The 210,420-nt window shown below is 30.9% G+C and overlaps 10 protein-coding genes and 3 long non-coding RNA genes across 25 annotated transcripts; 6 read left to right on the top strand and 7 right to left on the bottom strand.

The window, feature by feature from the left end:
- Window positions 1–6,624: 6,624 nt before the first annotated feature.
- On the bottom strand, window positions 6,625–10,326 carry LOC124430426 (fatty acid synthase-like). 3 transcript variants are annotated; one of them, XR_006943758.1, is made up of 9 exons: window positions 9,939–10,310; window positions 9,270–9,851; window positions 8,756–9,173; window positions 8,407–8,687; window positions 8,108–8,312; window positions 7,853–8,013; window positions 7,456–7,773; window positions 6,864–7,369; window positions 6,625–6,764 (listed from the first exon to the last, which is right to left on the bottom strand). XR_006943758.1 is itself a non-coding variant. In XM_046976988.1 (8 exons), exons 5-8 carry the CDS (start codon window positions 8,130–8,132, stop codon window positions 7,232–7,234), a joined length of 510 nt encoding a protein of 169 aa, XP_046832944.1. In that variant the 5' UTR covers window positions 8,133–8,312; window positions 8,407–8,687; window positions 8,756–9,173; window positions 9,270–9,851; window positions 9,939–10,326; the 3' UTR covers window positions 6,806–7,231. The 3 variants fall into 3 exon arrangements, 2 of the variants coding, with proteins under 2 accessions (XP_046832944.1, XP_046832943.1); XM_046976988.1 differs by lacking the exon at window positions 6,625–6,764 and having other exon boundaries at window positions 6,806–7,369; window positions 7,588–7,773; window positions 9,939–10,326; XM_046976987.1 differs by lacking the exon at window positions 6,625–6,764 and having other exon boundaries at window positions 6,807–7,369.
- A 9,565-nt stretch (window positions 10,327–19,891) lies between these two features.
- On the bottom strand, window positions 19,892–22,523 carry LOC124430431. 2 transcript variants are annotated; one of them, XR_006943766.1, is made up of 3 exons: window positions 22,234–22,523; window positions 22,094–22,169; window positions 19,892–22,036 (listed from the first exon to the last, which is right to left on the bottom strand). It is a non-coding gene; the product is annotated as an uncharacterized LOC124430431 (long non-coding RNA). The 2 variants fall into 2 exon arrangements; XR_006943765.1 differs by having other exon boundaries at window positions 22,115–22,169.
- A 4,322-nt stretch (window positions 22,524–26,845) lies between these two features.
- Window positions 26,846–131,486, bottom strand: LOC124430421 (fatty acid synthase-like). Of its 2 annotated transcripts, XM_046976978.1 has the most exons (19): window positions 35,619–35,861; window positions 35,281–35,531; window positions 34,954–35,185; window positions 34,439–34,857; window positions 34,077–34,370; window positions 33,770–33,977; window positions 33,515–33,675; window positions 33,117–33,434; window positions 32,525–33,030; window positions 32,130–32,434; window positions 31,654–32,058; window positions 30,561–31,582; window positions 30,238–30,479; window positions 29,447–30,140; window positions 28,534–29,365; window positions 27,967–28,427; window positions 27,623–27,877; window positions 27,297–27,551; window positions 26,846–27,227 (listed from the first exon to the last, which is right to left on the bottom strand). In XM_046976978.1, exons 1-19 carry the CDS (start codon window positions 35,800–35,802, stop codon window positions 27,117–27,119), a joined length of 7,155 nt encoding a protein of 2,384 aa, XP_046832934.1. In that variant the 5' UTR covers window positions 35,803–35,861; the 3' UTR covers window positions 26,846–27,116. The 2 variants fall into 2 exon arrangements, with proteins under 2 accessions (XP_046832934.1, XP_046832935.1); XM_046976979.1 differs by lacking the exons at window positions 34,954–35,185; window positions 35,281–35,531; window positions 35,619–35,861 and adding an exon at window positions 131,438–131,486.
- LOC124430453 (fatty acid synthase-like) lies at window positions 57,462–58,174 on the top strand. The gene is made up of 3 exons (XM_046977046.1): window positions 57,462–57,543; window positions 57,741–57,971; window positions 58,017–58,174. Exons 1-3 carry the CDS (start codon window positions 57,462–57,464, stop codon window positions 58,172–58,174), a joined length of 471 nt encoding a protein of 156 aa, XP_046833002.1.
- On the top strand, window positions 57,590–169,759 carry LOC124430420 (fatty acid synthase-like). 2 transcript variants are annotated; one of them, XM_046976976.1, is made up of 19 exons: window positions 160,746–160,986; window positions 161,074–161,324; window positions 161,420–161,651; window positions 161,748–162,166; window positions 162,235–162,528; window positions 162,628–162,835; window positions 162,930–163,090; window positions 163,171–163,488; window positions 163,575–164,080; window positions 164,171–164,475; window positions 164,547–164,951; window positions 165,023–166,044; window positions 166,126–166,367; window positions 166,465–167,158; window positions 167,240–168,071; window positions 168,178–168,638; window positions 168,728–168,982; window positions 169,054–169,308; window positions 169,378–169,759. In XM_046976976.1, the coding sequence occupies exons 1-19, from the start codon at window positions 160,803–160,805 to the stop codon at window positions 169,486–169,488; spliced, it is 7,155 nt and encodes a 2,384-aa protein (XP_046832932.1). In that variant the 5' UTR covers window positions 160,746–160,802; the 3' UTR covers window positions 169,489–169,759. The 2 variants fall into 2 exon arrangements, with proteins under 2 accessions (XP_046832933.1, XP_046832932.1); XM_046976977.1 differs by lacking the exons at window positions 160,746–160,986; window positions 161,074–161,324; window positions 161,420–161,651 and adding an exon at window positions 57,590–57,644.
- Window positions 61,576–65,428, top strand: LOC124430452 (fatty acid synthase-like). The gene is given in 10 exon segments (XM_046977045.1): window positions 61,576–62,031; window positions 62,092–62,333; window positions 62,431–62,566; window positions 62,568–63,125; window positions 63,207–63,503; window positions 63,567–63,972; window positions 64,082–64,542; window positions 64,632–64,886; window positions 64,963–65,004; window positions 65,315–65,428. Coding segments are annotated over 10 exon segments (2,538 nt in total). The 5' UTR covers window positions 61,576–62,004.
- On the bottom strand, window positions 85,641–93,503 carry LOC124430451 (fatty acid synthase-like). The gene is given in 20 exon segments (XM_046977044.1): window positions 85,641–86,184; window positions 86,294–87,059; window positions 87,239–87,414; window positions 87,509–87,629; window positions 87,735–87,816; window positions 87,909–88,150; window positions 88,211–89,084; window positions 89,158–89,236; window positions 89,308–89,566; window positions 89,756–90,089; window positions 90,180–90,555; window positions 90,558–90,684; window positions 90,773–91,090; window positions 91,171–91,341; window positions 91,344–91,637; window positions 91,732–92,025; window positions 92,094–92,512; window positions 92,605–92,836; window positions 92,936–93,186; window positions 93,274–93,503. Coding segments are annotated over 20 exon segments (6,093 nt in total). The 5' UTR covers window positions 93,458–93,503; the 3' UTR covers window positions 85,641–85,690.
- LOC124430425 (fatty acid synthase-like) lies at window positions 86,852–89,218 on the bottom strand. The gene is made up of 4 exons (XM_046976986.1): window positions 88,211–89,218; window positions 87,909–88,150; window positions 87,141–87,816; window positions 86,852–87,059 (listed from the first exon to the last, which is right to left on the bottom strand). Exons 1-3 carry the CDS (start codon window positions 89,075–89,077, stop codon window positions 87,630–87,632), a joined length of 1,296 nt encoding a protein of 431 aa, XP_046832942.1. The 5' UTR covers window positions 89,078–89,218; the 3' UTR covers window positions 86,852–87,059; window positions 87,141–87,629.
- Window positions 128,537–129,049, bottom strand: LOC124430427 (fatty acid synthase-like). Its single transcript, XM_046976989.1, has 2 exons — window positions 129,015–129,049; window positions 128,537–128,924 (listed from the first exon to the last, which is right to left on the bottom strand). Exons 1-2 carry the CDS (start codon window positions 129,032–129,034, stop codon window positions 128,573–128,575), a joined length of 372 nt encoding a protein of 123 aa, XP_046832945.1. The 5' UTR covers window positions 129,035–129,049; the 3' UTR covers window positions 128,537–128,572.
- Window positions 130,598–132,286, bottom strand: LOC124430450 (fatty acid synthase-like). The gene is made up of 5 exons (XM_046977043.1): window positions 132,103–132,286; window positions 131,745–131,935; window positions 131,438–131,669; window positions 130,927–131,345; window positions 130,598–130,858 (listed from the first exon to the last, which is right to left on the bottom strand). Exons 1-5 carry the CDS (start codon window positions 132,284–132,286, stop codon window positions 130,598–130,600), a joined length of 1,287 nt encoding a protein of 428 aa, XP_046832999.1.
- A 4,096-nt stretch (window positions 169,760–173,855) lies between the features above and the next one.
- LOC124430430 lies at window positions 173,856–176,723 on the top strand. 3 transcript variants are annotated; one of them, XR_006943763.1, is made up of 3 exons: window positions 173,856–174,083; window positions 174,446–174,500; window positions 174,579–176,723. It is a non-coding gene; the product is annotated as an uncharacterized LOC124430430 (long non-coding RNA). The 3 variants fall into 3 exon arrangements; XR_006943762.1 differs by having other exon boundaries at window positions 173,856–174,381; XR_006943764.1 differs by having other exon boundaries at window positions 173,856–174,381; window positions 174,446–174,521.
- Window positions 176,724–186,297: 9,574 nt separating this feature from the next.
- Window positions 186,298–191,609, top strand: LOC124430424 (fatty acid synthase-like). 4 transcript variants are annotated; one of them, XM_046976983.1, is made up of 10 exons: window positions 186,298–186,666; window positions 186,754–187,335; window positions 187,432–187,849; window positions 187,918–188,198; window positions 188,293–188,497; window positions 188,592–188,752; window positions 188,832–189,017; window positions 189,236–189,741; window positions 189,841–190,145; window positions 190,368–191,609. In XM_046976983.1, exons 5-10 carry the CDS (start codon window positions 188,473–188,475, stop codon window positions 190,649–190,651), a joined length of 1,467 nt encoding a protein of 488 aa, XP_046832939.1. In that variant the 5' UTR covers window positions 186,298–186,666; window positions 186,754–187,335; window positions 187,432–187,849; window positions 187,918–188,198; window positions 188,293–188,472; the 3' UTR covers window positions 190,652–191,609. The 4 variants fall into 4 exon arrangements, with proteins under 4 accessions (XP_046832939.1, XP_046832940.1, XP_046832937.1 ...); XM_046976984.1 differs by having other exon boundaries at window positions 188,832–189,149; window positions 190,222–190,400; XM_046976981.1 differs by having other exon boundaries at window positions 186,419–186,666; window positions 188,832–189,149.
- A 15,622-nt stretch (window positions 191,610–207,231) lies between these two features.
- LOC124430428 lies at window positions 207,232–210,348 on the top strand. 3 transcript variants are annotated; one of them, XR_006943761.1, is made up of 8 exons: window positions 207,232–207,462; window positions 207,550–207,800; window positions 207,900–208,131; window positions 208,228–208,636; window positions 208,705–208,998; window positions 209,095–209,554; window positions 209,664–209,950; window positions 210,291–210,348. It is a non-coding gene; the product is annotated as an uncharacterized LOC124430428 (long non-coding RNA). The 3 variants fall into 3 exon arrangements; XR_006943759.1 differs by having other exon boundaries at window positions 208,705–209,554; XR_006943760.1 differs by lacking the exon at window positions 210,291–210,348 and adding an exon at window positions 210,040–210,175 and having other exon boundaries at window positions 208,705–209,554.
- Window positions 210,349–210,420: the final 72 nt, after the last annotated feature.

Raw genomic sequence — 210,420 nt, 5'->3', positions numbered from 1 at the left:
ATCGCTAACGTTTTGATTTTCAATTTGTGCCTCTGAACCAAGCGTCTGTGTATGAGCTTTACGTAAATGACAAAAAACCGAATTGACCAAATCGGAAGGTGATAATCGTACTGAGTTGTTTGTCTTTTCACCCATACAGATAAACAGGTATGCTTTTATATTGTCCCGAACGTTAATACTCAAATTTTCGATATTTAAGACAAACGGAAGTGAATCCGGGTTAATCATTCCAAGATGGACGAGTCCTAATCGCGAAACCGTAAATGGACTCGTATTTGCTAATTTTTGCGTCTCGAATATAAATCTGTATATTTTTTTTTTTTAAGCAATTAGTGCATTAATGGTGTTCATAATAAAAGATGTATATTTTGCATTATTCTATCTTGTACCATTTCCGACTATGACACGAACGCCATTAAGTGATGTTAACAAACTATTATCATCGAAATCGCAGTTTAATGTTTCCAGCCATTTTGGTTCAACGTCGCCATTAAAAATGAACCAAATTGAAATTTCACCGGCTGTTATTACAGTGCTCGATAATAATCTTTCTTTCCATTCTCTTGGAAAATAAAAAAAAAATTAATAATAATTCTTAATTATATCATTTTCGTCTTTGTATTATTAATTAGGATGAAAATTACTTTATTTCCTAACGCGTCCCAAAAACTTTGATTTTGACAATGCACCAGGATAAATAGGACACTGATCTACTGGTTCTCCAATTTTCAACAAAGCCTTGGCTAATAGTTATCGAATAATCGACTTTCTGCTATCAAGTGGGTCAACGATCGCAACGCCTGTTGGACTTTTTAATTGATCGCTCAATTGTATACGCTGATCTACGATATTCTTGGTGTAATTTCCAAACTTGCTTAGTTCTAAGAAGGTTTTTTGCAAATTTTTTATATCATTGGACAAATGATTTTCGGTTAATTCGGTTAACAAATCATTTGTATTAGAAAGACTTCAACTTACAAATAGAGAAATTTTTTGGAGTCGTTCTCAGTTAATTTAAATACTGTTGAATTTTTTATCGCGATTAATAGACTGATTAATTAAAAATATATCTTTATACACTTAGAAATATTTGATATATAATAATTAATTTTTTAATTTTAATATCCAGATGATTCATCGAGATGATTAGCCGGTGAAACAGTATCGATTACCGATTGCTTTAAGGCCTCTAAAGCCTTTATCGTAGTAAAATTGTTTCGAATATAAATTTTGAGATATTTCACTGGTTTGATAAATCCATTGACAAGTATAAAGGATTTCAAAAAGCCAGTGCATTCTAACAACGCTTTGATGATATCAAATTTATCAGGATGAGCCATGCCAATTGGTCTGAACAGTTGAGCCATTTGAAAATCTATGACGTCTACCATATTCATTAATAACTGAATTCATTGTGATAAATATGCAAAGTTTGGATCGATATTGACTCTTTGATCGCCAAGTACGACTTGACTGAATCCGTCTCTTATATCTTCTTGAAGAGGTCTGGTTGTTAACGCTACGGCGTTTAATGTTTTTTCTTCGAGATTATTAAATTCGTCGAAACATCCCCAAGCACTTCTTGAACTAAACCATCTAAGATTCTCTTCATGCTGCTCGCGACCGCGCTTCCTGATAAGAAAAAGAAAAATTTTGTTTATCATTCCAATTAACGTGATAATACCCACTGCCTAATGCTTTTTCAAACATTCTGTCAGCTATATTAGCCGTATTAACTCCTACGACATTGGAAAACGATTATAAATAAAACTCTATTGATTCTTAAAATTTTATTTAAAAAATATTAATTAATTCGTATCTGCGATTAAGAACTATCCAATTTTTCGCTCGTACAGGCTGTCGATATTTTAGCAAGACCAATAACAGCTTTCATTTCGTTACCAATCCAAGCATATTAGTGTTGAATCCGTTTATGAATTTCATTGGCAAATCCAACTTCTTCAACGTTATGTGACTTCCTTCCTAACTCTTTTGCAGCAAAGGATTGAAAATTAATGACTGCTACTAATTTTGAGGGAGCCTCAACGCGCAAATTAGAACACAAATGTTCCCAACAATGGCGAGATGTCGATTCTATATCGTTTCTAATCTTTCCAGTGTCAATACTTATTCACCAAATTTTTACCACGTTTCCTCGCAATTTATTGACCTGAATTAACTGACAAAAATAATAAAAAAGATACGTACATATGTAATTAATTTTATTATAATTAATATATGATATCTATTTATCAATCTATTGTTATCATTAGCTACCACCTCTTGTGCCCATTGTTTAGCGTCCTTGAAAACTTTACTCCAATCATTCAGAAATGCTCCCTTTAATTTTTTGGCATATAAAAATAAAATTTTTTTTTCCTTTTTATCATAATTTTTTTTAATACTATTATCATACTCTAGAAATATTAATTAGTAGCTAAATATTAATATAGTGATCATTTATAGATGAGATCTTGAATATGTACTTTTCGCCAATATCGATTCTCACTGGTGTCATCTAGTCCAACCACTTGATTTTAACGGATTCCAAGCTTTTTAAAGCAATATCAGCTTGTTTCTATACTACGTTGAATGAGTAAGTACTCTTATGTTTCTTACTCTTAGCTTGCTCGACATTATACTCCACGAAAGTTCGTAGGAATTGAGAAAGAATATTGTATACTAGAATATATCTCCAATTTCTTCGAGAGATATATCGCCATTGCAACGCTTTATCGCAGAATATTAATTCGATCTTGAGCTCTGGTAATTTTCTTAACAACGATGGCAAGACGCCCTTATGGGAGAATGAATATATAAGCCGTTGATTTTGAAAATAGGACAAGTCCATTTTATGAAAAAAATATATATATTATGTAAATATGTCTTCATATTCATATATAAATTCTCTTTCTCCCATTCTTTCTTTCTCTCCTCTCTCTTCTTCTTCCTCTCTCCCTCTCTTTCCCTCTTACTCTTTATATTTTTCTTTCTTTTATGTATTTTCTTTTTTCTTTTTTCTTTTCTTCTACTTCCATCTTTCTCTCCAATTGCATCAGTAGAATGACGATTCGTTTCAAAGAAAAACGATTGAGTTACCATAATAAGTTATTTAAAATAAGTATAGAAAAAAACCCCATGAGAAAGCGAGAAATATAATATTATTTTATCGATCAGAGATATACGAGAAGAGAAAAAAAATATATGTGAGCGAGTAAGAAAATATTAATTATCGATCGGTGACTGAAGAAAAAAAAGAAGGAAAATTGATAAAAAAAATGTAAGCGCAGACGATGTCAGGTGTGGATTCGTTTTGTTGACATTTGGTACAATTTGATTTTTTTTTCTTTGAATTCGTTAATCCGCTACGTTTAATTCATTTTCATTGCAAACCATTATTCTAATACTTTCAGCAAAATGAACGATATCTCACACCAGCGGAAATTATAATACATTTTCTGGTTGAATTGCACATATGACCCGCGTCCTCCACCGTCACCAACATAACTCTTCTTCTTCCCCTTTCACATCTGTTTACCTATTCTTCTCTCCAACATGGCCAACATTTTTCATTACGGCATAAGCCGTGTTATTGAACATTTCAATTTTCTACATTCTTCAATTACGATCAACGTATCTAAGTACTTACGTACATACGCAGATATGTTGTGCAATGCATATGTACGTATGTAGACATATTGTGCGTACTTGTTAATCGACTTTACAGATAATATAAATTTTAAGGTCATTTATTTGTCTTCCAGTAAATCAATACAAACGTTCTCGAATTCTAGTAAACTTTCCATATTGATATGATTAGTTACGTAAATTTACAAGTATATATATATATATATATATATATATATATATATATATATATATAATAGCTTAATTTTTTTATTTTAACTCGTTTTAATTAGGGTGAAATGTCAAACGAAAATGTGTTTCTCTGTGAACAAAAGAACGACAATTTATGTTTATTATTCAAAATGTTAAATTTTATTTAATATATATTATAAATTTCCTTATAGCTCTCGTGTTACTTTTCTCTTCTACGTTATATTTCTTACTGCCAGTTTCTCTCCCCAAATCTTAACGACTCGCTTTGTGGGTAACAAAAGAATTTGTAGATAACAAAAACAAAGGAAGGGCGGGCCATGAGACGCGTGACAAATCTACCTGGAGAAAGTATACTTTGTTTACATCTCCCCCCCCCACGGATAAAGTGTCAACAATTTTTAGTCCTCTTCTCCATCCTCTGTGATCGGAAGTAGTTTTATTAGGTGGAAGAATCCGGTTTCTTGTTTCTGTTTGCCTGTTTTTATTTCTTATATAGACTCTGAAATTTTTTTTATTATTTGGAAAGGGCCAATTCTCAATTCGTCTAATTTCTTTCTATTCAACCTATTGCCATCTTCTATATATACCAAATCTCCTGTGTTAAATTGGTGATTCATTCTATTCTTGTTAAATATTCTTTTGTTATATTCATGTAATCTTTTTGTTCTTTCTAGGGCTAGTTCTTTATCTTTTATCCAATTTTCTTTATCATTTTTTCTTTTTTTTATCTCTTCGAGTAGAATGCTGGTGAATGTGCCATCTAACAAATATTTAGGCGTGAAGCCGGTTAATGTATGCTCTGTTTCATTGTATTTATCCAAACATTCTCTAGCGATCGTTGTCCAAGCTCTTTTTTTTCCTTTTTCGTTTATTCTGCATCTTATTTTATTTACTAATGTCTGATTCAGTCTCTCGTTCAGGCCGTTGGAAAAGGAAGCATTGACAGCCGTAAAAATCAGTTTCGTACCCTTTTTTATGAGAAATTCCTTAAATTTTTTGAGTTCATTCCCGGGTATTGATCTATGAGTATCACTCCTATTTTGTCGGTTTCTAGTATTCCACTTATTAGCTTGATGAAATCCGTTGCACTCTGGGTTTTTGATGTTCTCATGAACGCGTATCTTGTAAAATGATCCACCAGTAGATGAAGGTATCATTTTGTTGATCTTTGTCCTCCGAAGCCTCCAATGGTATCTATTGACATGATTTCGAACGGTTTCGTTGCCGGTCCTAGTTGTGACATCCGTCCATATTTTCCTTGCCCCCTGGATTTGTTCTTAATGCATATTTCGCGATTTTTGCAAACTTTTTTTATATTTGCCGTTATTCCTTTAGCTGTGTAATAAGGAGATATCCTGCTTATCATTTGTTTGATACCTATATGACAACATTCAGAATGTATTTCTTTAATTAATTTTAAGCTTAGTTCTGTAGATAAGATTATTTTTTCTTTGTTTCTAATTTTTTTTATAGAATATTCCGTCTTTTTCTATTAGTTCTGTTTTGGTTCTCTGCAATGTTATATTTTCTTTTTGATCTTTTTTTATTTCTTTTATTTCTATTAGATTAATTATTTTTAATATTTCTTCCGTATTTTCGGATGATTCCAGTACTGGATTTCTGCTTAGACTATTTGCTTCAGCGTTATCTTTTCCCGGAATATATTTTATTTGAAAGTCATATTGAGATAAATAATATGTTAATTCTCCAAGTTCTTCATCTGTTCTAGCTTTTATGTTCATACTTTCTAATGGTTTATGGTCTGTGAATATCGTGAATTTTCTTCCGATCAACCAATGTTGCCAATATTTTACCGCTTCCTTGATTGCCAGGCATTCTAAGTAAATTGCCTTTTTTCTCTTTTGTGAATCGTTTAACTTTTTCGAAAAGTATGCTACTGGCTTTTCATTTCCATCACTCTGTACTTTCTTAAATATCGCATCAATGCCTTCCAGTGATGCATCCGTGTAAATCCTTATTGATAAATTCCTGTCAAATATTTGCAACACTGGTTGAGAGCATAGTAAATTTTTTATACCTTTGAAGGATTTCTCACACTCTTCAGACCATATGAACTTTTCATTTTTCCTTAACAGTCTATGTAATGGATTGTCTAGTAGTTGTCTAGTAGTATTGAGCTTTTCGGTATGTATTCGTGATAAAAGTTTATTTTTCCAAGAAATTGTCTAATGTTCTTTTGAGTTTTTGGAATAGGAAAATTTCGTATTGAAATTAAATTATCCTTTACTGGTCTTACTGTATTGTGCTCTATTATGTGTCCGAGATATTTCACTGATTCTGTTGCAAATGTACATTTTTTAAATTTTAGTTTGAAACCTTCGTTTACTATTGCCTTCATTACTCTTTCTATGTGTTCTATGTGTTCTTCAAATGATACTGAAAAAATTAATATGTCGTCTATGTAATTCTCTGAAAAATCTTTCAGTTTGTGCAGGGGTATTTTCTCTTTCGACAAGTTTGTTGCAACACGAATCAATCCAGTAACAATAGCAAGACCTCCTTCAACCACTTCGAAATTACCACTGCATGTTCGTTAGTAGATCGACATATGTTAAATTCTAAATAAAACAATATATAGATACAAGTTGTGGAAAGTACCTTTTTGAATCATGACTATCATTTCAATTTTGCCTTCTATCGGAATGGTGGTAGCTCGATTAAACTTTACATTTTCAATGACAACAAATACTTCCGTGTACAATCGTCCTATCATCATGCCGAAAGTTTCCCAAACTAAACATAAATATCCTGTCGCTGGAAACAAATTTCTTCCAACAATCATGTGACCACTAACATACTGAAATTCTTCATAATCGATCGATATTTCAAATATTCGTTCGCCAGAATCAATTCTCACTTGTTTATTGTAATCTGACACAAACCAGTCGTCTGAATGTTTCCATCTAAACAAATTATGACGTTGAATTTTTACATTATTTTTACATTACATCAGAAGAAATAATTATTGGCCTTTTTGTTTTCTATATCCTCTTAATTCTTACCCAATAAGTGGAGATATCATTGGAGTACCTCGACTGACCGGATATTCTACGTGTGGATATAATTTAGCAAGATCAAGCTGTATACCACTGTTATAAAGCTTCCCTAATGCTTGCAGAAAAATGATCACGTTATCTTTATCATCTGGATGATTTAATGCAATATTCCTGACTATTGGTTGCAATGATTTTGTTAAAGTCGCCTGTAGTAGATTTTGCGATCCAATTTTAATGGTGACAGCATTGTTGGGAATCAGAGCTAATGTTTCTGCAAATAGTACAGGTTTCAACAGGTTATTGGTATGATACTCAGCTGACGAGAGTTTTGCGGCTGATGTCGACCACGCGTTTTGTGGCACCGATGTACTGAGCTATTTTTTACTTCGTGGCTTCGCTACTGGTATCACTTTTTTTAAATATACAAAAAGTTTCGATCCAACTGCTGCAATATAACGGCTATGATAAGGTATATTATTGCACGGTACCTCTTCCACGATAACTTCAGTTGCCTGCCAAATACAAACACATTCAAAAAAATCATTCTAATAGTAAGAAATATTTTTATTGGCTAGATCCTAATTATCTTCAAAAGAACCTGTAATTTTTTAACGAATGCCTTCACAGAATTGATCGGTCCGCTAACAGTTGTACTTTCAGTTCCATTGTGACATGCGATGTCGATATCAGAAGGGCAGCGATTGTTAATGTCTTCATACGAAAGACCTACCGTTGCCATAGAACCGTGAGGTATTTCTGTTTTTATCAAGGCCATTCCTCGCGAATATGCTGCTAATATCATTTCCTCTGCTGTAAAACATCCATCTGTGTAAGCGCAACCAAGTTCACCAACGGAATATCCGATGACGTAGTCCGGTACTACACCTACGGAAGTTAGAAGATCTACCATACCGATCTGTAAAGAATTTTTCTTCTTATAGATCTTATCGAACGAATGCGCTCCTCCCAAATAATTAAGTAGTTGTCGATATTACCTGAACCGCAGCATTTCCGACGATCGAGTGCAAGATATTGTCGAACATGCTATTATCTTTATCAGTTAAAATTTTATAAATATTCAATTTATATTGCTTTAATACAGCGTCGCATTTCTCTATAGCTTTAGCAAATATAGGAAATCTCATTAGACTTTGACCTGTAAATTACAAATTTTACGTTCTAGTACATTTGATCGCAACGGTTATTATTTTTATAGTTACGAAGAATTGTTGGATAAAAAATTTCCATACCCATTCCAGACCGCTGCGACCCCATTCCAGAAAAAACAAATAATATTGGCTTTTTTATACCAGAATAGTTTTCAATTTCTCTCAGTTTTTTGTTAAACGATTTAAAACCAGTTATCGTGTATCCCCGACTTAAATGACCTGATATTTCTTTGAGATGAATATCATGAATGAGACGAATAACGACATCTATGGGTCGATTATCGATCTGTGTAATAGGATGTTGGAATTATATCGTTTTGTTTTATTTTAACGTAATCAAGTCTAATACCTTCAGGTCTTTAAAAGTACGTTCTACCTACATCATTTAATATGGTTACTACTGCTTAAAAACTGCTACGAGTCTTGGCAAATCGTCATCTGGCAATCTTTCATTGATCTTTGTTTTTGGATTTGATTTGAGTAAGATGTGAGCATTAGCACCACCAAAGCCGAAAGAATTAATGGCTATGTATTCCCCATCAAGCGGAGACGTTTCGGTAACAGGCATGATTCTCCCTTCTGTAAAAGCTTTTATGTCTTTGCGTTGTTGATTAAGATTAATATTTGGGGGTATTAGGCCTGTCTCCATCGATATTATCGTCTGCAAAATATCAAAAGAACGAAGATGAACGAATAATTGTCTCATCTTATATTTCAAAATATGTTTACCTTGGCAATGGAGCACATTCCACTGGCTGGTTCGGTATGACCCAAATTTGATTTGATGGAACCGACTTTAAGAGGATTCGTTCTGTTTTTCGTGAAAATCTGATCTATAGCATTTATTTCTACAGGATCACCAACTTTAGTTCCTGTACCATGAGCTTCGATGTAATTTATACAAGCTGTGGTACACCGCATTCATCATAGAATTCTTTGAAAATAGTACTCTGAATTTGGCTAGATGGAAATGTTATTCCCTGTTCCTTATAACCATCGCAATTTGTTTTCGCATGGATAACTGTTGCATAGATTCTTTTAGCATTTTTTCCTTTTTGCAGAAATGCAACAACTACGGCTTCGCTGCGCACGTAACCATCTGCATCTTCGTCGAAGCACTTGCAACGACCATCCTCAGACAATATTCCTATTAGAGTGGTACAAGTTAGAATAATTGTTTAATACTCCCATGATAATTCGAGAAAAAAAGACAAATGCTTTAAGAAAATATCATAATCAATACCTAAACGTTTAAATTGCAAAGTTACTAATGGATGAAGTCAAATATTTGATCCAGCGACGATCGCGTAATCGCATTGTCCGTTACGTATAGCTCTATATGCGTGTTCCATCGCATATAGACTTGAGCTGCACGAGGTATCCATGTTATATGTTGGTCCAGTGACACCCAACCAATGCAAAATTCTGTTGGTTGTATAAGCTTTGGTAGCACTTAGGAGTCCAAAACCATTTATCTACAATTGAAAAGACGTATTATACAGCATATCTGACTAAATACGTAATTGTGTATAAGTAATCCATCTATAAACTGATCGTTTGATCGATTCCCCTGCCTGGAGTTTGTCGTAGAACCAAGTTTTCTTGGTATCGGTAAAGCATGAACCTAAGAATACACCTGTCCTCGTTCCACGACGATCTTTTGGATGAATTCCAGCATCTACAATAGCTTCATAAGTATGTTCGAACAATATTCTGTCTACAGGATCCATAGTATGTGCTTCTTTAAAATTGACGTCAAAAAATAATGCATCGAATTTCTCAATATTGTTAATTTTCCCCGTTCGTCGTGGAATTTCTGAATGCTCTTATAAAAGATATAAATAGAAAAATATTAACATTAGTTAATGCTTACATTGTTAAATAAAATAGATTGTATACGTATAATCTATACCTGTATCTATTCCGTTATCCGTGATGCAATCTTTGCGATTAAAAATATTATCTTTCAAATCATACATATTGTTGGATTTTGGAAATCTACCAGCGATTCCGGATATAACAACTTCTTCACCTGGTTCTGGATCAGCATACTTGAAAAATTTGTAAGATTTTTCTGGCTCTTTAAACTCATTTATGATGTTATGATATTTTACATTCGTTTGTCTGAAATAGAAATTCGAACACGAACTGAAACCGTCAACGATGAATTCTTCTTTTTAATAATGTTATCCCCCTCCGTGAAATTCGTTATATCACGTCAGCTATCATAAATTCTTATATTATTCCGTTATTCTTATTCGAAAGAAGATACATATTCAACCGACAGTAATGAATTTATTTATTCTTTTTATATAGGTTAGGTACGTCATGGTCAATGAAAGCGCACTGTTCAATAACGAAACAATAAAGTTTCGTCGTAATACACAAAATAGTTATGATAAAAATTCTTAAATTTATAGCTCCCATTTATTAATAATTGCATGCATTTGATGTTTAAAATGAATGTTATTATTGTGTTAATAGCGACTTTCATTAAAATACGAAATTAAGTACATCTTGTTAACGTATAGTGTCAATATTATATTTTATATACAAACATATATTTATGTAATATATGTGTACATATATATATACACACTCAATACACAAAATATGTATATACCTACGCGTGCGCTTACATACATGTGCACACAAAACTATATCTTTATCCCAATGTCTTTACTTTTCATATCTAATACTTAACAAAATATTACAATCATATGCTATACTTTGTTTACCTTGAATTCCTTTAATAAATTTCGTTTGTACATTATAGCGAACCTTATAAAACCGTGTTTTGTAATATCTACTTATAAGTATATAAAAAATAAAATAGGAAAAGACAAATCAGTATAATATATCGAGTTCTCTTTAATTCAAAAATTTTACCATCTTCGTAAATTTTCTTGTTACGTAAAATTTAACATGGCTTATAATGATAAGGAGAACAAAAGTAAAAATAATAAATGAACCCAAATGGTGGGTTACTTCGATGCCCAAATAATAATTAATTAATGATGAAAATATAATTTAAATAAATATTTTGTATGTAACATTGAGATATATGCATAATGAAAAAAAAGTGATATGAATTGACAAAGAAACAAGCGATTCATAATTTAAGATTATTCACCACCTTTTGTTTAAAGTATGTGGAAATCAAACGACAGATATGGACAAAATATGAATCAAGCGGAGAATACTGTCCTCGCCATGCTATCCTATCAATGTATAAGCTTGTTTTGCTATTTGCTTTTCACGCGTATGTAACAAACAGTTTCGTGTGAATTAGAGTAAGTTGTATAAGTTAGAGCAAGAAGTGTTAGTAGACCGTAAACTCACACTTTTCCTTCTTTCATATGTATATCTTTCGTTGATGGTAGCGTGCGTCATGCAAAGTTCAGTGCTAGATATTATGTCGGCACTCATTTGGTTTACGATAACTACGTAGAAAATAATAAATATAATTGATACATATAAGAATTATTATATAAATCTGCGACAAAAATAAGAATTTGTCCAATATTTTCTTAAAAACAATTAGTGAATACTTTTATATTATATTAATTATAATAAACGCATAACAATCATAAAGTAATAAGACAAAGAAAAACTATAACGGACGAAACAAAAGAAACTTTTCATAAATTTCTTCGAATGTTGTTTTTATTAGATGGACGGTCATGTGTACAAATTATCAAGGATACGATTTATTGAATATTCGCCCTTCAAACCAGCACATAAAATGATACATTTTCCTTCTTTTATTATCATAAATTACCGTCATCATATGTATCACGATATATACATTATAAATATATTCTTCTGTTTCTTCTTCTTTTTACTGTTTTCGTAACTAAATTACTACATTACATATTATAATAATAGTAATATTAGTAGCAATAATAATAATATGAAATGAACTATTACAAAGGAAACGATATCAAAATAGCGCTGGGAGAAAAATTTCGTAGATGGTGCGGAAACAAACACATATTTTGATCTATATTAAGAATAATATATAATATATATATATATATATATATATATATATATATATATATATATTCACTAATTATTAATTTAAAGGAAATAATCGCTAAATGTATATACTTTACAAGCATTTGTCATCGAAAAAATTATACTGCTGCTGTGTGCTATCTAGCATAGATCACCGCGAAATTCACGCCTGTCATCAGTGGAGAAAATAAATATGAAAGATTGGATACGCACACCTTACTAAATTATCAAATAAAGAAATAGAGTAAATTAGTTCATTATCTTCTTTTACATTGTTACAATAAAAAAAACTATACAATAATAAAAACTATATTAGCCGCGAATTTAAAATTCTTGAATTATCAACATACCATACGTTACTTATAGAATTTCTCTTTTTAGTCTATAAAATCAAAAAGAAACTACAAATTTTTCCACAATTAAGCAGTATTTTAAAAATTCGGATCCATTGACATAAAAGATTTAACATGTATTTCTTTATTTTTGCCAAAAGATCATCTGGCTAATGCTCATTAAATTGACTGAGTGAGTTATCGTAGCTTCTCCGTGTTTCTCCTGGCAAGCAATGCTTTTCTTTTCTTTAGAAATGTTCAAAAAATCTAAGCATCAGCTATTTACTGACAAAACCAAGCAGGCAATCACTACTTTAAGAGGAGCATCAATGTACTGCTGTATTTCTTCGCGAGAAATGTTGAATAGAGCATCTACATTATCTGTCAGAACAGAAATAATTTTCCGATTGGATCGACCAACATGGATGAATATCTTATATTAAAGATGTAAGTTTAACAAACGACGTTGTTCCGACGAAGTTTTTAAAAACCTATTTATTTGTGCACAATCTATTCTTGAGAGTATATTATTTTTTATCGTGATTTTTAATTGAGAGAAAGAGAGAGAGAGAGAGAGAGAGAGAGAGAGACAGAACAGAGAGAGACAAAGTAGGCGATAGAGAGAAAGGAAAAGAGTGTTGCGAGCGATGGCGATTAAAATATATCTATGTAACGAAAGAGAAGCGAGATGAGTGCAAAAGAGGCCATATGAAAACAAAGGATTTCTAATCTCGTTGGTGGACAAAATCAAGAAAATATTTAGTTCAAATTATTTTCCAACATGTAATTTTATTTGTATTAAAAATTTTTAATTATTTCATTCCATACGTTTCGATTTCTCAAGAAATATTATAGAACAAACTAACCAAATGCAAATATATGCCACCACATCGTATTTATTACAGAAACAGTTTCTCATACCTTCGGAGATTAAAAATTAAATCCGTTACGTATCGAATAAAATATTATGCTAAGTCTATTGTTTCATATTTTTCCGTAGATTTTGCATTTATTTTAAATATGTTGCTATTCAGACGATCTAAGTTCATGGTAAACTTATAAATTCTAAAAGTTCAATAGGCCGCTCTTGTCATTTCCTATCCTTAACAGAATTAATGTATACTATTATATTATCATGTAAAAAGGAAATGGATTGATACGTAAAACGACGTTAAAAGAAAAAGATCAATAATTCTTAATATATTCGTTACCGCATCGCGGAAAAGAAATTCTATCCACTGTGTTACATTTTTTTTTAAGTGCTACAAAATATACTGCAGATTTTTATTTATTTATGCAGAGATAAAGTAAAGATTGACTGCCATTATGTATCTGTCACGCTGGATTTTTAATGGAAATCGGTGCGTTACAGACATATAACGTTGGTAACGAACGTGTTAAATTCATATTATCATTAGTTACTTAACATATCTCTCGAAAGCAAATATTTTACAAGAATGCTCATCCTCGTTATTCAAACGATAGTAATATATCTTGCGCATACCTTTGCTATACTTTTTGGAATTTGTTTTTTTTTTTTTTTTTTTTTGGTAATTCCATTAATTTTTCATAATACTGTTTGTGTATTTTATAAAATTTATTCTTATATACATTTCTTTTTAACTCCAAAACAATGGTCATATTCACCATGTTTTTTTCAGTTGGAGATAAAAATATTTGAGTAATAGTATCAAATGTTAAGTGGTGGTAGCCAACTCTAAACTGAGAAAATTCATTGGAAATATAAAAGAACGATAAATATTTTAATGTCTAAAAGGATACGTTTATCTTTTGGATAGAGATAGAATGTAAAGATATTTATAAAGAAATAAAAACATCAATATATCTTTTACTTATCGCGCAAAAAATGTAGAATAGTTTTATCTCTTTCAATCAAACTCATTTTGATAGAACATCAAAATAACACGAAATTTTGTTCAACATATACCACTTTCTTTTAAAATATTATATCGAAACATAATTTTTATAATTCCGTACAATCTGCTTGTAGATTATTTTCCGAAGATAGTAGCTGTTATGTGACAAATTCAGATTTAGAGAAAAATTTGAGCTCCTCGTCGAAAGTAGTAAATAACTCGGGAATTAGTATACCGAAATATATGCTTTATTATGTTGCCATTAATCAGTAAATCATAATTGAAGAAGAGGATTTTTGTGAAATGTTAGACCGAAGATTAAAATGTATCTGCCGATCTGAACGATAGCTCTCACTGGAAACATCTTTCCGGATATAGATCATTCATCCACTCGAATTCTCTTACCGAACTTATTCTTTCTTTATGTCACGCTTAAAGTTCACTTTTTATTTACAAATTCATCGACTTACTTAATTCTTTCACATACCTTAAGATAGTAATAATAAAATGTAGTGCACTAGTACATAACACGCCGAAACTCGCAAAATTTTTAGTAACAAATGGATTTATTCAATTATCTTCATTCTAACGATGATATTTTTGTAAAATAATAGCGGATGTACATATGTATATAATGTAAGTATATATTACAATATGTTCTGTATATATGAGTGTTCACATGTACATAAATGTGCGTGTATATAAATATTTAATTATTTTTTTTTTATTTTATTATATTTTACTATTAAATTTTTTTATACCTATTTTTATTTCTTCTAGGATAATAAGTCATTTTTTCTTCTAATTGCACATAATGTTATAAAATAACAATCGTTCTTTTTTTGTTTTTTATATGGATTTTGCACATTTCGCTTATTTCTTTTGTGAATACAAAATTTTGATATTTAATGATGTTCATTACCTTTGGTTTTATAATGGAACGTCATCAATGAGAATAGACCTAATTCTTGGGACTTTTCCAAAGTCTCAATTTATAGACGAAGGTTTAATTTACGGCATTCTTCCAACAGGTTTTTCAAAAAGCTTTATTTTTTTTGGAAAAAGAAAATAATATTAAAAAATGGTATTTATTCAAAAATAATTTATGCATATATAAGAAGCTTTCTTTAAACTCCACCAAAAGTGAGCCGTAAATTAAAGTTTCATCTATAAAATGAAGCCTTGTTCATTAAAATTGATCAAAAATTACTTCTATTCTCATTGATGACTATATAAATATGACTATACAAATGCTGTATTCGATATTTTCCACGAAGAAAAAGTTTAGTACTGTGGAACCCCTCGAAATTTTTAGCAAAAGAAATGAAGCTCGTACATCCACAATTGATTTTCATATTCACGCCGGAATGGTGTATGTTGTATGTCCAGCGATTGTCTGCATGGTTGTTCGCGTAAATAACCGATGCTCAGATTTTTTTAAGATTTCCAAATGCAAAGAAAAGCTTGTATGGGAAAGTTACGATAATTTACGCATTCATTTAAATGAACTTTGGCCAGGTGGATTCTATGACAAAAATAAGGAAATACGTATCCGATCATTTATGTCAAGGGATCTGAGTTTAAAATATTTGTTAAGTTTTTGAAAAATTTATAGTTTCTTTTCGACCTTATAAATTGAAAAGAAAGAGATTCTATAAGTAATGAATAGTATATTGGCAAGCGTTCAGATTCGTAATTCATGAATTGTAGGTGCTTGAGGCTAACAAGTTGGTTTTTTTTATTGTATCGGTATAAAAGAAAGTAATGAATAAATTACTCTTTTTGCTTATTTGATAATTTAGTAAAATGTTACTACCGAGTTTCTTATATTTATTTCCTTCTCTAATGGCTGACATCAATTTCGCGGTGATCTTTGCTAGATAGGACATAGAAGCAGTATAATTTTGTTCGATGGCAAATGCATATAAAGTATATACATAAATCAATTATTTTTTCAAAATTTATAATTAATGAATATATATTATATATTATTTTTAATAAAGATCAGAACATGAGTTTGTTTTCACATCATCTACGAGATATCCATCCCAGCGCTATTTTAATATCGTTTCCTCTGTGGTAGTTCATTTCATATTTTTACTATTATTACTATTATTTCTATGACAATAATATGTAATGTAATAATATAGTTACAAAAACAGTAAAAAGAAGAAGAAAAAGAAGAATATATTTATAATGTATATATCGTGTTATATATGATGACGGTAATTTATGATAATAAAGGAAGGAAAATTGTATCATTTTATGTGGTGGTTTGAAAAGTGAATTCTCAACAAATCATGTCCTTGATAATTTCTACACATAACCGACCATCTAATACAAACAACATTCGAAAAAACGTACGATATGTTTCTTTTGATTTCGAACGCTATAGTTTTAGTACCACCACTACCACCACCACCATCGCTACCAACATCGTCCACCTAAAAACCATTTAAATGTATTCTATCTAATGTACTAATATTTCTTCGGGTACGATTGTTTAATGGTTCGCACTTTTTTACACTCGTCACTATCGCTCATTACTGTTTTACCAACATCACGATCGTTAATTCTCCTCTCAAATACTGTTTCCCTTTTGGATACAAAAGCGATACTTATTTAAATTTATCAGTTTTGCAAATCGAGCAGGTAATTTTCAAGCTTACGATTTCCGTCACGATTTGCGATTGATAATTTCGGTTGATGCATAGGAATACATACATATATATGTATATATACTCGTACACAACACTGTATTCGCCTGAATGCTTGACTAGCTTAAGTATTCTAGTTTAGATCGACTCGTCGATTTTGTGCTTTGATCACACAAGTCGTGATAATACACCATCAATCATGACCGTTACTGTAAAAGATAAAGATAATATCTTTTTGAATTCTTCGAGAATGTTTCGTTCAGGAAAGTTGATCGTGAAAGAGGGATGGAATAATTTAATAGTACGGCTTAGAAAGTTTTACAGGACTTAGCCAGTGTTCCACGACGACGACTACGACTACGATGATTACGACGACGATGGCTACGACAACGATGAAGACAACAATGCGTAGAAGTAAAGGGAGAATGACTACCTCCTAATAGTAATAGCAGCAGAAGCACATCGAGGGATCCTATACTCACATTTAAAACGTCGGATTGTCTCGACCTCGTTTTCGCGTGACATTCTCATGTCGCCCCGAATGGATTCTCCTTCAACCATTAACATTATATATAAGTATGTATTAAATTAAATATCATTTTAATGACAAATATATGTTGTATGTATATGTACAAATTCGATCGTTCGAATATTTCTTGAAATTTTATTGACATTATTTCATTAAATCGAGTAATTTTTAATTTCTAGAAAAGACAGTGTATTCAAAATTATACTGGAGTTATAAAAAGAAACTTTGCATTTATAAATTTACAAAGATATCCTTTTCAGAAAATAAGATTTGACAATATAGTAACTTAAATGAAAAAGATGATTTTATAGATGTCTGAAACTTTTCTAAAATTGTACTCTTACAATTTTATTGTATCTTAAAAGAAATAATTGAAAATGTATAAAACTATCGTATCGACCCTATTAAAAAGAGAACGAAAAAGTAAAAAAAGAAATTGATAACGCCCTAAACGTTGAGCTTGATTAATCGGAAAAAATAAAAGAGAATTGAAGAATGAATTAACAATATGTTTATAATACAATATGATTTATGCCTAAAAAAAAAGAAAAATTATATAATATGAAATTTTCATATTTAAAACAAAATTATAGAATTCATAACTATAATATAATTTTCATATTTTCTTTTAATCGTCTATAATAGAATTAATTCTTCCTTTTAAAAAAAAAATTATATAATGCAAATTTGGTTATTGTAATACTTTACATTAGTATATACATATAATTGTAACATAAAAATTTGTAATAATTTCATCTTTACAAAAACCTTCTATCTGTCTACGGGTGAAGTTTAATCAAAATTACATGTCATATCTCGTTCTCGACGATAATAATGTAGGTTTTTAGAGGCAGAGGGATAATTTTTTACTTGAAATTTTTCTTTTTATTTAAAAGCAAAAGAAAACAAGTTGCGTAAGCTGAAATTATTATATAATAAAAGAGAGTTAAGTACTGTTAAACTGAAATTATTATATAATAAAAAAGAGTTAAGTACTACTCAACTTTTATACAATATTGCATGTGCAAATTGACCATTGAAAGCCTGAATGGGTTTATTATAAAATTGAAAGATAGTTTGAGAACTAGGCGTCTACCCAGCAATGCATCTTATTGTTGTAATGTCTGTTGTAATGTATTCATAATATATCATCTCTGTTGTCTGCTGTATGGCGTGTGCTATATGCCGTGAGTTGATTTGTATCAACACCTGCGTTTCCCAATAATGATTTGATCCAGTGACTTATATCTTTAGCTATAACCGCTGCAAACGGTTTTGTAGTTCCAATGAACAAATCCGTTGAATAATCATCTCTTGATTTCTTAGTACAATCTATGAAATCTATGACTGCAGAGGCCACACACAACCTTGTGAAATAGTAAACTATTTCACAATAGTTTACTATTGTGAAAGGGTAAAGTCAGTTCGGGGAAAATGTTCCTGGTTTTGATGTCTTAATCAATTCAGTTATGTTAATTTTTATCTCTATGTTAGTTTTTTCTAGTTATCAATTCTGATCAGTGTTAAAATCTGAAGTCTTTGAGCTGTAATTAATATCTATAATGTTACTACTTTTTCTGAAAATTCTTTTAATTTCAATTTATTAATTGGATGCAATTCTTCTATATATTCCAGTACAGGATCAATGTCCCGCGTTGAAGAATACTTTGACTTAGACGCTTAAATATAATTTTAATAAAACGTGATATTAATCCATCTTTGTTAATATCATATGCCGAAATTAAAGATACAGTAGATCGGGCAGCATTAAGCGTAGTGTAGCTTGCTCCATCTTTAAATTGATTATTTAGGAATTTAATAATATCAATAATTTTTGAGTTAAATAAATGAAGACTATTTAAGTGTGTGAAAGTCCATGTTCGTTTCAGGCTACTCTGGTACTGCTTCAATGACTATGCAATAAAATTTATCATCACATCTGCTGTTTCTTCTGTAAGTCCTTTCTTTATATACACCATCCTAACAATTTCCGTGCATCCAACAAAAGGTGGATGCTAATGGGTTACTCATGTCTCTGTAAGGAGAAATTAATAAATTCTTACTTGGATTAATTACCATGGTAGGCTCTATGAGGAGAGATGTGAACAGAGTATACCAGGGTTGCGTAGGCCATATTGGTATGACTAACACCCCAACTGCTTTGTTGTTAATTATTTTTCGAAGAGTACGTAAAATAATTGAAAATGGAAGGAAGGCATCGAACTGTTAATTTGTCAACGACGTAGTGAAAGCATTCACTATTTTCGTTTCTAAGTCAGGGAATCTAGAATAAAATTTCTTACATTTTTTATTTAATCTAGTCAAGAATCTGTAATCTAGCAAAGAAATCAACTGAAAATGGGCCGAATTGTTTCTCAATTCAATGAAAAACAGTCTGACGAAGCTCCCATTCAGAATTTACATTTACATTGTCTGATGCTCTACTTGCCTCAGTATTTTCTGCTAATGCTATGTATGATGCCTTTAACCATATCCAATTCTCTTTACATCACTACCAAATTTTTCTTGACAGCTCATTAAGGCGTGGATACTGAACTCCTCCGGGTTTATTTACGTACACGATAGCTGTGGTATTGTCTAAGAGAAGTAATATTTCACATCGCAATGCGAAGCATTTTATCGTAAAAAATATTAAAGATAATTCATGTGATTTTTTCCTTCTTGTTTTTGTCGCAAAAACCAAAAATTTTGTTTACTTTAAATTCGTTTAATAGTTTTACTATTTGAATCTTTTTCTTATCTGTTAAATTTATAGTGAATTAATAGTATTGATAACGAAACCTAGATGTTTAGAATATTGTTCCACAACTAAGGAACTTTTCTGATAGTTGATAATTAAATCCCACAGTTCTAAAAATTGAACTCTCTCTTTTATATTTTATCCACATCCATTTTTTGATTTATTAATAAAGAGAAAATCATCTAGGTATAAGACAAATACATTTTGTCTTATATATCTTAATATATTTACTATAGATTTCATAATCTTTATCTCAACTTGAATCTCAAAAATTTTCTATGGCCTTTATGTATAGGTACTGAGAAATAAACATCTTTAAGATCTATGGATTCTAAGAAATCTCTTGGGGAAAACAAATCTAGTGCTGACTGAATATCCTAAAATGTAGAACTTGAATAAATTTATTCAACTCTTTTCAGCTGATTATGAACCAATTAGAGGCATTGGGTTTTGATATTAGGACAAAGGACGATATGAAGTGTCCCTTACAGTCCTTCCATTTCTTGACAGCTCCTTTTCTTATTATTTTCTTAATTTCTATAATAATTTTCCCTTTGCCTTCTAGAGAAAATGTTTTTCCCTCAGTACAGTCTCTTGGATCGGTATATCTGTAAATGGTATTTTATAATCATTTAAATAGCTGAGCATATATTTATCAGCTGTAATTTCTTTCCATATCTCCACATAGAGGGATAAACGATTTGCTGTTTAATTATTTTTACTAATTCCTCAATGGTGAATGATTTGTCTTCCAGATTGTTGTTCTGGGCAGATTTCGTGGGATTCTTTGATTTGAATTTTAACAGGCATTTCTGTTGTTGATCTGTCGGACGGTAATTCGTCGGTGGGTATTTCGAGTTTCACTGACTTCGAAACTTTGCTGCTGTTTTCGATGGGGCCTTCTTAATTTCAGCACAAGCCTTCTCTTTTTTTTTTTGTATCTATAACCATTTCCTTGAGCTTGTTCTCGTACAACTATTCATTGGAAACCATCGAGTCTATCACTGGTTTAATATTTTTGTTTAGCTGTGATGTAATAAATGATTTTCGAGCTTTAGTCTGTTGAAGAATGAGATCCGTTAATATCTGTCCAGCGTGATTGATATAATCTGTAAATATATCCTCATCTAAGCCGTTTTTCGGAGGATCTATTAAAATAGAAACTGCCGCATCCAACGCCCATATGATAGTACCGACACATTTCTGAGTGTCCAAGAAGTGTTGGTCTCTTTTTTTAGCAACATCTGATACCAGTGGTAGTATCTCAAGGTTTATTTTGGTCGATTCAGTGTAATTTTATATAATTCTAAAATTTCTTTTTTATTTTTCTCTAGCAAGTCTTTATTTTTCCACTACAACCACGTTTCTTTTAGTTGTGGATCCTTACTCAGGACCTTCATTTGGATCCTTACCTAAAAACTTCAGGCTTTATTTTTTTGAAAAACCTTATGCGTCAAACGTTGTGATTTTACCATGCCAAGGATGATTACATTATAATTATCGAGAACGAGACATACAATATAATTACATCAATTACTTAAAGAAAAGTTTTGAAGCAACTAGTCATCCATTGATACTATATGGAAGAAAGTTGCACATACAGCTTTTTTATAACATCTAGGTTATATTCATTGTATCTTATTCTGGTATTCTATAATATTCTGATATTTGATCCATGACATACTTTTTCAATCGAAATCGTTTTTTCATTATCCTTTATAGTTATCCGCTATAAAACTTGGTTCATGACTTTTACAATTTCTAGAGGAAACTAATGCATTTCTTCAGCATTTCTTTTAGCAACATCTTCAGTTTATTCTCCCTCTACTGCAAACTGCAAATTAAAAAAATCGTTAAATAAAGAATTAACAATAATGGAATGTATAATTACATTAATATATTCATCTCATACACTGCCTTATTCGAATACACTTCATCAGACTTCATAAGTCACGTTTTTGAGAAACCTGAAAACAAAGAAGTTTCTATTGTTATTGTATTGAGTGAACTTTCAATCATAATCTCGCTCACCATCTTCTGAAATAAAAGAATGAGTTTTGTTGTATCTATATCCTTAATTTCTTTATTTATTTCAACATTCCTTTAACTCTTGTCATTGTCAAATATAATAAGTAATAACAATCGAAAGTAACCAAGTTATAACGGGAAAAATTTCATTAATATCATAAACAAGAAGAATATTTCTGCTCAATCGTCAATTAAATTACCAAAATAAATAAGTAAAACAAAACCAAAATAAACATTGCAAAGATACAATTTTTAAAATAAAAAAACAAGGTTAACTTCCTATTGAATGGAGCCATATAACCTTTTTGTAGGAGGTATTGTAGATGAAAATTATATAAATTCAATGATGTAGAAGATGCATACGTTTGTTTAACAATTTGTTCAATAATTTGAGAAAATCGTTTTGAATCTAATTATTATACTTATAAACGCGTAAGTCAATCACTATCATTATTAAAAAATACTTCTTCCCAGAATATAAATAGTAACCTCTTTAATAATATGTAATTGCAGCAAACAAAACACTAACTTATCAGAAACGTACACGCCACAGATTGTATGCGTATTGACGTGCGCTGACCAACCACATGGCGATGAAGTTACCAGTGGTACAAGAAACACGGTCTAATTCGAAACAAAAGAAGCCCGCTGAAAATCTCGCACCTTGATCTGTGAGCGATAGCGATAATTCCTAGTTATCAAAGATAATTTCTTAGAAGAGAACATTTCGATTCCGCAAATTTAAGATATTATGAAAATTTGGAAATATGTAAAGTTTATGTAGGTATGTATTACGTAATTTTATTTTCTTGCTAATATTCACTCCAAGGGGATAATGAAAATCATCCATTTTTCGATTTTATATTATAACTGGTATACCGTAAGAGATAGAGAACAAAGTGTAAGATAAAAGTTTTTTCTTTTAAATAGAACTAACATTTGACGAAATACATATCATTTATTTATATGATTGGACAAAAGTTATAAACGTAATTATTAATAATTTCTTCTAAAATTAATTTGTTCATGTGAGGTCAATCTAATTAATTTTCAATCTATTAGACTTATACTTGTTTAATGATTTTTTAAAGATAATTAGTCAAAATACGCGATTAATGAAAGTACAGAATGTTTTATAAAAAAAACTAAAAGTTATTAAACTTTCAGTTTAATCGAAAATAAGATACTTTTTCACATAATTGTATAGTTTTAAATTAAAATATTACTTAATCTCTTGGAACGATATATTTCGAAACGATTTTGACATTTCGAGTTCATTGAATTCGGAATCTGACATTATTTCGGACCCAGCTGTTTGATGTATTACCAAATGTCCACAGATTTTTCACAGTAGTAATTGTCTTCTGTAAATTGAGGGAAATGAAGTTGCTTGTTTGATTCTATTTGTTTATATATATTGTATCAATAGAATTCAAACAATTAAGACTATTCATTACCTCTGGTTTTTATCAAGGATTAAAACATCAATAAACATCAAAGAGAACAGGTGTAATTCTTGACCGATTTTGATGAACAAGGAAAAATTTATAGTTTCTTTTAGGCTTTATAGACTAAAAAGAGAAATTCTATATGTAATATATAGTATATTGATAATTTTATAGTTCTAGGTTCAAAGGTAACATGGCTTTAATTATTGTATGATGTTTTTATTATGGTATCGATCTAAAAGAAAATAATGAACTACTTTACTCCTTTTTCCTTATTTGATGATGTAGTGAGGTGTTGCTATTCAACCTTTTATATTTATTTTCTCTACTGATGGCTGACGTGAATTTCACGGTGATCTGTGCTAGATAAGATACATCAGCAATTTTGTTCGATGACAAATGCATATAAAGTATACATATTTGTCCATTATTTTTTCAAAATTAATATTTGGTGAATATTTATATTATATATTGTTTTTAATAAAGATCAAAACATGAGTTTGTTTCGACTTCATCTACGAGATTTTTCTCCCGGTGCCATTTCATTATGGTTTCCATTATTGTAGTAGTTCATTTCATATTATTACTATTATTACTATTACTACTATGATAATAATGTGTAATGTAGTTATATAATTACAAAAACAATAAAAAGAAGAAGAAACAAAAGCATGTACTTATATTATATGCATTGTGAAGCATATGATGATGGTAATTTATGATATTAAAAGAAGGAAAAATGTATCATTTTATGTGGTGGTTTGAAACGCGAATTCTCAACAAATTGTGTCATTGATAATTTCGACGCATGACCGCCTATTAAATACAAACGTATTTGAAGAAAAGTACGAACCCTTCTATTGTTTTCTTTCCTTATGTTTCTCTTTGGTTACTAACTTATGATCGCTATGCATTTGTTTCCACACGGTTTCTTACTCACGATCAGTTGAAGCTAATTGTTTTTACTTTAATATCCTTGTCATTAAATGATATCAGTATTATGATTGTCCTGCGCATAAATAGTTTGTTACAAGATAAAAATCAAATCGGAATTACAATGGTCGCAGTCATGCAATATGTTAATCTGCTCTATCGCCTAACATAATTATTTTAAATTCTTTTATATGGAGTCCTCTCAAAGGAAAAATATGTCAAGTGCACTCGGAGATAGTTAATGGATGGCAGGTTTATTTAATAACAGTAAGTACGATGCCAGATAGATATTATTTGCAAGGTAATTAGTCAGAAGAATTGAATGATAAACAAATTTAAAAAAAAAACAGTAAAAATTTATTATAATTTATTATAATGATCCATTAGAATGATTCTCTTTCCCATCGTTACTATTTCCCATCGTAACTATTCTATAAAATAAATATATATTACTTCTCGATACCTAATGTAATAAACATCTGTTACTTTGTAAATAAAATAAATACGTATATGTTAATTTTTGATATCTAATATCTATCCACGTATAAATTATTGATAGCGCTGTACATCTTTTTGCGACTAAGATGTATTCAATGTATGACAAAAATCTCGTTATACAATCGATTAAAGACTAAGATGATTTTACGGGTATCTTTCTTTAATCTTAATGTCTTTTATGACCAATTCGCAACTTAGATTATTTATCAATTAATCGATTCAATATTAATCTGTGTCAGCGATTCTGTATAAATATTTGATTTGGGATAGCATCGTGTTCCTTTCTCGGAGCTTATTCCTGAAGAAAGATTTGCCGTGTTTTTTCTTACATACAGGGTCGACACTTTGCTATTGCGGACACCTTTCGGTTCTCTAAAGCAAGTAAGATTGTTTAGTGAATTGTTTAGTCGATTGACTATGACTAAACTGATGTGGGTCGCGATATTACTGAAACGACGATTCCAGAACTTTTTCTTACTAAAATCTGACGACAATGATAGGCTCTGTTTAGATTAATCGATCGTCTAAACCTGTAATGAACTCTTCAAATCAATAGGCTAAATATTCTCATATTTTGGTGTTTAACGCGATTCACTAGTTTGTCATTATCCCTACTTTATGAATCTCTGTATTTAGGATGTTCGCACATAAACTTTATATAAACTCCAAATATATTTGGAATTGGTGACAGATGGAAAAAATCATGTGGAATTTGTCAAAAACAATATTGATAAATTGATATTCAGAAATAGTTTAAGATTGGTCAAATTGATGATCCAATACTATTTATTTGTAGTAAATATATTTTGTACTATAGTATTTATTATTTATTATTATTGTTGAGATAATCAAAAACAAATCTTGATTTGATAAAATTTATATATTTCGAACTATACTAATCAATACCTGATTAAGCATTCGTATTCGTCTAAGGAGTTTTCTGAAGAATCAGAGAAAATATTATATTGAAACGATTTGTCCTTGAAAATTACAAAATCCTGCCATAAATTCACTGGAAAAGATAGACTGATCAAAAAGATTGAATGACTCAAATGAAATAAAATTTATTTGCCGAAAATTTTCTTGTGTTAAGAAAGTGAAAGTAAAAGATTATTTAGGCCTAATTAGGATGTTGATGATATTGTAAGTATTCTCAATAGAAGTAAATAAAGCAAAAATTATTGTTAATTAAAGGAAAATTATACACTTATTAAAACAAAGAAAAATAAATAAAAAAGTTTGTAATTAATTTTTGAAATGTCGGAATAAATTAAGAAAATATATCGTTATTTCGTCTTTCTCCATCATTTCGAATTTATTTAAAATGTAGAATTAACTACAAACGTGGAGGTAACTATAGTTACTTAATTATTTCCAGATAGTGTCATTTTTAGATTATTATTTTTAATGTTATTTTCATTTCTGTCGCAAAAACAATTTATAATATTAGCAGAGTAATGCAACACGAACAGCTTAAAGTTTTGCATTACTTTTGAAAAATCTGTCTTATTCGTGTTTTACGTATTTCTGCTATGATTTATGATTATATCGTTTAATATAAATTCTCTTGTTTAAATAATAATATCTCCTAATATTAAATGTATTTATAATAAAATTACTTTGATGATAATAATAATAATAATAATATTCAAAATTATATTATAAAATATTTATTTAGAATACAACGAAATTGTTAATAAACGATATAATTATAAAACAAAGTAAAAATACATAAGTGATGAATAAGATCAAATTTATAATAATAATAATGTGAAATTACACACTGTTTGTGTCACAATATCCTGCTACTGGATTAATAGAATAAGTAAAATTCTTGATGAAGTTAATTTTTATCACTTCTGCGAATAGTACTAAACACCATGAGTATATTATTATATTATACACCAAATGTATATTATTGTATATGTATATTATTATATTATTATTATATTAAACGCCAAATGAATATTATTATATTATATATTACTTCGTCTCATTTAATTTTTTTTAGTCCTGTTTAAGCGGTTCACGATTAATCGCCATTGCAATTTCATTGTTTTCTAACATCGTGGCATGATTACCTTCAATAACATGTACTTCTACTTTGCCGTCAGTTATCTGAAAATAACAGTACTTTATAGTAGATTATTGTTATATTTATGATATATGAAAATTTTTTAAACTTACTTTCTGTAGTCCATAATCATACGAGATATGTTTTACAGACGATAATATCGGTTTAAACAATATGATAGGTGTTCTTATATATGGTATTGGTTCTGGTTTATATTTCATGGATGCTTGCAGTCTCACATAAAATGACAAGATGGCGTTTCTTTGATCCCGTTCCAAATATAATTGCTTGTATTCGGGAGGCAATACATTAAAGAATGCATTTACCTTCTCATCCCACGTTTTGGATTTTTCCAATCCAAGTACAAGCTGGAAAGTAACGTTTTGGAATTCGTTTGACAATAGCAAGAAATACAAAGAACTGTTCAACATTGACAAACCTGTTCAATATTAACAGATATTAATATCTTCGCCATAAAAACAAAAAGTTTGTTTTGTAGCTCTTCCTCCGATGACGATTGAAAATGTTGTCTTACAAGTTCTTTCATTAGTTGAGGAGCACCGTCTATCAAAATTAGCCGGCCTTTATATCCTTTCTTTTCTAATTGTCGCGTGAGTTCAATTGTTACAAGCGATCCGAATGAGTACCCCACTAAAGTAAAATCTTTTCGATCTTTAAGTTTCTCTAGCATATGCTGTAATATGTAAAGTTACATACCATTTTAATACAACAGATTGAATAATATTTAATTTAATCAAATATATCTTTAGTAAAAAAGTATACCGGTAGAAATGAAAGGGCCATTTCTTCTATAGTTTCTAATTCATAATTTGTCCCAAGTTGGAAACAAGTCGCTGGCGATTTAATTTTTGATTCTAATGTTTTGAAAATGACGCCATAGCCTTCAATACCTGGAATGAAGAATATCTCGCTCCGACCTTCCTCTGGGTTAGTTTTAAGGGAGATAATTAGTTCGGAGGAAAGTTCTTCGCCGAACAATTGCATTAATATCTTTGTACCAAATAATGTTTCGTCGGTAGCAATTTCAATACGATTATTATCACCTGTCCGCTTATTATCTATTTCCACAATTTTGGCAAAGTTTAAGCTGCGAATATCCTCCGCTTTGAGATATATTTCAAACTCGCGCTCTAAAGTTTGTTTTATTTCTACACCCATCATAGAATCCATTCCAAGTTCAGCCAAGGAAGTACGTGGATTGATACTCTTCAAGTCTTTAATACCTACACTCGAGCATTTATTATTTAAATAAGATAAAGATAGTAAAAGTGGGCGAAAAAAAATAAAATTATTAAATTTAGCAATAACCATGAATTAACCGAAACTTACACATAATTTTTAAGACAGTATTTACGACATTTTCCTCACTGTCACCACCTAATCGTTTTTCAGCGACTATCATACTAGCAACTATAGGTTTATCCTGTACCAAAAATCGATTCATTTCTTTTAAACAAGATGTTATTTTTTGCTGTAAAGTACCGCCAATAACAAGTTCTTTATCGTCATCCTGCATGTCTGCGATAAGACCGACGTCTCCAATCGCTCCCCATTGAATAGCTAATCCAGGCAAACCTTCTTCTACTCTCTTTTCACATATTCTTTCCATAACGGAATTAGCCATACCATAATTCGTTTGGCCAGCATTTCCTCTTCCGCACGAGACGGAAGAGAAGACTACGAAATGCCGAAGATCTGGACAAAGCTTTCTAGTAACTTCGTCCAAACGTTTGGTTGCCCAGGCCTTTCCCTTGAAACATTCTTCAAAAGTTTTCATCGTTTGGTTACGACAAATACGGTCCTTCAAAGAAACCGCGAGGTTAAATATACCATCTACGGGACCTTCATCTATTGCTGATTTTACTATAAGCTCACAATCTTCTTGTGTAGCCGCATCGAGACCGACAAGAATCTTAATATTCACGCCGTATGATTCCCATCTCGTGATTCTCATTTGTTGATAACCATTCTTTAAGCCGTTTCGTGAAGTAATGACAATATTTTTAGCATTTCTAAGAACCAACCAATCGATTAATTCTAAACCAAAGCCACCCAAGCCGCCAATAATTATATAACTTTTGTTTGGGAAGCATGTATAATAAGGTTCAGCCAAAATCGGTTTATTCAGTTGTTCATTTTCTTCGCGTATCTTTATTAGTACCTACGAAATTGAAGATGGATTTCGAGTTATAATAGAAGATAGTACAAATAAATGAATATTAAAACAACGACCACAACTTACTTTTCCAATATGTTTACCAGCAGCCATGAATCTAAAAGCTTTCTCTATTTGATCTTTGCCGAAGATTGTTCTTACAATCGGTTTGATTGCATTTTCCTTAAGGAGTTTGTTTACTCTTGAACTTATTTCATTTCTGATTCCGTCCTTGGTAACTATAATTTGATCTAACATTACAGCGTGAAAACTGATCTCCTTCGTAAAGACATCGATGTTTAACGGATTATCTGCGGCTAAGTCAAACTTTCCAATTTCTAAAAATCTCCCTCCATGAGCTAAACAACGCAGAGATGCTAGGAGTTTATCTTCCGATAATGAATTTAGAACTATATCTACACCTCTACCGTCGGTTTCTTGCAAAATCATTTGTTCGAAGCTAGTATTTCGTGAATTTCCAATATGATTATCGTCGATACTGGGAAATGTTTCTTTAATGAATTTACGTTTTTCTGGTGTACCAACGGTAGTAAATACTTCACAGTCTTCGTGAAGTGCTAAGGTAATCGCAGCTTGGCCGACACCACCAGCACCAGAGTGGATAAGTATTTTATCACCCTTTTTCATTTCTCCGTTAATATAAAGCGCACCAATACAAGTGGAATATACGCATGGTACTGTCGCTGCATCTTCCAAACTCCAACTTTCAGGTACGGTCCAAGAAAAAATGTCGTCCATTTGGCAAAGATTTGATATGCATCTGAAAGAATATTATTCATTTTATTTTCCTTCATTTTCTGTTATGTTATGTTATTTTCACGATAAAATCTCAATCTTATGATTTTTAATTAGCTTACTTGTTTGGATTAAGTCCCATAATACGTCGACCTCCAATACTGATTCCGCTATATTCAAATCCAAGTACGTTTTCAATATTTTTTCTGTCCTCTTGAAACATATCTAATCCTATTTTACCTGTTGCCAACATCACGTCTTTAAAGTTCAACGATGCATAATGGATGCGAACAAGATTCTCCTTTTGATAGTCTTTCGTAATTGGTCCTTCAAGCCATCGTAACGAACTTAAATCTCCGCGTGACTGTTAAAAAGTATTATTGTACAAATTTTATTGTATTATTTCATGATATTTAAGAAAATTGGATGAAATGTTCTTACGTACCAACTGATTAACAATGGCATGATACATAAGCTTTGGTTCACTAGATGGAAGTAGTTGATGCCTATATGATCCCCATACATTTCCTGGTCGTAAAACATTGATGACAAGATCAGTTTCGAGTTGTTCCGAATAAAGGGACAAATCTAAAGAAAATTTCGGGGCTTTAATATCTTGAATTAAAACACATCGAGAGATTTTGCCTCCAGGTTCTTTTTGTAAGCAATTAATGAATCCTAAGAGACCAGATTCAAAGTTTCTTTCTTCAAAAAGTATCACTCTCTTGTTATCTTCTTGTGTTTCATTGGCAAGAACACTTTGAACTTCATTCAACCAGTTAAATTCATTGCTCCTAACATTAATTAATTGAGTATATTTCGAAATTTTCTTGATCTTCCTTAATAATATCCACGATTCCTCCGAAGTACGTTTCTCCAAAACTATACCTAATCGAAATTCCTTCAGAATAGAATAGTCCAATGGTATGTTTTCTTTTTCGCGCGATAAAATGAAAGCTCCATCTTTTGTAGATTTTAAAAGTTGCTTTAAACTATCCTTTTTTTCATAGGTTAATAAACAACATCCAACTCCTAATACCGCTATATCATCTGATCGTACTTTCTTCGATTCTAAAATTTCTACATTTTTAAGAATGTCTCCTTCGCCAAATTTCTTTGGTGGTGCAAATACATTAATGCTTGCTTGAATCAAAGGTAAATTGGCTAGAATGTCCCTCAACAATGGAGAAACAAGTTTCTCTGCTGGTATATTGTCATTATCCTCAACAAGTTCTATTGTTGTCACTTTCGTCATTGGTATATTCTCAAGAGTAATATGCATAGATAACGTTACTATTTCGCGTAATGACATTTCCCTTCTATCACGATAAGCAATGAATTTATATTCTTCGATAACTGGATCACTGGCAGGTTTCTTCCGAGCAATCTCACTGGCCGTAATATTATGAATTTCCACACCCTCTGTTACAATCACATCAATAGACTCAAGTAATTGTACAGGTACATCTGAAATAATATTATTGAATGTAAAGGAATTCGCTATATAGATTCACTTTGCATTAAAAATAAATGTTCACATTTTTTATTGGATGTCAAACTCTGCAGATATCGTTGATGAGCTTTAGTATCTATTATCAATTTTCGAATTCCAGTCGGTACGAATAAACCTCGGGTATCTAAAGCGAGTATTTTCATCTGCAATATGTTATCCAGGAATGCAACCCAATTTTTTTTCCACTCGACATGTCCTTTTTTTCCCGATATTGAGGCACTGTGTAAACTTCGAAAGAGGCCGCTATATTGGTAACCACGTAGTTTTAGCTCTTTATAAATATCTTTTGCATCTAATTCTTCCTTCTCATTGCCAATATTCGCTTTGATCAGATCAAGGGGTATTTCCTCTTTCGTCGAGTTTGTTGCAACACGTATCAATCCAGTAACAATAGCATGACCTCCTTCAACCACTTCGAAATTACCACTGCCTGTTCGTAAGTAGACCAACATATGTAAATTCGAAATAAAACAATATATGGATACAAGTTGTGGAAAGTACCTTTTTGAATCATAACTATCATTTCAATTTTGCCTTTTTTTGGCATGGTGGTAGCTCGATTAAACTTTATATTTTCAATGACAACAGATAATTCCGTGTACAATTGTCCTATCATCATGCCGAAAGTTTCCCAAACTAAACATAAATATCCTGTTGCTGGAAACAAATTTCTGCCATCGACCACATGACCACTAACATACTGAAATTCTTCATAATCGATCGATATTTCAAATATTCGTTCGCCAGAATCAATTCTCTCTTGTCTTTTGTAATCTGCCACAAACCAGTCGTTTGAATGTTTCCATCTAAACACATATTAATGTTGAATTTTTACATCACATTCAGAAGAAATAATTATTTGCCTATTTCGTTTTCTGTATTCTCGTAATTCTTACCTAATAAGTGGGGATATCATTGGAGTACCTCGACTAACCGGATATTCTACGTGTGGATATAATTTAGTAAGATCAAGCTGTATACCGCTGTTATAAAGCTTCCCTAATGCTTGCAGAAAAATGATCACGTTATCTTTATCATCTGGATGATTTAATGCAATATTCCTGACTGTTGGTTGCAATGATTTTCTTAAAGTCGCCTGTAGTAGATTTTGCGATCCAATTTCAATGGTGACAGCATTGTTGGGAATCAGAGCTAATGTTTCTGCAAATAGTACAGGTTTCAACAGGTTATTGGTATGATACTCAGCTGACGAGAGTTTTGCGGCTGATGTCGACCACGCGTTTTGTGGCACCGATGTACTGAGCCATTTTTTACTTCGTGCTTTCGCTACTGGTATCACTTTTTTTAAATATACAAAAAGTTTCGAACCAACTGCTGCGATATAACGGCTATGGTAAGGTATATTATTGCACGGTACCTCTTCCACTATAACTTCAGTTGCCTGCCAAATACAAACACATTCAAAAAAATCATTCTAATAGTAAGAAATATTTTTATTGGCTAGATCCTAATTATCTTCAAACGAACCTGTAATTTTTTAACGAATTGCTTCACAGAATCGGTCGGTCCGCTAATAGTTGTACTTTTAGTTCCATTGTGACATGCAATGTCGATATCAGCAGGACAACAATTCTTCAGATCTTCATAGGAAAGCCCTACCGTTGCCATAGAACCATGGGATATTTTTGTTTCAATCAAGGCAATTCCTCGCGAATATGCTGCTAATATCATTTCCTCTGCTGTAAAACATCCATCAGCATAGGCACAACCAAGTTCACCAACGGAATGTCCGATGATGTAGTCTGGTACTACACCTACGGAAGTTAGAAGATCTACCAAGCCGATCTGTAAAGATTTTTGACTTTTGTTAGATCTTATCAAACAAATGCACTTCTTCCAAATAATTAATTAATTGTCGATATTACCTGAATTGCAGCAATTCCGACGATCGAATGCAAGATATTGTCGAACATGCTATTATCTTTTTCAGTTAAAATTTTATAAATATTCAATTTATACTGCTTTAATACAACGTCGCATTTCTCTATAGCTTTAGAAAATATAGGGAATCTCAATAGACTTTGACCTGTAAATTACAAATTACACGTTGCAGTACATTTGATCGCAACAGTTATTATTTTTTTAGTTACGAAGAAATAATAAAACAAAAATTTTCATACCCATTTCTGACCAGTGCGATCCATTTCCAGAAAAAACAAATAATATTGGTTTTTTTATACCAGAATAATTTTCAATCTCTCTCAATTTTTCGTCAGACGATTTAGAACTAGTTATCGTGTATCCTCGACTTAAATGACCTGATGTTTCTTTGAGATGAATATCATGAAGGAGACGAATAAATTCGACATCTATCGGTCGATTATCGATCTACGTAATAAGATGTTAAAATTGTATTGCTGTATTTTATTCTAGAATAAACAAGTATAATATTTTTATGATTTCTATTTAAAAGAACGTTTCACCTACATCATTTAATATAGTTTCAACTGCTCCTTCGGTACGTCCAGAAACAGTTACAAGTCTTGGCAAATCGTCATCTGGCAATCCTTTATTGACCTTTGTTTTTGGATTTGATTTAAGTAAGACGTGAGCATTAGCACCACCAAAGCCGAAAGAGTTAATGGCTATGTATTCCCCATCAAGCGGAGACGTTTCGGTAACAGGCATGATTCTTCCTTCTGTAAAAGCTTTTACGTCTTTGCGTTGTTGATTAAGATTAATATTTGGGGGTATTAGGCCTGACTCCATCGATATTATCGCCTGTAATATATCAATGAAACGATAATGAACGAATAATTATTTCGTCTTATACTTCACAATATGTTTACCTTAGCAATGGAGCACATTCCACTGGCTGGTTCGGTATGACCCAAATTTGATTTGATGGAACCGACTTTAAGAGGATTCGTTCTGTTTTTCGTGAAAATCTGATCTATAGCATTTATTTCTTCAGGATCACCAACTTTAGTTCCTGTACCATGAGCTTCGATGTAATTTATACAAGCTATTGGTATACCGCATTCATCATAGAATTCTTTGAAAAGAGTACTCTGAATTTGGCTAGAAGGAAATGTTATTCCCTGTTCCTTATAACCATCGCAATTTGTTTTCGCATGGATAACTGTTGCATAGATTCTTTTAGCATTTTTTCCTTTTTGCAGAAATGCAACAACTACGGCTTCGCTGCGCACGTAACCATCTGCATCTTCGTCGAAACACTTGCAACGACCATCCTCAGACAATATTCCTATTAGAGTGGTACAAGGTAGAATAATTGTTTAATACTCTCATGATAATTCGAGAAAAAAGGACAAATGCTTCAAGAAAATATCATGATCAATACCTAAACATTTAAATTGCAAAGTTAGGAATGGATGAAGGCAAAGATTTGATCCAGCGACGATCGCGTAATCGCATTGTCCGTTATGTATAGCTCTATATGCGTGTTCCATCGCAAATAGACTTGAGCTGCACGCGGTATCGATGTTATATGTTGGTCCAGTGACACCCAACCAATGCGAAAGTCTGTTGGCCATAAAAGCTTTGTTACAGCTAATGACACCAAAGCCATTTATCTACAATTGAAAATACGTATTATACGACTTATCCGACCATATAAGTAATTGTACATAATTAATGTGTCTATAAACTGATCGTTTGATCGATTTACCTGGGGTTTGTCGTAGAACCAAATTTTCTCGGTATCGGAGAAGCATGAACCTAGGAATACACCTGTTCTTGTTTCACGAAGATCTTTTGGATGAATTCCAGCATCTACAATAGCTTCATAAGTATGTTCGAACAATATTCTGCTCATAGGTTCCATAGTATGTGCTTCTTTAAAATCGACGTCAAAAAATAATGCATCGAATTTCTCAATATTGTTAATTTTCCCCGATCGTCGTGGAATTTCTGAATGCTCTTATAAAAGATATAAATAGAAAAATATTAACATTAGTTAATCCTTACATTGTTAAATAAAATTGATTTTATACGTATAATCTATACCTATATCTATTCCGTTATCCGTGATGCAATCTTTGCGATTAAAAATATTATCTTTCAATTCATACATATTGTTGGATTTTGGAAATCTACCAGCGATTCCGGAAATAACAACTTCTTCACCTGGTTCTGGATCAGCATATTTGAGAAATTTGTACGATTCCTCTAGCTCCTTAAACTCATTCATGACGTTATGATATTTTACAATAGTTTGTCTAAAATAGAAGTTGCATACGTACTGAAATTGATAGCGATGAATTCTTCTTTTTAATAATGCTTTCCCTCTCCATGAAATTCTTTATATCACGTCACGTTATAAATTTTTATATCTTTCCGTTTTACTTATTCAAATGAAGATACATTTTAACCGACCCTAATGAATTTATTTATTCTCTTTACACTAATTAGGTACGTCATGGTCAATGAAAAAGCTCTGGCAATAACGAAACAATAAAGTTTCGTTGTAATACCCAAATTAGTTATAATAGAAATTCTTGATTGGCTCTAATGAACTACCTTTTTATTCTGAGTAGGTACGATATGGTCAGTGAAAGAGCACTGTTCAATAACGAAACGATAAAGTTAAACAGTAAAATATATACAGGTGTATATAAAGTGTATATGTATTTAGTGTGTGTGTATATATAAATATATATATATATATATATATATATATATATATATATATACATATGTATATATACAGACACAGACATACAAAATATTTATATACCTACGTGTGTGCTTACATAAACACTCATACAAAGCTATATCTTATCCAAATGTCCTTACATTTCATATCTAATACTGAACCAAATACTACAAACATATATTCTATTTTGTTTACCTTTTAATCCTTTATTAAGTTATTATATTATATATAAAACTGTGTTTTATAATATATACTTATAAATATATATGAAATAATATAAGTAAAGACAAATCAATATTATCTAACAAGATTTCTTTAATTCAAAAATTTTACCTTCTCCGTATAATCTTTTTGTTATGTAAAATTTAACTTGTCCTATAACAATAAAGAGAACAAAAGTAAAAAATAATAAATGAACTCTAGTAGCGATTTATTTTCATACCCGAATAATAACTAATTAATGATGAAAAGATAATTTAAATAAATATGATGCACGCTATGTAGCCTTGAGATATACGCATAATGAAGAAAAATAGTACGAAGTGACAATGAAACATGCGACGCATAATTTAAGACTATTCATAAACATTTGTTCAATGTGTATGTAAATAGAGCATCAAGTATGAAAAAAATATGAATTACTAATCAATTGGGAAAAGCTGTCCTCGTGATAGTATCGTATCAGTATATAAGTTTGTTTTATTGTTTCACTCTCACTCTTACATAACAATCAGTTTTAGGTGAATAGAATAAGTACTGTTAGTAGACTGCGAACACACCCTTTTTATTCTCTCTTAAGTATAACTTTCGTTGATGGTAGCATGCGTCTCGCAGTAATCCGTGCTAGTAAGACGTCGGTACGCATTTGTTTTACGATAAATGCGTAGAAAATAATACATATAAGTAACACATATATGAATTAGTATATAAATCTGTGACAAAAATAAGAATTTGTCCAATATATTCTAAAAATATAGTTAGTGAATAATATATATTATATTTTTTATAATTAACGCATAACAATCATAAAGTAATAAGGAAAGGAGTAACGATAGCGGACGAAAACAAAACGTTTTATACTTTTCTTCAGATGAGTTTGTATTAGACGGTTGGTCATGTGACGAAATTATCAAGGACATGATCTGTTGATAATTCACACGTCAAACCACCATATAAAAGGATACATTTTTCTTACTATTATAATCATAAATTATCGTCATCATATGTCTCACGATGTATACAATATAAATATATTCTCTGTCTCTTCTTCTTTTTATTGTTTTTGTTGCTACATTATTACCTTACACATTATTATTATAGTAATTGTAATAATAATAGTAATAGTAATAGTAATAATATGAAATGAACTACTACAAAGGAAACGATATCAAAATAGCGCTGGGAGGAAAATTTCCCAGATGATGCGGAAACAAACTCATATTTTGATCTATATTAAGAATAATATATAATATATATATTCACTAAATATTAATTTAAAAAAAATAATCGATAAATATATACTTTATTTGCATTTGTCATCAAACAAAATTACACTGCTGCTGTATACTGTTTAGCACAAATCACCGCGAAATTCACGCCTACTATCAGTGGAGGATATAAATATAAAAGACTGGATACTAACATCTTACTAAATTATCAAATAAAGAAAAAAGAGTAAATTAAATCATTATTTTCTTTTGCATCGATACAATAAAAAAATCACCGGAATCATGTTAGCCTTAAACACCTAGGATTTCTGAACTACGAATCTGGATGATTGCCAATATAGTATATATTACTTATAGAATCTCTTTCTTTTTAGAATCATCTGATCAAAGCACATTAAATTGATTGAGTGAGTTATCTTAACTTCTCCGTGCAAGCTTTCCTTTGCGTTCGGAGATGTTCAGAAAATCTGAGCATCAGCTATTTACTCACAAAACCAAGGAGGCAATCGCTACTTCACAAGGGGCGTCAGAGTACTACATTATTTCTTTGCAAAAAATGTCGAGTACAGGATTTACATTATCTATGAGAACCGAAGTAATTCTCGGCAAACATGAATGAACAAAATCTCATATTAAAGAAGAAGGTTTAATAATGCGCTGTTTCGGCAGAGTTTTTAAAACACTTTTTATTTGTGCATAAACTATTCTCGAGACAATACTATTTTTTAACACGATTTTTGATTGAGAGAAAGAGAGAGAGGGAAAGGCAAAGTGACAGAAAGGAAGTGAGAGAGAGAAAGAGTGCTCCAAGCGATGGCGATCAAATGGTATCTATATAACGAGAAGCGAGGAGAGTGCCAATGAGGCCATATGAAAACAAAAGATTTGTAACTTTGTATGTGGACAGAATCATGAAAATATTTAGTTCAAATTATTTCCCAACATGTAATTTTATTTGTAATAAAATTTTTTAATAACTTCAGTCCATACGTTTTTATTAGATAAACAGTTTCTCAGACCTTCGAAAATTAAAATTTAAATCTGTTATGTATCGAATGAAATATTACGATAAGTTTGTTCGTTTGTATTTTTCCGCAAATTTTCCAGTTCTATTCTGAATATGTTGCTATTCAGACGATCTAAGTTCATGATAAACTTATAAATACTGAAAGTTCAAAAGGCTGTTTTTGTCACTTCCTCCCGTTAATGGAACTAAATTATATGACTATATTATCATGTAAAAAGGAAATGTATTGATAGGTCAAATGACGTTAGAAGAAAAAGACAAACAATTTTAATATGTTCGCACCGCGGAAAAGTACCGCTCCGCGGAAAAGTACCGCACCGCGGAAAAGTACCGCACCGCGGAAAAGGAATTTTCTCTACTGCACGTTACATTTTTTTCGAAATTTTGCAAAATATACTGCAGGTTTTTTTTGTTTATGCTGAGATAAAGTAAAGATTGATTGTCGTCATATATCTGTGATGTTGGGCTTTTAATGGAAATCGGTGCGTTACGGATATATAACGTTGACAATGAACTTGTTAAACTCATTATCATTGGAGACTTAACATTTCTCTCGAAAGCAGACATTATACGAAGTATAGGAATGCTCATCCTTTGTTATTCAAACGATAGTAAAATATCTTACGCATATCTTTGCTATACATTTTGGGATTTATATTATTTTTTTTGGTAATTTCATTAATTTTCCGCAATACTGATTTTTTTATTTTTTATAAAATTTATTCTTAACTACATTTCTTTTTATCTCCAAAACAATGGTCATATTTACCATGTTTTTTTCAGTTGGATATTAAAATATTCGAGTAATAAGATCAAATGTAGAGTGGTGATAGTCAACTATTAACTGAGAAAATTCGTTAAAAATATAAAAGAACGATAAATTTTTTAATGCCTAGATGTATACGTTTACTTCTTGGATAGAGAGAGAAAGTAAAGATATTCATAAAGAATTAAAAACATCAATGTATCTATTACTTATCGCGCAAAAAAGTCTTGAATAGTTTTATCTCTTTCAATCAAACTCGTTTTGATAGAACATCAAAATAACATGAAATTTTATTCAACATATACCATTTCCTTTTAAAATATTATATGGAAATATAACTTTTTAAATTGGTATAATCCGCTTGTAAATCATCCTCCGAAGATAGCATCTGTTATGTGACGAATTCAGATTTAAGGCATAATATGCACTCGTCGTCGAATGTAGTGAATAACTCGGGTATTAGTACACCGAAATATATGCTTTATTATGATGCCATTAATCAGTAAATGATAGTTGAAGAAGAGGATTTTTGTGAAAGGGTTAGGCCGAAGATCGAAATATATCTGTTGATCTGAACGATAGCTTTCACTAAAAGCATCTTTCTGGATATAGGTCAGATATCCACTTGAATTCTTTTATTTTGTTTATTCTTTTTTTATAGGTGAACCTTTATTTATATATTTATACCTCTTAAGGTTCACTCTTTATTTACTCTTTATATACCATTCGTCGATTCCCTTAACTCTTTCACACACATTAAGATAGTAATAAAAATATGTAGTGGACTATTACATAAATGTCCACACTCACAAAATCTTTCGTAGCGAATGTATTTATTCAAGTATCTTCATTCTAACGATGATATTTTTGCAAAATAATAACGGATGTACATATCTATGTAATGTAAGTATATATTACAATATGTGGTGTATGTATGGTTGTACATAAATGTGTGTGTGAATAAATATTTAATTTTTTTTTATTTCATTGTATTTTACTATTTCATTTATTTTATACCTATTCTTATTTCTTCTAGATATTAAATCGATATTAAAACGATAATAAATCGTTTTTTTTCTAATTGGGCATATTAGTATAAAATAACAATCGCTGTTTTTTTTGTTAATTAAACCTTTATCTTTAAAATGAGACCTTGTTCATTAAAATTGATCGAAAATTACTTCTGTTCTCATTGATGGCTACATAAATATAGATGTACAAATGCTGTATTCAACATTTATGGAAAAAAAAAAGTTTAGTACTATGCAGCGATTGCACTGCATGGTTTTGTTCGTAAATAGTCGATGTTCAGATTTTTTGAACATTTACGAACGCAAAGAAAAGCTTACACGGGGAAGTTACGATAACTCACTCAATCATTTTAATGAGTTTTCACCAGATGGATTTTATGGTAAAAATGAGGAAATACATGTTCAATCGTTTATGTCAAGGGATCTGAGTTTAAAATATTGTTAAATTTTGAAAAAATTTGTAGTTCTTTTTGGACCTTATAAACCAAAAAGAATGATGTTCTGTAAGTATTGAATAGTACATTGGCAAGCGTTCAGATTCGTAAGTAATAAACTAATTTAATCTTTTTTCCTCATTTAATAATTTAGTAAGGTGTTACTATCCAGTCTCTTTTATTTATTTCCCCCAATGATTGTTGACGTGAATTTAGCGGTGGTCTGTGCTAGATAGGACATAACAGCAGTATAATCTTCTACAATGACTAATGCATATAAAGTACATACATTTGTCGATTATTTCTTCAATATTAATAATTAGTAAACATATATATTATTTTTAATAAAGATCAAAACATGAGTTTATTTCAATCATTTACAAATTTTTTCTCCTAGCGCTGTTTTGTTATGGTTTCCTCTAGAAATTCACTTCATATTCGTATACTTTACTACTGTTGACGCACACGCGCGTCCCTCAAATGTTCAAAGTACCTTCTCTTATGAGAATATGTAACTATTAGGAATATCTACCCTTGGGGACTTGTTGGATACTTGCTAAGAGAATGCATAGATAAAAAACACATTGCCATCTTTGTCTGAGAACTTAAGAATTTTTAGTCAACTTACATCTTTCAGACCCACGACATCTAGACTCTCGAATCATATTAAACGTTACTGGTTATCACTCCTTCAAATATGGCCAGCACAACTATATTACACAAAGCCTTATTACACAAAACACATCAATAATTGTATCTTATTTCAACAAATATACTGTGATAGCTTCAATTCACGCAATATTTATTATCGCGTATTTACTTCACGAGTTTCACAGGATCTTTTAAAAGAACGTGCATTCTCCCATTAATAAGCGGAAACGTGGCGAACAGTATTTTGGTAACGGCCTGCAACGGTATCTTAACCTTGTGCCACCATTCTTATTCATAGCGACCAGTGGGTTATATAATGCTGACGACAAAGAAGAGACTGGAAATTCTCTGGGCAAATCGACTATCATCGCTGGTCCGGTGCGAGACGCGTATCTGGAAACGCTCTCAAAACTTGTACCTTCACGATGCAACAACTACTATTATTATAATAATGTATAATGCAATTATACAATACAATAACATAAACAGTAAAAAGAAGAAGAAAATGAAAAATATACTTATATTGTATGCATCGTGACACATGATGACGGTAATTTTTGATAACAAAAGAAGGAAAATTATATCATTTTATGTAATGGTTTGAAACGCGAATTTTCAAATCATGTCCTTGATAATTTCGAAACATGACCGACTATCTAGTACAAACGACATATGAAGAAAAGTACGAAACGTTTCTTTTCTTTTCGTCCGCTATATTTCTCTTTGTTTTATTATCTTATCGCAATGTTTTTCTCTCCATACTGTTTCTTCTTACTCATGATCAGTCGAAGATGATTGTTTTTACTATTACAATATAAAATGTATTAAATAATATCCTGATATATATAAATAATATTTAAGTACATATTTATTATTGTTATTATTATTACTAGTATTATTATCAGTAACAATAATAGCAGTATATTATTATTAGTAGTAATAATAACGGAAGTAATATAGAGTGGACTAGTCCTACAGGGGGAACCACATAAGAAAAAAGTGCTGAGAGTTCCATTTCATAGGTAGTATGGAAATGAACTCATGTTTTAATTTATATTAAAATAATATAAAATATAAGTATTCACTAATTATTTTACAGAAATTATTGGACAAATTGTTACTTTTATTACAGATTTATATACTAATTCTGGTATGTGTTAATCATATTTATTATTTTCTATGCATTTATCGTAATCCAAATGCGTACTGACGTATTCAGTACGGATTATTGTGGGATGCACACTATCATCAACGAAATATATACATATGGGAGAGTGAAAAGTGTGCGTTGAGAGATTCACTAATACTACTTACTCTACTCACACGGAACTGATTGTTATGTCGCGTGTAAGGAGAATAATGACAAGTTTATATACCGATATGATAGTCGCATGTCGAGCACCACGTTCCCCGCTTGATTAGTAATTCATATTTTGTTCATACAACTTCGAATAATCGAGAAGTTCGAATAATCTCCTTCGATCATGTAGGCCAAAATTCACAGGAATAGTGGCTGTTCGATGCCCGACGGCAAGATAGAATCAGACAATCAACTATTTTTGGCAGCTTTTCCAGACGGATTAATTAGTACCCTCATTGAAGTCAAATGCTCAGCTTCAATGAAAGATATGACACCAAAGGAAAGAATTGAACGTAAAAAATTACGTTCGAATCCTTCGATTCGAGAATCGATGCGGATTTTAGAAGCACAATACACTTATGACAATCAATGCTCGGTTTCCAAATATTAGCATGCCGCCATTTTTTATTTTACAGTAATAATATAAAATGTATTAAATACAGGAAGGAGTAAAGACTTTGTAGTATATTTCAATTGGAAAATCAAAAGTGGAAGAAGAAAATCAAGGTACTATAGTGCTATTTATTCGACTAAACCAGCCTTACATATAAGCGACTGTTTCGAGAGATACCATACAATGAAGAATATAGAACGAGTCATACATAAATATTGCAAAACTAAGTAGGTTTTTTCAGATTTGGACAACAAACTTTCTTATATTTACATAAATTTCTTATATTTAAATAAAGATTTAGTTTTTATAACGCACATGTTCAATGTGGATATTTTCTCAACTGCGCGCTAATACTTCTCGTTTATAGCGAGGCTCACTGGTCGCGCAACTCCGTCAAGAAGGATATATATATATATATACACATATACACACACACATATCGTACATTTACGATTTTTATATTTAATTCACTCACATATTTATTACTCTTTTTTATTTCTATTTTTCTCACAAACAATTCGCTATTATTTCTGTATCTTATTCAATTGATTCACTATTTCTATATCTTAATCAATCACACGTTAACTTGTTATTTCTCTATCTCACTCAATCATAATCTAATTCACAATATTTTTGTCTCAATGAAATACTCATCATTTCTCCAATTTACTCTCCCTAGTCACTCAATCACTCATATATTATTTCCTTTTCTTACAGAAGCACCCACAATTTCTTCACTTTTCTCATTCACACACTCACTTCTTACTTCTTCCTTTTACTAATACACATATTCACTCATTCCTATTTCTCTTCTTAACTCAATTGCAGAAATGAAGAGACATAGAGAGAGAGAGAGAGAGAAAAGAGAGAGAGAGAGAGAGAGAGAGAGAGAGAGAAGATACATCTTGCAGTCACGTTTATTTTGCGTCGAATCAAACGAAGTATCTACCTTTGAAATTTATTGAAGTAACATCATCGACAAAAGATCATCCGATCTTAGAATATTTCATATTTTCATTTCACATATGTATGTATTTATATTTAACATATCATTAAGCTATTGCGTACTCCGTTATTTTAATTTATATTCATAGAAACTCTTAGGTTTCAAATTTATAAATTTTCATTTCTTTTGATCGAAATTAATATTTACTATAATATTAGTACTATTATTACTACTGTTACTATTAGTACTAGTATCGAAACGATTTTTCACGAGACTGATCGTAAATGTTGAAAAATAGATTTACGAGAATTCGTATACATTTTTTAACTTTATTAAATCGAGAATTGATATGAAATTGATGAATTTAGATAATAATTTGTTCTAATGCACTATTATTAATCGTAGTTTAGAAATGTTTTAAATGAGATTTTATGCATAATAAAATCAACTTCTATGTATACATATATATATATATATATATATATATATATATATATATATATATATAATAACTATATATATATATATATATATATATATATAATAACTATATATATATATATATATATATATATATATATATATATATAATAACTTAATTTTTTTATTTTAACTCGTTTTAATTAGGGTGAAGTGACAAACGAAAATATGTTTCTCTGTGAACAAAGAAACGACAATTCACGTTTATTGTTCACTCTGTTAAATTTTATATTTTACTATCGTACTACTTCTCTCGTCTACGTTCTATTTCTTACTGCCAGTTTCTCTCCCCAAATCTTAACGGCTCGATTTGTAGGTAACAAAAGAATTTATAGATAACAAAAACAAAGAAAGGGCGCGTGACAAATCTACCTGGAGAAAGTATACTTTCTTTACATATATATATATAAAAGTGTAAAATATAAGTTTTATATATATAAGTGTAAAATAATTTACACTTATTTATCTTATTTATAACCGCACCCGAGATGTGATACACGATTTCCTGTATCACATTTTCAATGTTTACAATACGATGTCCCTTGTTCGACAATTCTCGCGTATGTTTCGTCAATTTGCACTTTGATTTCCTTGAGTGTAATAATTATGACTCATCAATTGATGATGTCAATCTGTTAATAGTAAGACTCAATAAACTTATAAGAGCCAGATGATCGAAAATACCAACAGCAACAGTAAATTTTAAACCACTTATTATAAATTATACAGATTATAATGACGGAATGCAGCAGCAATCTGGTTTAACAGAAAAGTTTCCCAGTTTTTGAATATTTCTGAATATTTCTGTAACCAGTAACTTATCTAAACAATTATTAATGAAAATAAAAGAAGAGACTAGGTATCTCGAGGCGAATTTGCAATTTTATAATTAGTGATACTTATTCATTTATCGAGATCATTATATATATGAGCATTGATCATTCTCCTATATTGTCTATGTATTAAAGAACAGGTTCAATGAATAATTTAACGTTTGTAAAGAAAATTATGCCAAGTGGAAAGTTTTTACAAATTCTACGATTTCTTTATATCAACGATGCAGATAGTAGTAGAAAAAACCCAAAAGTTATTGACAAAATTTATAAAATACAATCCATTATTGACTTTTTATTGATATGTTTCCTAAATACGTATTGACCAGGCCAATACATTATTGTAGATAGAACTTGATAAAGCAAGTATATGAAAAAGCAAGTATAAACTGTCATTCAGGTAGTGCATTTCTTTCAAACAAGCAACATTTGGCTTCAAAACATTTCGTACAACTGAATCTCAAACTGGTTATATCTTCAATTTTAAACTTTATACTGGACAATTGGTACGTGAATTAAAATCCAAGTCAGTTGGAATTTCTGGATCCATAGCGCTTCATTTATCAAAACATTTACTTCACCAAGGAAGAATACTCGATAATTGGTATTCATCTCCTGTATTATATAAGAAACTACATAATAATTATACTAATGTTTGTGACACTGTTTATGTAAAAAGAAAAGGAATGTCATGTGATGAAGAATTCTTAAAAAATATAAAAAGCTTAGAAAAAAGGCAAATGAGATATAATGAAATGATAGCTTTATGTGCAAGGATGGATAAAAGGATGGTATCAATTCTCATTATTATGCATAATCCTTACTTGGTGACAACTACCAAAATTGATTATACTACGGAACAATATATAAAAAAGCCAAATATCATTGTAGACATATAATACACATATGGGGGATAGATTATATTCATCAAGTTTCATATTAACATAAGTATTTGTCTCTTTATATGAAATTGTTTTTACGAACAAAGAAAAAGTTATCGTGAAATAAAAGGAGGTATTATTTCAGGCCTATTACAAAAATATTATATACCAATAGAAAATTCTGGCCATGGAAAAGGAATGTTAAAAAAAAACTTATATCGTATTTTAATGAAAACAATCCGCAAGATACCTCGTCTGAAGCATATGGTAAACATCGCCTCACTCAATATTTTATTCGGAACATGTCATGAACTACACTGAGTCACGAAATTTTTCGCCCATAGATATGAAGCGGTTATATATAAGTAATAAATTTTACATCTAATTCATTTTAATTAATGGAGTAAATATTAATGAGTTATATAAATAAGAAGAATATAATAGATACGTTTAATTATGGGTTATACAAATAGGTACGTTTGTATGAACTATGTACATATGTATGTAGACATACATATATTATAAAACATATTATGTTATATATTCAGGTCTTTTTTTTTAAATGATTTATTTTATGTTTCGTCGAATCCTTATTTGAAATGATTTATACTTTTACTTAAACAGTAAAATAGTATATTTATTATCATTAATTGTTTATTTCACCAAAGTAATTGTTACGTACTATTTTATTTATAAAAATTTCAAATATATACACACACATCCACATACTATACGCTCTCAGAACATCTGAAAATTAAAATATGGATAAATATTAACATTTTAAAATTGATCAGTATATCTAAAAAAATATTGTTAAATGAAGAACTAATCTCTCATGCATTAATCCTTTAACTACTGTCGACGTCTAAAGGCGTTTAGAAAACTTTCGCATGTGATACTACAGGCCCATAAAAATATTGCCCTTATTATGGTACTGTAAGCGCTTAAAGACGCTTAAACTTGTTCGGCCCACTGATACGGGTGGCGTCTATAGGCGCCCGGAAAATTTTATCGATCATAATTCCCACAGAGCCTATATCAATCAGATTTAAGTGAATAATAATTCAGCAATTACGTATTCCGTTAGAATTATATGTTATTTAAATATGATGGTATTTTAGTTATTTTTCCGTTTTATCCTTAACATGACAAATTGAGATAAGAAAATGTTCAGAAGAAATGCATGCAAGAGTAATACAACATTCTGATGGTTTAATGATTCTGATTCTGATTCTGATACTGATTCTGAAGAAACAAGTGATTTTAAAATGCCCGTTCCTTTTACAAATGTATGATTAAAAAACATCATTTTCTAACCTCTTCATCAGAATCAGAAGAAAATAACATAGAAACTACACCAAAGTAAAAAAAATGTAGAAATAAATTTTCATAAATACAGAGAAATTTTCAATCTATAATTCACGAATTTGATGATGAGAATAGTGGAATCAAAGCAAGTGTAATTGCGCAATCATCTATTCTTGATTTTTTTCAAATTTTCTTTACAAAAAGACTCATACACTTCATTGTCGAGCAAAATAACAAATATTCTGAAAACAGTACAAGAGACACTGTATATAATTCTAATGTAAATACTATTTCTGAGATGTATAATTTTTTGACCGTTACCATGCTAATGGCATAAATGTATAAGATATCTATATCAGATATTGATGTAAGAATAAGATAATAAGAACAGAATGGTTTGGAGAAATAATGTCAAAGGCTCAATATACATTATTACTAAAGAATCTGCATTTCTTTGGTAATGACATTAAAAATCACGATCAATTATAAAAATACGTTGTATTTTTGAACAATTAAAAACATTTTTTAAAATTGCATTTTATCCATATGGAAAGTTATGTATAGATGAAAGTGTCTTATTGTTTAAAGAAAAATGTTATTTCAAACAATATATACCGTCAAAAAGAAACAGGTTTGGGATCAAATCCTTTGTCTGTGTGAAAGCAAGACGGAATATATTCAAAATTTAAATGTATATTCCGGAGTATATTTAAATGTATATTTGTATAATATCTGAACACATATCACCAAAATCCATAGGAAAGTCCAGGCAGACAATAATGACACTTCTTGAATCATATCTTGGAAAAGGTCACAACTCCGTTTCCAATAATTGGTACAGCAGTCCCAATTTATTCTTTAAGTTACATAAATATTTAACCAACGCATATGAACGGTAACAAGAAATAGGTAAAATATATTAGAATTAAATAAAAAAATACAAATAATGAGTTATATAAAGAAATACAAAAAAAAAATGTATTTCGTTCAATAAAAAATATGTTAGGGTTGAAATAGATGGACAAATGGGAAGTGTGGACGATTTCCACCTATTATTGTCCCATTATGATTGAGAGAAACAAGAAGAAAAAATAATCAGTCCACAATATAGAATTGATTAGAAAAATACAATAGGAGTGGTTGACAAATTTGATCAGATTTTATATAGTCTGAATTCTACCAGAAAAAGGTTAAAATGACACAAGAAATTGTTTTTTCATGTGTTTGATTTAACTGTGTATAATACATTTGTTTTATATAGTTATACAATTGTAAGAAACTTATCTTTTAGTAAATTTCATTTATATTATATAAAACAAGTTTTACAAAAATACAGCTCAGGTAGAACACATGAAAGTAAATCGAAAGTACTGATAATGAGCCATTTTGTTTGCCATAAAGGCATTTTCCGTCTCCATACCTAAAAATGCAGCAATTCGGAGAAACGCAAAGCACAAATGTGTAGTGTGTAGAAAACATAAGAGAAGAAGTGAGACACATTACGAATGCATAAAATGTGATATAGGAATATGTTTCTAATTGTACCACCAATTGTACCACTGAATGGAAATACAACAAATTGATACTCTTTTTTAAGACGTTCTACCTTAAAAGAAAAGAAATTTAATAAAAAAAAATAAAATTTATGAAAATTACTTAAATGGAATAAATGTCGGCCAGATTCTAACAAATGACAATTGACATATTCTATGTTTTCAAGAGATAAATAATAGCCAAGACAATTAGCCCACAAAATAAGATCCTTCGATGTTCACAAGGAAGAAAATTCTTTGGACAAATTCGTTGACTGATAACATAGCATAACTGAGCTTCTAACATAACCAATGTCATTTTCGAAGACTTCATTTTCCATATCCTTATGTTTTAATGCATATCTCAGATGAAGTTCCAACATAACAGCAGTTTCTTTCGAACTTGGAGACTTTGAATAATATCATACAAAAACATGTACATATAATCTAATTATTATTTATTTAGTTCTTTAAGTATCAAAATAACCAACGATAGATAATATGTAGCCATAAGACATTCTCATCTCAGATGAAGAACAGTAATATAATCCGCAGTACAAAATAATGTTAATGGAATTCAAGCAAATTCTAAATCATCTTCTTGAAATTCTTTGTCCTGACATAATTCTCTCACCAATTCCTACAAAAAGAAAGATGTTGACCATCAATGTAGATGAAAATTTTTATTTCTTTAAAAAAAAAACGCATAAAATTACCTTCATCTCTTTAGAAGCTAAATGTATATCTTTACGGATTAAAATAATTTGTGAACCATTTCTAGGTTTATAGGTTCTTTCATGAGAAGATGAATCCAAACCAACGCAAGCTCGTTTTAAACGCGTAATAAGATCTTGTTCACTATGGAAAGATAATCCTTGTATCAAATTCGATGGTACATTATTCTTATTTTATATAAATGATAATGCAGCAACTATTAGGGTACCATTATTAGAGTCTTCTTGGTTTCGTAAAATAACGGAATAACCATTTTCTATCCAGGATAAAATAAATGCTAATGCCCTTTCAACTATGTTCAATATATGTACATATATATATATATATATATATATATATATATATATATATATATATATATATATATATATAAATATATATATATATTTACATATAATCGATTTTATTACGCATACAGTCTCATTCAAAAAATTTCTAAACTAGGATTAATAATAATTTATTAGTACAGATTTTTATCGAAATTCATCTATTTCATATCACTTTTCGATTTAATAAAGTTAAAAATGTATACGTATTCTCGCAAATTTATTTTCCAACATTTACGATCTTAACAATAATAAAGAATGTGAAAAATCGTTTCAGTACTAGTACTAATAATAACAATAATAACAGTAGTAGTGGTAGTAGTGGTAATAGTAAGTATTAATTTGAATCAAAGAAAATAAAGATTAATAAATTTTTAACCTATCAATCTCTAACTAATGAATATAAATTGAATTGACGTTGTACGCAATAGAACGATGGTATGTTAAATATAAATACATATATATATAAAAAGAAAATATTAAATGTTTTAAACTCGAACGATTTTTTTTTCAATAACGTTATTTCTATAAATTTCAAGGAAAGACATTTCGTATGATCCGACGTAGAGTACACATACTTGTACTACGTCCCTTCTCTTAACTTTTTTACCCTTTCTCACTCTCTCTTCCTCTCCTCTCAATCACTCTCTCTCTCTCTCTCGCTCTCTCTCTCTCTCTCTCTCTCTCTCTCTCTCTCTCTCTCTCTCTCTCTCTGTTTCTCTCTCCCCCCAATTATTTCTGTAATTGAATAAAGTAGAGAAATAGGAATTAGTGAATGTGAGTGCTAGCGAAAGGAAGAAGTAAGGAGTGAGTGTATTAATGAAAAAAGTGAAGAAATTGTGGCTGATTCGGTAAGAAAGAGAAAATAATAATTGTGTGAGTAAACGACTGGACAGAGTAAGATGGAGAATGTTTCATTGAAACAGAAGTAGTGAATTAGTGTATGAGTGAGTAAGATAAATAGTAAGATAACGTATGATTGAGTAAGATATAGAAAGAGTGAATTAATTGAATAAGATACAGAAATAGTTGTGAATAGTTTGCGGATAAGACAGAGTAATAAGTATGTGAGTGAATTAAATGTAGAAATGGTAAATGTATAATATATATGTGTATAAATATATATATATATATATATATATATATATATATATATATATGTAAAGAAATTATACTTTCTTCAGATAGATTTGCCGCGCGTCTCATATCCCGCCCTTCCATTGTCCTTTATTATTTACAATTTCTTTTGTGACATACAAACCGAGCCGTTAAGATTTGGAAGAGAAACGAACAGTATGAAATATAACGTAGAAGAGAAAAGTAACACGAGAGCTATAAGGAAATTTATAATATATATTAAATAAAATTTAACATTGTGAATAATAAACGTAAATTGTCGTTTCTTTTGTTCACAGGTAAGAGTAATTAGGAGTTAAGCATTAACTAACAAATAAAGATTTATCACTTTTGTTCACAGAGAAACACATTTTCGTTTGTCATTTCACCCTAATTAAACCGAGATATTATATATATATCCCTTTCCGGACGAGAAGTTTTGGCACACAGTTGAGAAAATATACACGTTGAACATTTGCGTTATAAAAACTAAATCTTTATTTAAATACACGAAAATTTTTTGTCCAAATATAAAAAAACCTATTTAGTTTTGCTACGTTTATGTATGACTTGTTTTATATTTTTCATGGTGTGGTATCTTTCGAAGCAGTCGCCTGTATGTAAGGCTGGTTTAGCCAAACAAATAGCTTCTATAGTACCTTGATTCTCTTCTTCCACCTTTGATTTTCCAATTGGAACAACCACAATTTTTACTCCTTCCTGTATGTAATGCATTTTATATTATAATAATAAAATAAAAAATGGCGGCTTGCTAATATTTGGAAACCTAGGATTGATTGTCATAAGCATGTTGTGCTTCTAAAATCCGCGTCTATTCTCGAATCGAAAGATTACGTCCTTTGAGGGAATCGACAATTTCAGGTAAAAGGCACTCGTAAGCTTCTCCTTTATTTTATCTGAACAAAAGCAATTGTTTTCTTTCTATTTTATCTACACTCATTCTTTTCGGTATCCAAAGAATAAAATAATATCATTGTCTTTGAGTGACGTGTAAAAAAATTCTGCACTTGGTATTTGTACCTGTCAGAGCCTTTTCATTTCGGGATACCATTTTGAAGGTGTATGAACATAATCTTTGTACGTCCAATTCTTTCCATTGACGTCATATCCTTCATTGAAACTGGGCATTTGACTTCACTGAGGATACCAATTAACCCGTTCGGAAAAGCCAAGAATATTTAATGTTTGTCTATAATCAGATCCATATCTTCAATATCGAGTCCGTACTCGGTGGAGAATCGTCTAATTGGCAATGGCTCTTTTTCAATTACCCACCTAGTATTATTATGTCCCTTGAAACGGGGATATCTAATGAATTCTATTAATTTTACACATAACGTGTGCGGCCTCCTTTTACAAATTTTTCCAAACATTGGAGCAGTTAATCGTTTTCGATCTTGCTCATTCCATTCGAAAGAATTTGCTTATCCACAAGTTTCGCACTCGATTTTGAAAGGGTCTTCTTTATTTAACGATTCTACAAATAGTTTTTTGGCATGCATCAAGTATTTATCACATAAATAGGATGACTGAGGACAAATCACGTCTGTTTCATAATCTTCGTCGTTTTCAATATGAAATTTCTTTGCGGGATATTGAGAGTTTTTTACTTTTCGTGAATCACAAATTCGACATTTTCTATTCACATACTGTAAAGTAAAGTTGTCCGTACCGTTACTTGACAATTAATTATTTATTTCCCGATGCAATGAATCATCAGAATTCATAATGATGACAGCAGCTTTGCATCGAGCTTGATATGAGCCGCTTAAGACAAAGTTTGTTATGGAAGTGCCATATCAAACTGGACGCGTTAGCTGTTACGTAATGCATTGACGATAATATTTCGTTATAAATACCAATGGTTTGCATTCTCTGTACGTGATTAATATCACCAGGTTTTTCTTTACTAGTGTAATTATATTTGCTACATTTTTCATGATAGACAAAAAGATACTAGAGCTCATTGCGAATATATTACTGTAATTCCTCCACGTTGATATAAAGGCTGTTTTTGTTACCCTTTACAATATTTTACAGCTGCCGTAACAGCGAATCGCAAACGTTTCAAATGTTTCTACAAGATATTTCGCTGAATGATGGGGCCATGATACTTTTTTACACAAAGACTCTGCAAAAGGCTACAATAGTTTTGTAATATATGATTGCGGCATTTACTCTTTTCGATTAGTAATTCTGGGCAGTACGGCAAAGAGTTTATCAATTTCCGGTGTACGTTGTCCTCAGCCCTGATCAATTTGACATATTTCAAACCGTGCATCTCGACGTTACAATGAAACGTGTAACTGTTATTCTGTGTAATTCCATCTGTGTTGTCAGACCATAACAATTCTTGTAGCATTGATGATCGCAAAAAGCTACTTTTGTACCATATAACCGATCGCAGATAGAACAATATTTATTATGCACCTCCATATATAAAATCTTTTTTGTTTAAAAACTGAAGATTGCAGCTACGCCCGATAACAAATTATACAGTTTCTTATATTACCTTTTGACCTATCCGTGACGACGGTGATACAAAGTATACCACCGTGATTGACTTCTTCTTTTAGATAAGCAATACACGTCTTCTCCTGTATAGCTTCGGACATTAGTCTATATGTCGTACTACGAAAATATTGTGATACAATAGTAAGGTATTTTATTCATATACTTTTGGAGAAGTTTGTGATATTTATCACGGCACAAAGTTCTTCTAATTGCGATTATCTGCTGCTAGATATTATTCAGGCGTTGTCATTCGAATTTATTTCCGATGCATGATCACTTTCTTTCAACCTGACTAAGCAAACCACATTTATTACATATTAATTTTATTATACTTATTAAACTATTCGTGCTTACTTGTATAGTATCCAAACATGGTTTTTGTAAATTTTCACTTTATGTGCTGGATAGTCATTCAATTTTTTTTATGGAATTATTTCTTCTTCCTTCTTCCTTGAAGTCAATGGATTGCCTCTATTTTTTCTTCCGCTTGTTAGAAGACCTTTCTTAGCTGATATTTTTAAAACTCACTCGCGTGACAAAAATGATGAAACTGAGACACTTCGACTAATCGTGAATTAAAAAAATGTTCGGAAACAATTGCATTACGATCAGATATGGACATGCTATCATATATTTCATAGCATCTATTGACAAGGATATTATATTACTAGTTAATGTTTTATTAAGCAAATTAAGAAGACTAGGGTCATCATATCTTTTGAATATTTATTAAAATAATATTTTTTAAAGAAGAATTCATAGCTGTTGTGCATTTTTATTTGTTTTAAGTTTTTTGATTAAACAACGTTACATATCGTAAAAACTGGACGTTGAATACAAAAATGTTTCAGATAAAGATTGTTTCAAACAACTTTTCAATGTTCAAATGTTTAGTTCAACTGTTTTATTTTATTAAGTAGGAAAAAATAAAATTTTGATAAAAAAATTTTTGCCATAATTTACAGGCCATGAGAAGGAAACTGTAAACTTATGAGTAAGTCCTGTTAGAAAGTATCAACTATTATTAAATCGAATAAAATACGAGTATTAAATCCAAGACAAGGGATAAGTATGTACTTAGATTATAGATGTTTAATATAGATAAGAATAGAAATAAAATAGTTAACGTTGAGTGTTGTTTCTTAAGGAAGAAAGTGAAATAAATGCTTTTTGCTAACAAAGCTAAATACAAGCTTATGACTGTTCACTACCTTCTGTTCAAAGCATGTGTGACTTCAACAGTAGATATGGACGAATTATGAATTACAAATTAAACGGGGAACGTTGTCCTCGCCATGCGTCTATCGTAATTAACAGAAGTAATTTTCGACCAATTTTAATGAACAAGATCTCATTTAAAAGATGAAGGTTTAGTCTACAGCGCTCTTTCGGCGAAGTTTGGAAATAGCTTTTTATTTTTGCATAAATTTTTCTTGAGTAAATACCTTTTTTTGATATTATTTTTTTTCGAAGAAAATAAAGCTTTTTTAAAAATCTGGCGAAAGGGTGCTGTAGATTAAACCTTCGTCTTTAAACTGAAATCCCGTTCGTTAAAATCGGCTAAGAATTGCGCCTACTCTCATTGATGACGTAATCCATTAAAAACCAAAAGGTATTGAACACACTTAAAAATCAAAAATTTTGTATTCACAAAAGAAATAAGCGAAAGGTGCAAAAATCAAAATAAAAAATAAAAAAAAATGTTAATTATTTTATTTTAATATGTCCAATTAGAAGAATAAACGACTTATTGCTTCAGAAGAAATAAAAATAGGTATAAAAGAAATTAAATAGTAAAATATAATAAAATTTTTAAGAATAATTAAATATTTATATACACGTTTGTTTATGTACATATATACATCCATACATACAGAACATATTGTAATATATACTTACATTACGTATATATATATTATTTTAAATATATATTTTATAAAAATATTATTTTACAATAATACATTTGATATTATTTAACAAAAATATCATCGTTAGAATGAAGATACTTGAATAAATACATTCGCTATGAAAGATTTTACGAGTGTGAGCGTGTTATATAATAGTTCACTACATATTATTATTACTATCTTAAGGTGTGTGAAACAGTTAAGAGAGTCGACAAAGGGTATATAAAGTGTAAATAGAGAGTAAACCTTAAACGTGCTACAGAGAAAAAGTAAGGTAAGAGAATTCGAGTGGATGAATAACCTCTATCCAGAAAAGTGCTTCTAGTGAAAGTCATCGTTCAGATCGCCATTTTCATTTCGATCTTCGGCCTAATCCTTTCACAAAAATCCCCTCATTCAACTATCATTTACTGATTAATGGCATCATAATAAAGCATATATTTCGGTGTACTAATTCCCGAGTTATTTACTGCATTCGACGAGGAGCTCAAATTTTTCTCTAAAAATGAATTTGTCACATAACAGATGCTATCTTCGGGGGATAATCTACAGGAAGATTGTAAAGATTTAAAAAATTTTATTTTGATATAATATTTTAAAAGGAAATGATACATGTTCAACAAGATTTCATGTTATTGTAATATTCTATCGAAAAGAGTTTGATTGAAAGAGATAAAACTATTCAAGACTTTTTTGAGGGATAAGTAAAAGATATATTGATGTTTTTAATGCTTTATAAACATCTTTACTTTCTCTCTCTATCCAAGACGTAAACGTATACCTTTAGATTTTAAAAAATTTATCGATGAATTTTCTCAGTTAATAATTGACTACCACCGTTCAACATTTAATCTTATTATTCGAATATTTATATCTCCAATTGAAAAAGACATGGTGAATATGACCATTGTTTTAGAGATAAAAAGAAATGTACTTAAGAATAAATTTTATAAAATGTATAAAACTTAGTACTGTAGAAAATTAATGCAATTACCAAAAAAAAACATAATAAATCCCAAAAAATATAGCAAAGATATGCGCAAGTTATTTTACTATCGTTAGAATAATGAGAATGAGCCTTCTTACATTTTGTAAAATGTCTGCTTTCGAGAAGTCTCCAATGATAACATGGGTTTAATAATGTTAGTTGCCAGCGTCATATATCTGTAACGCATCGATTTTCATTAAAAGTCCAACGTCACAGTAATATGAAGGCATTCTTTATATTATTTCTGCATAAATTAATACAAATCTACAGTATATTTTGCAAAATTTTGAAAAAAATGTAATGCGCAGTGGAGAGAATTTCTTTTCCGTGATGTGGTATCGAACGTATTAAGGTTGTTAGTTTTTTACTTCTAACGGAGTTTGACGTATCAATACATTTTCTCTTTACATGATAATATAGTAATATATTCGAGTTCTGTTAACGATAGGAAATCTCATGAGCAGCCTATTGAACTTTTAGTATTTATAAGTTAACCATGAACTTAGGTCGTCTGAATAGCAACATATTCAAAATAGGTCGGGTAAATCTGCGTAAAAATACGAAGGAACAAACTTATCGTAATATAGAGCTATACATAACGGACAATGTGATTACGTGATCGTCGCTGGATCAAATCTTTGCCTTCATCCATTCCTAACTTTGCAATTTAAACGTTTAGGTATTGATTATGATATTTTTTTGAAGCATTTGTCCTTTTTTCTCAAATTATCATAAGAGTATTAAACAATTATTCTACCTTGTACCACTCTAATAGGAATATTGGCTGAGGATGGTCGTTGCAAGTGTTTCGATGAAGATGCAGATGGTTACGTGCGCAGCGAAGCCGTAGTTGTTGCATTTCTGCAAAAAAGAAAAAATGCTAAAAGAATCTATGCAACAGTTATCCATGCGAAAACAAATTGCGATGGTTATAAGGAACCGGGAATAACATTTCCTTTTGGCCAAATTCAGAGAACTCTTTTCAAAGAATTCTACGAAGAATGCGGTGTACCAACAGCTTGTATAAATTACATCTAAGCTCATGGTACAGGAACTAAAGTCGGTGATCCTGAAGAAATAAATGTTATAGATCAGATTTTCACGAAAAACAGAACCAATCCTCTTAAAGTCGGTTCCATCAAATCAAATTTGGGTCATACTGAACGAGCCAGTGGAATGTGCTCCATTGCCAAGGTAAACATATTTTGAAGTATAAGATGAGACAACTAATCGTTCATTTTCGTTTCTTTGATATTTTAGAGGCGATAATATCGATGGAGTCAGGCCTAATACCCCCAAATATCAATCGTAATCAACAACGCAAAGACGTAAAAGCTTTCACAGAAGGGAGAATCATGGCTGTTACCGAAACGTCTCCGCTTGATGGGGAATACATAGCCATTAACTCTTTCGGCTTTGGTGGTGCTAATGCTCATATCTTACTTAAATCAAATCCAAAAACAAAGGTCAATAAAGGATTGCCAAATGACGATTTGCCAAGAATCGTAACTGTTTCTGGACGTACCGAAGAAGCAATTGTAACCATATTAAATGATGTAAGTGAAACGTTCTTTTAAATAGAAAACATAAAGATATTATACTTGATTATTCTAGAATAAAATAGAGCAATACAATTTCAACATCCTATTACGTAGATCGATAATCGACCGATAGATGTCGAATTTATTCGTCTCTTTCATGATGTTCATTTCAAAGAAACATCAGGTCATTTATGTCGGAGATACACGATAACTAGTTCTAAATCATCCGACGAAAAATTGAGAGAGATTGAAAATTATTCTGGTATAAAAAAAACCAATATTGTTTATTTTTTCTGGAATGGGATCGCAATGGTCTGAAATGGGTACGAAAGTTTTTGTTCTTTTATTTCTTCGTAACTATAAAAATAATAACCATTGCGTACTGGAACGTAGAATTTGTAATTCACAGGTCAAAGTCTAATGTCATTCCCTATATTTGCTAAAGCTATAGAGAAATGCGACGCTGTATTAAAGCAGTATAAATTGAATATTTATAAAATTTTAACTGAAAAAGATAATAGCATGTTCGACAATATCTTGCATTCGATCTTCGGAATTGCTGCAGTTCAGGTAATATCGACAATTATTTAATTATTTGGGAGAAGTGCATTCTTTCGATAAGATCTAACAAAAGGAAAATATCTTTATAGATTGGCTTGGTAGATCTTCTAATTTCCGTAGGTGTAGTACCAGACTGCATCATCGGGCATGCCGTTGGTGAACTTGGTTGTGCGTACGCAGATGAATGTTTTACAGCAGAGGAAATGATATTAGCAGCATATTCGCAAGGAATTGTCTTGATAGAAACAAAAATATCTCATGGTTCTATGTCAACGGTAAGGCTTTCCTATGAAGATCTGAAGAATTGCTGTCCTGCTGATATCGTCATCGCATGTCATAATGGAACTAAAAGTACAACAGTTAGCGGACCGACCGATTCTGTGAAGAAATTCGATAAAATTACAGGTTCGTTTGAAGATAATTAGGAACTAGTCAATAAAATTATTCCTTACTATTAAATTAATTTTTTTGAATGTGTTTGTATTTGGCAGGCAACTGATGTTATCGTGGAATAAGTAGCGTGCAATAATATATCTTATCATAGCCGTTATATCGAAGCAGTTTGATCGAATCTTTTTGTATACTTAAAAAAGTGATACCAGTAGCGAAGACATGAAGTAAAAAATGACTTAGTTCATCGATGCTACGAAACGCGTGGTCGACATCAGCCGCAAAACTCTCGTCAGCAGAGTATCATACCAATAACATGTTGAAACCAGTACTGTTTGAGGAAACATTAGCTCTGATTCCCGACAATGTTGTCACAATTGAAATTGGATTGCAAAGTCTACTACAATCGAATTTAAGAAAATCATTGCAACCAACCGTAAGGAATATTGCATTAAATCATCTAAGTTATAAAGATAACGTGATCATTTTTCTACAAGCATTAGGGAAGCTTTATAACAGCGGTATACAGCTTGATCTTGCTAAATTATATCCACACATAGAATATCCGGTCAGTAGAGGTACTCCAATGATATCCCTCCTCATTAGGTAAGAATTACGTGGATATAGAAAACGAAAAAGGCTAATGATTATTTCTTCTGAATGTAATGTAAAAATTCGATGTTATTATGTGATTAGATGGAAATATTCAGACGACTGGTTTGTGGCAGATTACAAAAGACAAAAAAGAATTGATTCTGGTGAACGAATATTTGAAATATCGATCGATTATGAAGAATATCAGTACGTTAGTGGTCACGTGGTCGATGGTAGAAATTTGTTTCCAGCGACAGGATTTTTATGTTTAGTTTGGGAAACTTTCGGCATGATGATAGGACGATTGTACACGAAAGTATCTGTTGTTATTGAAAATGTAAAGTTTAATCGAGCTACCACCATTCCGAAAGAAGGCAAAATTGAAATGATAATCATAATTGAAAAAGTTTCTTTCCACAACTTGTATCTATATATTGTTTTATTTAGAATTTAACATATGTCGATCTACTAACAAACAGGCAGCGGTAATTTCGAAGTGGTTGAAGGAGGTCTTGCTATTGTTACTGGATTGATTCGTGTTGCAACTAACTTATCGAAGGAGAAAAGACCCCTTGATCTAATCAATGCAAATGATGGCAATGAGAAGGAAGAATTAGGTGAATAAGATATCTATAAAGAGTTGAAGCTACGTGGTTACCAATATAGCGGCCTCTTTCGAAGTTTACACAGTGCCTCAATATCGGGAAAAAAAGGACATGTCGAGTGGAAAAAAAATTGGGTTGCATTCCTGGATAACATATTGCAGATGAAAATACTCGCATTAGATACCCGAGGATTATTCGTACTGATTGGAATTCGAAAATTGATAATAGATACTAAAGCTCATCAACGATATTTGAAAAGTTTGACAACCAATAAAAAATGTAAACACTTATTTTTATTGCAAAGTGAATCTATATAGCGAATTCCATTACATTCAATAATATTATTTCAGATGTACCTGTACAATTACTTGAGTATATTGATACTGTGATTGTAACAGAGAATATGGAAATTCATAATATTACGGCACAGTGAGATTGCTCGAAAGAAACCTGTCAGTGATCCAATTATCGAAGAATATAAATTCATTGCTTATCGTGATAGAAGGGAAATGTCATTACGCGAAATATTAACGTTATCTATGCATATTACTCTTGAGAATATACCAATGACGAAAGTGACAACAATAGAACTTGTTGAGGATAATGACAATATATCAGCAGAGAAACTTGTTTCTCCATTGTTCAGAGACATTATAGTCAATTTACCTTTGATTCAAGCAAGCATTAATTTATTTGCACCACCAAAGAAATTTGGCGAAGAAGACGTTCTTAGAAATATTGATATTTTAGAATCGACAAAATTACGAACAAATGATATAGCGATATTAGCAGTTGGATCTTGCTTATTAACCAATGAAAAAAAGGAAAATTTAAAACAACTTTTGAAATCTACAAAAGATGGGGTTTTTCTTTTATCGCGTGAAAAGGAAAATATACCATTGGACTATTTTATTCTAAAGGAATTTCGATTAGGTATAGTTTTGGAGAAACGTACTTCCGAGGAATTGTGGATATTGTTAAGGAAGATCGAGGAAATTTCGAAAAATATTCTATTTATTAATGTTAGGAGCAATGAATTTAACTGTTTGAAAGAAGTACAAGATGTTCTTGCCAATGAAACACAAGAAGATAACACGAGAGTGATACTTGTTGAGAAAGGAAACTTTGAATCTGGTCTCTTAGGATTCATTAATTGCTTACAGAAAGAACCTGGAGGAAAAATCTTTCGAGCTGTTTTAGTTCAGGATCTTACAGCCCGAAATTTTCTTTAGAATTGCCCCTTTATTCGGAACAATTCGAAACCGATCTTTTTATCAATGTTTTAAGGCCAGGAAACATATGGGGATCATATAGGCATCAACTACATCCATCTCATGAACCAAAGCTTATGTATCATGCTTTCGTTAATCAGTTGGTATGTAAGAAAATTTCATAAAATTTTCATCGAATATCATGAAATAATACTTTTTTACAGTCACGCGGAGATTTAAGTACATTACGTTGGCTCGAAGGACCAATTACGAAAGACTATCAAAAGGAGAATCTTGTTCGCATCCATTATGCATCGTTGAACTTTAAAGACGTGATGTTGGCAACAGGTAAAATAGGATTAGATGTGTTTCAACAGATCAGAAAAGATGTTGACTATGTACTTGGATTTGAATATAGCGGAATCACTATTGGTGGTCGACGTATTATGGGACTTAATCCAAACAAGTGAGCTAATTAAAAATCATAAGATTGAGCTTTTATCGTGAAAATAACAGAAAATAACAGGAAATGAAGGAAAATAAAATGAATAATATTATTTCAGATGCTTATCAAATCTTTGTCAAATGGACGAGATTTTTTCTTGAACCGTATCTGATAGTTGGAATTTGGAAAATGCAGCGACAGTACCATGCGTATATTCCACATATATTGTTGCGCTTTATATTTACGGAGAAATGAAAAAAGGGTGATAGAATACTTATCCACTCTGGTGCTGGTGGTGTTGGCCAAGCTGCGATTAACTTAGCTCTTCACGAAGGCTGTGAAGTATTTACTACCGTTGGTACACCAGAAAAACGTAAATTTATTAAAGAAACATTACCCAGCATCGATGATAATCATATTGGAAATTCTCGAGATACTAGCTTCGAACAAATGATTTTGCAAGAAACCGACGATAGAGGTGTAGATATAGTTCTAAATTTTTTAACGGAAGTAACACTTTTAGCATCTCTGCGTTGTTTAACCTATGGAGAACAATTTTTAGAAATTGGAAAATTTGACTTAGCCGCAGATAATCCGTTAAACATCGATGTCTTTACGAAGGAGATCAGTTTTCATGCTGTAATGTTAGATCAAATTATAATTACCAAGGACGAAATCAAAAATGAAATAAGTTCAAGAGTAAACAAACTCCTTAAAGAAAATGCAATCAAACCTATTGCAAGAAGAATCTTCGGCAAAGATAAAATAGAGAAAGCTTTTAGATTCATGGCTGCTGGTAATCATATTGGAAAAGTAAGTTGTGGTCGTTGTTTTAATATTCATTTATTTGTACTATCTTAAATTATTACTGGATATCCGTCTTGAATTTCATAGGTACTCATAAAGATACGCGAAGAAAATGAACAACTGAATACACCGATCTTGACTGAACCTTATTATAGATGTTTCCCGAACAAAGGTTATACAATTATTGGCGGCTTTGGAGGCTTTGGTTTAGAATTAATCGAATGGTTGGTTCTTCGAAATACTAAAAATATTGTCATTACTTCGCGAAACGGCTTGAAGAATGGTTATCAACAAATGAGAATCAAGAGATGGGAATCATACGGCGTGAATATTAAGATCTTTGTCGGTCTCGATGCGGCTAATCAAGAAGATTGCGAGCTTATAGTAAAATCAGCAATAGATGAAGGTCCCGTAGATGGTATATTTAACCTCGCGGTTTTTTCATAGGACCGTATTTGTCATAAACACACTATGAATACTTTTGAAGAATGTTTCAAGGGAAAGGCCTGGGCAACGAAACGTTTGGACGAAGTTACTAGAAACCTTTGTCCAGATCTTCGGCATTTCGTAGTCTTCTACGAAATATGCGAAAAAAGGGTAGAAGAAGGTTTGCCTGGATTAGCTATTCAATGGGGAGCGATTGGAGACGTCGGTCTTATTGCAGACATGCAGGATAACGAGAAAGAACTTGTTATTGGCGGCACTTTACAGCAAAAAATAACATCTTGTTTAAAAGAAATGAATCGATTTTTGGTACAAGATAAACCTATAGTTGCTAGTATGATAATCGCTGAAAGACGATTAGATGGAGTTTGTTCGGACAATGTCGTAAATACTGTCTTAAAAATTATGTGTAAGTTTCGGTTTATCCATGGTTAATGCTAAATTTTATAATTTTATTTTGTTTTCGCCATCTTTTTGTTTATCTTTATCTTTTTTAAATAAAGAATTTTTGATTATAGGTATTAAAGAATTGAAGAGTATCAATCAACAAATTTCCTTGGCTGAACTTGGAATGGATTCTATGATGGGCGTGGAAATAAAACAAACTTTAGAGCGCGAGTATGAAATATATCTCAACGCGGAAAATATTCGCAGCTTAAACTTTGCCAAACTTGTGGAAATAGATAATAAGCGGGCAGGTGATAGTAATCGTATTGAAATTGCAACCGACAAAATATTATTTAGTAAAAAAGTATTGATGCAATTGTTCGGCGAAGAACTTTCCTCCGAATTAATTATCTCCCTTAAAACTAACCCAGAGGAAGGTCGGAGCGAGATATTCTTCATTCCAGGTATTGAAGGCTATGGTATAATTTTCGAAACTTTAGAATCGAAAATTAAGTCGCCAGCCACTTGTTTCCAACTTAGGACAAATTATGAATTAGAAACTGTAGAAGAAATGGCCCGTTCATTTTTACCGGTATACTTTTTTACTAAAGATATATTTGATTAAATTAAATATAATTCAATCTGTTGTATTAAAATGGTATGTAACTTTACATATTACAGCATATATTAGAGAAACTTAAAGATCGAAAAGATTTTACTTTAGTGAGATACTCATTCGGATCGCTTGTAACAATTGAACTCGCACGACAATTAGAAGCCAAAGGATTTAAAGGCCGGCTAATTTTGATAGACGGTGCTCCTCAACTAATGAAAGAATATGTAAACCAACAGTTACAATCGTCATCAGAGGAAGAGCGAGAAACCAAAGTTTTTGTTATTATGGCGAAGATATTAACATCTGTTAAGATCGAACAGGTTTGTCATTTTTCTTTCTATTTTTCGCTATTATCAAACGAATTTCAAAACATTATTTTAGAAACATTACTTTTAGCTTGTACTTGAATTGGAAAAATCCAAAACGTGGGATGAGAAGGTAAATGCATTCTTTAATGTATTTTCTTCCAAACACAAGCAATTATATTTGGAACGGGATTAAAAAAAACGCTATCCTCTCATTTTATGTATAATTACAAACATCCATGAAATATATTCCAGAACCAACATCATATATAAAAACCTCAATCACATCGTTCAAACCGATATTTTGAACCGTCTGTACAACATATCTTGTATGATTATGGGCTACAGAAAGTTTGTTTTAAAAATTTTTATATATCATAAATATAACACACTATAAAATATAAAATATATATATATTTACTATAAAATACTGTTATTCTCAGATAATTGACGGCAAAGTAGAAGTACATCTTATTGACAGCAATCATGCCACGATGTTAGAAAACAATGAAATTGCAATGGCGATTAATTGTGAACCGCTTAAGCAGAACTCATAAAAATTAAATGAAATAAAGTAATATATATATACATATACATTTGCATAGCGTTTAGTTTCATTCGAAGAAGTGATAAAAATTAAGTTCGTCAATACTTTTTATTTATTCATTTAATCCACTACCGCGATATTGCAACACAAACAGTGTGTAATTTCACATTATTATTATAAACTTGATCTTTTTCATTACTTACGTATTTTTACTTTGTTTTATAATTATATCATTTATTAAAAATTTCCTTGTATTCTGAACGAATATTTTATAATATAATTTTGAATAGTATACTTATTATTACTATCATTAAAATAATTTCATTACAAATACATTTCATATTATGAAATATTATAATGAAAATAAGGAAATTGATGTAAATCGATAAAATTATAAATCAAAAAAGAAATACGAATAGAGAAATAAGAATAAAAGACGAATAGGACCGTTTTTGCAAAAGTTATGCAAAACTACAAGCTGTTCGTGTCGAATTACTCTGCTAATATTATTAGTTGTTTTTACGGCAGTAATAATAATAACATTATAAATAATAATATAAAAAATTACACTATCTGGAAATAATTAAGTAACTATAATTATCTCCACGTTTGCAGTTAATTCTACAATTTAAATAAAATTTATTGAAAGAGAAAGACCAAATAACGATATCTTTTTTAGTTTATTCAAATATATCAAAAATGGATTATAAATTTTTTTGTGGAGCAACAATATGAATTATTTATTTATTTTGTTTTGTTTTAATAAAATGTATAATTTTGCTTTAATTAACAATAATTTTTGCTTTATTTATTTCTACTGAGAATACTTACAATATTATCAATATCCTAATTAGGCCTAAATAATCTTTTACTTTCATTTTCTTAACACAAGAAAATTTTCGGCAAATAAATTTTATTTCATTTGTCATTCAATCTTTTCGGTCAATCAGTCTATCTTTTCCAGTGAATTTATGGTAGGATTTTATAATTTTCAGGACAAATCGTTTCAATGTAATATTTTCTCTGATTCTTAAGAAAACTCCTTAGAGGAATACGAATGCTTAATCACGTATCGATTAATATTGTTCGAAATATATAAATTTTATCAAATCAAGACTTGTTTTTGATTATCTCAACAATAATAATAAATAATAAATATTATAGTACAAAATATATTTACTACAAATAAATGGTATTGGATCATCAATTTGACTAATCTTAAACTATTTCTGGCTTTAAATTTATCAATATTGTTTTTGACAAATTCCACATGACTTTTTCTGTCGATCGCCAATTCCAAATATATTTGAAGTTTATATAAAGTTTATATGTGTGAAGTTTATATGAAGAATGTTACACAGATTTAGATAAAATGATGGTAACTCTCCATTTATGCATATTTTCGGTAATTATGTCTGTACGATATACTCTTATTTCATCTTGATTACATACTCCAATACGTTTATACGTTTGTACGTGCTTGTGCATATATTTAATAAGTGTAAGAGAAAGGTAGAGAGAAAGAGAAAGAGAAAGAGTGAGAAAAGAGAAAGAGAGAGTGAAAGAGAAAGAGAGAGAAAGAGAGAGAGAGTTAGAGAGAGAGAGAGAAAGAGATAGAGTGGGAGAACATAGACGGGGATTATATGCGTATCCATTTTAAAAGTTTGCGTTTCTTAGAATAATTTTGAGATTACTTGAATAGAACGGAACGGATGATTTGAATCGAGCAGACGATTTGAATTTGTTGTATTATTCAATCGAAAATTTATGCCCCTCCCCAACCGCTTGATAATAAATAAAACAATCGACTCAACGAAATGACACATTAAATAACAACTACTGGCATTACATCAGATCATATATAACGTTTTGTGATTCGAAGTATAAAATAAAAATTGTTTCGGATAACATTGTTATTGTTTTAGATATTTGTACATAACTCTTTCTAATATTCAAAACGATGATTATTTATAGAGAGTCTTAGACTATGAAAAATATCGATGGTTTTTAAGATGAAGGTCCTTGATTGTTTCTGACGACGAACATCCTAAATATAGAAATTTTTAAAGTAGGGATAATGATATACTAGTGAATCGCTTTAAATACCAAAATATGAGAATATTTAACCTATCGATTAGAAGAGTTCATTACGGATTTGAGCGATCGATTAATGTAAACAGAGTCTATCATTTTCGTTCGATTTTAGTAAAAAAAAGTTCTGGTATCGTCGTTTCAATAATATCGCGACCCGCATCATTTTAATCATAGTCAATCGACTAAACAATTCACTAAACAACCTTACTTGCTTTGGAGAACCGAAAGATGTCCGCAACAGCAAAGCGTCGACCCTATGTCCAGGAAAAATCACGGCAAATCTTTCCTCAGGAATAAGCTTCGAGAAACGAACATGAGACTATCACAGATCAGATATTTATACAGAATCGCTAACTCAGATTAATCACGAATCGATTACTTGTTAAGTAATCTAAGTTGCTAATAAATCATAAAATATAGTAAGGTTAAAGAAAAGTATCCGTAGAATCATCTATTCGATAGAATAACGATAGAATAACGAAATTTTTGACAAAGAAAAACATAGTGAACGAAAACAAAAGAAGTTTTGTATTTTTCTTCAGATACATTTGTATTAGATGGGCGGTCATGCGTCGAAATTATCAATGACACAATTTATTTAGAATTCGCGTTTCAAATCACCATCTATAATGATATATTTTTCCTTTTTTTATTATCATAAATTACCGTCATGAAATGTATCACGATGTATATGATATAAGTACATCCTCCTGTTTCTTCTTCTTTTTACTGTTTTTGTAACTATATTACTACATAATATGTTATTGTCATAGTAATAATATGAAAATAACTACTATAGAGGAAACCATAATAAAATGGCACCGGGAGAAAAATCTCTTAGATGATGTAGAAACTAACTCATGTTTTGATCTTTATTAAAAATAATATATAATATAAATATTCATTAATTACTAATTTTGAAAAAATAATCGATAAATGTATATATTTTATATACATTTGTCATCGAACAAAATTATACTACTGCTGTGTCGTATCTAGCATAGATCACCGTAAAATTCACGTCAGCCATCAGTATTGAAAATAAATATAAAAGATTGAATAGTAACACCTCACTACATTATCAAATAAGAAAGAAAGATTAAATTACTTAATTATTTTCTTCTACATCGATACCATAATACAAAGATCATACAATAATAAAAGCCATGTTAGTCTTGAACCTAGAATTCTAAAATTATCAATATACTATACATTACATATAGAATTTCTCTTTTTAATTTATAAAGTCTAAAAGAAACTATAAATTTTTCAAAAATTTAAAAATATTTTAAACTCAGAATCTTTGACATAAACAATTCAATATGTATTTTTTTATTTTTGCCATAAAATCATCTGGCCAAAGCTTATTAAATTGATTGAGTGTGTTATCATAACTTCCCCGTGAAAGCTTTTCCTTGCGTTCGGAAATGTTCAAAAAAATCTGAGCATTATCTATTTATGAACATAACCAACCAGCCAATAGTTACTTCATAGACATAAAACATACGCCATTTCAGCGTGTATACGAAAAGCAGTAGTAGTACGAGTTCATCAAATTCGTCAAATGTTAGTTCTACTTAAGAGAAAGAACTTTTATCTTAGACTGTGTTCTCTATTTCTTACGGTTTGCTAGTTACAATATAAAATCGAATAATAAATGGTTTTCATTATCCCTTTGGAATGAATATTAGCAGCAAAATAAAATTACGTAACACATATTTATATGCATTTTACATATTCCTAAAGTTTCATAATTCCCTAAATTTGCGGATTCGCTATCTTCCCTTGTAAGAAATTATCTTTGATAACCAGGAATTATCGCTATCGCTCACAGATCGAAGAGCGAGATTTTCGGCGGGTTTCTTTTGTTTCGAATTGGACTGTGTGTCGTACGTCTTCCCACTGGTCGCTTCATCGCCATATGGTTGGTCAACGCACCACTAGCATGCGTCGATGCGCACACTATCTGTGGCGCGTGCGTTCATGATGAGTTAGCGTTTTGTTACACTGCGATTACATATTGTGAAAAAGAGGTAACTATTTATATTCGGTGAAAATATATTTTTTAATAATGATAATGATTGACTTACGCGTTCATAAGGATAATTATTAGATTCAAAACGATTTTCTCAAATTATTGAACAAATTATTAAACAAACGTACCCTTCCTCTATATCATTGAATTTATATAATTTTTAACTACGATACCACCTACAAAAAGGTTATATGGTTCCATTTAATAGGAAGTTAACCTTGATTTTTTATTTTAAAAATTGTATCTTTGCAATGTTTATTTTGGTTTTGTTTTACTTATTTTGTTTTACTTTATTTTACTTATTTATTGGTAATTTAATCGACAATTGAACAGAAATATTCTTCCTGTTTATGATATGAATGCAATTTTTCCCGTTATAACTTGGTTACGTTTCGATTGTTATTACTTATTATATATGACAATGACAAGAGATAAAAGTATTTTGAAATAAATAAAAAAATTAAAGAAATAGGTACAACAAAACTCATTCTGTTATTTTAGAAGATGGTGAGCGAGATTAGAATTGAAAGTCCACTCAATACAGCAACAATAGAAACTTCTGTGTCTTCAGGTTTCTCGAAAATGTGACTTGTGAAGTTTGATGAAGTGTATTTGAATAAGGCAGTATATAAGATAAATATATTAATGTAATTATACATTCCATTATTCTTAATTCGTTATTCAACGATTTTTTTAATTTGCAGTTTGCAGTAGAGGGAAAATAAATTGAAGGTGTTGGTAAAAGAAATGCGTTGGTTTGAAGTGTTCAATTTTCTGTAGAAATTGTAAAAGTCATAAACAATGTTTTATAACGGATAACTATAAAGTATAATGAAAACACGATTTCGATTGAAAAAGTAGCTATCTATGATGGTGACTTTCAAAAATTGTCTTGCAAGACAATGTCATGGATCAAATATCAGAATATTATAGAATACCAGAGTAAGATACAATGAATATAATTTAGATGTTATAAAGAATCTGTACGTTCAACTTTCGTCCATATAGTATCAACGAATGACTAGCTGCTTCAAAACTATTCTTCAAGTTGTTGATGTAATTATATCATATGTCTCGTTCTGGATAATTATAATGTAGTCATGCTTGGCATGGTAAAATCACAACGTTTGACGCATAAGGTTTTTTAAAAAAATAATGCCTGAAGTTTCTAGGTAAGGATCCAAATGAAGGTCCTGAGTAAGGATCCACAACTAAGAGAAACGTAGTTGCAGTAGAAAAATAAAGACTTGCCAAAGAAAAATAAAAAAGAAATTGTAGAATCATATAAAATTACAATGAATCATCCAAAATAAACCTTGAGATACTACCACTGCTATCAGATGTTGCCAAAAAAAGAGACTTCTTGGACACTCAGAAATGTGTCAGTACCATCATACGGGCGTTGGGGCGACAGTTTCTATTTTAATAGATCCTCCGAAAGACGGCCTAAATGAGGATATATTTACGGATTATATCAATCACGCTGGGCAGATATTAACGGATCTCTTTCTTCAACAGATTAAAGCATGAAAATCATTTATTACATCACGGCTAAACAAAAATATTAAACCAGTGATAGGCGCGATGGTTTCCAATGAATAGTTGTACGAGAACAAGCTCAAGGAAATGGTTATAGATGCAAAAAAGATAGAGAAGGCTTGTGCAGAAATTAAGAAGGCCTCATCGAAAACAGCAGCAAAGTTTCGAAGTCAGTGAAACTCGAAATACCCACCTGCGAATTACCGTCCGATAGGTCAACAACAGAAACGTCTGTTAAAATTCAAATCAAAGACGTACAGAATCCCACGAAATCTGCCCAGAACAACAATCTAGAAGACAAATCTTTCATCATCGAGGATTTAGTAAAAATAATTAAACAGCAAATCGTTTATCCTTCTATGTGGAGATATGGAAAGAAATTACAGCTGATAAATATATGCTCAGCTATTTAAATGGTTATAAAATACCATTTACAGAGATACTGATCCAAGAGTCTGTATTGAGAGAAAAACTTTTTTCTCTAGAAGGCAAAGCGAAAATTATTATAGAAATTAAGAAAATAATAAGAAAAGGAGCTGTCAAGAAATGGAAGGACTTTAAGGGACACTTCATATCGTTTTTTTTTTCCTAATATCAAAACCCAATGTCTCGAATTGGTTCATAATCAGCTGAAAAGAGTTTAATAAATTTATTCAAGTTCCACATTTTAAACTAGAGAACATTCAGTCAGCACTAGATTTGGTTTCCCCAAGAGATTTCTTAGAATCCATAGATCTTAAATATGTTTATTTCTCAGTACCTATATATAAGGGCCATAGAAAATTTTTGAGATTCAAGTTGAGATCAAGGTTATGAAATCTATAGTAAAAATATTAAGATATATAAGACGAAATGTATTTATCTTATACCTAGATGAATTTCTCTTTATTAATAAATCAAAAAATGGATGTGGACAACATATAAAAGAGAGAGTTCAATTTTTAGAACTGTGGAGTTTAATTATCAACTATCAGAAAAGTTCCTTACTTGCGGAACAATATTGTAAACATCTAGGTTTCGTTTTAAGTAGTTTTAATTCACTATAAATTTAACAGATAAGAAAAAGATTCAAATAGCAAACCAATTAAACGAATTTAAAATAAACAAAATGTAAAAAATTAGAAAATTTACGGAATTATTTGGGGTATTGACGGCTGCTTGTCTTACTGTAGCTTATAGGTTCATTCACTGTAAGCGATTGGAGAGACGAAAATTTTAACATTAAAGTTTAATGACTAAAAATATGGGGGAAAAATTTTAATAATGGAGTCAATGTTAAAGGAAATCCATTGATGGAAACTAAATGCTGCCATTGGCGCAAATCCAATTAAAACTCAGTCTTATGCTCTCGAAATTTTCTCAGATTCAATCTTCTCACACTGAGGTTGTTACTATGGAGTTAAAGAAATTTTTGGTTTTTGGGACAAACAAGAAAGAAAAAATCATATGAATTATCTTTAATATTTTTTGTGATAAAATGCTTTGCGTTGGGATGTGAAATATTACTTCTCTTAGACAATACCACAGCCATCGTTTATGTAAATAAGCCTGGAGAAGTTCAGTATCCACACCTTAGTGAGCTCTCAAGAAAAATTTGGGAGTGATGTAAAGAGAAATGGATATAGCTAAAGACATTGTACATAGGATTAGCAAAAATTACTGAAACAAGTAGAGCATCAGGCAATGTAAATGTAAATTCTGAATGGAAGCTTCGTCAGACTGCTTTTCTTCGAATTGAGAAACAATTCGACTCATTTTCAGTTGATTTCTTTGCTAGATTAAAGATTCTTGACTAGATTAAATAAAAAATGTATGATATTTTATTCTAGATTCCCCGACTTAGAAACGAAAATAGTGAATGCTTTCACTACGTCATTGACAAATTAACAGTTCGATGTCTTCCTTCCATTTTCAATTATTTTACGTACACTTCGAAAAATAATTAACAACAAAGCGGTTGGGATGTTAGTCATACCAATATGGCCTACGCAGCCCTGGTATACTCTGTTCATATCTCTTTTCATAGAGCTTACCATGGTATTTAAACCAAGTAAGAATTTATTAATTTCTCCTTGCAGAGACATGAGTAACCTATTAGCATCCTACCTTTTGTTGGAAGCACGGCAATTGTCAGGATGGCGTATGTAAAGAGAGGACTTTCAGAAGAAACAATAGATGTGATAATAAATTATATTGCACAGTTACTGAAGCAGTACAAGGATAGTCTGAAACGATGATGGACTTTCGCACACTTAAATAATTTTGACTTATTTAACTCAAGAACCACTGATATTAATCAATTTAAAGATGGAGCAAGCTACACTACGCTTAATACTGCCCGATCTACTGTATCTTTAATTTCAGCATATGATATTAACAAAGATGGATTAATATCACGTTTTATTAAAATCATATTTAAGCAAAGATCGTCTAAGTCAAAGTATTCTTCAACGCGGGACATCGATCCTGTACTGGAATACATAGAAGAAATGCATCCAATTAACAAATTGAAATTAAAAGAATTTGCAGAAAAAGTAATAATGTTATTGATATTAACTACAGCTCAAAGACTTCAGATTTTAGCACTAATAAGAATTGATAACTAGAAAAAACTAACATAGAGATAAAAATTAACATAACTGAATTGATTAAGACATCAAAACCAGGAACATTTTCCCCGAACTGACTTTACCCTTTCACAATAGTAAATCAGGACTGTGTGTGGCCTTCGCAGTCATAGATTTCATAGATTGTACTAAGAAATTAAGAGATGATTAGACAACGAATTTGTTCATTGGAACTACAAAACCTTTTGCAGCGGTTATAGCAAAAGATATAAGTCAATGGATCAAATCATTATTAGGAAATGCAGATGTTGATACAAATCAACTAACGGCATATAGCACACGCCATATAGCAGACAACAGAGATGATATATTATGAATACATTACAACAGACATTACAACAATAAGATGCTTTGCTGGGTAGATGTCTAGTTCTCAAACTATCTTTTAATTTTATAATAAATCCATTCAGACTTCCAATGGCCAATTTGCACATGCAATATTGAATAAAAGTTGAGTACTACTTAACTCTCTTTTATTATATAATAATTTCAGCTTACGCAACTTGTTTTCTTTTGTTTTTATATAAAAAGAAAAATTTCAAGTAAAAAATTATCCCTCTGTCTCTAAAAACCTACATTATTATTATCAAGAACGAGATATTACATATAATTTTGATCAAACTTCACCCATAGACAGATAGAAGGTTTTTGTAAAGATGAAATTATTACAAATTTTTATGTTACAGTTATATGTATATACTCATGTAAAGTATTACAATAACCAAATTTGCATTGTATAATTTTTTTTTAAAAGGAAGAATTAATTCTGTTATAGACGATTAAAAGAAAATATGAAAATTATATTATAGTTATGAATTCTATAATTTTGTTTTAAATATGAAAATTTCATATTATATAATTTTTCTTTTTTTTTAGGCATAAATCATATTGTATTATAAACATATTGTTAATTCATTCTTCAATTCTCTTTTATTTTTTCCGATTAATCAAGCTCAACGTTTAGGGCGTTATCAATTTCTTTTTTTACTTTTTCGTTCTCTTTTTAATAGGGTCGATACGATAGTTTTATACATTTTCAATTATTTCTTTTAAGATACAATAAAATTGTAAGAGTACAATTTTAGAAAAGTTTCAGACATCTATAAAATCATCTTTTTCATTTAAGTTACTATATTGTCAAATCTTATTTTCTGAAAAGGATATCTTTGTAAATTTATAAATGTAAAGTTTCTTTTTATATTTCCAGTATAATTTTGAATACACTGTCTTTTCTAAAAATTGAAAATCGCTCGATTTAATGAAATAATGTCAATGAAATTTCAAGAAATATTCGAACAATCGAATTTACACATATACATACAGCATATATTTGTCATTAAAATGATATCTAATTTAATACATACTTATATATAATGTTAATGGCTGTAGGACAACCCATTCAGGGCGACATGAGAATGTCGCGCGAAAACGAGGTCGAGACAGTCGGACGTTTTAGATGTGAATATAGGATCCCACGATGTTCTTCTGCTGCTACTACTATTAGGGGGTAGTCACTCTCCCTTTACTTCTACGCATTGTCATCGTCATCGTTGTCATAGCCATCGTCGTCGTAATCATCGTAGTCGTAGTCGTCGTCGTGGAACACTGGCTAGGATGTCTTATAAAACTTTTAAGCCGTAATATTAAATTATACCATCTCTCTTTCACGACCAAATTTCCTGAACGAGACATTCTCGAAGAATCCAAAAAGGTATTATCTTTATCTTTTACAGTAACGGTCATGATTGATGGTGTATTATCACGACTTGTGTGATTATATTCAGGCGAATACAGCGTTGTGTACGAGCATATATAAATATATATGTATGTATTCCTATGCATCAACCGAAATTATCAATCGCATATCGTGACGGAAATCGTAAACTTGAAAATTACCTGCTCGATTTGCAAAACTGATAAATCGAAATAAGTATCGTTTTTGTATCCAAAAGGGAAACAGTATCTGAGAGCAGAATTAACGATCGTGATGTTGGTAAAACAGTAATGAGCGATAGTGACGAGTGTAAAAAAGTGCGAACTATTAAGACAATCGCACCCGAAGAAATATTAGTACATTAGATAGAATACATTTGAATGGTTTTTAGGTGGACGATGGTGGTAGCGGTGGTGGTAGGGATGGTAGTAGCGATGTCAGTAGCGATGGCGGTGGTGGTGGTGTTGGTGGTTAGGGATTGATTTGAGTTTTATTGAGTGTGGATCGTTGATTTTGGGAGGTACTGTGATTGGTGTGGTAGTAGTATGGTAGTGCTAGTGTTGGTGGTGGTGGTAGTGGTGGAGGAAGTGGTTTGGGTTTTATTATAGCTGGAGGATATTGTGATTGTTGAGATAATAGTGGTAGTGGTAGACGTAGTGGTGGTGCTGGTAGGAGTGGTTTTTCATCTCTTTGTCTCTGCCACGGCCTAGCGAGTCTTATTTTGAACCTTTATTCATCGTCGGTGATCAATCACAATTGATCTCAAGCGATGAGAACATAGGTATGTACCGAGATGAAGAAGGAAAAAATCAGTAGGTGATACCAAAAAAAGGGAAAATAGAAAAAAATTTTATCGATCTATTCGCAATTTCTGCGAATTATTTGGTTTCATTTTTTATCTTTTTTTTTGTTCTTTATTTTCTTTCTTTTCTTTCTTCTTCCAAAAGATCTTTATAGTCTAATATAGTATCAGATATTCGTTGTATCTAAAAGTAATACTTTCGTTAATCTTGATATGGTATAGTCGAATTTTAGCATTCCTTTCCCGTTCGAAAACTCGGATACATTTAAACAATATGTTCGTCTTTCGATGCATACGCCTATGAACATGTACGTGCCTGTATCTGTGCAAATGGTATTGGTCAGTGATTTCATTAAGGAGCAATATTATCCGCAAGTCAGACGTTGATTCATGCTAGAAGAGAAAGAAAGATAGAGAAAGAGAAACAGAGAAAGAAAAATAAAGAAGAGTGAAAATGAAACGAGCGGGAGAGGAGAATGAGAGAATATGAGAAAGGAAAGAGTTTGTTTGAACGTCCTCCGAAGCCATGTGGAGACACATAAGAAAACGCAGGAGGTGACGGATGAAATGACAAGACTGACTTCGGTCCGAGTCTGCTTTTTGATGCTACCCTTCCCCGTCACTAGTCTGAAACTAAAGAATAATTCTCCGATACCGAAACGAAATTCGAGCTTGAGAGTGGGGTAATGCAGGGTTAAGAGAAACTAAAGAAAAGAAAAAGGATGAATGTGCGGTTGTGAGTGTGTGGATTGTTGGTGTCGATGGGGCGATGTTGGACAAGTAAAAAAATCTTATTTAAAAATGTATTCACCATCTGGCTCGCAAGAATCAGCCGTCACCTTGGAAAGTTTGCTTTTTATCATTCTAACTTTCCTTCTTTTTCTCTCATTTTCCGTCTTTCTCTCTCTCTCTCTCTCTCTCTCTCTTTCTTTCATGCTTCATGCTATCCAGTTCTTTTCTTCTCTTTCTCTTTCTTTCTCCTTTCCTTGTGTCCGGTTCATCCTTCTTCTATCCACGGAAATGTAGAAATCCTGAAGGTATGCGGATGTGACTTTTCATCTACGTTATCGTTCGCAACAATCGCAAAATTTCAATCGCATGCTTTTACGATTTAGCAACTTTCCGAATTGATATATCGCAGAGAGATTTTTGACATCTCGCAGAGTATCTTACTTTTAGTTTGTCTCTTGTCTTTTCTTTTGTGCTTTTTTCTTTTCTTTATTCTTTCTTTTTTTCCTCTTTCCTCGAGGAGATTTCACGGAGGAAAAGGAGGGAAAGAGTCGACGTAGGAGTGGAGCGAAGATGGTGTTCATTTTATAGGGAGTAGATCGAGAACAAGAGAATGATAAATTCGATCAAAAAAATTTTATCGAATGCGCGCCGGCGTATTTTATAAAGGCATTGTTTTCGGTGTCAAAACGGAATGAGGGAAAGAAAAAGAGAAAGATGGAGAGAGAGAGAAAGAGCGAGAGACCTAGAGAGTGACGATGATGAGAGGAGAAGGAGGGTATGACGGGGATAGGTATAGTGTAAGTTTCATCGAGAGAGTAAACGCGTGCAAAGATAGGTACATAACATGGCACAACAGGAGGAGATGCTGTAGCAAACTATGCATATATAGATGAAATGAAGGCTATCCATTGCCATCACTGCGCGCTCACTCCGTCAAAACTTCTATTAACCGATTTCGAAGTTTACGGCAGCAATCTGTGGGAAATGTATCTGAGATAGATAGATGAAGTGTAATTATCCAATTTGGCGATCGCAGAACGACAATATTTTCCTCTACCGTCTTTCTCCTACTTCCTTTCTTATTCTCCATCTCTCTCTCTCTCTCTCTCTCTCTTTCTCTCTCTCTCTCTTTCTCTCTCTCTCTCTCTCTCTCACACACACACACACACAATGTCTGTTTCTCTCTATTTTTCTCATTATCTATCTATTTATCTGTCTATCCATAAAGAGGTTGTAGTAACATCTCGAATAGATGGCTATCGAAGAGGGTTGGTGGAGAAGCTCCTTCAGAAACATGAGGCGGCGAGGGTAAGAGGGCACGAAGTTGATGCCCGATCAGTTATTAAACAAGTGAATATTCACATATTTCGAGTTGTAAAATTGACAAGGATGCTCGTTAGTAGTGAATCCTGTAAGAAGTGCTATTTAGTGGAGATGAGATATGGACCGACTGTGACGGAGAAGGAAATGGTAAAGAGAGAAAAAAGAGAGAAAGAGAGGGAGAAAAAGTCGAGACTCTCCCTCTTTCTCTCTTTCCCACTCTCTTACTATATCTTCCATTCGACCTTTTTTATTACTTCGCCACACATCCGCAAATCCTTTAGTCGTCCGTATCCACTCCTTGCATATTTATCCTGCTCATAATTCCCATTTCCCAGGTTGGGCAACACTTCACTTTGGTTGCATCACTATCGATATTGAAAGTGAGCGAAAGAGAGAAAAACTAGAAGAGAAAGACATGAAGAGAGATAGGGAGAGAGAGAAAGAAAAAGAGAAAAGCAGGTCGTCTCCTACCGATTAGGTTTTCTTTCCGAGCACTGCTTTTAATTGACATTCTCCTATAGAACAGAAAAGAGAGGAATTTTCCCATAAAAATTCCTCTACGTCGTAAAAGGTTGCTTTACCTCATTCATAGCGATGTTCTTTCCTCGATGTTGATGGTTACAAAATAGAATCTGTCGCCACGATATTTTCTTGACAAAACATTTCTGTAAGTTTTTTGACAAGAGTTTTCGTTATCGTATCAACGTGAATTAGAAATTAATAAGATCGTAAAAATATGAATAAATTTCTCAATTATTTGATATAGAAAATCATTGATACTTATTCCGACAGGTAGATATTTAAAGGTAAATTTATTTATTTAAATGTATCCAAAAATTTAATTTATTTCTTAATTTACCTATATATATATATATATATATATATATATATATATGTATTGATAAATTGTTAAGTAAAAAATTTATATTTCATATTATACGATCCATGATATTAAGATTTAGGACAGCACTTTAAAAAAGGAAGAAATGACTTCGGTCTAAATAAAAATTCCGTTAAAATAATAAGAACAATAAGAGTATGTATGCGCTTAATGAAAATCCAAAAGTTTTGCAGTACATGGGTATGTGTGTTGCTAATACAACATGCATACAATGTCGAATAGGCGTATAAACATCGAAAGTAGGAACGGGACTTTGATCATACCATCCTCGGTTGTTGGTTCCTTCGTAGTACTACCAGCACACTATGGATGTGGTGTACCGTACATACAAGACGATATTCAAAAATAGTACAGCATGTGTAGTGTGTTTCTTCAATTTAGGAGTAAGATCCTGCCCGTCACAATGTAACAAATTTTGAAAGATCTTTCCATCTTCTTCGTATCAAATCCTTACCGCCCATTTGTAAAACATTATGTTTTTCAATCTCGAATTACATTTCTTTGGATGTCCCTCTTTAAAGATAATAAACGGTTAAACCAGCACACATATACATAATAAGAACAATCACGCGCTAATATGTTGCTACTTGATGTAGCAACATATACGGCATATGTCACGAACGTTTGTAGTTTTGTAGTTTATAACATGGGGAGATGTTGAGCCACGTTAAACAAGATTTTGGGATGGGGGTTTTTAATGACAAATTTCAATCACCTGCTAAGTTTATTATAAGACACGACGTTGACACGCGTAAGGTAAATTGTTTATAAATGGTTGAGAAGGAACTGATATTGGGAAAGAGAAAGTGAGATGAAAATGCAGTATGAGTGAGATAAGTAACGAAACAAAAGATAAGACAAAAGCTGATAAGGATTGCATATGTTCAAATGTGAGTGGCAACGGGAAAAGCTACGAGGAGTACGTGAGAAAAGAACGAATAGATAGTCTTTAGAAAAACGCCAAGTAAATAGTAGTTTTTGGCCAAAGAAGAGTCGTAGTATGTCCGCGTACGAAAAGATATTCTGTATTATTATATTATTTCTTTTTATTATATATATTATAATAAAAATTATAATATATATAAATAATTATATTATTTCTTTTTATTATTTTTCCATAATAAATATCCATTGATTTTTATTTCTTTATTAATCACGGCTATCTCTGTATATATAGAAACGCCTATAGATTTTCAGAAGAGGGATTATAGAAATTCCCACAGATCTTCAGAAGTGGGATTGATGTGGAATTTCCATAAGGAAATTAAATAAACAAAATAAGAAGAAAAGAAATTATTATTCATTGCACTCGATAGATCTAGATCCTATAAATCTATATAATTTTTCGTCGACTTAAGAGATATGCAACGGGATAGTCGTGCATATCTGTAATAGATATTGCCTATCGTCAGGAACCGAACAAGTCAAGTTTTCGTTTCACTTACGATCAAGTTTATTTATGAAGTACGACATGTTGCTAACCACCACGTGCAATTATTAATATTTGTACGAATAATATACGTAGAATCGATAAATAATAATTGAATTGATAATAGTACAATTTTTTTTTTAACTAAATTGCTATGCGTGATGTGTAACTTATTTTTCGATGTTTAATACAAATAAAAATAAAAATAATAATAAAAATAAATAAATACAGTTCATCATATTTGCAAAATAGAATCGATTGCTTATTTTTACTGAATGTTTTACACAGTAAGTTAATCCGTAAAATTTATTATTCCGTGGATCGGAACATTATTGAATTTGTTTTTTTTTTTGAGAACGACTTTACGACATATGTACAAACATCGAATGATATAAACGCGTGTTTAATTATGATATTAAAGTATTATAAAAAAAGAGACATTATTAATGAAGGGAAAAAAATAAAAAAGGAAGAAAGAAAGAGATATTGGGTTATAATATCCCACCCTATTCTAGATTCATGTTTCTGTGGAAAGAATATTTATTCATTGTATAACATTATATGGCTGGGTAGAAAGTTTTTCTTGCTTTTGCTTATTGCTTTCTTTTCTTTATTTTCTTTTTTTCCTTTTCTTTTTCCTATTCTTTTTCTCTATCGATTAACTAAAAATCCATTCACGTGATACGATTTTTCGACTCGGAAAAAAAAGAAAATAGAGAAAGGAGAAAAGAGAACATGATGTTATTTACGTGCTCATCGAAGAATTATTTTATAAACAATATATAGATGTATGTGGGATGGTCTTGATTAAAAATTTGATTTATATTTATCAACTAATTGGTATAAAGCCATCATTTCCATAATTGATGTGACAATCGTTATACAATGCTCAATATAATAAATACCTGATAAATAGTACATCTGAAGTTTTTTTTTTGTAATGTTAAATATTTCATGATTTTTATTTTTTACTAGAGAAAATGATTTCATTTCCACATCATCTAAGAGACTTTTCTCCTGCTGCTGTTGTGTTAGTGTTTCCTCTGTAGTAGTTTACTTCTTACTATTACGACTATTATGATTATTAATATAATAATAATATAATGTGTAATAATATAATAACAAAAGCAGCAGAAGGAAGAAAATAGAGAGAATATACTTATATTGTATAAATCTTGGCACATATGATGACGGTAATTTATGATAACAAAGAAAGGAAAAATATATCATTTTACGCGGTGATTTGACGCGGGTATTCTCAACAAATCGAGTCCTTAATAATTTCGACGCAGGACCACCCACCTAATACAAACAACATACGAAAAAATATACGAAACATTTTTTTGTTTCTCTTTATCTTACTAACTTATGATATTTATGCATTTGTTTCCACACAATTTCTTACTCAGGATCAGTCTAAGCTAATTGTTTTTACTTTAATATATGATATGTGTATGATGGTTGTCTAGTGCAAAAATCGTTTATTACAACAAAAATATTAAATCGGGATTACAATGGACGCTAAATAGGACGCTGTAGTGCAATATGTTAAGCTGCTCTATCACCTAATTTTATTATTCTAAATTCTTTTATATGAAGTCCTCTCAAAGGAAAAATATATCAAGTGTACTCGGAGATGGAGTAAAGGATGCCATGTTTATTTAATAACATGCCAGATAGATATTATCTGTGAGGTAAGTAGTCAAAAATCAGTACCAAAATTTATTATAACTTACATTAGAATGATTCTCCTTCTCATCATTACAACTATTATATAAAATAAATATGCATAACTTTTCGATATCTAATCTAATAAATATGTGTTCCTTTGCAAGCAAAATAAATACATATGTGTTAATATTTGGTATCTAAATTAATAGCTATTCACGAATAAGTACTGATTACGTCTTGTTTGTGACTAAGATGCATTCGATATGTGATATAAATCTCTTTATACAATCCATTAACGAATAGATGATTTTACGGGTATCTTTCTTTAATTTTACTGTATTTTATCACCAATTCGCAACTTAGATTACTTAACAAGTAATCAATTTGCAATTAATCTAAGTCAACGATTCTGTAGAAATACCTGATATGTGACAGTCTCGTGTTCCTTTCTCGGAGCTTATTCCCGAGGAAAGATTTGCAGTGTTATTTCGTAGTAATCGGGTACTCTTTGCTATTGCAGACAACTTTCGGTGCGGGTTCTCAAAGGAAGTAAGATTGCTTAATGAATTGTTTGGTCGATTGACCATGACTAAAGCGATGCGGGTCCCGATATTATTGAGCCGACCAATCCAAATCATTTATAAGGAACACGATCCTCGCCGTCTTTCTTTTACTAACTTCTAACGACAGCGATAGGTTCTGTTTACATTATCCGATCACTCGAACCTACAATGAACCTTTCTAATCAATAGGATAAATACTCTTTTATTTTGGTATTTAATGCGATTCACTAGTTTGTCTCTATCCCCGCTTTAAGAATCTCTGTATCTAAGACGTTCGTCAACACAAACAATTAAGGACTTTCAACTTAAAAACCATCAATACATTTCATAGTCTAGGATTATCTATAAATAATCATCGTTTTGAAAATTAGGAAGAGTTTTGTAGAAATATTTGAAACAATAACAATGTTAAACGAAACAATTTTTATTTTATATTTCGAATCATAAAATGTTATATATGATCTGATATAATACGAGTGGTTGCTATATAATGCGTTATTTCATTGTGTCGGTTGTTTTGTTTATTATCAAGCGGTTGGGTATTATTCATTTTTGAATGAATAATACAACAAATTCAAATCGTCAGTTCGATTCAAATCATCCGTTCCGTTCTATTCAAGTAATCTCAAAATTATTATAAAAAACGCGAGCTTTTAAAATGGAGAGTTATCGTTTTTTCACTTAAACCTGTACAACATTCTTGAGATAAGCTTCACTTATATAAGCTTCATATAAACTTCAAATATACTTGAAATTGGCGATAGATAGAAAAGGTCATGTGCAATTTATCAAAAACAATATTGATAAATTGATAACCAGATATAGTTTAAGATTGGTTAAATTGATGATTCAATATTATTTATTTGTAGTAAATATATTTTGTAATATAGTATTTATTATTTATTATTATTGTAGAGTTAATCAAATACAAGTCTTCATTTGATAAAATTTATCTATTTCGAACAATACTAATCGATACGTGAGTAACCATTTATATACGTCTAAGGAGTTTTCTAAAACAACAGAGAAAATATTATATTGTAACGATTAATACTAGAACATTAAAGAATATTGTCATAAATTCATTGGAAAAGATAGGCTGATTGACCGAGAAGATTAACTGACTCAAATGAAATACAAATTATTTGCCGAAAATTTTCTTGCGTTAGGAAAGTGAAACTAAAAAATTGTTTAGGACTAATCATGATAATATTGCATTGTTGGTAATATTGTAAATATCCTCAATAGAAGTAATAAAGCAAAAATTATTGTTAATTAAAGGAAAAGTATACATTTTCATAAAACAAGGAAACATAAATAAATAGTTAATATTGTTGCTGCACAAAAATGTTTATAATTAATTTTTCATATATCGAAATAAACTAAAAAAAGATGTCGTTATTTCGTGTTTCTTCTAAATTTTTTGTATAATGTAAAATTAACTGCAAACGTGAAGATAACTATAGTTTCTCCAGATAGTGTTATTTCCAGATGGTGTCATTTTTTATATTAATATTTTTAATCTTATCATTACTGTCGCTAAAACCATTTGTAATATTAACATGGTAATGCGATACGAACAGCTTGTAGTTTCGCATTACTTTTGAAAAATAGGTTTTATTCGTTTTTTATGTATTTTTGCTTCAATTTATAATTATATCGTTAAATATAAATTCCCTTGTTTTCATAATAACATCTCATAATATGAAATGTATTTATAATAAAATTATGTTTATGTTAGTAATAATAATAATATTCAAAGTAATATTATAAAATATATATTTAGAATACAAGGAAATTTTTAATAAACGATATATTTATAAATCCAAGTAAAAATACATAAGTAATGAATGTGATCAAGTTTATAATAATAATAATGTGAAATTACACATGTTTGTGTTGCAATATCATTCTAGTAGATCATTTGAATAAATAAAAAATGTTGACGAAATTAATTATTATCACATCTGCGAATGAAACTAAACTCTATGCAAATATATATATTATTTTATTATATTTAATTCTTATTAGACCTGCTGAAGCGGTTCACGATTAATCACCATTGCAATTTCATTGTTTTCTAATATCGTGGAATGATTGCCATCAATAACATGTACTTCTACTTTGCCGCCAGTTATCTGAGAATAAAAATATTTTATAGTAGATTAATGTTATATTTATGATGTATAAAAATTTTTAAACTTACTTTCTGTAGTCCATAATCATTCGAGATATGTCGTACAGACGATAACATTGGCTTGAACAATGTGATTGGAGTTCTTATATATGGTATAGGTTCTGGATTATATTTCATGGATGCTTGCAATCTCACATAAAATGAAAGGAGAGCATTTTTTAGAACTCGTTCCAAATATAATTGCTTGTGTTCGGGAGGCAATACATTAAAGAATGCATTTACCTTCTCATCCCACGTTTTGGATTTTTCCAATTCAAGTACAAGCTGGAAAGTAACGTTTTGAAATTCGTTTGACAATAGCAAGAAATACAAAAACTGTTCAATATTGACAAACCTGTTCAATATTAACATATATTTATGTCTTTGCCATAAAAACAAAAACTTTGTTTTGTAGCTCTTCCTCCGAAGACGATTGTAACTGTAGGTTTACAAGTTCTTTCATTAGTTGAGAAGCACTGTCTATCAAAATTAGCCGGCCTTTATACCCTTTGTTTTCTAATTGTCGCGTGAGTTCAATTGTTACAAGCGATCCAAATGAGTACCCCACTAAAGTAAAATCTTTTCGATCTTTAAGTTTCTCTAGCATATGCTGTAATATGTAAAGTTGCATACCATTTTAATACAACAGATTGAATAATATTTATTTTAATCAAATATATCTTTAGTTAAAGAGTATATCGGTAGAAATGAACGGGCCATGTCTTCTACAGTTTCTAATTCATAATTTGTCCTAAGTTGGAAACAAGTGGCTGGCGACTTAATTTTCGATTCTAAACTTTCGAAAATTATACCATAGCCTTCAATACCTGGAATGAAGAATATCTCGCTCCGACCTTCCTCTGGGTTAGTTTTAAGGGAGATAATTAATTCGGAGGAAAATTCTTCGCCGAACAATTGCATCAATACTTTTTTACTAAATAATATTTTGTCGGTTGCAATTTCAATACGATTACTATCACCTGCCCGCTTATTATCTATTTCCACAAGTTTGGCAAAGTTTAAGCTGCGAATATTTTCCGCGTTGAGATATATTTCATACTCGCGCTCTAAAGTTTGTTTTATTTCCACGCCCATCATAGAATCCATTCCAAGTTCAGCCAAGGAAATTTGTTGATTGATACTCTTCAATTCTTTAATACCTATAATCAAAAATTCTTTATTTAAAAAAGATAAAGATAAACAAAAAGATGGCGAAAACAAAATAAAATTATAAAATTTAGCATTAACCATGGATAAACCGAAACTTACACATAATTTTTAAGACAGTATTTACGACATTGTCCGAACAAACTCCATCTAATCGTCTTTCAGCGATTATCATACTAGCAACTATAGGTTTATCTTGTACCAAAAATCGATTCATTTCTTTTAAACAAGATGTTATTTTTTGCTGTAAAGTGCCGCCAATAACAAGTTCTTTCTCGTTATCCTGCATGTCTGCAATAAGACCGACGTCTCCAATCGCTCCCCATTGAATAGCTAATCCAGGCAAACCTTCTTCTACCCTTTTTTCGCATATTTCGTAGAAGACTACGAAATGCCGAAGATCTGGACAAAGGTTTCTAGTAACTTCGTCCAAACGTTTCGTTGCCCAGGCCTTTCCCTTGAAACATTCTTCAAAAGCATTCATAGTGTGTTTATGACAAATACGGTCCTATGAAAAAACCGCGAGGTTAAATATACCATCTACGGGACCTTCATCTATTGCTGATTTTACTATAAGCTCGCAATCTTCTTGATTAGCTGCATCGAGACCGACAAGGATCTTAATATTCACGCCGTATGATTCCCATCTCTTGATTCTCATTTGTTGATTACCATTCTTCAAGCCGTTTCGCGAAGTAATGACAATATTTTTAGTATTTCGAAGAACCAACCATTCGATTAATTCTAAACCAAAGCCACCAAAGCCGCCAATAATTGTATAACCTTTGTTCGGGAAACATCTATAATAAGGTTCAGTCAAGATCGGTGTATTCAGTTGTTCATTTTCTTCGCGTATCTTTATGAGTACCTATGAAATTCAAGACGGATATCCAGTAATAATTTAAGATAGTAAAAATAAATGAATATTAAAACAACGACCATAACTTACTTTTCCAATATGTTTACCAGCAGCCATGAATCTAAAAGCTTTCTCTATTTGATCTTTGCAATAGGTTTGATTGCATTTTCCTTAAGGAGTTTATTTACTCTTGAACTTATTTCATTTTTGATTTCGTTCTTAGTAACTATAATTTGATCTAACATTACAGCATGAAAACTGATCTCCTTCGTAAAGACATCGATGTTTAACGGATTATCTGCGGCTAAGTCAAATTTTCCAATTTCTAAAAATTGTTCTCTATAGGCTAAACAACGCAGAGATGCTAAAAGTGTTACTTCCGTTAAAAAATTTAGAACTATATCTACACCTCTACCGTCGGTTTCTTGCAAAATCATTTGTTCGAAGCTAGTATCTCGAAATTCCAATATGATTATCGTCGATACTGGGAAATGTTTCTTTAATGAATTTACGTTTTTCTGGTGTACCAACGGTAATAAATATTTCACAGCCTTCGTGAAGAGCTAAGGTAATCGCGGCCTAGCCAACACCGCCAGCACCAAAGTGGATAAGAATTCTATCACCTTTTTTTATTTCTCCGTTAATATAAAGTGCATCAATACATGTGGAATATATGCATGGTACTGTCGCTGCATTTTCCAAACTCCAACTTTCAGGTACGGTCCAAGAAAAAATCTCGTCCATTTGATAAAGATTTGATAAGCATCTGAAAAAATGTTATTCATTTCATTTACTTTCATTTTCTGTTATTTTCTATATGCGATTAAATCTCAATCTCATGATTTTTAATTAGCTCACTTGTTTGGATTAAGTCCCATAATACGTCGACCACCAATACTGATTCCACTATATTCAAATCCAAGTACGTTGTCAACATCTTTTCTGATCTGTTGAAACACATCTAATCCTATTTTACCTGTTGCCAACATCACGTCTTTAAAGTTCAACGATGAATAATGGATGCGAACAAGATTCTTCTTTTGATAGTCTTTCGTAATTGGTCCTTCGAGCCAACGTAACGCAATTAAATCTCCGCGTGACTGTAAGAAAGTATTATTTCATGATATTCGATGAAAATTTTATGAAATGTTCTTACATACCAACTGATTAACGAAAGCATGATACATAAGCTTTGGTTCACGAGATGGAAGTAATTGATGCCTATATGATCCCCATACGTTTCCTGGCCGTAAAACATTCATGAAAAGATCGGTTTCGAATTGTTCCGAATAAAGGGGCAATTCTAAAGAAAATTTCGGGGCTGTAAGATCCTGAACTAAAACAGCTCGAAAGATTTTTCCTCCAGTTTCTTTCTGTAAGCAATTAATGAATCCTAAGAGACCAGATTCAAAGTTTCCTTCCTCAACAAATATCACTCTCGTGTTATCTTCTTGTGTTTCATTGGCAAGAACATCTTGTACTTCTTTCAAACAGTTAAATTCATTGCTCCTAACATTAATAAATAGAATATTTTTCGAAATTTCCTCGATCTTCCTTAACAATATCCACAATTCCTCGGAAGTACGTTTCTCCAAAACTATACCTAATCGAAATTCCTTTAGAATAGAATAGTCCAATGGTATATTTTCCTTTTCACGCGATAAAAGAAAAGCCCCATCTTTTGTAGATTTCAAAAGTTGTTTTAAATTTTCCTTTTTTTCATTGGTTAATAAGCAAGATCCAACTGCTAATATCGCTATATCATTTGTTCGTAATTTTGTCGATTCTAAAATTTCAATATTTTTAAGAAGGTCTTCTTCGCCAAATTTCTTTGGTAGTGCAAATAAATTAACGCTTGCTTGAATCGAACGTAAATTGGCCAGAATGTCTCTTAACAATGGAGAAACAAGTTTCTCTGCAGATATATTGTCATTATTCTCAACGAGTTCTATTGTTTTCACTTTCGTCATTGGTATATTCTCAAGAGTAATATGCATAGATAACGTTAATATTTCGCGTAATGACATTTCCCTTCTATCACGATAAGCAATGAATTTATATTCTTCGATAATTGGATCACTGACAAGTTTCTTCCGAGCAATCTCACTGTGCCGTAATATTATGAATTTCCATACTCTCTGTTACAATCACAGTATCAATATACTCAAGTAATTGTACAGGTACATCTGAAATAATATTATTGAATGTAATGGGATTCGCTATATAGATTCACTTTGCAATAAAAATAAGTGTTTACATTTTTTATTGGTTGTCAAACTTTTCAAATATCGTTGATGAGCTTTAGTATCTATTATCAATTTTCGAATTCCAATCAGTACGAATAATCCTCGGGTATCTAAAGCGAGTATTTTCATCTGCAATATGTTATCCAGGAATACAACCCAATTTTTTTTCCACTCGACATGTCCTTTTTTTCCCGATATTGAGGCACTTTGTAAACTTCGAAAGAGGTCGCTATATTGGTAACCACGTAGCTTCAACTCTTTATAGATATCTTATTCACCTAATTCTTCCTTCTCATTGCCATCATTTGCATTGATTAGATCAAGGGGTCTTTTCTCCTTCGATAAGTTAGTTGCAACACGAATCAATCCAGTAACAATAGCAAGACCTCCTTCAACAACTTCGAAATTACCGCTGCCTGTTTGTTAGTAGATCGACATATGTTAAATTCTAAATAAAACAATATATAGATACAAGTTGTGGAAAGTAACTTTTTCAATTATGATTATCATTTCAATTTTGCCTTCTTTCGGAATGGTGGTAGCTCGATTAAACTTTACATTTTCAATAACAACAGATACTTTCGTGTACAATCGTCCTATCATCATGCCGAAAGTTTCCCAAACTAAACATAAATATCCTGTCGCTGGAAACAAATTTCTTCCATCAATCATGTGACCACTAACATACAGAAATTCTTCATAATCGATCGATATTTCAAATATTCGTTCGCCAGAATCAATTTTCTCTTGTCTTCTATAATCTGTCATAAACCAGTCATCTGAATGATTCAATCTGATCACATAATAACATCCAATTTTTGCATTACATTCAGAAGAAATAATCATTAGCCTTTTTCGTTTTCTATATCCTCGTAATTCTTACCTAATGAGTGGAGATATCATTGGAGTACATCGACTGACCGGATATTCTACGTGTGGATATAATTTAGCAAGATCAAGCTGTATACCGCTGTTATAAAGCTTTCCTAATGCTTGTAGAAAAACGATCACGTTATCTTTATCATCTGGATGATTTAATAAAATATTTCTTACGGTTGGTTGCAATGATTTTCTTAAAGTCGCTTGTAGTAGATTTTGTGATCCAATCTCAATCGTGACAATATTATCGGGAATCAGAGCTAATGTTCCTGCAAAGATAATAGGTTTGAACAGATTATTGGTATGATACTCAGCTGACGAGAATTTTACGGCTGATGTCAACCACGCGTTTCGTGGCACTGATGTACTGAGCCATTTTTATTTCGTGGTTTCGCTACTGGTATCACTTTTTTCAAATGTACCAAAAGTTTCGAATTAACTGCTGCGATATAACGGCTATGATAAGGTATATTATTGCACGGTACCTCTTCCACGATAACTTCAGTTACCTGCCAAATACAAACACATTCAAAAAAAAATCAATTTAATAATAAGGAATATTTTTATTGGCTAGATCCTAATTATCTTCAAACGAACCTGTAATTTTTTAACGAATTTCTTCACAGAATCGGTCGGTCCGCTAACAGTTGTACTTTTAGTTCCATTATGACATGCGATGTCGTTATCAGCAGAACAGCAATTCTTCAGATCTTGATAGGAAAGCCCTACCGTTGCTATAGAACCATGAGATATTTTTGTTTCTATCAAGGCAATTCCTCGCGAATATGCTGCTAACATCATTTCCTCTGCTGTGAAACTTCCATCAGCGTAGGCATAACCAAGTTCACCAACGAAATATCCGATGATGTAGTCTGGAACTACACCTACGGAAATTAGAAGATCTCCCAAGCCGATCTGTAAAGATATTTCGCTTTTGATAGATCTTATCAAACGAATGCACTTTTCCCAAATAATTAAATAATTGTCGATATTACTTGAACTGCAGCAATTCCGACGATCGAGTGCAAGATATTGTCGAACATGGTATAATCTTTTTTAGTTAAAATTTTATAAATATTCAAATTACACTGCTTTAATACACCATCACATTTCTCTATTGCTTTGGCAAATGTGGGGAATTTCATCAGGACTTGACTTGAAAAATTACAAATTCCACATTCCAATACATTTGATAATCGCAGTGATTATTATTTTTATGTTTACGAAGAAATATTAGAACAAAAATTTCCATACTCATTCCAGACCACTGCGACCACATTTCAGAAAAAACAAACAATATTGGTTTTTTTATATCAGAATAGTTTTCAATCTCTCTCAGTTTTTTGTCAAACGATTTAAAAGCAGTTATCGTGTATCCCTGACATAAATGACCTGATGTTTCTTTGAGATGGACATCATGAAGGAGACTAATAAATTCGACGTCTATGGGTCGATTATCGATCTATGTAATAGGAGGTTGGAATTATATCGTTCTATTTTATTTTAACGTAATCAAGTATAATACCTAGAGGTCATTAAAAGTACGTTCTACCTACATAATTTAATATGGTTACTACAGCTTCTTCGGTCCGTCCAAAAACTGCTACGAGTTTTGACAAATCGTCATCTGGCATTCCTTTATTGACCTTCGTTTTTAGATTTGATTTAAGTAAGATGTGAGCATTAGCACCACCAACGCCGAAAGAGTTAATGGCTATGTATTCTTCATCAAGTGGAGACGTTTCGGTAACAGTCATGATTCTCCCTTCTGTGAAAGCTTTCACGTCTTTGCGTTGTTGATTAAGATTGATACTTGGGGGTATGAGGCCTGACTGCATCGATATTATCGCCTGTAAAATATCAAAGAAACGAAAATGAACGATTAATTGTCTCATCTTATACTTCAAAATATGTTTACCTTGGCAATGGAGCACATTCCACTGGCTGGTTCAGTATGACCCAAATTTGATTTGATGGAACCGACTTTAAGAGGATTTGTTCTGTTTTTCATGAAAATCTGATCTATAGCATTTATTTCTTCAGGATCATCGATTTTAGTTCCTGTACCATGAGCTTCGATGTAAGGTATACATGCTGTTGGTACACCGCATTCATCGTAGAATTCTTTGGAAAGAGCACTCTGAATTTGGCTAGAAGGGAATGTTATTCCCTGTTCCTTATAACCATCGCAATTTGTTTTCGCATGGATAACTGTTGCATAGATTCTTTTAGCATATTTTCTTTTTTACAGAAATGCAACAACTACGGCTTCGCTCCACACGTAACCATCTGCAGCTTCGTCGAAACACTTGCAACGACCATCCTCGGACAATAGTCCTATTAGATACAAGATAAAATAATTGTTTAATACTCTCATGATATTTCGAGAAAAAAGGACAAATGCTTCAATAAATTATCATAATCAATACCTAAACGTTTAAATGGCAAAGTTACGAATGGATGAAGACAAAGATTTGATCCAGTGACGATCGCGTAATCACATTGTCCGTTATGTATAGCTGTATATGCGTGTTCCATCGCAAATAGACATGATCTGCACGCGGTATCGATGTTATATGTTGGTCCAGTGACACCCAACCATTGCGAAATTCTGTTGGTCATAAAAGCTTTGTTACAGCTTATGATACCAACACCACTTATCTACAATTGAAAATACGTATTATACGACTTATCTGACCATATAAGTAGTTGTGTATAAGTAATCCATCTATAAACTGATCGTATGATCGATTTCCTTACCTTGAGTTTGTTGTAGGTCCAAGTTTGCTCTGTATCGGAGAAGCATGAACCTAAGAATACACCTGTCCTCGTTCCACGAAGATCTTTTGGATGAATTCCAGCATCTACAATAGATTCTTAAGTATGTTCGAACAATATTCTGCCCATAGGATTCATAGTATGTGCTTCTTTAAAATCGACGTCAAAAAATAATGCATCGAATTTTTCGATATTGTTAATTTTCCCCGTTCGTCGTGGAATTTCTGAATGCTCTTATAAAAGATAGAGGTAGAAAAATATTAATATTGGTTAACGCTTACGTTGTTAAATAAAATAGATTGTATACGTATAATCGATACCTGCTTCTGTTCCGTTATCCGTGATGCAATCTTTGCAATTAAAAATATTATCTTTGAATTCGTAGACATTGTTGGATTTTGGAAATCTACTAGCGATTCCGGAAATAACAACTTCTTCACCTGGTTCTGGATCAGCATATTTGAAAAATTTGTAAGATTTTTCTGGCTCCTTAAACTCATTCATGATGTTATGATATTTTACATTCGTTTGTCTGAAATAGAAATTTGAACACACACTGAAATCGTCAGCGGTGATTTCTTCTTTTTAATAATGTTATCCCCCTCCATGAAATTCGTTATATCACGTCAGCTATCATAAATTCTAGTGTTTTTCTGTTTTACTTATTCAAATGAAGATACATTTTTAATCGGCCCTAATGAATTTATTTATTCTTTTTATATAGATTAAGTACGTCATGGTCAATGAAAGCGCACTGTTCAATAACGAAACAATAAAATTTCGTCGTAATACCCAAAATAGTTATGATAAAAATTCTTAAATTTCTAGCTCACATTTATTAATAATTGCATGCATCTGATGTTTACAATGAATGTTATTATTGTGTTAATAGCGACTTCCATTAAAATACAAAATTAAGTACATCTTATTAACGTATAGTGTCAATATTATATTTTGTATACATACATATATTAATGTAATATATATATATATATATATATATATATATATACACATATATACACGTGCAGATACACGAAATATGTATATACTTCTACGTGCGCTTACATACATGCGCACACAAAACTATATCTTTATCTCAATGTCTTTACTTTTCATATCTAATATTTAACAAAATAATACAAACATATACTATACTTTGTTTACCTTGAATTCCTTTATTAAATTTCGTTAATACATTATAGCGAGCCTTATAAAACCGTATTTTGTAATATATACTTATAAGTATATAGAAAATAAAATAGGTAAAGACAAATCAGTATTATATATCGACTTCTCATTAATTCAAAAATTTTACCTTCTCCGTAAATTTTCTTGTTACGTAAAATGAAACATGGCTTATAATGATAAGGAGAACAAAAGTAAAAATAATAAATGAACCCAAATGGTGGATTATTTCGATGCCCAAATAATAATTAATTAATGATGCAAATATAATTTAAATAAATAATTTGTATGTAATATTGAGACATATGCATAATGAAAAAAAAAGTGGTATGAATTGACAAAGAAACGAGCGATGCATAATTTAAGATTAATGACCATCTTTTGTTCAAAGTATGTGGAAATCGATCGACAGGTATGGTCAAAATATGAATCAAGCGGAGAACACTGTCCACGCCATGCTATTCTATCAATATATAAGCTTGTTTTGTTATTTCCTTTTCACGCGTATGTAACAAACAGTTTCGTGTGAATTAGTTGTATAAGTTAGAGCAAGAAGAGTTAGTAGACTGTAAACTCACACTTTTCCTTCTCTCATATGTATATCTTTCGTTGATGGTAATGTGCGTCTTGCAAAGATCAGTGCTAGATACTTTGTCGATTCTCATTTGATTTACGATAACTGAGTAGAAAATAATAAATATAATTAATACATATAAGAATTAGTATATAAGTCTGCAACAAAAAAAAGAATTTGTCCAATATTTTCTTAAAAACAATTAGTGAATACTTATATATTATATTAATTATAATAAACGCATAACAATCATAAAGTAATAAGACAAAGAAAAACTATAGCGGATGAAACAAAAGAAACGCTTCATGCATTTCTTCGAATGTTGTTTTTATTAGATAGGCGGTCATGTGTACAAATTATCAATGACACGATTTGTTGAGTATCCGCCCTTGAAACCAGCACATAAAATGATATATTTTCCTTTTTTTATTATCATAAATTACCGTCATCATATGTATCACGATATATACATTATAAGTATATTCTTCTGTTTCTTCTTCTTTTTACTGTTTTTGTAACTAATTTACTACATTACATATTATAATAATGATAATATTAGTAGCAATAATAATAATATGAAATGAACTACTACAATGGAAACGATATCAAAATATCGCTGGGAGGAAAATTTCGTATATGGTGCGGAAATAAACTTATATTTTAATCTATATTAAGAATAATATATAATATATAAAAGCTCATTAAATTGATTAAGTGAGTTATCGTAGCTTCTCCGTGTTTCTCAGGGCAAGCAATGCTTTTCTTTGCTTTAGAAATGTTCAAAAAACCTGAGCATCAACTATTTACTCACAAAACCTAGCAGGCAATCACTACTTTAAGAGGAGCATCAATGTACTGCATTATTTCTTCGCGAAAAATGTTGAATACAGCATCTACATTATCTTTGAGAACAGAAATAATTTTCCGATTGGATCGACCAACATGGATGAACAAGATCTTATCTTAAAGAAGTAAGTTTAACAAACGACGTTGTTCTGACGAAGTTTTTAAAAACCTATTTATTTCTACACAATCTATTCTCGAGAGTATATTATTTTTTATCGTGATATTTAATTGAGAGAAAGAAAGAGAGAGAGAGAGAGAGAGAGAGAGAGAGAAAGAAAAAGAACAGAGAGAGACAATGTAGGCGATACAGAGAAATGAAGAGTGCTGCGAGCGATGGCGATTAAAATATATCTATGTAACGAAAGAGAAGCGAGATGAGTGCAAAAGAGGCCATATGAAAACAAAGGATTTCTAATCTCGTTGGTGGACAAAATCAAGAAAATATTTAGTTCAAATTATTTTCCAACATGTAATTTTATTTGTATTAAAAATTTTTAATTATTTCATTCCATACGTTTCGATTTCTCAAGAAATATTATAGAACAAACTAACCAAATGCAAATATATGCCACCACATCGTATTTATTACAGAAACAGTTTCTCATACCTTCGGAGATTAAAATTTAAATCCGTTACGTATCGAATAAAATATTATGCTAAGTCTATTGTTTCATATTTTTCCGTAGATTTTGCATTTATTTTAAATATGTTGCTATTCAGACGATCTAAGTTCATGGTAAACTTATAAATTCTAAAAGTTCAATAGGCCGCTCTTGTCATTTCCTGTTCTTAACAGAACTAGTGTATACTATTATATTATCATGTAAAAAGGAAATGGATTATTACGTAAAACGACGTTAAAAGAAAAAGACTAATAATTCTTAATACATTCGTTACCGGAAAAGAAATTCTATCCACTGCGTTACATTTTTTTTTAAGTGCTACAAAATATACTGCAGATTTTTATTTATTTATGCAGAGATAAAGTAAAGATTGACTGCCATTATGTATCTGTCACGTTGGATTTTTAATGGAAATCGGTGCGTTACAGACATATAACGTTGGTAACGAACGTGTTAAATTCATATTATCATTAGTTACTTAACATATCTCTCGAAAGCAAATATTTTACAAGAATGCTCATCCTCGTTATTCAAACGATAGTAAAATATCTTGTGCATACCTTTGCTATACTTTTTGGAATTTATGTTTTTTTTTTTGGTAATTCCATTAATTTTTCATAATACTGTTTGTATATTTTATAAAATTTATTCAATGTACATTTCTTTTTAGCTCCAAAGCAGTGGTCATATTCACCATGTTTTTTTCAGTTAGAGATAAAAATATTTGAGTAATAGTATCAAATGTTGAGTGGTGGTAGTCAACCATAAACTGAGAAAATTCATTGAAAATATAAAAGAACGATAAATTTTTTAATGCCTAGATGTATACGTTTACTTCTTGGATAGAGAGAGAAAATAAAGATATTCATAAAGAATTAAAAACATCAATGTATCTATTACTTATCGCGCAAAAAAGTCTTGAATAGTTTTATCTCTTTCAATCAAACCCATTTTGATAGAACATCAAAATAACATGAAATCTTTTTCAACATATACCACTTTCTTTTAAAATATTATATCGAAACATAATTTTTATAAATCCGTACAATCCGCCTGTAGATTATCTTCCAAAGATAGCAGTTGTTATGTGACAAATTCAGATTTAGAGAAAAATTTGAGCTCGTCGTCGAATGTAGTAAATAACTTGGGAATTAGTATACCGAAATATATGCTTTATTATGTTGCCATTTATCAGTAAATGATAATTGAAGAAGAGGATTTTTGTGAAAGGTTAAGCCGAAGATTAAAATGTATCTGCCGATCTGAACGATAGTTCTCACTAGAAGCATTATTCTGGATAGAGGTTATTCATCCACTCGAATTCTCTTATAGTGCTTATTCTTTCTTTATATCACGTTTAAGGTTCACTTTTTATTTACAAATTCATCGACTTACTTAATTCTTTCACATACCTTAAGATAGTAATAATAAAATGTAGTGCACTAGTACATAACACGCCGAAACTCGCAAAATCTTTCGTAACAAATGTATTTATTCAATTATCTTCATTCTAACGATGATATTTTTTTAAAATAATAGCGGATGTACATATGTATGTAATGTAAGTATATATTACAATATGTTTTATATATATGGGTGTCCTCATGTCCATAAATGTGCGTGTATATAAATATTTAATTATTTTTTTTTTTATTTTATTATATTTTACTATTTCATTTTTTTTTATACCTATTCTTATTTCTTCTATGATAAAAAATCGTTTTTTCTTCTAATTGGACATATTATATGGACATATTATAAAATAACAATCGCTCTTTTTTTGTTTTTTATATAGATTTTGCACATTTCGTTTATTTCTTTTGTGAATACAAAATTTTGATATTTAAAGCTGTTCATTACCTTTGGTTTTTTAATGGATTACGTCATCAATGAGAATAGACCTAATTCTTGGGACTTTTTCAAAGTCTCAATTTATAAACGAAGATTTAATTTACGGCGTCCTTCCAACAGGTTTTTGAAAAAGCTTTATTTTTTTTGGAAAAAGAAAATAATATTAAAAAATGGTATTTATTCAAAAATAAATTATGCATATATAAAAAGCTTTCTTTAAACTCCACCAAAAGTGCGCCGTAAATTAAAACTTCATCTATAAAATGAAGCCTTGTTCATTAAAATTGATCGAAAATTACTTCTATTCTCATTGATACCTATATAAATATGACTATACAAATGCTGTATTCCACATTTTCTGCAAAGAAAAAGTTTAGTATTGTGGCGCCCCTTGAAATTTACGACAAAAGAAATAAAGCTCGTACATCCACAATTGATTTTCATATTCACGCTGGAATGGTGTATGTTATATGTCCAGCGAATGTCTGCATGGTTGTGTGCGTAAATAACCGATGCTCAGATTTTTTTAAGATTTCCGAATGCAAAGAAAAGCTTTCACGGGGAAGTTACGATAATTTACTCATTCATTTAAATGAACTTTGGCCAGATGGATTCTATGACAAAAATAAGGAAATACGTATCCAATCGTTTATGTCAAGGGATCTGAATTTAAAATATTGTTGTTTTTGAAAAATTTGTAGTTTCTTTTCGACCTTATAAATTCAAAAGAAAGAAATTCTATAAGTAATGAATAGTACATTGACAAGCGTTCAGATTCGTAATTCCTGAATTATAGGTACTTAAGGGTAACAAGTTGGTTTTTTTATTGTATCGGTGTAAAAGAAAGTAATGAATAAATTTCTCATTTTTCTTATTTGATAATTTAGTAAAATATTACTACCGAGTCTCTTATATTTAGTTCTTCCACTGATGGCTGACGTGAATTTCGCGGTGGTCTGTGCTAGATAAGACATAGCAAAATTATAATTTTGTTCGATAACAAATAATATATAGTATATGCATTTGTCGATTATTTTTTCAAAATTTATAATTAGTGAACATGTACATAATTTTTAATAAAGATCAAAACATGAGTTTGTTTCCACAAATTTTTTCTCATAATTTATGGTTTCCTCTCTGTTATGGTTTCTTCTATAGAAGTTCACCTCATATTATTACTACTACTACTGTTAACGCACACGTGCGTTCCTCATTTGTTCAGAGTACTTTCTCTTAAAAGAATATATCACCATTCGGAATATTTACTTTTGGGGACTTGTTGGATACTCGCTAAGAAAATACATAGGTAAAAAACACATTGCCATCTTCGTTAGAGAGCTTAAGAATTTTTAGTCACGTTACACCTTTCAGATTCACATCTAATCCCTCGTATTTTATTAAACATTGCTGACTATCCTGCTTCAGATATAGCCAGCCCAACTAATTACACATTATTACACAAAACACATCAATAATTATATCTTATTTCGACCAATATACTGTGACAGCTTTAATTCGCGCAGTATTTATTATCGCGCATCTACCTTATGAGTTTCACAGGATCCTTTAAAGGAACTCGCGTTCTTCCATTAATTTTTGAGAACCCGGCGAGCGGTATTTTGCTAACGGTCTTCAAAGGTATCTTAGTTTAGTGCCAGGCCTTAGTCATAACGACTAGTGGGTCTATAATTCTGACGACAAAGAAGACGGGGAAATTCTCCACGCAAATCGACTGTCATCGCTGATCCAGTGTGAGACGATTATCTGGAAACGCTCTTGTACTTGCGCACTCACAACATAGCAACTACTATTACTATAATAATATGTAATGTAATAATATAATAACAAAAAAAGTTAAAAGAAGAAGAAACGAAAGAATATACTTATATTGTATACATTATGACATATGATGACGGTAATTTATGATATCAAAAGAAGGAAAATGTATCATTTTACGTGGTGGTTTGTGGCAAGAATTCTCAACAAATCGTGTCCTTGACAATTTCGACATATGATCGCCTATCTAATACAAACGACATATGAAGGAAAGTACGAAATGTTTCTTTTCGTTTCGTCTCCTTTGTTTCTTTTTGTCTAACTACTTTATGATCGTAATATTTTTGTCTCTACACTGTTTCTTTCTCATGATTAGTCGAAGCTGACTGAGTTTACTATTACAATACAAAATGTATTAAATAATATCCAGATGTATATAAATAATATTTCAGTACATTTTTATTATTGTTAGTATTATTATCATTATTATTATTATTATTATTATTATTATCATTATTATTATTATTATTATTATTATTATTATTATTATTATTATTATTATTATTATTATTATTATTATTATTATTATTATTATTATTATCAATAGCAGAAATAGCAATATATTATCATTAGTAGTAATAATAGTCGATGTAGTATACAGTGAAATAGTTCGATTGGTGCAACCACGTAAGAAAAAAGCGCATTTCATAGGTAATAATGAAATAAACTCATTTTATTAAAGTAATATAATTATTTATTTTATATTAAAATAATACAAGTATTCACTAATTATTTTTAAGAAAATGTCGGACACATTTTTATTTTTGTCGCAGATTTATATCCTAATTCTTATATGTGTCAATTATATATATTATTTTCTATGCATTTATCGTAAACCAAATTCATACTGACGTAGTGTCTAGTACGGATCATTGCGATACGCTACCATCAACGAAAGGTATACATATGAAAAACTGAAAAGTGTGCATTTACGATCTACTAACATTACTTACTCTACTCACATGAAACTGATTGTTATGTACGCGTGAGACGGAAATAACTAACTTATACACCGATACGATAGATGCATGACGACGACAGCGTTACCCATTTGATTCGTAATACATGTATCATCCATACATATCGTTGAAGTCATAAATGCTTTGAACAGAAGATAATGAACAATCATAAGCTTGTATTTAGCTTTGTTAGGAAGAAGCTCTTAATTCACTTTCTTCCTTAAGAAATGCCACTCAACGTTAACCATTTTATTTCTATTTTTATCTATATTAAACAGTTTTTCCCTTTTCTTCGATTTAATACTCATATTTTATTCGATTTAATAATAGATGATACTTTCTTTTTAACAGGACATACTTGTATGTTTACAGTTTCCTCCTCATGACCTTTGGATTATAGTAAATATTTTTTTATCACAATTTTATTTTTTCTTACTTCATAAAGTAGAACAGTTGAACTCATATCTCATATCAATATCTGAATAGTGAAAAGTGTTTTAAAACAAACTTCATCTGAAACATTTTTGAATTGAACGTCCACTTTTTACGATGTGCAACATTGTTTAGTCAAAAAACTTCGAACAGGAAAAAATTGCCAACAAGTATGAATTCTTTTTAAAAGAAATATTACTTTAATAAATATTCAAAATATATGATGACCTTAGTCTTCTTTATATGGTTAATAAATCATTAACTAGTAGTATAATATCCTTGTCAATAGATGATATAAGATATATGATATCTTGTTCATACCTGATCGTAATGCATTCGTTTCCACATTCTTTCTTACTTCACTATTAGTCGAAGTCTCTCAGTCAGTAGCTTAAACGTAATTTTTGTCACGCGATTGAGTTTTAAAAATGTCAGCCAAGAAGGACCTTCTAACAGAAGAAAAAATAGAGGCAATCCATTGACTTTGAGGAAGAAGGAAAAGGAAATAATTCCAGAAAAAAAATTGGAATTCTATTCTGGTCATAAAGTGAAAATTCACAGAATCCATGTTTGGATTCTATACAAATAAGCATGAATAGTTTTATAAGTATAATAAAATTAAAGTGTAGTATGTGTGGTTTGATTAATCACGTTGAAAGTGATGATACATCAGAAGAAAATTCGAATGACAACGCCTGAATAGTATCAGGAATAATATCTAGTAGCGAACATTCACAATTAGAAGAACTTTGTGTCGCGATAAATATACCAATCTTCTCCAGTATGAATAAAATACCATACTATTGTATCAGAATCTTTCCGCGATACGACGTACAGTCTAATGTTTGAAGTTGCAGAGGAGGAGGCGAGGATTGCTTGCCTAAAAGGAGAAGGCAACCTCGATCGTATTTCTTGTATCACCATTGTCGAGTATGAATCATGGCTCAAAAGGTAATATAAAAATCAGTATAATACGTTATCGTGCGTAAGCGCATTCGTCAATTTTGAAACAAAAAAGATTTTATATGTTGAGGTGAGTAATAAATATGGTTCTTTCTGCAATCGGGTAAATGGTGCAAAAGTAGCTTCTCGCGATCATCAATGTTAGAAGAATTGTTACTGTCCGACAATACAGATGAAATCATACGCAATAATAGTTACACGTTTCGTTGTAACGTCGAGATACACGGTTTGAAATATGTTAAATTGATAATGGATGGAGAAAACAGCGTACACTGGAGATTAATAAATGCTTTGCCATACGGTCCAGAATTACAAATCGAAAAAATGAAATGCCGTATTCATATATTACAAAATTATTGTAGTCGTTTGCAGTCCTCAATGTCATGTGAAGAAATTTCATATTGAAAACGACGGTGATTATGGACCAGACGCGACTTGTCCTTAGGCATCCTATTTATGTGACACAGATTTCCAAATATCTATTTGTAGAATCGTTAAAAAAAGATGACCCCCTCAAAATCGAATGCGAAACTTGAAGCAAATTCTTTCGAATAGAGTGAGCAGAGTCGAAAACGATTAACTGCTTCAATGTTTGCAAATATTTGTAAAAGGAATCCGCGCACGTCTTGTGTAAAGTTAATAGAATCCATTAGATATCCCTCTTTCAAGGAATAAAATAATACCAGATGGGGAATTGAAAAAAGCCGTTGGCAGTTAGACGTGATATTGAAAGTACGGATCTGACCGTAGATAAACATCAACTATTTGTGGCGTCTTTTCCAGACGGGTGAATTGGTACCCTCATTGAAGTCAAATGCCAAGCTCCAAAGAAGGATATGACGCCAATGGAAAGAATTGATCGTAAAAGGATTACGTTCTTACACCTTCAAAATGGAGTGCTGAAGTTAAAAGATTCTGACAGGTACATGTACCACGTAAAGAATTTTCTTACATGTCACTCAAAGACAATGATGCTATTTTATTCTTTGGATACCGAAAGAAATAAGTGCAGATGAAATAAAAAAAAAAAACAATCGCTTTTGGTCAGATAAAGTAGAAGAGAAGTTAACGGCAATTTATTACGAGTGTCCTTTATTGAAATAGTTGATTCCGATAAAGCTCGTAATCTTTCGATTCGAAAATCGACGCGTATTTTAGAAGCACAACAAGCTTAAGACAATAGTCTTAGGTTTTCAAATATTAGCATGCCATCATTTTTTATTTTACAATTGTAATATAAAATGTATTAAATACAGGAAGGATAAAGACTTTGTGGTATGTTCCAATTGGAAAAACAATTGTGGAAAAAGAGAATCAAGGTGCTATAATGCTATTTGTTCGACTAAACCAGCCTTGCATATAGGTGACTGATTCGAAAAATACCACACCATGAAAAATATGAAACGAGTCATACATAAACATAGCAAAATTAAATAGGTATTTTCAGATTTGGACAAAAAATTTTCTTGTATTTAAATAAAGATTTAATTTTTATAACGCATATGTTCAACGTATATATTTTCTCAACTGCACGCCAATATTTCTCGTCCGGAAAGGAATATATATATATATATATATATATATATATATATACACATATATATTATATATTTACTATTTCTATATTTAATTCACTCACATACTTATTACTCTATCTTATCCACAAATCATTCACTACTATTTCTATATTTTATTCAATTAATTCACTATTTATATATCCTACTCAATCATACGTTACATTGCTATTTATCTTCCTCACTCATACACTAATTCACTACTTCTCTGATTCAATGAAACACTCATCATGTCCCTATTTTACTATTTCTAATCATTTACTCATTCACTTATTTCTCTTTCTTACCGAAGCAGCTACAGTTTCTTCACTTTTTTCATTCTCATACTCACTCCATACTTCTTTATTTTACTAACACGCACATTCACTCATTCCTATTTCTCTAATTTATTCAATTACAGAAATAAAGAGAAAGAGAGAAAGAAAGATAGAGAGAGAGAGAGAGAGAGTGAGATTGTGAGAGAGGAAGGTTAAGAGTTAAGAGAATGGATATACTACAGGTACGTCTACTCTACGTCGGATCATGCGAAGTGTCTATTCTTGAAATTTATGGAAGTATCATCGAGAAAAGATCGTTCGAGTTGAACATTTAATATTTTCATTTTACATATCTATGTATTTATATTTAACGTATCATCGCATTATTGCGTATAACGTTAATTTAATTTATATTTATTAGATAGAAACTGATAGGTTTAAAATGTATTAATTTTAACTTTTCTTGATCCAAGTTAATACTTACTATTATTACTAGAATTAATGCTATCACTACTATTACTACTGATACTATTAGTACCAGTACTGAAATGATTTTTCACGAGACTGATCATAAATGTTGGAAAATATATTTTCAAAATTTCATATACATTTTCTAACCATACTAAATTGAGAATTTATATGAAATGGATAAATTTAGATAATAATTTGTTCTAATGGACTATTATTAATCGTAATTTAGAAATGTTTTGAGTGAGATTATATGCGTAATAAAATTATCTTTTATATGTGTATATATATATATATATATATATATATATATATTCAAAATAGTTTGCAGTTATTTATGCAGTTTATAACCGCAGATAAGATACCACGCATACCACACTTTGTCAATGTTTACAATATAATATTCCTTGTTCGACTATTCTCGCGTAAGTTTCGTCAGTTTTCACTTGGATTTCCTTGAGTATAATAATTATGACTAGCGTTACACAAGTATTGGAGTATTGATAAATATTTACGCAGTAGTATTTTTAGTGAAATAATGACCAGAGATCGGTATCTTTGGATACTACAGATGACACATTTTAGCCGTCAACAAGGGCCCACTGATAATCGTCTATATAAAATAAGTGACATAATAAACATGATACGAAAATCGTTCTGCGAAACATTTTATCCATGAAAAAGTTTGCATTGATGAAAGCTTCATGTTATACAAAGGTCGCCGGTCCTTCAAGCAGTACATTCCCTCGAAAAGGAATCGATTTGGGATAAAATCATACATATTCTGTGATTGCAAAACAAGCTATGTCCAAGACCTTATAGTTTACGAAGGAAAGTCAACTGTTATAGAAAGTGACATCAGCGGAATCGTAAAATCAGGTACAATTGTTTTATCACTCTTGCAACCATACTTAGTCCAAAGTCACACACTATACACTGACAATTTTTATTCAAGTCCTGCATTATTTAACTTTTTAAACGATAACTGTACGAATGCATGCGGCACTGTAAAAAAAAGACGTCAAGGAATGCAGAAGATGGAAGAGCGACTGAAAAAAGGAGAGGCATTTTTTCGTGCAGCAAAAAACTTGCTAGCAATGAAGTAGATGGATAAAAAAGAAATCCATATGATTTCCACTATGCATACTGTCAATTTTGAAGCAATATCAAGATATGGAAGAGAACAGAGTATCCAGAAGCCGCTAAAGTGGTATTGGAAATTTTTCTTCCACCTTATAGATATCTGTGTGTGGAATGCATATTGTATGTACAAGCACAATCGGAGGGAAACAATATCGATGGCAAAATTTCATTTGACACTGATAAAACAGATAATCGAAAAGTATCGTCACAATGCAACGGGATGTCAAGGCAGATCGGCTGATAATCAGATGAGATTAACCGACAAGTATTTTCCCATATTTTGTAAGCTGAAAACAGAAGACGGAGGTGTATAATTTGTAGCAAAAATGATAAAAAAACGGATTCGCGGTATGAGTGCAAATATTGTGATGTTGACCTTTGTATAGATCCTTGCTTCCAAATATATCACACAGAATTACATTATTAGTTTTTTCATATTTTTTACATATTTTACATATTTTATTATATATTTTGTACATATTTTTAACGTATTATATTTACACATTATATTTTAATAATTTTCGTGTCGCTATTAATTATATTAAACATTTAATCGTTAAGTTTTGTAATTATATAAATACCTATGTTACCTATAATTTTGTATTTTGTATTTTAATAATTTTGTAAGTCCTTTCATATTAAAAATGTAAATATACTTATTACATTATAGCAATGATTGTTTTATTCAGCACACTTTCTATTTAAGACTTAGAACAACATGTATATAGAAACCATGCGCACTGTGCATATTTTCGGCGCGAATTTCCGTTTAGTGACGGTACTTTGGCGGACGGGGCTGCCATAGCGAAAGGGTTAATGAAAGTAAAGGAAAAGACAAGGTATCTAAAGGCGATTTTGCAATTTTACAATTAGTGATACTTATTCATTCATCGCGATCATTATATATATGAGCATTGTTCATTTTCCCATATTATCTATGTATTAAAGTAAAGGTCCAATAAACAATTTAATGTTTGTAAAGAAAACTATGCCAAGAGGAAAGTTCTTACAAATTTTACGATACCTTCATTTCAACGATGCAGATAATAGTAGAAGAAACCCAGAAGTTATTGACAAAATTTATAAAATACAATCTATTATTGACTTTTTATTGGTATTTTTCCAAAATACGTATCGGCCAGGCCAATACGTCATTGTAGATAAAAGCTTGATATTATGGAAAAAGAAGTATAAACTGTCATCCAGACAGTACGTTCCTTCCAAACAAGCAAGATTTAACCTAAAAACATTTTTTGCAGTTGAATCTCAAACTGGTCATATTTTCAATTTTTAACATTATATTGAACAATTGGTATGTGAATCAAAATCCAAATCACATGAAATCTCTAGATCCATAGCGCTTCATTTATCAAAGCATTTACTTCTCCAAGAAAGGACACTGTTTCTCGATATTTGGTATTCATTTCCCGTATTATACGAGAAACTACATAAAAATTGTACTAATGTATGTGACAATGTTTGTATAAGAAGAAAAGGGATGTCATGTGATGAAGAATTATGATACTGTAGATCCATGAAAATATTGCTCTTATGGTACTGTAGGCTCCTAAAGACGCTTAAATTTGTTCGGACCACTGACACGAGTGGCTTCTATAGGCTTCCGGAAAATTTTATCTATCATAATTCCCACAGATTTTATATCAGTCAGATTTAAGTAAATACTAATTCAGCAATTATGTATTCCGTTAGTCATATATTATTTAAATATGTTTGTATTTTACAGTTATTTTTTTTTTGTTTCATCCTTAAAATGACAAATTGGGGTAAGAAATTGTTCAGAAGAAGTGCATGCAAACATGGTGCGACATTCTAATGTTTTGATGATTCTCATTCTGATTCTGATTCTGAGGAAACAAGCGATTTTAAAATGCCTGTTCTTTTTACACATGTATGATTAAAAAACTTCATTTTCTCATCTCTTCATCAGAATCAGAAGAAAATAGCATAGAAACTATAGCAAAGCAAAAAAAATGTAGAAATAAATTTTCATGGATACAAAGAAATTTCCAACCTATAATTCATGAATTTGATGACGAGAATAATGGAATCAAGGCAAGTGTAAATGTGCAATCATCTATTCTCGATTGTTTCCAAGTTTTCTTTTCAGAAGGACTCATCCATTTCATTGTTGAACAAAATAACTAATATTCTGAAAATAGTACTAGAGGCGCTGTACATAATTCTAATGTAACTACTGTTCTTGAAATGTTTAATTTTTTAATAGTTATGATGCTAATGGCATAAATGCATAAGATTGCTATATCAGAATATTGATCTAAGGATAAAATAATAAGAACAGAATCGTTTGAAGAAATAATGTCAAGGAATCGTTATACATTATTACTAAAGAACCTGCATTTTTGTGATAACAACATTGAAAATCACGATCCAATTATTAAGATACGTTATATTTTTGAACAATTAAAAACATTCATTAAAATTGCAATTTATCCATTTGAAAAGTTATATATAGATGAAAGTTTGTTATTGTTTCAAGAAAGATGTTATTTCAAACAATATACATCATCAGAAAAAAAACAGATTTGGGATTAAACCCTTTGTTTTGTGTGATAGCAAGACAGACTATATTCATGATTTAAATGTATATATTTAAATGTATATATGTATAATATCTGAAAATATACCATCAAAATCCATAGGAAATTCTGGACAGACAATAATGACACTTCTTGAACAATATCTTGGAAAAGGATACACACTCTGTTATCGATAATTCGTACAATAGTCCCAATTTATTTTTCGAATTATATAAAAACTTAACTAACGCATATGAAGAAACATTTAGAATATACCGGAATTGAATAAAAAGATAAACAAAAGAGAATGTGTATTTCGTTTGACAAGAAATATATTAGCGTTGAAATAGATGGACAAATGGGAAGTGTGGACGGTTTCCATCTATTATTGTCCCAATATGATTGAAACAAATAAAATACTTTATCTAACAAAAGAAAAAATAATCAGAGCACAATATATAATTGATTACAATAATACAATGGGAGCGGTTGACAAATTTGATCAGATTTTATATAGTCTGAATTCTACCTGAAAAAGGTTTAAATGATTCAAGAAATTCTTTTTTCATGTATTTGATTTAACTTTGGATAATACATTTCTTTTATATAGCTATGTAATTCGAAGAAACTTATCTTTTAGTAAATTTCATTTATGTTATATAAAACAAGTCTTACAAAAATACAGCTCAAGTAAAACATGAAAGTAAATCAAAAGTAATGATAATGAGCCATTCCGTTTAACACAAAGGCGTTTTCCGTTTCCGTACGTGAAAATGCAGGAATTCGGAAAAACACAAAGCGCAAATGTGTAGTGTGTAGGAAATATAAGAGAAGAAGTGAGACACATTACGAATGTATAAAATGTGATATAGGAATATGTTTCTAATTGTACCACACTTTACTAGATTATTAGATATATTGTGAAAAAAGCTCAATGTTAATGTTAAATTTATAGTATGTACATGAACAATTCAATGCGAAATACAAAGCAATAAATAATATTGTTTTAATGTAGTGGTATTCATTGTTTTGATTATTTGAATATATTTCTTCAAAAATAAACGCCTAACGATGTTTATCCGTTTTCAGTATATGAAGTCGCGAATGAAATCTTACCATATGATATAACTGGTGTGTCTCAAAAGTCTGGCATAGTGAAAAGATTAATATCGCAAATATTGCAAAATTTACATACACAGATATATACATACATATATTATAAAAATGGTATAAGATACATCGCAAAAATTTATTTAAAATTAGGAAAGAAAGAAAAGATTTCCTCTTTTAAAAATTCGTTGGAAAAGAGAAAAAGAGAAAAAAAAGAAAAAAAAGAGGAGAAAATACATTAGTACGAACTGCAAAGCAAAGCGGTAGGTGTTATTTAACGTTTGTATAGTAGTGTAAAATATATATATATATATATATATATATGTATATGTTTATGTATATGTATATGTTTGTGTAAATATATATATATTTATATTACCAAAATCATTTGTTTCTTTTAAAATGGATCGTCTATATATATATATCTATATTTTCATTCTAATGAAAAGTGTCCATCAAGACTACCATATCTAGTAATTTTTTCGAAAAACTCGAGAACACCTCATTAGAATAGAATAAATCCTTATCATATATTGATCTACTTTGAGCTAACCCCTAAAAGAATGACAACCTCCTTAAAACTTTTGAATGATAATAAGGTTCAAGTGGTATATTATTTGAAAAGTCTTTTGCTTTTTTTGTATTGATGTTATTCTTTATAATCTTTTTAATCCATACTTCCTTATAAAATGTGTTTCGAATTTCAGATTGAAAACAACTTTTATTTTATTAAACATTCAAAATATGTATTGTCGACTACCATGTAGTAATAAAATATTTTCTGAGTGTAACGTCAAACATTCTGCAGTACATCCAGTGAATGTATGAACTATTATATTGAATTATTGCTCCTTTCTTTTTATCAAATAATTTGATTTAAAAGTCGTATTTTGATTCACTTAGGGGGTTTGTCCACCAAGAAGTTTAAAAAAATCGATTTTTTTGCATTTTTATTTTTTTGAAGTTTTGCGAACAAATTAAGTTATATCCGGTATTAAAATTCGAAAAATTGACGGAATTATAGGTGTTTCTAGGTAGAACGATCGGGCAGCTGCAAGCAGTGGATCGCGATTCAATCCGTACGTACTCAGCCGGCATACTTGTTCTGTTGTATCTTTTTGTATATGTACAGAATTCTAAACTTTTTCACCGTTTTTTCTGTAATTAGTAATGTTGTGAAGTTTAGGGCATGCAACGGTGAAATGAAGTTGATAGAATCGAGCATTCGTAAACTCGGTTTTACATTAATAATTTTGTGTGATTCCTGCGAATCAATCAGTGTCAATTCTAGTCCTCTCATAAAAAATAAAGTTTATGAACAGACGAATTATTTTAGCATTTCGATTGTTAGAATTGCGTCAGGGTTTGCGTCGATTGTGGATGAAATTCGAGAAGCGGCGTTACGATACATCGGAGATTAGAGCACAAAAAAGTAGAAAAAACATCCTGCAGCTGAAGGAACGTTATGTAACCAGAAATCGCTGATTAAATATAAGCAAAAAACACCACTTTATTATCCAAATAACTGGACACTTACTTTCTTTTGCGTTTTTCGACCTTATCGGAAAGAAATTTCGGAAACAATCAGATTTTAGGACTTGAAATTTGGGCACAATACTTTCGAATACATTATCTACAAAGTAGCGTTCGATTTTTGCGATAAGTTAATGTCGTTGTTTCTCTAACTTAACCTAATTTATATTCGTCATAGAAAATCGAGGATCTTCAAAACCATTAATTCTCTTTGCTAGGGAATTAGTTGTGAGGTTAGCTAACAATTCTCTCGAAAAGGCCGTGGGGAGGATCGGCGACTAAGGGTCTTATCCCAACATTTCTAATAGGGCTTGCTCGTGTCCGAGTAACTGCATCAGCTATTATTCTCAGGGGTTATAGCGTCGTATCTAGCATTCATTCTGGAGTCTTGAATTCAAATTATATTGGTGATAACTTGTCTTGTTCATCCTAGGTAACAACGATTATTTAAACAATTTGCTAGTCGAATCGAGAGTATATAAGAGCCTGCAGATTATTAATCCTACCGCTACGTTCCCGTCTTCTTCTGGGATAAAGATCAGCTTCTAAGTCCTCCACTAAAACGAGACTTTATCTGTTATCATTGTATGAATAGGAATAATAGTCATTTAATTTTAGTCTTGGCTACAAACTGTATCATCTTAAGAGGTATTTCCTGGAATGAACATGGTTCAAGTTTTCCCTGATTTTAGTTTTCTTGCTGAAGCCTGTAGATCTTCCTCAAACAAAGGGATATTATCCTCATTTATCTCTCAGGCCTGTATTGAACACATTTTTTTTATGAGTATTCCACTTCCCTACATCTCTGGTCCCATGTATCTGCATCTATTTGTTTTACTTGAAAATTTATATACCATTTTAATACAACAGATTCAATAATATTTAATATAATCATATATTTCTTTAGTAAAAGAATATACTGGTAGAAATAAATGGACCATTTCTTCTATAGTTTTTAATCCATAATTCGTCCCGAGTAAGAAATGAGTTGCAGGCGACTTAATTTTCGGTTTTAATATTTTGGAAATGCTACCATAGCCTTTCATACCTGAAATGTTAAATATCTCACCTTAACTTAACTCTGTATAAATTTTAGAAGGGATAATTATTTAGAAAGACAGTTTTTCACCCAACAAATATATCAACATCTTTATACTAAGTAATATTTCGTTTTTAGCAGTTTTATTATCATTACTATAATCTATTTACACATTTACGCTCTAATGTTTGTTTTATTCTTATATCTATCATAGAATCTATTCCAAGTTCAGCCAAGAAAGTTTGTTGATAGATACTCTTCAAGCCTTTAATATCTATAATCAAGAATTCTTTATTTAAATAAGATAAAGATAAAAAAAGCTGGTGAAAACAAAATAAAATTATTAAATTTAGCAATAATCATGGATAAATCGAAACTTAAACATAATTTTTAAGATAGAATTTACGACATTGTCCGCACAATCGCCATCTAATTGTTTTTCAGCAACTATCATAATAGCAACTATAGGTTTATCCTGTACCAAGAATCTATTGATTTCTTTTAAACATGATGTTATTTTTTTTTGTAGATTACCGCAAATAACAAGTATCATTATCCTGCATGTCCACGACAAGACCGATGTCTCCAATCGCTGCCAATTAAATAGCTAATCCAGGCAAACCTTCTTCTACTTTTTTTTCGCATATTCTTTCCATAAAGGAATTAGCCATACCATAATTCGTTTGGCCAGCATTTCCTCTTCCGTACGAGACGGAAGAGAAAACTACGAAATGCCGAAGATCTTGACAAAGCCTTCTAGTAACTTCGTCCAAACATTTCGTTGCCCAGGCCTTTCCCTTGAAACATTCTTCAAAAGTTTTCATCGTTTGGTTACGACAAATACGGTTCTTCAAAGAAACCGCGAGGTTAAATATATCATCGTCGGGACCTTCATCTATTGTTGATTTTACTATAAGCTCGCTGTCTTCTCGTTTAGCCGCATCGAGACCGACAAGGATCTTAATATTCACGCCGTATGATTTCCATCTCTTGATTCTCATTTGTTGATAATCATTCTTCAAGCCGTTTCGCGAAGTAATAACAATATTTTTAGTATTTCGAAGAACCAACCATTAGATTAATTCTAAACCAAAGCCACCAAAGCCGCCAATAATTATATAACTTAAGTTCGGGAAATATGTATAATATGGTTCAGCCAAAATCGAACTATTCAGTGGTTCATTTTCCTCCAGTTTATACAGATTTTGGCAAATTTTTTTACATACCTCTTCTCTATCACTCAAACTCACCTAAAACATCCTAGACATATGTATCTGCATAGAAACATGATTACGACGTACAATAAATATATAATAGAAGAAGTGATCTACTTTTATCATGTTTTTGTGCATAATATGTTATCTCATCCTCGATACACATATATTATCTATAACGTACGATGTAATCTAAGATATTGCGAATTTACTGCTAAACGAAGAATTGCAATCCTTTTTGCAATGGGACATAAGTATATCATTAGCTTCTTCTAAATAATATTATTAATGGTTACAACATTATAATAATAATTGGTGAATGTTTTAAGGAAATGTAGAACAATTAATGCAAGTAACATTAATCGAATATGAAGAGTTAACGTTTATCTACTTTGCACGTGTCTTTTCTCATACGGAAAAGACGTCGAGGACGTAAGTGAACTGCAAGAATATGTAATGGTAATGGATATTCCTTTTTACTGTTAGTTTTTTGTAGTGTGAAGGCCTACCGATAGATAACGATGATGTTGTGACAGAGTAATTCGCATCAATCCAATGAATTATGTACTCTTGGGCGTATAAAGAAAGAACAGTGGATCTCACAGAAGTTCATCCAAAATAATCATTGAAGAGCTTACATGCATATGAAGCTTCTCGGTTGAAAAGCAAACGAGTTTTCTATCAGTGGAAACAGTATGTCAAACGAATATTCATTTTAATAAATGAAAAACTATCGATTATGAGGCATACAAACAACTCCTGTTAGCTAGGCACGATTTGGAGCAAATAAAATTTACGTCATATACTGAAAAAAGTAAAGGTTCAAATATGTAACGATCAATTTTATCAGTGTTCAAATTACGACGGGGATTCTACAGCAGTGGGCAATGAATGATTTTTCTTTTTTATCGGACAAGATTAATTTCACGACTATGTATTTCATGATTAGTCCAGCTAGTGTGGAACATATAGGAAAGAAAAGGAAACATAATCAGAAAACGAAAAATTACAAAATTCATCAGCTTTGAAGAATTCGCCAAGATGAAGGAAGTGTTGGCAATTTTAGAAGAGTTCTGAATACAGAAGAAAAATATTCATTCTTAATTTCGACCTTGATTAGATTACTAATATCAATTAAACCAGAATAGAAAACAACAATTCCTTCTTTAAAGCAAAACATGATATAAAGTCTGTTCTTACAAAAAAATGCTTGAACAAAAATGTCCGTTTATTCATACCGTAGCTTTATTAACTGCATCAGAGAAGATATTTTTTTATCCTTTTATATTTGTAAAAACCGAGGGAAATTTAATTCAGCCCTGAAAAAAAGTAGATAAATTATATCATAAATTAAAAAATATAATTGTAATCAATATAAAATCAGAAAAGTTTACGAGAAGTATGTAATATCTTTCTTTACGAGGGACGAAACAAATTTCTCTTCATTACTGACTTGTGAGGAAGGCAATCTGATCTAACTGTTTACGATCATATCTTTCTAGAAGAAGGAAAGACGTGAAAGTTCAGAGAGGATTGTCAATTTCATAAATTCTATTGGAAATCCGATATTAGAATCAGATTATTCGGCGAACCCGGATAATTTCGACGAAATAGAATATTTTTGGGAATATTTAGCAAATTTCGAGTTTTTCTTCAGGAATGACCCGGCGAAGGCGATAGCTCTTACGTCGTGCCATCCTGGGAGGATGTAAGCTGTTTTAGAGATAGTAAGAGAACCGCTGTATTTAACATTCTCTAGACGACTATGAATGATGAAGTCCTAACAATGAAGTCCTGACAATGAAGTGCTGACGATGAAGTGTTTTCTGCTCCGGGCAGAGTCTAGTCGCTTAGGCGTATACTGTGCACGCGCCTCCTTGCACGAATCGTTCTCGCGCGTTTTCCTATCGTCAATGGCGATAAGCCATTTCGTTACGTTGTTCCTGTATGTACTTTCTTGATCAGTTTTATTTCTGCACGCGTAAATTAAAAGTGCACTTGGAAATGCGATTCGAGGAGAATCTTTGTGTTCAGAAAAATAATACAGAATTTTATAGACGGAAGTATAGAGCGTGGGAGGATTTAGTGGTGTTGGACGCAGATTTCTATCGTTTAACACGACTCATATATGTTGAATGTAGATTGGAGGGCTAGGATAATATCACGGGAACTCAATTTATAAACGCGATTAAGAATCCATTTATACGACAGACGGAGGGGATAAGTTCCCATAGAAAAACTGAAACAACGGTTTTGGAAATTAGAGTTGTACAGGAAAACAATACTCATTTCTTACAAAATCAGGACTCAATCAAAAATCAATTCCTATCAGAAATGAGCATGTCTTGCAGAATGGGGAATTGTATAGGGAAGCAATACTGAGACAAATTTTTTTAGAGATTGAGCAAATCAGAACAGAAACGATAGTAGGAAACAACTTAGTGACGTTGATTAATGTTGGTCGTGCGGGGAGAAGGGACATTTTCGATCGAATTGTCTGAAAAAGGTACGAAAGGGACGCTAGAAATAGTTGAACTAAGGGGATCGAGTTTGATTGAGAATAAGAGATCCCGATATTTTTATTTTGAAGGTAGTACCGCTATTTGCAAGGTGAATACAGTTCTATCAGCTTTCAGAGATATGTGAATAGTAGAGCGTGTTTTTCTTTTGGATATTGGTTCAAAGTAGTAAATCAATAACTCATTGATCGTTTGTTAGAAAAGAGCACGTTGATGGGGAAGAGGTTGCATTATCCTACTGGGGAAGTTTCGCCTGCTATGAAAAAGCTGAAAGTTTTAATAGAATTAGGAGAACTTCCTAAAAAGTTAGTTTTAGATATAGTGGACGATTGTATCTTAAGGCGAGACTTTTTGTCAAAGACGGCAGTTTCGAAGCGTTGTAATAGGAAATTCAGGTTCGATAACGAGGATTTCGAAAGAACTAATAGTTTAAATAATGTTCTTCAGGAAAATTCTAAGAATCTTTCGATGGAGCAAAAAAAAGATTTCTGAAAGTTTCTTCATAGTTTCTCAGAAGAGTTTTCAGAAGATATTATTAGAGGAAATTGAGGAATCGTGGATCGCACTGTAGAGTTGATTGATTTTTACGCCATAAAACAAATTCCTAGGAGGATTCCTCTTCGCTTAAGAGTAGAAGCAGATTAGATTATCGAGAATACAAGGATTCTGTGAGTGACAGAAGAATTTTCGAACCCTTGGGTCTCTGGAGTGATCTACTAGAACGAATGTTCCTGGAGGTTTCGTATTTGCTACATAAAGTAGAATGCAGTAACGAAGAAGAATTCGTACTCGTTGCCGCGAATGTATAATTTGCTTACTCCCATTATCTGGAAGTGCATGGTTTATGACCCTTGACTTGGATATTGACAGATAAACATTCACTAGAGGGAAGACAGCGTTCTCGGTAGGGAAAGGACTTCGGCAATTCAAAGTTAAGCCTTACGGATCATGTAATTATCACGTCTTCGTGTGTAAGTCAACTAGAAACTATAAAAGACACATTAAAGGAGAGAAACCCTTATAGGCACGAATACGCGTTCATGTAGAGAGATACAAATTTTCAATTGTTTCTCCTCTATCTTTCCTATAAGAATAATCATTTTCAACCTGTAGTTGATAAGTAATTTAGAACTATCTATAAAACACGTAGTAAAGAAATACGAGAAGACAAAAAAAGTACGTGCAGGAATGTAGATGCATCATGCCTCTTTCACCCTTGGCAGCGGAGCGCGCAAGTTCCACGCGTGCAGAGATAAAGCTGACCAAGGAAGTACACGCAGGAACAACGCAATGGCTTATCGTCCTTGACGACAGAAAAACGTGCGAGAACGATTCGTGCAAGAAGGCGCGTGCACAGTATGCGCCTAAGCGACTAGACGCTGCAGGCGAGCCCGCAGCAGAAAACACTTCATCGTCAACACTTCATTGTCAGGACTTCATCATTCACAGTCGTCTAGATAAATTCATCGCAGCTAGCCGTCTAGAATAGTTCATTGCAATCAGTTATTAACATTACTTCATTGCAGTCAGTCGTTAATTTCACTTCGTTGCAGTCAGTTATAAAGAACAGTTCTTTACAGTTAGCAGTTGCGATCAGAACATCTCAGTTAGTTTGTTCAAATTAATCGCGAACAATTTCTCGTTAAGAAATAATTAAGACTTATATTCTTGTAAATTTCCATCACCAATTTTACACTAAATAAATCAAATCGTAAAAGAGAAGAAAAGGGTGTCGCATACCGAGCATCGATTTGCCTTATTATTCCTCAATTATCGTTAACAAGAGGTGACCAATTCAAGGGTCAGTAGTATATTCTAGAGCCCACGAAAGGCTAAGAAATATAGACACGAGGAACGATATTCGGAGCCCCTCTCATCATTTCATCGAATAAGTAAGTTAAAGTAAATCTTTACTGGCACAGTTTGACTGTTCTATTGTGAAAGAAAAAGGGAAAAAAGGAGCCTTGCTCCCGTGTAAGATTTCCGAAAAATTGATCGAATAAAGGCATGTGATTAGGTTGGTGTAATTGGTAGGCAGCAGGCACTTCGGTTACTCTACAGCCATTCAAGACCCAACTGTTGACGTCACATAATACTTCATTTGACACATTTGAGAGTTTAATGGAACATGTCCTTCAAGATTTGCAGAATCGGATTTGCTTGGTATCTCTTGATGATTTAATTATTTATAGCCGTGTTTTTGAAGATGTGCTAGAAAATTTACAGAAGATTTCTGCAACGCTACAAGCAGTGAATTTAAAAGTAAATCCACAGAAAAGCAAGCTTTTGGAGAGGGAAGTGAGATATTTGTCATACGTAATGTCGGAATGAGGTCTCTCTACAGGATCCGGGGAAGATTAATACTGTGACCTATGCTTCAAAATAGAAAGCAAGTTACAGCATTCTGAAATTTTGTTTAGATTATCGAAGATTTGTAAAGCGATTCTCCGTGATCTCAAAATATTTGTAGCGGAAAATGAAAATTTGAATTCAAATTTTTAAAAAATCCTTTGAGAGATTAAAGGTGACTATCACGCTATTGGCAGTTGTAAATTTTCTGTTGCAAAGACACTGATGCTTCCGGTAATGGGATGAGAGGGGTTTTATCACATGTTCATGATGGAAAAGAGATGGTAATTTCTTATTTTATTAGAATCTTAAATAAGGTCGAAAAAAAATATTGCTCAAGTAGACGAAAGTAGCTCCTAATAAGTACCTAATAAAAGTTGTAGAGGATGTCACTTCCAATGAACTTATCACACTTATCATGTGACATCGATATTTCAGCAATAACGGATATGATAAGTTTGAAAATAATTTATCTCTTTATGAACTAATCTACGAAACACCAAAATAAGCGAACTAGATAAGAAGGTAAGTAATTACTTCTAATGAAAATAATATTAATCGATAAATTAACAAGAAACTAGCAGACGTTAGATTTCAAGCTTGTTTTGTTTTAAGATCAGATTTTAAGGTTGATTTTAACGTTGAGAGATTAAAATTTCAATGTCAAAGGAAACATGAGAATTGTCAACAAATTTCTTCATTTTTAAAAGATATTTGTACTAGTTGCTTAACGCAATTTATCTTTAATAGGGATATGAGATTTATTCCGGTGAGATTTAAAATTCATAAAAAGGTTATCGATCACATCTATATTTCATTGAATTTTTCGAATCAAACAAATCGTCCCTTTTGCGAAATATAAGCTCATTTTTCATCTCTTACACCCTCTTTTCTCTCTCTTTGTCTTATCTTTTTAAACGAAAATCTTCCTTTTTTCTGCATACGTAGAATTCCCTCTTAATTTTTCTTTCCATAAAAAGAATATTATTACTATGAGTTTTACTGAGTATTTTAAAAGAATCTCTTTATTAGAGAAGTTACTGACACTATTTCAGTAACTACGGTTACTATTTATTTATTAGTATTACTGATACTATTTAATTATATTACAACATTTAAAGTTAAAAAGGTGTTTAATTCATTATTTTCGTTGGATAAGTTTAACAGATAAAACGATGCAATTTTAATATAGTTAACGTTTTGATGCATTACGTGACGAATGTGAAATAAATAATTGTTATATAAAATATAATATATACATTTTATCAACCAATTATTTTCTTTAATTGCGTAGTATTATTTCGTTTAAATTACATGTTTTTCAATTATTAATGTCGAAGAATCAATCAATGAAACTTTCTTAATTTGTGACTTCCATCTTCTTATTCATTTCATTTTTATGAATTATTTACTCATACACCTACACACAATATTAAGTATTACTTGTAGCAATTTATAACTATTGATGCACACGTGCGTCTCTCAATTCTTCACATTTTCTCTTAAGGGTCATATATCTCTATAAGAAATATTTATCATTAAGAACTCATTGGGTACTGGCTATGAAAACGTATAGATAAAAAATACATGGCTACTTTTGTTAGGGCTTATGCATTCTTAGTAAAATTTTCAATAGTGCGTCGAGCCGGGCGATAAATAAATAGTGAAAATAGACGCTTAGGTGCGACGAGCCAAAGGTTGTCTGGTGCTTAGGCCTGAAATATGCATTGACATCTAGTCTATATGATCATTAGAACAAAGGGGGCACACATGGATTGTTTAAACATTCCAATGAACTATCCCTGACTAATTATTATTTCCTTTTCCATGCTCAGATTATACTTCAACACCGTCCATTTTATTCCCTTTCCTAATTTCACTACAGTTTTCACGAATAGTTCTAAAGACCCCAAAAAGTCAATCAAATTGCATCCTTCAGACTCACGACATCCAGACTTTCGAATCCTATTATACAATACGGGCTATCACTTCTTCAGAAATAGCCAGTATAACTAACTACGCATCATTATACAAAACACATCAACAACTATATTTTATTTCATCAAATATGTAGTGATAATTTCAATGACTGCAATATTTATTATCACGCATTTACCTAGCGAATCTCACGGAATCCATTAAAAGAATGCGCGTTCTCTCATTAATCTGCGGCAACGCAGCAAGCGATATTTTGATGACGGTCTCCTAGCGTAGTGTTACCATCCTTATTTATCGCGTATCTGGAAATGTTCTCGTATTTACGCTTTTACGACGCAACAATAACAATAAAATAAAAAAAAAGAGAATAATTAAACACTACTTACATGATTGAATCGTTTTGAATTTTTTTGAAAATAAAATCTTTAACGTTGTTGTAAAATATGCATCGTTAGATCGTTGGATCATTTTGAACGTTGAATGAATAACTTTTACAAAATAAAAGATAATATTGAAAGAATATCTATCTTATATATTATTTGAGAACGTAAGAAATGCATTTGAAACATAACAATTTCTACACTTCTTAATATACGAATTTTAAATCATTAAATTGTTTGAAATTTTGTGTAATCTTACATGTGAGATATGGATCGACAAACTCGATACATTACTCTTTCAGTAACCAGGGTTTTATTAAAAAAATATAACAAATAAAAAAAAGATAACAAAAAAATGTAAAAAAATAAAATCGTAAAACTAAAATACGAAGTGTCTCTCACACAAACTCTGTTCGACTAAGAATTAAAATTGTTATCTGGACTTTTCCAGACTTAACTTCTAATACTTTACTCGGTCATGACGCGATTTTACTCGGACATTGCAGACTCGGACATTACTTGATATCCATTCGTGCATTAACTCTACTCGGATTTTCACATGGGATTACTCACAACTTACTAGGTTATTCATTACTTACATTCGTAGCTCTAAAGTTACAACCCATTAGTCCACTCAGGATTCAACTTATAGTCTTAACACTGATGAAACTCTGCTCAGGATTTGCCACGTTATTCTTCTGTTTAATGTGTTACCTTGTTGGTCTACTCAAGACTGCCCGATCCTCTATTCTTTTAATTACCTTGTTGACTTCTTATCCGTACTTGTTTTAATACATGCGTACTGTAGCTTCGTTGTCCTGATAGTCGTTTCGCTGTCTGCTTTTTTAGATCGCATCAATCTATTTCCTTAGGGACAATCCATACTTTCTTTGATCGTTTTTCTTACATCGATCCTATTTCCGAGGATAGACCAAGCTTATAATCAGCTGCCTCTCTGATGTTAGTCTTCTATGCGTTTCCTTCCGATGATATTAGTATTCTTCTGGTTAACTATTTTTTCTGACGTCAGCCTCCTACGCATTCCTTTACGCTATTCTCTGGATCGACTTGTCTCACACACACGCAACACTCGTACATGTCTATTGTTTAATCAGCAGTTAACTACGTACAACTTCTGAGCCTTTTATTTCTTTATTATATTATCGGCTGGCTTTACACATACACACATATGTACATGTCACTAACGTTTGTACTTTACATTCTTTGTCTAATAGCCGCTCTGTTTATCTCATATGTACTCGCATTCACTTTCTCAGGGGAGAAAGAATCCTCAAGTTTACAATATTATATTAAATTTTATTACTTACTCGCAATAAGATATATCTGTGTAAATAAAATATACTTAAACTATACATATTGGATGTGTGTTACGTTTAAGTATAATGCATTTTTTATAACTTGATGTTTATGAAACACATCTATAAATCTTATGTGCATGGTCAAACATTCATCAGATTTCAAAATCGATCAGATTTGCATTTTCTCTGAATCGCTGTTATTTACGTGCTAATCGAAGAATTATTTTATAAACAATACATAGATGTATGTAGGATGGCCTTGATTAAAAATTTGATTTATATTTATCAACTAATTGGTATAAAGCCATCATTTCCATAATTGATGTGACAATCGTTATATAACGCTCAATATAATGATTACGCGATAAATAGTATATCTGAAGTTTGTTCTTGTAATGTTAAATATTTCATGATTTTTATTTTTTTCTTGTGAAAAAGTGAAAAACAATTATTTTTATATCAAGCCGAGATTAATAAGTATATACGATTAATAATATGAATCGTATTGAATGATTCATGAGAAACAATTAATAGATACTTATTGTCGTTAATTTCAATTATTAATTATTCGTGTATTATAATTACATCTGTTGACACGGAATTGATCCAGTAAATTAAGGGGCAATTACCATCAGAACGATATGTATAACGTATTATCGGCATGTGGTAAAGTAATAGATCGTACAGTAGACTAAAATATAATATGTCTCTTTGTATCATCGTATAACGGAAACAAAAGATCTGTTACCGTATCGACGGTAGAATATGATTTTGTGATTAGAACTTTTGTCCAACCGTATCATTTTACGAAAGAAATGTTATAGATTAATTATTTTATTTAATGCACTTATTTATTATTAATTATATATATTATTAATATTATTATATCTATATTTATTATAATAATATATATTATAATATTATATATATATTTATATATTATATATTTTATATATGATATATTATATATATATAAATATAATATCTTAATTTTTATTTTAACACGTTTTAATTAGTGTGAAGTGACAAACGGAAATATGTTTCTCTGTGAACAAAGAAACGACAATTTACGTTTATTGTTCACTCTGTTAAATTTTATATTTTACTCTCGTACTACTTCTCTCGTCTACGTTCTATTTCTTGCTGTCAGTTTCTCTCCTCAAATCCTAACGGCTCGCTTTGTGGGTAACAAAAGAATTTGTTGATAACAAAAACAAAGGAAGGGCGGGCCATGAGACGCGTGACAAATCTACCTGGAAAAAGTATACTTTCTTTACATAAATATATATATATATTTATTATTAATTATATATATTATTAGCTATTATTATATATGTAATTATATGTTGTTATGAGCCGGCCTAGAGAAGTTCGAAGTCAAATTTGGAACTAGAAGCCCGTTTCTAGACACCCATAAAATATGTCTAATAAATCGATTGTCATCTGTCTTCTAAAGGAACTCAGCTTGAGAGGATGTAATTCACGGACGTTCCTTTGTATTTGTATATTTTTGTATTACAATGGACAAAACATTATAAAATGGATGGATTCAATTTTTTTCTTATTTCAGCGTTATAATAGTATATAGCAATAATGTTATATATTATTGTTATTTATTATACAGAGTACTTACATGATTAGGACTTTCTGTAGTTTTCCAAGAATAGAATTTTTAAAGCACTACCAAAATAAGTTTTGCTAGATTGGTAGATCGTTGAATGGTTGAATGAGTAACTCTCGAGGAATAGGAATCAATTTTGAAGAATATTAGCTTTACATATTTATACATTCTGTCGAAAAATGTATATGTTTAAAAAATTATAAATAATTTTTCATTGATACAACGTTGCGAAAAACATAATGTATTTAAATATTTTTCCTCTTTTTGATATACCATTTTTATATCATTATATTGCGTAATCTCTGTTTATAAGACACATATTTGTAATTACGTTAATCTTAAAATTTAATGATAGATTTGCATTGCGAGGAAAGTATTTTTATAATTTGATGTTTCGGAACCATCTTGTGTGTAAAGTCAAACATCGATTAGAATAAAATATTTTTCAAACCCACGTAAAACATGTGTGCGTGGAAAAATTATTTTATAAATTATACGTATATGTAATTATAAATTCGATTTTCTAATAATACAATGAAAGTATAAAAGATAGATTGATAGAAAGAGAAAGAGAGAGAGGGAGAGACAGAGAGAAAAGCCTATATTTTATGCGTTTTTCTTTTTTTTTGCCTGGTTTAATTTTTTCTATGTCTTTTGCTTTTTTCTTTCTATTTATTTTTTCTCTTATTTATGTGTCATATTTTCGTAATTCTATCTGGAAGATACACATTAACTAGCACAGCACACTTTTTCTTGGTTAACAAGAATTTTATTAATAAAGATACTATACCAGAGATATTACAACTAAAATATTACAACTCTTTATTTTTTTTCTGGTTTACTCAAGAATTTAGTCTTTACTCTGTCGTTATTCTCTGAAGTTAATTTCTGTTGTTACTTTCTGTTCGCCCACTCAAGACTACACTCGTTACTCTATTCTTTTCTTTAAGTCATCCCATAGCCTTTTCACCCCCCTCCCTCCATTCACATTCGTATCAATGCATTTAGCATTTCTTACGGCCATTTGTCGAGTCCATTATTTTATCGCCTATCTTTCGTACGCCGCGCTTCCATAAACCAACGCAGGACAGACCATACTTTGATCGATTTCCAATCGGCTCATTTTATACACACAAACAACATTATTGAAGCTAAAATTTCCTCTTTTGTTTAGGGCTGATTACTACCCCTGGTTTTTTAATAGTTTACGCAATCAATGAGGGCAGGCGGAATTCTTGATTAATTTTACTAAACGAGGTATCATTTTAAAGACTTAAGTTTAAACTACAGCGCTGTTTGTCCTGAATATTGAAAAAGCATTATTTGCTTTGAAAAAAATCGTGTTAAAAAATGATATTTTTCCGAGAATAGTTTATGCACAAATAAAAAGCTTTTTCGAAATTCAGACAAAACGTCGTATCTTAAAACTTCTCCTTTAAAATAAGATCTTGTTCTTCATAATTAGTCAAAAATTACTACTGTTCTCATGGATGACGACATTTTTCCCGAAAAAAACTTTTAATACTATGGCGTTCCTTGAAATTTGTGCCAAAAAGATGAAGCCCAACTACTGATTTTTATATACACGCTTGAATAGTGTACATTTTATATCCGTGAAGTAGCGATTGTCTGTTTGGTTGTTTGAGTAAATAACTGTTGCCTAGATTTTTTGAAATTTTCCAATCGCAAAAAAAATGGTTTTTACGATTCTCGCACAAAGATGCTACGGTAACTCACTCGGTTATTTTAATGAGCTCTGGTCAGATAATTCTATTGCAAAAATAAGGAATTACATGTTCAAACGTTTATATCAACGGATCTGAGTTTTTAAAAAATTACAAATTTTGAAAATTTATAGTTTCTTTTAGACTTTATAAAATAGAAAGAAAGAGATTGTATAAATAATGAATAGTATATTGGCAGCATCCAGATTCGTAATTCATGAATACTAGGTGTTCTAGGCTAACTAGATTCCAATTTTTTTTTTATTGTATTGATATAAAAAAAAATAATGAAATAATTTACTCTTTTTTTTTATTTAATAATTTAGTAAAGTGTTAGTATCCAATTTTTCATATTTTTTTCCTCCAGAGATGGCTGACGTGAATTTCGCGGTGATCTGTGCTAGATAGGACACAGCAGCAGTATAATTTTGTTCGATGGCAAATGCATATAAAGTATAATTTTTCGATTATTTTTTTAATATTAAAATTAGTGAATATATATGATTATTACTATAATAATAATATGTAGTGTAATAATATAATAACAAAAACAGCAGAAAGAAGAAGAAAGAGAGAATATACTTATATTGTATAAATCTTGGCACATATGATGACGGAAATTTATGATAACAAAGAAAGGAAAAATATATCACTTGACGCCCGTATTCTCAACAAATCGAGTCCTTGATAATTACGACGCAGGACCACCCACCTAATACAAACAACATACGAAGAAATATACGAAACATTTTTTTGTTTCTCTTTATCTTAGTAACTTATGATAGTTATGCATTTGTTTCCACACAATTTCTTACTCACGATCAGTCTAAGCTAATTGTTTTTACTTTAATATATGATATGAGTATGATGATTGTCCAGGGCATAAATCCTTTATTACAAGAAAAATATTAAATCGGGATTACAACGGACGCTAAATAGGACGCTGTAGTGCAATATGTTAAGCTGCTCATCACCTAATTTTATTATTCTAAATTCTTTTATATGAAGTCTACTCAAAGGAAAAATATATCAAGTATAGTAGTAAATAATATAATATATTATTTATATAATATAATATAATATATCAAGTATATATATAGTCGGAGATAAGTAAAGGATAGCCAGGTTTTTTTAATAACGGCAATTAAAATGCAAGATAGATATTATCTGTAAGATAAATAGTCGGAAAGATTGAATGGTATAACAAATTTTTCGATAAAATCAGTACAAAAATTTATTATAACGTACATTAAAATGATTCTCCTTCTCATCATTACAACTATTCTATAAAATGAATATGCATAACTTTTCGATATCTAAACTAATAAACGTGTGTTCCTTTGCAAGCAAAATAAATACATATGTGTTAATTTTCGGTAACTAAATTAATAGCTATTCACGAATAAGTACTGATAACGTCTTGTTTGTGACTAAGATGACTAATGTAATTGATGCATTCGATATGTGATAAAAATCTCATTAAACAATCGATTAACGAATAGATGATTTACGGGTATCTTTCTTTAATCTTACTGTATTTTATCACCAATTCGCAACTTAGATTACTTAACAAGTAATCAATTTGCAATTAATCTAAGTCAACGATTCTGTAGAAATACCTGATATGTGATAGTCTCGTGTTCTTTTCTCAGAACTTATTCCCGAGGAAAGACTTGACGTGTTATTTCATAAACACAGGGTAATCTTTGCTATTGCGAACAACTTTCGGTGCGGGTTCTCAAAGGGAAGTAAGATTGCCTAATGAATTGTTTAGTCGATTCGCCATGACTAAAGCGATGCGGATCCTGATATTATTAAGCCGACGAATCCAAAACGTTTATAAGGAACACGATCCTCGCCGTCTTTCTTTTACTAACATCTAACGACAACGATACGTTCTGTTTAAATTAACCAATCGCTCGAACGATGCATAATGGATGCGAACAAGATCTTCCTTTTGATAGTCCTTCGTAATTGGTCCTTCGAGCCAACATAACGAACTAAATCTCCGCGTGACTGTAAAAAAGTATTATTTCATGATATTCGAAAAATTTTATGAAATGTTCTTACATACCAACTGATTAACAAAAGCATGATACATAAGCTTTGGTTCACGAGATGGAAGTAGTTGATGCCTATATGATCCCCATACGTTTCCTGGCCGTAAAACATTGATGAAAAGATCGGTTTCTAATTGTTTCGAATAAAGGGGCAAATCTAAAGAAAAATTCGGGGCTGTAAGATCCTGAACTAAAACAGCTCGAAAGATTTTTCCTCCAGGTTCTTTCTGTAAGCAATTAATGAATCCTAAGAGACCAGATTGAAAGTTTCCTTCCTCAACAAGTATCACTCTCGTCTTATCTTCTTGTGTTTCATTGGAAAGCACATTTTGTACTTCTTTCAACCAGTTAAATTCATTGCTCCTAACATTAATAAATAGAATATTTTTCGAAATTTTCTCGATCTTCCTTAACAATATCCACGATTCCTCGGAAGTACGTTTCTCCAAAACTATACCTAATCGAAATTCCTTTAGAATAGAATAGTCCAATGGTATATTTTCCTTTTCACGCGATAAAAGGAAAGCCCCATCTTTTGTAGATTTCAAAAGTTGTTTTAAATTTTCCTTTTTTTCATTGGTTAACAAGCAACATCCAACTGCTAATATCGCTATATCATTTGTTCGTAATTTTGTCGATTTTAAAATTTCAATATTTTTAAGAACGTCTTCTTTGCCAAATTTCTTTGGTGGTGCAAATAAATTAATGCTTGCGTGAATCTAACGTAAATTGGCCAGAACGTCTCTGAACAATGGAGAAACAAGTTTCTCTGCAGATATATTGTCATTATTCTCAACGAGTTCTATTGTTTTCACTTTCGTCATTGGTACATTCTCAAGAGTAATATGCATAGATAACGTTAATATTTCGCGTAATGACATTTCCCTTCTATCACGAAAAGCAATGAATTCATATTCTTCGATAATTGGATCACTGACAAGTTTCTTCCGAGCAATCTCACTGTGCCGAAATATTATGAATTTCCATACTCTCTGTTACAATCACAGTATCAATATACTCAAGTAATTGTATAGGTACATCTGAAATAATATTATTGAATGTAATGGAATTCGCTATATAGATTCACTTTGCAATAAAAATAAGAGTTTTCATTTTTTATTGGTTGTCAAACTTCTCAGATATCGTTGATGAGCTTTAGTATCTATTATTATTTTTCGCATTCCAGTCGGTACGAATAAACCTCGGGTATCTAAAGCGAGTATTTTCATCTGCAATATGTTATCCAGGAATGCAACCCAATTTTTTTTCCACTCGACATGTTCTTTTTTTCCAGAAACTGAGGCACTGTTTAAACTTCGAAAGAGACCGCTATATTGGTAACCACGTAGTTTTAGCTGTTTATAGATATTTTTTGCATCTAATTCTTCCTTCTCATTGTCAATATTCGCTTTGATCAGATCAAAGGGTATTTTCTCTTTCGACAAGTTTGTTGCAAAACGAATCAATCCAGTAACAATAGCAAGACTTCCTTCATGCATTTCGAAATTACCACTGCCTGTTCGTTAGTAGATCGACATATGTTAAATTCTAAATAAAACAATATATAGATACAAGTTGTGGAAAGTACCTTTTTGAATCATGACTATCATTTCAATTTTGCCTTTTTTTGGCATGGTGGTAGCTCGATTAAACTTTATATTTTCAATGACAACAGATAATTCCGTGTACAATTGTCCTATCATCATGCCGAAAGTTTCCCAAACTAAACATAAATATCCTGTCGCTGGAAACAAATTTCTGCCATCGACCACATGACCACTAACATACTGAAATTCTTCATAATCGATCGATATTTCAAATATTCGTTCGCCAGAATCAATTCTCTCTTGTCTTTTGTAATCTGCCACAAACCAGTCGTTTGAATGTTTCCATCTAAACACATATTAATGTTGAATTTTTACATCACATTCAGAAGAAATAATTATTAGCCTATTTCGTTTTCTGTATTCTCGTAATTCTTACGTAATAAGTGGGGATATCATTGGAGTACCTCGACTGACCAGATATTCTACGTGTGGATATAATTTAGTAAGATCAAGCTGTTTACCGCTGTTATAAAGTTTCCCTAATGCTTGCAGAAAAATGATCACGTTATCTTTATCATCTGGATGATTTAATGCAATATTCCTGACTGTTGGTTGCAATGATATTCTTAAAGTCGCTTGTAGTAGATTTTGCGATCCAATTTCAATCGTGACAACATTATCGGGAATCAGAGCTAATGTTCCTGCAAAGAGTATAGGTTTGAACAGATTATTGGTATGATTCTCAGCTGACGAGAGTTTTATGGCTGATGTCGACCACGCGTTTCGTGGCACTGATGTACTGAGCCATTTTTATTTCGTGGTTTCGCTACTGGTATCATTTTTTTAAATGTACCAAAAGTTTCGAACCAACTGCTGCGATATAACGGCTATGATAAGGTATATTATTCCACGGTACCTCTTCCACGATAACTTCAGTTGCCTGCCAAATACAAACACATTCAAAAAAAAATCAATTTAATAGTAAGGAATATTTTTATTGGCTAGATCCTAATTAGCTTCAAACGAACCTGTAATTTTTTAATGAATGCTTTCACAGAATTGGTCGATCCGCTAACAGTTGTACTTTCAATTCCATTATGACATGCGATGTCGATATCAGCAGAACAGCAATTCTTCAGATCTTGATAGGAAAGCCCTACCGTTGCCATAGAACCATGAGATATTTTTGTTTCTATCAAGGCAATTCCTCGCGAATATGCTGCTAATATCATTTCCTCTGCTGTAAAACATCAATCAGCGTAGGTACAACCAAGTTCACCAACGGAATGTCCGATGATGTAGTCTGGAACTACACCTACGGAAATTAGAAGATCTACCAAGCTGATCTGTAAAGATGTTTCACTTTTGATAGATCTTATCAAACGAATGCACTTCTCCCAAATAATTAAATAATTGTCGATATTACCTGAACTGCAGCAATTCCGACGATCGAATGCAAGATATTGTCGAACATGCTATTATCTTTTTCAGTTAAAATTTTATAAATATTCAATTTATACTGCTTTAATATAGCGTCGCATTTCTCTATTGCTTTGCAAAATGTAGGAAATCTCATCAGAACATTGCCTGTTAAATTATAAATTCCACATTCCAATATATTTGATAATCGCAATGATCATTATTTTTATAGTTACAAATAATTATTGGATCTAAAATTTCCGTACCCATTTCAGACCACTGCGATCCCATTCTAGAAAAAAACAAACAATATTGGTTTTTTATACCAGAATAATTTTCAATCTCTCTCAATTTTTCGTCAGGCGATTTAGAATTAGTTATCGTGTATCCCCGACATAAAAGACCTGATGTTTCTTTGAGATGAACATCATGAAGGAGACGAGTAAATGCGACGTATATCGGTCGATTATCGATCTATCTAATAGAATGTTGAAATTGTATTGCTCTATTTTATTCTAGAATAAACAAGTATAATATCTTTATGTTTTCTATTTAAAAGAACGTTTCACCTACATCATTTAATATGGTTACAACTTCTTCTTAGGTACGTCCAGAAACAGTTACGAGTCTTGGCAAATCGTCATCTGGCAATCCTTTATTGACCTTTGTTTTTGGATTTGATTTAAGTATGATGTGAGCATTAGCACCACCAAAGCCGAAGGAGTTAATGGCTATGTATTCCCCATCAAGCGAAAACGTTTCGGTAACAGCCATGATTCTCTCTTCTGTGAAAGCTTTTTTGTGTTGTTGATTAAGATTGATATTTGGGGGTATTAGGCCTGACTCCATCGATGTTATCGCCTGTAATATATCAATGAAACGATAATGAACGAATAATTATCTCGTCTTATACTTCACAATATGTTTACCTTAGCAATGGAGCACATTCCACTGGCTGGTTCGGTATGACCCATATTTGATTTGATGGAACCGACTTTAAGAGGTTTCGTTCTGTTTTTCGTGAAAATCTGATCTATAGCATTTATTTCTTCAGGATCACCAACTTTAGTTCCTGTACCATGAGCTTCGATGTAATTTATACAAGCTGTTGTTACACCGCATTCATCATAGAATTCTTTGAAAAGAGTACTCTGAATTTGGCTAGAAGGAAATGTTATTCCCGGTTCCTTATAACCATCCCAATTTGTTTTCGCTTGTATAACTGTTTCATAGAATCTTTGAGCATTTTTTCTTTTTTGCAGAAATGCAACAACTACGGCTTCGCCGCGCACGTAACCAACTGCATCATCGTCGAAACACTTGCAACGACCATCCTCGGACAATACTCCTATTAGATACAAGATAAAATAATTGTTTAATACTCTCATGATATTTCGAGAAAAAAGAACAAATGCTTCAAGAAAATATCATAATCAATACCTAAACGTTTAAATTGCAAAGTTACGAATAGATGAAGGCAAAGATTTGATCCAGCGATGATTACGTAAACGCATTGTCCGTTATGTATAGATCTATATGCGTGTTCCATCGCAAATAGACTTGAGCTGCACGCGGTATCGATGTTATATGTTGGTCCAGTGACCCCCAACCAATGCGAAATTCTTTTGTTTATAAAAGCTTTGCTACAGCTTATGATACTAAAGCCATTTACCTACAATTGAAAAGACGTTTTATACGGCTTATCCGACCATATAAGTAGTTGTCTATAAGTAATCCATCTATAAACTGATCGTTTGATCGATTTCCCTTCCTGGAATTCGTCGTAGAACCAAGTTTTCTCGGTATCGGAAAAACATGAACCTAAAAATACACCTGTCCTCATTTCACAAAAATCTGTTGGATGAATTCCAGCATCTACAATAGCTTCATAAATATGTTCGAATAATATTCTGCCCATAGGATCCATAGTATGTGCTTCTTTATAATCGATGTCAAAAAATAATGCATCGAATTTCTCAATATTGTTAATTTTCCCCGTTCATCGTAGAATTTCTGAATGCTCTTATAAAAGATAAAGATATAAAAATATTAATATTAATGCTTACGTTGTTAAATAAAATAGATTGTATACGTATAATCGATACCTGTATTTATTCCGTTATCTGTGATACAATCTTTGCGATTAAAAATATTATCTTTCAATTCATACAAATTGTTGGATTTTGGAAATCTACTAGCGGTTCCGGATATAACAACTTCTTTGCCTGGTTCAGGATCAGCATATTTGAAAAATTTGTACGATTTCTCTGGCTCCTTAAACACATTCATGATGTTTTGATGTTTCACGTTCGTATGTCTGAAATAAAAATTTGAGCACCAATGGAATCATTAGCGATGAATTCTTCTTTATAATAATGCTATCCCTCTCGATAAAATTTGTTAATTCACGTCAGGTATCATAAGTTCTTGTTTCTTTCTATTCGACTTATTCAAAGGAAGATACACTTTTTAATCGACTCTAATGAACTACCTTTTTATTTTTTTATTCTGATTAAAAAATTGATAATGGATATTCTTAAATTTATATCTCCCAGAATGTATATATTATTTTTCTAGGAAGCTGTGTTAATATAAACAAATTCACGACGATAAGATGTATTGAAATAATAAATTATTAATATTAATAATTAATTATATATTTAAATAATATATTATTTATTAATAATTGCATATATCTGGTATAAACAGTGAATATTATTATTGTAGTAAAAGCAGCTTCCATTAAAATATAAAATTAAGTACTTCTTAACGTATAGTATCAAAATTATATTTTATACACAACCATATATTTATGTAATATATAATATTGTAAATAAAATTTAAATAGTGTGAATAATAAACGTAAATTGTCGTTTCTTTGTTCACAGGTAAGACTGTAAATAGCAAATAATTATTAATTAACAAATAAAGATTTATACCTTTGTTCACAGAGAAACATATTTTCGTTTATCACCTCATCTAATAAATTCGAGATATATATATATATATACACACACATTCAGATACATAAAATATGTTTATATCTATGCGTACGCACATAAAAGTATATCTTTATCTCAATGTCTTTATCTTTCATATGTAATACTTAACAAAATAATACAAACATATACTACACTTTGTTTACCTTATTTATTCCTTTAATAATTTTGTTAAAACATTATAGCGAGTCTTATAAAACTGTGTTTTGTAATATATACTTATAAATACATACGAAATAAAATAGGTAAAGACGAATCAGTATTATCTAACGAATTTTCTCTAATACAAAAATTTTAGTTTCTCCGTATAACTTTTTTGTTACGTAAAATTTAACATGTCTTATAACGATAAGGAGAACAAAAGTAAAAATAATAAGTGAACTCAAAAGGCTACTTATTTCGATACCCGAATAATAATTAATAAATGATGAAAATATAATTTAAAGAAATATTTTGTATGCTATCTAACCTTGAGATATATGCATAATGAAAAAAAAAAATAATATGGATTAGCAAAGAAACGAGTGACGCATGATTTGAGACTATTTATCACCATCTGTTCAAAACGTGTGTTAATTGAGCGACAAGTATTGACAAAATATGAATTATGAATCAAGGTACTTAGTCATGTGACTATCGTTTTGGTGTATAAGCTTGTTTTGTTATTTCCCTCTCACGCGTCTGTAACAACGCGTGTGATTAGTAGACTGTGAACGCACACTTTTCAATCTCTCATATACATATCTTTTGTTGATGGTAGCGTGTCTTGCAGAAATCTGTGCTAGATACGAAGTCAGTACGCATTTGGTTTACGATAAACACATAGAAAAAAATAAATATAATTGACACATAAAAGAATTAGTGTATAAATCTGCGACAAAAATAAGAATTTGTTGAATATTTTCTTAAAAATAATTAGTGAATACTTATATATTATGTGAATTATAATAAACGCATAACAATCGTAAGGTAAGACAAGGAAAAACTATATCGTTCGAAAACAAAAGATGTTGTTTGTATTAGACAGTCGGTCATGTTTCGAAATTATCAAGGACATGATTTATTAGGAATTCGCGTTTCAAATCATTACATAAAATGATACAATTTTCCTTCTTTTGTTATCAAAAATTACCGTCATCATGTGTCACGATGTATATAATATAAGTATATTCTTCTGTTTTTTTCTTCTTTTTACTGTTTTTGTAACTATATTATTACATTACATATTATTATCATAGAAATAATAGTAATAATAGCAATAATATGAAATGAACTATCACAGAGGAAACGATATCAAAATAGCGCTAGGATGAAAATTTCATAGATGATGTGGAAACAAACTCATATTTTGATCTTTATTAAAAATAATATATAATATATATATTCTAATTATTAATTTTGAAAAAATAATCGATAACTTTATGTAGTTTATTTGTCATCCAACAAAATTATATTGCTGCTATATTCTATCCAGCACAGATCACCGCGAAATTGACGTCAGTCATCAGTGGAGAAAATAAATAAAAAACATTGAATAATAACACCTTGCTAAATAATCAAATAAGGAAAAAAGAGTAAATAAGTTCATTATTTTCTTTTACATCGATATAATAAAAAAGACCATCGGAATCATGTTAATCTCAAACACCAAAAATTCCTAAACTACGTATCCGGATGCTTGTTAATATACAATACATTACTAATAGAATATCGTTCTTTTTAGTTTATAAAGTTTAAAAGACACTGCAAATTTTTCCAAAATTTAATAATATTTTAGAAACTCATATGCATTGACGTAAACGATTGAATATTTATTTCCTTATTTTTGCCATAGAATTATTTGGCCAAAACTCATTAAAATGATTATCGTAGCTACTTCGTGTTTCTCCGCACATGCAGCGCTTTTTTTGCGTTTGGAAATGTTCAAGAAGTCTGAACATCAGCTATTTACTCACAAAACCAAGCAAGCAATCGCTACTTTAGGGGGAGTATCAAAGTACTACATTATTTCATCGAGAAAAACGTCAGCACTTAAATCATCTATGAGAAAAAAGTTATTCTCGACCAACATAAATGAATAAGATCTGATATTATAGAAGAAAATGTAACATACAGCATTCTTTCGGCGAAGTTTTTAAAAAAATGTTTATTTGTGAATGAACTCTTCTCGAGAAAATATCATTTTTTAACACGATTTTCTGATTGAGTAATGGAGAGAGAGAGGGAGGGAGAGAGAGAGAGAGATTGTGATGCGAGCGATAGCGATTAAAATGAATCTATGTAACGAGAAGCGAGGTGAGTGTAGAATAAACCATGTGAAAACAAAAAATTTGAAATCTCGTAAGTCGTCAAAATCATAAAAATATTTAGTTCAAATTATTTTCCAATATGTAATTTTATGTGTAATAAAAATGTTTAATAACTTCAATCCGTACTTTTTGATTTTTCAAGAAATATTCCAGAACAAACTAATCAATATGAATATATACTACCACGTCGTATTTATTAGATAAGCAATTTTTCAGACATTCGGAAATTAAAATTTAAATGCGTTATGTATCGAATGAAATATTATGATAAGTTTGTTCGTTCGTATTTTTACGCAGATTTACCCGACCTATTTTAAATATATTGCTATTCAGACGACCTAAGTTCATGGTAAACCTATAAATACTAAAAGTTCAATAGGCCGCTCATGTCATTTCCTATCGTTAACAAAACTGGAATATATTACTATATTATTATGTAAAGAGGAAATGTATTGATACGTCAAACGCCGTTAGAAGTAAAAAACTAACAACCTTAATACGTTCGATACCATGTCGCAGAAAAGAAATTCTCTCCACTGCGCATTACATTGTTTTCGAAATTTTACAAAATATACTGCAGATTTGTATTAATTTATGCAAAAATAAAGTAAAGATTGATGCATAAATAAAACAAAGAATGCCTTCATATATCTGTGACGTTGGATTTTTAATGAAAATCGATGCGTTACAGACATATGACGCTGGCAACTAACATTATTAAACTCATGTTATCATTAGAGACATCTCGAAAGCAGACATTTTACTAAATGTAAGAAGGCTCATTCTCATTATTCTAACAATAGTAAAATAACTTGCGTATATTTTTGCTATATTTTTTTGGATTAATATTATTTTTTTTTTTGGTAATTGTATTATTTTTCTACAGTACTAAGTTTAATACATTTTATAAAATTTATTCTTAAGTACATTTTTTTTTATTTCCAAAACAATTCATCACGTCTTTTTCAATTGGAGATAAAAATATTCGAGTAATAAGATCAAATGTTGAGCGGTGGCAGTCAATTATTAACTGAGAAAATTCGTGGGAAATATAATAAAACGATAAATTTTTTTAAAATCTAAAAGTATACCTTTACGTCTTGAATTGAAAGAGAAAGTAAAGATGTTTATAAAGCATTAAAAACATCAATGTATCTTTTACTTATACCTCAAAAAAATTTTGAATAGTTTTATCTCTTTCAATCAAATTCTTTTCGATAGAATATTACAATAACATGAAATTTTGTTCGACATGTACCATTTCCTTTTAAAATATTATATCGAAATATAATTTTTTAAATCGTTACAATCTGCCTGTAGATTATCCCCCGAAGATAGCAGCTGTTATGTGACAAATTCAGATTTAGAGAAAAATTTGAGCTCCTCGTCGAATGCAGTAAATAACTCGAGAATTAGTATACCAAAATATGTGCTTTATTATGTTGCCATTAATCAATAAATGATAGTTGAAGAAGAGAATTTTTGTGAAAAGGTTAGGCCGAAGGTCGAAATGTAAATGGCGGTCTGAACGATAGCTTTCACTAGAAGCACTTTTCTGAAAAGAGGTTATTCATCCACTCGAATTCACTTACCTTATTTATTCTTTCTAAATAGCACGTTTAGGGTTTACTCTTTATTTACACTTTATATACCATTTGTCGACTCTCTTAACTGTTCACACACCTTAAGATAGTAATAATAATATGTAATGAACTATTATATAACACGCTCGCACTCGCAAAATCTTTCATAGCGAATGTATTTATTCAAGTATCTTCATTCTAACGATAATTTTTTTGTAAAATAATATCGGATATATATATATATATATTTCTATATATATATTTCTATATATATATATATTTTTATATATATATATTTTTATATATATATATTTCTATATATATATATATATATATATATATATATATATATATATATGTATATATGTAATGTAAGTATATATTACAATATGTTCTGTATGTATGGATGTACATATGTACATAAACAAACGTGTATATAAATATTTAATTATTTTTAAAAATTTTATTATATTTTACTATTCAATTTCTTTTATATCTATTTTTATTTCTTCTAAAACAATAAGTCGTTTTTTTTTCTAATTGAACATATTAAAATAAAATAATTAACGTTTATTTTTGTTTTTTATTTTGATTTTTGCACCTTTCGCTTATTTCTTTTGTGAATACAAAATTTTTGATATTTAAGTGTGTTCAATACCTTTGGGTTTTTAATGGATTACGTCATCAATGAGAGTAGGCGCAATTTTTAGCCGATTTTAACGAACGAGATTTCAGTTTAAAGACGAAGGTTTAATCTACGGCACCCTTCCGCCAGATTTTTAAAAAAGCTTTATTTTCTTCGAAAAAAAATAATATTAAAAAATGGTATTTACTCAAGAATGATTTATGCAAAAATAAAAAGCTATTTCAAAACTCCGCCGAATGGGAGCTGTAGACTAAACCTTCATCTTTTAAATGAGATCTTGTTCATTAAAATTGGTCGAAAATTACTTCTGTTAATTACGATAGACGCATGGCGAGGGTAACGTTCCCCGTTTAATTTGTAATTCATAATTTGTCCATATCTACTGTTGAAGACACACATGCTTTGAACAGGAGGTAGTGAACAGTCATAAGCTTGTATTTAGCTTTGTTAGCAAGAAGCATTTATTTCACTTTCTTCCTTAAGAAACGAGACTCAACGTTAACCATTTTATTTTTATTCATATCTATATTGAACATTTATAATCTAAGTACATACTTATCCCTTGTCTTGGATTTAATACTCGTATTTTATTCGATTTAATAATAGTCGATACTTTCTAACAAGACTTACTCATAAGTTTACAGTTTCCTTCTCATGGCCTCTAGATTACGGTAAAAAATTTTTTATCACAATTTTATTTTCTCTTAATTCATAAAATAAAACAGTTGAACTAAACGTTTAAACATTGAAAAGTTGTTTGAAACAACCTTTATCTGAAACATTTTTGTATTGAACGTCCACTTTTTACTATATGTAACATTGTTTAATCAAAAACTTAGAACAAATAAAAATGCACAACAGCTATGAATTTTTCTTTAAAAAATATTATTTTAATAAATGTTCAAAAGATGTGATGACTCTAGTCTTCTTAATATGCTTAATAAATCATTAACTAGTAATATAATATCCTTGTCAATAGATGATATGAGACATATGATACCACATCCATATCTGATCGTAATGCAATTGTTTCCGCACTTTTTTTTAATTCACGATTAGTCGAAGTGTTTCAGTTTCATAATTTTTGTCACGCGAGTGAGTTTTAAAAATGTCAGCCAAGAAAGGTCTTCTAACAAGCGGAAGAAAAAATAGAGGCAATCCATTGACTTTAAAGAAGAAGGAAGAAGAAACAATTCCATAAAAAAATTGGAAGACTATCCAGCACATAAAGTAAAAATTTACAGAATCCATATTTGGATACTATATAAGTAAGCACGAATAGTTTTATAAGTATAATAAAATTAAAATGTAATATATGTGGTTTGATTAGTCAGGTTAAAAGAAAGTGATGATGCATCGGAAGTAAATTCAAATGTCAACGCTTGAATAGTATCTAGATATATACATCTAGCAGCAAATATTCGCAATTAGAAGAACTTTGTGAGGTGATAAATACTACAAGCTTCTCCAATAGTATATGAATAAAATACCTTACTATTGTATTACAATATTTTCGTGGTACGACATATAGACTAATGTCCGAAGCTATAGAGGAGGAGACGAGTATTGCTTATCTAAAAGGAGAAGTCAATCAAGGTGGTATACTTTGTATCAACGTCGTTATGGATAAATCATGGATCAAAAGGTAATATAAAATACTGTATAATTTGTTATCGGGCGTAGCCGCATTATTCAATTTTGATGCAAAAAAGATTTTATATATTGAGATGCATAATAAATATTGTTCTGTCTACGATCGGTTATACGGTAGAAAAGTAGCTTTTCGCGATCATCAATGCTACAAGAATTGTTATGGTTTGACAACACAAATGAAATTAGACACAATTGTAGTTACACGTTTCGTTGTAACGTCGTGATCCATGGTTTGAAATATGGCAAATTGATCAGGAGTGAGGACAACGTACACCGGAAATTGATAAACGCTTTGCCGTACTTTCCAGAATTACTAATCGAAAAAAGTGAATGCCGCAATCATATATTACAAAACTATTGTAGCCTTTTGCAGATTCTTTGTGTAAATAAGTATCATGGCTCCGTCATTCAGCGAAATATCTTGTAGAAACATTTTAGATTCGCAGTTACGGCAGCTATAAAATATTGTAAAGTGTAACAAAAACAGCCTCTATATCAACGTTGAGGAATTACAGTAATATATCCGCAATGAGCTCTACCATGTTTTTGTCTATCATGAAAAATGTACCAAATATTATTACACTAGTAAAGAAAAACCAGGTCAGATTAATCACGTACAGAGAATGCAAACCATTGGTATTTTTATAGAAATATTATCGTCAATGTATTACGTAACAGCTAACGTGTCCAGTTTGATATGGCACGTCAATAACAAACTTTGTCTTAAGCGGCTCATATCAAGCTCGATGCAAAGCTACTGTCATCATTACAAATTCTGAAGACTCACTGCATCGGGAAATAAATAATAAATTATCAAGTAAAGGTACAGGCAACTTTACTTTACATTATGTGAATAGAAAACCTCGAATTCGTGATTCACGAAAAGTAAAAAACCCTCAATATCCCGCGAAGAAATTTCATATTGAAAACGACGATAATTATGAACCAGACGCGATTTGTCCTCAGGCATCTTAGTTATGTGACAAAGTCTTGATGCATGCCAAAAAACTATTTGTAGAATCGTTAAATAAAGAGGATCCTTTCAAAATCGAGTGCGAAACTCGTGGATAAGCAAATTCTTTCGAATGGAGTTAGCAGAGTCAAAAACGATTAACTGCTCTAATGTGTGGAAAAATTTGTAAAAGGACGCCGCGCACGTCTTGTGTAAAATTAATAGAATTCATTAGATATCCCCGTTTCAAGGGACACAATAATACTAGGTGGGGAATTGAAAAAGAGTCATTAAATTTTTTACACGTCACTCAAAGACAATGATTTTATTTTATTCTTTGGATACCGAAAAAAATGAGTGTAGATAAAATAGAAAAAAACAATTGCTTTTGTTCAGATAAAGTAAAGGAGAAGCTAACAGCTTTTTATTACGAGTGCCTTTTACCTGAAATTGCCGATTCCCGCAAAGAACGTAATCTTTCGATTCGAGAATCGACGCGGATTTTAGAAGCACAATATGTTTATGACAATCAATCCTAGGTTTCCAAATATTAGCATGTCGTCATTTTTTATTTTACTATTATAATATAAAATGCATTATATACAGGAAAGAGTAAAGACTTTGTGGTTGTTCCAATTGGAAAATCAAAGGTGGAAGAAGAGAATCAAGGTACTATAGAAGCTATTTGTTCGGCTAAACCAGCCTTGCATACAGGCGACTGCTTCGAAAGATACCACACCATGAGGAATATAAAAGAAGTCATACATAAACATAGCAAAACTAAATAGGTTTTTTTATATTTGTACAAAAAATTTTCTTGTATTTAAATAAAGATTTAGTTTTCATAACGCAAATGTTCAACGTGTATATTTTCTCAACTGTGTGCCAAAACTTCTTGTCCAGAAAGGAATATATATATATATATATATATATATATATATATATATATATATATATATATATATATATATATATATATATACATATACGTCGGATCATACGAAATGTCTTTCCTTGAAATTTATAGAAATAACGTTATTGAAAAAAAAATCGTTCGAGTTTAAAACATTTAATATTTTCTTTTTATATATGTATGTTCTTATATTTAACATACCATCGTTCTTTTGCGTACAACGTCAATTCAATTTATATTCATTAGTTAGAGATTGACAGGTTAAATTTTATTAATCTTTATTCTCTTTAATTCAAATTAATACTTACTATTACCACTACTACCACTACTACTATTATTATTGTTGTTATTAGTACTAGTACTGAAACGATTTTTCACATTTTTTATTATTGTTAAGATCGTAAATGTTGAAAAATAGATTTGCGAGACTACGTATACATTTTTAACTTTATTAAATCGAAAAGTGATATGAAATAGATGAATTTAGATAAAAATCTGTACTAATAAATTATTATTAATCCTAGTTTAGAAATTTTTTGAATGAGACTGTTATGCGTAATAAAATCGATTATGTATATATATATATGTATAAACAAATATATGTATATATGTATATATATTCAAAATGATTTAAACTTATTTAAATATAAGTAGTAAGCGATACATTTATTTCGTTTTTATTAATAAAGTAAGTATTAACGTGTAATATAAAATTAACATAGGTATGTACATAGGTATGTATATATGTATAGTACATATAGTATATATTCATATCTTTTTTGTTATCAAATGATTCATTTCATATTTCGTTGAACTGTCATTTAGAACGATTTATATTTGTATTTAAACAGTAATATAATAAATTTAATATCATCATTTTTTTATTTAATCAAGGTAATTATACCCGTACTATTTTATTTGTAAAAATTTGAAATACATATACAAACACACACAATACGCACATAGGACTCATAAAACTTAAAATATGATTGAATATTAAAAATTTTGAATGGATTATTAAATACGTATAAAGAAAAAATGTTAATCTCTCATGCATTAATATCGAAAATATTAGAAAATTTAAGCATACAGGCACATATGTACATATATTATAAAAATAGTACGAGATACTTTGTCAAAGTTTACTAGAAATAAGAAAAAAAGGAAAGATTTCTTTATTAGAAAATTCGTTTAAAAAAGAAAAGAAAGAAAAAAAAGAAAAAAAAAAGGAGAAAAAAGTAAATCTGTACGAGCTAAAAAGTAAAGCAGCAGGCGAAACTTAGCGTTTGTATAGTAGTACGTAGTGCATACATACAACATTGTTGCGTCGTAATGACGCAACTACAAGAGTGTTTCCAGATACGCGTCTCGCACTGAACTAGCGATGATAGTCGATTTGTGCGGACATTTTCCCTTGTCAAATACTTGTTATCAGAGCTATAGACTCATTATTCCCATATGAATAAGTGGTACTATAAGTGATACTGGGCTAGGATATTTTTGAAGGCTATCAGCAAAGTACCGCTCGATGCGTTCCCGCAAATTAATGGGAAAAAGCGCGTTCTTTTAAAGGATCCTATAAAACTCTCGAGGTAAATGCGCTATAATAAATATTGCACGAATTGAAGATATCACAGTATATTTGTTGAAATATTATACAATTGTTAATGTTCTTGTAGATTGACGTGTAGTTAGTTATGTTGTTACGTTTTAGATTGTGCTAGATATCTTCGATTAGAACATAGCCAGTTATATTGGAAAGACTCGGCTATCTTCGGATATTCGATAAGTGCGAATACTTTGATATAATTTTCTGTAGATATCTCTCGAACTATCGATGAAGGCATTAAAGAATTAGGAAAGAATTAGGAAGTTTAAGTTTATGTAAAGAAGTTTAAGTAAAAAATCCCCGCAAAGGCAAAGCAACATCCTTATTTGTTGTGGACATGTCAAGATAGTTCGTTGGAATGTTTAAACAATTCCATGTGTGCCCCTTTGTTCAGGTGATAGTGTAGATTAGAGGATGCCAATGAGCAATGAGGATTGCTAGACGCTAGAAAACCCTTGGCTCGTCGCGCGTAGACATCTACTTTCACTATTTATTCATTAACCGCTTTGAAATATTATTGGCAACTTTGTACTTGACTAAAAATGCCTAAGCTAAGATAAAGGTGGCATAGTGTCTTTTATCTATGCGTTTTCTTAGCGAGTATCCAATGAGTTCTCAAGGAGAGATACTTATAATAGTAATATAAGACTTTTAGGAGAAAGTACTGTGAACAATTGAGGGACGCATTTGTGCGTCAACAAAGATATATAGTATATGTAATATATATAATCTTTGTAAATGAACTACCTAGTTTTAATAGCACTTTGTGTTGCATTTCGCATATGGTCAATGCTGGTTTTGTACTCCTTCAATAAGGAATAATTATCGACAATAGTCACAAAGAAAGAGAGAGAGAGAGAGAGAAAGAGAGAAAGAAAGGGAGAGAGAGAGAGAGGGAGGAAGAGAGAAATTTATTACATTTTATAGACGACCCTACGACGAATTCTTACATTCAAGCTCACATTCATTGTTGTCGTTCAATTTTACGAGATTACTATTTAGAGACTAACTACGAATATCGTTTGTACGACTGACTATGTTCTTTGTTGCAGACAGAGAACAGGGTATAGAAAAGGATAGTGGGAAAGAGGGAAAGAGAAGGACAGAGAAGGAAAGAGAATGGGACCAATACAACCTGTTACACAGTTTCGAATGTATTTTGACTCGTTTCCGTACAAATATTTTTTCTCTCGGGTAAATAAATCCACCATCTTGATTCTCTTGTTCCGATTAAAATTAAACCAAATAGAAAAGAAATAAAATAATGAAGTCATTGTAATTACATTTAACGATCGTTTTGATTATAATTTACTTTTCATTTCTCAATAAAGAAACTCAATAAAAATAAAATAAAATGAATAAATAAATAAATAAATAAACAGGATAAAAGAAATAAAATGAAAGAAAAAAGACAAAAAAATGATTGTACTTCTACAATAATTTTGTAAAAAAATCCCGAAATGAAACGAGACTAATGGCACTTTAAGGGTGAATGAAAAGGCACTCCCATAACTTCTTTAATTAACGATTAAACTGTTTCCATCATAAATTGGTCGACACGATAAAGTTAATTGACCCTTTTAATTTACGTTTGTCTTCGACGCCATTCTTTTACTGAACGTCGTCGTTCGATAACAATTCTGGCCTCACTATTACGAATTACACAAATACTATCGTATCTAATACGAAACATATGTACTTACCATATATATAATGTATATATATATACATATATATACATATATATATATATACACATATATATATGTAAAGAAAGTATACTTCCTTCAGGTAGATTTGTCGCGCGTCTCATGGCCCGCCCTTCCTTTGTCTTTTGTTATCTACAAATCTTTTGTTACCTACAAATCGAGCCGTTAAGATTTGGGTAGAGAAACGGGCAGTAAGAAATAGAACGTAGACGAGAGAAGTAGTATGAGAGTGCAATACAAAATTTAACCGTGTGAATAATAATTAGTAAATAAAATTTAACAGAGTGAACAATAAACGTGAATTGTCGTTTCTTTCTTCACAGGTAAGATTAAGTAGCAATTAAGTTATGATTAATAAATAAAGACTCATTCCTTTGTTCACAGAGAAACATATTTTCGTTTATCACTTCACCCTAATTAAAACGAGTTACTATAAAAAATAAGTTATTATAAAACGACAATTTTGTTTATAATGAAAAGAAAACTACAGTTCGCATTTGAATGTGTAGCATCACCGAGCGACAGAAAAACGAACGTGATTGCTATAACCTCTATCACAACTGAGCACAAAGGAAAATATATATTGCCGGAAAATGAAAAATTTGTAAGTAAGCACAGCGAACTAATAAAAACGGAAAGCTATAAAAGAATGAAAAAAGCCTCAACCAAAGAGGCCAAGAGAAAAAAATATGGATTAAATGCACACATGAAATGGAAAGTACGTATATCGACAAAAATGGCAATTTAATGTTTAATGATCTATACTTAGACGAAATAGTAGAAACAGACACAGTAGAACCCACACAGAAAAAAGAACACCAAATAAATTTAAAAGGTATATCGGAACAATTTATGATCGAAAAATTTGTATGCAAACATTTAAATGCAGAACAATGGTTGGAGACATTTGAAAGAGAATGTCAAAGATTCAAAATTAAAAGAGATAACACAAAAATCGAAATCCTAAGATTATTCCTTGACAGAGCATGTTTAGACTGGCACTCAGCAACATTAACAGCGTTAACAATGGAGGCTCGTTGAAATGAATGGAAACAAAAGTTCTTGAAATCATTTGCAGACAAGGGATGGAATACAGGTATATACGCTACATCCTACAGATATAAAGAAGGTTCACTGATGGAGTACGCTATGAAGAAGGAAAAACTACTACTCGATATGGACAACAATATAGATACGAAGACTCTGATAATGCTTATAGCAACAGGACTACCAGAATTTATAAGAAGAAGATAGACAGAGAAAAGTGTCAAAATTCGACAGAACTATTACAGGAGATAAAGAAATGTGAAAATCTGGTAAGTAAGAACAATTTTTAAAAAAAAGGAAGAGGAAAGTCAAGATAACAACAAGAAATTTGAAGAAAAACAACAATGTAAGAACTGTGAAAAACTAAACAAAGGTATTAGATATCACTCAGAGGACGCCTGTTGGTTTAGAAAAGAAACCGGAATTAACAAAAGCAACTCGATGATAGAAGTAGACCTATGCAAGGAACAAAAAACGAATAACCACACCATTGATCAAAGTAAAGATGGTATTAGAAGAGAAGTTAGAAGTAAACGGAACATATGACCCAGGTTCCCAAGTCTCTCTAATAAATTCGAGACTAGTTAAAATAAAAAAAAAAAGAAAAAGAGATGAAAGATAAAAACAAAATATTTTTAAAACCGGTCAATGGTGTGACACAAACAAAAGGTTTAGTAACAATTAAAATAAAAATGTTCTATAAAGAAGAATACGCGGATGTATTTATTGTAGAAAGAAATGACTTTGAAGATTTTATTATTGGGTTGAATATGATAAAGAAATTCAAACTAACTCAAGATGAAAACTTACAGATATCTCGAAAGGGAGAAACACAGACAAAAAAAATATAAGTACATTGGATACAAAGAAAAATATAATTTTATATTTGCAAAAAACAAATATGATGTAGGCACCGTTTCGGACTACGAAGCGCGAATAGACTTACTGGTTGATAAATACTGCAGTAAGAGACCATATAGGTGCACTATAGAAGATAAAAAAGAGATAGAAAATCAAATAGCAAAATTATTAGAAAATAAATTGATCGAAGAATCTTATAATCCGTTTGCAGCACCAGTAACTCTGGCATTCAAGAAAGATGAGAACAAACGATCACGATTGTGTATAAATTTCCGCGAATTAAATAAGATAGTTACACCACAAGCTCAACCATTTCCATTAATAGAAGATTTAATATTAAAAGCAAGAAACTGTAAATACTTCACCACATCAGATATAAATTCCGCTTTCTGGTCAATTCCATTACGTATTGAAGATAGACAAAAAACTGGATTCGTTACACAAGAGGGACACTTCCAATGGACATGTCTACCGTTCAGACTAAAAACATCACCAGCCATTTTCCAGAGAATATTATCGAATATTCTAAGAAAGCACAAACTGAAAGATTTTTCAGAGAATTACATAGACGACATATTAATTTTTTCAGTATCATTTGAAGAACACATAGAACACATAGAAAGAGTAATGAAGGCAATAGTAAACGAAGGTTTCAGACTAAAATTTAAAAAATGTACATTTGCAACAGAATCAGTGAAATATCTCGGACACATAATAGAGCACAATACAGTAAGACCAGTAAAGGATAATCTAATTTCAATACGAAATTTTCCTACTCCAAAAACTCAAAAGAACATTAGACAATTTCTTGGAAAAATAAACTTTTATCACGAATACATACCGAAAAGCTCAATACTACTAGACCCATTACATAGACTGTTAAGGAAAAATGAAAAGTTCATATGGTCTGAAGAGTGTGAGAAATCCTTCAAAGGTATAAAAAATTTACTTTGCTCTCAACCAGTGTTGCAAATATTTGACAGGAACTTATCAATAAGGATTTACACGGATGCATCACTGGAAGGTATTGGTGCGATATTTAAGAAAGTACAGAGTGATGGTAATGAAAAGCCAGTAGCATACTTTTCGAAAAAGTTAAACGATTCACAAAAGAGAAAAAAGGCAATTTACTTAGAATGCCTGGCAATCAAGGAAGCGGTAAAATATTGGCAACATTGGTTGATCGGAAGAAAATTCACGATATTCACAAACCATAAACCATTAGAAGGTATGAACATAAAAGCTATAACAGATGAAGAACTTGGAGAATTAACATATTATTTATCTCAATATGACTTTCAAATAAAATATATTCCGGGAAAAGATAACGCTGAAGCAGATAGTCTAAGCAGAAATCAAGTACTGGAATCATCCGAAAATACGGAAGAAATACTAAGAATAATCAACCTAATAAAAATAAAAGAAATAAAAACAGATCAAAAAGAAAATATAACATTGCAAAAAACCAAATCAAAACTAATAAGGAAAGACGGAATATTCTATAAAAAAATTAGAAACAAAGAAAAAATAATCTTGTCTACAGAACTAAGCTTAAAAATAATTAAAGAAATACATTCTGAATGTTGTCATATAGGCATCAAACAAATGATAAGCAGGATATCTCCTTATTACACAGCTAAAGGAATAACGGCAAATATAAAAAAAAGTTTACCAAAATTGCGAAATATGCATTAAGAACAAATCCAGGGGGCAAGGAAAATATGGACGGATGTCACAACTAGGACCGGCAACGAAACCGTTCGAAATCATGTCAATAGATACCATTGGAGGCTTCGGAGGACAAAGATCAACAAAAAGATACCTTCATCTACTGGTGGATCATTTTACAAGACACGCGTTCATGAGAACATCAAAAACCCAGAGTGCAACGGATTTCATCAAGCTAATAAGTGGAATACTAGAAACCGACAAAATAGGAGTGATACTCATAGATCAATACCCGGGAATAAACTCAAAAGAATTTAGGGAATTTCTCATAAAAAAGGATACGAAACTGATATTTACAGCTGTCAATGCGCCCTTTTCCAACGGTCTGAACGAGAGACTGAATCAGACATTAGTAAATAAAATAAGATGCAGAATAAACGAAAAAGGAAAAAAAAGAGCTTGGACAACGATCGCTAGAGATTGTTTGGATAAATACAATGAAACAGAGCATACAGTAACCGGCTCCACGCCTAAATATTTGTTAAATGGCACAATCACCAGCATTCTACCCGAAGAGATAAAAAAAGAAAAAATGATAAAGAAAATTGGATAAGAGATAAAGAACTAGCCCTAAAAAGAACAAAAAGATCACATGAATATAACAAAAGAATATTTAACAAGAATAGAAAGAATCACCAATTTAACACAGAAGATTTGGTATATATAGAAGATGCCAATAGGTTGAATAGAAAGAAATTAGATGAATTGAGAATTGGCCCTTTCCAAATAATAAAAAAAATTTCAGAGTCTACATACGAAATAAAAACAGGCAAACAGAAACAAGAAACCGGATTCTTCCACATAAATAAACTACTTCCGATATCAGAAGATGGAAAAGAGGACTAAAAATTGTTGACTTTTTATACGGATGGGGGGGTGGAGATGGAAAGAAAGTATACTTTCTCTAGGTAGATTTGTCACGCGTCTCATGGCCCGCCCTTCATTTGTTTTGTTATCTACAAATTCTTTTGTTACCCACAAAGCGAGCCGTTAAGATTTGGGGAGAGAAACTGGCAGTAAGAAATATAACGTAGAAGAGAAAAGTAACACGAGAGCTATAAGGAAATTTATAATATATATTAAATAAAATTTAACATTTTGAATAATAAACATAAATTGTCGTTCTTTTGTTCACAGAGAAACACATTTTCGTTTGACATTTCACCCTAATTAAAACGAGTTAAAATAAAAAAATTAAGCTATTATATATATATATATATATATATATATATATATATATATATATATATATATATATATATATATATATATATACTTGTAAATTTACGTAACTAATCATATCAATATGGAAAGTTTACTAGAATTCGAGAACGTTTGTATTGATTTACTGGAAGACAAATAAATGACCTTAAAATTTATATTATCTGTAAAGTCGATTAACAAGTACGCACAATATGTCTACATACGTACATATGTATTGCACAACATATCTGCGTATGTACGTAAGTACTTAGATACGTTGATCGTAATTGAAGAATGTAGAAAATTGAAATGTTCAATAACACGGCTTATGCCGTAATGAAAAATGTTGGCCATGTTGGAGAGAAGAATAGGTAAACAGATGTGAAAGGGGAAGAAGAAGAGTTATGTTGGTGACGGTGGAGGACGCGGGTCATATGTGCAATTCAACCAGAAAATGTATTATAATTTCCGCTGGTGTGAGATATCGTTCATTTTGCTGAAAGTATTAGAATAATGGTTTGCAATGAAAATGAATTAAACGTAGCGGATTAACGAATTCAAAGAAAAAAAAATCAAATTGTACCAAATGTCTACAAAACGAATCCACACCTGACATCGTCTGCGCTTACATTTTTTTTATCAATTTTCCTTCTTTTTTTTCTTCAGTCACCGATCGATAATTAATATTTTCTTACTCGCTCACATATATTTTTTTTCTCTTCTCGTATATCTCTGATCGATAAAATAATATTATATTTCTCGCTTTCTCATGGGGTTTTTTTCTATACTTATTTTAAATAACTTATTATGGTAACTCAATCGTTTTTCTTTGAAACGAATCGTCATTCTACTGATGCAATTGGAGAGAAAGATGGAAGTAGAAGAAAAGAAAAAAGAAAAAAGAAAATACATAAAAGTAAGAAAAATATAAAGAGTAAGAGGGAAAGAGAGGGAGAGAGGAAGAAGAAGAGAGAGGAGAGAAAGAAAGAATGGGAGAAAGAGAATTTATATATGAATATGAAGACATATTTACATAATATATATATTTTTTTCATAAAATGGACTTGTCCTATTTTCAAAATCAACGGCTTATATATTCATTCTCCCATAAGGGCGTCTTGCCATCGTTGTTAAGAAAATTACCAGAGCTCAAGATCGAATTAATATTCTGCGATAAAGCGTTGCAATGGCGATATATCTCTCGAAGAAATTGGAGATATATTCTAGTATACAATATTCTTTCTCAATTCCTACGAACTTTCGTGGAGTATAATGTCGAGCAAGCTAAGAGTAAGAAACATAAGAGTACTTACTCATTCAACGTAGTATAGAAACAAGCTGATATTGCTTTAAAAAGCTTGGAATCCGTTAAAATCAAGTGGTTGGACTAGATGACACCAGTGAGAATCGATATTGGCGAAAAGTACATATTCAAGATCTCATCTATAAATGATCACTATATTAATATTTAGCTACTAATTAATATTTCTAGAGTATGATAATAGTATTAAAAAAAATTATGATAAAAAGGAAAAAAAAATTTTATTTTTATATGCCAAAAAATTAAAGGGAGCATTTCTGAATGATTGGAGTAAAGTTTTCAAGGACGCTAAACAATGGGCACAAGAGGTGGTAGCTAATGATAACAATAGATTGATAAATAGATATCATATATTAATTATAATAAAATTAATTACATATGTACGTATCTTTTTTATTATTTTTGTCAGTTAATTCAGGTCAATAAATTGCGAGGAAACGTGGTAAAAATTTGGTGAATAAGTATTGACACTGGAAAGATTAGAAACGATATAGAATCGACATCTCGCCATTGTTGGGAACATTTGTGTTCTAATTTGCGCGTTGAGGCTCCCTCAAAATTAGTAGCAGTCATTAATTTTCAATCCTTTGCTGCAAAAGAGTTAGGAAGGAAGTCACATAACGTTGAAGAAGTTGGATTTGCCAATGAAATTCATAAACGGATTCAACACTAATATGCTTGGATTGGTAACGAAATGAAAGCTGTTATTGGTCTTGCTAAAATATCGACAGCCTGTACGAGCGAAAAATTGGATAGTTCTTAATCGCAGATACGAATTAATTAATATTTTTTAAATAAAATTTTAAGAATCAATAGAGTTTTATTTATAATCGTTTTCCAATGTCGTAGGAGTTAATACGGCTAATATAGCTGACAGAATGTTTGAAAAAGCATTAGGCAGTGGGTATTATCACGTTAATTGGAATGATAAACAAAATTTTTCTTTTTCTTATCAGGAATGGTCGCGAGCAGCATGAAGAGAATCTTAGATCAAACAAAATGGCTCATTATCAGTACTTTCGATTTACTTTCATGTGTTCTACCTGAGCTGTATTTTTGTAAAACTTGTTTTATATAATATAAATGAAATTTACTAAAAGATAAGTTTCTTACAATTGCATAACTATATAAAACAAATGTATTATACACAGTTAAATCAAACACATGAAAAAACAATTTCTTGTATCATTTTAACCTTTTTCTGGTAGAATTCAGACTATATAAAATCTGATCAAATTTATCAACCACTCCTATTGTATTTTTCTAATCAATTATATATTGTGGACTGATTATTTTTTCTTCTTGTTTGTCTCAATCATATTGGGACAATAATAGGTGGAAATCGTTCACACTTTCCACTTGTCCATCTATTTCAACACTAACATATTTTTTGTTGAACGAAATACACATTTTTTTTGTATTTTTTTATATAACTCATTATTTTTATTTTATTATTTAATTCTAATATATTTTACCTGTTTCTTCTTACCGTTCATATGCGCTGGTTAAATATTTATGTAACTTGAAGAATAAATTTGGACTGCTGTATCAATTATTGGAAATGGACCTTTTCCAAGATATGGTTTAAGAAGTGTCATTATTGTCTGTCTGGACTTTCCTATGGATTTTGGTGGTATGTCTTCAGATATTATACATATATACATTTAAATATACTCCGGAATATACATTTAAATCTTGAATATATTCCGTCTTGCTTTCACACAGACAAAGGATTTGATCCCAAACCTGTTTCTTTTTGACGGTATATATTGTTTCAAATAACATTTTTCTTTAAACAATAAGAAACTTTCATCTATACATAACTTTCCATATGGATAAAATGCAGTTTTAAAGAATGTTTTTAATTGTTCAAAAATACAACGTATTTTTATAATTGATCGTGATTTTTAATGTCATTACCACAGAAATGCAGATTCTTTAGTAATAATGTATATTGAGCCCTTGACATTATTTCTCCAAACCATTCTGTTCTTATTATCTTATTCGTACATCAATATTTGATATAGATATCTTATACATTTATGCCATTAGCATGGTAACGGTCAAAAAATTATACATCTCAGGAATAGTAGTTACATTAGAATTATATATAGTGCTTCTTGTACTGTTTTCAGAATATTTGTTATTTTGCTCGACAATGAAGTGTATGAGTCCTTTTGTAAAGAAAATTTGAAAAAAATCGAGAATAGATGATTGCGCAATTACACTGGCTTTGATTCCATTATTCTCGTCATCAATTCGTGAATTATAAGTTGGAAATTTCTCTGTATTTATGAAAATTTATTTCTACATTTTTTTTACTTTGGTGTAGTTTCTATGTTATTTTCTTCTGATTCTGATGAAGAGGTTAGAAAATGACGTTTTTTAATCATACATTTGTAAAAGGAACGGGCATTTTAAAATCACTTGTTTCTTCAGAATCAGTATCAGAATCAGAATCAGAATCATTAAACCATCAGAATGTTGTATTACTTTTGCATGCACTTCTTCTGAACATTTTCTTATCTCAATTTGTCATGTTAAGGATAAAACGGAAAAATAACTAAAATACCATCATATTTAAATAACATATGATTCTAACGGAATACGTAATTGCTGAAATATTATTCACTTAAATCTGATTGATATAGGCTCTGTGGGAATTATGATCGATAAAATTTATCGATCGATATTTAGAAACCGAGGATTGATTGTCATAAGCATGTTGTGCTTCTAAAATCCGCGTCAATTCTCGAATCGAAAGATTTGAACATAATTTTTTACATTCAATTTTTTCCATTGGTGTCATATCTTTCATTGAAGCTGCTCATTTGACTTCAATGAGGGTACTAATTAATCCGCCCGGAAAAGCCGCCAAATATAGTTGATTGTCTGATTCTATCTTGCCGTCAGGCATCGAACAGCCACTATTCCTGTGAATTTTGGCCTACATGATCGAAGGAGATTATTCGAACTTCTCGATTATTCGAAGTTGTATGAACAAAATATGAATTATTAATCAAGTGGGGAACGTGGTCCTCGACATGCGACTATCGTATCGGTATATAAACTTGTCGTTATTCTCCTCACACGCGACATAACAATCAGTTCCGTGTGAGTAGAATAAGTAGTATTAGTGAATCTCTCAACGCACGCTTTTCAGTATCTCATATGTATATATTTCGTTGATGGTAGCGTGCATCCCACAATCATCCGTATTGAATACGACGTCAGTACTCATTTGGATTACGATAAATGCATAGAAAATAATAAATATGATTAACACATATCAGAATTAGTATATAAATCTGTAATAAAAATAAGAATATGTCCAATAATTTCTTTAAAATAATTAGTGAATACTTATATTTTATATTATTTTAATATAAATTAAAACATGAGTTCATTTCCATACTACCTATGAAATGGAACTCCCAGCACTTTTTTTCTTACGTGTTTCCCTCTGTAGGACTAGTCCACTCTATATTACTTCGGTTATTATTACTACTAATAATAATATACTGCTATTATTGTTACTGATAATAATACTAATAATAATAATAATAACAATAATAAATATGTACTTAAATATTATATATATATCAGGATATTATTTAATACATTTTATATTGTAATAGTAAAAACAATCAACTTCGACTGATCATGAGTAAAAAGAAACAGTGTGAAGAGAAAAACATTACGATCATAAGATAATAAAACAAAGAGAAACATAGCGGACAAAAAGAAAAGAAACGTTTCGTGCTTTTCTTCATATGTCGTTTGTATTAGATAGTCGGTCATGTTTCGAAATTATCAAGGACATGATATGTTGGGAATTCGCGTTTCAAACCACTACATAAAATGATACAATTTTTCTTCTTTTGTTATCAAAAATTACCGTCAACATGTGTCACGATGTATATAATATAAATATATTCTTCAGTTTCTTCTTCTTTTTACTGTTTTTGTTATTGTATTGTATAATTACATTATATATTATTATAGTAATAGTACTTGTTGCATCGTGAAGGTACAAGTTTTGAGAGCGTTTCCAGATACGCGTCTCGCACCGGACCAGCGACGATAGTCGATTTGCCCGGAAAATTTCCCGTTTCTTCTTTGTTGTCAGAATTATAAACCCAGTGGTCGCTATGAATAAGAACGGTGGCACTAGGCTAGGATACCGTTGCAGGCCGTTAAATACCGCTCGCCGCGTTTTCGCAAATTAATGGGAGAACGCGCGTTCTTTTAAAAGATCCTGTGAAACTCGCAAAGTAAATACGCGATAATAAATATTGCGCAAATTTAAGCTATCACAGTATATTTGTTGAAATAAGATACAATTATTGGTGTGTTTTGTGTAATAAGGTTTTGTGTAATATAGTTGTGCTGGCTATATCTGAATGAATGATAATCAGTAACGTTTAATAAAATTCGAGAGTCTAGATGTCGTGGGTCTGAAAGATGTAACTTGACTAAAAATTCTTAAGTTCTCGGACAAAGATGGCAATGTGTTTTTTATCAATGCATTCCCTTAGCGAGTATCCAACAAATCCCCGAGGGTAAATATTCCTAATAGTTACATATTCTCTTAAGAGAAAGTACTTTGAACAATTGAGGAGTACACGTATGCGTCAATAGTAATAAAGTATATGAATATGGAATGAATTTCTACAGAGGAAACCATAACAAAACAGCGCTGGGAGAAAAAATTTGTAGATGATGGAAACAAACTCATGTTTTGATCTTTATTAAAAATAATATATATGTTCACTAATTATTAATATTGAAGAAATAATCGACAAATGTATATACTTTATATGCATTAGTCATTGTACAAAATTATACTGCTGCTATGTCCTATCTAGCACAGAACACCGCTAAATTCACGTCAACAATCATTGGGGTTAATAAATATAAGAGACTGGATAGTAACACCTTACTAAATTATTAAATGAGGAAAGAAGATTAAATTAGTTCATTACTTACAAATCTGAACGCTTGCCAATGTACTATTCATTACTTACAGAACCTCATTCTTTTTAGTTTATAAGGTCCAAAAATAACTACAATTTTTTTCAAAATTCAACAATATTTTAAACTCAGATCCCTTGACATAAACGATTGGACATGTATTTCCTCATTTTTGCCATAAAATCCATCTGGTGAAAACTCATTAAAATGATTGAGTGAGTTATCGTAACTTCCCCGTGCAAGCTTTTCTTTGCGTTCATAGATGTTCAAAAAATCTGAACATCGGCTATTTACGAACAAAACCATGCAGTGCAATCGCTGCACAGTATTAAACTTTTTTTTCGCGATAAATGTCGAATGCAGCATTTGTACATCTATATTTATGTAGCCATCAATGAGAACAGAAGTAATTTTCGATCAATTTTAATGAACAAGGTCTCATTTTATAGATAAAGGTTTAATTAACAAAAAAAACAGCGATTGTTATTTTATAATATGCCCAGTTAAAAAAAAACGATTTATTATCCTAGAAGAAATAAGAATAGGTATAAAATAAATGAAATAGTAAAATACAATAAAATAAAAAAAAATTAAATATTTATACACACACACATTTATGTACATCCATACATACAGGACATATTGTAATATATATTTACATTACATACATATGTACATCTGTTATTATTTTACAAAAATATCATCGTTAGAATAAAGATACTTGAATAAATACATTCGCTACGAAAGATTTTGTGAGTGTGGGCATTTATGTAATAGTCCACTACATATTTTTATTACTATCTTAAGGTGTGTGAAAGAGTTAAGAGAATCGACGAATGGTATATAAAGTGTAAATAAAGAGTGAACCTTAAAAGGTTTACTCTAAGTGAACCTATAAATAAAGGTTCACCTATAAAGAAAGAATAAACAAAATAAAAGAATTCAAGTGGATATCTGACCTATATCCAGAAAGATGCTTTTAGTGAAAGCTATCGTTCAGATCAACAGATATATTTCGATTTTTGGCCTAACCCTTTCACAAAAATCCTTTTCTTCAACTATCATTTACTGATTATTGGCATCATAATAAAGCATATATTTCGGTGTACTAATACCCGAGTTATTCACTACATTCGACGACGAGTGCATATTATGCCTTAAATCTGAATTCGTCACATAACAGATGCTATCTTCGGAGGATGATTTACAAGCGGATTGTACCGATTTAAAAAATTATATTTCCATATAATATTTTAAAAGGAAATGGTATATATTGAATAAAATTTCATGTTATTTTGATGTTCTATCAAAAAGAGTTTGATTGAAAGAGATGAAACTATTCAAGACTTTCTTGCGCGATAAGTAAGAGATATATTGATGTTTTTAATTCTTTATAAATATTTTTACTTTCTCTCTCTATCCAAGAAGTAAACGTATACATCTAGGCATTAAAAAATTTATCGTTCTTTTATATTTCTAACGAATTTTCTCAGTTAATAGTTGACTACCACCACTCTACATTTGATCTTATTACTCGAATATTTTAATATCCAACTGAAAAAAACATGGTAAATATGACCATTGTTTTGGAGATAAAAAGAAATGTACTTAAGAATAATTTTTATAAAAAATAAAAAAATCCGTATTCCGGAAAATTAATGAAATTACCAAAACAAAATAATATAAATCCCAAAATTTATAGCAAAGTTAGGAGCAAGATATTTTACTATAGTTTGAATAACAAAGGATGAGCATTCTTATACTTTGTATAATGTCTGCTTTCGAGAGAAATGTTAAGTCTCTAATGATAATGAGTTTAACAAGTTCATTGTCAACGTTATATATCCGTAATGCACCGATTTCCATTAAAAGCCCAACGTCACAGATATATGACGGCAATCAATCTTTACTTCATCTCAGCATAAACAAAAAAAACCTGGAGTATATTTTGCAAAATTTCGAAAAAAATGTAACGCGCAGTAGAGAATATTTCTTTTCCGCGGTGCGGTACTTTTCCGCGCTGCAAATATATTAAAATTGTTTATCTTTTTCTTCTAACGTCATTTGACATATCAATACATTTCCTTTTTACATGATAATATAGTCATATACTTTAGTTCTGTTAACGGTAGGAAGTGACAAAAACGGCCTTTTGAACTTTCAGTATTTATAAGTTTATCATGAACTTAGATCGTCTGAATAGCAACATATTCAGAATACATCTGGAAAATCTGCGGAAAAATACAAACGAACAAACTTATCGTAATATTTCATTCGATACATAACAGATTTAAATTTTAATTTTCGAAGGTCTGAGAAACTGTTTATCTAATAAATACGATGTGGTGGCATATATTTGCGTTTAGTTAATTTGTTTTACAATATTTCTTGAGAAATCGAAACGTATGGACTGAAGATATTAATTTTTATTACAAATAAAATTACATGTTGGGAAATAATTTGAACTAAATATTTTCATGATTCTGTCCACCTACAAAGTTACAAATCTTTTGTTTTCATATGGCCTCATTTGCACTCTCCTCGCTTCTCGTTACATAGATACCTTTTGATCGCCACCGCTTGTAGCAATTTTTCTCTCTCTCACTTTCTTTCTGTCACTTTGCCTTTCCCTCTCTCTCATTCTCTCAATCAAAAATCGTGTTAAAAAATAGTATTTTCTCGAGAATTGTTTATGCACAAATAAAAAGTGTTTAAAAAATTCCGCCGAAACAGCGCATTATTTAACCTTCTTCTTTAATATGAGATTTTGTTCATTCATGTTTGTCGAGAATTACTTCGGTTCTCATAGATAACATAAATCCTGTTCTCGACATTTTTCGCAAAGAAATAATGTAGTACTCTGACGCCCCTTGTGAAGTAGCGATTGCCTCCTTGGTTTTGTGAGTAAATAGCTGATGCTCAGATTTTCTAAACATCTCCGAACCCAAAGGAAAGCTTGCACGGAGAAGTTAAGATAACTCACTCAATCAATTTAATGTGATTTGATCAGATGATTCTAAAAAGAAAGAGATTCTATAAGTAATATATATTATATTGAAAAGCATCCAGATTCGTAGTTCAGAAATTCTAGGTGTTTAAGGCTAACATGGTTCCGGTGGTTTTTTAAATGTATCGATGCAAAAGAAAATAATGATCTAATTTACTCTTTTTTCTTTATTTGATAATTTAGTAAGATGTTAGTATCCAGTCTTTTATATTTATATCCTCCACTGATAGTAGGCGTGAATTTCGCGGTGATTTGTGCTAAACAGTATACAGCAGCAGTGTAATTTTGTTTGATGACAAATGCAAATAAAGTATATATTTATCGATTATTTTTTTTAAATTAATATTTAGTGAATATATATATTATATATTATTCTTAATATAGATCAAAATATGAGTTTGTTTCCGCATCATCTGGGAAATTTTCCTCCCAGCGCTATTTTGATATCGTTTCCTTTGTAGTAGTTCATTTCATATTATTACTATTACTATTACTATTATTATTACAATTACTATAATAATAATGTGTAAGGTAATAATGTAGCAACAAAAACAATAAAAAGAAGAAGAAACAGAGAATATATTTATATTGTATACATCGTGAGACATATGATGACGATAATTTATGATTATATTAGTAAGAAAAATGTATCCTTTTATATGGTGGTTTGACGTGTGAATTATCAACAGATCATGTCCTTGATAATTTCGTCACATGACCAACCGTCTAATACAAACTCATCTGAAGAAAAGTATGAAACGTTTTGTTTTCGTCCGCTATCGTTTCTCCTTTCCTTATTACTTTATGATTGTTATGCGTTTATTATAAAAAATATAATATATAATTATTCACTAACTATATTTTTAGAAAATATTGGACAAATTCTTATTTTTGTCACAGATTTATATACTAATTCATATATGTGTTAATTATATGTATTATTTTCTACTCATTTATCGTAAAACAAATGTGTTCCGACGACTTACTAGCACGGATTACTGCGAGACGCACGCTACCATCAACGAAAGATATACTTAAGAGAGACTGAAATGGGTTCGCAGTCTACTAACAGAACTTATTCTATTCACCTAAAACTGTTTGTTATGTAAGAGTGAGAGGGAAACAATAAAACAAACTTATACACTGATACGATAGTATCACGAGGACAGCTTTTCCCAATTGATTAGTAATTCATATTTTTTTCATACTTGATGCTCTATTTATACACACATTGAACAAAAGTTTATGAATAGTCTTAAATTATGCATCGCTTGTTTCTTTGTCACTTCGTACTATTTGTCTTCATTATGCGTATATCTCAATGCTACGTAGTATGCATCATATTTATTTAAATCATATTTTCATCATTAATTTGTTATTATTCGGGTACCGAAATAAATCGCCTTTTGAGTTAAATTATTATTTTTATTTTTGCTCTCTTTATTGTTATAGGACATGTTAAATTTTACATAACAAAAAGATTATACGGAGAAGGTAAAATTTTTGAATTAAAGAAAACTCGTCAGATAATATTGATTTGTCTTCACTTATTTTATTTCGTATATATTTATAAGTATATATTACAAAACACGGTTTTATATATAATATAATAACTTAATAAATAAATACAAGGTAATCAAAGTACAATAAATGTTTGTAGTATTTGGTTCACTATTAGATATGAAAAGTAAGGACATTTGGATAAGATATAGCTTTGTATGAGTGTTTATGTAAGCACACACGTAGGTATATAAATATTTTGTATGCTGTGTCTGTATATATACATATGTATATATATATATATACATATATATATATATATATATATATATATATATATATATACACTATATATATATACAATTTATATACATCTGTATATAATTTACTGTTTAACTTTATCGTTTCGTTATTAAACAGTGCTCTTTCACTGACCATATCGTACCTACTCAGAATAAAAAGGTAGTTCATTTTAGCCAATCAAGAATTTCTATTATAACTAATTTGGGTATTACAACGAAACTTTATTGTTTCGTTATTGCCAGAGCTTTTTCATTGACCATGACGTACCTAATTAGTGTAAAGAGAATAAATAAATTCATTAGGGTCGGTTAAAATGTATCTTCATTTGAATAAGTAAAACGGAAAGATATAAAAATTTATAACGTGACGTGATATAAAGAATTTCATGGAGAGGGAAAGCATTATTAAAAAGAAGAATTCATCGCTATCAATTTCAGTACGTATGCAACTTCTATTTTAGACAAACTATTGTAAAATATCATAACGTCATGAATGAGTTTAAGGAGCTAGAGGAATCGTACAAATTTCTCAAATATGCTGATCCAGAACCAGGTGAAGAAGTTGTTATTTCCGGAATCGCTGGTAGATTTCCAAAATCCAACAATATGTATGAATTGAAAGATAATATTTTTAATCGCAAAGATTGCATCACGGATAACGGAATAGATATAGGTATAGATTATACGTATAAAATCAATTTTATTTAACAATGTAAGGATTAACTAATGTTAATATTTTTCTATTTATATCTTTTATAAGAGCATTCAGAAATTCCACGACGATCGGGGAAAATTAACAATATTGAGAAATTCGATGCATTATTTTTTGACGTCGATTTTAAAGAAGCACATACTATGGAACCTATGAGCAGAATATTGTTCGAACATACTTATGAAGCTATTGTAGATGCTGGAATTCATCCAAAAGATCTTCGTGGAACAAGAACAGGTGTATTCCTAGGTTCATGCTTCTCCGATACCGAGAAAATTTGGTTCTACAACAAACCCCAGGTAAATCGATCAAACGATCAGTTTATAGACACATTAATTATGTACAATTACTTATATGGTCGGATAAGTCGTATAATACGTATTTTCAATTGTAGATAAATGGCTTTGGTGTCATTAGCTGTAACAAAGCTTTTATGGCCAACAGACTTTCGCATTGGTTGGGTGTCACTGGACCAACATATAACATCGATACCGCGTGCAGCTCAAGTCTATTTGCGATGGAACACGCATATAGAGCTATACATAACGGACAATGCGATTACGCGATCGTCGCTGGATCAAATCTTTGCCTTCATCCATTAGTAACTTTGCAATTTAAACGTTTAGGTATTGATCATGATATTTTCTTGAAGCATTTGTCCTTTTTTCTCGAATTATCATGAGAGTATTAAACAATTATTCTACCTTGTACCATTCTAATAGGAATATTGTCTGAGGATGGTCGTTGCAAGTGTTTCGACGAAGATGCAGATGGTTACGTGCGCAGCGAAGCCGTAGTTGTTGCATTTCTGCAAAAAGGAAAAAATGCTAAAAGAATCTATGCAACAGTTATCCATGCGAAAACAAATTGCGATGGTTATAAGGAACAGGGAATAACATTTCCTTCTAGCCAAATTCAGAGTACTCTTTTCAAAGAATTCTATGATGAATGCGGTATACCAATAGCTTGTATAAATTACATCGAAGCTCATGGTACAGGAACTAAAGTTGGTGATCCTGAAGAAATAAATGCTATAGATCAGATTTTCACGAAAAACAGAACGAATCCTCTTAAAGTCGGTTCCATCAAATCAAATTTGGGTCATACCGAACCAGCCAGTGGAATGTGCTCCATTGCTAAGGTAAACATATTGTGAAGTATAAGACGAGATAATTATTCGTTCATTATCGTTTCATTGATATATTACAGGCGATAATATCGATGGAGTCAGGCCTAATACCCCCAAATATTAATCTTAATCAACAACGCAAAGACGTAAAAGCTTTTACAGAAGGGAGAATCATGCCTGTTACCGAAACGTCTCCGCTTGATGGGGAATACATAGCCATTAACTCTTTCGGCTTTGGTGGTGCTAATGCTCACGTCTTACTTAAATCAAATCCAAAAACAAAGGTCAATAAAGGATTGCCAGATGACGATTTGCCAAGACTTGTAACTGTTTCTGGATGTACCGAAGGAGCAGTTGAAACTATATTAAATGATGTAGGTGAAACGTTCTTTTAAATAGAAAACATAAAAATATTATACTTGTTTATTCTAGAATAAAATACAGCAATACAATTTTAACATCTTATTACGTAGATCGATAATCGACCGATAGATGTCGAATTTATTCGTCTCCTTCATGATATTCATCTCAAAGAAACATCAGGTCATTTAAGTCGAGGATACACGATAACTAGTTCTAAATCGTCTGACGAAAAATTGAGAGAGATTGAAAATTATTCTGGTATAAAAAAACCAATATTATTTGTTTTTTCTGGAAATGGATCGCACTGGTCAGAAATGGGTATGAAAATTTTTGTTTTATTATTTCTTCGTAACTAAAAAAATAATAACTGTTGCGATCAAATGTACTGCAACGTGTAATTTGTAATTTACAGGTCAAAGTCTATTGAGATTCCCTATATTTTCTAAAGCTATAGACAAATGCGACGTTGTATTAAAGCAGTATAAATTGAATATTTATAAAATTTTAACTGAAAAAGATAATAGCATGTTCGACAATATCTTGCATTCGATCGTCGGAATTGCTGCAATTCAGGTAATATCGACAATTAATTAATTATTTGGAAGAAGTGCATTTGTTTGATAAGATCTAACAAAAGTCAAAAATCTTTACAGATCGGCTTGGTAGATCTTCTAACTTCCGTAGGTGTAGTACCAGACTACATCATCGGACATTCCGTTGGTGAACTTGGTTGTGCCTATGCTGATGGATGTTTTACAGCAGAGGAAATGATATTAGCAGCATATTCGCGAGGAATTGCCTTGATTGAAACAAAAATATCCCATAGTTCTATGGCAACGGTAGGGCTTTCCTATGAAGATCTGAAGAATTGTTGTCCTGCTGATATCGACATTGCATGTCACAATGGAACTAAAAGTACAACTATTAGCGGACCGACCGATTCTGTGAAGCAATTCGTTAAAAAATTACAGGTTCGTTTGAAGATAATTAGGATCTAGCCAATAAAAATATTTCTTACTATTAGAATGATTTTTTTGAATGTGTTTGTATTTGGCAGACAACTGAAGTTATAGTGGAAGAGGTACCGTGCAATAATATACCTTACCATAGCCGTTATATCGCAGCAGTTGGTTCGAAACTTTTTGTATATTTAAAAAAAGTGATACCAGTAGCGAAAGCACGAAGTAAAAAATGGCTTAGTACATCGGTGCCACAAAACGCGTGGTCGACATCAGCCGCAAAACTCTCGTCAGCTGAGTATCATACCAATAACCTGTTGAAACCTGTACTATTTGCAGAAACATTAGCTCTGATTCCCAACAATGCTGTCACCATTGAAATTGGATCGCAAAATCTACTACAGGCGACTTTAAGAAAATCATTGCAACCAACAGTCAGGAATATTGCATTAAATCATCCAGATGATAAAGATAACGTGATCATTTTTCTGCAAGCATTAGGGAAGCTTTATAACAGCGGTATACAGCTTGATCTTACTAAATTATATCCACACGTAGAATATCCGGTTAGTCGAGGTACTCCAATGATATCCCCACTTATTAGGTAAGAATTACGAGAATACAGAAAACGAAATAGGCAAATAATTATTTCTTCTGAATGTGATGTAAAAATTCAACATTAATATGTGTTTAGATGGAAACATTCAAACGACTGGTTTGTGGCAGATTACAAAAGACAAGAGAGAATTGATTCTGGCGAACGAATATTTGAAATATCGATCGATTATGAAGAATTTCAGTACGTTAGAGGTCACGTGGTCGATGGCAGAAATTTGTTTCCAGCGACAGGATATTTATGTTTAGTTTGGGAAACTTTTGGCATGATGATAGGACAATTGTACACGGAATTATCTGTTGTCATTGAAAATATAAAGTTTAATCGAGCTACCACCATGCCAAAAAAAGGCAAAATTGAAATGATAGTTATGATTCAAAAAGGTACTTTCCACAACTTGTATCCATATATTGTTTTATTTCGAATTTACATATGTTGGTCTACTTACGAACAGGCAGTGGTAATTTCGAAGTGGTTGAAGAAGGTCATGCTATTGTTACTGGATTGATACGTGTTGCAACAAACTCGACGAAAGAGGAAATACCCCTTGATCTGATCAAAGCGAATATTGGCAATGAGAAGGAAGAATTAGATGCAAAAGATATTTATAAAGAGCTAAAACTACGTGGTTACCAATATAGCGGCCTCTTTCGAAGTTTACACAGTGCCTCAATATCGGGAAAAAAAGGACATGTCGAGTGGAAAAAAAATTGGGTTGCATTCCTGGATAACATATTGCAGATGAAAATACTCGCTTTAGATACCCGAGGTTTATTCGTACCGACTGGAATTCGAAAATTGATAATAGATACTAAAGCTCATCAACGATATCTGCAGAGTTTGACATCCAATAAAAAATGTGAACATTTATTTTTAATGCAAAGTGAATCTATATAGCGAATTCCTTTACATTCAATAATATTATTTCAGATGTACCTGTACAATTACTTGAGTCTATTGATGTGATTGTAACAGAGGGTGTGGAAATTCATAATATTACGGCCAGTGAGATTGCTCGGAAGAAACCTGCCAGTGATCCAGTTATCGAAGAATATAAATTCATTGCTTATCGTGATAGAAGGGAAATGTCATTACGCGAAATAGTAACGTTATCTATGCATATTACTATTGAGAATATACCAATGACAAAAGTGAAAACAATAGAACTCATTGAGGATAATGACAATATACCAGCAGAGAAACTTGTTTCTCCATTGTTGAGGGACATTCTAGCCAATTTACCTTTGATTCAAGCAAGCATTAATGTATTTGCACCACCAAAGAAATTTGGCGAAGGAGACATTCTTAAAAATGTAGAAATTTTAGAATCGAAGAAAGTACGATCAGATGATATAGCGGTATTAGGAGTTGGATGTTGTTTATTAACCTATGAAAAAAAGGATAGTTTAAAGCAACTTTTAAAATCTACAAAAGATGGAGCTTTCATTTTATCGCGCGAAAAAGAAAACATACCATTGGACTATTCTATTCTGAAGGAATTTCGATTAGGTATAGTTTTGGAGAAACGTACTTCGGAGGAATCGTGGATATTATTAAGGAAGATCAAGAAAATTTCGAAATATACTCAATTAATTAATGTTAGGAGCAATGAATTTAACTGGTTGAATGAAGTTCAAAGTGTTCTTGCCAATGAAACACAAGAAGATAACAAGAGAGTGATACTTTTTGAAGAAAGAAACTTTGAATCTGGTCTCTTAGGATTCATTAATTGCTTACAAAAAGAACCTGGAGGCAAAATCTTTCGATGTGTTTTAATTCAAGATATTAAAGCCCCGAAATTTTCTTTAGATTTGTCCCTTTATTCGGAACAACTCGAAACTGATCTTGTCATCAATGTTTTACGACCAGGAAATGTATGGGGATCATATAGGCATCAACTACTTCCATCTAGTGAACCAAAGCTTATGTATCATGCCATTGTTAATCAGTTGGTACGTAAGAACATTTCATCCAATTTTCTTAAATATCATGAAATAATACAATAAAATTTGTACAATAATACTTTTTAACAGTCACGCGGAGATTTAAGTTCGTTACGATGGCTTGAAGGACCAATTACGAAAGACTATCAAAAGGAGAATCTTGTTCGCATCCATTATGCATCGTTGAACTTTAAAGACGTGATGTTGGCAACAGGTAAAATAGGATTAGATATGTTTCAAGAGGACAGAAAAAATATTGAAAACGTACTTGGATTTGAATATAGCGGAATCAGTATTGGAGGTCGACGTATTATGGGACTTAATCCAAACAAGTAAGCTAATTAAAAATCATAAGATTGAGATTTTATCGTGAAAATAACATAACATAACAGAAAATGAAGGAAAATAAAATGAATAATATTCTTTCAGATGCATATCAAATCTTTGCCAAATGGACGACATTTTTTCTTGGACCGTACCTGAAAGTTGGAGTTTGGAAGATGCAGCGACAGTACCATGCGTATATTCCACTTGTATTGGTGCGCTTTATATTAACGGAGAAATGAAAAAGGGTGATAAAATACTTATCCACTCTGGTGCTGGTGGTGTCGGCCAAGCTGCGATTACCTTAGCACTTCACGAAGACTGTGAAGTATTTACTACCGTTGGTACACCAGAAAAACGTAAATTCATTAAAGAAACATTTCCCAGTATCGACGATAATCATATTGGAAATTCTCGAAATACTAGCTTCGAACAAATGATTTTGCAAGAAACCGACGGTAGAGGTGTAGATATAGTTCTAAATTCATTATCGGAAGATAAACTCCTAGCATCTCTGCGTTGTTTAGCTCATGGAGGGAGATTTTTAGAAATTGGAAAGTTTGACTTAGCCGCAGATAATCCGTTAAACATCGATGTCTTTACGAAGGAGATCAGTTTTCACGCTGTAATGTTAGATCAAATTATAGTTACCAAGGACGGAATCAGAAATGAAATAAGTTCAAGAGTAAACAAACTCCTTAAGGAAAATGCAATCAAACCGATTGTAAGAACAATCTTCGGCAAAGATCAAATAGAGAAAGCTTTTAGATTCATGGCTGCTGGTAAACATATTGGAAAAGTAAGTTGTGGTCGTTGTTTTAATATTCATTTATTTGTACTATCTTCTATTATAACTCGAAATCCATCTTCAATTTCGTAGGTACTAATAAAGATACGCGAAGAAAATGAACAACTGAATAAACCGATTTTGGCTGAACCTTATTATACATGCTTCCCAAACAAAAGTTATATAATTATTGGCGGCTTGGGTGGCTTTGGTTTAGAATTAATCGATTGGTTGGTTCTTCGAAATGCTAAAAATATTGTCATTACTTCACGAAACGGCTTAAAGAATGGTTATCAACAAATGAGAATCACGAGATGGGAATCATACGGCGTGAATATTAAGATTCTTGTCGGTCTCGATGCGGCTACACAAGAAGATTGTGAGCTTATAGTAAAATCAGCAATAGATGAAGGTCCCGTAGATGGTATATTTAACCTCGCGGTTTCTTTGAAGGACCGTATTTGTCGTAACCAAACGATGAAAACTTTTGAAGAATGTTTCAAGGGAAAGGCCTGGACAACCAAACGTTTGGACGAAGTTACTAGAAAGCTTTGTCCAGATCTTCGGCATTTCGTAGTCTTCTCTTCCGTCTCGTGCGGAAGAGGAAATGCTGGCCAAACGAATTATGGTATGGCTAATTCCGTTATGGAAAGAATATGTGAAAAGAGAGTAGAAGAAGGTTTGCCTGGATTAGCTATTCAATGGGGAGCGATTGGAGACGTCGGTCTTATCGCAGACATGCAGGATGACGATAAAGAACTTGTTATTGGCGGTACTTTACAGCAAAAAATAACATCTTGTTTAAAAGAAATGAATCGATTTTTGGTACAGGATAAACCTATAGTTGCTAGTATGATAGTCGCTGAAAAACGATTAGGTGGTGACAGTGAGGAAAATGTCGTAAATACTGTCTTAAAAATTATGTGTAAGTTTCGGTTAATTCATGGTTATTGCTAAATTTAATAATTTTATTTTTTTTCGCCCACTTTTACTATCTTTATCTTATTTAAATAATAAATGCTCGAGTGTAGGTATTAAAGACTTGAAGAGTATCAATCCACGTACTTCCTTGGCTGAACTTGGAATGGATTCTATGATGGGTGTAGAAATAAAACAAACTTTAGAGCGCGAGTTTGAAATATATCTCAAAGCGGAGGATATTCGCAGCTTAAACTTTGCCAAAATTGTGGAAATAGATAATAAGCGGACAGGTGATAATAATCGTATTGAAATTGCTACCGACGAAACATTATTTGGTACAAAGATATTAATGCAATTGTTCGGCGAAGAACTTTCCTCCGAACTAATTATCTCCCTTAAAACTAACCCAGAGGAAGGTCGGAGCGAGATATTCTTCATTCCAGGTATTGAAGGCTATGGCGTCATTTTCAAAACATTAGAATCAAAAATTAAATCGCCAGCGACTTGTTTCCAACTTGGGACAAATTATGAATTAGAAACTATAGAAGAAATGGCCCTTTCATTTCTACCGGTATACTTTTTTACTAAAGATATATTTGATTAAATTAAATATTATTCAATCTGTTGTATTAAAATGGTATGTAACTTTACATATTACAGCATATGCTAGAGAAACTTAAAAATCGAAAAGATTATACTTTAGTGGGGTACTCATTCGGATCGCTTGTAACAATTGAACTCACGCGACAATTAGAAAAGAAAGGATATAAAGGCCGGCTAATTTTGATAGACGGTGCTCCTCAACTAATGAAAGAACTTGTAAGCCAACAGTTACCATCGTCATCGGAGGAAGAGCTACAAAACAAAGTTTTTGTTTTTATGGCGAAGACATTAATATCTGTTAATATTGAACAGGTTTGTCAATGTTGAACAGTTCTTTGTATTTCTTGCTATTGTCAAACGAATTTCAAAACGTTACTTTCCAGCTTGTACTTGGATTGGAAAAATCCAAAACGTGGGATGAGAAGGTAAATGCATTCTTTAATGTATTTCCTCCCGAATACAAGCAATTATATTTGGAACGGGATCAAAAAAACGCCATCTTGTCATTTTATGTGAGACTGCAAGCATCCATGAAATATAATCCAGAACCAATACCATATATAAGAACACCTATCATATTGTTTAAACCGATATTATCGTCTGTAAAACATATCTCGTATGATTATGGACTACAGAAAGTAAGTTTAAAAAATTTTCATATATCATAAATATAACAATAATCTACTATAAAGTACTGTTATTTTCAGATAACTGACGGCAAAGTAGAAGTACATGTTATTGAAGGTAATCATGCCACGATGTTAGAAAACAATGAAATTGCAATGGCGATTAATCGTGAACCGCTTAAACAGGACTAAAAAAAATTAAATGAGACGAAGTAATATATAATATAATAATATTCATTTGGTGTTTAATATAATAATAATATAATAATATACATATACAATAATATACATTTGGTGTATAATATAATAATATACTCATGGTGTTTAGTACTATTCGCAGAAGTGATAAAAATTAACTTCATCAAGAATTTTACTTATTCTATTAATCCAGTAGCAGGATATTGTGACACAAACAGTGTGTAATTTCACATTATTATTATTATAAATTTGATCTTATTCATCACTTATGTATTTTTACTTTGTTTTATAATTATATCGTTTATTAACAATTTCGTTGTATTCTAAATAAATATTTTATAATATAATTTTGAATATTATTATTATTATTATTATCATCAAAGTAATTTTATTATAAATACATTTAATATTAGGAGATATTATTATTTAAACAAGAGAATTTATATTAAACGATATAATCATAAATCATAGCAGAAATACGTAAAACACGAATAAGACAGATTTTTCAAAAGTAATGCAAAACTTTAAGCTGTTCGTGTTGCATTACTCTGCTAATATTATAAATTGTTTTTGCGACAGAAATGAAAATAACATTAAAAATAATAATCTAAAAATGACACTATCTGGAAATAATTAAGTAACTATAGTTACCTCCACGTTTGTAGTTAATTCTACATTTTAAATAAATTCGAAATGATGGAGAAAGACGAAATAACGATATATTTTCTTAATTTATTCCGACATTTCAAAAATTAATTACAAACTTTTTTATTTATTTTTCTTTGTTTTAATAAGTGTATAATTTTCCTTTAATTAACAATAATTTTTGCTTTATTTACTTCTATTGAGAATACTTACAATATCATCAACATCCTAATTAGGCCTAAATAATCTTTTACTTTCACTTTCTTAACACAAGAAAATTTTCGGCAAATAAATTTTATTTCATTTGAGTCATTCAATCTTTTTGATCAGTCTATCTTTTCCAGTGAATTTATGGCAGGATTTTGTAATTTTCAAGGACAAATCGTTTCAATATAATATTTTCTCTGATTCTTCAGAAAACTCCTTAGACGAATACGAATGCTTAATCAGGTATTGATTAGTATAGTTCGAAATATATAAATTTTATCAAATCAAGATTTGTTTTTGATTATCTCAACAATAATAATAAATAATAAATACTATAGTACAAAATATATTTACTACAAATAAATAGTATTGGATCATCAATTTGACCAATCTTAAACTATTTCTGACTATCAATTTATCAATATTGTTTTTGACAAATTCCACATGATTTTTTCCATCTGTCACCAATTCCAAATATATTTGGAGTTTATATAAAGTTTATGTGCGAACATCCTAAATACAGAGATTCATAAAGTAGGGATAATGACAAACTAGTGAATCGCGTTAAACACCAAAATATGAGAATATTTAGCCTATTGATTTGAAGAGTTCATTACAGGTTTAGACGATCGATTAATCTAAACAGAGCCTATCATTGTCGTCAGATTTTAGTAAGAAAAAGTTCTGGAATCGTCGTTTCAGTAATATCGCGACCCACATCAGTTTAGTCATAGTCAATCGACTAAACAATTCACTAAACAATCTTACTTGCTTTAGAGAACCGAAAGGTGTCCGCAATAGCAAAGTGTCGACCCTGTATGTAAGAAAAAACACGGCAAATCTTTCTTCAGGAATAAGCTCCGAGAAAGGAACACGATGCTATCCCAAATCAAATATTTATACAGAATCGCTGACACAGATTAATATTGAATCGATTAATTGATAAATAATCTAAGTTGCGAATTGGTCATAAAAGACATTAAGATTAAAGAAAGATACCCGTAAAATCATCTTAGTCTTTAATCGATTGTATAACGAGATTTTTGTCATACATTGAATACATCTTAGTCGCAAAAAGATGTACAGCGCTATCAATAATTTATACGTGGATAGATATTAGATATCAAAAATTAACATATACGTATTTATTTTATTTACAAAGTAACAGATGTTTATTACATTAGGTATCGAGAAGTAATATATATTTATTTTATAGAATAGTTACGATGGGAAATAGTAACGATGGGAAAGAGAATCATTCTAATGGATCATTATAATAAATTATAATAAATTTTTACTGTTTTTTTTTTAAATTTGTTTATCATTCAATTCTTCTGACTAATTACCTTGCAAATAATATCTATCTGGCATCGTACTTACTGTTATTAAATAAACCTGCCATCCATTAACTATCTCCGAGTGCACTTGACATATTTTTCCTTTGAGAGGACTCCATATAAAAGAATTTAAAATAATTATGTTAGGCGATAGAGCAGATTAACATATTGCATGACTGCGACCATTGTAATTCCGATTTGATTTTTATCTTGTAACAAACTATTTATGCGCAGGACAATCATAATACTGATATCATTTAATGACAAGGATATTAAAGTAAAAACAATTAGCTTCAACTGATCGTGAGTAAGAAACCGTGTGGAAACAAATGCATAGCGATCATAAGTTAGTAACCAAAGAGAAACATAAGGAAAGAAAACAATAGAAGGGTTCGTACTTTTCTTCAAATACGTTTGTATTTAATAGGCGGTCATGCGTCGAAATTATCAATGACACGATTTGTTGAGAATTCGCGTTTCAAACCACCACATAAAATGATACATTTTTCCTTCTTTTAATATCATAAATTACCATCATCATATGCTTCACAATGCATATAATATAAGTACATGCTTTTGTTTCTTCTTCTTTTTATTGTTTTTGTAATTATATAACTACATTACACATTATTATCATAGTAGTAATAGTAATAATAGTAATAATATGAAATGAACTACTACAATAATGGAAACCATAATAAAATGGTACCGGGAAAAAAATTTCGTAGATGATGTCGAAACAAACTCATGTTTTGATCTTTATTTAAAATAATATATAATATAAATATTCACCAAATATTAATTTTGAAAAAATAATGGACAAATATGTATACTTTATATGCATTTGTCATCGAACAAAATTGCTGATGTATCTTATCTAGCACAGATCACCGTGAAATTCACGTCAGCCATCAGTAGAGAAAATAAATATAAAAGGTTGAATAGCAACACCTCACTACATCATCAAATAAGGAAAAAGGAGTAAAGTAGTTCATTATTTTCTTTTAGATCGATACCATAATAAAAACATCATACAATAATTAAAGCCATGTTACCTTTGAACCTAGAACTATAAAATTATCAATATACTATATATTACATATAGAATTTCTCTTTTTAGTCTATAAAGCCTAAAAGAAACTATAAATTTTTCCTTGTTCATCAAAATCGGTCAAGAATTACACCTGTTCTCTTTGATGTTTATTGATGTTTTAATCCTTGATAAAAACCAGAGGTAATGAATAGTCTTAATTGTTTGAATTCTATTGATACAATATATATAAACAAATAGAATCAAACAAGCAACTTCATTTCCCTCAATTTACAGAAGACAATTACTACTGTGAAAAATCTGTGGACATTTGGTAATACATCAAACAGCTGGGTCCGAAATAATGTCAGATTCCGAATTCAATGAACTCGAAATGTCAAAATCGTTTCGAAATATATCGTTCCAAGAGATTAAGTAATATTTTAATTTAAAACTATACAATTATGTGAAAAAGTATCTTATTTTCGATTAAACTGAAAGTTTAATAACTTTTAGTTTTTTTTATAAAACATTCTGTACTTTCATTAATCGCGTATTTTGACTAATTATCTTTAAAAAATCATTAAACAAGTATAAGTCTAATAGATTGAAAATTAATTAGATTGACCTCACATGAACAAATTAATTTTAGAAGAAATTATTAATAATTACGTTTATAACTTTTGTCCAATCATATAAATAAATGATATGTATTTCGTCAAATGTTAGTTCTATTTAAAAGAAAAAACTTTTATCTTACACTTTGTTCTCTATCTCTTACGGTATACCAGTTATAATATAAAATCGAAAAATGGATGATTTTCATTATCCCCTTGGAGTGAATATTAGCAAGAAAATAAAATTACGTAATACATACCTACATAAACTTTACATATTTCCAAATTTTCATAATATCTTAAATTTGCGGAATCGAAATGTTCTCTTCTAAGAAATTATCTTTGATAACTAGGAATTATCACTATCGCTCACAGATCAAGGTGCGAGATTTTCAGCGGGCTTCTTTTGTTTCGAATTAGACCGTGTTTCTTGTACCACTGGTAACTTCATCGCCATGTGGTTGGTCAGCGCACGTCAATACGCATACAATCTGTGGCGTGTACGTTTCTGATAAGTTAGTGTTTTGTTTGCTGCAATTACATATTATTAAAGAGGTTACTATTTATATTCTGCGAAGAAGTATTTTTTAATAATGATAGTGATTGACTTACGCGTTTATAAGTATAATAATTAGATTCAAAACGATTTTCTCAAATTATTGAACAAATTGTTAAACAAACGTATGCATCTTCTACATCATTGAATTTATATAATTTTCATCTACAATACCTCCTCATCTCCAATACAAAAAGGTTATATGGCTCCATTCAATAGGAAGTTAACCTTGTTTTTTTATTTTAAAAATTGTATCTTTGCAATGTTTATTTTGGTTTTGTTTTACTTATTTATTTTGGTAATTTAATTGACGATTGAGCAGAAATATTCTTCTTGTTTATGATATTAATGAAATTTTTCCCGTTATAACTTGGTTACTTTCGATTGTTATTACTTATTATATTTGACAATGACAAGAGTTAAAGGAATGTTGAAATAAATAAAGAAATTAAGGATATAGATACAACAAAACTCATTCTTTTATTTCAGAAGATGGTGAGCGAGATTATGATTGAAAGTTCACTCAATACAATAACAATAGAAACTTCTTTGTTTTCAGGTTTCTCAAAAACGTGACTTATGAAGTCTGATGAAGTGTATTCGAATAAGGCAGTGTATGAGATGAATATATTAATGTAATTATACATTCCATTATTGTTAATTCTTTATTTAACGATTTTTTTAATTTGCAGTTTGCAGTAGAGGGAGAATAAACTGAAGATGTTGCTAAAAGAAATGCTGAAGAAATGCATTAGTTTCCTCTAGAAATTGTAAAAGTCATGAACCAAGTTTTATAGCGGATAACTATAAAGGATAATGAAAAAACGATTTCGATTGAAAAAGTATGTCATGGATCAAATATCAGAATATTATAGAATACCAGAATAAGATACAATGAATATAACCTAGATGTTATAAAAAAGCTGTATGTGCAACTTTCTTCCATATAGTATCAATGGATGACTAGTTGCTTCAAAACTTTTCTTTAAGTAATTGATGTAATTATATTGTATGTCTCGTTCTCGATAATTATAATGTAATCATCCTTGGCATGGTAAAATCACAACGTTTGACGCATAAGGTTTTTCAAAAAAATAAAGCCTGAAGTTTTTAGGTAAGGATCCAAATGAAGGTCCTGAGTAAGGATCCACAACTAAAAGAAACGTGGTTGTAGTGGAAAAATAAAGACTTGCTAGAGAAAAATAAAAAAGAAATTTTAGAATTATATAAAATTACACTGAATCGACCAAAATAAACCTTGAGATACTACCACTGGTATCAGATGTTGCTAAAAAAAGAGACCAACACTTCTTGGACACTCAGAAATGTGTCGGTACTATCATATGGGCGTTGGATGCGGCAGTTTCTATTTTAATAGATCCTCCGAAAAACGGCTTAGATGAGGATATATTTACAGATTATATCAATCACGCTGGACAGATATTAACGGATCTCATTCTTCAACAGACTAAAGCTCGAAAATCATTTATTACATCACAGCTAAACAAAAATATTAAACCAGTGATAGACTCGATGGTTTCCAATGAATAGTTGTACGAGAACAAGCTCAAGGAAATGGTTATAGATACAAAAAAAAAAAGAGAAGGCTTGTGCTGAAATTAAGAAGGCCCCATCGAAAACAGCAGCAAAGTTTCGAAGTCAGTGAAACTCGAAATACCCACCGACGAATTACCGTCCGACAGATCAACAACAGAAATGCCTGTTAAAATTCAAATCAAAGAATCCCACGAAATCTGCCCAGAACAACAATCTGGAAGACAAATCATTCACCATTGAGGAATTAGTAAAAATAATTAAACAGCAAATCGTTTATCCCTCTATGTGGAGATATGGAAAGAAATTACAGCTGATAAATATATGCTCAGCTATTTAAATGATTATAAAATACCATTTACAGATATACCGATCCAAGAGACTGTACTGAGGGAAAAACATTTTCTCTAGAAGGCAAAGGGAAAATTATTATAGAAATTAAGAAAATAATAAGAAAAGGAGCTGTCAAGAAATGGAAGGACTGTAAGGGACACTTCATATCGTCCTTTGTCCTAATATCAAAACCCAATGCCTCTAATTGGTTCATAATCAGCTGAAAAGAGTTGAATAAATTTATTCAAGTTCTACATTTTAGGATATTCAGTCAGCACTAGATTTGTTTTCCCCAAGAGATTTCTTAGAATCCATAGATCTTAAAGATGTTTATTTCTCAGTACCTATACATAAAGGCCATAGAAAATTTTTGAGATTCAAGTTGAGATAAAGATTATGAAATCTATAGTAAATATATTAAGATATATAAGACAAAATGTATTTGTCTTATACCTAGATGATTTTCTCTTTATTAATAAATCAAAAAATGGATGTGGATAAAATATAAAAGAGAGAGTTCAATTTTTAGAACTGTGGGATTTAATTATCAACTATCAGAAAAGTTCCTTAGTTGTGGAACAATATTCTAAACATCTAGGTTTCGTTATCAATACTATTAATTCACTATAAATTTAACAGATAAGAAAAAGATTCAAATAGTAAAACTATTAAACGAATTTAAAGTAAACAAAATTTTTGGTTTTTGCGACAAAAACAAGAAGGAAAAAATCACATGAATTATCTTTAATATTTTTTACGATAAAATGCTTCGCATTGCGATGTGAAATATTACTTCTCTTAGACAATACCACAGCTATCGTGTACGTAAATAAACCCGGAGGAGTCCAGTATCCACGCCTTAATGAGCTGTCAAGAAAAATTTGGTAGTGATGTAAAGAGAATTGGATATGGTTAAAGGCATCATACATAGCATTAGCAGAAAATACTGAGGCAAGTAGAGCATCAGACAATGTAAATGTAAATTCTGAATGGGAGCTTCGTCAGACTGTTTTTCATTGAATTGAGAAACAATTCGGCCCATTTTCAGTTGATTTCTTTGCTAGATTACAGATTCTTGACTAGATTAAATAAAAAATGTAAGAAATTTTATTCTAGATTCCCTGACTTAGAAACGAAAATAGTGAATGCTTTCACTACGTCGTTGACAAATTAACAGTTCGATGCCTTCCTTCCATTTTCAATTATTTTACGTACTCTTCGAAAAATAATTAACAACAAAGCAGTTGGGGTGTTAGTCATACCAATATGGCCTACGCAACCCTGGTATACTCTGTTCACATCTCTCCTCATAGAGCCTACCATGGTAATTAATCCAAGTAAGAATTTATTAATTTCTCCTTACAGAGACATGAGTAACCCATTAGCATCCACCTTTTGTTGGATGCACGGAAATTGTTAGGATGGTGTATATAAAGAAAGGACTTACAGAAGAAACAGCAGATGTGATGATAAATTTTATTGCATAGTCATTGAAGCAGTACCAGAGTAGCCTGAAACGAACATGGACTTTCACACACTTAAATAGTCTTCATTTATTTAACTCAAAAATTATTGATATTATTAAATTCCTAAATAATCAATTTAAAGATGGAGCAAGCTACACTACGCTTAATGCTGCCCGATCTACTGTATCTTTAATTTCGGCATATGATATTAACAAAGATGGATTAATATCACGTTTTATTAAAATTATATTTAAGCGTCTAAGTCAAAGTATTCTTCAACGCGGGACATCGATCCTGTACTGGAATATATAGAAGAATTGCATCCAATTAATAAATTGAAATTAAAAGAATTTTCAGAAAAAGTAGTAACATTATAGATATTAATTACAGCTCAAAGACTTCAGATTTTAACACTGATCAGAATTGATAACTAGAAAAAACTAACATAGAGATAAAAATTAACATAACTGAATTGATTAAGACATCAAAACCAGGAACATTTTCCCCGAACTGACTTTACCCTTTCACAATAGTAAACTATTGTGAAATAGTTTACTATTTCACAAGGTTGTGTGTGGCCTCTGCAGTCATAGATTTCATAGATTGTACTAAGAAATCAAGAGATGATTATTCAACGGATTTGTTCATTGGAACTACAAAACCGTTTGCAGCGGTTATAGCTAAAGATATAAGTCACTGGATCAAATCATTATTGGGAAACGCAGGTGTTGATACAAATCAACTCACGGCATATAGCACACGCCATACAGCAGACAACAGAGATGATATATTATGAATACATTACAACAGACATTACAACAATAAGATGCATTGCTGGGTAGACGCCTAGTTCTCAAACTATCTTTCAATTTTATAATAAACCCATTCAGGCTTTCAATGGTCAATTTGCACATGCAATATTGTATAAAAGTTGAGTAGTACTTAACTCTTTTTTATTATATAATAATTTCAGTTTAACAGTACTTAACTCTCTTTTATTATATAATAATTTCAGCTTACGCAACTTGTTTTCTTTTGCTTTTAAATAAAAAGAAAAATTTCAAGTAAAAAATTATCCCTCTGCCTCTAAAAACCTACATTATTATCGTCGAGAACGAGATATGACATGTAATTTTGATTAAACTTCACCCGTAGACAGATAGAAGGTTTTTGTAAAGATGAAATTATTACAAATTTTTATGTTACAATTATATGTATATACTAATGTAAAGTATTACAATAACCAAATTTGCATTATATAATTTTTTTTTTAAAAGGAAGAATTAATTCTATTATAGACGATTAAAAGAAAATATGAACATTATATTATAGTTATGAATTCTACAATTTTGTTTTAAATATGAAAATTTCATATTATGTAATTTTTCTTTTTTTTTTTTTTGGGCACAAAACATATTGTATTATAAAAGGGTTAATTCATTCTTCAATTCTCTTCTACTTTTTCCGATTAATCGAGCTCAACGTTTAGGGCGTTATCTACTTCTTTTTTTTATTTTTTCGTTCTCTTTTTAATAGGGTCGATACGATAGTTTTATACATTTTCAATTATTTCTTTTAAGATACAATAAAATTGTAAGAGTACAATTTTAGAAAAATTTCAGACATCTATAAAATCATCTTTTTCATTTAAGTTACTATATTGCCAAATCTTATTTTCTGAAAAGGATATCTTTGTAAATTTATAAATGCAAAGTTTCTTTTTATAACTCCAGTATAATTTTGAATACACTGTCTTTTCTAGAAATTAAAAATTACTCGATTTAATGAAATAATGTCAATAAAATTTCAAGAAATATTCGAACGATCGAATTTGTACATATACATACAACATATATTTGTCATTAAAATGATATTTAATTTAATACATACTTATATATAATGTTAATGGTTGAAGGAGAATCCATTCGGGGCGACATGAGAATGTCACGCGAAAACGAGGTCGAGACAATCCGACGTTTTAAATGTGAGTATAGGATCCCTCGATGTGCTTCTGCTGCTATTACTATTAGGAGGTAGTCATTCTCCCTTTACTTCTACGCATTGTTGTCTTCATCGTTGTCGTAGCCATCGTCGTCGTAATCATCGTAGTCGTAGTCGTCGTCGTGGAACACTGGCTAAGTCCTGTAAAACTTTCTAAGCCGTACTATTAAATTATTCCATCCCTCTTTCACGATCAACTTTCCTGAACGAAACATTCTCGAAGAATTCAAAAAGATATTATCTTTATCTTTTACAGTAACGGTCATGATTGATGGTGTATTATCACGACTTGTGTGATCAAAGCACAAAATCGACGAGTCGATCTAAACTAGAATACTTAAGCTAGTCAAGCATTCAGGCGAATACAGTGTTGTGTACGAGTATATATACATATATATGTATGTATTCCTATGCATCAACCGAAATTATCAATCGCAAATCGTGACGGAAATCGTAAGCTTGAAAATTACCTGCTCGATTTGCAAAACTGATAAATTTAAATAAGTATCGCTTTTGTATCCAAAAGGGAAACAGTATTTGAGAGGAGAATTAACGATCGTGATGTTGGTAAAACAGTAATGAGCGATAGTGACGAGTGTAAAAAAGTGCGAACCATTAAACAATCGTACCCGAAGAAATATTAGTACATTAGATAGAATACATTTAAATGGTTTTTAGGTGGACGATGTTGGTAGCGATGGTGGTGGTGGTAGTGGTGGTACTAAAACTATAGCGTTCGAAATCAAAAGAAACATATCGTACGTTTTTTCGAATGTTGTTTGTATTAGATGGTTGGTTATGTGTAGAAATTATCAAGGACATGATTTGTTGAGAATTCACTTTTCAAACCACCACATAAAATGATACAATTTTCCTTCCTTTATTATCATAAATTACCGTCATCATATATAACACGATATATACATTATAAATATATTCTTCTTTTTCTTCTTCTTTTTACTGTTTTTGTAACTATATTATTACATTACATATTATTGTCATAGAAATAATAGTAATAATAGTAAAAATATGAAATGAACTACCACAGAGGAAACGATATTAAAATAGCGCTGGGATGGATATCTCGTAGATGATGTGAAAACAAACTCATGTTCTGATCTTTATTAAAAATAATATATAATATATATTCATTAATTATAAATTTTGAAAAAATAATTGATTTATGTATATACTTTATATGCATTTGCCATCGAACAAAATTATACTGCTTCTATGTCCTATCTAGCAAAGATCACCGCGAAATTGATGTCAGCCATTAGAGAAGGAAATAAATATAAGAAACTCGGTAGTAACATTTTACTAAATTATCAAATAAGCAAAAAGAGTAATTTATTCATTACTTTCTTTTATACCGATACAATAAAAAAAACCAACTTGTTAGCCTCAAGCACCTACAATTCATGAATTACGAATCTGAACGCTTGCCAATATACTATTCATTACTTATAGAATCTCTTTCTTTTCAATTTATAAGGTCGAAAAGAAACTATAAATTTTTCAAAAACTTAACAAATATTTTAAACTCAGATCCCTTGACATAAATGATCGGATACGTATTTCCTTATTTTTGTCATAGAATCCACCTGGCCAAAGTTCATTTAAATGAATGCGTAAATTATCGTAACTTTCCCATACAAGCTTTTCTTTGCATTTGGAAATCTTAAAAAAATCTGAGCATCGGTTATTTACGCGCACAACCATGCAGACAATCGCTGGACATACAACATACACCATTCCGGCGTGAATATGAAAATCAATTGTGGATGTACGAGCTTCATTTCTTTTGCTAAAAATTTCGAGGGGTTCCACAGTACTAAACTTTTTCTTCGTGGAAAATATCGAATACAGCATTTGTATAGTCATATTTATATAGTCATCAATGAGAATAGAAGTAATTTTTGATCAATTTTAATGAACAAGGCTTCATTTTATAGATGAAACTTTAATTTACGGCTCACTTTTGGTGGAGTTTAAAGAAAGCTTCTTATATATGCATAAATTATTTTTGAATAAATACCATTTTTTAATATTATTTTCTTTTTCCAAAAAAAATAAAGCTTTTTGAAAAACCTGTTGGAAGAATGCCGTAAATTAAACCTTCGTCTATAAATTGAGACTTTGGAAAAGTCCCAAGAATTAGGTCTATTCTCATTGATGACGTTCCATTATAAAACCAAAGGTAATGAACATCATTAAATATCAAAATTTTGTATTCACAAAAGAAATAAGCGAAATGTGCAAAATCCATATAAAAAACAAAAAAAGAACGATTGTTATTTTATAACATTATGTGCAATTAGAAGAAAAAATGACTTATTATCCTAGAAGAAATAAAAATAGGTATAAAAAAATTTAATAGTAAAATATAATAAAATAAAAAAAAAATAATTAAATATTTATATACACGCACATTTATGTACATGTGAACACTCATATATACAGAACATATTGTAATATATACTTACATTATATACATATGTACATCCGCTATTATTTTACAAAAATATCATCGTTAGAATGAAGATAATTGAATAAATCCATTTGTTACTAAAAATTTTGCGAGTTTCGGCGTGTTATGTACTAGTGCACTACATTTTATTATTACTATCTTAAGGTATGTGAAAGAATTAAGTAAGTCGATGAATTTGTAAATAAAAAGTGAACTTTAAGCGTGACATAAAGAAAGAATAAGTTCGGTAAGAGAATTCGAGTGGATGAATGATCTATATCCGGAAAGATGTTTCCAGTGAGAGCTATCGTTCAGATCGGCAGATACATTTTAATCTTCGGTCTAACATTTCACAATAATCCTCTTCTTCAATTATGATTTACTGATTAATGGCAACATAATAAAGCATATATTTCGGTATACTAATTCCCGAGTTATTTACTACTTTCGACGAGGAGCTCAAATTTTTCTCTAAATCTGAATTTGTCACATAACAGCTACTATCTTCGGAAAATAATCTACAAGCAGATTGTACGGAATTATAAAAATTATGTTTCGATATAATATTTTAAAAGAAAGTGGTATATGTTGAACAAAATTTCGTGTTATTTTGATGTTCTATCAAAATGAGTTTGATTGAAAGAGATAAAACTATTCTACATTTTTTGCGCGATAAGTAAAAGATATATTGATGTTTTTATTTCTTTATAAATATCTTTACATTCTATCTCTATCCAAAAGATAAACGTATCCTTTTAGACATTAAAATATTTATCGTTCTTTTATATTTCCAATGAATTTTCTCAGTTTAGAGTTGGCTACCACCACTTAACATTTGATACTATTACTCAAATATTTTTATCTCCAACTGAAAAAAACATGGTGAATATGACCATTGTTTTGGAGTTAAAAAGAAATGTATATAAGAATAAATTTTATAAAATACACAAACAGTATTATGAAAAATTAATGGAATTACCAAAAAAAAAAAAAAAAAAAAAACAAATTCCAAAAAGTATAGCAAAGGTATGCGCAAGATATATTACTATCGTTTGAATAACGAGGATGAGCATTCTTGTAAAATATTTGCTTTCGAGAGATATGTTAAGTAACTAATGATAATATGAATTTAACACGTTCGTTACCAACGTTATATGTCTGTAACGCACCGATTTCCATTAAAAATCCAGCGTGACAGATACATAATGGCAGTCAATCTTTACTTTATCTCTGCATAAATAAATAAAAATCTGCAGTATATTTTGTAGCACTTAAAAAAAAATGTAACACAGTGGATAGAATTTCTTTTCCGCGATGCGGTAACGAATATATTAAGAATTATTGATCTTTTTCTTTTAACGTCGTTTTACGTATCAATCCATTTCCTTTTTACATGATAATATAATAGTATACATTAATTCTGTTAAGGATAGGAAATGACAAGAGCGGCCTATTGAACTTTTAGAATTTATAAGTTTACCATGAACTTAGATCGTCTGAATAGCAACATATTTAAAATAAATGCAAAATCTACGGAAAAATATGAAACAATAGACTTAGCATAATATTTTATTCGATACGTAACGGATTTAATTTTTAATCTCCGAAGGTATGAGAAACTGTTTCTGTAATAAATACGATGTGGTGGCATATATTTGCATTTGGTTAGTTTGTTCTATAATATTTCTTGAGAAATCGAAACGTATGGAATGAAATAATTAAAAATTTTTAATACAAATAAAATTACATGTTGGAAAATAATTTGAACTAAATATTTTCTTGATTTTGTCCACCAACGAGATTAGAAATCCTTTGTTTTCATATGGCCTCTTTTGCACTCATCTCGCTTCTCTTTCGTTACATAGATATATTTTAATCGCCATCGCTCGCAACACTCTTTTCCTTTCTCTCTATCGCCTACTTTGTCTCTCTCTGTTCTGTCTCTCTCTCTCTCTCTCTCTCTCTCTTTCTCTCAATTAAAAATCACGATAAAAAATAATATACTCTCAAGAATAGATTGTGCACAAATAAATAGGTTTTTAAAAACTTCGTCGGAACAACGTCGTTTGTTAAACTTACATCTTTAATATAAGATATTCATCCATGTTGGTCGATCCAATCGGAAAATTATTTCTGTTCTGACAGATAATGTAGATGCTCTATTCAACATTTCTCGCGAAGAAATACAGCAGTACATTGATGCTCCTCTTAAAGTAGTGATTGCCTGCTTGGTTTTGTCAGTAAATAGCTGATGCTCAGATTTTTTGAACATTTCTAAAGAAAAGAAAAGCATTGCTTGCCAGGAGAAACACGGAGAAGCTACGATAACTCACTCAGTCAATTTAATGAGCATTAGCCAGATGATCTTTTGGCAAAAATAAAGAAATACATGTTAAATCTTTTATGTCAATGGATCCGAATTTTTAAAATACTGCTTAATTGTGGAAAAATTTGTAGTTTCTTTTTGATTTTATAGACTAAAAAGAGAAATTCTATAAGTAACGTATGGTATGTTGATAATTCAAGAATTTTAAATTCGCGGCTAATATAGTTTTTATTATTGTATAGTTTTTTTTATTGTAACAATGTAAAAGAAGATAATGAACTAATTTACTCTATTTCTTTATTTGATAATTTAGTAAGGTGTGCGTATCCAATCTTTCATATTTATTTTCTCCACTGATGACAGGCGTGAATTTCGCGGTGATCTATGCTAGATAGCACACAGCAGCAGTATAATTTTTTCGATGACAAATGCTTGTAAAGTATATACATTTAGCGATTATTTCCTTTAAATTAATAATTAGTGAATATATATATATATATATATATATATATATATATTATATATTATTCTTAATATAGATCAAAATATGTGTTTGTTTCCGCACCATCTACGAAATTTTTCTCCCAGCGCTATTTTGATATCGTTTCCTTTGTAATAGTTCATTTCATATTATTATTATTGCTACTAATATTACTATTATTATAATATGTAATGTAGTAATTTAGTTACGAAAACAGTAAAAAGAAGAAGAAACAGAAGAATATATTTATAATGTATATATCGTGATACATATGATGACGGTAATTTATGATAATAAAAGAAGGAAAATGTATCATTTTATGTGCTGGTTTGAAGGGCGAATATTCAATAAATCGTATCCTTGATAATTTGTACACATGACCGTCCATCTAATAAAAACAACATTCGAAGAAATTTATGAAAAGTTTCTTTTGTTTCGTCCGTTATAGTTTTTCTTTGTCTTATTACTTTATGATTGTTATGCGTTTATTATAATTAATATAATATAAAAGTATTCACTAATTGTTTTTAAGAAAATATTGGACAAATTCTTATTTTTGTCGCAGATTTATATAATAATTCTTATATGTATCAATTATATTTATTATTTTCTACGTAGTTATCGTAAACCAAATGAGTGCCGACATAATATCTAGCACTGAACTTTGCATGACGCACGCTACCATCAACGAAAGATATACATATGAAAGAAGGAAAAGTGTGAGTTTACGGTCTACTAACACTTCTTGCTCTAACTTATACAACTTACTCTAATTCACACGAAACTGTTTGTTACATACGCGTGAAAAGCAAATAGCAAAACAAGCTTATACATTGATAGGATAGCATGGCGAGGACAGTATTCTCCGCTTGATTCATATTTTGTCCATATCTGTCGTTTGATTTCCACATACTTTGAACAAAAGGTGGTGAATAATCTTAAATTATGAATCGCTTGTTTCTTTGTCAATTCATATCACTTTTTTTTCATTATGCATATATCTCAATGTTACATACAAAATATTTATTTAAATTATATTTTCATCATTAATTAATTATTATTTGGGCATCGAAGTAACCCACCATTTGGGTTCATTTATTATTTTTACTTTTGTTCTCCTTATCATTATAAGCCATGTTAAATTTTACGTAACAAGAAAATTTACGAAGATGGTAAAATTTTTGAATTAAAGAGAACTCGATATATTATACTGATTTGTCTTTTCCTATTTTATTTTTTATATACTTATAAGTAGATATTACAAAACACGGTTTTATAAGGTTCGCTATAATGTACAAACGAAATTTATTAAAGGAATTCAAGGTAAACAAAGTATAGCATATGATTGTAATATTTTGTTAAGTATTAGATATGAAAAGTAAAGACATTGGGATAAAGATATAGTTTTGTGTGCACATGTATGTAAGCGCACGCGTAGGTATATACATATTTTGTGTATTGAGTGTGTATATATATATGTACACATATATTACATAAATATATGTTTGTATATAAAATATAATATTGACACTATACGTTAACAAGATGTACTTAATTTCGTATTTTAATGGAAGTCGCTATTAACACAATAATAACATTCATTTTAAACATCAAATGCATGCAATTATTAATAAATGGGAGCTATAAATTTAAGAATTTTTATCATAACTATTTTGTGTATTACGACGAAACTTTATTGTTTCGTTATTGAACAGTGCGCTTTCATTGACCATGACGTACCTAACCTATATAAAAAGAATAAATAAATTCATTACTGTCGGTTGAATATGTATCTTCTTTCGAATAAGAATAACGGAATAATATAAGAATTTATGATAGCTGACGTGATATAACGAATTTCACGGAGGGGGATAACATTATTAAAAAGAAGAATTCATCGTTGACGGTTTCAGTTCGTGTTCGAATTTCTATTTCAGACAAACGAATGTAAAATATCATAACATCATAAATGAGTTTAAGGAGCTAGAGGAATCGTACAAATTTCTCAAATATGCTGATCCAGAACCAGGTGAAGAAGTTGTTATTTCCGGAATCGCTGGTAGATTTCCAAAATCCAACAATATGTATGAATTGAAAGATAATATTTTTAATCGCAAAGATTGCATCACGGATAACGGAATAGATATAGGTATAGATTATACGTATAAAATCAATTTTATTTAACAATGTAAGGATTAACTAATGTTAATATTTTTCTATTTATATCTTTTATAAGAGCATTCAGAAATTCCACGACGAACGGGGAAAATTAACAATATTGAGAAATTCGATGCATTATTTTTTGACGTCAATTTTAAAGAAGCACATACTATGGATCCTGTAGACAGAATATTGTTCGAACATACTTATGAAGCTATTGTAGATGCTGGAATTCATCCAAAAGATCGTCGTGGAACGAGGACAGGTGTATTCTTAGGTTCATGCTTTACCGATACCAAGAAAACTTGGTTCTACGACAAACTCCAGGCAGGGGAATCGATCAAACGATCAGTTTATAGATGGATTACTTATACACAATTACGTATTTAGTCAGATATGCTGTATAATACGTCTTTTCAATTGTAGATAAATGGTTTTGGACTCCTAAGTGCTACCAAAGCTTATACAACCAACAGAATTTTGCATTGGTTGGGTGTCACTGGACCAACATATAACATTGATACCTCGTGCAGCTCAAGTCTATATGCGATGGAACACGCATATAGAGCTATACGTAACGGACAATGCGATTACGCGATCGTCGCTGGATCAAATATTTGACTTCATCCATTAGTAACTTTGCAATTTAAACGTTTAGGTATTGATTATGATATTTTCTTAAAGCATTTGTCTTTTTTTCTCGAATTATCATGGGAGTATTAAACAATTATTCTAACTTGTACCACTCTAATAGGAATATTGTCTGAGGATGGTCGTTGCAAGTGCTTCGACGAAGATGCAGATGGTTACGTGCGCAGCGAAGCCGTAGTTGTTGCATTTCTGCAAAAAGGAAAAAATGCTAAAAGAATCTATGCAACAGTTATCCATGCGAAAACAAATTGCGATGGTTATAAGGAACAGGGAATAACATTTCCATCTAGCCAAATTCAGAGTACTATTTTCAAAGAATTCTATGATGAATGCGGTGTACCACAGCTTGTATAAATTACATCGAAGCTCATGGTACAGGAACTAAAGTTGGTGATCCTGTAGAAATAAATGCTATAGATCAGATTTTCACGAAAAACAGAACGAATCCTCTTAAAGTCGGTTCCATCAAATCAAATTTGGGTCATACCGAACCAGCCAGTGGAATGTGCTCCATTGCCAAGGTAAACATATTTTGAAATATAAGATGAGACAATTATTCGTTCATCTTCGTTCTTTTGATATTTTGCAGACGATAATATCGATGGAGACAGGCCTAATACCCCCAAATATTAATCTTAATCAACAACGCAAAGACGTAAAAGCTTTTACAGAAGGAAGAATCATGCCTGTTACCGAAACGTCTCCGCTTGATGGGGAATACATAGCCATTAATTCTTTCGGCTTTGGTGGTGCTAATGCTCACATCTTACTCAAATCAAATCCAAAAACAAAGATCAATGAAAGATTGCCAGATGACGATTTGCCAAGACTCGTAGCAGTTTTTAAGCAGTAGTAACCATATTAAATGATGTAGGTAGAACGTACTTTTAAAGACCTGAAGGTATTAGACTTGATTACGTTAAAATAAAACAAAACGATATAATTCCAACATCCTATTACACAGATCGATAATCGACCCATAGATGTCGTTATTCGTCTCATTCATGATATTCATCTCAAAGAAATATCAGGTCATTTAAGTCGGGGATACACGATAACTGGTTTTAAATCGTTTAACAAAAAACTGAGAGAAATTGAAAACTATTCTGGTATAAAAAAGCCAATATTATTTGTTTTTTCTGGAATGGGGTCGCAGCGGTCTGGAATGGGTATGGAAATTTTTTATCCAACAATTCTTCGTAACTATAAAAATAATAACCGTTGCGATCAAATGTACTAGAACGTAAAATTTGTAATTTACAGGTCAAAGTCTAATGAGATTTCCTATATTTGCTAAAGCTATAGAGAAATGCGACGCTGTATTAAAGCAATATAAATTGAATATTTATAAAATTTTAACTGATAAAGATAATAGCATGTTCGACAATATCTTGCACTCGATCGTCGGAAATGCTGCGGTTCAGGTAATATCGACAACTACTTAATTATTTGGGAGGAGCGCATTCGTTCGATAAGATCTATAAGAAGAAAAATTCTTTACAGATCGGTATGGTAGATCTTCTAACTTCCGTAGGTGTAGTACCGGACTACGTCATCGGATATTCCGTTGGTGAACTTGGTTGCGCTTACACAGATGGATGTTTTACAGCAGAGGAAATGATATTAGCAGCATATTCGCGAGGAATGGCCTTGATAAAAACAGAAATACCTCACGGTTCTATGGCAACGGTAGGTCTTTCGTATGAAGACATTAACAATCGCTGCCCTTCTGATATCGACATCGCATGTCACAATGGAACTGAAAGTACAACTGTTAGCGGACCGATCAATTCTGTGAAGGCATTCGTTAAAAAATTACAGGTTCTTTTGAAGATAATTAGGATCTAGCCAATAAAAATATTTCTTACTATTAGAATGATTTTTTTGAATGTGTTTGTATTTGGCAGGCAACTGAAGTTATCGTGGAAGAGGTACCGTGCAATAATATACCTTATCATAGCCGTTATATTGCAGCAGTTGGATCGAAACTTTTTGTATATTTAAAAAAAGTGATACCAGTAGCGAAGCCACGAAGTAAAAAATGGCTCAGTACATCGGTGCCACAAAACGCGTGGTCGACATCAGCCGCAAAACTCTCGTCAGCTGAGTATCATACCAATAACCTGTTGAAACCTGTACTATTTGCAGAAACATTAGCTCTGATTCCCAACAATGCTGTCACCATTAAAATTGGATCGCAAAATCTACTACAGGCGACTTTAACAAAATCATTGCAACCAATAGTCAGGAATATTGCATTAAATCATCCAGATGATAAAGATAACGTGATCATTTTTCTGCAAGCATTAGGGAAGCTTTATAACAGTGGTATACAGCTTGATCTTGCTAAATTATATCCACACGTAGAATATCCGGTCAGTCGAGGTACTCCAGTGATATCTCCACTTATTGGGTAAGAATTAAGAGGATATAGAAAACAAAAAGGCCAATAATTATTTCTTCTGATGTAATGTAAAAATAATGTAAAAATTCAACGTCATAATTTGTTTAGATGGAAACATTCAGACGACTGGTTTGTGTCAGATTACAATAAACAAGTGAGAATTGATTCTGGCGAACGAATATTTGAAATATCGATCGATTATGAAGAATTTCAGTATGTTAGTGGTCACATGATTGTTGGAAGAAATTTGTTTCCAGCGACAGGATATTTATGTTTAGTTTGGGAAACTTTCGGCATGATGATAGGACGATTGTACACGGAAGTATTTGTTGTCATTGAAAATGTAAAGTTTAATCGAGCTACCACCATTCCGATAGAAGGCAAAATTGAAATGATAGTCATGATTCAAAAAGGTACTTTCCACAACTTGTATCTATATATTGTTTTATTTAGAATTTAACATATGTCGATCTACTAACGAACATGCAGTGGTAATTTCGAAGTGGTTGAAGGAGGTCTTGCTATTGTTACTGGATTGATTCGTGTTGCAACAAACTTGTCGAAAGAGAAAATACCCCTGCACAAACTGAAAGATTTTTCAGAGAATTACATAGACGACATATTAATTTTTTCAGTATCATTTGAAGAACACATAGAACACATAAAAAGAGTAATGAAGGCAATAGTAAACGAAGGTTTCAAACTAAAATTTAAAAAATGTACATTTGCAACAGAATCAGTGAAATATCTCGGACACATAATAGAGCACAATACAGTAAGACCAGTAAAGGATAATTTAATTTCAATACGAAATTTTCCTATTCCAAAAACTCAAAAGAACATTAGACAATTTCTTGGAAAAATAAACTTTTATCACGAATACATACCGAAAAGCTCAATACTACTAGACAACTACTAGACAATCCATTACATAGACTGTTAAGGAAAAATGAAAAGTTCATATGGTCTGAAGAGTGTGAGAAATCCTTCAAAGGTATAAAAAATTTACTATGCTCTCAACCAGTGTTGCAAATATTTGACAGGAATTTATCAATAAGGATTTACACGGATGCATCACTGGAAGGCATTGATGCGATATTTAAGAAAGTACAGAGTGATGGAAATGAAAAGCCAGTAGCATACTTTTCGAAAAAGTTAAACGATTCACAAAAGAGAAAAAAGGCAATTTACTTAGAATGCCTGGCAATCAAGGAAGCGGTAAAATATTGGCAACATTGGTTGATCGGAAGAAAATTCACGATATTCACAGACCATAAACCATTAGAAAGTATGAACATAAAAGCTAGAACAGATGAAGAACTTGGAGAATTAACATATTATTTATCTCAATATGACTTTCAAATAAAATATATTCCGGGAAAAGATAACGCTGAAGCAAATAGTCTAAGCAGAAATCCAGTACTGGAATCATCCGAAAATACGGAAGAAATATTAAAAATAATTAATCTAATAGAAATAAAAGAAATAAAAAAAGATCAAAAAGAAAATATAACATTGCAGAGAACCAAAACAGAACTAATAGAAAAAGACGGAATATTCTATAAAAAAAATTAGAAACAAAGAAAAAATAATCTTATCTACAGAACTAAGCTTAAAATTAATTAAAGAAATACATTCTGAATGTTGTCATATAGGTATCAAACAAATGATAAGCAGGATATCTCCTTATTACACAGCTAAAGGAATAACGGCAAATATAAAAAAAGTTTGCAAAAATCGCGAAATATGCATTAAGAACAAATCCAGGGGGCAAGGAAAATATGGACGGATGTCACAACTAGGACCGGCAACGAAACCGTTCGAAATCATGTCAATAGATACCATTGGAGGCTTCGGAGGACAAAGATCAACAAAATGATACCTTCATCTACTGGTGGATCATTTTACAAGATACGCGTTCATGAGAACATCAAAAACCCAGAGTGCAACGGATTTCATCAAGCTAATAAGTGGAATACTAGAAACCGACAAAATAGGAGTGATACTCATAGATCAATACCCGGGAATGAACTCAAAAAATTTAAGGAATTTCTCATAAAAAAGGGTACGAAACTGATTTTTACGGCTGTCAATGCTTCCTTTTCCAACGGCCTGAACGAGAGACTGAATCAGACATTAGTAAATAAAATAAGATGCAGAATAAACGAAAAAGGAAAAAAAAGAGCTTGGACAACGATCGCTAGAGAATGTTTGGATAAATACAATGAAACAGAGCATACAGTAACCGGCTTCACGCCTAAATATTTGTTAGATGGCACATTCACCAGCATTCTACTCGAAGAGATAAAAAAAAGAAAAAATGATAAAGAAAATTGGATAAAAGATAAAGAACTAGCCCTAGAAAGAACAAAAAGATTACATGAATATAACAAAAGAATATTTAACAAGAATAGAATGAATCACCAATTTAACACAGGAGATTTGGTATATATAGAAGATGGCAATAGGTTGAATAGAAAGAAATTAGACGAATTGAGAATTGGCCCTTTCCAAATAATAAAAAAAATTTCAGAGTCTATATAAGAAATAAAAACAGGCAAACAGAAACAAGAAACCGGATTCTTCCACCTAATAAAACTACTTCCGATCACAGAGGATGGAGAAGAGGACTAAAAATTGTTGACACTTTATCCGTGGGGGGGGGAGATGTAAACAAAGTATACTTTCTCCAGGTAGATTTGTCACGCGTCTCATGGCCCGCCCTTCCTTTGTTTTTGTTATCTACAAATTCTTTTGTTACCCACAAAGCGAGTCGTTAAGATTTGGGGAGAGAAACTGGCAGTAAGAAATATAACGTAGAAGAGAAAAGTAACACGAGAGCTATAAGGAAATTTATAATATATATTAAATAAAATTTAACATTTTGAATAATAAACATAAATTGTCGTTCTTTTGTTCACAGAGAAACACATTTTCGTTTGACATTTCACCCTAATTAAAACGAGTTAAAATAAAAAAATTAAGCTATTATATATATATATATATATATATATATATATATATATATATACTTGTAAATTTACGTAACTAATCATATCAATATGGAAAGTTTACTAGAATTCGAGAACGTTTGTATTGATTTACTGGAAGACAAATAAATGACCTTAAAATTTATATTATCTGTAAAGTCGATTAACAAGTACGCACAATATGTCTACATACGTACATATGCATTGCACAACATATCTGCGTATGTACGTAAGTACTTAGATACGTTGATCGTAATTGAAGAATGTAGAAAATTGAAATGTTCAATAACACGGCTTATGCCGTAATGAAAAATGTTGGCCATGTTGGAGAGAAGAATAGGTAAACAGATGTGAAAGGGGAAGAAGAAGAGTTATGTTGGTGACGGTGGAGGACGCGGGTCATATGTGCAATTCAACCAGAAAATGTATTATAATTTCCGCTGGTGTGAGATATCGTTCATTTTGCTGAAAGTATTAGAATAATGGTTTGCAATGAAAATGAATTAAACGTAGCGGATTAACGAATTCAAAGAAAAGAAAATCAAATTGGACCAAATGTCAACAAAACGAATCCACACCTGACATCGTCTGCGCTTACATTTTTTTTATCAATTTTCCTTCTTTTTTTTCTTCAGTCACCGATCGATAATTAATATTTTCTTACTCGCTCACATATATTTTTTTTCTCTTCTCGTATATCTCTGATCGATAAAATAATATTATATTTCTCGCTTTCTCATGGGGTTTTTTTCTATACTTATTTTAAATAACTTATTATGGTAACTCAATCGTTTTTCTTTGAAACGAATCGTCATTCTACTGATGCAATTGGAGAGAAAGATGGAAGTAGAAGAAAAGAAAAAAGAAAAAAGAAAATACATAAAAGAAAGAAAAATATAAAGAGTAAGAGGGAAAGAGAGGGAGAGTGGAAGAAGAAGAGAGAGGAGAGAAAGAAAGAATGGGAGAAAGAGAATTTATATATGAATATGAAGACATATTTACATAATATATATATTTTTTTCATAAAATGGACTTGTCCTATTTTCAAAATCAACGGCTTATATATTCATTCTCCCATAAGGGCGTCTTGCCATCGTTGTTAAGAAAATTACCAGAGCTCAAGATCGAATTAATATTCTGCGATAAAGCGTTGCAATGGCGATATATCTCTCGAAGAAATTGGAGATATATTCTAGTATACAATATTCTTTCTCAATTCCTACGAACTTTCGTGGAGTATAATGTCGAGCAAGCTAAGAGTAAGAAACATAAGAGTACTTACTCATTCAACGTAGTATAGAAACAAGCTGATATTGCTTTAAAAAGCTTGGAATCCGTTAAAATCAAGTGGTTGGACTAGATGACACCAGTGAGAATCGATATTGGCGAAAAGTACATATTCAAGATCTCATCTATAAATGATCACTATATTAATATTTAGCTACTAATTAATATTTCTAGAGTATGATAATAGTATTAAAAAAAATTATGATAAAAAGGAAAAAAAAATTTTATTTTTATATGCCAAAAAATTAAAGGGAGCATTTCTGAATGATTGGAGTAAAGTTTTCAAGGACGCTAAACAATGGGCACAAGAGGTGGTAGCTAATGATAACAATAGATTGATAAATAGATATCATATATTAATTATAATAAAATTAATTACATATGTACGTATCTTTTTTATTATTTTTGTCAGTTAATTCAGGTCAATAAATTGCGAGGAAACGTGGTCAAAATTTGGTGAATAAGTATTGACACTGGAAAGATTAGAAACGATATAGAATCGACATCTCGCCATTGTTGGGAACATTTGTGTTCTAATTTGCGCGTTGAGGCTCCCTCAAAATTAGTAGCAGTCATTAATTTTCAATCCTTTGCTGCAAAAGAGTTAGGAAGGAAGTCACATAACGTTGAAGAAGTTGGATTTGCCAATGAAATTCATAAACGGATTCAACACTAATATGCTTGGATTGGTAACGAAATGAAAGCTGTTATTGGTCTTGCTAAAATATCGACAGCCTGTACGAGCGAAAAATTGGATAGTTCTTAATCGCAGATACGAATTAATTAATATTTTTTAAATAAAATTTTAAGAATCAATAGAGTTTTATTTATAATCGTTTTCCAATGTCGTAAGAGTTAATACGGCTAATATAGCTGACAGAATGTTTGAAAAAGCATTAGGCAGTGGGTATTATCACGTTAATTGGAATGATAAACAAAATTTTTCTTTTTCTTATCAGGAAGCGCGGTCGCGAGCAGCATGAAGAGAATCTTAGATGGTTTAGTTCAAGAAGCGCTTGGGGATGTTTCGACGAATTTAATAATCTCGAAGAAAAAACATTAAACGCCGTAGCGTTAACAACCAGACCTCTTCAAGAAGATATAAGAGACGGATTCAGTCAAGTCGTACTTGGCGATCAAAGAGTCAATATCGATCCAAACTTTGCATATTTATCACAATGAATTCAGTTATTAATGAATATGGTAGACGTCATAGATTTTCAAATGGCTCAACTGTTCAGACCAATTGGCATGGCTCATCCTGATAAATTTGATATCATCAAAGCGTTGTTAGAATGCACTGGCTTTTTGAAATCCTTTATACTTGTCAATGGATTTATCAAACCAGTGAAATATCTCAAAATTTATATTCGAAACAATTTTACTACGATAAAGGCTTTAGAGGCCTTAAAGCAATCGGTAATCGATACTGTTTCACCGGCTAATCATCTCGATGAATCATCTGGATATTAAAATTAAAAAATTAATTATTATATATCAAATATTTCTAAGTGTATAAAGATATATTTTTAATTAATCAGTCTATTAATCGCGATAAAAAATTCAACAGTATTTAAATTAACTGAGAACGACTCCAAAAAATTTCTCTATTTGTAAGTTGAAGTCTTTCTAATACAAATGATTTGTTAACCGAATTAACCGAAAATCATTTGTCCAATGATATAAAAAATTTGCAAAAAACCTTCTTAGAACTAAGCAAGTTTGGAAATTACACCAAGAATATCGTAGATCAGCGTATACAATTGAGCGATCAATTAAAAAGTCCAACAGGCGTTGCGATCGTTGACCCACTTGATAGCAGAAAGTCGATTATTCGATAACTATTAGCCAAGGCTTTGTTGAAAATTGGAGAACCAGTAGATCAGTGTCCTATTTATCCTGGTGCATTGTCAAAATCAAAGTTTTTGGGACGCGTTAGGAAATAAAGTAATTTTCATCCTAATTAATAATACAAAGACGAAAATGATATAATTAAGAATTATTATTAATTTTTTTTTTATTTTCCAAGAGAATGGAAAGAAAGATTATTATCGAGCACTGTAATAACAGCCGGTGAAATTTCAATTTGGTTCATTTTTAATGGCGACGTTGAACCAAAATGGCTGGAAACATTAAACTGCGATTTCGATGATAATAGTTTGTTAACATCACTTAATGGCGTTCGTGTCATAGTCGGAAATGGTACAAGATAGAATAATGCAAAATATACATCTTTTATTATGAACACCATTAATGCACTAATTGCTTAAAAAAAAAAAATATACAGATTTATATTCGAGACGCAAAAATTAGCAAATACGAGTCCATTTACGGTTTCGCGATTAGGACTCGTCCATCTTGGAATGATTAACCCGGATTCACTTCCGTTTGTCTTAAATATCGAAAATTTGAGTATTAACGTTCGGGACAATATAAAAGCATACCTGTTTATCTGTATGGGTGAAAAGACAAACAACTCAGTACGATTATCACCTTCCGATTTGGTCAATTCGGTTTTTTGTCATTTACGTAAAGCTCATACACAGACGCTTGGTTCAGAGGCACAAATTGAAAATCAAAACGTTAGCGATAATATGGCCTATTTGATTTACCACACGATAGATTGTAGATGTCTAGATCCTGATAAGCCATTCGATATTGTTTATAACGGCAATTCCAATGGATTAGGACCGTTCGTAGACATATATCAATCCATTGAGACGGAGAACAGATTTATTTTACTTTCAAGTAATAATCTTGTAAATATTATACGTATTATGAAACGCAATGTTTAATTAATCTATATCATGTACTTTTAGAACCGCTAAAAGGGCATTAGCATTTATTTTATCCTGGATAGAAAATGGTTATTCCGTTATTTTACGAAACCGAGAAGACTCTGATAATGGTACACTAATAGTTGCTGCATTATCATCTATATAAAATAATAATAATGTACCATCGAATTTGATACAAGGATTATCTTTTAGTGAATAAGACCTTATTACGCGTTTAAAACGAGCTTGTGTTGGTTTGGATTCATCTTCTCAGGAAAGAACCTATAAACCTAGAAATGGTTCACAAGTTATTTTTATCCTTAAAGATATACATTTAGCTTCCAAAGAGATGAAGGTAATTTTATGCGTTCGTTTTTTTAAAGAAATAAAAACTTTCATCTACATTGATGGTCAACATCTTTCTTTTTGTAGGAATTGATGAGAGAATTATGTCAGGACAAAGAATTTCACGAAGATGATTTAGAATTCGCTCGAATTCCATTAACGTTATTTTGTACTGCGGATTATATTACTGTTCTTCATCTGAGATGAGAATGTCTTATGGCTACATATTATCTATCGTTAGTTATTTTGATGCTTAAAGAACTAAATAAATAATTAGATTATATGTACATGTTTTTGTATGATATTATTCAAAGTCTCCAAGTTCGAAAGAAACTGCTGCTATGTTGGAACTTCATTTGAGATATGCATTAAAACATAAGGATATGGAAAATGAAGTCTTCGAAAATGACATTGGTTATGTTAGAAGCTCAGTTATGCTATGTTATCAGTCAACGAATTTGTCCAAAGAATTTTCTTCCTTGTGAACATCGAAGGATCTTATTTTGTGGGCTAATTGTCTTGGCTATTATTTACCTCTTGAAAACATAAAATATGTCAATTGTCATTTGTTAGAATCTGGCCGAAGTTTATTCCATTTAAGTAATTTTCATAAATTTTGTCTTTTTTATTAAATTTCTTTTCTTTTAAAGTAGAACGTCGATTAAAAGAGAGTATCAATTTGTTGTATTTCCATTCATTGGTACAATTGGTGGTACAATTAGAAACATATTCCTACATCACATTTTATGCATTCGTAATGTGTCTCACTTCTTCTCTTATTTTTTCTACACACTATACATTTGTGCTTTACGTTTCTCCGAATTGCTGCATTTTTAGGTATGGAGACGGAAAATGCCTTTATGGCAAACAAAATGGCTCATTATCAGTACTTTCGATTTACTTTCATGTGTTCTACCTGAGCTGTATTTTTGTAAAACTTGTTTTATATAATATAAATGAAATTTACTAAAAGATAAGTTTCTTACAATTGCATAGCTATATAAAACAAATGTATTATACACAGTTAAATCAAACACATGAAAAAACAATTTCTTGTATCATTTTAACCTTTTTCTGGTAGAATTCAGACTATATAAAATCTGATCAAATTTATCAACCACTCCTATTGTATTTTTCTAATCAATTATATATTGTGGACTGATTATTTTTTCTTCTTGTTTGTCTCAATCATATTGGGACAATAATAGGTGGAAATCGTTCACACTTTCCACTTGTCCATCTATTTCAACACTAACATATTTTTTGTTGAACGAAATACACATTTTTTTTGTATTTTTTTATATAACTCATTATTTTTATTTTATTATTTAATTCTAATATATTTTACCTGTTTCTTCTTATCGTTCATATGCGCTGGTTAAATATTTATGTAACTTGAAGAATAAATTTGGCTGCTGTATCAATTATTGGAAATGGACCTTTTCCAAGATATGGTTTAAGAAGTGTCATTATTGTCTGTCTGGACTTTCCTATGGATTTTGGTGGTATGTTTTCAGATATTATACATATATACATTTAAATATACTCCGGAATATACATTTAAATCTTGAATATATTCCGTCTTGCTTTCACACAGACAAAGGATTTGATCCCAAACCTGTTTCTTTTTGACGGTATATATTGTTTCAAATAACATTTTTCTTTAAACAATAAGAAACTTTCATCTATACATAACTTTCCATATGGATAAAATGCAGTTTTAAAGAATGTTTTTAATTGTTCAAAAATACAACGTATTTTTATAATTGATCGTGATTTTTAATGTCATTACCACAGAAATGCAGATTCTTTAGTAATAATGTATATTGAGCCCTTGACATTATTTCTCCAAACCATTCTGTTCTTATTATCTTATTCTTACATCAATATTTGATATAGATATCTTGTACATTTATGCCATTAGCATGGTAACGGTCAAAAAATTATACATCTCAGGAATAGTAGTTACATTAGAATTATATATAGTGCTTCTTGTACTGTTTTCAGAATATTTGTTATTTTGCTCGACAATGAAGTGTATGAGTCCTTTTGTAAAGAAAATTTGAAAAAAATCGAGAATAGATGATTGCGCAATTACACTGGCTTTGATTCCATTATTCTCGTCATCAAATTCGTGAATTATAAGTTGGAAATTTCTCTGTATTTATGAAAATTTATTTCTACATTTTTTTTACTTTGGTGTAGTTTCTATGTTATTTTCTTCTGATTCTGATGAAGAGGTTAGAAAATGACGTTTTTTAATCATACATTTGTAAAAGGAACGGGCATTTTAAAATCACTTGTTTCTTCAGAATCAGTATCAGAATCAGAATCAGAATCATTAAACCATCAGAATGTTGTATTACTTTTGCATGCACTTCTTCTGAACATTTTCTTATCTCAATTTGTCATGTTAAGGATAAAACGGAAAAATAACTAAAATACCATCATATTTAAATAACATATGATTCTAACGGAATACGTAATTGCTGAAATATTATTCACTTAAATCTGATTGATATAGGCTCTGTGGGAATTATGATCGATAAAATTTATCGATCGATATTTAGAAACCGAGGATTGATTGTCATAAGCATGTTGTGCTTCTAAAATCCGCGTCAATTCTCGAATCGAAAGATTTGAACATAATTTTTTACATTCAATTTTTTCCATTGGTGTCATATCTTTCATTGAAGCTGCTCATTTGACTTCAATGAGGGTACTAATTAATCCGCCCGGAAAAGCCGCCAAATATAGTTGATTGTCTGATTCTATCTTGCCGTCAGGCATCGAACAGCCACTATTCCTGTGAATTTTGGCCTACATGATCGAAGGAGATTATTCGAACTTCTCGATTATTCGAAGTTGTATGAACAAAATATGAATTATTAATCAAGTGGGGAACGTGGTCCTCGACATGCGACTATCGTATCGGTATATAAACTTGTCGTTATTCTCCTCACACGCGACATAACAATCAGTTCCGTGTGAGTAGAATAAGTAGTATTAGTGAATCTCTCAACGCACGCTTTTCAGTATCTCATATGTATATATTTCGTTGATGGTAGCGTGCATCCCACAATCATCCGTATTGAATACGACGTCAGTACTCATTTGGATTACGATAAATGCATAGAAAATAATAAATATGATTAACACATATCAGAATTAGTATATAAATCTGTAATAAAAATAAGAATATGTCCAATAATTTCTTTAAAATAATTAGTGAATACTTATATTTTATATTATTTTAATATAAATTAAAACATGAGTTCATTTCCATACTACCTATGAAATGGAACTCCCAGCACTTTTTTTCTTACGTGTTTCCCTCTGTAGGACTAGTCCACTCTATATTACTTCGGTTATTATTACTACTAATAATAATATACTGCTATTATTGTTACTGATAATAATACTAATAATAATAATAATAACAATAATAAATATGTACTTAAATATTATATATATATCAGGATATTATTTAATACATTTTATATTGTAATAGTAAAAACAATCAACTTCGACTGATCATGAGTAAAAAGAAACAGTGTGAAGAGAAAAACATTACGATCATAAGATAATAAAACAAAGAGAAACATAGCGGACAAAAAGAAAAGAAACGTTTCGTGCTTTTCTTCATATGTCGTTTGTATTAGATAGTCGGTCATGTTTCGAAATTATCAAGGACATGATATGTTGGGAATTCGCGTTTCAAACCACTACATAAAATGATACAATTTTTCTTCTTTTGTTATCAAAAATTACCGTCAACATGTGTCACGATGTATATAATATAAATATATTCTTCAGTTTCTTCTTCTTTTTACTGTTTTTGTTATTGTATTGTATAATTACATTATATATTATTATAGTAATAGTACTTGTTGCATCGTGAAGGTACAAGTTTTGAGAGCGTTTCCAGATACGCGTCTCGCACCGGACCAGCGACGATAGTCGATTTGCCCGGAAAATTTCCCGTTTCTTCTTTGTTGTCAGAATTATAAACCCAGTGGTCGCTATGAATAAGAACGGTGGCACTAGGCTAGGATACCGTTGCAGGCCGTTAAATACCGCTCGCCGCGTTTTCGCAAATTAATGGGAGAACGCGCGTTCTTTTAAAAGATCCTGTGAAACTCGCAAAGTAAATACGCGATAATAAATATTGCGCAAATTTAAGCTATCACAGTATATTTGTTGAAATAAGATACAATTATTGGTGTGTTTTGTGTAATAAGGTTTTGTGTAATATAGTTGTGCTGGCTATATCTGAATGAATGATAATCAGTAACGTTTAATAAAATTCGAGAGTCTAGATGTCGTGGGTCTGAAAGATGTAACTTGACTAAAAATTCTTAAGTTCTCGGACAAAGATGGCAATGTGTTTTTTATCAATGCATTCCCTTAGCGAGTATCCAACAAATCCCCGAGGGTAAATATTCCTAATAGTTACATATTCTCTTAAGAGAAAGTACTTTGAACAATTGAGGAGTACACGTATGCGTCAATAGTAATAAAGTATATGAATATGGAATGAATTTCTACAGAGGAAACCATAACAAAACAGCGCTGGGAGAAAAAATTTGTAGATGATGGAAACAAACTCATGTTTTGATCTTTATTAAAAATAATATATATGTTCACTAATTATTAATATTGAAGAAATAATCGACAAATGTATATACTTTATATGCATTAGTCATTGTACAAAATTATACTGCTGCTATGTCCTATCTAGCACAGAACACCGCTAAATTCACGTCAACAATCATTGGGGTTAATAAATATAAGAGACTGGATAGTAACACCTTACTAAATTATTAAATGAGGAAAGAAGATTAAATTAGTTCATTACTTACAAATCTGAACGCTTGCCAATGTACTATTCATTACTTACAGAACCTCATTCTTTTTAGTTTATAAGGTCCAAAAATAACTACAATTTTTTTCAAAATTCAACAATATTTTAAACTCAGATCCCTTGACATAAACGATTGGACATGTATTTCCTCATTTTTGCCATAAAATCCATCTGGTGAAAACTCATTAAAATGATTGAGTGAGTTATCGTAACTTCCCCGTGCAAGCTTTTCTTTGCGTTCATAGATGTTCAAAAAATCTGAACATCGGCTATTTACGAACAAAACCATGCAGTGCAATCGCTGCACAGTATTAAACTTTTTTTTCGCGATAAATGTCGAATGCAGCATTTGTACATCTATATTTATGTAGCCATCAATGAGAACAGAAGTAATTTTCGATCAATTTTAATGAACAAGGTCTCATTTTATAGATAAAGGTTTAATTAACAAAAAAAACAGGGATTGTTATTTTATAATATGCCCAGTTAAAAAAAAAACGATTTATTATCCTAGAAGAAATAAGAATAGGTATAAAATAAATGAAATAGTAAAATACAATAAAATAAAAAAAAATTAAATATTTATACACACACACATTTATGTACATCCATACATACAGGACATATTGTAATATATATTTACATTACATACATATGTACATCTGTTATTATTTTACAAAAATATCATCGTTAGAATAAAGATACTTGAATAAATACATTCGCTACGAAAGATTTTGTGAGTATGGGCATTTATGTAATAGTCCACTACATATTTTTATTACTATCTTAAGGTGTGTGAAAGAGTTAAGAGAATCGACGAATGGTATATAAAGTGTAAATAAAGAGTGAACCTTAAAAGGTTTACTCTAAGTGAACCTATAAATAAAGGTTCACCTATAAAGAAAGAATAAACAAAATAAAAGAATTCAAGTGGATATCTGACCTATATCCAGAAAGATGCTTTTAGTGAAAGCTATCGTTCAGATCAACAGATATATTTCGATTTTTGGCCTAACCCTTTCACAAAAATCCTTTTCTTCAACTATCATTTACTGATTATTGGCATCATAATAAAGCATATATTTCGGTGTACTAATACCCGAGTTATTCACTACATTCGACGACGAGTGCATATTATGCCTTAAATCTGAATTCGTCACATAACAGATGCTATCTTCGGAGGATGATTTACAAGCGGATTGTACCGATTTAAAAAATTATATTTCCATATAATATTTTAAAAGGAAATGGTATATATTGAATAAAATTTCATGTTATTTTGATGTTCTATCAAAAAGAGTTTGATTGAAAGAGATGAAACTATTCAAGACTTTCTTGCGCGATAAGTAAGAGATATATTGATGTTTTTAATTCTTTATAAATATTTTTACTTTCTCTCTCTATCCAAGAAGTAAACGTATACATCTAGGCATTAAAAAATTTATCGTTCTTTTATATTTCTAACGAATTTTCTCAGTTAATAGTTGACTACCACCACTCTACATTTGATCTTATTACTCGAATATTTTAATATCCAACTGAAAAAAACATGGTAAATATGACCATTGTTTTGGAGATAAAAAGAAATGTACTTAAGAATAATTTTTATAAAAAATAAAAAAATCCGTATTCCGGAAAATTAATGAAATTACCAAAACAAAATAATATAAATCCCAAAATTTATAGCAAAGTTAGGAGCAAGATATTTTACTATAGTTTGAATAACAAAGGATGAGCATTCTTATACTTTGTATAATGTCTGCTTTCGAGAGAAATGTTAAGTCTCTAATGATAATGAGTTTAACAAGTTCATTGTCAACGTTATATATCCGTAATGCACCGATTTCCATTAAAAGCCCAACGTCACAGATATATGACGGCAATCAATCTTTACTTCATCTCAGCATAAACAAAAAAAACCTGGAGTATATTTTGCAAAATTTCGAAAAAAATGTAACGCGCAGTAGAGAATATTTCTTTTCCGCGGTGCGGTACTTTTCCGCGCTGCAAATATATTAAAATTGTTTATCTTTTTCTTCTAACGTCATTTGACATATCAATACATTTCCTTTTTACATGATAATATAGTCATATACTTTAGTTCTGTTAACGGTAGGAAGTGACAAAAACGGCCTTTTGAACTTTCAGTATTTATAAGTTTATCATGAACTTAGATCGTCTGAATAGCAACATATTCAGAATACATCTGGAAAATCTGCGGAAAAATACAAACGAACAAACTTATCGTAATATTTCATTCGATACATAACAGATTTAAATTTTAATTTTCGAAGGTCTGAGAAACTGTTTATCTAATAAATACGATGTGGTGGCATATATTTGCGTTTAGTTAATTTGTTTTACAATATTTCTTGAGAAATCGAAACGTATGGACTGAAGATATTAATTTTTATTACAAATAAAATTACATGTTGGGAAATAATTTGAACTAAATATTTTCATGATTCTGTCCACCTACAAAGTTACAAATCTTTTGTTTTCATATGGCCTCATTTGCACTCTCCTCGCTTCTCGTTACATAGATACCTTTTGATCGCCACCGCTTGTAGCAATTTTTCTCTCTCTCACTTTCTTTCTGTCACTTTGCCTTTCCCTCTCTCTCTTTCTCTCAATCAAAAATCGTGTTAAAAAATAGTATTTTCTCGAGAATTGTTTATGCACAAATAAAAAGTGTTTAAAAAATTCCGCCGAAACAGCGCATTATTTAACCTTCTTCTTTAATATGAGATTTTGTTCATTCATGTTTGTCGAGAATTACTTCGGTTCTCATAGATAACATAAATCCTGTTCTCGACATTTTTCGCAAAGAAATAATGTAGTACTCTGACGCCCCTTGTGAAGTAGCGATTGCCTCCTTGGTTTTGTGAGTAAATAGCTGATGCTCAGATTTTCTAAACATCTCCGAACCCAAAGGAAAGCTTGCACGGAGAAGTTAAGATAACTCACTCAATCAATTTAATGTGATTTGATCAGATGATTCTAAAAAGAAAGAGATTCTATAAGTAATATATATTATATTGAAAAGCATCCAGATTCGTAGTTCAGAAATTCTAGGTGTTTAAGGCTAACATGGTTCCGGTGGTTTTTTAAATGTATCGATGCAAAAGAAAATAATGATCTAATTTACTCTTTTTTCTTTATTTGATAATTTAGTAAGATGTTAGTATCCAGTCTTTTATATTTATATCCTCCACTGATAGTAGGCGTGAATTTCGCGGTGATTTGTGCTAAACAGTATACAGCAGCAGTGTAATTTTGTTTGATGACAAATGCAAATAAAGTATATATTTATCGATTATTTTTTTTAAATTAATATTTAGTGAATATATATATTATATATTATTCTTAATATAGATCAAAATATGAGTTTGTTTCCGCATCATCTGGGAAATTTTCCTCCCAGCGCTATTTTGATATCGTTTCCTTTGTAGTAGTTCATTTCATATTATTACTATTACTATTACTATTATTATTACAATTACTATAATAATAATGTGTAAGGTAATAATGTAGCAACAAAAACAATAAAAAGAAGAAGAAACAGAGAATATATTTATATTGTATACATCGTGAGACATATGATGACGATAATTTATGATTATATTAGTAAGAAAAATGTATCCTTTTATATGGTGGTTTGACGTGTGAATTATCAACAGATCATGTCCTTGATAATTTCGTCACATGACCAACCGTCTAATACAAACCCATCTGAAGAAAAGTATGAAACGTTTTGTTTTCGTCCGTTATCGTTTCTCCTTTCCTTATTACTTTATGATTGTTATGCGTTTATTATAAAAAATATAATATATAATTATTCACTAACTATATTTTTAGAAAATATTGGACAAATTCTTATTTTTGTCACAGATTTATATACTAATTCATATATGTGTTAATTATATGTATTATTTTCTACTCATTTATCGTAAAACAAATGTGTTCCGACGACTTACTAGCACGGATTACTGCGAGACGCACGCTACCATCAACGAAAGATATACTTAAGAGAGACTGAAATGGGTTCGCAGTCTACTAACAGTACTTATTCTATTCACCTAAAACTGTTTGTTATGTAAGAGTGAGAGGGAAACAATAAAACAAACTTATACACTGATACGATAGTATCACGAGGACAGCTTTTCCCAATTGATTAGTAATTCATATTTTTTTCATACTTGATGCTCTATTTATACACACATTGAACAAAAGTTTATGAATAGTCTTAAATTATGCATCGCTTGTTTCTTTGTCACTTCGTACTATTTTTCTTCATTATGCGTATATCTCAATGCTACGTAGTGTGCATCATATTTATTTAAATCATATTTTCATCATTAATTTGTTATTATTCGGGAATTAAAATAAATCGCTACTAGAGTTTATTTATTATTTTTACTTTTGCTCTCTTTATTGTTATAGGACATGTTAAATTTTACATAACAAAAAGATTATAGGAGAAGGTAAAATTTTTGAATTAAAGAAAACTCGTTAGATAATATTGATTTGTCTTTACTTATATTATTTCATATATATTTATAAGTATATATTATAAAACACAGTTTTATATATAATATAATAACTTAATAAAGGAATAAAAGGTAAACAAAATAGAGTATATGTTTGTAGTATTTGGTTCAGTATTAGATATGAAAAGTAAGGACATTTGGATAAGATATAGCTTTGTATGAGTGTTTATGTAAGCACACACGTAGGTATATAAATATTTTGTATGTCTGTGTCTGTATATATATATATATATATATATATATATATATATATAAATATATATATATATATATATATATATATACACTATATATATATACAATTTATATACACCTGTATATAATTTACTGTTTAACTTTATCGTTTCGTTATTAAACGGTGCTCTTTCACTGACCATATCATACCTACACAGAATAAATAGGTAGTTCATTAGAGCCAATCAAGAATTTCTATTATAACTACTTTGTGTATTACGACGAAACTTTATTGTTTCGTTAGTGACAGAGCTTTTTCATTGACCATGACGTACCTAATTAGTATAAAGAGAATAAATAAATTCATTAGGGTCGGTTAAAATGTATCTTCATTTGAATAAGTAGCACGGAAAGATATAAAAATTTATAATACGTGACGTGGTATAAAGAATTTCATGGAGGGGGATAACATTATTAAAACGAAGAAATCACCGCTGACGATTTCAGTGTGTGTTCAAATTTCTATTTCAGACAAACGAATGTAAAATATCATAACATCATGAATGAGTTTAAGGAGCCAGAAAAATCTTACAAATTTTTCAAATATGCTGATCCAGAACCAGGTGAAGAAGTTGTTATTTCCGGAATCGCTAGTAGATTTCCAAAATCCAACAATGTGTACGAATTCAAAGATAGTATTTTTAATTGCAAAGATTGCATCACGGATAACGGAACAGAAGCAGGTATCGATTATACGTATACAATCTATTTTATTTAACAACGTAAGCGTTAACCAATATTAATATTTTTCTACCTCTATCTTTTATAAGAGCATTCAGAAATTCCACGACGAACGGGGAAAATTAACAATATCGAAAAATTCGATGCATTATTTTTTGACGTCGATTTTAAAGAAGCACATACTATGAATCCTATAGGCAGAATATTGTTCGAACATACTTAAGAATCTATTGTAGATGCTGGAATTCATCCAAAAGATCTTCGTGGAACGAGGACAGGTGTATTCTTAGGTTCATGCTTCTCCGATACAGAGCAAACTTGGACCTACAACAAACTCAAGGTAAGGAAATCGATCATACGATCAGTTTATAGATGGATTACTTATACACAACTACTTATATGGTCAGATAAGTCGTATAATACGTATTTTCAATTGTAGATAAGTGGTGTTGGTATCATAAGCTGTAACAAAGCTTTTATAACCAAAAGAATTTCGCATTGGTTGAGGGTCACTGGACCAACATATAACATCGATACCGCGTGCAGTTCAAGTCTATTTGCAATGGAACACGCATATAGATCTATACATAACCGACAATGCGTTTACGTAATCGTCGCTGGATCAAATCTTTGCCTTCATCCATTCCTAACTTTGCAATTTAAACGTTTAGGTATTGATTATGCTATTTTCTTGAAGCATTTGTCCTTTTTTCTCGAATTATCATGAGAGTATTAAACAATTATTCTATCTTTTACCTCCCTAATAGAAATATTGTCTGAGGATGGTCGTTGCAAGTGTTTCGACAAGGATGCAGATGGTTATGTGCGTGGCGAAGCCGTAGTTGTTGCATTTCGGCAAAAAAGAAAAAATGCTCAAAGATTCTACGAAACAATTATACATGCGAAAACAAATTGGGATGGTTATAAGGAACCGGGAATAACATTCCCTTCTAGGAAATTCAGAGTACTCTTTTCTTCGATGAATGCAGTGTACTAACGACTTCTCTAAATTACATCGAAGCTCATGGTACAGGAACTAAAGTCGGTGATCCTGAAGAAATAAATGCTATGGATCAGATTTTCACAAAAAACAGAACCAATCCTCTTAAAGTCGGTTCCATCAAATCAACTTTGGGTCATACCGAACCAGCCAGTGGAATGCGCTCCATTGCTAAGGTAAACATATTGTGAAGTATAAGACGAGATAATTATTCGTTCATCTTCATTTCATTGATATATTACAGGCGGTAATATCGATGGAGTCAGGCCTAATACCCCCAAATATTAATCTTAATCAACAACGCAAAGACGTAAAAGCTTTTACAGAAGGGAGAATCATGGCTATTACCGAAACGTCTCCGCTTGATGGGGAATACATAGCCATTAACTCTTTCTGCTTTGGTGGAGCTAATGCTCACATCATAATTAAATTAAATCCAAAAACAAAGGTCAATAAAGGACTGCGAAGTGACGATTTACCAAGACTCGTAACTGTTTCTGGACGTACCGAAGAGGCAGTTGTAACCATATTAAATGATGTAGGTGAAACATTCTTTCAAATAGAAAACAAGGTATTATACTTGTTTATTCTAGAATAAAATAGAGCAATTCAATTTCAACATTCTATTAAGTAGATCGATAATCGACCGATAGACGTCGAATTTATTCGTCTCTATCATGATGTTCATCTTAAAGAAACATCAGGTCATTTATGTCGAGGATACACGATAAATAGTTCTAAATAGTCTGAAGAAAAATTGAAAGAGATGGAAAATTATTCTGGTATAAAAAAACCAAAATAGTTTGTTTTTTCTGCAATGGAATCGCAGTGGTCTGAAATGGGTACGATAATTTTTGATCCAGTAATTCTTCGTAACTATAAAAATAATAACCATTATGATTATCAAATATATTGGAATTTATAATTAACCAAGTTATGTTCTGATGAGATTTCCTACATTTGCCAAAGCAATAGAGAAAAGCGACGCTGCATTAAAGCAATATAAATTGAATATTTATAAAATAATAACTGAAAAAGATAATAGCATGGTCGACAATATCTTGCATTCGATCGTCGGAATTGCTGCAGTTCAGGTAATATCGACAATTATTTAATTATTTGGGAGAAGTGCATTTGTTCGATAAGATCTAACAAAAGGAAAAAATCTTTACATATACTTGATAGATCTTCTAATTTCCGTAGGTGTAATACCAGACTACATCATCTGACATTCCGTTAGTGAACTTGGTTTTGCCTACGCTGATGGATGTTTTACAACAGAGGAAATGATATTAGCAGCATATTCGCGAGGAATTGCCTTGATAGAAACAAAAATATCTCATAGTTCTATGGCAACGGTAGGGCTTTCCTATGAAGATCTGAAGAATTGCTGTCCTGCTGATATCGATATTGCATGTCACAATGGAACTAAAAGTACATCTATTAGAGGACCGACCGATTCTGTGAAGCAATTCGTTAAAAAATTACAGGTTCGTTTGAAGATAATTAGGATCTAGCCAATAAAAATATTCCTTACGATTAAATTGATTTTTTTTTTGAATGTGTTTGTATTTGTCAGACAACTGAAGTTATCATAGAAGTGGTAGCGTGCAATAATATACCTTATCAGTTATATACCCTAGCCGTTATATCTCAGCAGTTGGATCGAAACTTTTTGTATATTTAAAAAAGTGATACCAGTAGCGAAATCACGAAGTAAAAAATAGCTCAGTACATCGGTGCCACGAAACGCGTGGTCGACATCAGCCGCAAAACTCTCGTCAGCTGAGTATAGTACCAATAACCTGTTGAAACCTGTACTCTTTGCAGAAACATCTGACTGTCACGATTGAAATTGGATCGCAAAATCTACTACAGGCGTCTTTAAGAAAATCATTGCAACCAACCGTCAGGAATATTACATTAAATCATCCAGATGATAAAGATAACGTGATCATTT

Source organism: Vespa crabro, chromosome 18 (genome assembly GCF_910589235.1).
Source record: "Vespa crabro chromosome 18, iyVesCrab1.2, whole genome shotgun sequence".
Lineage (NCBI taxonomy): Eukaryota > Metazoa > Arthropoda > Insecta > Hymenoptera > Vespidae > Vespa > Vespa crabro.
Note: the sequence above shows the minus strand (reverse complement) of the source record. Positions and strands in the feature narration are given on the sequence as shown.

Bases quoted from the DNA above. Each gene is read 5' to 3' on its own strand.
- LOC124430425 (XM_046976986.1), bottom strand. From the start codon at position 89,077: ATGTCATTACGCGAAATATTAACGTTATCTATGCATATTACTCTTGAG. The intron at 88,151-88,210 runs GTATGTAAGAAC...ACTTTCTTACAG, and splicing joins ATGCTTTCGTTAATCAGTTG to TCACGCGGAGATTTAATTGC. The intron at 87,817-87,908 runs GTGAGCTAATTA...ACATTTTTTCAG, and splicing joins ATGGGACTTAATCCAAACAA to ATGCTTATCAAATCTTTATC.
- LOC124430421 (XM_046976978.1), bottom strand. From the start codon at position 35,802: ATGAATGAGTTTAAGGAGCTAGAGGAATCGTACAAATTTCTCAAATAT. The intron at 34,371-34,438 runs GTAAACATATTG...GATATATTACAG, and splicing joins GAATGTGCTCCATTGCTAAG to GCGATAATATCGATGGAGTC. The intron at 30,480-30,560 runs GTACGTAAGAAC...ACTTTTTAACAG, and splicing joins ATGCCATTGTTAATCAGTTG to TCACGCGGAGATTTAAGTTC.
- LOC124430420 (XM_046976976.1), top strand. From the start codon at position 160,803: ATGAATGAGTTTAAGGAGCTAGAGGAATCGTACAAATTTCTCAAATAT. The intron at 167,159-167,239 runs GTAAGTTGTGGT...TCAATTTCGTAG, and splicing joins CTGGTAAACATATTGGAAAA to GTACTAATAAAGATACGCGA. The intron at 168,639-168,727 runs GTATACTTTTTT...TACATATTACAG, and splicing joins TGGCCCTTTCATTTCTACCG to CATATGCTAGAGAAACTTAA.
- LOC124430426 (XM_046976987.1), bottom strand. From the start codon at position 8,132: ATGGGGTCGCAGCGGTCTGGAATGG. The intron at 8,014-8,107 runs GTATGGAAATTT...TGTAATTTACAG, and splicing joins GTCGCAGCGGTCTGGAATGG to GTCAAAGTCTAATGAGATTT. The intron at 7,370-7,455 runs GTTCTTTTGAAG...TGTATTTGGCAG, and splicing joins CATTCGTTAAAAAATTACAG to GCAACTGAAGTTATCGTGGA.
- LOC124430424 (XM_046976981.1), top strand. From the start codon at position 188,473: ATGGGGTCGCAGCGGTCTGGAATGG. The intron at 188,498-188,591 runs GTATGGAAATTT...TGTAATTTACAG, and splicing joins GTCGCAGCGGTCTGGAATGG to GTCAAAGTCTAATGAGATTT. The intron at 188,753-188,831 runs GTAATATCGACA...AATTCTTTACAG, and splicing joins TCGGAAATGCTGCGGTTCAG to ATCGGTATGGTAGATCTTCT.
- LOC124430453 (XM_046977046.1), top strand. From the start codon at position 57,462: ATGAACTTAGGTCGTCTGAATAGCAACATATTCAAAATAGGTCGGGTA. The intron at 57,544-57,740 runs GTAATATAGAGC...CCACTCTAATAG, and splicing joins TACGAAGGAACAAACTTATC to GAATATTGGCTGAGGATGGT. The intron at 57,972-58,016 runs GTGTACCAACAG...CTCATGGTACAG, and splicing joins AGAATTCTACGAAGAATGCG to GAACTAAAGTCGGTGATCCT.
- LOC124430427 (XM_046976989.1), bottom strand. From the start codon at position 129,034: ATGATATCCCCACTTATTAC. The intron at 128,925-129,014 runs GTAAGAATTACG...ATATGTGTTTAG, and splicing joins ATGATATCCCCACTTATTAC to ATGGAAACATTCAAACGACT.
- LOC124430450 (XM_046977043.1), bottom strand. From the start codon at position 132,286: ATGAATGTGTTTAAGGAGCCAGAGAAATCGTACAAATTTTTCAAATAT. The intron at 131,346-131,437 runs GTATTGATTATG...TGTATCTAATAG, and splicing joins TTTGCAATTTAAACGTTTAG to GAGTATTGTCCGAGGATGGT. The intron at 130,859-130,926 runs GTAAACATATTG...GATATATTACAG, and splicing joins GAATGTGCTCCATTGCTAAG to GCGATAACATCGATGGAGTC.